Raw genomic sequence first — 282,033 nt, forward strand, 5'->3', positions numbered from 1 at the left:
GCTGGAAGACAGGTAGAACTGAAGACTTTGGTATAGGCAAAGATCTCATGGAAAAAAACCCCAATTGCAAAGCTTCTATCAGAAATAATCAACAACTTGGACTGCATCTTATTCAAAATCTTTTGAAAAGCAAGAGAAACTACCAAGAGAGTGAAGAGACAACCCACGCGATGGTAAAACATTTTTGCCAGCTGTTCCTCAGACAAAGGATTAATGCCTAAAATATATAAGGAGCTCAAAAATACAGAACCACCCCCAAATTCAAAAAATGGGCATCAAAAATGAACAGACCCTTCTCAGATGAAGAAGTAGCAATGCTAAAGAAATACATGAAATACACGATAAGGGGCTGGGCGTTTAGCTCAGTGGCAAAAGCACCTGCCTTGCAAGCAGGTAGTCGTGAGTTCGATCTCTGGTACCTCTCTCACTAAGTCACCTCTCCCATTAAATAGGCACCAGAAAAGCTAACATAAAAGAATAAACAATGGGGGCTGGGGATTTAGCTCAGCAGCATAAGTGCCTGCCTTGAAGCAGGTGGTCATGAGTTCGAGCCCTGGTACCAGTTTAAAAAAAAAAAAAAAAAGAATGAACAGTGTCAGGGGTAAAGATGATATGCGCACTGACTTCTCACATGCTGTTGGTGTCAGTACAATGCCACTTTTAGCAATATCTCTTAAGGCTGAACAAATGCATGGGATATCTATCACTCCACAGTTCTCTGCTTTTTTTTTTTTTTTTTTAAAGGATCCGAGGGCCAGGGATATAGCTTAGTGGCACAACTCCTGTTTGGCAACACAACGTCCTGAGTTCAAGTCCCATTACCTCGCCCCCCAAAAAAGACAGGTTCTCAGTATAAAGCCCAAGAGGGGCTCAAACTCGCAGTCTTCTTGCCTCAACATTCTGCCCTGCTGAGTTTATAGGCATATGCCGCCATGCTCAGCCATAGCTTCACTCTCATACACAAAAGAAATAATACACAAGAATACTCAGGATAGAATTGATAAAAACTGGAATCAACCTGAATGTTCATGAATAGAAAAGAACAAATTTTGATATATTGGTATGCTGGATTACCAGACAACAGATGAGAATAGGCAAAAAATATAGGACACAGGTAAATCTCATGAACAATGAAACAACCAAGAAACACAATATAGGTACTATTTTACTTCATTTAGTCAAGAAGAAGCAAAAATAATCAATGGTGAGAGATCAAGACCATTGTTAGAATTGGAGGAAAGGTACAAGGATTCCTCATTTAACCACCAAGTCCTATTCCTGTCAGTACAGCGTTAAAAGAATTAGTTGCTAAATGAGGAGCTGTATATAGTACATACATTACAACACTCAGCACAAAGAAATGGTCAAAGGAAACTCCAACTTGATGACTTTGCCTTTATTTGCACAACTTCTATGCAGTATATAATGTACAACAGAACATGAAACTACAGTACCATAGAGTACCATCAGAAAAAGTATAGTACTGTATAAACATTACAAACTAAAAAAAAAAACAAACCATTGAGAGTCTCTGAACCAGATGTGCAGAACTTTACAAAAAACAAAAAAAGAGGAGGCATAAGTCTGAGCAGCAGGGAAGTCCAAACAGTTGTTAAGCAGGTAATTAAATGAGAAACACCTGTACTGGAAACTAGGCAGGGGCTTCCAGTGTTTCATTTTGATGTAGGAACTGTTTCTCAAGTGTGTTGGCTCTATGGAAAATTCGCTGAGAAGATTTCTGATATTTGCTATAGTTGGGGGCCTTCATTCTGAGGAGCATTCTCTGCTCTCTTTTTATTTTTTATTTAAGACAACTGCTAAGTTTCTCAGGCTGGGCTCAAATTTTTGATCCTCCTGCCTTGGCCTCCCTAAGGGTTGAAGATTCCAGGAATGCACTACCATGCCCAGCCTTTTACTTCAATTTTTAGAAGTAGGGCACATTCTGACCTGCCTACCTAATGTGCCAAAAGTACACCGGGCACTTACTTGACAGGCCTCTCTAGTCAAACAACTACCAAAGATGAGCCTGATTCCAGGAAAGGAAAAGGACCAAAACAAGTTTGTTTCATGGTTTCTGTGTTTCTGAAATGCTGCATCAGGTGCTCAGATGGTGACGGGACCTGGTGGCATCATCACATTATGCACTAAACTAAGCATTTCCAGGCTGCTACACTGAGAACCCCCCAGAAACAAATCACCAGGCAACCACCTCATCAGCAGGTGTGACAACACCCACTGCCTGAAACCAACTCTACAAAACTCCTGTCACTTCCCTCTCAGGTCCTGCCTGCCTGTTTTTTCCAAAAACTGAATAGATTAACTATGTATTAGATAAACTGTAGATATATCTCAAATTATAGTCAATATATTACAAAAACAAAACTAAACCATCACAAATTTACAAATACCTGTATATACTATAAAATCCTTCACATAAACTGCTCCCCATTACCTCCCTACACAAATACAAGTTGGCCAGTTCTTATAATCTTCTATAGTAAAATCTGACCTAAATAAACTCTGACATTTATAAGATTCCAATGAGAAAAATCTTAATGTGACTAGGAGGGATGGAGCTCAGTGACAGAGCACTTAGGCAAACACAAATGAAGCCCTCCTTCAACCCTATGCTCCACAAAAGCAAACAATTTACTGATTTTCTAACCAACAAAAGAAACATATAGCACTAACATCAAATTATTGTTTCTAAAAAGGAAATTCAAATGCTTGGCTTATTAATCTTTCAGGAGAATTGACTATAGCCAACAAATACATTAGGGCTAGTGTTCATTTGCCGATTTATCACTGCAGACTCATCATGACAGCATAGATGTATGCTTATTCAGGTCTACCTGAATGGACCAGAAAGGCAACTATTATGAACAAGTAAAATGGTACTCGATGGCTTATAAACACCTAAATAATAAGCTACTTATCTCCCACTATGCTGTGTACCATTTACCTTACATTTTTCTAGTTTTACTATGTTCTCCCTTCGCATGCCATTCAGTCTCCATTTAATTCCACAAGAGGCAGTTTTGAGATACTGGGCTGAATGTAATATAATTAAAGAAAGAACTACAGTTGTTTCCAACTTTGAGGTGGTTTTTACTTTTATATATTTGTTTTTGGTACTGGGGATCAAACTCATGACTTTATGCTTGCCAGGCAGAAGCTTATGCTGCTGAACTAAATCCCCAGCCCAGTTGTTTTAAACTTAGAAGTCTAGTCTAAAAGGAGAAAGTTCCTAAAGAATAAATTTCCAGTTTTCTATCCCTTATTACAAATGTGATTTACAAACACCGGTATTCTGTAAAGATCGTCTGTAAAAATTTTTCTCTGTGAAATCAATCCTTGTCTACCAAATTTCAAGGGCTAGAGATAATATCTCAGCAGCAACAAGCATCTGCTTGGCAAGAGCAAGGTCCTCAGTTCGATTCCTGATACCAAAAACAAAAAAAAAAATTATTATCTACTAAATTTCATTAGAAAACTGCAAATCCTTGAGATACAATCCTAAACACACATACAATTCCTGAGATACAAGCCATGGGAAGCCTACATTAAGCAAGAGATCTCACAAAACAGAATCAAAGAAACCAAGGACCATGCCGCTTGGTTGTTGTTTCAAGTCTTTTTAAAAAACCTTCAAAGTGCATTCCCAAATCTTTAGCAGTTCCTCAGCGAAGAGTGAAAGTAGTAAGATATTTTCACATGACTTTACAGAACACTAGTTTGTTTGCCCTAAGTAGCTGAATCCCCAGGAACTCTGCATGCGCTTACAAACACTAGGAACTATCATTTGACAAGTGGTTGGTTACACAAAATATACAGGTACAAAAACAAAAGATGGTACCACAGAAAGACACGTAACAGAAAAAACCTGTAGTTTCAGGTGAAAACCACACATACCTGTGGAAGCGCAGTATTGAGTTGTCTCTGCAACGAATCTCTCTCATGACCAACCTCGAGTAATTTCCCCTGGGTCAACGCCAATGTTTCTTGAGTCTCTATCAGTGTGCTCTGAGCAATGTCTGTTTCTTCTAGCATGGACATCATGTGCTGTTCAAAATGGGAATCTGCATCTGGTTGTGAAGGGCAGCCAGATCCATGGTTTTCACTTCCTCCTGAAGGGCCTTCTTCACTGATGGTGGGCATCACCTCACACATCTTTTTGGAACAAAAACACAGGACTAGTCATTATACGGAAAATACAGGTTCCCACAAATCTACAACTTTATGAGTATCTGTAGCTAATAAAGGAAAGCTGACAATCTCTTTATTCACAGATCTGTTATTCTTTGGATGCAAATACTCTGTGAAGATACACCCAGGCACCCATTAAATGCAGAAAGCCACCACATGAAGACACTAAAGAAGACAACAACGCTGGGAAGATGTAAGGCCCAAAGAGAGCTACTTATTTCTCCTATAAAGAATAGAGCAAACCATGTGAGGTTTTGTTTGCAAAAGCAAACTTTTTAGTTTTGAAAACAAGTGCGCTTCTGTTACCTAGTTTTTTTCTATTTCCTGGTAGGGGCCCATTCCACTCAATCCTTTTTCAGGAAAAGCACAGAAGCAGTATACAGCCAGGAAAACTGACAAGTACAAAATCCAACAGGCATCTTACATCTTACATCTTATTGACTGTGTGCAGTCAGCTCCTGGGAAGGCCTGCCTGAATTCTTGGGCTTAATTTAGTGAACACAGAAAGGAATTGGATTTGCTATGGCTCAAGAGAGATGTTTTTCAAGGACTGCAGTGGTTGTTCAGTCAACCTAACTTAAGTTTACAGCTAAAAAAAAAAAAAAAAAAAAAAAAAAGAAGGCTTCACAATGGAAATACAGCAGTTCAGTACAGTGGAGAATGGTTAGGAAGGAAAGGTGAGAGGTACGATCATGAGAGGCTATTAAGTGTGTCACATAGACAGACGGGCCTAATGAGGGCGACAGGGATCGCTGAAGACTTCCAGGTAGTACCCCAGGCAGGTGCGACCCTCCAGCAAGAGATCCCCGCGACCGCACACCTGACCACGATGATTTCTAGCACCTCACCGGGTGCTGTACAAGTTCTGGCCCCACTTACCCTAGAGCTTTCCAGGACGCGGCCATACAGGCGAGTCCACAGTGCCATCACTGGGGTCTCCTGGGCAACGTGCAGTGGTTTAGAATCCGTCCCTCGAGACCTAGGGGGTCCTGCTAGCCGCGAGCAGGACCAACCGCCAGCGCAGGACCAACCGCCAGCCAAGCGCTGAAGCTTTGCCCCCGCCCACGCGCACCCCCGGGTGACATTTGGCGGGTGGCCCCTGGCCAGCTCCAACCTTCCTGCCTCAGTCTCCCGCTCCTTACCTTGCGCGCAGTCTTTTTTTTTTTTTTTTTTTTTGTCTTTTTCATTTTTATCGGTACCAGGGATTGAACTCACGACCGCCTGCTTGCAAGCAGGTACTTATGCCGCTGAGCTAAATCCCCAGCCCCCCGCGCGCAGTCTTTTTAAACATTGCGATATAAAACAAAAACCATTCTTAAAAAGCAAAAAGGGTTCAGTTGACTTAAGCGTTGTCATCACTCGGGGGCATCAGTCGTGAGTTCGATCCCCGGTACCGATAAAAAGGAAAAACACACACAAAAAAAAAAAAAAAAAAGAAGGCTTCACAATGGAAATACAGCAGTTCAGTACAGTGGAGAATGGTTAGGAAGGAAAGGTGAGAGGTACGATCATGAGAGGCTATTAAGTGTGTCACATAGACAGACGGGCCTAATGAGGGCGACAGGGATCGCTGAAGACTTCCAGGTAGTACCCCAGGCAGGTGCGACCCTCCAGCAAGAGATCCCCGCGACCGCACACCTGACCACGATGATTTCTAGCACCTCACCGGGTGCTGTACAAGTTCTGGCCCCACTTACCCTAGAGCTTTCCAGGACGCGGCCATACAGGCGAGTCCACAGTGCCATCACTGGGGTCTCCTGGGCAACGTGCAGTGGTTTAGAATCCGTCCCTCGAGACCTAGGGGGTCCAGCTAGCCGCGAGCAGGACCAACCGCCAGCGCAGGACCAACCGCCAGCCAAGCGCTGAAGCTTTGCCCCCGCCCACGCGCACCCCCGGGTGACATTTGGCGGGTGGCCCCTGGCCAGCTCCAACCTTCCTGCCTCAGTCTCCCGCTCCTTACCTTGCGCGCAGTCTTTTTTTTTTTTTTTTTTTGTCTTTTTCATTTTTATCGGTACCAGGGATTGAACTCACGACCGCCTGCTTGCAAGCAGGTACTTATGCCGCTGAGCTAAATCCCCAGGCCCCCGCGCGCAGTCTTTTTAAACATTGCGATATAAAACAAAAACCATTCTTAAAAAGCAAAAAGGGTTCAGTTGACTTAAGCGTTGTCATCACTCGGGGGCTGGGGGTTTAGCTCAGCGGCATAAGCGCCTGCTTTGCAAGCAGGCAGTCGTGAGTTCGATCCCCGGTACCGATAAAAAGGAAAAAGACAAAAAAAAAAAAAAAAAAAAAAGAAGGCTTCACAATGGAAATACAGCAGTTCAGTACAGTGGAGAATGGTTAGGAAGGAAAGGTGAGAGGTACGATCATGAGAGGCTATTAAGTGTGTCACATAGACAGACGGGCCTAATGAGGGCGACAGGGATCGCTGAAGACTTCCAGGTAGTACCCCAGGCAGGTGCGACCCTCCAGCAAGAGATCCCCGCGACCGCACACCTGACCACGATGATTTCTAGCACCTCACCGGGTGCTGTACAAGTTCTGGCCCCACTTACCCTAGAGCTTTCCAGGACGCGGCCATACAGGCGAGTCCACAGTGCCATCACTGGGGTCTCCTGGGCAACGTGCAGTGGTTTAGAATCCGTCCCTCGAGACCTAGGGGGTCCTGCTAGCCGCGAGCAGGGCCAACCGCCAGCGCAGGACCAACCGCCAGCCAAGCGCTGAAGCTTTGCCCCCGCCCACGCGCACCCCCGGGTGACATTTGGCGGGTGGCCCCTGGCCAGCTCCAACCTTCCTGCCTCAGTCTCCCGCTCCTTACCTTGCGCGCAGTCTTTTTTTTTTTTTTTTTTTTTTTTTTGTCTTTTTCATTTTTATCGGTACCAGGGATTGAACTCACGACCGCCTGCTTGCAAGCAGGTACTTATGCCGCTGAGCTAAATCCCCAGGCCCCCGCGCGCAGTCTTTTTAAACATTGCGATATAAAACAAAAACCATTCTTAAAAAGCAAAAAGTGTTCAGTTGACTTAAGCGTTGTCATCACTCGGGGGCTGGGGGTTTAGCTCAGCGGCATAAGCGCCTGCTTTGCAAGCAGGCAGTCGTGAGTTCGATCCCCGGTACCGATAAAAAGGAAAAAGACAAAAAACTCGCGACCTCACACTTGCCAGGAAGGCACTGTGCTGCTGAGCTATATATCTCCGCCCCCTGGCCCTTTTTTATTTTGAGATACGGTCTCTCGTTGCTGAGACGAAATATCTGACCCCCCAGTAAGGGTGGAAAAGTTTATTTAAGCTCACATTTGTAGAGGTTTCAGTCTGTAATCAGCTGGTTCCAAGGCAAGGTGGTATAAAGCAGAGGGCAACAGTTCATGGTATTGGAAAACAGCAAAAGCAACAAGGCAAGCAAAGGACAAACCTCACCAGGGATTTAGCTCAGTGCCTCAAGCGCTTGCCTGGTAAGCGCAAGGTGAGTTCAGTCCCCGGTACCAAGAAAAAAAGACAGATCTCTTTCTATGCCTTATATTGTATGCAGGCTACCCACACATAGGACAGATGCAGACTCAACATCCTTAATCCTAGCATTGGACCATGAATTGATCACAAACTCTAGAGCCAGCCACTTCCAAAAAGCCACGCTCTATGACTGCATGAGGCTATTGGGGGACATTCAGACACAAACTAACAGGATCCCAAAGTTGCCTAGGTTGACTTTGAATTTGCAATCCCCCTGCCTCAGCTTTTGGGTAGCTGGAATTATAATCATATATCATCATGGTTTGTCATTTCTACTTTGACGTTAACAAAATAAGAAATAATTACCAAGCTAGTTGTTTTTTATCACCCCATTCTTTGTCATGCTTACAGTATTGTCTCAAATTGTTTTTGTTTAGTCCCTGTTTTCAATCATTTTTCTTTGTTGTTTTTGGTACCGGTAATCGAACTCATTACCTTGTGCTTGCCAGGCAGGCACTGTGCTGCTGAGCTATAGCCCATTCTTTGTTGTTTTTAATATTTAGCTCTTACCCCATTGTAGATTAACAGTGAGTGTTTTTGTGTCCCTCATTTGGCCTTTTTTTTTGGTTTTGTTTTTGCAGTATTGGTGTTTGAAATGTGAGTCTTTGCAATAGCTACATTCCAAGTTATACTTCTTTATTTATTCAGGGTTTTGTTAGGTTACTAAATTCATTGTCCAGGCTGGGCTCTAATTTCTGATCCTTCTGCTTTATGGCCTCCTGAGTCCCAAGTAGCTGGATTTACATGCACCCAACATGCCTCAGCAGCCTTTTCTTTTTTCTGCTTTGCAGTTCTGGTGATTGAAGCAGAACTCCGAGCTACATCATCAGCACTCTTTCCCCCTTGTAGTTCAGGCTGGCCTTGCGCTCACTGTCCTCCTGGCTCAGCCTTCCCAGTGCTGAGATTACAGGTGTCTGCTACCACGCCTGGCTGTTCTTCCCCCTTCTTTATAACTTCATCTTGAGTGTGGTCTTGCCAAGTTGCCCACATTGGCTGCAGTCCTTCTACCTTAGCATCTTTTTTTTTTTTTAATTTTTTTTTTTTTGTCTTTTTCTTTTTTTTTTTTTTTTATCGGTACCGGGGATCAAACTTGCGACTGCCTGCTTGCAAGGCAGGTGCTTATGCCGCTGAGCTAAATCCCCAGCCCCCACACCCTGATATGTAACAAGATTTTTTTTTTTCTTTTTCCTTTTTTGCAGTACCCGGGATGGAACTCATGACCTTGTGTTTGCCAGGCAGGCACTTATGCTACTGAGCTAAATCCCCAACCCCTGTAATGAGATTTTTACCACTATTTTAGTCTGTATAACCAGCCAGCTTTAAGAGAACCGACAGATAGAAAGATGTATTTATAATGATTGGTTGAAAGTAGAGGAGTTACTTTAAAAGAGAACATGAATTTTCTAAAACTTATTAATTACTAGGTTAATATTATGGGGCTGGGGATTTAGATCAGTGCCATAAGCACCTGACTGGCAAGCGCAAAGTCAAAAGTTCAATCCCTGGTACCAAATAAAATAAAAATACAATAAAATAGATTAATATTAAAATATAAAGACTGCCAAGTGTGGTGGCACACACTTGTAATCCCAGTACTCGAGGGGCTGAGGTAGCCTGCTGAGGTAGGAGGATCACTGTAAGTTTGAGGCCTGCCTGGACTACATAGTGAGACTGTCGGAAAAAAAAAATTCACAAAATATACATGTATACATGCATATATGTGTGTGTGTATATATATATATAAAATTGTGTGGGCTCAGGGTGTGTCAGCAGTGGTAGAGCACCTGTCTAGCATGAATGAGGCTCTGGATTTGATTCCCAAAAATAAACAACAAAATTCAAGAAGGAACACAATATTGAAGATTTCTTTTTTTCATTTTTCAGTTTCATTTTTGTCTTTATGTCTACTTTTTATCCATTCATAATTCTTTTTTTTTTCTATTTTAGTAACAGTCTACATTAGTTCTTCCCAACTTTTCATGTATCATAAGGCTTGTTTATTACTGTTTAAATGCTGCATAGGCTGGGCCTGGGTACAAGCTTGTAATTCCAAGACTGAGAGGCAGAGACAGGATGAATCCAGCCTGGGCAGTTTGGGGAGACCCTACTTCAAATGTCTCAAAAAATGGTTTAGGGATATAGCTGAGTATGAAGGACCTGGGTTCAGTTTCCAATAGTGAGGAAAAAGGTTGCATAATAACTTTCAAATTGTGTGAAATCTAAGAAAATGTTTTGGAATACTTGGTATGTGATTATTAAACTGAAAAGTGTAGCTATTTTTATGGCTCCATGTATATATCTTGCATAGGTAGATTTAAATATATATGTATTTCCCTAATTAGAATATTGATCTGCAAAAATATATTTTGTGTTGTAAGTATGGTTTTACATTTTTACTGAAATATTTTGGTTTTAGTCATAATTCTCTGTTGATAGTTACTGCAGAGGGAGTTAGGACCATGGCAGGAAGCTTGGAGAGGCTCCGCCAGTCTCCACTCTACATTCTGACTGGAATTGTTCCATTTTGGTGGTCTTGGGGATTGAAATTCCTATCTCTTTTTATTTTTTATTTTGAGACAAAGTCTTGCTAAGTTGCCCAAGATGGACTCAGTCTTGGGGTCTTTCTGCCTCAGTCTCCTGGAGTGCTGGAATTACAGGTGTGCGCCATAGTGTACCCAGTTGATGCTGGCTGTGTTGTCTGTGGATATGTAGGGATTTGTGTCCTCATTATCATAGTGTTAAGTGAAATAAACCAGACATACAAGCTGAAATATTGCATTGTTTCGCTTATATGAGGAACCCAAAAAATAAAGAGCAAAATAAACACAGAAAACTTTAAGTAGGCAGGTAAACTACTCTGAAATGGGACGGGGTTAAAGACATAAAAAAAGGGGGAAAAGGGTCAGAAAACTACATTAAAATGTGTTACTCATACGCAGCTCTCTACATAAGGAATGCAAACATTATGTACTGTGAGCATGTACTAATAAAATAGAAACTTGTAAATGAAAAATAAAACAGGGAAATCTCTGAGGCACTCTGTCGTATATGTGAAGCTGCCATTCCCCAAAATACAGATGACCCTGCAGGAGGCTTCTCTTACCCTCCAGTAATGACTTCACAGCAGTCCTGTGGGCTTGCAAACCAGTTTTCACTCAGTGATCATACTTTTTTCAATACCTAAAGAGAAAGCTCACTTCTTCCTTGTGAGGACAAATGTGTAAATAATCAGTGTTAGGGAAAACTAAGACGCACAACCAGAGGTGAGAGCAGTTGAAAATACTTTGTTCTAGATTTTTCCCCTAATGGAATGGGTTCTGACACAGCCATTCTTAATGAAAGCAGAGGGGATAATTTTGTCCTGTTGTTTGTGGTACCAGAACTGAACTAAGGACTTCACAGTGAGCCATATCCGTGGCTTCTTGTATTATTTTTGTTTTGGAATAGGGTATCCCTAAGGTGCCTAAACTGGATCAAATTTGTGGTTCTCCTCCTGTATCTTCCCATATTATCAGTATTGCTGATATAACATGAGATATCACGCTCAGCTTGCCAGGGTATTTTTAAAATGAAGAAACATGTGGAGAATATTACTGGAGACAGCTCTTTTCTTACCAAATTTTGTCACATTATATTCTTAGACTTTTTTTAGGAAGTCAGGGGAAATTTCCATTGTCATCACTTGATTTTCAATGTAATTGTATGATAATAGAGATCACTAGAAAGTAGATCTGAGCAGGATTGATGATCAATCAATTTGCTTTCTATGTTTACTTGTGAGTCTGTCCCAGGCCTAAGCCCCTTGTCTGGAGGTGGGTGGTGGATTCACAGGAAGTGACCCTCTGTGAGTCACTTGTCCCAGCTGAGGCTCCAACCCAAATAACTAGATAGAGACTGTAGTTTCCAGCATCTCACCCCTGCCCTGCCGTGAATGCTAACCTGGAGTTAAGATAGTTCTCCTCATCAGCATAATTTACTATTTGGAGAAGTCTTTGAACTGACTCTGATGGTCCTGCTCAGCTGCCCGAACTTTCCTCAGTATTTCCTTCCTTTGTCTGAAATCCAAATAAATATGGAGCACCTCAATAAGTTCTTTGTCTCAATCCCCAGAGAATCTCCAATTTGGCTGGAAGGTTTTAATCGTCGCAGAACCCTAAAATCATACCACTGGTCTCTTTTAATTAATTCATCATCATTTTCTTTGGGAAGTTGTGGGCCTTATCTTCAATAGCAGACCAACTTGCATTGCCTAAAAGTAGAGCATGTGTTTACATGCTGACACTAGTAATTTGAGATATATGAAGCTAACAGTAGCTCAAGAAAGGATCTATAAGGAAATGCCACTTCATACTTTACGGAGTAAAGCATAATCTCTTCGTAACCAAATGTTTTCCACAAAGAACCTCATTTCATTAGAATTATACTATCTTTTAAATAACCCAACTATAGAAATCACTTACTCAAATAGTTTTAACTCATCTATAAAAAGATAGAAGAAAAACTATATATAATGAAAACCCATAGCAAGAGTTTCTGGTTTGCATGAGAGACATAAGTACAAATTAAAACGATTTAGTCTCAACTGTAAGATAATACCATCCTTGACAACTGATATAGGATGTAAATGAAAGTCATTTCATCTACAGAAAAAAAATGTATACAATGCATTGCTATAGTGTTCTGGTGATACCCTGTGTCAACTTGAGAAGTTTAAAAGTATAAGAGACTTAGCAGGGAGCAGGATCCTTATTTTATAAATATTCTCTTTTGGTGCAAGAGGAGGGCACAGAGATTTTGTGAGTGCTGCATCTGTGCTGGGGGCAGGGGTGGCCTGCATACAATATATGGGAGGAAAAGAAGCTCATCTCCCCCTCTTTTGCTCTGGCTGCTTTTGCTGGCAGCTCCCTTGAAGTGTGCCCTGTGCAATGCTATCTTACCCTGGAGCCAGCTGATTGTGGACTGAAACCACCATAGTGAGACAAATAAACCTCTTCTTCCTTCTTTTTGGGTGTCTGGTATTTTGTTCCAGCAATGAGAGGAAAGTAACCAAGACATACGGGCAATAATTTTCTAGAAATTATCCCAAATGCATAGGAAATGAAAGCAAAACTTGACAGATGGGATTGCATCACACTAAAAGGCTTCTGTACAGTATGTAAAGTAGGGGCAAAAAGGTAAACTACAGAATAAAAAATATTTTCTGACTTCTTTTGACAGAGAATTAATGCCCAGAATATATAAGCAATTAAAAAAAGTAATAAAAATCAAAATAAACCCAATTAAAAATGATCAAATTACCTAAGTAGATGATTCTCAAAGGAACATATACAAATGGCCAATAAACATACACAAACGCATGATACGATTAGCCATAAGGAAAACTGAAATAAAAATGAAAACTAAATATGATTTCACAATAGCTAGAATGGCCTTTGTTATTTTTAAAAAGTCAATGATGATACATTTGTGGAGAAAATAGAACTCATACATATTGTTACTTTGAAAATAATTCACACAGCTATTATGGTGCACAGGCTGGAGGTTCTTCAAAAAGACTAAAAGTAAACTTACTATATAAATTAGCTTTCCCATTATTTAGTATAAATTCAAAGGAAATAAAATCAGTGTACAAAAGTTATACCTGCACACCAGTGTTTATCATGACACTATTAACAATAGATAATATGTAGAACCTGTCTAGCGGCCTGTGGATAAATGGGCAGATAATGAAAATGTGGTATTTATCTAGAGTAGAATATTATTAATCCATTAAGATGAAATAGAACTAACTCATAGAATGATGAGGGAAATCAGTCAGACTCAGGAAACAACTACCACATGTAGTCCTTCGTAGATGAGAACTAAACTGTTTATTGGAATACACAGTGATTATTATGGGTTGCGAAGTATGTAAAATTAACTGCGGGAAGTGTGTGGAGAAACTGAAAGTCTTGTATGATGTTAGTGAGAATGTGAAAAGGGGTGGCTGCTATGGAAAATAATATAGCGACTCATTTTTAAAATATTTACTTATAATCAAGAAATTCCTCGGATGGATCTATAGTAAATTAACTGACTGGAGGGGCTCAATGAGATATGTGTAGACTCGTTCACAGCAACATTATTGACAGTTACAAAAACATGGAAAGAACCCTACATTCATTAATGAATGATTGAATGAATAAGCAAAATACCATCTACATATGATATAGTATTATTTAACACTTAGAAGAAAATTTTGTCAAATGCAACAACATAGATGAACATGAAGAATATTGTATTAAGTGAAATCAGTCAGTTACAGAAGAATGACATGTGAAATACAGGAAATTATCATAGTCAAATATACACAACAAGGATATAGAGTGGTGATTACCAGAGCCTAAAATGAAGGAGGAAGGGGGTCTTTCTTTGCAACATGGGCAAAACATGATGCCATAGCATTCCAAGTAGTGCAAAATAACCAACCATTCCCAGTAGTATTTATGTCGTGTCTCTGCTATCATCACTGTCATTCATTCCACTTTTATACATTAAAAATGAAAAAGAATAAAAACAGTAACACAGAATTTCAAAACAAAATAACAGAGGACACTGCCTAATATATTGTGTATTGTTATCTTCAAAATAGTTGTTCAGATTACAAGATATAGGCATGAAAAAATGATAAAACAATTGAACAATGAATCATTTCACTTTTAGGTAATCTACTATTGTGGAATGCATTGTTTTTATTTTTTTAACAAACTGTTATCTATTATCAACTAAGAAAAAATGAAATTTTGTTTTACTTGATTTTCTGAGTACTTATTTGTCTCTCCAATGATCTGATCTGTGTCCTTTACCCTCTCTAATGGACTTCTAACGATTTTGAGGATGAGTCTAATGAAATTATTACGCTTTTTTTGTATAAACTGTCTTTATTTTTCTTTAACATCTGATGGACAGTTTTACAGAATTCCATTTCTTTGGTTCTTTTCTGTCAATACTTAATTGATTGCTTTCTTCTTGCTTGTATGGGTCCTAAAAATTTGGATATACAGCAATTTTGTGTCTATACATCCATATAGATGAGCTGAGTTTCTTCCCTCTGGCTTCCAGAATTTTAAATTCAGAGCTGAAGATGCAGCTCTGTGCAGGTCACTTCCTAGCATGCTGGAGGTCTTGGGTTCAGCCCACAGTGCCATATACTAACAAGTGTCATCACTTGTAGGTTGCATACTTAGGTACAGTGCTTTTGTTTGTTCTGATTTGTTTTCTTTGGGAATTTATCCTGCTTAGTGTTTACAGATCCTATGTGTGATGTTTGACATTAATTTAGGGAAAGTCATAGTTATTATTGCCTTGAGTGTTTTTTTCTTCTTCTTCTGATACACACATTGCCATTGTCTCAGTTCTTGGACTGTCTTTTCACAATTTTTGGTCTTTATTCCCTTTACTTTAGTTTCAGAATTTTCTATTGGTTAAAAGACCAAGGCTCAAGTATTTTTTCCTGAGCTAGGTCTATCTAGTCTACTAATGAAATTGTCAAAGGTTTTATGACACAGTACTTCTGATCTATAACATTTCTTTTCTATTTTTCTTAGAATTTCTGTCTTCTTACATCATCTCTTTTTACATATTATGCACTTTATGATATTCCTTAGCACATGAATTATTAGTTACTTTAAAATTCTTGATCTATAAGTTCAATATCTGAGTCTGCTATGTCTCTTCAATCTATGGTGTCACACGACATAAATACTACTGGGAATACTGCTATGTCTCTTCAATCTATGGTGTCACACGACATAAATACTACTGGGAATGGTTGGTTATTTTGCACTACTTGGAATGCTATGGCATCATGTTTTGCCCATGTTGCAAAGAAAGACCCCCTTCCTCCTTCATTTTAGGCTCTGGTAATCACCACTCTATATCCTTGTTGTGTGTATTTGACTATGCTAATTTCCTGTATTTCATATGTCATTCTTCTGTAGCAAGTGTTGAAAGGTTTTGAAAGCCAAACATGACTACGCTGGATTTCTCTGGAAACTTTAACGCAGGTTGGTGTACACTGAACTTCCAATAATTCACTAACACAATAGTAAAAATTAAAGTAGTCAGAAAGTAAAATACAGGGAAGACTTTAGAACTTGTTTTATGAGACTTGGCTAATCTTAATGCTAAAACTACACAAATACATTGAAAGTAAATAAGAATCAGTCTGGTAACCCACATGAAGATAGATGGGAAAAGTATAAGCTAAATATTAATAAATTAAATCCAGTACAATATAGAATGATGCTATATTATGAATAAATGAATTTGATTAAATTCCACATTGGAAAATCAATACATGTAAATATTCTAACATAAAAACTGATTATAAGTTCAATTGACACAAAAAAATTCAATAAATTCAATATTATTTCAGGATGAAGTCTCACCATGAACTAGTGTAGCCGTTACACGGCTACATTCGCGTAGGAGGTCGCTCCTGCTGTTCCTCAGGGGAACCTTGGGGCGTCCCCCAAGACTAGAAACCGAAGGAATCCTCCTTAATGTAATAGAGACATTAAGAGAAAAAATTACTATGCATGCTTTTAAATTTAAGTTTATTGGTACAATTTAAATTAATGCAATGACAACATTCATTACAGCGAATGTTATCTGTATATGATGTATCTTGATTCTTCTTAAATTTTGAACTGGGACAAATTGAAAGCTTATTTCCTATGTTGGAATTCCAGCCTCCAGAAATAAATTTCTATTCTTTAGAAATTACCTAGTCTGTGGGATTTGTTGTAGTTGTACAAAATAGTCTTAGACACCCGAAAAGTTTAGCTCTCAAAAAAGTATACTAAAATTTACATATGAATTCATGACTATACTAGCCAGAACAAATCTAGAAAATCAGAAATCCTTATTATAAAGCTATGATTAGAAAGACTTATTATAAACCTATAATAATCAAAATAACATGGAATTGGCAAAAGGTAGACAGATAGATATGTAAATGAACCAGAATGAATAGACAGAAGATGACCTCAGTATGACAATGTTTTGCCCAAGTGTAGTAAAAATATCCAAGTTAAAAATAATAGTCTTTTGAAAAGTAATACTAGAAAAATTAAATATTCATATACAAAAAGTAGAATACAAATTTTGTGATTTAAAAACTATCAAAATGAATAATTGTATGCAGATGTATATGTGTAAAATTTTTAAGAGAAAATATAAAAAGAAAACTTACTGATTAGGCAAAAAGGTCTTAGACATGACACTTAAAGAACAATCCATAAAATTTTTTAAAGTAACAAATTGGACTTTAATAAAAAGGAAACCTGTTATACAAAAGAGATCATGTAAAGAAAGAAAAGATTCAAATTCTAGAAAATGTTTATGTATTAATATTCCAAAAAAGGATTTTCAAAACTCCTTAAATCAAGAATAAAAAGAAATACAAGGAAAAAGAAGAAAGAAAAAAGAAACTCAAAATATACTTTCACAGAATCATCATTAAAGAGGATATATGGGTGCCAAATAAGCATGTAAAAGATATCCAAAATTATTGTGGAAATTAAGATCTGTATTCATATGAAAAAACTGGGACACACGTCAACAAATTGGAGAACTTAAAGTAGGCAGATGATTGGAAAAATGCAAACTACCCAAACAGACTCAAAAGGAATCACAAGAAGACCTACATTCGTAAAAGTTGCAGTAATAATCAGAAACTTGCCCTGAAAAATACACTGGCAATTTTCACTAAACATCTAAAGAAGGATTAACACCAGTTTGGTACACAATCTTTCCAAAATCAGAAAGAGAGGAAACATTTTTAGCGGATTCCATGGGAGCAATAGTGCCCTTATGCCATCAGGACAAGGATGTCATGACAAAAATACCAAACACAGATCAGTATCTCTTATGAAAACGCATCAAGATCAGTTATGAACACAGATATATTTTGGATGTAATTTGTCCCCATCAAAACTCATGTTGAAATTTGATTCCTACATAACAATATGGAAAGGTGGTGGGAATTTAAAGAAATGATTTGCCATGCGGTCTCTGTGCTCATGAGCAGGTAAATGTCTCTCCATTCACAATCTTTTTTAAATAATTTAGTAACAGATTTTGAAGAAGTGTTAGATCTCATGGAAATACATTATTTACCACAAGAGTGAGTTTTTCGGGGTAATGCAAGATTACTCTGAACATTTGGCTCTCTTCTTGCCACTTTTGAACACATTCCTACTACGTGATGCCATTTACCAAGAGGCCCTGACCATAGCTGAACAGGTATCAGTCACACACTCTTAGACTTCCAGAACCGTGAGTTAAGAGCTTTTCCTTTTTTGTTTCTTAAACTTCTGTATTTTGTTTTGCTTTTTTTCTTAATAGGGCACTCAGCCTCAGATTCTTTTTATATTTTAAAGAGATTAAGACAAAAGAGGACAGAACAAACAGATCAGAACAATGTAAGCAACACAGTAGTTCACGACAAGACAATCCAATATTAACAGTAGCTATCATAATGTCTCTTTCTTTGAAATAATTGAGCATACCTTCACATACAATAGTATCAAACATAAAAAACTAGTGTAAAACCATTAAAGATAATGAAAGTATTACAGGGCATTCAAAACCAAATAACAGAAATGAACAATGGCTAATATATTATCTCCTTTTCTATAAAAAATTTTGTTTATACTACTACAAATATTAAAATCCAATAAGAAGATATTTTGTTTATTTGGGGGGCCACAGTTGCCTGCTTGACCAATGGCTGGATGTTTGGGATGAAGGAGGCTGCCTGTGTGACTGCCCGGATGACTGGCTTGGCTGCTGGTTGATGCTGAGGCCTTGATGAAGATGAGTGGCTTGGAAGATGCCATGGCATGACCTCCATGCCTTGATTACTTTAACTTCTAAGATCTATTTTTTCCCTTTTAGATCATGTAGACAATTGTAAATCATGTGAAGATGGGACTCCTGGTATTTGTGCGCAATCTGCTGCTAGCCCTCTGCCTCTTTCTGGTACTGGGATTTTTGTATTATTCTGCGTGGAAGCTGCACTTACTCCAATGGGAAGACTCCAGTAAGTATAGTCACAGGAACAGCCTGTTGCAGGTCTGTTATGCAAGTTTGTCATGCAGCTGAATGCTGTCATAGTTTTCAGAGATGGGCGGTGAGTATAATCTGAACATTTCTGGGACTTTTGATTAGAGATTGCCTAACCTTTTAGTCGCTGCAGGCTGAAAGCACCTTTTTTTTTTTTTTTTTCTTCCTTCCTTTTTTTAACTGCATGCATGGCAAATCTTAATTCCTTTTTTAAGCCCAGTGAGATTGTGCTGTTATTCAGTTAAAAACCTGCACTACACCCATAACTCTAGTTCTTGAGGTTTTTGTTCTTTTTAATTTCCGTATTGTAATACACTCTAATTTTGCATTTATTGCCTTAGGGTTTGATGTTGAAGTTTTTTTTTTTTTTCTTCTGCTCTCAAAACATGTATCTTTACTTTTGAATTTTCTGTTTTCATTTCAATATTGTCTTTTGTTTTCTTTAATGAAACTTTGTCTTAATATTTGGTGTTGAATCTACATCTAACTAAAATTTTGGCTTCTTCTTTTTTTTTTGGTACCAGATATTGAATTTATAATTTCACGCTTGCCAGGCAGGTGCTTGTGCCACTGAGCTAAATCCCCAGCCAAATTTTGGCTTCTTTTTTCCTACTCAGTGACTTCCGATCCTTTTTCTTCCATCTGTGTGTTTGATTTCGTGTGTTACACAATGTACACTGGCACTAGCCTGCCGCTATGCTGAGGCCATAACTTAGGCCCTAACTAGAGAATTAGTCCTGTGAGATAGTTCATTTATTTCTTATGGCCCAAACTACTAAGCAACTTCAAGCCAAGTTTTAAAATAGTGTCTTTTTTTTTTTAACAATGTTTTATCTTTTATTGTTTTACATAGAATTTTAAGTGCTTCTTTAATGTTTAGCTTATAATTATCACTAATTACTTTATGTTTCAAGAATGTATTCAAATTTCTCTGTACTTTTGTTTGTTTGTTTGAGACAAGGACTCATCGTATAATCCAGGCTGGCTTTGATCTTGCTGTGTAAACTAAAGAGGTCTTGAACACCTGCTTCTCCTGTCTTAGCCTCCCAAGTGCTGGGAATACAGGCATGTTCCTCCACACCTGGCTTCACTTGTTTTTAAAGTCAAGGAAACTACCCAAGATAAGCAGCCATTTGAGCCATGCTGTGTATAATGGTGTTTTCTGTATTCAGAATGGTGATTCCTCTGTGTAGAAAATGTGTGCAAGGAACAAAGGTCTCCTTTCTCATAGAAAATATAACAAAGATTTAGATAACATTTTCCTAGGCAGGGAAAGAAATTCACATTGTGGAAGATGATTGCGGTGGCAGGTATTAGGCAGACAACTCACAAGTTTTATCTTATCTGATTTAATTCTTGCTATAATTCTGTGAAGATGTGATTATATTCCCATTTTCTAGTTGAGCAAACTGTAGCGCATAGTTTAATCTATCAAGGTTATACAGATAATCATTTTTAAAGCTAATGGGAATGGAGTTGAAAACTGAATTTCTAGCTTTAAAACCCACACTCATTTTTTTTGAAGAGTATGATAAATGATGAAGAGAGGATTTGGTTTTCTGTTCCACCTGATAAAAAGAGAAGAAAGGAGCTCAGAGAAGGAGTGGTAGGAAGTGTCAGAAGGAGGGTGGAGAAAGGAAAAGGAGGAACGTAAGAGGAAGGGAAGAGAGGAAGAAAGTCGTCCACAAGAGGACTTGAGAGGTTATTTTGGAGGTGAGGAGGTGGTACTGAGAAGTGCTGTAGGTAAGCTTCAGTAGTTTATTACTAGTTCCTTGCTGTCTTTAGTAGTGTTAGCTAACTATCCAATATTCACAGCATTTCTGTTATTCTGTCTGTTAAGCCTCTTAGATATTTGATTTTGAGTAGATTATTATCTTTTTTAGGGGTGGTACTGGGAATCAAACTTAGGATCTCAAGCTTGCCAGGCGGGCACTGTGCCACTGAGCCATATCCCTGGCCCCTAGTAGATTTTCTATAGCAGTATTTCTGTGCTTCAGTATCAGGACAGAATAAGAGGAGCAATGCTGGGTGGCTTAGTGTCAGAGAGGGTCAAACAAGATCAAGAGGAAGGAGATTCTGGACCCAGATGATTGCTATGTTGTGAATTTTAAGTTATGGTTTAGTAATATTGAAGATGTGATGCTGTCCTTTTTTTTCTGAGGACCTTAGAAGACACTTTGAAGTTTGAATATAAATGTTCTTAACATTATGAGGTACTTTTTCTTTTTTATAATAATAAAATTTCCTATTGAATTTCTTCTATGATGAGAAAGGAAACTAGAGTTTTATTTACTACATTATTTATCCAGTACTCATTCCTTTGATAGTCCATGTACTGTCCCAGGTAAACTGGATATAGATGAACATACCCACTGTGACTGAAGTATATGGTGAATATTTAAAGTTTGTTTTGTTTTGTTTTTTGGGGACAGTCTCACTATGTAGTTGATGTTGGTCTTGAACTCATGGTGATCCTCTTGCCTCAGCTGCCTGAGTGCTGGGATTATACTTGTGTGCTACCTCATCTGGCTTTAAATTGTTAAAGTTTATTACAGTAAAAGACGCATTGCCCAGGTGTGGTGATGCACACCTGTAATCTGTAATCCCAGCACTCGGGAGGCTGAGGCAGGAAGATTGTTGCAAGTTCGAGACCAACCTGGGCTACATAGTGAGCTCAAAGCCCAGCCTGAATTGTGTGGTAAGACCCTGTCTCAAAAAGACAGACAAAGAAAGAAACAAACAAACAAAGACACATTCTCTTCAAAATATCTGTTCTAAGTTTTCAACACACTTACCCCATGGTCTTTGCTACTTTCCAAAGCAGTTCTGAGGACCTGTGGGTCCTTATCCACCTTAGTCACCAAATCTGACACCTTGCAATTCCTGACTTATCTTCAAAATCATCATAGCCTTGAAAGGTGAATGATTTGAATTGATTTAATCGATTAAGTCAAATTTAAGGGTTTGGTGTTCTTAAGGACACTGGGCAAAATTATACTAGGAGAAAAAAAATTTCAATATTTAAAATTCACAGGGGTTGGTATATAATATACAAGGTACTTCTGCAGTCAAGAAGCAAAGGGCAACAATCTCAGTAAAAAGTAGAAAAAAATTTGATGGGTAATTTATAGAATTGGAAAATTCAGACTAAGCATATGAAGATACAATCAAACTCGTGGGCAAGGGGGGATCGGAGAACATGGCGGACAGACAGCAGCAGCTACTGAAGGCTCTCTGAAACGCTCGGCTCAGAGGCCAGGAATGATGCGGACTAAGGAGATACGAACCAGTAGAGATGTACTCTGCTGACTCAGGAACGAACTGGGCTGAGAGAATCCAACTTAGAATGCGGTCCTGGCGCTAAAATAGGAACAGAGAAGTCTCGGTGTGGAGGCTCGACCGCGCGCCATTGGAAACCGCGATTTGGGTTTCCCGCCGCCCGGCGGCTGGCTGCCTCCACAGCGGCTCGGCAAGGAGAGACGCGCCGAGCTCTGGGAACGGGAGTCTGCGAACGGAGTCGGAAACAGGACGGACAAGGAGGAAAACTGACTGGTGGCGAGGTGAGCGAGAAACTGACTCCCTACCACAGTTTGACTCCAGCGGAGGTTTTTCTGGGCTCGGGCAGTCCTGTAAGAGCAGGGCGCGGTGGCAACCCCAGCCGCACATTCCCCTCTCGGACGGGATTGGTGAAAGGTGCCTGGCCTGAGTGACGCTGCTGGCGGACTCCCTAGGCTGGCCTAACCCAGATCCCAGAGCCTGACGGTGGCCCGGAGGAGCGACCGACTCCCGCGTAGGCTGCCTCCTCTGCAACTCCCTGGGGCGCAGCGGTGGGCGGGAACAACTAGCCAGCGCAATTTGATCAGGCTGTGGCTGACAGGCAGGGAAGCCGGGCCTCCTATGTAAGATTGCATTTTATAAGGAACAGAAAATATGGGGAAGGGAAGCAACAAAAAAGGCTCCTCGGCCCCCAATCCTGAGAATCAGGCAATAGTGGACACCGCACCAATATACATTAAGCACCATATAGAGAGCCTCATAGACCAATTCAGGAATGAAGTTATCAATGACCTGAAGCTAGAAGTATGCAGAATAGTTAGAGAAATGCTAAGCACCACCCAGGAAAAAGCAGATGGTGGAATGGAAGAACAGAAAAAGAGGGGAGAATTGCTTGATGGAGAAAACAGAGAAAGCATTGAGTATGTGAAGCAGGTTCAAAGGGACTATCAAGAAATTAAGAAGTCTATCCAAGACTGGCATAACAGCTTGAAAGAAACTAAGGACAGACTATCTGAATTGGAGGGCAGACTTGAAACATGGGAGAATGAAATGAAAAACTTCTTAAAAATAACAAAGAAACACACAGCAATAATACAAAGACAAGAAGATGATAAGAGGAGCCATAACTTAAGGATTAAGAACATAAAAGAAGAAGTAGGGACACAAACAAGTGAACTACAAAAGCTACTCACAGAAATAATCCAGGAGAATTTTCCTAATTTAGCAAAAGGTAAAGATACTCAGATGTATGAGGCATACAGGACCCCAGCTACCTACAACCCTAACAGAGAAACACCCAGGCATATAATAATAAAAATTCCAGAAATTCAATACAAGAACAGAATATTAAAAGCTGTAAGAGACAAGAAACAGATCACTTACAAGGGAATACCCATCAGAATTACAGCAGATTTCTCTTCACAAACCATCAAATCACGAAGAGCATGGGGAGAAATAATTCAAGCTTTGAAAGATAATAATCTCCAGCCAAGATTGATATATCCTGCACAACTGTCCCTGGAAATTGATGGAAAAACGAGGTGCTTCCAGGATAAAGAGGAACTGGGGGAATTTGCAACCACCAATTCAACCCTACAGAAAGTATTGCAGGATATTCTAAAAAAAGAAAAATACAAAGAACCTAGAAATAGTGGCGGGGAGGCCACAACAAATGGAGCAGAGAACAAAATGAAGAAGACAAACTGACAGCTACTGACAGAAAAAGAGCTCAACAGAAATGAGACAGAGAAGATTGGATGATAGGAACAGCTTTTTTTGGAGAAAATGACATCTTAATAGGTAATGCTGATTTAGTACCATCTGGTTTTGAAGTCTCATCTAGCTTTTGTTCTTCTGTCTCCAATGGTCTAAACAGGTTGTATCTTATTGGATTTTGTTATGTACGATAGTATAAGCAAAAACCTTTTAAAGACAAGATTATACAGAGACCATTGTTCATTTTCTGTTAGTCGATTCTAAATGCTCTATAATGCTGTCATTCTCTTAAATGGTTTTACATTGTTTTGATATACTTAATGCTACAGTATATGAAGTTGTACTCAAGGACTTCAGGGAGGGAGTCAATATGGTAACTATTTTTGGGTCAGGATTATCTGGTGGTGAAACACTATTCTGTTTAAATGGTTATGTTTTGATCTGCCCTGTTTCGCTGTTATGCCCTCTTTTTTCTCAATCTCCACTCCATTATTTACTTTTTTATTTTTATCCATTTAATTAAAGGGAAAAATATAGCAGGATATAATATAGTAACCCACTTTGACTTTCTATTATCTCGATTTGAAGCCCTGTATTACTCTCACCATCTTGTTTTTGACTGAGGTTCCTCTATTCTGTTTTGCTGGATAGTATCAGGTTCGAAAGTTTAGGCATCAGCTGAGAAGATAATGAGATTCATTATAACGCCCATTCTCGTTGACTTTTATCTACTTTTGAAGACCTACAATATCTCCAATGTTTTGGTTTTGTCGGTTTTATTCTTTACGGTTTTGTTCAATTGTATTACAACTAATGATATAGGCAATTCTATTAGAAATAGCGGGAGGCATTATGGTAACCATTGTTGATCACCTTGTATTATGTTTTTATATTATCTATTGTGTCCACCCTTTTGACTTGACCGATTCTGTTCTGTTATGTCACATTTGGTTTTACTCTCTTCCAAAAAAGCAGTAAGAACCGTGGGAGCAATGAAACCCAAAATGTGTAATAGTCACGGTACAAAAGAGAGGAAAAGAAAGTGCTCTAAACTATATAACTGCATGTATATTTAAATGTATAAGATAGAAAATGATATCACAGAGTTTTATTGGATCATTGAACAGAACTGTTTGCAGTATCATTGTTGGAATGTCCACTCTACAAGCTTTAATTTTGTGACTTGAACAATTATTTCTAAGATGGCAATATTTAATCCATTAACTAGTGATTTCCTACTGCGCATTTTTTTCTCCTGTAAATCTGTATAACTTGTACCCCTTCACTGTTTTTTTTTTCTTTCTTTTCTTTTCTCCTTAAATAAAAAAAAAAAAAAAAAAAAAACAAACTCGTGGGCAATAAGAAATACAGAAATTAAAATAGTAGCTAGTTGTGCTGGTACACACTATAATCCTAGCTGTTTGGGAGGCTGAGGCAGGAGGACTGGGCAATTTAATGAGATCCTATATCATAATAAAGGTTCTTTAAAAGGACTGGGACTAGCTGGGCGTGGTGGCTCACCCCTGTAATCCCAGCACTTAGGAGGCTGAGGCAGGAGGATCATTGTGAGTTCGAGACCAGCCTGGGCTACAAAATGAGCTGAAGGCCTGCCTGAACTGCAGAGCGAGACCCTGTCTCAAAAAGACAAAAAAAAAGGGGGGGGGGCTGGGGATGTACTTCAGTAGTGAAGTGCTGGCCTGACTTGGCATTCAGTTCCCAGTATTAACAACAACAACAAATAGCACTTTATACCTTTTAGATTGACAAGAACTAGAAAGCTGGATAATATCAAATGTTGGCAGCAATGTAAAAATACTGTAACCTCTGTCCTCTGCTGGTGGGAAGATAGACTGATATAAGCATTCTGGAGAGCCTTCTAGTGGTAAATTAACTTAAGTATATGCATATGCTTTAGCCCAGAATATGACTATTCTCCTTTATATTCATCACAAATTTGAGGGTAGCCTGGGCTATGTATCAGACTGGACTCTAGATAGCAAGTATCTATATTAAGAACAAACAACAAACCGAACCCCATCTCCCTCAGAGTTTGAGTGGATGCGGGTAATCTGAGGACTCAGGAGTCTGAGGTAGGAGGATCGATGTGAGTTTGAGGCCAGTCCAGGCTACATAGGGTTTAAGGCCAGCTTGAATTACAGAGTGAGACCTTGTCTCAAATGAACAAAAAGGAAAAAAAAACAGTTTTATTTCTCTAAAGTAACAGAAAACATCAAGATTCTTAGATAGGCTTCAAAAACCATGAGCCACAAGATTAAAAACTGATAAACTTAACCAAAATTAAAATTTTCTACTCCTTAAAATATGTACTATACAGAGAATGAAAAGGCAGGCCACAGAATAGGAAAAGATTCAGTGCTCTAAATTACAGTATTCAGTACCTTCAACAGTTGTATATATTTGTATCCAAGGTACATAGTTTTTACAACTTTAGTAAGACTCTGTGCACCTTAATCAAAGATGAGTGATTTGAAGACACTTTATAGAACACGATAGAAGAATGACTCAAAGATTTGAAAATATTCTTAGCTTTATCAGTCATCAGGAAGTACAAAACCACAACATCACATTCATCAGAGTAGCTAGCATTTTAAAAACATGATAACAAATTTTTGTCAGGGGTGTGAAACCAGTAGAAGGCCTTGTGTATTGTGATTGCAGATGTAAAATGGTACACCCACTTTGGAAACTGGCTTGGAAGTTTCTCAAACCAGTAAACATACACTTGCCAAATGATACAGTTGCTCTAGTCAGAAGTATTTATGCAAGAAATATCCGTCTACATAAAGACTTGTACGTCAGTGCTGATATCAGCATTATTCCCAATATCCCCAAACTAGAAAATACTCTAAATGTCTATCACTAAGTGGATGGACAGACAAAATGTGATATATCTATCCATACAGTGGAGTACTATTCAGCAATTAAAAAAACAAACTTGAGACATGGATAAATATGAAACTCATATTCTGAGCAAAAAAACCCCAAAAACCAAAACCCCAAGACAAAAAGAGTACATATTCTATGGCTCCATTTATATAAAATGGAAACTAATTATTAGTAATTCAAAAACAGATCAGTAATTACCTGGCGTGAAGAGTAATGGATTGTTAGAAGGACACCAGGAATTTTTTGAGACTGATGGAAATGCCCTTATATCATATTGATTGTGGTGTTGGTTTTGGGAATATATATAACTGTCATTTCTTCAAATTAATGAAATTGTTATTTTTCAATTGGTAAGAATTAAACTTGTATGTATAAAAGAATTATGTATACAAACATGTTAAACAAATAGGATGATTGCCTTTGTAAAAGAAAGGTAAATGGTAAAGAGAGGAAATAAAAATTGCAACTCAGTATGATTAGATAATTGTTTTTGTATACCTCTAAATTGCATGATAATTAGGAGAATGGCCTTTGTTAGCAGGGGAATAAGTCCCTCAGGGAGCAAAATGGCCAACATGTACCCTAAGAGCCATGAAACATTGCTGTAAGAAATTAAAGAGTATTCAAATAGCCATATCACGTTCATGGTCAGAAGATGTCATTGTTAAGATATTGAATCTTCCCAGCTTGTTTTAGAACTTATATTCTCAACCAAAATTGCAGAAATCTCAGTTTTTGTCCTTTTTTTTAATTTGGTAGAGCATGACAACTGATTTTAAAATTTAGAATAGGAAACTTAGAATAGTTAAACCTATGTTGAAAGAGAATCAAGTTGAAGCATCTGCTTTCAAAATTCATTGTAAGGCTATAGTAGATAGAATGGTATTGGTATAAAGGTGGATGTATATATCTGTGGGTCAGAAAAGAGTCCAGGCATATATGGCCAGTTGAGTTTTGAAAATATGCCAGAGCAGTTTAATAGAACAATATAACTGTGTTCAACAAATGGTCACAAACAAAAAAAATGAACCTTGACTCATCATCTCTCTCCATATACAAAATTAACTTAAAATGAATCAAGTACCTAAAAAGAGCTAAAACTATAAAACTCATTGAACAAAATATTGGAGAGAAATCTTAGTTACCTTAAATTTGAAAAAGATTTCTTAAATGGGGAACAAAAAGCTTCTTCTTCTTCTTCTTTTTTTTTTTTTTTTAATTTTGAAGCAGGGTCTCTGTGTAGCTCAGGCTGGCTTGGAACTTGCAATGATCTTGCTGCCTTAGTCTCCAGAATATATCGGCACACTCTACTGAATTTTAAAAATTAATATATTGTACCTTATTAAAAATAAAACCTTGCTAAGTGTGGTGGCCCACTTGTGTAGTCCCAACAGCTTCAGATGCCAAAACAGGAGGATCACTTGAGCCCAGGAGTTCAAGATCAGACCAAGTAATATAATGAGACCTGTCTTTTAAAATAAAGTAGAAGTTTTAGCTCTTCAAAATACACTGCTACAAAATTTTAAAGACAAGCCAAAGGCTGAGAGGAAGTTTTGCAAAAACATATACACAAAGGACTTATATTTTGAGTATGTAATGAACTCATGCAACTCAGAAGGAGATAAAAAAAAATCAAACATGGGCAGATACAAAAGACATTTCACAAAGTAGCTACACAGATCAAAAATAGGTAAGTGAAGAGATGGATAACATAATTAGAAATTGGAAGAAAATACAAATTAAAGCCACAGTAAGATATTACACTGAGAAGACTATATCAAGTATTGGGGGTGATGTAGAGCAACCATTCTAGATTTATGCAGCTGATGGGAATGTAAAATGGTACAACAACTTTGAAAAACATTTGACAATGTTTTGAACATTGAATATTCACCCAGTATGCTGCTAGTCACTGCACTCAAAGAGAAGTAAAAACGTACGTCTGTTCAAAACCTTGTCTCTTCAAAACCTTGATTTTAACAACTGTATTTACAATAGCTCAACCAGCTCAAAAGATCCATCAATAGGTAAATAGATAAACAAATTGTGACTTATCCATATAGTGGAACATTGCTATTAAAATGAATGAATTATTGATACACATATGAACGTGAATGAATCTCAGTTATGCTGACAGAAACCAGGCATAAGCATTCATAATACATGATTCCATTTATGCAGAATTCCATAAAATTCAAACTTAAAATGATAAAAGCAGCCCAGTGATAGGTTGTGAAAAGAGGAAGGGTGGATTTAAAGGCATGAAGGAATATGAGATTGATGGATATTAAAATTTAAATCTGAAAAGCTCCTCAAAGCTCATGTATTCAGCTGTGGGGCTTATTGGTAGGGGACTAGATCATGGATGATTCTAGACTCCACCACAGGATTCATCATTGATGAGTTTACAGCTGAAGGTCCTGTTAGGAGGTGGGGCCCGACCAGAGTAGGTGAGTCACTGAGACCGTGACCTGGAAGGATGCGTCCTCTTGAGCTCCTCCCTATTTCTACTTGTTGCCTGCTATAGGTGAAGCAGTTTTTCTCCACCACAGTCTTCCATCATGATTTTTCTGCCTCAGAGCCAGCTGACCATGGAGTGAACTCCCTGAACTGTGAGCCAAATAAACCTTTTAAATTTTGTTAAGTGTTGGGTGTTTTGTCCCAGTGATAGGAAAATGACTAATACAGTGTGTTCACTAGCTTAGTTGTGACAGTTTCACAGATTAATGTACGTATGTTACAGATACTGATGAATACATCAAAATTCACCAAGTCTATACACTTTGGATAGGGGCAATTTATGTTATTATAATTTGGTAAAAATAGCCAGGGAAAAATAATACCTTCAAAAGGACAACAATTAGATGGGTAATTGGCTTCTGAAGAGTAGCAATAAAAACTGGAAGTCAGTGAACTGTTTTTATTATTTTTAAAGAAAACAGCTGTCAGCTGGAATCTGTACGTGCCATGAAACCATCTTTTGAGAATGAGGCAGATACTGAAGAAAATTCACTACCAGCAAAAGGACCTTCAAAGGAAGGTACAGGAAGGAATGATAAACTGGTAAACCTTTGAGTAAACCTGCATAATATTGGCTGTATGCCACAAAAGGCAGTATTACTCAGTTAGCATCTGGCATCATAAAAGCCAAGAGATGGAGCTATACTACTAGTTGGTGATAGAATGTAAATGAAGAAGTCAGGGATACAGTGGGACGTACTTTACTTGTAATTTCAGCACTCTGAGAGGTTGAGGCAGAAGGGTCCCATGTTGGAACTCAGCTTGAGTGTTATCGTTTGGACCAGAAGTGTTCCCCAGACATCTTAAGGTTTCAGAGCGGGGCGTCTGGAAGCAGTGACTAGGTCATGGTGTGCTATAACTTCTGAATGGATTGTGGGCTAATCCACTGATGAGTTTACAGCTGACTGTGCTGTTATGTGGTGGCACCTGGAAGAGGTTGTGACCTGGAAGGGAATATCTCCCTTCCTGCTTCTCCTTTTGCTAGGGATGTCATGACATCATGGACTGTCATCATGAGCCAAAATAAACCTCACCTCCATTAAATTATGGGTGTTGGTATTTTGTCCCAGCGATACGTGATTTAAGACACTGGGTAACTTAGTGGGATCCTGTTTTAAAGTATAAAACAAGGGCTGGGCATGTTGCTTAGTGCAAAGTGTCGAGTTCAATCCCCAGTCATGCATCCCCCCACCTGCCAAATTGAGGGGTATCGAGTTAAAGCATTTTTCTTACATTTGTTAGTATGGTGAGATGTATCAATTCAGTTAGGCTTTGTTAAGGTAAATATGCAGATGAGATGTCTAGGCTAGTTACTACAAGAAAGATAATTATATCAAGTATATAAAATCTAGTGAAAGGAAAGTATTGTGAGAAAAAATAGGCAGGAAGTCAATAAGAGAAAAAGTGTTGAAGGATGAGGCCAGTGAGTAACATGTGAAACTAAAAGCTGAATGTACGGTGCTGTAGTCAGGGAGCTGTGCTCGTCAGAGACAGAATCTCTGAGCCAAGCAGAGTGCTGTCTTTTTTAAAAAATGTTTTTATTTTTAAGAGAATAAAACCAAACAAAACAGAATAAAGCCAATCAAAACAAAACAGTGAAAGCAAAATAAGATAATAAGAAATCAACAATGGCTGCCTTGATGCCTCTTGTTCTCTTCAAAATATCTGCCCATCCATGAGACCTCATAAAATCAAATAAAACAACAGAATAAAACCAATAAAAACAAAACAGGGCACTATCTTTTATAGCAACAGTGGTTCTTAAAATTTGATTAGAAGTACCATATTCGTACATTAGTAATGAGATGCTGACTGCCTGTGGTGCTATCTGCTAGCACCATAGGACTAATCAAACCAGGAGCCCCCAATTGTATTAATTGTCATTGTATTTTTTTTCCTATTTTAGGTGGTTTTTTTTGTTTGTTTGTTTTTAGTTTTTGTACCGGGGATTGAACTCATGACCTTGCATTTGCCAAGCAGGCACTTACACTGCTGAGCTAAACCCCCACACGTGTTTTTTTTTAAAGCCAGTTTTACTTAAGAATACTATTGATGAAACATTTTATTAAAATTTGATTTGTGAATATGGATCATTTTATTCAAATGCAATGAAATGTGAAATATATATAAAGTACTACAGCACTCATAGTAATTTTTTTTTGTCTCAAGGAAAAGCACTCTGAATTGTACTAAAAGCTTAGCTGCTCTTTTGAAAACATAATTTTTACTTAAAATGATTGATAGGTATGCTTATGCTTATCTAGGTATGTGTATTTGCAGACTTTTTCACAAAAACGAAAGAAGTTAGTTGCCACTTCAAAGGGAACAACTGACTTTTTTGTGGAGACAACATTTGAGCTTACAAGTGAAAATTAGAATTCTGAAAAACTTGTATCTGCTGCCACGAGCTTGATGTCTCAATATTTAAATATTTTTCTGATAATATCAGTAGCACTGTTAACAAAAGTGTTGTTTTGCTAGTGTATAATTATGTGAAACATTGGAAGATTGTGTAACTCAGTGAATCACTGATACCCAAATAACTACTCTTTTGATACTGTGAAATTAGAATGGATGAAAGAGCCAAAGTATAGATAAAGCAATAGATTTTTTTTTTAAATTTTTGAAGATAGTAAAATACAACAGAACAAGACAGAACAAAGCCAATTGAGACAATGCAGTGAAATTGATACAGAACTTCAGAACAGGTTACCGGGATAACAGTAACAGGTACCGTAGTATATCTCGTTACCTTCACAGTAGTTGTGTTTTCAATCAGGTATAGCAAAGTCAAATCAAAACAATATTCAATAGAACAATACAATTAATCAGAACAAAGCCAAAAACAAATATTTGCCTTCAAAGAGATGGTAGAAGGAAATCCCCGTATTTGCTGTATTGCATAGGGTCAACCTCCCAAGAGATGCTCAGGCCTCTGGCTCCCATTTGCTAACTGTGGGGGTAAAGGGAAGGACGGGATGCTTGATTCTCAGCCCGTGTGCCAGTAGGCTCACAGCTGCTTACCAGGGAGGTGAGCGGGTTGCTTTCTTTCCCAGTGCCTCAAGTTCCAACATGGTGTGTTCTTGGGAGATGCTAGCTGGTTCTCTCCTTGAGGCATCCCCAGCAATGGATTTTAAAAATTTTTATTAGTTCATATTTACAGTACATAATGATTACATTCATTATGGGGAGTCGATACATGTATGTAACATACCTTAATTCATTTTGCTTTCTCTTCTCTTCCCTCCTGCTGTCTTCATTGCTTAGTCCTTTTCTCATTTGTAAAAGACCTATCCTCCCTATAGCTATTATCTGTCTTTTATTTTACTCTTTAAGTTATTTATACTTTGAGGGCAGTGGATTTTAATGTAACAGGGTCTGAAAATGTTCATCCGTGTACAGTCATTCCTCAGTGATTGTAGTTAATTCTTTCCAGAATTTGTGATGGGTGTCAGACTGACAAGTACTGAACAGATTTTTCCCATATGAAAAAATGTAATTAGAAATAACTCATTAAAGTTCCTCACGACTTTCACGTTTTACTGGACTAATAATATGGTCTTTTACTCAACTAATATAAGTCTTTTAGGCTTTGCAGCACATTCCTAACCTTGTGACCCATGATTAGCATCTCAAATGCACAAAAGAACAAAAGAAGAATGAGGGCTGTGTCAGGGCTTTGCACTGTTACTGAGTGACCCTGAGACTGATGCTGGTCCCAAGTGCTAAAACATTTTCTCATCAAAATTTAACAGGTACAAGATTTGATGAGTCCTGAAGTCCACAAGTAATGATGTCTGAATATTGTTCTAGATTCCGTATTATGACTAACCTATAGGAAACTATTAGTGTTTGAGTTTTGGTTAGTATCTAAGCAGGGTATCCAGAATCATTTGAAGAGGTTAGTATAATGCTCTTTCCTTTTTTGTTTAATCTATGAGAGGACAAAATTTACATATTCTGTACTTTGTTCCAAACAATTTATGACATACTGCATGTGGAAGCAAATAGAGCCCAGATTTTTTTTTTTTTTTTTTTTTGTCTTTTTCCTTTTTATCGGTACCAGGGATTGAACTCACGACTGCCTGCTTTCAAGGCAGGCGCTTATGCCACTGAGCTAAATCCCCAGCCCTGAGCCCAGATTTTTTTCAGTAAACTGGACATAAAAAAGATTTACAAAAGTGTAAAATGCCATTCTTGTCTGAACAATACTAGCACAAATCTTTCTCTTCAGTGAACTCAGAGAAATCAGTAGTATAACTATCTTCTTTCTACATACATACGTATATACATGTTGTTTCTTTTAGCTTCTAACACTGAGACAATACAGTGTTTACATATATGTGTCTTATTTATTTCACTAATGAGTATGGTCCCAGGTTGCACCCATTCACCTGTAAAAGTGTCCAGTTTATCCTTGATAGCAGAGTAGTATTCCTGTTGCATAAAAGTACATCTTTTTTTATCTAATTAAAAAAATTTTTTATTTTAATGATGTAAAATCCAACAAAACAAGACAGAACAAAGCCAATAAGACAGTGCAGCAGAATTAGTACAGAGTTTTAAAGCAGGATACTGAAAAAAAAAATAATAGCTACCGTAGTATATCTTGTCTTTACAATAGTTATCCATCCCATCAGGTATGGCAAAATCAAGCCAAAAACAAAACACTGTAAAACCAATCAAAAGAATTACCACATCTTTTTTTTTTTTTTTTATCCATTCCTCAGTTGATGGGTAATTTAGATTGTTTGCAAGTTCTGGCTATTACAAATTGTGCTGCTGTAAATACGGGTGCACATATATCACTGTGCTATGATGTTTTTAATTCTTTTGGGAAGATACTCAGAAGGGGACTAGCTGGGTTGAATGGGACCTTCAATCCTAAAGTTTTTTGAGGAGTTTCCACACTGATTTCTACAGTGCTTGCACCAGTCTGCATTCCCACCCCCAGTGGAGAAGGGTTCTTTTTCCCCACTGCCCCTCCAGTATTTGTTATTGGTAGATTTCTTGATAACAGTCATTCTTTCTGGATGAGGTAGATTCTCAGTGTTGTTTTAATTTGCAGCTCTCAAATGACCAGTAATGTTGAACATTTTTTCCTGTATTTATTTGCTGTTTGTACTTCTTCATCTGAGAAGTGTGTGTTCATCTCAGATGCCTATCTTTCTATTGGGTCTTTAAATCTGGGAGGACTGATTTTTTTGAGTTCTTTATATCTTCTTGATAGTAATCCTTTGTCTGAGATACAGCTGGCAAACATTTTCTCCCACATTGTGGGTTTGTCTCTTCACTCTGTTGGTGGTTTCTTCTGCTGTACAAATGCTTTTTAGTAGGGTGAGATCCCAGTTGTTGATCCTGTGTGATAGTTACTGTGCAGTCGGGCTTTTGTTCATAAAGTCTTTGTCTATACCAACGTTTTCAAGAGTGCAGAAATATACGTATACTACATTTCTGTTGTTTACTTTTAGTGTAGTGTTCACTAGGTTATATGAGATATGCAGTGCTTTATTACTGGATAAATTTTGTGTCAGATAGTTTTGCCCAACTTTGGTGGGTGGTATAAGTCTCCTGAGCATGTTTAATAAAGTAAGCTAGGTTAAGCTTTGATATTTGGTAAGAGATAAAGTTTTATGTGTGTGTGTGTGTGTGTGTGTGTGTGTGTGTGTAGTTTTTTTGTTTGTTTGTTTGTTTGTTTGTTGAGATGTTCCAGGCTGGCCTCGAATTCACAGTAATCCTCTTGGCTCAGCCTCCCAAGTGCTGGGATTATAGATGTGCACCATCATGCCTGGTTAGGTTAGGTAAATTACATGCATTTTTAACTTAATATATTTTTAGCTTAATTATGGTGTCTCATGCCGTAACCTTATTATTATTATTATTATTTTGTCTTTTTCGTATTTATCAGTACCAGGGATTGAACTCATGACTGCCTGCTTGCAAGGCAGGCGCTTATGCTGCTGAGCTAAATCCCTAGCCCCGCTGTAACCTTATTGTACATTGAAGAACATCCATAGTTCTGATGGTTACTTCTTGATACTGGAAAAGAATAATGGTGGCTAGTGATATAGCTTAGTAGTAGAGGATTTGCCTTGTATGTATGTGCAGGTTCTTGGGTTTGATCCCCAGTACCATACCACTGTCACCACCCAAGAGAGAAAAGATAGTGCTTTCCTAGGTAGTTAGGAATCTTTTATTCTCAATTGAAAATATGGGAAAAAGTAAGCAATACAACTCTTATAACACGATATGAAGACAACCTCATTTTTCAGATGGACCAAGAATATGAATAGTTACGTTTTCAAAGAACATATATAAATCCCTGACCTAGCAATATTTGGGTTGCAAACTTTCACTAGTGTGTTGTACAAGACTCACTTTGTCAGACCTAGGAATGAATCCAACATATGAATGTCCCCCCGGAACTCCTTCCTAAATTGGGAACTTACTGACAAAGTCAATAGCATACGAAAAGATATTCTGGGTTGGAACTTGCAACGATTCTGCCGTCTCAGCCTCCCAAGTGCCGACATTACAGGCATGTGCCTTATCCTCTACCAAGGGTCACACTTATCTCCTTTAAAGACTGCTGCCTTGCAGAATTCCCTTAAAACTGCTTCAATTTAGGGTGTGATGCCACCATTACTGTAGAAAGGGGCAGGACATTATATATATATTCATATTTGAACATATGTATGCATGCATATTATATCTGTACTTACATACAGGAGTAGTAAGTATATAAAATAATTCTGAAACTGTGGACTTAAAAGATGTAATGACCTTAGGTGCCTTCCAGGAAGAAAACTCATAGCTGGAAACAAGAGTAGGTGACAAATGCTGAAAAGAAGAAAGGACTGTAGGATGAAGGGAGATGGAGACCAAATCCCAGTAAACTGACAACTAAGGAAGGAGCAAGTAAGGCAGTGTGGGAAGAAGGCTGAGAAGGAGCAGCCAGAGAGACAGAAGAGAGTCAGAGGGAAAAAGTTTCAAAGGGGAAGTGGTGCGTAAGTGTGGATGTGCCATTTGACCCAGCATGTCCACTCCCAGGAATTCATCTCATTGTTTATTTGCAGCATTGTTTTTAAACACTTTTTTTTTTTTTTAAATCGATACCAGGGATTGAACTGACTGACCATGTGCTTGCAAGGCAGGCGCTTATGCTGCTGAGCTAAATCCCCAGCCCCTGCAGCATTGTTTTTAATAGTAAACATTTGGAAGCAGTTTGAAGTTGTCATTTGTAGGACACAAGTTACTCCATGGTAGTTCCCCTGTCCAATGAGTGCTCTGCCACCTGCAGAATGAGGAACTAAATATCTTGCTGGTATGGAAAGAGTTCTACAATCACTGAGTATAAAAAGCAAGGATTAGGAGTTTTATTTGGGGCTTAGAATATTTTTAAACCTTCATCACTTTTCTTGATGGATATTGAGGGTGTTTATATTCTTTATTATTGTGTAATACAGGTTTTTAGTTTGTTTTTTTTCTGAGCTGTAGTTAGGATGAGCGTTCTTATCATAAGTAATATTTTTCAAAATCAGAACGTCACGTTATTAAATGTCCTCTTCAGGCCAGAGAGAGTCATCTCCTGTGGTTTTGTGCCTGCTGCCAAGTGCCTTTATAAGGTATTTCAGTGCGTTTTCATGGGGCTTGGATATGTAATAGTCACACTGAACCACAAGAGGGCAGAAGAACCTTTCTGCCCTCTAATTGCCTTAGCCCAGGTTTGTGCTGTATGTCACTTCTGGCCACTGCATGTATGAGTCCTTAAGCACCTAGAAGGCAGGCCCAGTGTCCTAGTCATCATCAGAGGCAGTAGAGGAGCAAAGAGAAAAATGTGGCATGTATACCTGCCTTCTGTTCTCACCTCCTGCAATTACTTAGTGAACTATACTAGTTAACCTCTGGAGCTTGAGTATGCAAATACATTGGAGGCATTATGGTATAATAGAGATAAGAGTTGAGGGTTTGAAGTCCTCCCCATCCACCATTGAGTTCTGGCTCTATGGTTTTGGGTCATGTATTTGCTTACCATGAACCTATATTTTATAATCCAAACAGAGCTCTTAGCACTTGTTATAGTGAGTACTCAAGAATAACTGCTATAATAATACCAGGAACCAGCAGAAATCTCTTTTCCTTCAGTCTTCTGCATCAGTTTCCCCAAGTTGATAGGATCCATCTTTGTCCTCCAACCTACTTGTAATTGTAATCTCTTTCTTGTTTCCTGCTTTGTTTTCTCCTTAACCCATTTTGAATTTTAAGCCTTGAGGACAGAATTTACATTTTACAGATATACAATGTATATAATTGTTTTGCATTTTGTTATATGATCAAAAGTTCAGTCCATATAGTTAAAAAGTTGCAAATCAGGGGTTGGCCCAGTTTATTGTTTTATAGGATGTGTTTGATGCTATTGGTACCACTACAGCCAAAACTGACATAACTGTTCTAAACAGCTGTTTAACTGTTCTAAACCCTGATAATCTATGACTCAGATTGACTAAGGGCCACAGAGAATACTGTGGCACAGTGCCAAAGAACCAGGGACTGGGCCAGGCAAGCAATAGCTGCTCATCTTCAGCAAACTGAGGAGGTCAGATCTTCCAATAGACTCAGAGCTCAAAAACCACCTACATCTGAAAGATACCTCAGAGAAGTGATCATCTCCTGGGTGTCCTAAATACCACCAATAAAGCAACCTACCACAGGCAACCAACAAGTATCACTCTAACAATTAAACTAAAGAAGAAAAGAAATGAGAAGATACTTAAACAAGACACAACCTCAGACACCCAGTTCACCAAAGGCAAACCCCAAGGGGCAATCAGGTGGGAAAAATCTAAAAGCCCTCCAGCAGGTCTCTGAAGTAGTAACAACAAAGCAATTGAATGAGGCTCTGGAAAAAATGAAATCAGAAATAATCTGTCAGATAACTACAGAGATTATCAAAATTCACACCATGCTTCGTGATGTTAGAGCAGATACAGACAAAAAATAGACAAGCTTAAGCAAATTATGGAAGCACAACATAGGTAACAAATGGAATCCATAAAATAGATTCAAGCAGATACTCAGGAGAATGAAAACTCCACTGAAAGTATTCAAAGCAGATCAGGCCAGTGTGAGAACAGGATCTCAGAAACTCTAAAGAGGCTTGCAGTTAGTGAACAAGAAAAGAAAGAGTTTTCAAAAATAGCAAGGGGAAAAAAATAGCAAGAGACCATGAGAAATCTATCCAGCAGCTGCTTGATGAGACAAAAAAAAGAATAACTTACGATTAATCGGAATCAATGAACAAGTAAAAGATACCACAAATGACATTTAAAAACATGTTCACAGGTATCATGACAGAAGACTTTTCTGATAGAGAAAAAGAATTTGACATGCAAATAAGTGAGGCATACAGAACTCCACTTAGCAAGAATCCAAAAAAAATCTACATCTAGGCATATCACAGGCAACAGTCCAGTAATTCAACACAAGAATACAATCTTAAAACGTATTAGGGAAAACAAAAAAATTACCTGTAAAGGAAAGCCCATTAGAATCACAGCTGACATGTCAGCACAAACTCTCAAGTCAAGAAGAGCTTGGTGCCAGTCGTGGTGGCTCATGCCTGTAATCCCAGCACTCGGGAGGCTGAGGCAGGAGGATCGTTGCGAGTTCGAGATCAGCCTGGGCTACAAAGTGAGCTCAAGGCCAGCCTGAACTGCATAGTGAGACCCCGTCTCAAAAAGACAAAAAAACAGAGCTTGAAGTGAAGTATTCCAAGTTCTAAAGGAAAACAACTTTCAATCCAGATCGATGTACCCTGCAAAACTTACTTTCAAAATTAAGAAACAAGTAAGATACTTCCATGACAAAGAACATCTGAGGAAATTTATGACCACCAAACTAGGACATTCTAGAAAGAGATAATAAGGACTACAGCTCCATGACCCTAACAGAAGGAATCCACCGTGGAAGGCAAACAATTAGACAGAAGGATAAAAAAGGGGGCAGGATAGCCAACAACAGGAAAATAATGTGATAAGAATAAGTCAATACATTTCAGTTATAACCATCAATATTAACGGTCTCAATTCATCAGTCAAAAGACACAGACTGGCAGAATGGATCCTATTTTGCTTAAAAACTCTTTTAAAAATGTAATAACATTTTAAATAAGGTCACTCTAAAGCAAGCTGTGGGCTGAATCTGGCACAGAAACCATAATTTGCTGACCCTGATTTACACATGTAGTTTACACGTGTATCTTTTCTTTTTCCTCAACCCCCAAAAATGATAGAAAAGATTGTGAACTGTACAGCAGCAGCAAATGGGTCAAAGAGAACAGGAGAGGAGACACCAGAATGTAGGAAGCTTGGAAGGTAAGAAAAAAGCAAGTAGAACTCAGTAAAGCCAAAAAAGCTGAACCCCATACTGTACTTCAGGAGAAAAAGTGAGCTGTAATGCGCAGCACGCCATGAGATTCCCTTCCAAAATCTCACCTACCACTGGAAATAGGAGAGCAAATGAGAGTGAAAGCACTTCTTAAATATGACCCGCTACTAACCACGATCGCAAGGCATTAGTGAAAACTATGTCATATGAAGACAGGAAACCAAAATAAGCAAAAAATTAATACGATCTGGAACAACACAAAATACACAGGAAAACAAAAACTTTACAGATGTTTAAATCATTAGCAAGAAAACATTTACTCCTGAAACAGGTAGAAAAAAGTAAAGAGGTACATTCAGTGAACAAGAACAATAGAAGTTCTTAAAAATACAATTGCTGTAATAATTAACTGATTGTGTGCATTTGAGAAAGAAACACCCAACTAGATTGGATCAGTGTAGTTCTGAGTGTTGCTACAGGGATTTACTGAAGACAGAAGACTCGCTCTAGGTTGGATTTTCCCTTGAATGGTATAAAAGGAGAACAAAGAAGAAAGGCAAGCTGCACTTTCTCTGGAGAAGTGCTGGCTGTCACCTTCACCTAGGACATCATCAGCAACCTTCCATCACAGACCCTTCAGTCTTCTGATAAGGACTCCCATGGCAGAACACAGTGAGCTCCAGGTCTTTGATTGGATCCTTTAGATCTCCAGTACACAGACCTTTTGCACTCTTCCTCACCAGACTCTGTGAGCAGCCACTGGTAGCCAATCTTGTAAATTCTTATATATTTGTATATCTTGCATTAAATCTTTTTCTCTAGTAAGCACTGACTGATACAATTATAGTAATAAAGAAAGACTGAAAAATAAACTGAGGCGATCTCTCAGAATGTATAGCAAACAGTGTACATACCTGGAATCCCAGTACTCAGAAAGCTGAGGCAGAATACCAAGTTGAAAGGCAACCTAGGCAATGTAGGAATACTTTATGGCAAAATAAGGAGAAGGAGGGAGGGAGACCGAGACCAGACACTTGGGAGGCTAAGGCAAGAGAAAGGCAAGTTCAAGGCCAGCTTGGGCAACTACCAAGATCCAGTCTCCAAAACTAAAATAAAAGCGACAGGGATATAGTTCAGTGGCAAAGTGCTTGCTTACCAGGGGCTGGGGATTTAGCTCGGCGGCATAAGCACCTGCCTTGCAAGCAGGCAGTCGTGAGTTCGATCCCCAGTACTGATAAAAAGGAAAAAGACAAAAAAAAAAAAAAAAAGTGCTTGTCTACCAAGTACAAGGGTCTGGGTTCAATCCCAAGTACAGTGAGAAAAAAAAAGGAAAGTGACTACCTGTCTGAACATAAGGAGAGGAAATTTAAACAACTGGAGACAGTTTAGTTCAGAATCAGCGATAAATACATTTTTTTAAAAACTATGCAAAGCAATAAGCAAGACTTCTATTGGCTTCAGAAAAACAAACTGCACAGTGAAAACCAGCAATCCCAGTGTCTTGCGGGAGGAACACGCTCACTCTCACAGTAGAGGAAGCGCCGCTCCAGCTCACTGAGGACAGGGACTACAGGCTGCGCATCTGTGGTGCAATGCCATGAAATCATCATCACCCACTGCAGGGCGTCAACACATAAAGTAGAAAATCAAGAACTAGCAACATAAGCTTGTTATTGAGAGATGTAAAGGTTAAAAATACAACAAGCAACCTAAGCAGAAAAATTAAAAATGAATGTCTCTTGGAGGTAGAAAATCAAGTAGTGGTAGTAACAGATAAGTGCTTTGTATGTTGTCAGTAACAAGCCTTGCTGAACTGTCTTTTCAAACTATGCACACGTGTAACTTTTAATAAAAACTAAAGTAATTTGCCTGAGATGACACAGCCTACAGCAATGGTGTTGGAACTTCAAATCTAATTATCTGGCATATATGTCTTCCAATGGGGCTGAAGAGTTTTACAAAGCTCTTTAATCACATTCTGTTTTACATTACTAAATATTGTTTTACATTAATTTAGATTGTTTTGTTTATCCAAATATGATCTGTCAAAAAGAATTAATCTAGGAGAAAAGATAATCAAAAGACTAAACAATCAAATGTGTGAACCTTGTTTGTACTCGGATCCAAAGTGCTATGAAAGGCATTTTTAAGATAATCAGGGTTTACGGACTACATACTAGAAGACATGAAGAAATTACTGTTAATGTGCCAGGCATGGGGGTGCAGGCTTGTATTCTCAGCACTGAGGAGGCTGAGGCAGGAGGATTATTGTGAGTTTGAGATCAGCCTGAGGTACAAGGTAAGTTCAAGGCCCCCCTAAACTGCATAGTGAAACCCTTTCTCCAAAAGACAAAAAATAAAATAAAATAAAAAATAAAAAAAGAAAGAAAAAGAAAACAAAGAAGTGAATCACACTTAATATAAGGCAACCTACGTTCTGTGTATTAGAGAAGGATACTGCAGTGTTTATGGGCAAAATGATACAATGTCTGGCTTTGCTTCAAAAATCCAAATTATAAGAAAGATCAGAATGTCATCCAGAGCAGGACCCGTAATAACACATATGTGTCAGATCCTTGGACAGGATCAGATTCTTAAGTCATTTGCCATATGACATTCCTTCCTTCATCTGGGAAAAAGATGTACTCCACAGACTGAGATTAAGAGAACACAGGGCCACTCCACTCCAAACAGGGAACTTGACTAAAACAAAGAATAGAAAAAGGCTCTCAACTGGGTTTTATATTTTGTCCTAAGAAATTTTTCTGTTTAAAAAGAGAATGCACAGCTCTGAATGCTTTAACTGAGAAATGAAGAGTTGTAGGAGGTGCTCATCGCTGTCAACCGTCTGAAGTATCAAGAGTGGAAGGCAGCCGGTGTGGTGGCGCCCTGCAATCCCAGCACAGGGAGGCTGCTGAGGCAGGAGAACCTCGAGTTTATGGCCAGCCAGGATTATACTGTGAGACCCTCGCTCAAGAACAACAGCAAAAACAGTGGAAGGCATAGGAAGAAAGGGGCCCTCTTATACTGCAGGGAGGAAGTACGATGATGCAACAGCTCCAGAAAAGAGTTCAGTAGTTCTACAACTGGTTAAACAGTCATCACATGACTCAGCAATTCTACTGCTAAGTACTTACCTTAGAGGAAAGAAAACACTATACCCCCCAAAATTTGCACATAATGTTCATAGTCATTATTATTTCTTAGAGTCAAAAATTTGAGAGGTTGAGACAGAAGGATTGCAAGTTCGATCTCAGCCTGGATGACTTAATGAGACCCTGATTCAAAAGTAAAAATAACAATAAAAACAGGAAAAGGGCTGAGAGTGTAGCCTAAGAGTGAAGGCCTTGAGTTCAATTCCCAATATCCACTCTTGCCCTCTGCATGTGCTTGCACACACACGTGTACACACACACACTCAAAAGTAGAGGGAATCTAAATACTGAGCAACTAAATTTGGATAAATAAAATGTGGTATTTACCTATAATGGAATATTATTTGGCCATAAAAAGGAATGAGGTATCGATACACATATATATATAAATGTTTTATTATGAGTGAACCTTGAAATTCTATGCTAAGTAAAAAAGGGCAGTGGCAAAATATTACATACTAAATGATTCCATGTACTATAAATGTAATATTGAGAACAGACACATCTATAGTGACAAAGTGGATTGTCATTGCCCAGGTTAAGGGTGTTTGGGACAAAAAGGGACATGACTGCGTATGGCTACAGGATTTCTTTTAGGTTAATGAAAATCTTTAAAAGTAATTATTCAGTTAGCCATGCATGATGGTGCAAGCCTGTAATCCCAGCACTGGGGAGGCTGAGGCAGGAGAATCATTGTGAGTTTGAGACCAGCATGAGCTACAAAGTGACCTCAGGGTCAGCCTGAACCATATAGCGAGACCCTGTCTCTAAAAGACAAAAATAATAATAAAATAAAATAAAAGTAATTGTCCTGGTATTTACGTAACTGTAAATATACTAAAAACAACTACATTTTAATCTCTAAATAGTGAATTGTATGATATTTTAATTACATTTCAAGAAAGCTGTTATCTACAAAAAGAAACAAAATGAAAAAATGAGTGTCAAATGAGTTTTCCAGCCTCCAGGGAAACACTGATCCAGCTATGGTCCTGGGCTGACCATGGACGATCTTGTAAGGTAAGGGGATCTTTTTCTTTTTGGTACCAACTCACAGCCTTGCGCTTGCCAAGCAAGTGCTTATGGCGCTGAGCTAAATCCCCAGCTGATAAGGGGATCTTTATTGTTGTGATTATGGGAGCAAGGAAAGGAAGAAACCCATAGCAGTTTATTATTTAATATTATATAAACAAACTAAAAAAGAGTTTGTTAAAACAAAAATGACCTGGGTCAGGGATGTAGCTCAGGCATAAAGTACTACCTGGCAAGTGCGAGGTCGCAAGTTCGATCGCTGGCACCAAAAAGAAAAAAAAGAACTTTTTGGTTTGTGCCCTTGATATTCCTGCTCTTTGTTTAGTTACAGATGACTTTTTCAAAAATTAGGGCTATATGAGAAGGGAGCTTCCCCAAATCTTCAAATTTGAATGCATGCTAATTCAATAACTAAACTTCTGTGGTCCCTCAAGAATATGTTGCAAACTGGAGGCTTACGAACATACCAAGTTAAACCCACAGAGTATTTGGAAATTTTTAAATTTAACATTTATAAGTCAAGAGATTTCACACAAAAATTCATATTTGCAGTTTCTCTGAAAATCAGGGAGATTCTGGCAATAGTGATGAGTGCTTCTTTTAAACTCAGCAAAGATAACAAGTTACCTTTATAAACTGATATCCAAGGTATTTATGGCAGATGTTAGCTTGTTGTTGCTCTAAAACTTCGGAAGAGAATGTTTCAGATTCCAGCAAAGAGGGCCTGGGTGGAACCAGGGGCAGAGGCCGGAGGTGGAGGTGAGGGCAGATATGTTGCTGTGCTTTGAGGCAATCACTCACTCAGGCAGGCAGTCTCCTTGCCATTCTCTCCCACTGCACCTCTATCTCTTCTCTCTGCCTTTGCACAAGTCTGCAGTCCAGACCTGGACACGTGGACAAGACAGGCCTGGAGCCAGGAGGCCAACATGAGTTAAGGATCTGTAAACCTCTCCTATTTTGGTGTACCAAACAGTTCTCATGTTTATCCCTAACAGTAAAACTGAACTTGAGTACTCTGAAAGATAGCTTAAATTTTATAGAGATAAGAAGAGTTCATAAAAGTGCCTGAGTTGAGGTGCAGCTCAGTGTAGAAAGTAATGTCCTAGCATGCATGGGACTGTAGGTTTTATCCATAGTGCTACACCTACACCACACACAAAGAAAGGAAATTTAAAAACGGTTCTTGTACTGGTTTGGAAAACCCATTCACAGGGAACAGACAGGGCTATTACAGTAGGATAAAAGAAAGCCATGTTTTCATTACCTCTTTCCTATGAAATTCTAACTATGAGCCAGGCATCACAGCACACATCTTGGCTTGCCAAGGCAGAAAGATTACAAGTTCGGTGTCAGCCTGTACTACATATGAGATCCTATCTCACAAACTAAAGCAAACCAAACCCAAACCCTACCATTTTATGAGGGAAGTGAAATGATGAGTAATCTACAGCAACATTTTTTTAATCTGAAATTGAAATTTGATGCTAAATTATTTTTAAATAACACCAGACAAAACAAAATATCTTTCTAAACTACATAAAAAGGATAAAAGTACTGTTTTCAAATGAGGAAAGGGAGGCTGCTATATTTTCTTCCTCATCTGCATATTTTTCCTCCATCAGCCTCTGAACCCTTACAAAAGTGAAGGGCTCTCAAAGGAACAATTTGAAAACCAATGACCTAGTCCAATGTTATTCATTTTACAAATAGGGTTACTTAAATCCAGAGAGGCAAAGTTACAGAACTTAGACCAGGACCAAGTTCTTACCAATGTTCTTCCTTTTTTTTAAAAAAAAAGTATAAATTACAAACATCTACTTTATTATTTTTGAAGTTTACTGGCACATTTTAGACGTACCACATATTCATATGTGTGACAAATTAATTCTGGGATTCAGAAACTGTCACCATTGTTTTTCAAAAGCTAGTAATTTTTTTCATGGTCATAAAGTTGGAATTGCTTAGAAAAGTCTTTTTCTTTTTTTTTAAAGTTTGGCAGTTGTGAGGATGTCAACCCAGGGGCCTGCTCACACTAAGCAAGCACTGTACGTACCACTTAACTACATCCCCACTCCCGTTAATTCTTTTTACATGTTCATAGGTAAAATGTTTAAGACAAAATCAGAAAATATGACTCCTATTTCAAAAGTATTAACCAGAAAAAGTCACTTCATATACAAGCTATCAATATTCAGATATATATAAACATTGGTACATAATATTCATTTTCATGACAGTGATAAGCACTGAAATATAAACCATATAAGGACATGAATTTTTTTTTCTATTGTTCACTGCTCTACACAGGCAAACTGAATTGTGATGCTGTGTGCTGAATGCAAGCTTCCCTTAAAATCTGTATGTTAGAAATTAACTCCAATGTGACAGATGGTAGTAAGGGACGGGGCCTTGGCAGACATGGCAGGGTACACCTGTAATCCTAGCTACTTAGGAGGCTGACGCATGAGGATTGCAAATGTGAGGCTAGCAGGGAAAATTTAGCAAGATCTTGTTTCAAAATGAAAAGAAAAAGGCTGGTGACACAGACCAGTACTAAAGTGTTTGCCTAAAATAAATGAGGCCCCAGATTCAATCTCTGGTATGAAAAGGGGGAGGTAGGAGAATGCTTTAGGATATGATTAGAAATTAATATCCTTTTAAAAGGACTCAAGGGAGTTAGCTAGTTCTTTGTCCTTCTGGCTCAACTGCCTTATAAAGATACAGTGTGCAGCTGCTGCCATGATCTTGGACTTCCCAGCCTAGAAATACATTTCTGTTGTTTACAAACTACCCAGTCTCAGGTTATTTTGCTGTAACAACAGGAAAGGAATGCGACATTGAGTATAAATAGTTAATATGATAAACAATTAACTATGAAATGCTTCAATGGTAGAATTTTCAATAATTTCTGACTTTTATTCTGTGGAAGAAAAGTAATGTGACATTTTGATCCTATCAGATGTCTAACTAAAATTAAACAGTAGCTAATGACACAAAAACACATTACAGCAATAATCTAGCATTTAGTTGAGAAATAATACTGCATTTCAATTAAACATTTGTAGGATTAAAATGTAATTTATGTGTGTTCTGTAAAATAACCAGAGCTTATCAGTACGTGTACGTAACATGTGCCATACACAAAATCACAAACTTAGTGCTACTATAACTCTCTCTGCATAATACAAATCAAAAAGAACAGGACCACACCACTCAGTTTACATTACACGTATCACTAATTATGGCAGTCTTTTTATGTGGCACAGCAGAATTCCTCAACACTGCTCCCAGAATGCTAGTAATCACATAAAGTAAGCATGTAAAACCTGCCATTCCTATGTTATGATATACACATATACAGAGCATAGTAAAGCCATAAAACATGTTATTATTCAACTGTGATCAGGATGATAACGTCCTAAAACTAAGGAAGTAATTTCTGTATGAAAATAATTAATTGAATATTTTTCAATAAAAATTTGTTACAAAAAAGACTTAAACTCACCTTGTTGACTAAGTGACTGCTCAAAAACTGACTTGTAAAGGCTCCGAAATGAGGCACTAAGATCTTCAAAATTATATTCTGAGAAAAGTAGTTGCTTGTCTGGAAGGTTATACTGTGGCTGCTGCTGAGGAGTTAATGACTGAGAGACTGGTTCTGGATGGTTTGTCACCTGAGAAAAGAAAATACAGGTAACTCAGTAGCTCTGTACTATAAGTGGTTTGCTACATGATGCATGTAACTGGAATCAATTAGTGCCAACACTGAAATCCAAAAGGAACTGTTTTTGGACATTTGTTAGATGGGTACACCTTTATAAGTACAGAAAGCAAAATGATTAACATGGATCTTAAAGAACCACAGAATCTAATTTAACATCTATATTCATAGAGAGAAAGAGTTCAAAGAAACTAAATGACTTGACAAATCTTACCTCTAAATAAAAAAAACCAGTAACCATGAAACACCTAAAGAAGATCCTCAAGAAAAAGAAGAGATCGGGGCCTTGAGCTACTCAGGAGGAAAGGGAACACCATAAATACCGAAGAAAGTAAGAATTACCTTTGGAGGCAGTACAACTAGAAATAAAATTAGCAAAAGACACTCTCGGCTGTATTTCTTAAAGATTATACCAAAAAGTTGGAAGTTACCATTTGGTTAGTATTTTGAAAATTAAAGCCTGAAAGATTAAGATGTGAACATTAACATAAGATGACAAGTGGTCTTCTGAAGAACAAAGTCTCACCTGTCCTATCTTGTGAAAGGCAGCTATGGGGAAGCTTTTCTACCTTTCTCATCTGCCTCAGGCTCAGTGAGGCATGGAACTCTCAGTGCCTTGCTCCTAGGAAAGGCATAGCTAGTCACACTACTACTTAACCGCAGTATGGAATCTGTTCCTCCACTACAGAGTGACTTACTACTTGTGTAATCTGTCATCTGGATCTTGTGGTTTGGTACTGTTGTGTGGGATTCAGGGAATAGACACCATGTTAATCTGGCTTATCCTGCACCTGTGTATCATTTACATAGACTTAAATATTTTATATGCTAAAAGTCTTACACAGATTTTACATTTAGTCTACATGAGTAATAAAACTGTCGTATTACACATGGATTCAGCAGGCTCAATCTATAGTGCACATGACAAACCAGCAGCAGCTACTCCACCATTGCTTAAGGACTAGCTGACATCTTATTAAAATGAAATAGCAGTTTGTAGTGTCTAGTTGTCAATAGGGAAATGTGATCTGCTTTAATGACTGGCATAACTTAGTTCTATAAATGCTTCTTTAACTTTTATTATATTTTGTGATACTGAACTCAGTGTCCTGATTTACACTGACCTCAAGATGATTTTACACTTAAAATTATTTTTTAAAAATCAACTTAAATGATTAAACCTTTGCTTATTTTATTTCAGTGCATATTTAATTTGCTTCTTGACCAACTAAATATAATAGGCCCCCTGCATCCATGGGTTCCACATCAATGAATACCAACCACAAACAGAAAATATTTGGGGGGCAGAGGGCTGCATCTGTCCTGAACAGGTACCAACCTTTCCCCATGTCATTAGTCCCTAAACAGTATTGTCAGTGTAACAACTGTCTTATCACATCTATACTTCCTTAGGTATTATAAGTAATCTGGAGATGATTTAAAGGGAAGGGGCCTAGGGATGTAGCTCAGAGACACTGCCTGCTGGGCAAGCACAAGGTCCTGAGTTTGATTCCTGGTACCAAAAACCAAACCAAACTAAACCAAGCCAAACAAATTCAAACCAAGCCAAACCAAACCAAACCAAGCCAAAAGTACATGGAAGGGTGGGAATAGGATATATACAAACACTGTGCCATTTTGTATAAGAGACTGGAGTATTCTTTAATTTTCTTATTTATTAGGAGTCCTAAAGCCACCCCACCCGCACCTCACTGAAGCGGGATTACTGTAATTTTCAGGAGAAACACATGAAAACAAGGGTAATGTACTTCTGCATATCAAAGCCTTCAGCTATAAATGAAAATACACCTGGGTATAATACTGTTATTCCAAACCTAGAACTTATATCTTCTGACTAAAGAGAAGCCTGATCTGTGTTTTTTATATTTAACATTTCTTCTGCCAGGTATTATATGTGAAATTACTACGGAAATTTTAAATATATCTTAATATAGTTTTTTTCTCATTACTTTTTCCTAGGTTTCAAAAATCCTGTTAACTTGTTTCTTTTGAAAGCTGCATGTCTACAAACTTTTTATTTTCTTCTGCAGGACCACCTGTAATTCTCGGTTCTCCCTATTTACTGTGCTCTTTTATATAATTTTGTTTCCTCTGAATTCTTGAGAGTATTTTTTTTCAGAGCACTGACAGCAGTTTTGCCAGTCAATTTTGTTTTCTATATTCAATGTAAACTTTAATTTTGCTGCCTGAATTTTTGTTTCCTGTGTGTTATTTTCTTATCATATGTTCCTCCCTTTGTCTTTCTGTCCTATGGGGTGTTTCTGGTTTTTGTTTGTCTGATTTTCCTCCCAATTTACTCATTGTGGAACAGGAAGTGATCTGGCAAAATTGAGTTTGTAGTGATGAACAGCACTGTATTGTGGAGCTCTTAGACTCTGTCCACTGCCCAATGATAAAACAGAAGCCAGATGGTTTGGAAAGAAATTATCAGATAATTCAAGGATTGTGTTCTTGTAATAGGTAACAAATTAGAAACATGAACACTTACACAGGTCACTCTTTGGCTTGGCTTTGAATCCCTTTCTCAGACTGACAGGTGGAGGACAAATTAGTACATATATCTCCTAAGCTTTTTTCTCGAGAAGTATAGAGTATCATCAACTATAGTTCCACCAGAATAAAGCCCATTTTTCCTGCTATAAATGATTTTAGATGCAGAATAAAGTACATCAAAGTATGTGACATAGCATAAATGTGTATTTATACTAATGTAAAATGTAAATATCAAGTTAAAAACACTGTCAAGGTAGAAGTCTGGCCTACTTAAAAACTGACTAGTGAAAAATACGTATCTTCATTTTAAAATATGGATTTCAGTTATATTTGCTTCAGTTTTAAGCAGTACATGAATACCTAACAAAAAAAGCTAACTTTACTAAGACTTACCGGTGTGTAACTATGCACACTTCCAACACTGTTCAAATTAACAGATGCCAAACTCTGGTCTGAGAGACTGTTGTTAAGGCTACTGCGTGGGCTATCACTACCATCCTGATCTGTATTGTACAATGTTACCTAGAATGAAAAAGAATAACTAAACACATAGTTCATACAATAACAAGTACTTTTAAAACAACTATATAACTACTCAGTCAAGGATAAACTTGAGACTTTTATAAGTTAATGGATGCAATTTGAGATCATATTCACAAGTGAAAAAAATCAGACTCACATGTGTAAACATTGTATTGTCTCAGTGGTGTGAGAAATTGAAAGCACAAATAAGGTCTAGAATGTACAACTGTGAAATAGTTAAAAAAATAGTAATTGTTTAAAAGGAAAAAAGAAGTAGGAGCGGGGGAAAGAGGAAAGGAAGGGAGAAAAATGCAAGGTAGCTACACTGTTAGTGTTTCTTAGTTCACTGAAAAGGGTTTGTGCTAATATCAATTGGAGAATTTTTATGCCCATATCTTTTTTTTTTTTTGTACTGGGAATTGAATTTATGACCTTCCAGGCAAGCACTGTGCTACTGAGCTATATATTTAGCCCCTACACCCGTGCTCTGAGCAACCTCTTTGAAGATGACAATATATACTCTATTAACTATTGTTATTTTATTATTTTGTTATGAAATTGTTTTACCTTTTTAAAATAAAATTAAAAACAGAAACAACTATATGAAAACAAAACTGAGCATATAGCAGGAAGACAAAACATCAATGATCTCATGCTTAAAAATGCAAGGGTTTAGATGCACATTCTAAGATCTATAGTCACTGAACATACACAGGTAAACAAACACCTAAGATGTGCCACCATACTTACAGAACTCACAGCCAGACTAACCCATACATGAGCTCCCCCTGCCACACTGAGATGATCCTTACTGAAAAGGAACAAACTATTTCTAAAACCAGGGAAGGAAGTTGCACAGGAAAAAAAAAGAACTGATCAGTGGTCTTTCCTTTGTCATTTATTCCAAATTCATATCCTCAATGCCTACTTCATGTTCAACATGAAATAATTTTCTCAATATTTTGAAAACTAAAGGACATATCTGTATAGAAATACATTTATTCATCAGGAACAGTCAGTAATTAGAGACTATAGAGTTTTACTATTAAATATTTCTACAATGTTTATTTTTATTTCCAACCTTTGAGCAAAACTACTATCAAAACCTTAGGCATCACAAAAAAAAATACAAAACAAAAAAATTAAGGTAAGTATTTGTGTTGTATTTGTAAATGGAACTATAACTGTCCAACATACAAAACCATACATGAGTATTCTAATTTTTAGAAATAATATGCTTAATATACACATTAGACATAAGAGCTACTATGTGAAACTGTTGAACATGGTTAACTGGCAGAGGCTAGTACTCCTATGGACTTACACCACTGACAGAGTGTATTTTCTTTATACCATGGTTTAGTTTGTCTATAACAAACATTATAAATTTTAATTAGAAACCAAAAAGGTATTTTTAAAACAGAAAGCAAATTATCTTTCATGGTTCTGTTCAGATACTATCACTAACTTTTCAACATTCATACTTTCGTGAGGACAGTTAACCATTTAACAGGTTCCCCTAAGCATCACCTGGGCAACACTTTATGTACTATCCTGAGCATCTGGCATTGTTCAGGCCGGTGTCGTATCAGCCAGTTGATTCTTGTACTAAATAAATTATTTCTTGTTATCTTACAAAAATTAACAGAAAAAAATGTGAGTTTGGTCATGCTGCATTTAAATAATTGGACCAGCAAGTGGTTAATACACTTGACTTTAGAGTCTAACTAATGTGCAGCAAAATTTTAACCACTATTACATTAACCTTGAGTTCCCAATCAATAATCATGAATAACATAGTATTTTCTATATATAGTATATGATTAATGAGTATTTGGTGAATTTAGCAAACAACTGACCATCACTCTGTGTTAAAAATAGTAATGGATATGTTTCCCAAAATTATGCATTTTTTTGTTATTAACAACTCAAATTTTACCACAGAAAGAGAATATCAGTGGTTTTCCTTGAAGTGACAGGCTCACTTGGTTCATTTTCAAGAAAACATCTACCAAATTCTCAAGTTAAATAATCACTGTCAGCTATTTTTTCACATAAACACAGAAGTCAGGTTCAGCTTCCAATTCAATCATGCAAACCCTTGAAGTAACAAGTGCAATTCAGTCTGTAGAACTGTTTTTTATGCATCTTCCCCATAACCTCCCACAAAATACTAAAAAGATGTGTGCACAATATTTTTCCTGCTTTACCAAAGGTAAGTAAAACTATTTTTAAATTAAAGTATGTGGCAGTGAAGAATACAGTGACCATGTGTACAGTCAGATGGTCCTGCCTTGATTGGTGCTAAGATGCTAGAGGTATACACACCACTGTTCTTGCCACAGCTGTGAAATGCAAATATAAAGAAAAAGACAAATAATATATGCTATTATGAAAAGTTCTGACTCATACTCCACCCGGGTATCCACAGACTGAGGGTGCTTTGCGCCCTGCTGATACCCACGTCACCAGCACTCGTGTACCCCCAGTCAGCACTCACAGATGGCTGCTGGCCCCCTACTCCTGGAACACCATGTGAACTTTTGCATTGCTGCTTGGCATTTCCACTTCTAGCCAATTATAAAGAGATCCACACAATATATGGTTTCCTTGTTTTCTACATTATATCTGTTAGTATTACTTCTTTCTTTCCATTTTTAGAAAAATATATTCTTTTGTCCCACTAAACTTTACTGTTTTATCATTTATATTCAGGTCTTAGATCCACTGAAAGATAGCACTTAATTCTGTTGGATGAGTGAGTCTGTCTATCCTTATGCCAGCACTGTGCCACACTTTCCATTACAGTTTTACTTTTAACATTTGGAAATGTAAATCCTCTAATTTTCGTATTTTTCTTCAATTATTGTTGAACATTTGGATTCCCATTCATATTTTAGGATCAGCTTGTAGCTTTCTAGACCCCTCTCTTCCTCCAACAAACATCTTAAAAAGTTTTATTGTATTAAATCTGAAAACCAATTTGGGAACTGCTAACTTCTTTATAATAGTCTTCTACAAGAAAATGGTATCTCTTTTTTGTTTTCTCTCAGTAATTCTCCTAGTTTTCAGTATACAGTTTATCTTTCATTTATATTAGCATTTTGGATTATTTTTATTTATTTATTGAGAAAAAGTCTTACTAAATATCACCTGGGCAGGGTTCAAATTTGAGATCCTTCTGCCTCAGCTTCCTAGAGTGCTGGGATTACAGGCATGTGCTACCATGTCTGCCTGAGTATTTGATGTTTTTGGTCAGTATTTTTTTTTTTTTTTTTTGTACCGGGGATCGAACTCACCTCATGCTTGCCAGGCAGGCGCTTATGCCACTGAGCTAAGCCCTCGGCTATCTGATGTTTTTGAATGCTAATACAAATATTATCTTTTAAATTTTCTGATTGTGGCTAGTATAATAAAAATATAACTGATTAACACTGATCTTGCATCAAGAGATCTTATTAAAGAGATTTTATATAAAGAAGCTTTAAAAGGCTCTAAAGTTTTTACCTGTACAGTCATTTTGAGTTTTCTATATAGACAACCACGTCACCAGTGAACAATGATTATAGGGTCTGGCTTTTATCATCCATGTATTTATGCATGTTCAATGTGTCTTTCAGCTTCTCCACAAAATAGCTGTAACTGTTGCTCTTTTCTACATTAACTCCATCATGCATGTCATTTCTGGGTCAGTTTTGACTGCTTGTTTTCTCCACACTGAGATTTTTTTATGTCAAGTAAATTTTAATTAGGTACTAGACACTGTGATTTTTACTTTGTTCATGACGCATTTTGTATTCCCATAAATGTTGAGTTTCTCATTTGTTGATTATTGCTATTTTACGTAAGTATTTGCTACTTCACTGATTTTTTTTTTTTGGTACCAGGAATTAAACTTAGGATCACATGCTTGCCAGGCATGTGGTGTTCTGCTATATGCTCAGTGACTTCACTTACTAACTTTTGCCTTCCTTATAATTATGTTGTTGTTCTGCTTCTAGATGCTTACATTTTTACTATTCAACCTTTGTTTAGTCTTGTTGTATATATAATTAAGGCTATGATTTTAACTAGATCTCATAGGCCTTGATATGTCCTATTTGTATTTTTCATCAAAGTGTTCTATTTTCTACTATTTCTTCAATCTATGATTATTTAAAACTGTAACGCTTAACCTGCAAATTTTGGAGTACTTTCCTGGTACTTTATTACTGCTACCTTAATTCCACTGTAATGGAAAATAAAGTGTATCATGTCAGTCTTCTGAAAACTGATGAGATTCCCTTTAGGACCAAACATAGATCAATATATGGTTATGTAACTGTTCAATGTATACTTTTAAAAATATGTACTTTGGAGCTGGGTGTAGTGGTGCATGCCTGTAATCTCAGCACTCAGGAGGCCAAGGCAGGAGGATCACCTTGAGTTCGAGGCTATCCTGGGCTATATAATGAGTTCAATGCCAGCCTGAACTACATAGTAAGAGCCTGTCTCCAAAAACCAAACCAAACCGTGTTTTGGGGTGGGGTGCTGGGAATGAAGCTCAGAGGTGGAGTGCCTGCCTAGCGCACTCAAGGTCCTGGGTTCAATCTCCAGTATGTCAATAAAATATTACATTGTGCAACTGTTGGATGCAACATTATAATGTAAGTCAGGTGGATCAAATTTCCTTTTTGTGGTTCCAACCTCCACCTTTAATGGAAGTTTTGTTTGCTGTCTTAAATTTAGCCTACTTGTTCCAACAGTATACAGAGAGAAATGTCCAATTCTACCACTGTGCTACAGGATTTGTCCATTTCTTTTTTCAACCACATCACCTTTTGAGACTATGTAATTAGATACAAAACTTAGCATTAGACTTTGTTATCTGCTTTTCTTTCTTTCTGTTTTGTTTTGTTCTGGTCTGAGACAGGATTTCACTGTGCAGTTCAGGCTATCCGCAAACATAGCAAACCTCCTGCCTCAGCCTACCTTGAGTGCTGGGATTACAAATCTGGCTGTTATCTGCCTTTCTTAATAAAACATCTCTACTAATACGTCTACTCTTTGTTCGTTTTCTTCTCTCTTCTTGCTTACTTTTTAATTAGTCAAAGAGTCATCATTTTTCGATACCACTTGCATATTCTTTTACTACTTTTTAGGAGCCAAGAGCAGTGGTTCATGAGGTATGGAACCTTGATCAACAATTTACGAAAAATTTTAGAAGTTCTGGATGATATTACCTTCTTCCAAACAGCATTTAGTTTCCTTCTTGCTAGAATAAAATTCTGTATATTACTCTAAAAAGTTTAGACTCATCACTTTTTAAAAATCCATTTTATTTCAAAGCCAAAAAAATAGTATTTCAAAACATGTCAATCAGGGGGCAACAATGGCACATACACTGTGCACTGCTATCCCTAAATCATTCATCCAGAGCACAAGATTGAGTGTTCTGGGAATGCAATCTGCAGCAGCACAGAGAAAATGAGACAGATAAGAAAAAGGAGGAGGCCTTTAATGTGAGCACAGGAGAGCTTCACGGGGCAGGGGGTACAGAGGCTCTCAAATGAGAACAAGGAAGGGGCTGGGGAAGCAGTTTGGGAGGTGGGCACAGTGACATACAAACTGCTGATTTGAAGGAACATCTGCCTGTGTTAAAACAGGAGACAGAAAGATTTACTGGGGGCTGGAGATGGAGGCTTAGGGAGGCTTAGTGGAGGTTGGGACTGAAGAGAGCTTGGCACATGCACAAAAAAGGGAAAGGGAGGTTTATCTCTGGGTCCGGTACCAAGTTGGGAAGATGTCGCTAAATTGCAGGCTAGCAGACTATATCGAAGACATATGCACTCAATTGTCTGAACGTTACTAGCACAAATCTTTCTCTTCAATGACCTCAGAGAAATCAGTAGTATAACTATCTTAACTATCACTCACACACACACACACACACACACACACACACACACACACACACGTTTCTTTTGGTTTCTCACACTAATGAGACAACATTTACAACACGTGTGAGTCTGATTTATTTCACTTATGAGTATGGTCTCAAGTTACATCCATTTATCTATAAATGTCTCCAGTTTATCTCTCTTTGTGGCTGAATAGTACTCCACTGTATAAAAATACCACATCTTTCTTATCCATTCCTCAGTTGAAGAGCATTTAGGTTGCTTCAAAAACTATTACAAATAGTGCTGCTATGAACATGGGTACATACATATATATATATATATATATGTATTGCTGTAATATGATGCTTTTAATTTTTCTGGGAAGATATCCAAAAAGGTAATAGCTAGGTCAAATACAATCCAATTTTTTTGAGAAATCTCCACAATGATTTCCTCAGTGGTTGCACCAGTCTACACTCCTAGCAGAGAATTTCTTTCTCCCCACAGCCTCTCCAGCATTTGTTATCAGTTGATTTCTTGATAACAGCCATTCTTTCTTGGGTGAGGTAGAATTTCAGTGTCGTTTTAATTTGCATCTCTTGAATGACCAGTGATGTTGAACATTTTGTCATATATTTATTTGTTGTTTGTATTTCATCTTAGGAAAGTATACTTATCTTGTTGGGGCACATTTATAATATAAAAATACATTTATGAGATGGCAAACTTTTAGATATTTCATGATCAATTGGAGATCTTTGACCAAGTTTCTGTTTCTGCTTTTTCTGCTGAATTCAACTGACCTTGATGGTGTCTACAGCCCAGCTGCATATCTCAGATGAGAACTAAGTCAGAATAATTAAGGCACTCAGGGGTAATTGAAGGGCCCTTCCCCAGAATGTTTTCATATTATGGTAATGCCCTTATCTGTGCTCAGCCTGTAAGGACCCCTCCCCTTGTTCCTAGAACATTTCTATTGTTTTAGAACTAGCCTGCTTGTCTATATATGACTCAATGTATGTAACCAATTATATAAAGTTTTGCTACTTGCCTTGTATCTATTGAAAGAGTTTTGCCCCAGAATAAGTTACAAAATTGGCAGTGGGAGGCTGAATCAGAGGATGTTTACCTTGAGGTCACTTCCTCCTTCCCCTATTACAACTTCCTTTTTCTTTTTCCAGTGCCGGCAAAAACAGTTCCAATCAGCTCCTCACGCATCATCAATGACCGCACTAAGCACCACTCTGGTCAAAGGTTACATATGTTCCACACCCCATATTCCAGTCGAAGGTGACAGCCCAGCTGCCAAGGGTTGTGTGCTCTTTCCCATGTCAACTTAATAAACTTGTTCATTTTGTATTTTTGCTTCTCTATTGTGCCAGAATAGTCTAACACCTATCACTTTTAAATTCTGTATGAACTAAATTTTTCCTAAATTCAGGGCTGTTGCTTTTGAGGAATTACCCCCTCAATAGTCCACGGATGTGAAAATCTAACAGTCCTCTGGTGTGAACGTTAAATGCTGCCTTCTTATCTCTTCAGTGTAGAGTAAGTCTTCCTTTATGCTTGGCTTGGTATGACTTGGGAATTTTCCCATAACAATCTCAGATGCGGTCTTTATCTGGCAGGACTGATTTTTTTGAGTTCTTTATGTTCAACTGTAATCCTTTGTCTGAGGTACAGTTGGCAAATATTTTCTCACACATTGTGGGTTGTCTCCTCACTCTGTTGGTGTTTTTTGTTTTTTGGGTTTTTTTTGCTGTGCAAAAGCTTTTCAATAGGATGAGATCCCAGTTGATTCTTTGTGATAGTTCCTGTGTAGTCAGGGGTTTGTTCATAAAGTCTTTGCCTACACCAATGTCTTCAAGAGTTTTACCTACTCTATCTTCTAGAAGATGTAATGTTTCTGTTTTAATATTAAGATCTTTGGGGCTGGGGATTTAGCTCAGGGGCATAAGCACCTGCCTTGCAAGCAGGCGGTCGTGAGTTCAATCCCTGGTACCGATAAAAATGAAAAAGACAAAAAAAAAATATTAAGATCTTTGATCCATTCTGATTTTAGCTTAGTGAACATGGTGAAAGATACGGGTCCAATTTTAATCTTTGGTATGTGGAGAGGTTCATCAATTTTGGTTTGCTCAAACAGAATAAAGTATTTTTCAGGTAACAACTTGGAAACCTAGGGTACTTGTCATTATTCTCTTTGTTGAAGGTCTGAACTACAATTTTTATCTCCTTTGTTTGGTAAGACTGCTAAATTCTGGCTAGTGGAAAATGTACTTTGTGATTGAGGTCAAGCACTCAAAACTAGTAGTTAGTAAATGTCTAAAGTACATAGTACAAAAAGTTGAAGTCCCTTCTGAAATTCCTCAGGGCCTTGGCTCCTCAAGATCCAGTTGTCTTATAGCCCTAAACTCCAATGTTGTCTCTCTGACTGGAAGACTGCTGTACGCTGTTTTGTCTAATCTGTAAAATGTTCCCAGGAAAATTTGCAAAGCTTATCTCAATTTGTTTGCCTTTTCTCATGAGTCTTGGAGGGGGATTTTATAGACTTGAGGACTTGTTTGATGTTAGCTATTCCATTACATATGAAAGAAGCTAGAAAACTTGTGCTCCTTTGACACCATGTTACTTGGTCAGAAAATCCTAGCATGAGTTATACTGCAAAGAGCAGTATCCTAACCTATGTATTTCATTAGATATTGTTCCAGCTAGCTGGTCATCATTAGAGATGATTTCTAGGAGTACAGATTTCTTGCCACTATTCACAAGGGTGGAGAAACTAATTTGGCAGGACTGCACTGAAATCCTAGGATTACCATTACCCACCAACAAACAAAGATAAACAGCCCATTCTCCCAAAGTGATAGTGGCCTGATAATTCCATAGCCTGCCTTGTGGAAAAAAAGCATTACTCTATACATATTAGCTGCCGATTCTCTTTCTACATTGGTATCTGACTGTCACTAAACAAAAAGAGCCTTTGACTACTACATTAATCCAATAATTTATTTAACTGTGAGTTTGTAAGGTGTGCATAAGAAGAATAAAAGATAAAAACAATGCAACAGCACTAGTGAGAGCCAGAAAGGAGAGGTGAAGAAGAGAAGGTAAAAGCTAAAGGGAGAAGACACAAACAAGACTGAAAGAGAAGATGAGTAGGAGGATGAAAGGTATATGGCTTCAGGGGAAATATAGGGTTGCACATAAGAGGAAACCAACACATAAAACTTAATTTACGAAACTCTCAAACCTTTTCAGAGTTGTGAGATATGAGACTTAAGAAATGATAATGAAAAAACATTTGTATCTCTCTAGATATCTAATCATTGAACATAAAGTTTTGACTCATATCACAAGATACCTCAATTATCACACACTGCTTCTGGATGTGTTCTTAGACTTAAATATCATAAAAACAGGTTGACTATCACTTCAATGAACTCTACTAGGTTGTCCAAATTATTTGTTTTACTAGATTATTCTGGCTCCCTGAAATCTGACAATTTTTTTAACCATATATATGAAGGGGTAATCAAAGTTCTGAAATAAATTGATTCAATAAGATGCTGGCTCAGAAATTCTATCCATGTGAACAGGCATAGTCAAGATTTTAAATTAATACAGTTTCCCAGTAAACAGCTTCTAATTTCTCCTGAGAAACATTTTCTTCTAATTTGTACATACCTTAAAACATTACAGAATTAACGTAAATGGCCATGAATAAAGTAAACAAATTTGTATCATCTATATAGATCTCTGTCACTATAAAGGCAAATTAAATATATTACTCAAGGACATTTCAAAAATGTTAAATAATAATGAAATTACTTTGTTAGTCACAGTGTTGATTGCCAGAGTTGGAGAGGCACTTCCCGAAATAATACACTCCATTCCCAAAGAATCTGAATCTATGCTATATGGAGTTGAGGCCTAAAATACAAGAACAAAACAAATAATTATTAGCTTATTTATCTAAGATTTTAACACAGTTTCAAGGGATTTTATTAAGTTCTCTAACATCCAGTTTTGTCCATTGTTTCTGAAAATACATAGCTACTGAAATACCTTTATTTTAGGATGCTACTGATCTGATACCACAAAAGTCACTGGTATAGCTATTCCCTAACAACTCTTTTAATGTGTTACAGGCTAGGCTGGCAAAACCTGTCAACAAACATCTATAGGGGAGACAGCTAGTAGTCCTCTAATATTCATTCTTTTCTTCTCCCTTTTAGTAACAGAACCCTATACCATTCCCTATAGCTACAGACTACCTTTTCCAAACTCATTTGTTGTGGCCACGTGACTAAAGTTGGCTAATGAGATGTAACCAGGAACAATGTGTACAATATCTCTCCAACAATTTACAGTACTGGGGATTGATACACTAAATTACATCCCCAGTCTATCCTTTAAAAAAATTATTTGACACGGAGTCTTTCAATTACCCAGGATGAGCCTGAATTTGGGATCTTCTTGCCTTAGTCTCTCATCTCAGAGTGCTGGAACTATAGGCATGTACCACCATACTCAACTATGTTTGTAAATTTTGCAACATGTCTCTGAAAGGACTTGTCCTGAAATCTCATTCTCTCTTGTTGTGGGCTGGCACAGAGACACAGTGGTCATTATGCTTAACCATAAAACTTAAGTATTAATACTCTGGAAAATGCTGAATAAACAAGACTGGTAAGAATCTGAATGATCCTGAGCAGAATTTATCTCCTGATCCAATCTGTCAGCTCAGACTTTCACCCGAGAGAAAAAGAAATTCCTCTTGTTTAAGCCACTCAGTTACCATTTTTTATTATTCTTTTGTGTTTAAGAGAATATTGTGAACAATATTCTAAATACACACACACACACACACACACACACACACACACAGTTTTATATGTGCTGTTCGTAGAGATAACATAAGTGTCCAAAAAAAAAAAAAAAAAAAAAAAACCACTGAAGGCTAGAGGAGAGGAAGGGGATTTAAAAAATTAAGATATATTATGTACACATACCAACTCCTCAGAAGGAATGTGATTATTACCCACAAACATGTACTAATTTTAAAAAAGGGTGACTTTCTGCATTTATTATTTTGAATACCCTCTCCCCTTGCTCCCTTCCATGAGCACCCAGGAGTTAGCCTCAGTGATGAAGTCAAGAAAGGTAAAGATGAGTACCGAATGGCAAGGAGGTCAGTGCCATGCACATTTCTCTTTGGAAAACACTGGACCCACACTTGACACCAACTTAACACAGTTTTAAAAGGTAATACTTATGGCTTGGATATAGCTCAGTGCTAAAATACTTGCCTAGCATACACAAGGCCATGAGTTACATATCTGGCACTGTGAAATAAAAAAGAAAAAAGAAAACAAGAGCAAAAAACCCAAAGATACCAAAATAGCAAAAGAACAATTTAATTGAGACACATTGCAGAGGTCAATCTCTTATCACTAAATTCCTTAGTATGGATTCCTTTCATCAGGTAATCTAAACAACCTAAGGGTTGTTTAGAAGAAGGAAAACATAAGCACTGAGAATGAGATGAAAGAGAAAAGGGATCCAGAAAAGAAGTTGAAAGAACCATAAAAATAGTTCTGTCGGGGGCTGGGGATTTAGCTCAGTGGCATAAGTGCCTGCCTTGCAAGCAGGCAGTCGTGAGTTCGATCCCTGGTACCGAAAAAGACAAAAAAAAAAAAAAAAAAAAAAAGTTCTGTCTACGGTTTGATTTTAGTGCCAGCCAACTGAGCTATATGTGAGTTAATACAGAGGACTCCTTTGGAAAACTGTTCCTCTAACTCAACTTAGTCATCTCAGTCAGACTTCTGGGTCATTAATTCTTGCTCTTTACTGGTATGAAAAGGGAAACCTGTGCTATGATTTCATGCAAATCACTCAAACTTTTTGCTGGCTTCCTCCTATATAAAAAGAGGATTGTGCCACTGCCTTTAGACATTTAAGACCATTAATCAAGTAATTCATGTAAAACACTTAGCACTGAACCTGAAATACATAAGAAATCATAGATATTGTGCTAAACACTAGAATCTATCTGCCATTGATGCCAGAATATGCAAAGGAACACCCTGTACTAATTGATGAGAAAGGAAACACTTTTAATGATGCACTGAATTCCCTGAAGTCAGATTCAGTCAGTTATGATTCCTTAGTAAATTTTGAAAATCATGGATACTTTTATATTTCAATAGTCAGTAAAGGGCACTACCTCTACAAGCATAGATGTTCTTAATAGTAGATATTTTTATGCAGGTACATTGATTCTATATTATTAATAGGCAAGTACTTTGATTAGTAAAGCTAGTGGGTCTAGGCAAAATGATAAACTGTTATTACTACAACCATAAATTCAAATGGTAGACAAAGGTAGTATCAATGAACCTAATGTGGATAGTATCAGTCAGTCTGTGAAAGGTCCATTCTGGAGTTCTTATTCATTCAAGTTCCACTTGAAATAAGGCAGTGTAACACTGTTACAAACCAATCTTCTGCTATTAACAACTACAAACTATGGTAGCAGTGATAGTGGCTCAGCTACCTTAAGTTTCTAAAGAATAAATAAAACAGATATATTGTGGCAAAAAGTCAAAACTTGGGGAGATCAGCAACTGGATGAATTTCCTATTTCGCTGCAGCTCTGCCCCATGGTTGGATAGAAGCTGTGAGGTATGAAGACCTAAAACTATCTTTCTGTCAAGGTGAACAAGGGAAAGAGCTCAGGTTAAAATAACCACAACAGATAGAAAAGAGAATTCCATACTGGAAGAAAGTCAAAAGAGATTCCATAATTTTGTGTATTAAACACCAGAAAAGTTTTAGGCTGATTCCTAAAATACACAAGTACAAATTAGAAGAAAAAAGGATTTCAGTTCAAATTGGAGCCACTGCCTTGAGAAGACAAGAGGAAGAATTTACAGTTTGAGTCTAACGTAAGTCAATTCCAGCTAAAATAAAAATATCAATATTCTACAGAAGATTTTAACAGAATCTAGAGTATATAAAACATAACATCCACAACATCCAGAAACAATTCAACATTACTAACATAAGAAACAGGAAAATGGAGCTCATTTTTAAGAGAAAACCTAATCTACAAATGTCCATGCCAAAAGATGCTGGAATTATCAGATAAAGATTTTTTGGTTTTGTTTTTTTTTTTTTTTGTTTTTGTCTTTTGATTGGTACCAGGGATCGAACTCAGACTGCCTGCTTCCAAGGCAGGCATTTATGCCGCTGAGCTAAATCCCCAGCCCTTGTTTTTGTTTTTTAAGACAGGGTCTCACTATGCAGTTGAAACTAGATCCTCCTACCTCAGCCTATCCAGTGCTGGGATTATAAGTGTGCAACACGATGCCCAGCTGAGACAAAGATTTTAAAGTAGGTATTATAATTATGCTCAATGAAATAAATACTTGAATGAAAATTCAATGAAAGAAGATAGTGAAGAGATAACAAAATCAAAAATTTAAAATGAAAAGTACATCTTCTGGAAAAAAAATCCGTGGGTGGGCTTTATTTTAAAATTAGAATAAAAAGAGTTGAAAGACTTGATAAACTAAAAGATCAATAAGACCAAGTATGTAATCTGATGAAAAAAACGCAGAAAAGGAGGAATGAAAAAGACAGGAGAAAAGAACAAAGTCTCACAAAGCTGTAGACAATCTCCAAAGGTCTGATGAGCACCTATGATTTCCAAAAGAGAAAAAGATAAATACATGGAAGAAATGATGATTAATAATTTTAGAAATTTAATAGAAGATGAATGTGTAAATCTAAAAAGTTCACTGAACCACAATAACAATAAAATCAAAGACAAATCACACTGGGATGTATTCTAACTGACTGGAAAGTAAAGACAAAAGCCAATCAGAGAAAAACAGTGTTATCATATGCAGAGAAACATCAACTGGGCGATGACCACAGAGTTCTCATCACAAATGGTGCAAGTCATTAAGATAAGTGAACAGCTTAAAAAACGCTAACAGCAAAAGTAAGTCAACCCTACTGTACATCTAATGAAAACATTCTCAAGAAAGAAAAATATCAATTAAAAAGAAAAGAAAAAAATCAAAATAAGGACAGTTTCAAGGAAATGAAAACATTTATCTAGCCTTTTGAGGCAGTGTCTTGTTGATCGTTAGCTCAGTACGTAGTCCATGCTAACCTTCAACTGGCGACAATCCTTCTGCTTCAGCCTCCCAAGTGCTGAGACTACAGAGTGGACCACCACAGCTAGTCAAACTGAATTTAGTGGCAAATAGAGCTGCACTATAAGAAAGTTATTTAGGTCAAAAGTAAATACAACAGAGGTAAAACTTGAGAAAGAGAGATATCCAGGTAAATATCAAATATTACCTCCTTAAATTTTAAAAATTACCTATTACTAAGGCAAAAGTTTTTATAATGTATGCAGATGTACTTCATATTACGACTGTGGGGAATAGTGAAGGCAAATGCAAAGAGAAGCTAAATAACTGGACAATTTCTATGAAGTGGCAGAATATTAACTGAGTATATGGCAAAAAGTTAGGAAAGCACTATATATTAAAATCCATTTGCCAGCATGGTGGGGCATGCCTATAATCCCAGCAGCCTGAAGGCTGAGGTAGGAGTATCATTACCATAAATTCAAGGCCAGCCTAGATTACAGTGTCTTTAAAAAAATAACCTTTGGGCTGGGGATATAGCTCAGCCGCACAATGCCTCTCTGGCAAGCATGAGGTCTTAAGTATGAACTCTCAAACCCCTCCCCCCAAAAAAACCTTCAGTGTTCATATTGTTTGATAAAGCTTGCATGCCTATAATCTCATAATCTAAGCAACTCTTCTGAAGGTAACAATAATAAAACAACCATTGTTAAATTCCTATCATCCTCTCTTGAAATCCTGTATCACTATTGTTTTGCGGTTTTCTTTTGTTGTATGTTTGTTTGTTTTGGGTTTTTTTTTTTGTTTTGTTTTTTTCCTCTTTAACATTAAAAACACCTTAAATAAACAGGTACAGCTAAAAAGTTAACACATTAAATGGAATACTAAAATACACTGAAATAACCTAAAAGAAGATAAGAAAGAGAAGACATGAATTAAAACATAAGTCAAAGAGAAAACAATGTAAACCTGTAATAGTACCAATTACATTAAATGTTAACGTAAATGCTTCAATGAAAAAAAAAAACTATCACCAGAAAAGACGAAAAGAACAAGACACAAGGTTGAGGGCATAACAAGCCTGTGACCCCAGCATGTGGGAAGCTGAGGCAGGATGCTTGCTGTAGGTTCAAGGTCAGTCTGAGCTGCATAATGAGACCCTGTCTCAAAAACACAAACAAAAGAGGGGAGCTAAAGATGGTGGATTAGTAAGCAGCAAAATACAGAGCCTCCCTTAGAAAAACAGCTCAGATGCTAGAATAAAACATCCTGGAGAAGACCAGACGGAGGGAGATGGATCCTCTTGACCCAGGAAGAAACTAAAGGGAAAGGAACAGGTCAAACTCGTGGTGGCGCTGCTACCGTCAGAGCCATTCAGATTCCCGGTCACACACCTAAGCTGCAGTTGTGATGAGTTGGGGGTCGGTGAGCCCAACAGAGAACAGAGCCGACATGGAGACCTGCACTAACCTGTGGTGACTGCTCAGAATTTGACCCTCTATGGGAAAGGGGCTACCAACTGGACGACTTATAGGAATCAGGCAGGATGGGCCTGGACAAGGAACAGCAGTGACTTCAGTTGATTGCTCCCTGCCCAGAGCAAATTGGTGGGATCTGCCAGAGCTGGGCCTCGCCCCTGGCCAGGACCCAAAAGCCAGAGATTAAACTGTCCCCAAAGTTGTCCCGAACCAGTTTTGCCTGCGTGGTACACACTAACGTGGTGAAGGCTCCTCTTGATTGACTGGCTCAGAGGGGACAGGCTCCTGCTTGCACCTCAGTGACCAACAGCAAACTGGAGAGGGCAGAAATCCCTAGCTAGCAGCTTCAGAAGAACCACAACCAACAAGGAAAGGGGCTTGGACCTCCACCATACACCTGTATGGAAGAAACCAGAAACACAACAAGAGAAAGAAGTAAGAAAAAGCCTCCAGCCCCAATCCTGGGAATATTGGTCCAGGAGAGGTAAATTCAGAAGAGATTGAGGGCAGCAAACATGCAATATCGGACATGGCATCAGCTGACATAAAGAGATATCTTCGTGACATTATAGACAAGCTCAAAACTGAAATATTAATACAAGTAAAGCAAGATATAAGAAGATTAATAAAAGAAATGCTAAGCACCGCTCAAGATTTAGCTCAGCAGCAGAAGCGCCTGTCTTGCAAGCAGGCAGTCATGAGTTCAATCCTCGGTACCGATAAAAAGGAAAAAGACAAAAAAAAAACCCCAGAAGAATGGAGCAACACAAAAAATGAGAAATGTTCGGTGAAGAATATAAAGAAAACCTAAAATACCTGAAACAGATTCCAAAGAGATTACCAGGAAATTAAAAATTTAATTGAAAGCTAAAAAAATTGCCTGAAAGAAACTAGAGATAGATTAACAAAACTTGAAGACAGGTTTGCAATGTATGATCGTGAGAGGAAAGACCTCTTAAAAATACCAAAGGAACAAGCAGTAACAACACAAAGGCTAGAAGACGACAAGAGGATCTATAACTTAAGAATAAAAAATGGGAGTGAAGAAGCAGGGGTAAACACAAAGGAAATACAAAGGCTAGTCACAGAAATAATTAAGGAAAACTTCCCAAACATAGGAAAAGGAAATTATATTCAGATGTATGAGGCTATAGAACTCCAGCCACCTACAACCAAAACAGAGCTATACCCATACATATAATAAATAAGATTCCAGAAATTCATCACAAGAACAGAATATTAAAAGCTGTCAGAGAAAAGAAACAGATCACCTAGGAAAACCCATCAAAATCACAACAGACTTCTTGACACAAACCATCAAATCAAGAAGAGCTTGAAGTGAAGTATTCCAAGCTGTAAAAGAAAATAACCTCCAACCCATATTGATATACCCTGCAAAACTGTCTCTCAAAATTAATGGAGAAATAAGATGCTTCCATGACAGAGAGCAACTGGGGTAACTCCTGACCACCAATCCAACCCTACAAAAAACACCGAAGGACATTCTAGAGAGAGAGAGAGGGAAAAAAAAAAAAAAAAAAAAAAACCAGGATTTCAGGAACAGTGGCAGAGAGGATCTCAATGAATGGGTTAGACAGTGGAATGAAGGAGAAAAGTAGACAACCAATGACAGAAAAATAGCATAGCAGAAATGAGGCAGAGAAGGTTGGCTATTCTCTAACATAGATGGCCTTGATATATTAATAAAAAGAAACACAGGCAGAGTAGATCATCGAGATGCTCTTTATAGTAAATATAATTAACCTAAAAGAGGGCTTATGGACTGAAAGTCAAATATGAGAAAACAATCCTCTATGTGATAGGGAACCAGAGAGAAATAGAAGCAACTCATCCAGCACCTGCACATAGGTTGGAAAGACATAATACTTTTGTGTAGTAAAGAACTACTCAGCTATAAGGAAGGAAAACCTTGAGGCTTTTGTAGGTAAAGGAATATAACTTGAGGTCAAACCCAGGAGTGAGAAGGTTCGGAACCACTTAGGTAAATAGCACGTTGCCCTCCCAATCTAAAAAACAGAGGGAGTTGGTGGGACCCAAAATGTGCAGTGCACCCTGTGGGAATGAAAGAGGAAGAATTGTCTAAAAAATGAAGGCAGAGGATATTGTTAATAGTGTATCAGGATTTAAAATCCACGTTATTCTCAAACTCTGTTTAGATGGATTATATTCTGTTCCAGTTTGTCTACTTGTACTAGAATTAAGGGCACAGACAGCTCTCCCCAAAATACTAGGATATCTTACGTTAATCATCCTTAATTTCCTAATAACTTAATCTGAAGCCCTGTATAACTTACACTGTCTTCTTATGACTGATCCTATATGAATCTGGTTTGTTAGATCACTGTTTTGTCTTGACTGATTTTTATTCGAATCTGTTATGATTGATAGTATCAAGTCTGAGAGTATAGGCAACTACACTGAAGATGACAAGATTCACTAGGATACCCACTCTGGTTTGACTATTACCTGCTTTTAAAGTCTTATGATGTCTCCAATGTTTTCTTTTTATTAATACTGTTATGTACTGCTATGTTCAATTATACTATGCCTGATGATATAGAAAATTCTATTGAAGTTAACAAAATATATTATAGTAACCATTGTAGATCACCTTGTACTGTTTTATATGACTTTTTTGTTTCATGTTTTTCTAGAATTTGTTTTGTTTTTCCTTGCTTTGTTTTGTTTTTTCCCTCTAATACAGAAAGGATAGATATACATGTAAAGACTCATGCATGCATAGAACTTTTAAACAGTTTATGAGAACTGATTATATAATGCATGATGAAATGAACAACTACTTTGAAGAAAAAGAGACATTACAGTACCTGAGTGCTGATTCCATAGTGCCATGATGTGAAATCCAGCAATACTATTATTCTTTGTTCAGAGTGATTTTAGCCTGTTTTATTTTGTTTAATTTCAACATACATGAAGGCAGCTATTTTGAAGAGAATGAGTGACACAGACATTGTTGACTTCCTTATTGTCTGGTTTTGAAGACCTAAAATGCCTTCATCATCCTGTTCGGATCAATTTTATACTATGTTGTTTTGTATGAATTCACTGTATGTGAAGATATAGACAACTATTTGGAAGAAAACAAGAGACAATATGAAAGAGTGAAGATTCTGGTTGTCTTTTTTTGAAATCTATGTCTCTTATATTGCTTTCTTATGTTTTGTTTTGTTTAATTTTACCCTCTTTAAAATAAAATTAGAAACAAAACGAAGCAAAAAAAATAAAAATAGAGCAAGACTCAGCTGACTGTGGCCTACAAGCACAATTTCAACTATAGAGTATAGCTAGAAGGAGAAAGCTTGGAAAGGAAACTGTCTCTGATTTCAGATGACATAATTATTTACCTAGACCAGTGGTGGGAAACTTATAGCACACATACTGCAGCAAGCTATTTCTATCATTAAAGTTTTAAAAGGTTCACCACCACTGTCCTACACTATCCAGGCCATCTGCAAACTATTACATTTAAGATTATAGGATATGATATTAATGTGCAAAATTAGTTAAATTATTATACATTGGGGCAAGCAACTGAAAAATGTGTTTTAATCTATAATAATGTCAAAGATGAAAATGTTAACAATTATATCTTCCAGGCATGATGGTGCAAACCTGTAATTCCAGCATTTATGAGGCTGACACAAAAAGACTGCTGTGGGTTCAAGGTCAGCCTGGGTTACATGATTTCTTGTCTCAAGAAAAAATAATCTAATTGGAAACAAGTAAGTCTTCTACACTGAAAACTAAAAATCAGTCCCAAAGAAAATTAAGCAAGCAAGAATGAATGGCGAAATAACATTTTCATGAATTTGAAGAAATATTAAGATGTTTATTTCCCCCAGATCAGTGGTAGCCTAAGAAATGGCATGGAAGACACTTTTGGAGAGTTACGTTAAATGTTCATTTGGCACTGGTGATCATTTCACAGTTTCACAGATGTCAAAATTCCTCGGCTTGTAGATTTAAATACATTGTTACTTGTATACATACTTTTATAATGTTATAAAAAACCAAAACACTTTTTAATCAAAATAAGGCCTCACAAAACTTTTCTTATTTACATCTTTAACTGGATAGGATTTCTTCATTTCTCAAAATCCCTAGGAAATTCTATTTACGTACATAAACTGGAGGTAATATGCAATGTCACTGACATACTGTACACTTGGATATACTTATGTGCAGAAATATTTATTCAGTTCATAACTAAAAGTACTACTGCATACATTTCTCTGCTTACCTATATCGCAGCCCTCAAAAGCCTGACGATTACTACAAATTTGAAGGAAGCCTGGGCTACATAGTAAGTTCAAGGCCATCAGAAACTATATAGCAAGATTTTGTCTCAAAAAACTGAAGCAATCTCTCTTTCCTCAACACACAATATTTTATACCTTTTCTTCTAATACCTACTAATTTTTTTTGCTAAAATTAATGCATTTTATGTTTCATTCTTCTTCTAGGCATGTCCAAACCACTGTCCATCTCTTTTATGTATCTCCTTAAAATATTAAAATGTAGAAGAGGTTTTGCCACTTATACACATTAACTATATTATTATTTACATGTGGTCCAATATAATTCCTCTTTGTTCCATATGGCCCAAGCACGCCAATAGGATGGATGATTATGATGTCCCAGCATAACAGCTGGCATATGATATCTACACAACAGTGAACTGCCAGATTAAATTTGATAAAATACCATTGTATGTATAATTATAGGTATACATGTGGAAATCTGATACCATGCTAATTTTTAGGAAAACTCTCAAATATACATTCAGGCTATTAGCAGCACAATTCCATCTGTTCAATATCACTTCTTAGAATGAGTGTTCTAAAGAGTAAGTATCTTTTGAAAACTATAGGTGGGGGGGTAGGGAAGAAAAAAAAAAAAACAAGAAAGAAAACTATTTTTGATTCCTTTCTCAACACGACAGTCCATCAAAGCAATATCCTTGATCTTGTACTTTTATACTTGTGACCCAAATCTTTCTAATCCTAAATAGCTGTGCCCTGGCCTAAACTTTTCATTATAGTTACAAGCATTCTTAATTATACCTCTCTGCACTTGTTCCTTACAAGTCACTCATGCATGCTGTTTTCTCCACATGGAATATCCTGGTTTTTTTCCTTTATTTGAGACAGGGTCACGCTATGCAGTTCAGGCTGGCCTTGAGCTTGCGAAGATTCTCCTGCCCCAGTCTTCAGAGTGCTGGGATTATAGGTGTGTGCTACCACTCCAGGCTCATTTCTTTTATATGTAAAAAATCATTACACTTCTACAACAAAATCTGAAGTCTCACATCTCTTCCTACAGGTGTAAACTGGTAGCATATCTATTTTGAGTCAGTTTAATTTTATCACTACTTGGTATAATAGTTATTTTGTACTTGCTCTGTCACTTATAGTACATTTCTGTTACTTGATTTGTTTACATTATATTCAGGGAATTCTCATTTACACAAGATGCGCACATATAAAGGGAACCTGATTAACTGTTGTGGTTTTCAACACAGCAAACACTATTAACAACAGTATAGTTATAAACAGCAGACTTTGAAAGGCAAACTACCTGAGTTTTAATCCTGCCTTTGGTACGTACTCTGAGACAACTTATTTAACATCCATGTCCATTAGCTTCATCAATGAGTTACGTGAAAACTCAAATGAATTCATATGCATTAAAAAAAGCACCTGAGAAGACTACGACAATAACAATAGTGATATAGGATTTCAAATGAAGATGATAGGAATTTAACAATGGTTGTTATATTGTATATTGTTATCTTCAAAATACCTGCTCAGGTTACCAGATACTGGCATGTAACATTGATTAAACAATTTTGTTTTTCCTGTTTGCTTCTTGATTTTTGTGTTTTTTCCTCTTCAGAAAAAAATCCGTAAGATAATGATGTGTGACAATAAAAAATCTCTATAGTAAAATAAATAAAAAGCACCTGACATCATAACTCAATATAACTATTATTAAGCTGTTACAACTTCTATCCTCTAACTTTATCTGAGGATACTGAAGCTCAAAATTTTTAATAATTGCCAAAAAAGAACTACTAAGTTATAAAGCCAGAAAAGAAATGCAAGCTTTCTAACAGAACAATCTATCATCTGACCATTTTATTCAGTATTTTGAAAAATACTAAAATTTTATTTGGTTTTTAAAAGGTCTTCAGGTCATTTATGATTGGGGAGATGAGATGAATTAAAGAAAGACATTGATATATTCAAGAATTAAGAAAAGAAGAATAATATAGCAGATTAGAGTACATGGACTTATGATCATACAAATGAGAGGAAAGTCAGGGAAGCAGTTCATGTTAATGTCAGACTAGCTGAGCACTTTGGGAGGCTAACACAGGATGAAGTTTGTGTCCTGCCAGTACAACTAGATGAGACTCAGGCTCAAAATAAAAAAGGGCTACTGTAGTTTAGTGGTAGAATCCCCTGGAGTCAAGCCCCGGTACCACAAACAAACCAAAAGTAGATGTGATTATCAGGTATTATAGACTTGATTTTCTAGTAAGGACATGAAGATTTTCTTGCTTACATTTTAAAAAATAATTCCTCTAGCAATTCAGAAAGTTTTTTCTGTGTCATATAAAGCTTATCTCCAAAACAAAAAATGTGTGTGTGAGATACTAGATTTTTTACACAGAATCGTAATTATACACTGATGAAAGAATCTTAACTTACAGATACTCAGTAAAGAACTTTCAGGATGTCAATGTATTTATCATCTACATTTAAAAGTCCTTTTAGCCTTTAAAAGTTTTCAACTTATTAGTCCTGTTTAGTTTTGGAGAAAACTAAATGTTTAAAGATCATGTTTAGAACTATCACAACTACACTAGGTGTTTTCTCAGGTAAGACCCCAGTCACGTAAAATATAAGATCTGTCCTAACAAAAAAATTCTACATAACTTCTCTCCCTTTCCATCTCTAGATGACAAAGACACACTGGTTTATAAGGATAGGAAATGACTTTTTGTAAGAAAACTATTTTCCAGAATATTTACTAAGTATTATCTATCTCACTGATAATGAGCACTTTGCTCACAACTGATCTCTATCTTCAGGTTTTTCTCCTATAATAGCAACCAACACCACAGCTTGGGCCAATAAAAATATCACTACTAAATGAAAGTTTTAGGTATTGTATGTATATTTAGTGGAACCATGCCACAGTTAATTTTGTGAAACTTTTACATTTTAAACTTAAAAGGGTAAGCAGCAAAAAAGGAATATATCAAGTATATTATAAGACATATATTAAAAATACATCTTTCTGTAATCTGAGTCATGTATTTCTGTAGACTTCTATAAAACTGACCACAGTATCAAAAAGAAAAGGAAGAACTCTCAGAAATACAGATTACTGTACAGTCTCTGAAACAAGTATAAGGGACTAAATATAGGCTTAATATCAAAAAGGAATGCAGTTGTCAATCCAGCTATCAACTCCAACTTCCAAAAATAATTCAAGTTCCAGAAACATCAAAAGAAGAGATAAATAGTACAAGAGAACACAATTACCTAGGCCTTAACCTACATATCCAAGTTGCTTGACAATGCTATGAGTTAACAATGTGGATTTTTCTCCTTTTCCTTCAAATTCTGGCAATAGGTTAAATGCTGTGGATTCCACATTTCCACACAAAGTCCAAGTGCTAGGTCTTTTAAAAGACAGAGGCAAGATAAGAGACACTGAGATGTACTCTGTCTTTCAACTTGCCAAGTACTAAGCATGTCAACATCTCCCTCTTAAAACTGTCTACATCTATTATCAGAAGATTATGTCATTAACCCTACAATTTAACTTCTTAAACTCTGCTTATGTAAAGTCAAAAATTATTCTGGCCTAACTTATCCTTTTATTTTATATACCCTGATAACTAGCTTACAAAATTCCCTCTGCTGGCTCTAATAAAGCTACCTCACTAAGCCCCAAGTGCTGATACACTACCCTGGCTCACATAATCCCAATTTATATCCAATCTGAGGTTCTTATCTTTGAGGCTCATAAATTTTATTTCTTTAGCAGCAACAAGCATAGATCAAATTTACTTGACTAAATATTTATTGTTTCCTTCTTATTCTATTCTCTTTGCCCTGATTTTTTCTGTAAAAAAGATTTTCTGGTATCTATCATAAACTGTGAAAAACACTAACAGTGGAGATAAAAACACATTTTTTCTACCTTTAAGAAGAGATCAAACCAATACAGAAGACAAATACTTCTATAAAGTATGAAAAATTCTATTTTAAAAAATTTTTAAGAATTCTACAAGAACACAAAAAGATGAGTAAAGACTTCACAAAGCAGTAGACAGGTGTTGAACAACAAGGCAGGATGTATGTGTTTCAGCTGAAATGGTAGAATGACAGAAAAGGTAGAGAAAGCCGAAGAATAAAGTTAATGTCTGATGACAGCTGAAGTGGCAGCTTAAAATATAACTGAGGATATCAACAGATCCTTTTTCTTTCATGCTTGCAAATTTATTTTAACCATGAATTTATGAGTTAGAATTATCTTAAACATACCACCCCCATTCTGTATACAAAATGACTATTATATGGCTAAACCTAGAGAAAAGAATTTTGAGGACAATGGGGAACATTCAAAGCAACCAAAAAAGATCATGTGCACTGGTGGGAAACAGTTGTGTTACATAAAATGAATCCTCAAAATTGTAGCTATAGAGAACAAGAGTATCAAATTAAAACTCGAGAGCTACATGCAAATTCTGACAATAGCTGTATTCCAATTATGACCAAACCTTTTACCTAATTTCCATTGCAGAGTTAATGTCAAATAAAAAAACAGGTCTGAAAGGTCCTTGAAGATACGTAAAATGCTATCCAAATATTCTTTTACCCTTTTTGTGATTATGTTTGCTAAACTGAAATGAATTTATAAAACCTACATTTCTGACTATTCAACCTGTTGCATATGATTTATGATAAAGAAGTTTTTACCCGTTCTACAGAGCGTGCCCTCTTCTTTGGCCGAGTAGGCAGCGTATCTTCCTTCGGATTGGTGTCTATTGCCCAATAGGATCCCTAGAGATAAAAAAATAAATTGTATTAACAGTCCAATATAGTAACGAGTTTGTTTTTTTAAATTATCTCCTGCTCCAAAAAGATACATTTTGCAAGCAGAACAATGGAAAAGCAGCAAACAATGTTAACAGTACCATGGAAAGAAGTGCTTGTTTTGAATGGAAAAAGGTAAAGTTTATGTAAGAAAAAAGGTCTATTTTATAATTAAATTATTAAGAAGAAAAAAACAGGAAATAACAGCAAGAATCAACTACGAGGATTGCATCAAATTAAAAAGCTACACAGCAAAGAAAACAACGGAGTGAAGCAACAGCCTGCTATATGGGAGACCATTTTTGCTAGTTACTCATCCAACAAGGATTAATACAAAGGCTACAAAAATAACTGAAAAAATTTAACACCGTAACAAATAACCTAATCGATAAATGGGTAAATGAACAAGACACTCCTCAAAAGAAGTACACATAGGCAGAAAGTATGTCAGAAAATGTCCAACACATCTTTAGCCATCAAGGAAATGCATATCAAAATTTTGTTGATATTCTGTATTACCCTACTCAGAAGGAGGTGATCATCAAGATTGGAAAATGAAAAACACAAAACAAAACAAAACAAAACAAAAGCAGCCAAGTGTGGTGTGCATGGCTATAATTTCAGCACAGTGGGAAATTAAAGCAGGAGAATTTCAAGTTCAAGAACAGCCTGAGTATCTTACAAGATCTTGTCTCAAAATCAAAAAGGGATAGGGCTACAGCTCAGTGCAAATGCCCTGAGCTCAATTCCCAATTCGGCAATGAATGAATGCTAGCAAGAATGCAAGAGAAAAAGGAACTGTCGTGTACTTGTTAGTGTGATTATACACTGGTTAAGCCATTATGGAAATCATTATGGAATAAAAATAAAGCTACCATTTTATCCAACTATATCACTTCTGGAAGTAAAATCAACATACCACAGAGCTATCTGCATACCCTTGTTTATTGTGTGTTATGGTTGATACCCAGTGTTAATTTGAGAAGTTTAAGTAAGGGACTCAGCAGGAAGCCAGGATCCTTACTTTGTAAATATCCTCATCCTGTGCAAAAGGAGGGCACAGAGATTTTGTGAGTGGGCTACAGTCCCAGTGGAGTGTGTGCAGGGGGGTGGCCTGTGTACAATATAAAGAAAGAGGCTTGATTCTCCCCTTTTGCTCTGGCTGCTGCCTTGAAGTGCTGCCCCAGTGCCAAGTCACCCTGTCTTGGAGTCAGTTGATAATGGACTGAAAACTCCACAACAGCTAAATAAACCTTTCCTTCCTTCCTTCCTTCCTTCCTTCCTTCCTTCCTTCCTTCCTTCCTTCCTTCCTTCATTTTGGGTGTCGGGTGTTTTGTCCCAACAATGAGGGAAAAGTAACAAGACATTATGGTACAATTCATAATGGCTAACCCATGGAAATACTCTAGTTGCCCATCAATTGAAGAAACAATAAAGAAAATGTGTTATATATATGCACATAATATAGAGTATTATTCCACCACAAAGGATGAAATAATGCTTTCTGCAAGAAAATGAACAGAATTAGAGAACATCTATTTAAGGGAAATAAGCCAACCTCAACTATCTTATGCTTTCTCTCATATATGGAGCGTGTGTGTGTGTGAAAAAGAGAGAGAGACAGATAGACAGACACAGAAAAAGAGACAAACAAGTAGGAGGCAGGAAGGGAAGGGAATTAGAGAAGAGGAAGGAGGAAAGAAAAATGGTGACTGGGATGTGAAAATGATTTAAAGTATGTTATATGCATATAAAATATGCCAAAATAAAACCTATTATTCTGTATAATATGTACTAATTTTAAAAATCATGAGCCAAAAACCTGAACTCCAAGCACTTCTGCCATAGCCAGATTAAAAGAAATCAACTGAATACATTTTAATAAACACTGTCAATTGAATACATATGTTTTTGTCATATGACATTCTTTTTAAGGAGGAAAATTTATTTCCATTTTCAAATCTACAAGTATTTTATGTACAGTGTACACTGTAGTTTCTACACCATCAGACCTCACAAATCTAAATGGTAGGTGAAATAATTTATAAAGGCAAACTGCCTGAACATATTGTAAATACTAAGGACATCCCGAGAAGCAAGAATCTATACATAAATGTTCTATTGCTTATACTTTGTCACAACTTATTTTAACTAGATAGTCTCTCTTTGATACAACTTACCTTTTTTTTTTTCAAAAGTATGCATTGAGCACCTATTGTATTCCAGGTACTTAGCTACTATGACTCCCTCCAAAAATATTTTTTAAAAAACATGGATCATAGAGTTTGCATACAGTATACAAACAGGGAGAACAAAGCTCAGAAAAATGAAGTACTTGGCTCAAGAAAGATGAGAGCCAGCACCAGAAACAAGGTCTTGATTCTTAGCTCCTACTTCAATTATCCTGTCTTTCTATATAAACATACACATAGGATACATGTACACACACACACACACACACACACACACATGCACGCATGCGCATATGTAGTAAAGGAAAGAAAAGCGGAAGAGATACACATTTCTGAAATATGAATAAAGCGTATACCCTATATTTACAATTTATTGCAGTGATAGTACTCAAATATAATCTTTAACTCTATTATTCCATTTATCTTACTAGACTATTTTTTCATACATGTAACAATGAAGGGAAATATAGCGCTCATCTCTCAAGCCTCAAACTTTAGCCTAACATAAATAGGCTTATAGTTTCTTGAACATACCATGTTTCATGTATCTGAGCCTGCTACATACTAATCTCACTGTAAAATCCACTCTACCACTGATAACTGCATATCCTACCTTAATAATTTATCTTCAGTTATTGTTTAAAGGAATCTTTCACTGATCTTTCTGCCATATTTAAGAATTCATCATTCTTTCCCTCTGCAACATTTCCACACTTTTCACACATTTGAAAGTCTTGATTCTTAGCTCCTACTTCTATTATCCTGCATTTAAGAGTTTTATGGGTCTGTCTCACTCTTTCTAACAACATTTCCTACTTTTTATACGTTTATATCACTGATTGTAGTTACAATTTTGTTTGTATGTTAGTCTGCCCTTTTTGGGCTGAGTTCCTAAAGGGTAGGAATTACTATATTCATTTTTGTATTCACAGTGTCAGGCATAATGTAGGACACAAAACAAGTATAATAAGAAGGAAAAATGTTTAATGAACTGCAAGAATATCAACGTACAAGCTATAATGCCAGGCCTTCTCAGGTCTTTCATGTTGGTAGTGACTGATTTCATCTCCTGGTCACTGCTGGTGTATTCCTGTATGGTACTTTTCAAATGGTCACTACGTTTCAATTGATGAAGCTACTGTATATGATACAAATTTGTTAAGAACCACATAAAAATGTAGATGCGATAGAAATCATTACAAGAGAAAACACTTTTAATATATGCTACTTCTTAAACGAATGTGATAATTACATTCATGACATATAAACTAGTTTCTACAAAGTACAAAAAATTCTTAGGCTCAATTGTTATAAAAATTGACAATAAAAAAATACCAAAACACTCAACATTGTTTGTGGAAATGATAAATTCCACTGTTTAGTTTTGGTTGGTGCTATGTATAAATATGGGAAAACTATTCACTGTCCACATGTTACACTTGTTATTAAACACTTCAATGAAACTACAAAAAAAAACCATGTCTGTTTTTCTACACAAAATATTATTGGCTGGGTCTTGTCAGAAAGAGCACTGACAGGAAAAAAAAGCTGTTCACAAGACTATTACTATTCCTGACATACTCACAAAACCTTGCAATACACCTATTTTAAGCATATAACTGAACAAGTCCTTACCCAAATCAAAATACGTAGTGTCCTACATCACTCTAAAAAGCTCCTTTACATGGCTCAGCAAGTAATTTCTCCTTTATTGCCTCTTACCTTGATTCCACACAACTGGTGATCTACTCTCTCTGAAATTTCGTAAGACCGAAGACTGTTTCTTGTCCTCATTGGCAATGTATGAGAGGTTCAGCTGCCCCATCCTTGCCAGCACTATTTTGTCTTTTGAATTACAGCCATCCTAGGGATCTTTAGTTATGTCTCAGTGGCGTTCATGTTATTTCCCTAACGAATAACAATTTGCATGTACTTGCCAATCATATATCAACTTTTCAGAAAGTATCTTTTGTCGTGTTTTAAAAGGACTTTTGGTTATTCGTGTTGTAAGAATTTTTTATATATTTTGAGTAAGTCCAAAAAAATAAGCCTGTTATAACTTTTTAAATGTGATGAACATTAACTGTTTAAATCAATTTAGGGAGGACTGACATCTATCAACAGTGAGTCTTTTGTGCTACAAACATTTTATCTCTATTTGTTTAGCTCTTCTTTATTTCCTTGTTGATACTTTAGTTTTCAGTGATCAAGTCTAGATTTATTTTACTACAATGTATCCCTGAAGTGTTCCATTATTTTGGATCCCTCTGAAATAAGTGCTTTTGCTCATTTTCCAGTTGTTCCTTACTAATATGAAAAAACTTGCATTGACATTATATTTTGTGACCTTGCTAAGCTCACTTATTAGTGTCTTTTCCAAAGATTGTCTGGGACTTTCTATATATGCAATAATGTTATTTGCAAATAAGAATTTCACTTTTTGAAACTTGAATGCATTTTACTTCTTTTTCTTGCATTACTCCATTGGATAGGACCATTAATAGAATGTTAATAAAAGTGCTTGATGTAAACTTTCTTGCTTTGCTGTTAACCTCGGAGAGAAAACATTAAACTATCACTAAGTATGATATAAACTACATTTTTCACAGATGCCTTTGAGAAAACTTTTATTCTAAGTTTGCTACTCATTAAATTTTGTTTAGTATTTCTTTCTATAGTTGAGGTTGTAGACTGCTTTTTATTTACTCACATGGTAAGTTGTATCAACTAGTTTTAAAAATTTTAACCTGCACTGCAATACTGAGACACCCCACTTGCTGATTAATTTTATCCTCATTGTTTTCACAGTACTTATTTAATTGGCTAGTTTTTTTGTTAAGAATTTAGGAGTCTGTATTGATGAAAAATACTGAACTATGGCTTTCTTGTCACTTCTTTACCTGATTTCAGTATTACAGATAATGCTTAAACTTTATGAAATGAATGGAAATTGCTCCTTCTCTACACGTGTATGAGTAGGATTGAGACTGTTTTTTCCTTTAAAATTTCAGCTTCCCATTTTACTGCCTTTTTTGTTGTTCATTTTCTACTTCACTAAGCCATCACTTAAGTTTTATTATTTCCTTCAGTCTACTCACTATGGACTTAATTTGTTCTTACTTTTTCTAACTTCTTACGTTATATGCTTAAGTACTAACTTCAGATCCTTATTGTTCTCGTAAAAGTACATAAAGCTATACACTTCCTTCTAAAACACTACTTTAGTGTGGCTCGTAAATTTTCATATGCTCTGCTCTCATCATCCAGTACAAAATACTTCAGAGTGTCTTTTATAATTTCTCCTTAGATCCAGATATATAGAGGTTTCTAAATTTCTTTTTGCTACTGATTTTTAATTTAATTCTGATGGAAAACTTTAAGGCTGCACAACTTAAAAGCGTTCTAAATCTTGTTTGGTGTATTGTCTACCTTGTTGAACATATTCTGTGCACTAAAAAGAATGCACTTGATAGTTACAGTGTTTAGGTCTTTCTTTTTACTCTAACTATTCTATTATTTGCCAAGAGATAGATTACAATTTTAGGTACTCATTAAGTGCTCATTTCTCTTTTTAGTTCTGAGTTTTTGAATGATATCTCATGCATGTTTGAAGCTCTCCTCTGCTTTTGAACACATACACATTATAAAACCTTTTATATTCCTGTTTTTTCTGCTCTCCACTATGCCATTTACTGAATTTTTCATGTAATTACTATACTTCTCAGCTCTCTTTTTGCATCTGTCTACTGAAATTATCTGTTATTAATTACCTGAATATATTTTAACAATGAATTTGGGAGGGAGTACTGGGGACTGAACTCAGGGCCTCACATATGTACTCCTGAACCATTTAAAATATTTATAATGCTGTATTTAAATGTCTGTGTCCTAAGTTAAGACCACTTATTCCACATGATTTAGGAGCTTGGATAATTTCAACTTTTACCTGAGTTATACTGAAATCCTCTTCTTACCCTTCCTAAGCCAAGTGTTCCATGAAGTGGTCCCTGAGTAATGCATTGTTTTGAATTCCAAAAATATATTTCAATATTTAGACAGTCATTTAGCATAATAAAGAGGTCCTCTGTTAAACACAGACTAGATCCAAAACCAAGATCTGGTCAGATGATCTTAGATGAATTATCAAATCTTTGATCTACTTATTTTATTTAATTTTCATGAGCATTAATTCTTAAGTATGTCCCAGAAAAACTACTTATCACTATTTAGCATCTGTTTCCACAGACTCTTTTTATTTGTATGTGTACATACATGTATTTGGAATTGCTCAAGAGTTGATCCAGGGCCTGTCACTGAACTAAATACCAGTTTTTCACATTTTTCTTTACAAACATGGTTTCACTAAGTGGCCCACTTAGTGAATGCCTCAAACTTGCATTCCCTCTTGTCTCAACATTTCAAACAGTGGGGATTACAAGTATGCACTGCCTCACTCAGCTCTATATATTATACTTTATATATTTAAATTTTCCTGAATATATAAATAGTATACATTTTTAATGTAATTAACTGCTTATCAACTGTTATGCACGAAACTAAAACAAACTTGCCTATTTTGTAATAGTGATTCCAAATTTCAAAATATTCCACTTTACTATTACCTCTGGTTCTTTTTCTTATATTTTACTATCAAAAGGGTCTAGGGATTTAGCTCAGTGGCATAAGTGCCTGCCTGGCAAGTGCAAGCTAATGAGTTTGATCCCTGGTACCACAGGGGAAAAAAAAAAGGCAATACTTGAAACCAGATTTCAAATACATTTCTAATAATAATCTAGACTACTATTCTGTTTCTTCTTATATTTAAATTTTCAAAATGTAATACTTCTAAAATTTTTGATGGTTCAATTTTGAGAAGCTGTCTTTGGCTCCAAAACTGAAAAAAAAAGTTATATTTAGATTTATAAATACCAAGTAGAATGATGAACCTAACTACCTTTTCATTTCTGTACAGTGTCTTGCAAGCACTTTTGTATATATGCCATTATTTCAACGTTTGTCCATTTATGCATCACATCAAATATATTTTGGTGTATAAACATCAAAGATAAAAAACATCATTTCATAAATTTCTACTAATGGAATAACACAGGCTGCAGTCAGAAAATACTGTGTTAATGAAGATCTTATATTTGGATGATAAAATAGCTGAACACTCAGTAGCTCCATTAACTTAGATAAAAGGAAAAAATGCTTAAACTCAGCTCCTTCTCTTAGGAATGTAAAGAATAAACTACAGTAGCAGTATCAATATCTGAAAATCAGTTTATTGCCTAACGCAGTAATAGGTTTTTGCAAATATCTCAAAGTCATTTATACCTCTTTTTACTTAAATTTTCTAATACTATCATGGAAATATATGAATTTACTATATCACAGATTACATATCCCTTTAATCCTGAAATGTTCTGGTATGTGCCTTTAAAATTTTTATTCTGAAAAGCTACTTACATGTTAACCATACCTGCCAAATGGAACCAAGCACACCCTAAGGGTTAAAGAACTATGGTGCTGAAGTCATAAACATCAGAGAGCAAGCAAGACATTAAGGAAATTGTTCATTTGGGCAAAAAAGGAAACGTTAAGAGGTGAGTTCAGAGAACTAAAGAGTAACAAAATTTTTTTGCTTTTTATTTTAATGCTATTTATTCCCTGTAATATTTTAGGTCACATACTGTTTCTAAGTTTTTAAAATTCATTATATCACAAATCCTAAAAATACATTAAAATTTTATCACTGATACTCAACAATTCAGTTTAAAGTTTTAAAGCATTTATTTTTAACTCTACAAGCCATTACAATTAAACATTGAAACAGGTAGTACTAATAAACACTTAATAATCATTTTTAATACAGCAAAGTTTTCACACAATGAAGAACAGGCTAAGGACTTATAAGAAATCTGGATCTTTGAACCTACTATACTACACTGAACTTTTCAATTTGTAAATCTGATTCTTCCATTAGACCAAAAATTTTAATGGCTGTGACATCTTATTTACCTTATTATTCCCAGAGCTAAGTGCAATACTGTACCTAGTGTAAAGCTGTAACTGTTATAACTTGAGCCCCGGTATAAAATCCAAGGAGGCAAGAGACCGAAAATTTAGTGGCAAAGGCTTTATTTCCAGGCCTGGCGACCAGTCTCCGGGAGCCAATTTGGAGACCGTCCCCTAGAAGCTGAAGGGAGGACTTTAAAAAGGGGCTGGAGGAAAGGGCGGGGGGAGAGAAACAAAGAAACCTGTAGAGCCATCAAACTTGTTGACCCGAGTCTGGAAACTGTATTGCTGTCTATTTAGCTCTGACAGTCTAGGGAGTTCCTGGTGTTTTTTAAATTACTCCCATCCTGCAGACTGACATTATCTCAGAGTGGCACGTCTGCAGCAATATTTGGAGAAGAAAGTGGAGAGTTAATTATCTCAGGACAGCTTGTCTTCACTAGTGAGTGCGAAGGGGTCACAAGTTATGAGAGGCTGGAACTTAAGTTTTACAAAGACCTGATATCTAACTCATTTGATACATACAGAACAAAAGGAAAGCACCGATTGGGGTTTGGGCCATAGTATTACCCGGTAATTTGTTTAAGCTAAGCAGTTTTTAAAATTGGGGCAGGCTCATTTTACAACAGATCATCACCGGGTCGGGGGGAGGTCACCAGAAACCCAAATTCTTTATGGCCTAGATAGATAGGTGAGGGGAGAGGGAGGCAATAAGGCGCCATACAGAACAGAAAACGGCGGTAATGTGTCAAGGTCAGGGTAAAGGGTTAAACTCACGCGCAAATCTCTCTGCACACAAGCAGGTTACTTTAAATAAATGTAAATTAATTGTCATTTTAGTTTTCCTTAGCTCTTTAGCGGAGAATAGAGGCTCTTAGCAGTGATTAACAACCCTTGTTAGCTTGTTTTAGCACAGCTTCTGTAGTTTGTAGAGAGCAACAATGGTTAACATATCAATTAGGTGAGATTCTTGCAATTCTTTACAGAGGAGAGTGTTGCCCAACAGATCAATTAGGTCCCTTAACATATCAGTTAGGGAAAAAGGATAAAACAAACACATTTAGTAAGCCCCTATACAGGTTTGCTATAATACACATATAACAAAGCTATTTTCTTAGGGTACAACATTCCCCACTGATTTTAGTCAGTGTGTCAAATCATTGACTCTTTAGCATCTTTTTATAACCTTGTATGTGTCTTTAAAATTATAAGCTTTTAAGAACTTTGACATAGTTTATCAACTTGTTTACAACACAAGGCCCAGTAGGAGGATTAACAAAGGTCTTGTAGCTGTCATTAAAGCTGTTAACCAAAAGGAGAAAGAAAACCAACATTTAAATTTACTCTGTTTTATCATACAAGTAACAATTTTTAAGTTAGACAGAGGCCTCTTTGGGGTCTCTACAAAGGAGGAGAACACAAAATTATCAGTTATATTAGACAATCTTAAGCTTTAAAGTGTCCTTGGAAGAAATGACAGTTTATTTATCCGCAGGCTAATGGTCTTTTGAAGCTGGGACCTGTCTGCAGTGGGAACGTTGAATCTAGGCAGGCTTTCAGCTACTTTGACGGTCCATTGCAGCTCAAGTGATTTATGGTGAGGTCGCTTGTCTGGGTGCCTAGGCTCTTTAGCTCGCAGTGGGCAGCAGCAAAATAACCAGTTGATGGAAGTCAGAGCTGGCTAAAGAGTCTGGGGGAGACTTAATAAGATCTTGATTAGTTAAATCAGCTAATTTTTAGAAACCTTTAATGATAAGAGGAAGATCTCTTATATAAAACCTCAAAAGAGGAAATATCTGCAACATAGGGGATGCATCACGCACACAAAGGGGCAGAAGGAAAAGAGACTCACCCAGTTTTTGCCAGTTTTTAAGGCCATTAGTAATTATAGTCTTTAAAATATAACTTATCTTTTTATCTCTCCTGAACTCTGAGGCTGGTAAGCCCAATCGAGTTTTCTAATTGATCTGCAAAGCTTAGGTTAATTTTGAGTTATTAGGCTATAAAAGCCAGGCCATTGTCGGACCCCATGGATAAAAAGGGAGACCAAATCAGGGAAACTGCTATCAGAGCTGACTCAGACTAAGTAGAAAACGCTTTTACTCATCTAATGAAAGTATCAACCATTATAACATTTATATCCTTGAAGTTTTAGGCTTTTTATTTTTGTAAAATCTATTTTTTAGTATTTTTTTAGGCATAGTCCCATGATAGCCAGTGGTTTTTATTTGTTGCAGTACTTTTAGATTTACCAATTGGCACTGAGGGCATCTGGAGCTCACAGACTGGGCTAGCTTGATATTAGCCCCCGGGAATCTCTCGGAAGTTGAGCTGCCAGATGCTGGTCTTTTTAAGTGTAAATGGGCTCTGACAAAGAAAATAGGTGGGATCAGCAGTAATGTCAAGCTTATCTCAATCCCCACTGATTTTGGGGCTCTCTGGCTATCTTTTGGAAGGTGGTATTTGTCAAATTATTTTTTCCTATAACAAGATCATCTTCTGCCCAATGGCTTATACAGCAGATAGTAGCCACTCTCTTTGGCATCTAGATGGCAGCCAACAAGTCCAAATTCGGGGAGCAATTTTAATCTTTTGACTCCAGAAGACAATAAACCCCATTTTTGATAAAGACAACTTGAGGCCTCAGTGTGGGCAATGGGTTTAGCCCACTATGTTGATGTCTCTGGCTCTAAGATTTGTTCCCATAGAACCTGAGATTTTGTGTAAGGGCAGCTCCCAAGACCCGCTTACCTTGATAGACGTAGCTGCTTCCATCAGAGAAGTAGGATGGAACTCTAGATAATGGCTTATCCACTAGATAAGGTCGAAGTCCCGTGAGGTGATCAATGACCTCAGTACAATTGTAGTGAGGCAACGAGGGGTCATCCTCAGGCAGCAAAGTAGCCAGAGTTTGAAGCCGCTGTTTCCAGAAATAGTGCCTGATAATGTATGGCTCAGGAATTAGAAATCCGTCAGTCTGATGGGGCCTTGATGAGAGTCTCCAGGGAACAGGAAGAAACAAGAGTTTGTGTCCAAAAGTCAATTTTTAAGCCTCTTTTATGAGGGGGCCACTGAGGAAATCACCACAGACAGGGTGGTCATCTGGTTGTTACAGAATCAAGTGTCTTGGAAAGGTAGACAACAGACCTCTGTCAGGGTCCCAAACTCTGGATCAGTCCTGTGGCTCCTAGAAATTTTGCACTTGTCTTTTAGTCACAGGGACTGGAATTTGTTAGATGGCTCACAACAACCAGTGTAGTCTTTCTTTGTGTAGACTGGTTCTGACAAGTTTAGGGGGACTCACATCTAGAGCAGTTACTTTCTCGGCTGGCCCCTCTGATGTGACTGCTACTCTTTGAGTGGCCTGATCTGCCAAATTGTTTTCTCAGGTGAATAGCAGCAATCTGCTGACAGCCAGACTGCTGCCAGCAAATCTAGGATCTTTGGAGCCCTTTTTTTTTTTTTTTTTTTTTTTTAAATCTTAGCTCTGGCGGAGGTTAAGAGACCTCACTCCTAATAGATGGCTCCATGTACATGTATAGTAGCAAAAGCATATCTACTATCAGTATAGATGTTTACCCTCTTTCCCATGGCTAGTTTTAGTACCTCAGTCAAAGCAATGAGCTCCACCTTTTGGCAGAGATGCCAGGCTCTAACCGCTTAACCCAGAGTACCTCCTTTTGGTGGTCACTGCTGCCCCGGCCACTCATCTGCCTCTGCCGTTCTGGATGAAGCTGCTTCCATCTGTGAAATTCCTCAGGTCGTTGTCAGGCATAAGGGTGGCGGGGTTTAAAGTTGAAGAAGTCTTGAAAACTACCAATTCTGGGTCTAGGAGCAGGGCCTAATAGTGTGAGATTCTAGCACTCACATTTTCGGGAGGGGTTTTGATAAGAGTCTCTAAACTGTGGGAGGTCACTACAGAAATCTTCTGTCCAAAAGTGAGGGTTTTTTTTTTGGCCTTTTTTAAGTAGCATTGCCACAGCGGCCAGAATTTTAGGCATGGAGGCCACCCTCTTGTTACTGGATTGAGCCTTTTGGAAAGATAGGGCTATAGGCCTCTTTTAAGAGCCAATGTCCTGGGTTAGGACTCCTTTGGCAATGCCCCTGAGTTCATCTACGAACAAGGTGAATGGCTTGGCAACATCAGGGAGTCCCAGGGCTGGGGCCTCTGTCAAGGCCCACTTGAGCTGCCGCAAGGTCCAGTTTACATTTATCAGTCCAGTTTAGTGAGTTTTTTCCTTAAGGGAGCCCTACAGGGGGTGAGCTGTTTCAGTAAAATTTAGAATCCACAGCCTGGAGTATCCGACAGCTCCCAGAAATTTGCGCACCTGTTTCTTAGTTTCTGGGAATGGGATCTGCAATATAGCCTGGACACTTTTTTTAGACAAAATCCTCCTTTTTTTTTTTTTTTTTGCAATTTGTAGTCTAGATGAGTCACAGCCTGACAGCACAATTGTGCCCTTTTAGTCGAGACTTTATAGCCTAATTGCCCCAAAGTCCTTAACAGTTTCTTAGTTGTCTCTTGACAAGCTTACAAGCTTCTGTGGAGGTCGAGGCTATTAACAAGTCATCTATGTGCTGGAGGAGCACTATCTCAGGGTGTTTTTTTTTTAGATTTTAAAAGGTCTCTTGTTAATGTCTCATCAAAAAGAGTGGGAGAGTTCTTGTAACCCTGAGGTAAATGTGTCCGGGTCAGCTGTTCTTTTACCCCTGTATCTGGGTCAGTCCATTTAAAGGCAAAAAAAATTGACTCACCAGAGTAAGAGGCAAAGTGAAGAAAGCAACTTTCAGGTCCAGAACAGAGTACCAGGTGTTCTCAGGATTTGGCACTGTTGGGTATAGACTCAGAACTCATGCATTAACCTCTCCGAGATCCTGTACAGAGCGATAGTTGTTTGTCCCTGGCTTCAGTGACTAGAAGCAAGGGCATGTTCCAGGGAGAGACACAAGGAATGAGAATATCATTGTCTCTTAGCCTCTGCATGTGGACTTTAAATCCCTTTCCGGGCCTGCAGGCTTATCGGGTATTGTCACAAGCAGAAGGGGCATGCTTGGGGTAAGAGCTCTATCAGAAGGGGGACTTGGCTGACTGCTAGCCCTGGAGGATTGTCTTCTGCCCAGACTTCTGGAATCTCCTGATTCCATTTGCCCAACAGTTTTAACTCTAAGTCAGTTGTGAGGACTCAGGTACGCTGGACAAATTTCCCAGTAGACGGTAATTTTTTTAGTTTTAAAAGACCTTTTGTGCTATCTCTATCAACTGGCTGAGGGGCATTTTTTTTTTTTAAACTCTCAAACCTTTGTAATCTTTTTTCTAACATGTGGGGCCGACTGAGTTGCAAAGAGACCAACTGGCGATACTAGGGAAACCTCCTTACCTCTGGATGTCCAATCGGCTTGGGACAAAAGGACAACATGGTTTTGGCATTCCATATCAGAGAGCAGGCTTTATCTGGATGGCACACCACCTTTTGTCCCAGGGTGCCACCTGGCAGGCCATCATTTTATTAAAATTATATACTTAATAAAAAGAAGCTTTTTCATAGGTAACAAAATTGTGCCATATAATCTCCCAGAGGTCCACAGCACATGTGAAAACTTATATCTTATCTCTTTTTTTTTTTGCTTCTCAGACAACATTAAAACTCTCAACAAAACCCTTGAAGTTACCTTTTAGTAGTCTAAAACATATTTAATTAATTTTATGTCTTTTTACCACATTAAAATGCTGGGTTTTTTAAAGCTATAACCTTTTAACTGGCTCAATTACAGTATGACCTGGTTTTTACTTGGTAAAGTTGATATGATTTTTAAAAACCATAAATATACACATATATGTGCACATATATTTACTTTTTAACCAGAAAGAAAAATATTCCTTTTAAAAGGCATGCCAAGGTTGCAAGCAATCAGTTGAAGACTTACATATTAAACAAGGCGCCACAACATTAAAGACACAAACAAAGGGTGCTTTTTGCACAGTTTGGTGAGCTAAAGGAAATAATTTTTCTTATTATGAAGCTTGAATCTAATAAGCCATATGGATCCTGCAACAGAAATGGGCAACAAGCCCCTAAGTTAGTAACAAATCCAAACAGGCAAACAATTTTAAAGAACAAAAACACTGCACATCAATATCTAAATCCCTTTGTCCATTCTGGGCTCATAGAAGGGGTTCCTAGGAGAGAATGTTCTGTTAGATTTAGGGTAACCAAAAGGAGAACAATTAGAACAAATGGACAAACAAACAGACATACAAGACGAGACAAGCTGCAGCAAAAATGGCCTTTGCCCAAAAATTAGTCAAATTTTGGGATCTGGAAGAATTAACAAATTAACCAACAGAGTGGTTCCTCACCCGGGGCAGAGTCACAAATGGCAAAAACCAATTGACTCTGTCCTCAGGAGGTTTCACTTCCCAAATTAAGGGCGTCCCCTTCCAAACGGAGCTGTTCCCCACCCGGGGCAGAGTCACAAATGGACAGAATTTGTCCTACAAACCAACTGACTCTGTCCTTGGGTGGTTCCCGCTCCCAAATTGAGGGCGTCCCCTCAAAATTACAAGTTGACCGCGGCCCAAACAAATCCTCCAGAGCACTTACTTTCAAATGTTCAGAAATGAGTCTGGGGTCTTGCTTCCATCCCGGACGAGCCCCCAAATGTTATAACTTGAGCCCCGGTATAAAATCCAAGGAGGCAAGAGACCGAAAATTTAGTGGCAAAGGCTTTATTTCCAGGCCTGGCGACCAGTCTCCGGGAGCCAATTTGGAGACCGTCCCCTAGAAGCTGAAGGGAGGACTTTAAAAAGGGGCTGGAGGAAAGGGCGGGGGGAGAGAAACAAAGAAACCTGTAGAGCCATCAAACTTGTTGACCCGAGTCTGGAAACTGTATTGCTGTCTATTTAGCTCTGACAGTCTAGGGAGTTCCTGGTGTTTTTTTAAATTACTCCCATCCTGCAGACTGACATTATCTCAGAGTGGCACGTCTGCAGCAATATTTGGAGAAGAAAGTGGAGAGTTAATTATCTCAGGACAGCTTGTCTTCACTAGTGAGTGCGAAGGGGTCACAAGTTATGAGAGGCTGGAACTTAAGTTTTACAAAGACCTGATATCTAACTCATTTGATACATACAGAACAAAAGGAAAGCACCGATTGGGGTTTGGGCCATAGTATTACCCGGTAATTTGTTTAAGCTAAGCAGTTTTTAAAATTGGGGCAGGCTCATTTTACAACAGATCATCACCGGGTCGGGGGGAGGTCACCAGAAACCCAAATTCTTTATGGCCTAGATAGATAGGTGAGGGGAGAGGGAGGCAATAAGGCGCCATACAGAACAGAAAACGGCGGTAATGTGTCAAGGTCAGGGTAAAGGGTTAAACTCACGCGCAAATCTCTCTGCACACAAGCAGGTTACTTTAAATAAATGTAAATTAATTGTCATTTTAGTTTTCCTTAGCTCTTTAGCGGAGAATAGAGGCTCTTAGCAGTGATTAACAACCCTTGTTAGCTTGTTTTAGCACAGCTTCTGTAGTTTGTAGAGAGCAACAATGGTTAACATATCAATTAGGTGAGATTCTTGCAATTCTTTACAGAGGAGAGTGTTGCCCAACAGATCAATTAGGTCCCTTAACATATCAGTTAGGGAAAAAGGATAAAACAAACACATTTAGTAAGCCCCTATACAGGTTTGCTATAATACACATATAACAAAGCTATTTTCTTAGGGTACAACAGTAACAATAAATGTCTAAATTTAATTCCAATAAATGGCTTATCTAAAATATTCACAGTATATAGTACTACTTTCTTTCTTTCATTTTTTGAGACAGGGTCTCACTGTGCAGTTCAGACTGGCCTTGAGCTTACTTTGTAGCCCAGACTTGTCTCAAACTCGCAATGATCCTTCCGCCTCAGCCTCCTGACTTCTGGGATTAAAGGCGTGTGTCACCATGCCTGGCAGTGCTACATGAATTTATATATACCGGAAGTCTTTTTTTATAGATATTCAGATTTTTAATTCTTCACTTGAAACAGAGTGAAAGACAGCCCACTCCATCCTATCTAGGTTCACTGTCTTTTAAAATTAATCTTAAAACGAGAACACTTCCCAAACTGATTTACAGACTTAACGCAATCCCTATCAAAACTCCAGGTGGCTGTTCTGCAAATATTGACAACATATCTAAGAGCAAGGGGGTCAGAATAGACAAAACAAGCTTGAAAGAGAGGGACCAAGTTGAAAAATCATACTTCCCAACTTCAAAACTTAATATATAGTTATAGCCAAGACAATGAGATATTGGCACAGCAATAGACATACAGTCAATGGAACTGATCTGACCCATGAATCTAGCACCAAAGCTATACATTTATGATCAACTGATTTTCCACAGACTACCAAGACATGCAATGGGGAAACAGTAGAAGACAAGGAAAACTAAAACTAAATATCCATATGCAAAATAATGAAACTAGATTCCCTAACTAACATCATATATAAAAGTTAATTAAAAATGAATCAAAGCTGTAAAAGCTTTTAGAATAAATGGAAATGTTTGTGGTCTTAGATTAAGAAATGTTTTCTTAAATAAGATATTAAAAGCATAAGCAACCAAAAGGAAACTGAAAACTCACCCAAAGATTAAATGACCCAGCAACTCCAAATGAAAATATACTCCGAAAAACATGCCCACACTATACACAAATGCTTGAAGCAGCATTTTGCATGACAGCCAAAAGTGGAAACAAAGTAAACAGCCAGCAACTGTGAAGCACCATTATATGCTAAAATAGACCTCAGTTGGAAAACTTCATGCTAGGTGAAAGAAGTCACCCACAAAAGGCCACATATTGTATAATTATTTTATGTGAAATATCCAAAATAGGGAATTTTATAACAACAAAAAAAATTAATAGTTGTTTGGTGTTTGAGGGAGAAAGAGGGAAGGTGAAGTAAAAACATCTTTGAATTAGGCAGTGGTAATGGCTGTAAACTTTACAAATACATTAAAGCTACTAAATTACATACTTTTAAATAAAAAAAGTAAAGTTTATGGTTTACAAGTTATATTTCAGTAAAAAGTACCTTTTTAATTAAGGATGAAAGGAATCAAAGACTTCTAATCTAATGCAGGTTATACACAATGCAAGCAAGTCACCTCCACAAAGTCAGTGATACCAAGAACAAATTAAAGTCTCATTTCTGGCTGATTCCTGGTTTTCCTCTGGACCCTGTAAGTCCTTGGAATAGTTCTAAAATAGTTAATAATGTCAGTAAAAGACAAAATTCACTCACTTGAAGAATAAGAATTCTTCCCAAATTCAAAGTAAATGTGAACCAATGTCAAAATGTAAATAAGCGGTCCTGAAAGTTCTGAGTGAAAAAGAAGCAAAGCGTATGTAAAGAACTAGCCCTTATTTACAATAACAAGAAAATAAACTCAAAAAGTTTAAGAAATTTTAAAACTAAATATTCTATTAGGAAAAGATAAATATGCTGTAATAAACATTGATTAAGCAGGTATGTATGAGACTGCTGTGCACCAAACTCAATCCTGGTCAACAAAAATCTCACACCTGAGTGAAATACATCAACATACACAAACTACAGCATTCAGTGGCTATAATACCAAAATGCTCAAAGAACCATGGAAGTAAAAAAGAACAGAGCAATTTCTTTTAAAAAGGTAGGAAGGGAAAGAGGAAGTTACCTCTTTTTAGGATGACACTGCTATTTGAACTGAGCATAAAAGAATTAGCAGCACAGAAAGGAAGACTATTTCCACATACAATGAAGAATATGGACAAATACGAAGATATAAAGTGTTCACAAATATAAAATATCTAGTAAAGGATATTATGAAGTTTAGGGGCATAAAGCTGGAGGATGGTACTGAAAATGTGCAAGAAAAGACATGTGTTTTCATTTGTAAGCCATACTTTAAGGCACTAACGTAAAAGAAGAAAAAGTATAGAGAGACTCAAGGAAAGGGACCAGTTGGAAGTGAGATAGTGATCTGAGGTTACTTATCAAACTAAACAACAACAAAACCCAAGAAACTCATCTCTTTTATTACTGTTTCCATATAAAAATCCAGGGTATCAAATATTGAGGATATAAGTCCAGATGAAAGACTGAATTAGGATCACGAGAGTCCCAAACACTGCATCAGTGGTGGCATTACTGCTGCAGAGAGCTGTTTTATCATCAAAAGCTCTGACAGGTTTGCCTTCACTGCACTACATACATCATGACTGTATTAACTTTCATGTTGCTGGACACAATAGTCAACATCCACAACTTAAAGGAGGAGATGTTCAACTTGGCTGTTGAATTGCATTCTGTGGATGGCCAGCTGGCTCCAAGGCAGAAACATTATGGCAGAGTGGTATAGTAGAACAAAGCTGCTTGGCTCATGGTGACCAGAAAGCAAAGCAGGGGAACAGTGCTAGGGAAAAAGTGAGGGACCAGACATGAACCCCTAGGACGTGCCTCTGTGATGCACTGTGACATGCTAGATGTGTGCTCCACAAACCTCACAGATGGACTGCAAAGCCACTAAAGCTGACATACCTCCTTACTCATCACAAGGACAGTATTTAGTATCTTCTTATAATAAAAACCTATGGCAAAGCTGAGTCTTCTGGGTCTGTCTTATGTCTAAACTAGTCAAGGACAACACAGAAATTCTAATGCTATAGTATCAAAACAACTGGTTGAATATATTTCACTATTTATCAATGATCATACACACAGAAAATAGTAACTAGATATTCTAGAATTAAAATATCTAGGAACTGAAATTTAGAAGTTCACTGGATTTGCTTACCAATACATTGGATAGCATCAAAGTATCAGAAATCTTAAAGACAGATCAACAGAAATTAGCCAATCTGAGGAATAAAAGAATGAAAAAAATGAAGATAAAGTGTCAGGAACTTGTGAAACAATGTCAAACGTGTTATCATATTGGATACCTTAAAAGAAAAGGAGGGGAAAACATAGGAGCAAATAAATTTTTAAATAACTACAAAATCCTAAGATAAGATTTATGAAATAAGCACATAAGAACATCAGAAAGAAAAAGAATAAATGGAAATATACTGTTGTGCGGTTACTATAGTTAGTATAAATGAACAGCAAGTAAAAAATGATAGACGTGGTGTAACAGAAGGCAGCATATCATCTCCAAATAGACTGCACTAAGTAAATGGTACATACTGTTAAGCTCTATAGTGGCTATTAAAAAATAAAGAGAACACAGTCAAAAAGTCAACAAAAGAAATAAAGAATATTATAAACTATTTGATTAGCCCCAAAAGTTTCAGAAATGAAACAACACAGGAACAAAAGAAAAACAAACACCTACTATAATAATAATTATGTTAACCATAGAGTCTAAGCACTCTAATAACTGAGACAGAATATTAGGCAACTGAAAAAGCAAGACCCAGGGCTGGAGATATAGCTCAGTGGCATAAGTACCTGCCTGGCAAGCACGAGGTCATGACTTCGATTCCTAGTAGCTAAATAAATAGCAACTACTGTTTATAACAGACATTCTTTAAATACACTGCTGTTAAGAATGTAAAATAATGCAACCATTTTGCAAAAAGGATATGTGGTTTCTTATAAACTGAATCTTCCACACACCTTCTGGCTAAGCAATTCTATTATTCAAGAGAACTGAAAGCGTATGTCCACAGAATATGTGCACAAGAATTTTCTGCTAGTCTCTCCCTATCCCAAATGTCTAACAACAGATAAACAAAACTGTGATATATTCATACAACAGGACACTAAAAAAACAACTGATCTACAAAACAGCATCACAGACATTGTGCAGAGCAGAAAAAGAACACATACTTAAGTATATTCTAAGAGATTCTATTTCTGAAAATTCCATTGTATCAAGTTTATGTGAATTACTGAAAATCTACTATGAACTCAAGGATTATTATTTAAAATCAGAGTTTGACCACAGGCTTCATTTGAAGATCATAATAATGCATGTAAAAGGGCTCTGAAATCTATGAAGCAGTATATAAATGTATACATTATTAATAAAGCAACATACAATAATGTAAGCATTATTAATTCTTAACAACTCTGGTACAGTGCTAAAAACCTGAGAGAGAGTAATACTTCCTTTATAAAATCTTTAAGATCATATATTCAGAATTCTACAACTTTGACTATATTGTCCAAAAATGAATGAGCTGTAAACTTTAATATATCGTAAAACAAGTTGGGCATGGTGGCAAATACCTGTAAATCCCAGAAGTCCAGAAGCCTGAGGCAGAAGGACTACAAGTCCAGGTGCAGTATGGGCAATTTAGTATACATTATAGTGAGACTCTGTCTCACTAAAAATAAAAATTCTTTTTCCTGCCATGGCTCAGAGATCAGTGACCTACAGAGATGTGGCCACAGACTTCTCCTAGGAGGAGGGGAAATGGCTCCAGCCTGCTCACGTGTAATGCTATATGTGTAATGCTGGAGAACTATGACCATCTAATTGCACTGAGTCTTTCCATTTCTAAGCCAGATGTCATTTCTTTATTGGAACAAAGAAAGAGTGCTGGATGGCGAAAGGAGAAATGAACAGAGATCTCTTTTCAGCTACAAGATCTCACTAAGCTGTTAAATTGTTTAGTCTGGACCCAAAAAAATGAAACAGCTGGGAATCAATCTAACAAAGGACGGGGAAAAAAAAAAAAAAGCTCTACATCAAAAACTACAGTACTCTGAAAAAAGGATACTTTCAAAACTGTTATACAGATTTAATGCAATTCCAATCAAAATTCCAATAACATATCTCACAAAATTAGAGAAAACAACTCTAAAATTCATCTGGAACCAGAAGAGATCTAGAATAGCAAAGGCAATTCTTGGCAACAAAGAAAAGAAGCATCACAATCACTGACTTGAAATTATACTATAAAGCTACTGTGATAAAAACAGCTTGGTATTGGCAAAAAAAAAAAAAAAAAAAAAAAAAAAAAAAAAAACAGACCTGAAGATCAATGGAACAGATTAGAAGATGCAGAAACAACTCCAGACATACTCAGCCACCTTATCTTTGACAAACATGTCAAACACATTCACTGGATGAAAGATAACCTCTTTATAAATGGTACTGGAAAAACTAGCTCTACATATGCCAAAAATTAAAATTGTACCCATATCTTTCATTATGCACTAAATTCAAAATGGACCAAAATCTAAATATTAAAACGGGAAATTAAGTCTGCTGGGAGATAAAATAGGCAAACTCTTGAAGACACTAGTGTAGGTGAAGACTTTACAAATAAAACACCGATTGCACAAGAAACTATTACAAAGAATCAACAACTGGGATCTTATCTTACTAAAAAGCTTTTGCCCCGCAAGAGAAACTATCACCAGAGTGAACAGACAACTCACACTGTGGCAAAAAAAAAAAAAAAAAAAAGAAGTAGTTTGCTAGCTGTTCCTCAAAGGATTACTACTGAGAACATATAAAGAACTCCAAAAAAAAAAAAAAAAAAAAAATCAGACCTCCCAAATTTAAAGACCCAATTCAGAAATGGGCACCTGAAATCAATACACCCTTCTCAGATGAAGACATACAAACAGTAAATAAATTTATGGAAAATATTCAGCATCACTGGTCATTTGAGAGATGCCAACTGAAACAATGCTGAGATTCCACCTCATACTGGAAAGAACAGTTATTACTGGGCTGCGGACATAGCTCAGCAGCATAAGTGCCTGCCTCACAACCACAAGGTCGAGTTCGATTCCCAGAACCAAAAAAGAATGGTCATTATGAAGAAATCAATCAATAACAAATGCTGGAGGGGCTGTGAGGAAAAAAGAGCCCCTCTCCACTGTTGGTAGGAATGCAGACTGGTGCAACCACTCTGAATATCAGTATATAGGCTCCTCAAAAAAACTAGGATTGGCAGTCCCATTTGACCCAGCTATTCCCCTTCCAGATATCTTCCCAAAAGAATTGAAAACATCATACCTCAGCAATATATGTGCACCCATGTTTATAGTAGCTCACTTTTTAATAGCTAGATCTTGGAAACAATCCAAAGGCCCATCAACAGAAGAATGGATAAAAAGATGTGGTATTTCTATAAAATGGAGTACTAGTCAGCTATAAAAAGAATAAACTTGAGCATTTTATAGGTAAATGGATGCAATGAAAGACTATACCCATGAGTAAAATAAATCAGACTTGCATGCATAAAAAAATTAAAGAAGGGGCTGGGGAATTAGCTCAGTGGCATAAGCACCTGCCTTGCAAGCAGGCAGTCGTGAGTTTGATCCCTGGTACCGATAAAAAGGAAAAAGACAAAAAAGAAAAAAAAAATTAAAGATATAAAAATAAATAAAATTTTAAAAAGATATGAGATGTAGCCTAGTATGAAGGCTCTGGGTCCAATCCCCAGTAATGAGGGAAAAAGTCCTACAAGATTAATTTCAAAGGGAATAAGAGTGGCACAGAAAACTAGACAACGTTTTTGATTTAGAAAATATCAAACAAATACAGCTAAGTCCATTACGGTCAGGAAACCTAAAGTAATCTAAATATAGGAAATGTATTAAAAAATGAAGACATAAAAAACTTAAATGGCTTTATCTTATAAAATATTTATTACTTCAAATAAAATGCATGACATTTTTCTGATACTTTACTTCTAGTTGAAATTTTATGACTATACAAAGTACCTTAGCTTTATCACATAATGTATGGCTTCTTTTTAATAAACCTCAGGTTGAAAGTAGGCTTAAACAACGTATCTGCAATAAATCCAAGAGGCAAACACTAACTTCTGACTCCTGAGGAGAGCTATTTCTATCATAAGTAGCTAACCATCCTAAAAGACTAAATCTATGAATGTTATACTTCAATTAACCCTCCACTAGTAAATAAAAAGCATAGAATATCCTCTGCTGTTTCTAAGCTCTTAAGGCACACCTATTTCAAGAGCTTCAGGCATGGTACCAGAATTTTTGTCCGTGACTTAAAAGGATTCATGCTACATCTTAATCTTTTCTCTCCTTCTCCAAGTTTATATTTGGCAATCCATTTTCAAAGGTTTGTTTGTCTTGTTTTTTTCTCAACATTTTAGAAAGCTATTTGTAGTGCTATTTTTATTTGCATGTACTATATATAAAATAACTATACATCTCAGCTTCAATCTTCATGTGTATTTGTTATATCTGTTACCTGTCTTTCATTCTGACAGGCTTCTACTTTGGGCAGGAGATTAAACACACACTATTCAAATCACAAAAACAGACTATTAATGATCAAACAAAGTACTCTGTCAAAGACAGGATACTCTGGCTAACTGGCTACATGAGTGTCTGAACAACTATTCCAGTGCCAACTCAGCTTCCTAGAAAATCCTTTTTGAACAAATCTAGATTTTTAATCACTTATAAATACACTGATTACCAAGTGTAGCTAAGTACTGCCTAAGAGAAAGAGTTAGGGAATTTACTCTTAATGGATTTTAAAATATAAATAGCATACTGACTATAAATGGCTTCTCTAAATGTTAAATATGCCCTATTAAATAATTAATAACCAGCCATATTTTGCTTTTAAATCACAGTACCTTAACCTAATCCTTTCACAATTTTTAAATTGGAGATAAGGTTTTGCTGTATCACAATGAACTTCTAAGACACAGATCCTTACCTATGTTTATCATAATCTGCTCACAATCCCACTTAATATGACATTACTTGTATTATGCTTTAATATTTGTTAAACTGATTATTGAATCTTACCCTAAAAGAAAAGAACTTGACAGTCAAATGAACTTACGACTAGAAACAAACTATATGGTCTTCAAATAGGGATTAAACTATGGTAAATTATACAATGGAATATATACCATAAAATGGAATTAACTGATGTCTACAACATGCATTTGAATCTCAAATGCATTACACTAAAAGAAAGAAGGCAGACTCAAAAGAACACCTATTACATGAGTGCTATTTTCAGACATTCTACAAAAGGTAAAATTATAAGATCAGAAAACATCACTAGTTGCAGGGTCTGGGGAAATTTCAGTAAGGGATGACTACCAAAGGACAATGAAGAGTTCTATTCTAACCTTGATCACAGTAATGGTTGTACTGTGTGTTTGCCAAAACTGTCAGAATTATACACTAAAATTATATAGTGTTTTATTATATGTAATTTTTAAAAATTAATTTGAGTTAAATATTACTTTTTAAAAGTAGTTTAGATCTTTAAAAGGAAACTACAAAGGCCAACAACAACAAAATGTTCTTTTCCAGCCTTAGAACAGAAAATGCTGCATATGTAAATATAAAGCAGCTGCAACTAAACTGCTCTGGCCAGCAGTACAACATCAGGGCTCTAGTACAGGTACAGCACTTTTGTTTCTGCAAAGTTATCTCACTGATCTAGTCCCCATTTCTACCTAATTCAATCTTTCAAATCTTGTGAGTATCTATGCTCACTCTTGGCTTTTTAACCCTGGTTTGTCTAATGACTTATCTTATTCTCATAACCCATCTTTGCCTTGACATTCACTCATTGGCCCAAATCCATTTCTTTACTCTTGGTCCCCAAGTTATATTAATTTTTCTAATTCCTAATTCTATCCAAATTTTGTTCTGATTGGTCCCTCAGCCAAGCTTGGTCATGTTCTCTTCCCAGCGCTCAAACTGGTTTCTTACCATAAATTAAAACTACGAAAGCTGACAATTTCATCCATATGTAGGAAATTTTGAAAGGTATTTCTCTAACAATATTTGTTTCCCCACAAACCAAGAAACCCCAATCTTTACAGTCACTGAACTTTTATAATTTCTCCTGTCCAGGTAATAAAGACCTTTCTCCCAACACCAGCAAAACAAAAAGCTCTTCTGTTTACCCTGAATTAACTGTAGTTAATAGCTGGCCTTAAACTTCTTAGCTAATTTTCTCAGTTCTGTTAGAAGCTGTATGTCATTAATTGTTTATGCAATTGTTGAAATTATTTCCTATGATCCTTTAGTTCCTTACAAGTCAAAGTATCATTTCCACTAACTGGAGTAAGAAAAAGAAGGCTGAAAAACATTAAGCTAGAAAGCAAAGAAAGAGAACTGTTTTTTCTTTAAGTTTAACTGATTCTCTTGCATAATGTGAGCAAAATGTTGATCTTCAAAATAATTAAGAAGTATTATACATTACACAATAAAAAGACAAAAAAGGTTTAGATCAAAATGTCAGCAAAAATGAAGAAAACAGAAATAGTAAGAGACAGAATTTTAAAAATGAAGACAAATGGGAGGATAGGCAGGGAGAAAAGGGTTACATCTGAGGATAAAGAAATCTACACCTCCACAAAAGCAGAAAAATCATGAATGAAAAAATATAATTTTATTTTGTACTTTTTTTCCTTGTATGTATGTATGTATTTTATTTTATTGTTTGGTTTCTTAAGACAGAGTCTCACTAATAGTTCAGGCTAACTCTGAACTCACTACGCAGACACTGGCCTCAAATTCATAGCAGTCCTCTTCTGCCTCAACCTCCAAAATGCTGGGATTACAGGTGGGTGCCACTATACCTGGTTGTATTTCTTTTTAAAGGCAACAATAATGTAGTTATTTGAAGCAAATTTCAAGAAACAGAGGTGAATGGCTTTCAGACCATCAATGTACATGAGAGGGCACCTGAATGGCTTTTATGACGTGGATTTCTTACATGAAGAATTGAGCAAGAAAAAAAGTAGTCATATAAAACCTTTATAATTCAACAACACACTTCAAGTCTATGCTAGTCTTTGTACCTTTCTGGTAATACAAAGAACAGGAAGCTATACTATGAAAATATATATAGAAGAAGATGCTATATGAGTTAGTTCTACTTTCTTGGACCTATTGGGGTCAGGATCACAGCTAGCAAAATCCTAAGGAGTTAAAGTCCACCCCATACCCAAGAATCATACCAAAAATCTACTCCCACCCCACCTTGGCTCAATGGTTTTCTCCCACTGTGGTGAGGGTGGTTTTGGAAAAGCTCCTCAACTGCCAGGAAACACTGTAATACAAAAAGAAAAAACAATTCATAAGTACCAAAACTTAACTAACATTTTGGCCTCTCTCTCAAAGAAGATTGGTATACTGGAAAAAAGTATTAGTCTACAAACCAAGATTTTTTTCTTGGCATTTATTCTAAGACTTCTGCTGTAATTCCAAATGAGCTGGGGCACTAAAAGAAAACCAAAAGATATACTCTTCCTACAGTTACTTAAACTGACAGAACATAAACCAGAAACTGCAAATAGCCATCTGTTCCATTAACTAGGCTAATAAGAAAGCCATCAGAAAAGGCAGCAAAACTCAAGAATGGAAAGAAACACTTGTGATGATATAATTTAAGAACCTAGCTTCATTTTCTCCTGAAATACCCCATAAGTCAATCTATAATGGGTTTCTGTGACTAACAAGTCAGTCTGGCTATTACGCTTGAGTTCTAACTCCACAACAAATCTAACTCACTTCTTATCTTTTGGCATTAGTTTCTTTACTCTTATAAAACGGGATACAAGTAAGGCTTTCAAAGCATTTTAAAAGCAAAGGAATTTTGCTTTCTTTTTGAACAAAATCTCATTGTGACATAAAAAAGATTTTCAACTCAGATAAATGTATTTTGTAAAATCATATTCGTAACATCTACTTTTCACCAAAATTCAATGAGAACAATGGCTTAAACTTCATTTGAGACCAAAAATAAAAGTGACTCCATTTCTGTAAGTGTTCTTCGTAAGATCAAATGATATTCATTTGTGACCAAAATAAATGGGAACAACGATGTGTTGTTGTTGTTGTTGTCCAACTTTAACTTTGGACACTAATGGTAAAAGTTCAAGTGCTTAATCTGAGGGGTCAATTCATTTCTGTATTTTGTTCAGTTACACATTACTCTTGCAATAAGAATCAGTTGCATAAGCATTATTCCAAAAGAATAACTTCAAAGAGTAATATGTTTTCCCCATCTGCATTACTGCATCATACTATTTCATTAACTAGAACAGCTTTAACTTCTCACTAAAGAACATTAGCCTATCAGCATAAGTTTTTAAAATGGATCTTCAATTGAACAAAATTTAATATATAATACGATTCATGTGAATTAATTTTTCATTTCTACTATCTTTAATTTTCTAAAAAATCAAACTGAAACTAATTCTTTATAAAAGCCAATTAGCCTTCAGATTTCTAATAAAATATTTTTCAATATGATTTACATATACTATAAAAATTATAATGAAAGATATATAGAAAATTCTAATTCATGATAATAAGTCAGTATTAAAGGGAAAAGAATTTTGCCACCAATTGCTGTCAAATCTTAGTTATAAATATAGGCAAAAAAATAAGACTTTAATAATCTCAGTTTTGATAACCATTTGATTGGTCAGATCACTCAAAGTGCTATAAAGTATTACACAGGAGTGTACTTTAACACGGAAATGAAAAATTCTCCATCTATAACCTCAGGAAGTTAACAGTCTGGTAGAGGCCCCAATACAGTCATACCAGGATGCCTCAGTGCTACCAGCCACTGTGCAAGCGACTGGGGCTAAACAGTGAGCACAGTACATGTTATCCCTACAACCTCATATGTTTAGACTTTAACCTAAGGGCAAAGAAGAATTAAAAGTTGGAGAACGCAGACACTGTATGATCACTGTAGTTAACATTCTTAAAATTGACAACTACTGTGTGAAAGTAACTATAAATTGGAGCAAGGGAGTCCAAAAAAACAGACAAGTTAGGAGGTACTGTAACAATGAAAAGGCTACAAAGAAACAGAGACCAAAAAAAGGGAACAACAAACTCAACTGAGGTATGGAAAAACAAAGCTTCAAAGACCTAATGTTGTAACCCAATTTTCAAAGAAAAGAACTTGGCCAGAGAAATACAGAAAAAGATGCAATAAGACCACATGAAAGTTATGTTTGAAAAACTTCAAGATGTTCCTCACACTGAGCCTTGAATAAAGTAAACTGCAGCTGGAATGGTAACATCAGAAAAACAAAAGATGATATTTTATAACAAAGTACACATCTTTGTTTTAGAAATATTCTTCCAGGGACAAGGAAAAAGCCTAATCACCCCAACAAGAAGGTATCTTGCCAACAGTTATCCTGTCTTGAAATCGTAATCTAGTAAATTATCATGGTAAATTATCAACCAAACATGGTCCAACCAAGTACTCTGAGCTTTAGAAACTAAGCCACTATACAAACTTAAGGCCACATCACAGTTGACATGGCTATTGAAGCAAACAAAAATGTCTCTGTAGATAAAATGCTGAAACTGTGATGATGACAGAAGATAAACAGAATCAAGAAGAAAACACAGCCACTAAGAAAACAGAATATTAACATAGAAACAACTTTATTTCAAAGTTAGAATACTTTTCCTTTTGTAAATTACACACAGATCTATGTGGTTCCTCACAAGCAATTCAAACACTGTATTGATTCAATACACAACACTTAAAGCAATCAAAGACCACATTAGAATTAGAATGCATAAACAATAACAAAGCACTAGCTCTCTAACTAATTTCCTAATGCTTAAAAAGAAAGCTCTACCTAACTGGTTGGTCTTTGAAGCATACCAACTAAATGAGATAGGGTAGGGGTGCTATTTCACAAAACTTCCTGATCAACTAGACAAATTCTTAAGATTCAAACATGACCAGAGACATATAGAAAATACAACTGCTTTGTTTTAAGAAAATGAATCCTACCTTTCCGGGGTCATCCTTGGATCGAGGCACTTTAAGGAAACATTTGTTGAGTGACAGATTATGACGTATGGAATTCTGAAATTAAAGGAGAAAAGCCACTGGGTCAATGGAATCCAAAAAACCCATCTTTAAAAACAGAATCAAAAACAACTATTTCTATACCTTGTGATATAATTATAAATAGAATAAGCTTTTCAAAATAAGCTTTAAATTTTTCTGACTTTCAAATTACAAATACTACAAAGGTAACAAGTAAAGGTAATTTCTAGTGGATTCCATAATAATGTAAAAGTTTAAGATCATTTTGTAAGGCAGAGAGATGCCTGTGAGGTAATATTAAATATTAAATGCTAAATACAAAATTGTATACATACCAAGAATTTAACTGTAGTTTTAAATTTACTTATTCTTAGAAACAAACCAGAATGCAAAATATTAGAAGTTATTCTGTGTGGGATTTTAGGTGATAACTATTATCTTTTTTTGTTGCTGTTTTTTTAAACTTCCTGCTAGGTCCAAACGGTACAAGGTACAAGTGTACCACCTTTTCAGTTTTTAAAAATGTTAACAGATAAGGTATAATTCAGTAGATGAGCATCTATCTAGCACACACAAGACCCTGGGTTGAGCGCCAGCATCACCAGAAAAAATAAAAAGGCCAGTTAGGTTCTTATTATATTTGTAAGAAAATACACGGCAGTGGGGGGAGATAGAGACAGGTGAGAGGGTAGGGGCAGATAGACACTAGCAACAGAGGACAAGCAAGGTCTAGTATCCTAAATGTATCAGAAAGGAATAAACAGGTGGCAGGAAAATGTCTCTGGAAATCTAAAGAGTCTATGAAATAGAAAATCTGTTCATGAAAACGTGGAACTTCAGTTCTTACAAAAAATACTCAAAGTCCTTATCTTCTCAATTATAGGTTCCAAAGTTTACTCCCAAATAATTCTGTTTGTTCCCAAAGGGTGGGGGATTTGGTGGCAAGATGATTCAAGTGATTTACCACTGTTTCAATGGCAACTTTGAGGTAATTTTATTTTTAATATAAAATTCAGAAATCTAAGAATATCTGTAGTAAAATCTCTTTCTCAAAAGGGCAATTCTAGGATTTAAAAACTTTGAAAAGTTATACACAGAATATAAATGCACTATCTTATTACCAAAGTAGCAATTTAAAACTTTTAAATGGAAAGTCTCTTTGCTTGAGATATAAACAGCATGAAAATACTGAGTAAGCTTTAAAAAGAAAAAAAAAAAAAAAAAAAAAAAGAGAGGGGGAAGAGTACCTATTTTTGAGCACACCAGAGAGCTCAGGTTGCAAGACAGCCAAGCAAGCTACATTCCTAAGAGGGAAAAGGCTATGCAAGGAGAAACTGGACAGTCAAGCTTTCTTACCTTGGGCAGAGCACAGAAAACAAGGAAAAAAAAAAAACAAACCCAAAAATATAAACATAAAAATTGGCAACCATTAAGCAGGTAATAAAAAAATTAGCTCAAATTTTAAAAGCCAAATCAGTTTGGGATAACAAGAGCTCCAGGAACAAGGGAAGTTCTACTCAATTGTTCTGCATGAAGCCTTTATTACCAGTTAGAAAGACTGATGTTAAGTGAACCAAAAAAGTCTCCCTTAGTGATAGGAGTGAAAGAGGTGATTGTCACTACGAGACTAGGGGTAAAGAAGCTACAAAGCCCACCAATCTTTCAAAACTATTACAAAGAAAAAAAAAAAAGACAAAAAAAATTACATAAATTTGAAGTAGAGGTAGCAAAATCTCTCAACCATAAAACTCTGGCAGAGTCATTACTTCTGGGGGAAGAATAGAAACAAAAGACTTCTGTCTCTAGGGAAAGATAGGAAACTCCTTCCCAGGACACAAGTAAAGAGTTGCTGGTGTGCTAGAAAAGGCAAAACCAAAATCTTTTTTAGCCCTCACAGAGGTAGACAAAACAACCTTCAGTCCAGGACCCCTTACTTTCTGTAACAGAGGTCTGCTACAGACAGATATGGAACAGGAACCTCCCATCTAAAAGCAACTACAGACACAAGGCTAGTCGGGACTAAGGGAAAGAAACGCTGGGGTGGGGGGGCACAACACGGACTGACCCTCAAGTTCAGGGGCCTGAGGCTGTATCAACAGAATAGAGAAACCCCTTGCTCCTATCAAAAACCTAGTTCTAGTTTACAGCAGCAGGTTACTGACAGAGGGGCAAAAGCATTGAGAGATACTCTCATCTACAGCAAGGTGGGAAGACACAATTAAATCTAAAGAGAGGGAAAAATGAAAAAATTCTACAGTACCTAGACTTCAGACCAAGCACAAAGTAACAGGAACCTATAACTGGAGGAATACAAAGTTGGTAGTATACTAAAGACAAAGTCACCACCAACAAAACCCAAATTTTGCTCAAGAACAGACTGACTCAACTTCCCACATGAATGGACTGAGAAAAAAAGATGTTTGTCCTTTTTACAAGTACAAATGTTATTAGCTTCAGTCTCTATCATTTTGCTACATATGTTATCTGCTACTTGGGTCAAAAAGTATCAGATATGATTGCTGATTTCGCTCAGTGGCAGAGTGCTTGCCTAATACCCACATAGCCCTGGTTTTGATTTCTAAGAGTAAGACACAGAACAGAAAGGAAATTCCACTGTCCAGAGATAATCAACAAATTCAAACAAGAGACAGCTCAGGCGTAGGTATTACAGACCATCACACAAAAAGCATTAATATGATTAACATGTTAAGGGATCCAGCAGGAAAAAGGGTGGGGGCAGTATTTTGCACAAAGAGAAAGGGAATTTTCAGATATATGAAAACTGTAAGGAAAACAATGTTAGTAAAAAACAAACAAATATAAGCAAGATTATTAGTAATTTTCAGCTCGGGGTGAAGCTCAATATGCCAGTGCTTGCCTAAAATACACAAGATCTTGGTTTAATTCCTAACAGCCTCCAAATCTAAAAAACATATTGGAATTCCTTAGACATGCTCATCAGTAAACTGGACACAACTAAGAAAGACTTGGAGAACTTGAAAACAGATCAGAACATAATGCATACACGTGCATAAAACTTTTAAAAAATGTTTTCAAGAAACCATCTGACAACTATGGAATAATACATTAACATTTCAGAAGAAGAAAGCAAAGAGAATTAGAATGAAAGTCTGAAAAAGTTAACAGCCAAGAATTTTTCAAAAAGAATGCAAGATTTCAACCCACACATGCAAAATTTTCAAAGAACACCAAACACTAAGCAGAAAGATGTATAGCTCAGATACAGGGCTTGCCTATCATATGTGAGACCTTGAGTTTGACCCACAGCACCACCTCCCTCCACAAAAAAACTGCACTCCTATATTCATTATAGATAAAATACTAAAACCCAAGATAAAGAAAACATCTCAAAGGTAGCTAGAGACAAAAAAAAAATCATGCATAGAGGAATAAAGATAAGAACTACGGTAAACTCCTCCAAAACTGCAAGTCAGAAAACAGTGGAGTGATACCTTAAAATGCTCAAAAGAGAAAAAAAAAATGTGAATTACAGTATAGCGAAAATATCTCTCAAAAATGAAAGCAAATTAAGGTCCTACACACATACACACAAAGCTGAAACAATTTCCTGTAATATCAGCTGGTTAATAATTATATAAGTTCTTCAGCTGTTAAGTATGAAACCAAACGGAAACTTTGATCTATAAAATGAAATAGTGCCAGGAATACCAGACATGAAGGTAAATTTAAAATATTTTTTGTTGCCTGTAATGGCTTTAAGAAATAAATAAATAAAATCCAGGCAAATATAACCCAGTATGGTAGTAATCCCTACATCAGTAACCCCAGCACTGAGAGGCTGAGACAGGAGGAATTCACAAGCCTGAGCTCAGGCTGGGCAATTTAAGAGAGATCCTTTTTAAAAGGAAATGCAGCTCACTACAAAGGCCTTCATTTTAATCTCTACCACCACCAGAAAGAGGAAGACAGATACAGGCACAGAGAAAAGCACAGAACAAGATATATATAGAAAATGAGCATGCAATATTATAAATTATAGGGTTACCATGTACAAAAAGTAAAATGTAACCCACAAAAGATGAGTGAAAGCAACTGGAAGAACAATTTATATAAAGTTCTTACGCTGTACAAAAATGGTTTATACTACTTGAAGTTAGAGGGCAGTAAGTTAAAACTTCCAATGGACTGAATGTGCACCCCTCAAAATTCCCAAGTTAAAACCAAATTCCCAACATGACAATATTTGGAAGTAGGGGCTTTGGAAGGTGACTGGGTCATGATGGCTGTCCTGATGAAAGGGATTAGTGTTTATAAAAGAAGCCTAGGTGCTCACTTGAGTCTTCCATCAGGTAAGACTACAATAAGCCATTTATGAATGAGGAAATAGGGCCTTACTTCACTATAACCACAACATTAGTTTTCAGTCAGCAAATCTCCCAGGTCTTGATCTTGGAGTTTTTACCCTCTAAGACTGTGAGCAAGAAATGTCTATTTTTTGAAATCTACTTACTCTATGGTTTTTGGTATAGTAGCCTGAACAGAGTAAGACACATATACAGTAAATCTAAAAAGCAATTCCTAAAAGGTTTGCAAAGAAGTGTAACTATTAAAATAGACATGAAGAGGAAATAAAATCATAAATATTGAATTTAACTCTAAAAGAAGACAGGTAAAAAGCAAAACCAGCAGGTAAGCGGTCATTAACCTCCCTATCTCAGAAGTTCAAGATGGGCGGTAAAAACAAATCCAGATGGTCAGATGAAAGAAATATTTTGTGAAAAGCTTAGTGTGGACTTAGAAGACAAATTTTCACGTGGTCTTTCTCCTCTACAAAAAGTTAAATATTGGAAAATTTTAGGTTCCTGCCATGTCCTTTTTCCATTTCTGTATTTGTTGTCTAGTCAATCTCATCAACAGCCACAGCTTCAATGACCACCTATATCACCTAAGTCTAACTAGATCACTAACCCACACCTTTCTCCTGACTTCCTAATAGGTATTTCCAACTATCAACCACACACGGCCAGGAATCTCTCAACATAAACATGTTCAACCTTCATAAAGTGATCTTCAGTTTTCCCTTTTCATTTACAAATACTCTTCACATTATTGCTCCGATCGGAAGCCTATGGAGACATCCTTTCCTAGTCCCTCTTTCTTAGCATCTACAACAAATCTACCACAAAATCTCATAACCTCTGAGATCTAGCTATTTTATACTTGTATTTACAATTTCAGCCAGGGAACCAGTCTTACTATGATTAATGTAACAGTTTCGTTCTAAATGTTGTCCCTTTGTATCCTTTTGTCCCCTTCCACCATTCTCTACTCTGTAGGAAGTTAGGTCTTTGCCATGCAAACCTGAACCTCACTTAAAACCTTTCAATGACTTCTTACTGCATTTCAGAATAAAAACCCAAAATTCTAACTCTACCTCACTGTCTACATTTATTCCCTTAAATGTTCTCTTTCACCTTCTAAGGTTTCCCTAAATTGTTACACTTACAGAGATTACTGATGCCAACTTTATTCTTCCCCTTTAGCTAAACGAATTGAGTCAGCTTTGATATGCTCTTAGTTTAAGCATCACTTATGTTGGAAAGACCTTTCTGATAGTGATAATCAGGTCTGATTGTACTCTAACATACTTCTTTATCATCCTCTGGATTTCTTACACACCTGTAATTATTTGCTTCCTCCTCCATAATGTATTTCCTATCAAAGCAGAAATAGGTTCCACTGGGGCAAGGACATTGCCTATCAATGCAGAACCTAAAATAGTGTTTTTCATATGTAATCACAAATCTGTTGAAAAAAACATCAAGAACTTATTTACAAGGTTACTTCAAACCTCACAATCTGAATGATCTCTATTGCTAACAATGCCAAGAAAATAAGTCAGAATAAAGATCAGAATGATCCAGGTTAACCTGGAGAAAAATGGCTCCGGTCAAGCTGTATGATGCTTGGCCCTGAAAATCTCTAAGCAGTTTCACAGATGTAATTTAATGCAGACTCCTAGGATCCAACCAAAGTAACTAATGGAAGAAAAGAAAAAAAAAAGAATTGCTGTATCTGTGAGCCAGGAATCTAAATTTTAAAAACATTCTAACTAATTTTTATTGTAACTTGAGTTAATCTCCAACACAATTAACCACTACGTACCTACCTGTATCATTCTCCCACTGTGTCATGGTTCATTCCCAAAATCTACCATATATACTATTTTGTTCCTTCCTATCTGGCACATAACATAATTTCAGAATTGCTGTCAACTTCCTTGTTCCTAACTTCTTTTCTTAGATATGAGAAGTAGAGAATGCCTCTAGTAAAGTAGTAACTGAGGTAAACTAGAAGAGTAGAAAATAAAAATTGTAATTTTAAAATTGTATTAACACATTTCTGCCAGTCTGAACCACTAGTTGTATATGAATGACTGTCCCACTGGTGGTTCAGAGCGGCCTACCAGCAAGACATACAAATTATGACCCCACTGTGAACATGTTAAGAAAACTGCAGCTCTGGACATAAAGTTACCTAAGGTTACAATGCTTTCTCTCTTTTTTCAGGAAACTTACTCCAAGAATTTCTAAGGGTCTTAGAAGTATAATAAGACTGTAAATTAGGCCTGTGTTTTTTACCTGGAAAGTGAGCCTGTGTTTCCCCGCATACTACAGATTCACAAATGCTAAAGACTGCCATCTTCAAGGAATCAGCTACAGAGGGTCAGTATGTCTCTAAACTGCCAACATGTATGAATAGTCTGCATTCTGATCTAGCACATTAAGTAACCTGACAGATATTTTGCATTCCAGCCCAGACCATAAAGCACCTTAGTCTATGTATGAGCATCTACACTGCTTCCCAAGTGTATTCTTCTCTTTTTACCTAATACATCTTTCTATGTCTTTCACTGACACAATCTGCAATTCTGTTCTGTAGAAAGATCTAAGCCAGTGAACCTACAACCTCCCCTATGGAATGGATGAGTCCATCCTCTTTTTCCTCAGGTCCCTTCTGATAATATCTCCTTTGATGAGCTAGGTAAGAGGTAAACTGAAGCACTGATTTGATAACTTCAGCTCAATGTTTTACTTTCCTTTTAACACTCTGCCCTCTATATGGCTTTCTCTCACTGTAATTATTTCCCTTTTTAGTAGTCAAAGGTTTCCAAAAATGAGTGCTTACACATTAAAAAAAAAAAAAAGTGCTTGGCTAAAAATGAGTACTTCCATATAAAAGCACTTAAAAGAACTTAGTTTTGCTCCCTTTAAGAAGGTATGGAAAGAGGTGTCATGGTGTATGCCCCAGGACATGCAGTGATTTTATTAGAAATTCCTTTAGGTCAATCTAACCCATTCCTGGGTCAGACAGTTTTAAAACTTGCTCTTTCAGGAAAGCACGTGGACTGCCCCACTCAATGTCTGGAGAAAACCTTTTGCACACAGAAATGTTAAAGCTAATCCTGAAAACACAGAATGAGGAAACAACCTCTGGGTGACACCTGAGGGGGAAACCTCCAAATATGCACATTTTTGGATCCTAACCATACTTGATCAAAGGAAATTCTTCAAACTGATATGTTTATCTTTAATCTCTCCCCTTTTTCTTTCACTCTCCAAACAGAATAAGAAAAGCATGATCTCCCTAAATTATCATGAATCTACTTTTTAGGAGGGCTGGAGGAATCTACCATATTATGAAAATAAAAGAGGCAATTGGGTGACTGGTTTTTGATGCCTGACTGGGTCACCTAAAAACCTTAAGCTAGTAGGAGCCCAGTTTTTTCTTTCTTCTCTTCAATGAAGTTTTCCTTTTTTTTTTACTATCCTTCATCTTCTTCCAGTCTGAGCCCGCCATTTATTTCTAGCCCTTTAAAAGGAAAACATAAACCATTTAACTGTGTGTTTCTAAAGGGGTGGTACAGTAAATGACCAAGCACAAGTGAGATAGGAGATTTAGGGTGTGGCAAAGCTGGCTGAGAAAGTAGGCATGACTTGTTAATTGCAAGACCCCAGAACACATGCTCCAAACAGTTCCCAAAGCCCGGCATGTGAGTTTCTGGAGAGAACCTGAGGAGCATGGTCTAGACCTGACACTAGCCTGAGGCATGGGATCCCAGCACCCTCTCTCAGGACCCATATGTAGAAGTTCTCCTAGGTTTCCTTGAGATTTTTACAGTATTAAAGGTCACAGATGCCAAGAAGAGCTGGCTGGCTATCATGGCTTTCCTCACAACAGCCCACCCTGCCTTCTCCTTCTTCTTATTTCTTCCTCTTTTACTTGGTCCAAGCTCATTTTGCAGAGCCAGTGTCTCTCTCACACTCAACTATTATTTTTTCAAATAAACTTTGCTACTGCTTTTTGGTCACTTATTTTTTTGTTTGAGACAATAACCTGGAATCCACCTGCAGAAAGGGAAGCAAGTAACCCAAAAACTTAGTAACATTTAACTGGGAGCCACTTTTAGAAGAAGCTACCTAATAAGAGAAGTGTCTAAGATGTGAGGCAAAAAAGTCCCCACACTGTCAGTGACAATGGGGGAGGGGGAACTTTACCTGATGGTGGCTGGCGTGTCTACTGATCTCCTCCTCTCTATAGCAGCTGGGTGTCCACCCAGTAGCCACTGCTACCTGGCTTATTGTACCACATTATACAAGCAAGGCCCAAATTTCCCCCGACAAAGCTCTGCTGAGGGGAGATTCTGCCTAAGCCTAAGGAATACACACGTAGGGCCATGCTGCAGGGATGCATTACCCATTAGTGACATACAAGGCAAGAAGGCTTAGCACCAGGGATGGCACCATCACAGAGGGGATGAAGGGAAATGGAATAGTGCCGGAGATGACATCACCGCACAGTGGATGCAGTGAGGACACAGTATGCTCAGGACAACTCCAATGTTGCCAAAGCTGAATACTTGGTTTCCTAGGGTCCTAGTACCCTTTTCTCTGCCACTTCCCACAGCACCGGGCTCTCATGTCAGTTTGTTTTCTTGCGTTTCTTTGTTTTTTTTTGTTTTTTTTTTTTAATTTTCTTGCAATAATCTAAGCCTTGTGTTTATCTCCCCCACTTTAAAACAAAACAAAACAAAAACATGAAAGCCTTTGTAACTAGTCTACAATAAGGAACCTTTGGACTTCCTTATGTAACTATGCAGACTTTCCACGAAGTCTTCACATAACTTATCATTCCCTAGAGATCTTAGAAGTGACTTTCTAAGAAAAATATAGCCCTTATGCATGACTTTTTTCCTTCCTTTCTCATTTATTAAAGACACAAGAAAACCCAGATATGCTTAGAAACAGATTTCCGCATGATAGCAGGGACACCCAGACAGCAGTCAAGACAGAAAATTGGGGCAGTACTGTTGCCATCTCTGGGTAAACTTGGATGTGCCCACTGCCTGACCTTAAGAAAATTAGAAATCACCAGGTTGTCAGATACCAGGGTAACTAGGTTGAGCTAAATTGTTTGATCCCAGGAAAATTAGTCAGATTGTTGTATGACCCAGGAAAAGCAGTGTTACCATATCCTAGAAAGTTGGGGTAAGTGGAAGCTATCTGATCAAGGAAAAACATCTAAAAGAATACTGTCTTTTCTCTTTTCAGAAATATACACGGGAGATCTTGGAGATGCACATTATTTTAGGACATCATGCATCACTCAGTGTATAGCCCCAAAATGTCACCATAGCGTATATTTTACAAAACTGGAACTGATTCAAAACAGAAATTTTTTTCTTTAATCAATGTTGATTTTTCTAATTCAGGGCCTGTCCTCAGTGTACATTAAAGAGTGTAAAGACATGGTCTCAAATTTGACTTGTTTGAAACAATGAGAGAAAATGAACAAAGATTCTATCTGGCAATCTGTAGCTCTTCTCTTTCCCCTTCTAACTCTTTTATCAGTTTAATTCTGTAACGTTAGACTAACTATAGAGTGCTATAAAAATTGTTATGATTTATGAATTGGTACAGCCAAGGAAGCATTCTGACTACTTTACTTGTAATTTAAACTACAAAAAAATGAACTATTACATTCCAAATGACCAATGCATCTAGAAGTGCACTTTGACTTAATGCAATTGTTTTATGTGTCACATAAGTTCGTTTCTGGGTTTTTTGATTTTTTTTTTTTTTTTTGGTCTTTCTTCTAAGTGTTTTTTGTAATAACTGGCTAAAGTGTCTACACTGCTCCATTTACTACATTGTTTTAAAACTCAACTGATTTTGGTTTTTTCCTTTTAAAAATATTTATAGACAGCTGGCTTAATGCTTCGATTTCTTACTAAACAAAACAAAAACAATTATACAGATATTCAAGAGCTAACAAATCTGCTTGGGATTAAGAAAACAAGAAAATTCAACAGAGGTCTCTTTAAAACCTAGTCACTGTTACAGGATTATTGGATTCCACTTGCAAATAAAATCTATAAAATTTGGTAATATCAGGGTTATATACATATGATATTGGTTAATGTACAGATTGTTCTGTTTACTAACCTTTAAAAAATTATTTAAAAAATGAGAAAAGGAAAGAATGGAAACAAAGCTTTTGTAAATAGAGAGGGAAAGAGGCATTGGGGGGGGGGAAGCAAGATATATCACGCACAGGTACAAATTCCCTATGTTGAATGTGATCATTACATGTACATAATATGTATCAATAAATTTAAAAATAAACAGATTCTGCTAAAATCCCAAAAATTCACTTTAAATTGGCTTACAGATAATTAACCCAAATGCCTTCTATTCACATGACCTAAATAAATCTTTAGCAAACAAATTAAATTAAATTGGTTGATAAAAGTAAATATTATCTTTAAAACTGTTAACACAGCCAATTGTGATGGCACCTGTTTGTAATCCCAGCATTTGGGAAGCAGAGGCAGACTGCCTCAAGCTTAAGGCCAGTCTGGGTTGCATAGTGAGTTCAAGGCCAGTCTGAAATACACAGCGAGACACTGTCGCTAAAAGAAAAAGAAAATGAAAGAAAGAAAGAAAAGAATACTCTTAGTTTCTTGAGATCTATAAAATACACTATACTATATCTGGGTTTTCAGAGTTATTAATAATGTAAAATGGAAAGGCTTAAGATTATATTCTTCATAAGGTTATCGAGTTAAATGTATAATACTACATAAAAGATTATTGCATACTACTAAGTTGGTTATAATTAAAAGTTTAAAGAGTTCTTTATGTTTAAAGCAATAAGGTTTCCTACTAAAAATATTGATGTGCTCATCAATGTGTTCTTGCTAAAAATTTACAACTACCTCAGGAAAGAAAGGTTTTACTTTTTATCAAGATAATTTCTTACGTTTTCTGCTGTTAGGATTTTAATTTTTTATGAAATTGAGTTTAAGAGAGTCAAATGTCATTCAGGTGTTTCTTTTTTGTAAAGTCTTAAGTGATCAATTTATAACTGGTCAAATAAACAATTCTTTTAGATTACACTGCATTTGGTGTTCTTTCTACACACACACACACACACACACAGCAACAGATAGAGATATACACAAATACACACATCTAAGTACTAAACAGACTGTATGTGAGCCTTGTGTAAATGTGCAAAGTTTACAGTTGAAGTACATAAGTTGAATACAAAGTAATCAATAAATATTCTTTTGTATAATTGCACTGTATCTAGACTTTAAACAAAACAATCAAAACTTTTGACAGTTCTTTTTTTTTTTTTAACATTTCTTTTTATACTTGGTACAATGCCAAAAAAAAATCTCAGTGGGACAGTCCTGCCATTTAAAACAATCTATATCTACTCAGTTGAACTAAACAATATTTTGTTAATGTATAAAAGAGATCCACTTGTGTTTGATAAGGCTCTCTATAGGCATAAGCACTGTTTCTTGAACTTACAGAAGGTCTAAAGCTATCCTTTGACTCCTGTCAGTGTTGTTATCCTACACAGACCTGTTAAAGGATTCTAAATTTTGCCTCATGAGTAGAAGCTAAGTTAGTATATATAAAAAACCTTCTAGGAAGCCATGATGATAATTATTGCTAACTTCTTTGTATGTTAAAACATATTTATGCTCCTCAGGCATAAGTTTTCTAAAATATGAAGTTTAGGTAAATACCTTACCATACTGTTGTCTTTCACATTAAAATTACTTGCAATGACAAAAACATAACTTTTGTAACGTTAAGTGTCTTATGACCATCATTTCTGAGCAAAGATTTTTCAAAGTCAATGGTCCTGGAATAGTAATGTCAGTCACAACTGTTATTCTAAAGTGTTGGATATGATACATTTGCAGCTGTCAGCTGCAAAAACATTTCTCAAAGCTTCAATGATACCTATTCTGTCTCTTTTTCATCTTTATGTTTGACTTTCTTTAAAATATATGCAGCCAAATTTACAGAAAGGACTCTAACAAATATTCAGGCCCCCATATCTCAACATTAAGTCTATCTCTAATCTCATCCTAATGCCAGGGGTAGGGCCAAGAGGCAAAACAGAGGGACCTAGGCCCCAAAATCAGGTACCCCACACTCTAATACCTATAGATTCTGTAACTCTAGCATTAAGTCTAACCATATCCAACATTCCCAATGCCAATTGGGTCGCTAAGAAACAAAATCAGAGGACCTGGACCCCATAAATGTTTCTTTGCCCAGGGTACTAGATTTGCTTTTACTATTATAAAGATTTGCTTTTGCTGTTGGCTGTTTTCTGCTATTATTTTGCAGGAGTATAGTTTCTCTGTATACAACTTAAGTATTTTAAATGACACACATTATGCGTAAGACAGATCAGATATGATGCTAATTCCTGTTAATAGTAACTTTCATTAATATATGTGCTGCTGAAGCAAGCACAGCTAACCCTCATTAAGTAAGCTAATCGTTCTTCAGTTTCATTTTATATTTCATTTTTATATTTGTATGTATCATACCCCACTATTTGGGGGGAAAATTACAATAGGTAGGATTAGGACTCATTATTCCCATCTTAAGAGTGATGTAAACTAACTTGGATGCTCAACAACTGAGAATTAGAAACCAAAAGTAAAAAAAATCAAAAAAACCTATAAAAATGCTACAAAGGGCCAGGAATTTAGTTCAGAGACTCAAGTACATGCCTGATAAGTGAAAGGTTGTGAGTTCAATCCTCAGTACCAGAAAAAAAATATAAATAAATAAAAAAGATGATACAAGGACTCTCAATATTCTGGTCTTCACCTTCCATAGTCAGCCAGTCAGCCAGCGACCAACAGAACAAAAAGATCCTGGAACTCCACAGAATCAACCAACCTCTCAAATGGGAAACCTGAGGACCCCACTAGGAGCCAGTCAATGTGGTTTCTGCAAGAGGAGGGTCCCCAGAGAGGAGAATATCCTGCTTGCTTTCCAGAGAAGTGACTTGGTCAAGACCTTGTCCCATCCTAGCAGATGATACAACTGGTAGAACCAGGAGGCTCCCCACAGGGCCCCAAAAGTAGCATCTGAGAGCCCTGATTGTCCTTAATAGAAAGGAAAAAGATTAATTTTGATTGACAAAGTCTTCTTTTGTCTTGATCTTTAAATATCCAGTAAGAAAGTATAACTGAAAAGAGTAAATACTGTTAACAAAAATATGAAAACAGAGCTACATTGAGCTAAAAAGAAATTCTAAACACACCACTTGATACAAAATCTACTCAAGAAAAAAATACCAAAACATAAAAAACCACCACAAGAGGTCCAGATTCCCAGTCCCACTACCTCTTCCAATGTGTCCCTCACCCTTTCTTAGGTACTGTCATTATGTTATTTTGATGTACGTTCAAATATCCCTTGGGTAAAGATTGGGCTTCATGTATAGGTTTGCCTGTAAGACAAAAATGCCAATGTAAATATTCTAGTAACTAAGCTTTATTACTGTATTGGTATAAACTTCCTCTTATCTACTCCACACTTTGTAGTTTGTGCTAGCTGGAGCCAATCACAACAAAGATCTTTAGATCTACAAACCAGGGGCCAACTCCTAGATTCTGAGCCCTGTAATAAGAATTTTAATGGCCCAATGGTCACACAAGAGCACAGATCCCTTTCACTTAATTTATTCCTTCATCACTGTAATTAAAAATTGGAAGATACTTTTATTGGCAAAACAGGATACACACCTCAGGACAAATGGAGGTTAGTATTAAACATAAAAGGCTCATCCAAAAGCTGCCTAATTCTGTCTGACTTCTGCTACCTTGAAGGGGTCACTATTCACCGTAACTTTACATTTAATTTTTTGCTCTTGCTTAATATGCTTATAAAGTTGGAGTTGCTTATTTGTTTTGAGACAAGGTCTCATTATGCAGTTCAGATTGGTCTACTACTCACTTTGTAGCCCAGGCTGGCCTTGAATTCCCAGCAATCTTCCTGCCTCAGCCTCCTGAGTGCTGGAATTATAGGCATGCACCACCACACCCGGTGCTTATAAAGTCTTTATTTTCACAATTCAACAGCATCAAGTCAAGCTGTGTTATTATCAATGCAAAACATTATGTATAGGGGGCTGGGGATTTAGGTCAGCGGCATAAGCGCCTGCCTTGCAAGCAGGCAGTCGCGAGTTCGATCCCCAGTAGCGGTAAAAAATGAAAAAGACCAAAAAAAAAAAAAATTATGTATATACTCCCTACAACTCTAAATTTCAGTTAAGTTGCTAACCACCTTGCCTTCTTTTTCAAAATACCGAAGGATAACACAACAAAACTCGATCCTTCTAAGTCTCATGTAGATAAATCAGGACTAGACTGCCAATCCTCAGCTAGGAAGGGTCAGTATCTCATATATCTTGAAGCAGCCATAGACAACGGATCTTTGGGCCTTAAGCCTCTCAGCATCCCTTAAAGGGGGCAGGTGGGGAAGGGACTCAAGATATAAATAAAGGTAAGTGGAAAAGAAACAAGGAAAATCATTTTAACTACAATTGTACTTTTAAGAAAATTTGGGTTGGGGATATAGCTCAGTGGCACAGCTCCTGCCTGGTCATGAGTTCAAGTCTCAGTCAAAAAAAAGAAAAAAAGAAAATAACAGCTAGATGTGCTGGTGCACACCTGTAATCTCAGCATTTGGGTGGCCAAGACAGGAAGATCATTGCCAGTTAGAGACCAACCTGGGCTACAAAGTGAGCTCAAGGCCAACATGAACTGCATAGGGAGACCCTGTCTCAAAATGACAAAGAAAGAAAGAAACAAACAAACAAAGGTAATTGAAGCTTTAGAACAAAGTTATCCAACGTTACAATACTTTTCTTTCTCCTTCCAGGAAGTTTACTCCAAAAAGTCCTAAGGGTCTTAGAGATATCACAAGCCTATAAATTAGTCTTATGCATTCCCCCTATATTATGGATTTGCAAATGCCAAACACTGCCATCCTCAAGGAACCAGCACTACAGAAGTTAGCATGTCTCTAAACTTCAAACATACATGAATAGTCTGCATTCTGATCTAGCCTACTAAATAAGTAACTTAATAGACACTAGGAACACATATACTAGATGTTTTAAGGACCCCTCTTCCCCAAGGACACATAAAATACTCCCAGACCCAGGACATCTATGAGTCTACTCTCCCCTCTGAGTGTATCCTTCTCATTTTTCTATGCCTCTCGCTGACAATTCATTTTTTATTGTTTTGTTGAGTTCTGGGTTTTTCTGAGACAGGGTCTATACAGTTCAGGGTGTCCCTGAACCACTAGGTAGCCCAGGATGGTTTCGAACTCACAGTGATCTTCCTGCCTCAACCTCCTAAATGCTGGGATTACAGGTGAGTGCCACCACACTCTGCTTACAATTCTTTTCTGTAATATAAATCAGCAAACCTACACCCTACTCCACAGGTGGGGCAAGCTGAAGTCACTGTCTCCTCTTTGAAAGGGACCTCTTCAGATGCTACCTGGTGGGACTACCGAATACTAATCCACTTAGTAAACTTCATGATTTCCTTCAATGTGTTTTTACTTTAAAATGTGTCCCTTGAAGTTGTACAATTACAGTGCACTAGTCAAAAGTTTCTTTAATTTTTCTGTCTGACTACACTATTAATTTGATGTAAGGCTTGTTTCTATTTGTATTCAATTTTAGGATTTTCTTTCTTCATTTCTTGGTTTTTTCAAATATGTAAAACATGTAAAAAAGTATACTCAAAGTCCTTTTTCCTTCTATATTCCTTCTGCCTCAGTCCCATATAATTTATCTCATAAAGGCAATTATATTTGGTACATTTTTAGTTCATACAACACACCTAAATTTCTTTTTTTTTTTTTTGTCTTTTTCATTTTTATCGGTACCAGGGATCCAATTCACGACCGCCTGCTTGCAAGGCAGGTGCTTATGCCGCTGAGCTAAATCCCCAGCCCCACACCTAAATTTCTTTATACAATAAGCAAATATATAATTTTCTTCAGACAAAAATGTAGCATAATACATCCATACATGATACTTTTGTATTTTTCCTCCCTTAAATTAATTTAAACTCCTAAATTAACTTAATAGGTTAATTTTCCTAAGTAAGGCAAGTAGTATAAAATTTTAATTCCTTTTCTGAAATTCCAAAATCATTCCATTATAGAATACCTAGATTTACTTTTAATAATATACTTTTAAAGATCCAACTCAACTTCTCAATATAGTACTTATTCTTTGTACCATTCACTTCATTTTTTATTTAAAAGAGAAAAAATAGAAACAATGATACAGAACTTCAGAACATAACAGGAAATTAATATACTGTGTATTGTTATCTTCAAAGTAGTTGCTCAGTTTATAAAATATAGGCATGAAAACTCGATCACATATTATAAGCACAAATTGTTTTCAATTAACTGAAAGAGATTAGTATAATTCTCTTAGCTATCTTAAATAAATAAATACATATATATATATTCTTTTCCATTCCTTTTCTCCTTTCCATCCCACTTGTTCTTACTCTTTGAGCAGTTTTTTCCTTTAAGAGTATCTACTGCAGATTTTGGGACTTATTTACTCTTTCAGTTTCTTACACTAGAAGACAATATGACATTTATGTATGTGAGTTTTGATTTATTTCATTTATGAGTATGAGCAAGAGCGGTCTCTAGCTGCATCCAATTACTTATAAAAAGATTCAAGTTTATCCTTTCTCCTTCTTTATAGCTGAGTAGTACTTCACTGTACAGAAATACATCTTTTTTATCCATTCCTCGGATCGTGGGTGTTTAGATTGTTTCCAACATTTAGCTGGTTCAAATTGTGCTGCTATAAACATTGGTGCACATATATAGCTGTTGTATGATGTTTTTAATTCTTCTGGGAAAATACCCAGAAGAGAAATAGCTGGGTCATAGGAGGCATACAATCCTAGTTTTTTGAGCAATCTCCACAATGATTTCCACAGTGGTTGTACAACTCTACATTCCCACCAACAGTGGAAAAGGATTCCTTTTTTCTCACAGCCCCACCAGCAATTGTTACTGGTTAATTCCTCGATGACAGTCATTCTCTCTGGGGTGAGGCAGAATCTGAATTCAATAATGTTGGATGTTTTTTCATATATTTATCTGCCATTTATTATTTCTTCATTTGAGACATGTATATTCATCTCAGATGCCCATTTTTAGACTGGGTCTTTGAATTTGAGGGGCCTGATTTTTTTTCAATTCTTTATATGTTCTAGACAGAAGTCCTCTGTCCGAGGGACAGAGGCTAAAATTTTTTCCTGTTCTGTGGGTTGTCTTTTCACTCTGTTAGTGATTTCTTTTGGTATACAAAAACTTTTTAATAAGAGATCCCACTGGCTGATTCTTTGAAGAACATCTTGTGCAGTTTGGTTTTTGTACATGAAACCATTCACTTTAGAACTTCATCATACTCCCTTATAACCTCTCATTGACTGTACCCTCAGTTAACATCTTTACTAGATTGCTTAAATAATGGACATACTGGTTATGGACCCACACACAGGTGTGCCCAGTCAACTATTTATAGAATAGCTTTCCACATTACTCTATTAAACAGCTTTTGATACAACATTATAATTAGTTTACATGTATCCTTCTTGACCCAATAAAGATTATGGACTCCCTTAGGCACTGTAATGGTTGATAAATTGTGTCAACTTGAGAAGTTTACAAGTTTAGCTAAGTGTCTCAGTAAAGGGTCAGGCTCTTACTCTGTAAACATTCTCATCCTATACAAAAGGAGGGCACTAAGATGGTGTGAGTCCTACACTTGCCCTAGCTCAGGTAGTCTGCTTACAGTATAAGAAAGGGAAAGAGGATTGCTCATCCCACCCCACTTTTGCTGATTTTGCTGTCGTAGTCTTTTCTGCCTGAACTGCTGCCACGCTTGGGGTCAGATGATTATGGACTGAAACCTCAACAAATTGTGAGCTAAACAAACCTTTCCTTAATTTTGGGTGTCAGGTATTTTGTCTCACCAATGAGAAAAAAGTTAACTGAAACAGAAGCCCTGTGCTAAGCTTCTTAGTATGGGTAAAGCATAGCACAATACTGCACAAGAACAAACAGAAAATCTTTTCAATCTAGTAAGTGAAAAACTATAAATTAGCTGAAAAGAGAACACGATTTAGATCAGAGATTCCCAATTAGTAGTCTACAGGCTGAATACAGACAATAGACTTATGTTTTAAGTACCTATAGAGTAAGTATTTAAGAAAACTAGAATTGGCAATATTAAGAAATTACACAGAAAAATCCAGATGCTTTGCTTCTGTTGGGAGAAAAATTGGAATTATTGTGCCATATGCCCTGAAAGGTAAGAATTAATGAGAACAAAATTACTCCTTTCACACTAGATAAGCACTCTTCAGTTTGGTTCTTTTTTACATTACTTCACCTGTCAGGCATTTACACCTATTATGTTTACGGCCACTGATAAAGACTCATGAAATGGGCCGGAATATAGCTCAGGGGTGGAGCCCTTTCTTGCATCTCCAAGGTCCTGGTTGCTATCTCTTGCACTACAAATAAATAAATGACAGAAGCAAAGACCAATGAATTCTGGTGGGCTTTCTTATTCAAAGTTTAGCCATTTCTACTCTCTTATCATCATATTCTTCCATTGCCAAACAAGGTCATCAAAATCTCTCTCATCCCAAATCTGACCAAAGAAAGCTATAATGCTTAGGAGTAAAGACAAAGCTCTGACAAAGCACCACAAATGGCTTATTTAATGGGTCAAACATTAATCCCAGGCACGGTGATGAATGCCTATAAACCCAGCACTCAGGAGGAGTGCCACAAATCCAAGGCTAGCGCGAGCTACTCTGTCTCAAAAAGATAAACAAAAAAAAATTTTTTCCCCTCCACTGACAGTGTGTAAAATGCACTTACCTAAAGTATACTGTTAACAATCACTTCTTATATTATGAGAGCCAATTAAAAGAGTTTATTTTGTCAAATTGAATTCAATAAATTTTGTTTTTACTACTGATTAAGAACATGGGCAATGAAATCTCCAAATCTACCATATCTGGCACCAAATCTTGACTCTACCATTTTCTAGATGAGAATTTCAACAGTTACTTAACTTCTCAAACCTTCAGTTTCCTTAACTTTAAAATGTGAACAATAATATCTACAAACTACTCTGTGGTTTAAGACAATGATACAAAGCCCTCAGAATAGCTCCTGATACACAGAAAACTGAAAATCCAACTACCACTTGGATATTCACCTTCAGAAACAAAAGCTATTGAAATAAGATCTCTGAGGGAAAACACCCCTAAGTTTTACAGTACTGTTTGAATAAGGTATGTGGATACACAAAAAAGAGATACATATTTAATATATGAGCTAAAGTAACAGGGTAATGCCAACTCAACGAAGGGCAAAAGAATATCTAAGGAGAAATAAGAGGACAACAAAAGCAAAACATCTAAGTGTTTATTTCTCAAGGTAACTAGTAAGTAGGAAAGAACAAGAAAAATGAGCATAAGATGAAAATAACAAAACAAAGTAGATAGGTCAATTGAAAGTAGTCATCATAATGTAGTTCCAACCATATGTACTGAAGCTTACTATAAAGAAAGCACTGTGTGCTAAGGCATGGAAAACACAAAGAGGTACACAAAAAGTTTAGTGTGCTACAATTCCTTCCCATAAGACGTGTGATTAACTGTCACAGCAAATAGCACATGATCAATCAGCAAATGTCTTTCATAAATGTAATCAAATGATAAGACAAACACATTAAAATAGGAAGGATTAAGAGAAAATAAACAATATCATCTGGAAAATGTATACCTCAAACTGTATTCTCCACATGAATACACATGCACAGATATATGTCACATAGCACACAACTGGGTAATGCTACATAAGAAATGAATAAAACGTGCTAAGACAAAACAAAGTAAGTTGTATTATTTGTTGCACAACATAAGCTAACTAATATAATGGTATATTAATCAGTTTCTTTTTTTTTTTTGACCGGTAGCAAGGATCAAACTCACGACCACATGCTTGCAAGGCGGGCACTTAGCTGCTGAGCTAAATCCCCAGCCCCATATTAATCAGTTTCTTAAAGAAGAGGTTGATTCCAGGGCTGGGACAAAGAACGTATGAGGTGATCCTAGAACATCTCTTGGTACCACAAAAGAAGGCGGCATCAAATTAAAAAAAAAGCATAGGACCAACCTGTACTAGTTTACAATGGTCAAAGCTACAATTTGAATGACAGTGACAGCACAAAGATAAAATAAATATCCTAAGTACAACATATTACAAATAAAAGAACAAAGAAGAGCAAAACAACTCTTATGAAAGAATATTAATAAATATAAAAGAAATGGGGAAAAAGTCATTACTGGAAAACAGTACACTTTTCTTGAATTATTACCTACCAATGAATGCTAAAACAGGCAAAAGTTTAAGAAGAAACAAGATATTTGCAGGCACTCAAAGAAAGTATCTTCTCCAGTGATACAGTGAAGAAACCTGGCAAACATCACCTAGAGAACCATGATTAGCATTACCAATAGGACATACTGACACTGTGTACCATGTGACATGCAGAGAGTATATTATCATCCCTTCAAATGCAGTATACCTCCATCTAATCATGAAAAGTTATCAGACAAATCCACACTGAGAGAAACTGCAAAATATCTAAGAAACTGCAAAATATCTAACAATTACTTATCAAAAGTGTCATGGTCATAAAAGAATCCCCCAAAAAAGGGCCACTGAAGAACGTTTACAAATTGGAGGAGTCTAAGGAGACATGACAAGTAAATGCAATATAGATTCTGGATTGGATCCTGGAACGTAAGTGGCAAAACTGATGAAATGTCAATAATAGCTATGGTTTATTCAGTAGTTAATATTAATGTCTGAAGGGATGGATATGATAAAAATGTTATATGTATATATTTAAAAGCCACAATGAAACCAAGTACTTTGTAAAAAAAAAAAAATACATAACACACACTGGTATCCAATTCATAAATGCTTTTGTTTGCAAACAATTTGACTGCAAACAGAAGCATTGGTAAAATTCTGTTGTTTGTAAACTCTCCATCAGATGACAAACACAACCGCATCCATCTTTCCCATACAAACAAATATGGCCATCTTTTCCACAATCACAAAAAAAATTAAGTTCATAAATTGAGGTACCACTTTACTAATAAACTATATATGGGAAGGGAAAAACAGTAACATCTAATCAATAATACATCAATATTATTTTTTTGGTTTTTTAATTATTCTATTGCTATGCAAAGTCTTAACATTATAGGAAACTAATGAAGTATACAGTTCAAGAGATTTCCTGTACTACTTACGTAACTGCTGTAAGTCTAAAATTCACTCAAAATAAAGTTTTTTTAAAAATATATGAATGATGAAACAGTATTAGTCACACCACCATATTGTTTTTTTTACCTTGACTCACTAGCAACTTATCTGAACTGTTGGCATTGTGAGCTACTGGAGATAATATTCTGACTGTTTTTATTGTCTGCTCTTAGTCTAATAATACAATAAAACTCTAATAATGGTTTACCAAATATTTAATCATCTAAATTTAAACATTCCATTCTGACATCCTAAAAACGAAGAGCAATCAGAATTTCATCTTCAATTATATAAGCTTCCTCAAAGCTTTACTTTCATCAGCACTCAATACTGTTATCATTACTTAATGCACAAAAATAGTAATTTAAATAAAATCCTTACCTTCCAACCACTGCCAGCCTCTCTATAATATGGGAAGTTATCACAAATCCACTGGTAAATCTCACTTAAAGTCATTTTCTTTTTGGGTGAGCTATTAATAGCAAATGTAATGAGGCTGGCATAACTATATGGAGGTTTCCCATCTTTGTGCTGTTGAACTTCTTCCTGGTCTAGAGTTGTATTTGGGTCAAGGAGTGCATTCTTCTTAGAAATTCCTGTTCCGTGTGCATTTTGTGCCGCATCAGATTTTTGGATGGCTGCTCTCATGGTGAGCTGTGGTAACCAGTCCATAGATGTTAGGCTGCTCTCCAGTTCAGATGTCATCCTGAAGGTAAATAGACTCCTTAGTCAGTATCAATGAAAGAACCCCTGCTTCTCAAAAGAATCCAATATTCACAAATCTAGTTGTTCCAAAGTGAGGGAAAGTCTGAGTGAAATCTGGAGGAAAAAGATTGAGTATGTTAATGACCAAACCAAGTATTTAAAGGATCAACATTTCCAATCTTTTTTCTTAATTTGCTTCTCTTCAAAACATAACAAACACATTTTGAAAGTGTTTATAATACATATACACAAAGTGGTGTTGATGGTAATCTTTCTGCAAAAGAATGTCTGCAACTTTAATAGGGCAACAAGATCTTGGTACACAAAACTTGGTCTGCAGTACAGCTCTTTACTCACCAAACTACCACAAGCCCTTAAAAACTTAAGACTATCCATCTGTACCTCAATTTCTTTTATGCAAATTTTAGGGGACTCATACCAACAAAAGAGTACCAAAAGTAAGCTAGAGGCATAAAGTCAGAAAGGTAATTGAGAAATAGAATTTGCATGGAGCAAAAAAAGATACTGAGCAGGTGGGAGGTAGGAAGAGTAAACCAGCACAGACAAGAATAGCAAAAAGACAACCTAGCTGGGGGAGTTAAGAGAAAAGAGGAATGCAAAGTCAAGGACACTGGTGAGCATATGAAAAGGAGGAGAGGCAGTACCAGGCAGTAATTAAAAAAAAAAGCAAAGAAACCAGCTTATAAAAACTAATTAAAGATCTGGGAGTATAAAAGAGATTAAATCAGATAAATGGCCAGAGAGAAAAGCAGCATTTCAAGCTCAATGACAGGCTTGGGCAAATGTCCAGTAATCTAGATTCACTAATATATTTATCTTCAAGGCTAAAATATTCAGACTGTTACCACTCGAAGAAAATAATATAAAATCTGCAGAGTTAACATATATTCTAGAAAAACTATTTTGAGAATTAAAGATGAGAATACAGAAAGAAAGCCTGACAGCTCACACTGAAATTGTTAAGTTTCAGCAGACATGTAAGCCCTTATATCCTGGGATCAAAGAAACAGGAATCATAACCATGGAAAAACAGCAGAGAAGAATAAAAAAGGTTTGTAAGTGGTATCAAAATTAAGGGGAAAAGAAAGTAAAGCATCTTAGTCAAAAGAAAGCATTTGGGACTGAGCATGGAGCTTTGTGAGAGTGGGCTCACCAAGTATTTGGCAAGGCTCTGAGTTCAATCCCCAGGAATGCACCCCCTAAAAATTTTGGCTAAGAAAATTGTACATAGGCCCCTCATCCCAAATGGCTCCCAGCAAAAATTACCCTGCAATACTTGAAATAGAATATGAACTTTTAGGAGGCAATATAGAATTAACAATAAAGAAGACAGGCTTTGGGATCAGTGAGATCAAAATTCAAATATAGCCTCCAGCAGCTGTTAGTTGCAGAACTGTAAAAATGTTCATTATCTCCCAATATTGCATTTTTTTTACCTGTAAAATAAAACAGTAATATCACCTACGGTTAAAATATTACTTTGAAAATTAAATGCATTGACATATGCCCAGAGAAAATATTCAATAAGTGTTCATTAATAATATCGGTCTAGGAGTAACTTGGGGAAAACGAATGTACAATAAGGTAAACTAGATTAGGCAACAGCAATTATAAATTAAGAGACAGCTATGAGGATTCTCCCTACATTGCCAGTGAAGAGCTGCATTATTATTTTGCTTTTCTGATATTCTGATTCAGTTTTGCCTTCCTAATCTTCTCAACTCTCCTTCTTTAGCATATACATTTCTTTGAAACCTGAACTTTAAATTTCCCCAAATAGCACCTTCACAAATTAAAAAAAAAGACATATTATTCTACAGTAATAGTCAGGAATGACCAATCCAATCATAAAGTTGTAAGGACTTGAGAATAAACAGACAAGATATTTACAGATCATACAATATCAAATGAGTAGGAAAGTACTCCAGAGATTGTAACTAATCTCAATTTAAAGATGCAAAATTAAGGCACACTAAAGTTAAAGGCTCATCCAATTTCAAACTACCTAGGAGAACTAAAACTGATTTTAATCAGATCTCTTGGTTCCCAATCCTTTTCTACCATACTTCATCTGTAAAATGAGGGAAGATAATTAAAACAGTACCTACAAGATATAGAAATAAAGCACTCAGAACATTTCCAGACAATGTTTAATGACGCATCTCACTTCTGTATCCCCACGCTCTCCTCTTCCCCTTCACATTCGCAAAGGTTCTACCTCCCTGTGAGACAGGGTCTCATTCTGTAGTCTCAGACTGTCAATTATCCTGTCTTGGTGTCTCTGCATATACTTCATAAAGCTCTCAAGGCTGATCATGTGGAGACAGAGATGCAAGACCTTGAGTTCTAGACAATCGCATCTAAAAGATGCAGGAAACTCAGTTAGACAGCTGATTTCGTGGCCTTGGTGCACAGCTCCTTACCTTTAGCTCTGTGATCTTGGTGGAATGCCAACCATGCTTTGTATTAACTAGGGCTGAGTAATGGCATTTTTGGTCAGAATCCCTCTCCATCTCCAGAAAGGAAGGGTGTGGAGCCATAAAGAAGAGCAGAACGAGCGTGTTCTCTAGTGTGGCAAAGACAGCGAGCAGTTTTTTCAAGATGACTGAAGCTGTTACCTTCCTGGGGCTGATGCTTCATTCAGTCCCACAGCCATTTCCAGGAGCTTCCTCTGGCTGGCTACAGAGATAAATATGGAGCATGGTGTAGCCTTGAAGTAGCAGATAGCCCTACAAGTAGATAATTACACTTCAGAGTAACTGACACATGCAGCAGCAACAGCCATGCCCCAGCTACTGACACAAAGAAGGCAGGCTATTCCCCATGACCCCTCAGTATGCAGACCGGGACTTGGAGGCAGCCTGGACCTCCCCTAACTCCTCAGGACTCAACAGCCTCTGTATGCTGTGCATCAGAAATGCCTTTGGCCAGCTCATGTCTCCATGGTCTCAGCCAGGCCTTACCAGAGAGAGCTTCACTATCACTTGTCAACTCTGGACCTCACAGTTTGTCCCATAAGAGGTCTCATTTCTCATCTCCTCTTCTCAGCTAGTCCCCCCACAATACTGCCTCTGCTTTGTGTCTGTATCACTAGCTTACTGCCAGGAGGGCTGGTGCACTCCTGTAATCCTAGTGCTCTGGAGGCCAAGGCAGGAGTATCACTGCAAATTCAAGACCAGCATGACCCACATAGTGAGATCAAAGCCAGCTGGATCTATGTAGTGAGACCCTATTTCAAAAAAGAAAAAAGGAAAGGAAAACATACAAATAAAAAAGGCAGCCTCACCCGCATTTCCTGTCCTCCTCCTGGCTTTATTTTTTCCACTCCACTGCTCTCAATGCCACCTGAAAGACTATCTATGTCTTTATCTCTCTGTTTTCTGCCTGCCTCTGTGCCAGAGGGCATAAACTTTCTGTGAACAGCAGGTTTTGGTGGTCTCACGTGCCTCTGGTGCCTTGAACAGTGCCTGGCACACAATTGGCATTAAGCAAATCTTTGGATAATGGGTGCATGCTGGAGACACTGCCTGTTTCTTGCGGTGTCATCTCTCTTTTGCCCCAGCGCCACACTGCTGCTTCCACACACAGCCCCACTGTCCTACAGGAGCCTGCAGCCCTGCATTAGAAAGCTGTTTCCTGTGAGAGCGTGGCCCTCCTCGGCCTGGCCCTGGTTCTCCTCTACTTCCACTCCCCTCTCAGGGCTAGGCCCCACCACACCTGATGTTTCCTTCACTCATCTTTCGTGTCCTTTGGTGAATCATGCCCTGCCCTCTGTCTGGACCACCTTCCCTTTCTCCGCTGTCCACTTCTGTGTGGTCTTTTGGACATTTCCCTGAGACCTGGACAACATGGCTCTTCATCTGCAGGGCCTCCCCAGGCCCCAGACCCTCCTCCTCTGCGTCCTGTTAAGTTCTGACGCCCAGCACGCTCCCAAATCAAGACCTTTTACTGCATGGCATTGGCGGGTCACATTTGACCCTCATCTAAATTACAGGGCTGTGTAATAATGTAGTAAAGGCTACTAACAAACTGTGATGCTGCGTCTACAACTTCAAAATAATGCAGCTGTCCTCAGTTTAAAGTCCACTGAGGCTCCTGCTTTCAAAACTGGCAGTCAATTGCAGATGATGTTTGCAGTCTGGCCACACAGTGGCGCCCGCCAGCGGATGAATAGCGAACAGCGACCCCGGCTGGCTGGCTGAGCTGTTCACACGCGCTGGGATTTCTGCAAGTGACTGTGGCGGCTTTATTCCGGTTTTGTGCCTTAAAAAAATCTAAATGACTTATAATAATGTCATCCAAACAGCCTACAACGGTGGTACTCCCGAGATCGCTGACAAACGGAAAGAACGCAGCAGAAATGGGGCATTCACATCCAGGGGCATCCGCGCGGCTCCTGGCTGCTGCTCAGGGTGACTGGCAGTGACCGTGCTCCTCCCCCGGGCTCCTCGCCAGGCCCCCATGCGGCTCGCTCTGGGGTCCGCTTTCCCCTAGAGCCCAGCAACCTGAGCCAAGGGCTGAGTGGCCGGCACTGGGGTCCACACAGTTGGCCTTCATCAGAGAGTCGTTAGGTGGATGAGAAACTCGGAGGCAGCACAGAGCGTGGGCACGGAGGGAAGAGCGTGGCATTCCCGCAGGTAGGGCAAAGCCGAGAAGTGAGGATGACAGCTGGACGGGGAGGGTCCTGTGAGGGGAAGGGGATATCAGACTGAGGTGGCAGCCATGAGAAGAACTGCGGAGAGCAGGAGCCGTCAGGCACTGGGGGAGTGACCCGGTGGCCACGGGGATGCAGGCTTTTAGAATAACGCTACTGAACATAATTGGCTTCCTGCTCTTGAATAATGGGTTCTGTCTGCCAGAGGTGACAAACATTCCATCCACTGAGGCCCCAGACAGTCTGCTTGGTTGATTGCTCAACTCCCTGGCAGGGAAAGTTCTTGTGTTAGGGTTCCTTCCAGAAACAGAACCAAAGTGTGTGTGTGTATGTGTGTGTGTGGACAGGGAAGGGTGGGGTCATCTCAAACTTGTAAGAAATCAACTCACGTGACTGTGGAGAAGCAAGTCCAAAATCTGCAGGGGAGCCTGGCAGCCACTGGAGACCCAGGGAAGGGATATAGTTCCAGCCCAGAGCTGGCCAGTCAGCTGGCAGAATTCCTTTTTGCTGAGAGGCAGTCTGTCTTTGTCCTGTTAGGGCCTTCCTCTTATTAGATGAGGTTCATCACATTTGGAAGGCAGGGGAATTCCCCCAAAGTTTGTTGATTTAAATGTTAATCTCATTTTAGAAAACATCTTTACAGAAACATCCAGAATATTTCACCAAGTTTCTAGGTGCCATAATGACCCAGCCAAACTGACACATAAAATTAACCAACATTGAACCCTATTAATTCACTGATAAATAGTGGCCTCTAGGCCTGCTATCTAAAGTGAGGGAGGGAGTTTGAGCAGCAGATGAACATTTTTGTAAATTTCCAAAACAATGCTCCATCATAGTTCACACTTACTAAAGGCATACTGTGTGCCACACCCCACACAGCTCAGGAACCTGCACCTGGCTCAGCAGTGGTTTCCTCCCCTCTAAGCACACACACAGATGAGGAGTGGTCTACAGCCAAGAGAATGAGGTACAGCTCCTACCCTGAAAGAGCTGGGCATCCTGTTGTAATAGTTCAGTTTAGTTTAGTTATTATGAGTAGACAGTCAGAGAGACTGACAGCAGTGGAAGTGAGATAGATTAGGGCACGGCCAGCTGGCTGAACAAGTGGGAATGACCCGTGTCTATCATGGAGTGCCAGTCATGGAGAGACCAATCAGAAAGTGCTATCTTCAATTCTCCTAGAGCAAAATCAAGCACGTTTTTTGATAGGATGGCTGTCTTAGTTACTTTTTACTCATCGCTGAGACAAAATACCTGAAGCCCCAAATAGGGAAAGGAAAGGTTTATTTCTTACAGTTTTTGGAGTTTCAGTCCATACTCAGTTGGCTCCAAGGCAAGGTGGCATGGCTGGGCTGCAGTTCATGGCAGCTGCTACAGCAAGGCAGAAACCCCGCAAAAGAGCAAGACACACCTTTTTCCTGCCATTACATCACATCCTGGCTCCACCCCTAGGCCAGTGTAGCACTCACACCCCCAATCCAAGCCCTAGACAATGAACCAATCACAAATGCATAATGCAAATGCATGAGGCCTGGGGCCACCAACATAAACCATGACATTCCACCCCTGGCCCCCAGGACTCATGTACATCTTTTATACAAAAGATATTTATTTAGTCCATCTCCAAGAGTTGCCAAAGTCCTAATAGTTTCAGCATTGCTCAACAGTCCAAGTCCCTAGTTTCCTCCAAGATCTATGGCAAACTCTTACCTGTAACCCCCTGTACAAATGAAACAAGGTTAAACATTTCTGAAATGCAAAGGCACAAGATAAACATTACCATTCCAAAAGTTACAAACGGGAATATAAAGCATTGGAAACAACGCAAGTCCAACATCCAGCAGGGCTAACAGTAAGTCCTAGAGTTTCATGCTCAGCATTTGAAGCAATCTGGTTGCAAGCTCCAACAGGCTTAGGTGATTCCACTCCCAAGGCACTTCCAGGGATATCAGCTCCCGCAGCTTGTCTCTTAAACCCTCGCTGCTCACTTCTTGCAGCTTTCCTCGGATGATCCATGTTCCTGGCTTTTCCAAACTTTTGGGGCCTCCACTGCACCTTTGGCTTCACCCTTACATCTTTACAAATTGCTCTCTCAGGGGCACACCGTTTGGCCTCCCAGGCCCTTTACGATCGAGGTGGAAGCCATCTTACCCTCAGAATTTGTGCATTTTCATTGTACCTAAAATCAGCACCATGTGGATGCCGCCAAGGTTTGCTGCCAGCTGGAGCAGTAGCCAGCCAACTCTCTTGCCAGTTTCTGTCTTGCTGTTTGCAGCCACCATGAGCTGTGGCCCAGCCATGCCACCCTGCCTTGGAGCCAACTGAGTATGGACTGAAACCTCCAAAAAACTGTAGGAAATAAGCCTTTCCTTTCCCAAGTTTGGGCTTCAGGTATTTTGTCTCAGTGATGAGTACAAAGTAACTACGACAATGGCCTTGATCTGATGTCAGCCTTAAGAATAAGGGATACAAAAGTCTTTTACCATTAACCTTGTGGCCATTGTGAACTCTCAGTGAAATGTTCTCACTCTGCAGAGCATATTTCTTCTCCTGTCTTTAACAGGTATACAATCTTGCTACCTACTTTGCATGTCTTGTCCAATTGTTTGTTTCAGGACACCAAGGACCTGGCAAGAGTACAGAATCCGATAATAGTAGCATCAGATTAAAAAAAGAAACATCGCTCGCAAGTTAATTAACTGATTCAGACAGCTAATTCAAGCTGAAAGATACAAAGGCAAATGAGAATAAAGCATAAAATACAGAGATAAGGGATCTTCCTTCTAGGAAGAAGATGCTTATCAAAATATGCTAAATTAGACTTTAGCAGCCCTTTTTAACCTCAGACTTGGCCCATGTAAAAGTGCAGTGTAATGTAAAAGTACCTGTAAGAAATTATTATGTTCTGTATTACTCACTCATTTGCCTGTTTAATGTGTTTTAATACTAGTTAAGGTACCTATGGCTGCTTCGTTAAAGATTTTTTGACCATATATCAATTTCATTTTTTCTAGCCTCTTTTTGAGACTCTCAATGGAAAACTGGATATTTGAGTTTTCAGAATAGCCAAACTTAATATATATATTTTAAATATATATTTGGTAATTCCTTTATTCTGTTTTGTTTTGCTTGGTTTTATTCTCTTTAGAATAAAAATCACCAAAAAACTTGGTAGGTTTTAGGCTTACAAGAGGCTTACAGGTAAAAACCTTAAGGTTTGATGACAAAGATTATGTATACTTAGGTAAATGTACATGTTTCTGTGTGTTAATTTTCAAACATATGTTCTATTTTCTTTGGCTAGTAAGTGGACACTCATGATATTAGCGCAAATGCTCATTGTTCACACAGTGTAACAGCAGACTAATTTCAATTGGTTGATAAGGATAAAAATATTTTTATTTATTTATTTTTTGTCTTTTTTATTTTTATCCGTACCGGGGGTTGAACTCACGACCACCTGCTTGCAGGGCAGGTGCTTATGCCACTGAGCTAAATCCCCAGCCCCAAGAATAAAAATATTTTTTAAAATTGGTAACATGTGGGGGCTGGAGATTTAGCTCAGTGGCATAAGCGCCTGCCTTGCAAGCAGGCGGTCGTGAGTTCGATCCCTGGAACCGATAAAAAGGAAAAAGACAAAAAAAAAATTTGGTAACGTGTTTCCATACAGGTTACTAGCCTGTGAAGATAAAAATGGATTTATAAATACAAGGTCTATTGTTGTTTGTGTATAAGAATTTTTCCTTTGTTAAAGGTAATATATATAGCTTTAAAGTGTTAACTGCTATGATTTGGTTCTCATGAATCATCTAAAATAATTGTTAAGATAAATAAAAGTGGGGACCCCTTGGTCTTGGGCAACTGCCAGACAAAATGTCCCTGCAATAGCAGCTGCCTGAACCAATTTCTCCAGTTTTCCCTACTAACTGGTGACTTCTTTGGTTTTTCCCAGAGTCTACCTAATATACCACCAACAAATATTATTAAATGAATTATTATAATATATTTAAATTGGTTATAATTAAAAGACTAAGCTATGTTTAAAATAATAAGGTTTTCTGAAGATATTAAGACATTCTTTTTGTTCAACTTTATAATACCTAATGAGATAGACAATTCTTTTTAAGGAAACAAGAGACATTATGGTAACCATTGTTGATAACCTTATACTCTGTTCTTACATCATGTACTATGTCTATCCTTGGTTTTGACTGACAGCTTTGTTTTGCCATATTTGACTTTATTCTCTTCCAAAAAAAAATAATAAGAACTAAGGAGTAATAAAACCCAAAATGTGTAAATTTTGTTGTAAAAAAGAGAGGGGAAAAAAGTGCTCTAAAGGATACAACTGCAAGTGTGTTTAGGGGTGTTGAATAGCTGACCATATTAATGTTTTTGGTTGGATCATTGAACACAACTGTTTGTAGACTCTGTTTGAATGTTCACTTTGTATGCTTTGATACTGTGACTTGAGCAACTGTCTCTAAGACAATAATGTGTAATCTATTAACTGGTGATTTCTTACTGTTTTTTTTTTTTGTAGTTCTGTATTACTTGTACCCTTACACCACTTTGTTTTGTTTTGTTTTTTCTCTTTTTCCTTTTAAATAAAATTTTTTAAAAAAGACATTCTTGGTTAAATCACAAAGGTAAATTTTTTTAAAAATGAAGATTCTATATTTTACTAAATGGGCTCTTATGTTTCCCATTGTTAGACCTTTAGTTAATAAAAGTTGAGTTTTAAGAGTTAAAGATTACTTAAATATTGCCTTATAAAATGCTTCCAATAATCAGTTTATGGTTAGATGAATAAACAACTGTTTTCTTAGTTTATGATTTCACCTACTTATCTGGGAATATATCTATGTGTATATATGTATATATATAGTCTAAAAACAATATATGCTGTGAATCCAAGCTTTAAAGTTTAATTTATAGAGTTAAGATTAGATAACCTTAATACATACAAAGTAACTAATAAATACTCTGTTTTATACATTTAGACTCTAGGTATATAAAATAATCAAGATTTTTTGACATATCTTTAAACTTGGTCCTGCCATTTTGAGGAGATTAGGGCAAGGCAAAGCTGTCTGGGAAAGAAATGTGTGATCTGTTAATTAGCAAATCCCAGGATGCATTTGCAGAACAGATTCCAAAGCCCTGCATGTGAACTTCTCATGAAGACTGGAGCAAGTTTTCAATAGGATGGCCTAGACCTGACCTCAGTCTGAGGAGAGGGTGATGCAAATAGGACAGTCACGATTCAGTTTGTGCCACCCTGTTTTCTCTTTCATAGTGGCCTACCTTCACATTTTTATCCTGCTTTTACTTTGTCCAAACTCACTCTGCAGAACCTGTTCTTTTCCTACCTTTAATGAAACTTTGCTACCATTTGCACTTGTCTTGACCAATTCTTTGCTCAGGGCAGAAAGAACTTAGAAATCAGAAGGAGATTCTAGCACCCTAAAATCCAGTAACAATTTTAGTTTTTTTGATAGGGTCTCACTATGTAGTTCAGGTTGGCCTTGGACTCTAGGCAATTCTCCTGCCTCAGCCTCCAGAGTGCTGAGATTATAGGCACGTGCCACCAAACCCAGACAATCTGGTAACAATTTAAAACTTGATCTACCTCTATTGATTTTGATTAAATATTCTGTACTATATAAATGAAATACATTATGTAATATACATTATAATGTAAAATAGTGTATGTTATGTATTGGATAATAAGCCTATTGGAGATCGATAATACTATTTCCTAACATAAAAGGTTTAAGAATGTCCTTTAATGTTTTTTAAGGTTATTTTTTTTTTTACTTTAGTTGCTGTCATCCCAGCCTGAGTTCCTCTGAATCAGACAGTGGCTTACAGGGATGCCGCTGGTGGTGGTGTTGCCCTTCTTGTCTCCTGGCTGCCTCACAGGAAGGCATGGTTTGGCTTCTTGATTCTCTTCCTGTTCCCCATGGCTGCCCCTGGCTCATGGGAAGGTCATGTTCTTAGAGTCTAAATTTTGCCATGAGAATAAAAACTAAATATATATATATAAAGATTTCTACACTGCTTTGATGCTAGTAATACTTCATGGTATATTAAATATGTTTATGTTTCCCAAGGGTACAGGCCTTCAAAAATACAAAACTTAAAAAACATATTATCATACTAATGTCTTCCATACTATAACTGTTTACAGTGAAAACTTTTTCAGGCTCAAACATCTGGCTTTTTCTTACTTGTATTCCAACTAGTGATAAAATGTACATGCCAATCCAATAGGAGACAGCAAAATGATGTAAACACTCTTACATGCTTATGCTTATATGATTGATATATAATTATGCTATAATAGATGTATCAAAATATTACACAGTCCAGATAGTGTCACTCTAATGATTAGAGATTAGGCACTAATTACCTATAAAGTACCTCTATAAACAAATACATTCTAGTTAAAAGACACTTCACTAAAAGAAAATGTAAATAAAAATTTATGTCATTTAATATCTTATAGACAAAGATAACAACTGATAAAATATGTATTTAAATTTATTTCTATTATGATAACAAAAACATAATAGTTCTAACGTCATGATTGTTATACTAAGATGCTATGTTTGCTCCTGGTTTCATATTTTCCTTGTAAATCTGTATAACTGTTATCTGTTAATATTCTGCAAAAATTTAACTTCTAAAACAAGCATGATTGATAAGAAAATGACAGTTTTCTAGCCATACTTTGTATTTCAAAGTGCCTGATAGCCACACAAGCTTAGGATGGTTACCGCTCTCACTTCAATGCTGATAAAGCTGACCTTCTGGGTGTTTAACAACTGGATTAGAGACCAAAGCTCAGAAAAAGGTAACTGGGCTAAGAGGACAGCCGTGTGGCACTCTGGCCCTCCAAGCTCAACAAAGATTCAGGACATGACGGAACCTCACTAAAAAGGTCCTACGGTGTCAGTAAGTCACCTAACCTTCCAGACACGAAGACTGTTACACCCTGGAGGACAGAGTTAACCAGTGTGCTGGAAAAAGGATCAGCAAAGAGAAAAATGTCTCCCAGGTTTCCAAAGAAGCCATGTGGTCACACAAGACTGTGACCCATCCTGACAGATGACACCGGTGAAAGAGCTGAGGCTTCACACGTGGGCCCAAAAATAGTTCCTGAGGAGCGGCCACTAGCCTTGATGTATAAAGAGTTCATTTTAACTAACACCATTCTCACTTTACCTTGGCCTTAAATACCGGTAGGAAGGTGTAACCGAAATGAGATGTGGACATATAAGATAATTATGCGGGCTGAATATAGACAGGAGGCTTCCGCCCAGCCCTGGACCCCTGTCGGTCAGCAGCTGCAGGTGCAGCTTGTCATTACTATGGCTCAGTGGGGCTGAGAGGCCACAAGGGCAGCTATAAAAGCTTGACAAAATTCTTTAAATTCCTTAACTAAAATTGTCCTTCAAAACTATAAAACGCTCCATATCTTTACTGCCAAAATTAGAGAGACTTACATATTAATAAGTAAAACTTGTTGTTGGTAGATAAATAACATCAGGTTAAAAAAGGTTCTTAAACCATAAAATGTCAGACTTATAGATAACGTCTGTAAATAGAAAGGTCTAGGACCCAGTTGGTTTCAATCCCTTCTCCAGTCCCTTAAAAAGTGTCTAGACGTGGCTGCTTCTCTTCATAATAAAATTTATTCCTCCTTGCCTGAAAAATATCAGATGGTCATAAAGATAAAGCTAACAGTAAATGTGCCCAACTCTTTTTACCAAGGTCCATTAGATCGACCTTCTTAAGGGAGTCCCTAGCTGCTAAACCTCAACCTGACTTCTACCTAGGGTAACTGTCTTAGTTACTTTTTACTCATTGCTGAGACAAAATACCTGAAGCCCAAAGTTGGGAAAGGAAAGGTTTATTTCTTACAGTTTTGGGGGGTTTCAGTCTATACTCAGCTGGCTCCAAGGCAGGGAGGCATGGCGGGGCCACAGTTCATGGCGGCTGCAAACAGCAAGGCAGAAACCGGAAAAGAGTGAGACATGCCTTCTTCCTGCCATTACATCACATCCAGACTCCACTCCTATGTGGGTGTAGCACTGACACCATCAATCCAAGTATAGACAATGAACCAATCACAAATGCACAGTGCAAGCACATGAGACCTGGGAGGCCACAGACATAAACCCTGACAGTAACTTAAATTAGCTCTCTAGAAAAATCCCTGACTGATGTCTCTTCCACATAGGCCTTTCTCAGCTGGCTGAGGCCGACTCCATCTTTACCCCTTGTTCCCTAATGGCTGTTAGGGACACTTCTTCAGAGGGTGGAATGTAGCAGTTCAGTTTAGCTATGATGAGTGAACTGTCAGAGAGGCGGGTAAGAGTGGCAGTGTCAGATAGATAGATGGTAAATAGATAGATAGATAGATAGATAGATAGATAGAGATAAATAAATCAGCCCACTCAAGTCAAGAATTAATTCAAACAACAAGTCAAACTTAAAGACACAAATGTAAACCCAAGAACAAAGGATACGAAGTTAAGACAAAAGCAGAGAAATAAGACAAGGGTCAGACCTCTTGCAGTGGAGGAGTCGTCCAAGGGAGCAGGGCTGAGAGCTGAGGAGGACGGAGCGGGAAATAAGCAGGACGGAGATGTGTCATGGACAGGAACCAAATAACCTCAAAGAATGCAAATGGTATATGCCATCCCTTGAGCTAAGACAATACTGACAGGAAAGGAAAACGGGGTGGGGAACTGGAGGGGGAGAGCAGGGAGGCGGAGGGAAGGGGAAGGGGTTTGAAAAAAAGAAACAAGCTGTAATCTGTATGTGTGACCATTTCCCGAAAAGATATAAACCATGTGAGCTGCAAACATGTACAAACCAAATAAAACTTTGGAAAAAAATAAAGAGATAAGGGCTCTTCTCTCCAGGAAGAAGGCTCTTATTCAAAATATGTAAATTAGACTTTAACAGCCATACCTCTAGACTTGGAGCAAACAGATATGCAGATTAATCTGTTTTCTTTCTAAACTTCATGAAAGAAACCCAGCCCGATACTCCCCAGTCTACTTACACATATAAAGACCCTTAGCCTTCTACTCACAGTGTCGGATGGGATTGGCACCAAGAACTTTTTTCTTCTTATTTCTAGTAAACACTCTTGTAAGTTCCTCCTTTTGTGCTCAAATTTATTCTTCAGTTTCAAAACCAAAAATCTTAGCTTTATGCAAAGTTAACTGTGTCACCCCTGGGGAGGCAGACTCTGAGCAGCTGCCAGGTGTGACCCATGCTGTAGTAGGGAGATGAGGAGGCATGGATTTTATACTCCGGTGTCAGTGAGGACGTCACAGAAGAGGTGATGCTCACGTTTAGTCTTTGTTTTGAGGGTTTTTTTTTGTTTATTTGTTTTCAGTACCGAGGATTGAGCTCAGGACCCTTACACCGAGCTATATCCCAAGACCTTTTAAAACTTTCTATTTAGTGACAAGGTCTCACCAAGTTGCTAAAGTAGCCAAAATGGGTTCAAACCTGTGATCCTACTGCCTCAGCCTCCCAGACTGTTGAGGTCACAGTATGTACCCCATGTATGCCAGTCCAGCCGTGCTGAGGTCTAATGGACCATTGGGTTCACTGGATGACTGAGCAGAGAGGCCACCCCAGGTGATGGGAACAGCACATGCAAAGCCTCAGAGATAAGGCACGTGAGTTGGAGAGCTCTACAATGAGGGGAAGAGGCAAAAATGAGGGAAAGTGTGGGGTGGAGGCAAGCTTTTTGTCTTTGTAAAATACAGGATATGACTGCCATTAATCTCCGTCCAGATTCACCATCTTGCTTCAGACACACTTACCCCACTGTCCTTGGCACTTCGTGAAGCAGGTCTGGGGTGCCCTGTTGTGACGGTTGCACCGTGGTGACTCCTCAGTCAGCCTCCTGCACAGATTCAGAATGCTTACCTTCGTGGTTGTTTTGATTTTGGGGAGAGCCCCAAGTCACCCAGTCTCAGATCCGGTAAGTGAAGTGGGTGGGGTCATACTGCTTTTCTGATGGATGGAGTGGCAGCCACATTCGTTGTGTTTTTTATCAACCACGTAGAGACACTCACGAAAGAGGACTCCTAGAACTGCTTCAGAAGGTCTTAAGCAGGATGGGATAAGTGTATTGAAGCAAGGGGCTGAATTTGGGGGGAATTCATGGAAATGTGTCTTTTACTCTGAAAAAAGTTGAACATTCACCATAGATTTTGATCACACTTCATAAATTCTCATGACAGAATTCTTTTTTTTTTTTTTTTTTTTTTGTCTTTTTCGTTTTTACTGGTACCAGGGATTGAACTCACAACTGCCTGCTTGCAAGGCAGGTGTTTATGCCGCTGAGCTAAATCCCCAGCCCCTCATGACAGAATTCTTACTGGTGGGCAAACTGAATTTAGAACACAAAGATATCAGTCAAAGGCTCCACGTTGGAAGTGTTAAATAAATTTCATGTGTTCTTGGCCAAACAGTCTTAAGCAGAGCTAATCAACAGCTTGAAAAACATATTTTGAATTTTGTAAAAATCCAGAAGAACCTCTGCAAGCTCCAGAAAATGGACTTCCTCGTGCTTCAGAAGTTGTGTGTGTCCGGGCACGGCTAACAAACAGGAGAATCCTACGGTCCCAGGACCATGAGGGCAGAGTGGCCCCACAGTGACCCTGCAGGGCCTGCTCCCTGCCTGCAGTCCTGGTGCTTCCTCCTCACAGCCACTCCACTGCTGGTACCCACAGTCTCAACTACCCCGGATCAAGGATCTCCAGGGGGAGGAAGGGGAGTGCAGTTTGCAATCAGTCTGAGGAACAGTAAATTTATGTGGCATCTATTCTATGCCAGGCCCTATGTGGTTGCCATGGTTCATCGTCACAGGACACAATCAGGAAGTAGGAGCACTCAGAGCAGAATAAAGAGAGATGGAGGCCGCCCAGATGACAGCAGGCTACGGATTGAGGGCTTATCACAGTGCAAGAGTCAGTCACTGTCATTTGCATTTGGGGTAGACTCCAAGGCAGGTGAAGGAGCAGGAGAAGCTGAGAGTGGGCAGAGATGCAGGAGTCTCTGATGGAAGCTGGGACTGAGGTGGCCACAAGCAAGCTTTTAAACTTTTCATTTTGTGTTTGCAGTATTGGGGATTGAGCCTAGGATGGGCTGAAGTCTCTCCCAGACCTCAGGGGACCGGTGACGTCTTGATCTCAGCCTTCTGCCCTCTAGGCCCATGAGAGAGTACATCTATCCTGCTTAGCAAGTTTGTGGTAATATTCCAGCACAGGGAAGGAGCAGCACCCACAGAAAGAAACTGCTTTTGTCAGGGCAAATAATTGTGTAATTTTGAATATGATGTTTATCAAAAGAAAAAAAAGGAGCTCCTGTGATGCTTACTGGGCATATTGTTTCCATTTTCATATTTTCTTCCATTCATTGTACTTACAAATAGTGTAAAACTGGTATTCATAATCTCCATCTTCGTCCAACCTGATGGTGGGGACACGGTCCCTTGTAACTGGACTGTCTCCATTGTTATACTCTTGGGTTATATTTTGCAGGGCGGAGCCAGAAGCATTAATTATTAATCATCCCTCTGTGGTTAGATTTCTAGGCTGTTTCTGTGTTAAAGATGATGCTGGCGTGAGAGCGGCAGGGTTCACCACCACTGAGGTGCCCCTGTGATGTCTCTGCCCCATGACTTCACATCATGATTGTATTTTCACCTCTCAGGAACTCTGAAGCAATAGATAACAAACAAAAAAACCCCAAAACAAACATAAAAACTGGAGGGGTGTCACAGATGAGGAAACTTGATATCTGAAAGGTGACCCAGCATGTCCAAGGCACAAAGCCAGGAAGCACAGAGCTTGGACTGCAATTAGGTGGAACCAGTTCCAAAACCCAGCTTTTATCATCTCCCAAAAGTCACTGCAAAAAAAAAAAAAAAAAAAGATTCAGTTTGCATCATCTGCTCAGATCACGTTTTCAAGTGAGATAACCAAGTGTGGGTCAAAGGGCTGTCGTGCCCAAATATGTCCTACTAATCCCAGCGGGTTATTTTGCCTCAAGCCACCTACCCTTCCAGCTGCTGTCCATCCTTTCCTGCCCTGCCCAGGTGAGACCTGATCAGTGTCTGTTCCAGCAGCCCCGTGTGCTCAGCTCACATCTGGGTGCCACCTAGCCACCTCTCGTCTGAGGGCTGGGGCCTGGCTGGCTGAAACTTCCAGCAGTGGAAGCCCCTCACTGCGCAGGACTCTTTTGTCTGACAGTCACAGTCAGCCAGCGTCGCAAAGACATTAGTCACAAGGACATTTATTCCAGCACTGTACACGAAAGCAAACAAATTAGAAACAAACCGAGTTTCCAGCCCCCAGGGACTGGCCGAGTACACTGTGAAACAGGCGTGTCGTGTGTCACAGAGCAGCCACCATAACAGGCCTTGGGGAGAACTACTCATAGAGAGGATGTTCATACTATGTTAAGTTAAAAAGCAATATATACAGTAGCTAAAAGGCAGCAGCAAACCATGTGTGCAGTGACGGATGGATGGGCGAGCAAAATGTGATGCACATACCAGGGGACGGTGAGGCACAACACGGAAGGGAAGTCTGCCTCGCTTCACTGCGTACACGACACTTGGGGATGCTTTCCTAAGTGAGACGAGCCAGAGACAAAAGGACCCAGGGTGTTGTCATTCCACTTAGATGAGGGTCCTAGACTAGCCAGCTTCTCAGAGATAGAAAACAGATGGTGGTTTTCAAGGCAAGTGGGGTGGCGGGAAGAGGAGTTACTGTTTAATGGAGGCGGAATTTGAGCTGAAGAATATGAAAAGGCTCTAGAAATGGATGGTGGTGACGACTGCATTATAACGCACTTAATCCTACAAAATTGTATTCCTAAATTTGGTCACAGTAGTGATAAATCATATATGTATTTTAACACAAGAAAAAGAGCGACATACATCAATCAGTTAATTTTGCAAAAACAAATTAGACATAGAAAAATATCTGTGAGTATACACCAAAAAGTAATTTCTTGGTGTTGGGTTATTTTTATGTGTTTTTCTTGACAGTGAGCATGACTACTTGCAGGGTTTCTCCTTTTAGTCAAAAAAGGGCAAGATTGGGGCCAACTGGTTGGGCCTGCCTCTGACAGGCGGTGGTGGAGGGCAGGTGCAGCGGGTCTGCACAGCCAGATCACCCAGGCAGGACCCTGCCCGCCAGGACGCCGAGCCTGGGCTGTTCCTCCATCCTGTCCACACACAGACATGCAGGTGCGAAGCAGTTTCAATGCTGCTCTCACATCTCGCCACTGTCATTTTGCTCATAAGGTGCCTTGTCTTTCCCCCTGGTACCTGTTCATCTTTGTCCTCAGTAAGATTCAGTTCAGCCAGCACCTCCTCCGGGGAGCCTTCCCAGACCCACCAGCCTGGAGTCCCTCTGGCACCCTCCCAGATGCCCAGTTGCCTTGAGTAGCACCTGTCACACAGGCCTGAGCTCCTGGAGCCAGGCCACAGCTCTGCAGCTGCTCTGCAGCCCCAGGACCCAGCACCCAGCACCCAGCACCCTGGAGGAGCTCAGTGCTGCTGAGGGGCAGCTGGTGGCAGGTGGGAGTTCACCCTTTGCCAGCAGTGGTGCTCACAGCTCCTTCCCTGATGCATTCTAAGAATTGTGCCAAGTAATTGCTGCCCGAAGACAAAAGGGAGGTGGGTGGTAAGCCTCAGAGTCCTGTTTGGAAAGCTGCTGGTGGAGCTGTGCACCTGCAGGGACCCTGATTGCTGATGTAGCCCAAGGCACACAGCTGGTGGTGGTGTCCATGCCCCCCCCCGTGTGTGTGTGTGTGTGTGTGTGTGTGTGTGTACATGTGTAATCCCAAAGAGATGACTTCGCTTTTACAAGTTTTTCACTGAATTGTAACAATAACCTCTGATCAGAACATTTTATAGGGCTAGAGGTGGTGGCACTCACCTGTAATTTCGTCACTAGGGAAGCTGAGGCAGGAGGATCACCACAAGTTTGAGGCCAGCCTGGGTTGCATAGTGAGTCCAAGACTAGCTTGAACTATTCAGCAAGACCCTGCAAAACAAAACAAAATAAAAATAGAAAACCTTTTGTAGGATCATTATGAGAGAAAATGAAACAATGGGTAACAGAAGAAGGAGAGGAGGAGCAAAGACAGTATGTCATTGTTTGCCAAAGCCAGTTTGCACACTATACCAAGTCGCCCCATCACCGGCTCATAAGGAAAAGGCTTGCTTGGTTCCTGGTGTTGGAGTTGCAGGCCAGGGCTCATTGGTGTGTGTGAAAAACACTCTCCTCATGCCAGGAAGCAAAAAAGGAAAATAACAGCCAGGGTCCCACCGTCCCCTTTGCAGGCATAACCCGGTGACCTTTGACCTCTTACAAGGAGCTCCAATCTGCAACATGCAAACTGGAACAGATGAAAAGAGTATGGGGAGGGAAAGTGTCAGAAGAAGAGGGGAGTGGAGGACGGAAGAGGAAGAAGAAAGAGAAGCAGACCATCCAGGGTGAGCCAACCTGGGATGCAGTCCCAGCAACCAAACAAAATTATTTGTATAAAATCCACCAGCCATGTATTGATGGCAGAGAGCAGTTCTGAGAAATGCACTTCAAGGCAATCTCACCCTGTGCACGTGGCAGCTGATCCATTCTCAGTCCTAGGCAGCAGGTGTCAGTCACTTGGCACAGCAGCTCGAAGCAATCAATAGGTGAGATACACACCTGTTATCCCAGCAGTCTGGGAGGCTGAGACAGGAGAATCACAAACATGAGGGCAATTTAGCAACTTAGTAAGACTGTCTCAAACTAAAAAAAAAATTTTAAAAAGGATTGATGATATAGCTCAGTGCAAAAGCCCTGGGATGTACTCCAGTTCCAAAGAGACAGGGACAGAGACAGAGACAGAAAGACAGACAGAAAGGCAGAGAGGAGACACACGCAGCACTGTAGGGTCCATACATAAACCAGTAACTTATTACCGTGCCAAGTACCATGCATTGCCCATAACTGTATTGCTACACTTTTATACAAATAGTGACACATTAGCTTTGTTTACATCAGCATTACCACAAACAGGAGTCCCAGGGCATGCTACATTATGAAAGCCATGCTTTCACTAGGTGATAGGACTTTTTCAGCGCCTGTGTAGTCATGGGGCCACTTGTGTATGTGGCCAGCTGCTGACCGGACGAGATTACTACACCATACTCCCCTCTACTTTATTTACTTTAAAATAAAATATGAGGCAGTAGAGGAGGATAGAGGGCAGTAAAAAGAATTAAGATGTGTTACATACCTCTATCCTCCCCATGAAGAATGTAATCATCACGTCCTGCTAACTTTAGTAATAAAAACAAAAATTTTGTAACATGAAAAAAGCACTTACCTGAAATGAAATATTCTGTATTTGCTTCTCTGTCTCTGTCTCTGTCTGTCTGTCTGTCTCTCTCTCTCTGTCTCTCTGTCTCTCTCTCATCTGTCTTTGATACAGGATCTCACTTTGTAGTTCAGCCTATTCCTAAACTCATTATGTGGCCCAGCCTGATCTTGAATTCATGGCGATCCTCCTGCCTTAGCCTCCCAAGTGCTAGGATTACAGGCATGCACCACCACACCTGGCTAATTCTCCGTTTTGTAGAAAATGTTATTTTGTTATTTTCCACACAACACTAATCAGAATGGTTAACAATGGCACTTAGTAATTAATAATAGGATTAGGAAACATCTCTGCATAAATATACATAACTTTGTCCCTTACAGGGTGCAGGTCAATGAAACAGCAATATGTATCAGAAAAATGTGATATTGTTATACTATTTCTGTCCTCTGACACAGCTAGTTATTTTGCTTTTAAAACTCTTTATTGGTTATTTAAATTTTGTAGGCTATTACCCACTTGCCTTTGGAAGACTGAAGTTCTTGCCGAAAACTCCAGAAGCTGTGCAGGAGAAACCAGTGGGACAAAGTCTTTGTTAATTCATTGAGAGGAGGTCTTCAACTTCAGCAGCCCAGGCTGGTCTTCAACTCCTGGGCTCAAGGGGTCTTCCTGCCTCCACCTCTAGACTACTAGGACTGCTGGCACATGCCACCACACCAAGCTGGGAGAAATTATTTTGCCCAAATATCTTCAACTTTCACTATCTTTGCTGAATCCCAGTAAGTAAGTCTGTTCTAGCAAAATGGGAATATTTTAGCAGGAAAGTCTTCCAAATTTCAGTTTGCCTTGGGTTCTCATCATTAAACTTTTCTGGAGACTCCAAATCTTCCTACCTCATAAACTCAATTTCTTTATTGAAAAATAAAGTAGGCCATGTGTGGTGGCTCACAGTTGTAATCCCAGCACTCAGGAGGCTGAAGCAGGAGGATTGTTGTAAGTTCGAGACCAGCCTAGGCTACAAAGTGAGCTCAAGTTCAGCCTGAGAGAACCTCTCTCAAAAAGACAAAAAAAAAAAAAAAAAAAAAAAAGAAAAGAAAAAGAAAGAAAGAAAAATAAACTCAATAAGATGATAACCATTCTAGGAAGGGGAAGTAAAAACCATTGACATGTGTAAGGTACATGGACCGACTCCTCGAGGTGACTAGTCATGGTGCACTGCAACCGGGCACAGTGCTAACAGAAATGTGGAAACCCTTAAGAGACAGTAATCATTCTAAACTGTTTTGATTCCATTTTTAGCCTTTACTGTAAATGTCACGAGTAGAGCATTGGCCACGTTCTTGGCCACTGACTCCTGTCCCCCATACCTGTATTTGAGCTTTATTTGCTCTTATTTCCCTGGAGCTGCTTTGCAGTGGGGCTCCCTCCGGGCCCACAGAGCAGGCCCTCGGCTTTATGCTAATGAGTGAACAGTCCACCCACCTGCAGACCCTGAGGCCCCTGCTAGGCCGTGGCAGGTTCTGCTGTGTTCTTTCACCAATCCTGGTGCTTATACTTCATGCAGAGGGAGTGACAGGAAACAATTAGGGCAAAACACACAATCCAACTAGAGCTGTGGCCCACTTCCTTGCCTATTTTAAAAGAGAGAGTGCAGTGACATATGTCACCTCTAATCCTGGGACTTGGGGAGACTGAGGCAGAAGGCTTTCAAGTTTAAGCTCTGCCTGGGCAACTTAGTGAGACCATCTCAAAATGAAGTTAAAGGAGCTGGAGTACAGCTCAGTGTTAGTGCACTCCCAGATTCTATCCTCAGGAGTAGGGATGCAGGGGGAGAGAGGGAGGGAAGGACAGAGCAGGGGAGAGGGAGAGGGCTGGGGGAGCAGGGCAGAGGGGAAGATCGGGGAGAGAGGGAAAAAGCAGTGGCCCCGGTATCCCACTGCCCCTTCCCGTCAGTATCCCAGCTATGTCGTAATTGATTTGCTTATGCCGTCTTCCCAGTAAGACTGTTCCCCCATATTTGTATCCCCAGAACTTAACAGAGGGCTTGGCATAAGCTAGGCTTCCTTTAAACAGGTATTAAGTGAATTTCAAATGATGCTTTCATCCCTGCCATGAATTCACCCCACACAATATCCTATCAAAGTCTACCTCATGAGCCAGGCAGACACCATGAAGCACCAGTTAGGCCTGACCTTTAAGAGATTTGCATTCATGCCTAGTGGGTTAAGAACCACGGCAGTCATCCCAAAGCTCATGAGGACCAAGTGCAATTCAGGGCCCTCACCGGAACCTGAGTCACTGCCGTCACTGACAGGTGAAACAGTGGCCGCATTCATGGGTCTCAGGATTGTGCTGGGGCCCACAGCAATTAAGGGGTGGAGGGGAAGGAACACCCCCACACAGCCTGACTCCAACAATCCCTGCCAACTAGTAGTCAAATGGTACCACGTACACTCAAAGAGGTGTTTGTGTCTTGAATCTAGACTGTGGGAATCACTGTCTTTGCTCCAAGGTGGAGGAGGTCAGTGTAACTGTGACCAGTCTCTGAGGGCTCTGATGCCTCTGATCAACAGCGGTCAGTGCCAGACATCATTCACCTCTTCCAGTTGCTGGTCTCTGTTGTTGATTTTCATTTACTTGTCCCTGGAACCCTTTGGGACCTTCCAATCTCAAGCTTTCCCAGAAATAAATCATAAATAGATTTTCAGGACCACAGGAGGAAGGGCTTAAATGTGAGCCAGGCCTGTGCTGTAACTAAGCTCAATCAGCCCTTTTAGACCAGAGTTAGAACACAGGAGGGGTTGTTGCTTATATAGGACCAGCAGGCCTGCGATTGGTCTAAATTCAAGCCTGCTAATTGGCCCAAAATGGTCTAAACACAGCCTTTTGATTGGCATCTAACTGACTGGTTCAAATTTCTTCTGCTCAGTTCAAATTCAAAGCCACTGGGGTTAGGGTGGACACTTAGGGAGAGGGTGTGTCCATGTTGACAATGCAGTTGCATAACACAGCTGATAATGGCTGCTCGACTGACAAAAATACAGAGTCAAAACCAGGAATCTTCAGGAAGGCAAGCTATGATAATCACAGCGTACTATGGCTTGGAGAGGTTGGGGATAATAATGGTGATTCTGGATCCTTCACTGATCTCTGCACATTACAGATTTCCTGATGCTGCTTCAGACAGTTGACGGTAGTCTCTGGAGTGGACAGTGTAGCAGGAGGACACCACGGTTGACAGAAGAGCTACACCTCCTATCAGGGTGGTGGGAGGACTCCGAGGCAAACTGTGCCAATCTCTCCTCAGGGGACCAAGGTAGGGGGGCAAAGGGAAGGGTGTGACAGCTGTTGGCCAGACCACCCATCCCTCTGGTGTGACAGGACAGTCAAGAGCTTCTCTGTCTCATAACCAGCTGGGAAAGAACTTTTTTCTTTTAATTGGCAGCTGCATTTCTATATGCTGACAGTGAATAATCGGAAAAATAAAGATTATTCCACTTACGATACCATTTTTAAAAAATCAGGCATAGTAATGAACACCTGCAGTCCCAGGACTCTAGGAGGATGAGGCAGGAGGATCAAAATTCTAAGCCCAGTGCACATGGCTATGGACAACATAGTCTGGCTATGGACAACATAGCCAGACTTTGTCTCAATATCAAAAATAAAGAGCTGGAAATGTTGCTCAGGGTGAAGGCCCTGGGTTCAATCTCCATTTTTTCTTTCCATTCTGGAAAGAAAAAAAGACTCCTAAAGCCATAAAGTTGTGACTGGAAAAATCCTGAACTAGAACCAAAGTGCTAGTGGGTTTTTTAGAGATGGACTTTGAGGTAATGGTGAGGACTGGGTAGCTCTGTTGCCCAGGACACAGGTAACACCGTCCTCTACTTGAATATTAAGGATGCCTGGCTATATACTGAGCCGATCATTAGCTCTCAGGCAAGGTTTCTGAACTGATCTCTGAAAGTCCTGCTTCTCTGCTTGGCCTCCACTGTGTCGTGGTGGTCACTGGTACAAACCCAGAACTGCAAGAGGGACTACCAAATAGCCAGGCTGCCCATACTGGACTACAGCCCCAGGCCCCTTGTAGGAATGAGAAAAGTGGACCCTGACCTCCAGAAGCTGGCTCCACACCCCCATTGAGGCCACGGCACTGCCCAGTAAATGCAGCTGCTCAGAATGCCAGTGTCACGTGAAGCCACTGTACACCTCGCTCAGCAAGAGGATGGCTGAAGCCATTCGGCAGCCTGGTCTAAGTGCTGACAAGACAAGATCCCTGTGCGAATCACACAAACACCAAGCACCTCTGTCCTGGCTCAACCAGCGATGGCGTGGCTTCCCCAGGGACAGTTGTGACCCTGTCCTAGTTCCTGTCTCAGGTATGAGACTTACTGAGCATGTCCAGTCCCAGAACTGTCCTTGTTTCCTGATGCTGTTCAATCCAGGAAAAAGTTCTGCTTCTTTAAATCCCATCCAAATTCCTAATGCAAACCTAAATCCTGTGAGTTCTTTGCCCACAGCCCCTTAATAAGAAGCCTCACTGTCCCTGCAAGTGAGCATTTTCTTTTGCGGTTCAACTAAAAACATAAAACACATGGGCATAGTGGTCTATGCCTGAAATCGCAGCACTCTGGGGAGGTCACAAATTCAAATCCCACATGAGCAAATTAGTGACTTCACAAGACCCCATCTCAAACTAAAAAATAAAAATAAGGCTGGGGGCGTAGGTCAGTGCCAAGGCCCTGGGTTCAGTCTCTAGTACTGCAAATAAATAAATAAATACATTTTAAAGAGAAAAGAAGGCGGGAGGGAGGAAGGGAAGACTGTGCCTCAGTACAGTGGAACAAATGTGGTTGGAGGCACAGAAGGCGTGTGTTTATTCTGAGCTTTCCAACGGTGAGGCCTTAGGGAAGCCACTTCTGACCTCTCTGTGCTTCTAATTCCTCATCTGTAAAATAGTGATAATGAAAATATGCAATAATATTGTGGTGAAAGCCTGCAGAGTGCTGGGACTGTGCCTGTGACACTCCTAAATGTGAGCTGTTTGCTGACAATGCTTCATTCACCCTGAGTGACCCTGATAGGTCACAAAACATCTCTGCCTCCATCTCTCCCCTTGTGAAGTGGGGAGCAGCATTCGTACCTCCTCCTGGTAAAGGCTGGGGGGATTAAGTAGGTGACAGTGCTTTATAAACTGTGGGAATAAACTACGGACAGCAGGCCCTCGCACTTGGGGAGGAAGGAGATGGAGGAAGGAGGTGCAGGTGGGCAGGAGCCATGGGAACACCCAACTGACTCTGCCCGACAGCTGTGGTCATGCAGATGTTTCCAGTGGAGCCACGAGGCTAGGTTTTTATGTAAGATTCCCAGTTTTCAAATGCTGGCAACTAAGTCAACTTTTTCTAAATCACTTTGAGTGCCAATCAAAACAAGGGTGTGGGCTGCCAAGTTGTGACTTATTATAAACTTTTACAAATACTTAATAAACCAACAATGAAAACAACTGATGCAATGACTAAAGAGAAAATTCAAGAAATAACTGATGTGTTTTGTGTACTGCATGTCATAGTGTTTGAATCTCCAGCAGTCCCAAGAGACAGGCATACACCCCATTCTGCAACTGAGGAAGCTGAGGTCTGGGATGGACCACCACAGCAGCAGGCAGCAGGAAGGACCCTGTCTCTGTGAGTCCCGCCTTCACAGCGAGGCAGGCTCGCGGCCCAGGGTCTCCTGACTCCCAGGACTCCTCAGCTCCACACAGCGCTGCTCACGGGGGCCCACTGCCCATCCCGCCTGGAATGGGAAGGTGCACGTGAAGATCGTCACCACTGATGCCACTGTGGATTTCTGTGACACATCATTCAACACCCGAATAGTCCTTACCTATCAGAGGGCTTGGCCATTAAGATAATTTTCCAGTAAGGCTTCCCAGATCTGTGGGCAACCTGGAGAGAGAAGAGAAAAGAAGTCAGAGCCCACAGAGCAAAAAAGTCTCTGGTACTTCCAGGAAGATGGTGGAGTGGTGATCGGCAGAGAAAGAGCCTCTCTGAGCTTCGGTGTCCAGACCCTGCATATGGCAGTGTGAGGAAGAGGAGAAGAAGGGCAGTGGGTCCCGGGGGCCCGAGAAGGAGCTAAGGTGGGAACTGAAGGAGAGCGAAGAGGGAAGTGCCTGAGCCCTGCCTCACTGCGTGGGAGGGTGACTCCTGGTGACTCCAGAGGCCTCCGCGGGGAAACGTTATTGGAGCGGAGTGGTGGACACAGTGGGCTTCAGATTCAGATATCCCCAGGAGGGCAGTTGGCCGGTAGTCAACTTGGAAGGGGGCCATCTGAGCTCGGAATTCAGAATAGCCGTAGGTGAGCTCCACCGACAGCTCCAGTGTCAGGGTGAGGATGTCAAAATCCAGTTGGTAGGAGGTCAGGGAGCCGAGTTCAAGTCAACAGGAGGGTCATAGAGTGTTACAGGCTGAACAAATTGGGTTCCAGCCGCACAATCAGAAATCAGCCTGAACTTCAGTGGAAGAGAAGGTGCAGGTTTGCTGAGAGTATCCACAACGCCACCTACAGATGCAGCCGGCTGCTGGGTTAATCAGCTCAGAACTGGACTCTGTCCGCCCGTGGTGTCTACCGGAGAGAGCAGAGATACTCCTCAAAGTGGACATTTTAATTTCTTCTTTTCTTTCTTTCTTGTTTTTTGTTTTTATTTTGCTTTGTTTTTTTCTTTATTGTTCTTGTTTTTACATGGGGGTGAACATGGCTTCTAGTTCTTTTGTTCTTCTCTTCTGTTCTTGTTTTTATTTCTTTCCTTTGTTTCTTCTATCCTTTCTTCACCAGTTTCCCAAAGTTTGTGACAGCTTCCTTTGCCCTCCAGCCTTGCTTCTAATCTCTTCCTTTTCCTCTGTTTCTCTGTTTTTCCCCCAACACCTTTTAAATGTCTCTCCTGAAAGGAAAATCACTATATTGAGGGTTTACCTATATATACAATTTTCTGATGTGTTTTAGATTTTGTTATATAACTCAAATCTAATTGATATGGTTAAAGGTGGAAAATTAATAGTTACCACAATCTGTCATTTTCTAGGCAGTGTTTGATGCTATTGTTATTGATGATTGTACCACTTTAGTCAAAGTGACACAGTTGTTCTAATCAGTTGTGCTTCCTTGTATTCCAAGATTGACATTGCCTAAGAGTCATAAACAATACTACAGGCCAGCGCTAAACAACCAAGGACTGAGCCAAGTAGGCAGCAACTTCTCATCCCCAATAAACTGAAGAAGCAGGGTCTTGAACAGAATCAAAGCCCAAAAGCCAGTTACACTTGGAAGACATCTCTGAGTAGTCATTGCCCAAAGGTTCTAAATACTAGCAATAAAGCTCTTCACCTTTTGCAATTTACAAGCATTAACAAGGGAGAAAATTATAAAGTTCAGAGCAGAAGTTAAAACACTGGAGACAAAAAAATTACAATCAATTAATTGAAGAGTTGAAAGATTAAATACAATTGACAAACCCTTAGTCAACCTTATCAAAAAAAGGAAAAAAAGACTCAAATCTACACAATTAGGAATAAAAAGGGCAAAATCACAACAGACCCTGCAGAAATTCAGAAACATCATCTATATCTACTTTGAAAACTTGTATTCTAACAAGAATACAATTATACAAATACAGAAAAAATGGACATGTTCCTAGACACATATGAATTACCAAAGCTGAATCAAGAAGATAAAAAAAATTCCTAAATAACCCAATATCAATTAATGAAATCAAACATGTAATTAAAAACTTACCAACAAAGAAAAATTCAGGTCCTGATGGATTCATTGCTGAATTCTACAAGAAATTTAGGGAAGACCTAACGCCACTACTTCTCAAACTCTTCAGTGAAATTGATAGGGAAGTAGTACTCCCAAATTCATTCCTGAAAGCAAGCATCGCTCTGATTCCAAAACCAGAGAAGGATCCAACTAAGAAAGAACAACAAGCCAATCTCTCTAATGAACACTGATGCAGAAATCCTCATTAAGATACTGGCAAACAGACTGAGGCAAGCTGTCGAGAAGATTGTACACCATGATCAAATGGAATTCATCCCAGGGATGCAGGGATGGTTCAACATCCATAAAGCCATGAATATAAGAATGTAATGTACCATACCAACAGCGCCAAATAGAAAAATCATATGACCATCTACATGGATGCAAAAAAAGCTTTTGACAAGTCCAGCATCCATTCATGATTTAAAAAAAACCCTACAGAAAATTGGAATAGATGGTCTTTACCTCAGTCTGATAAAAGCCAAACTAACAGCCAAAGTCATACTAAATGGACAAAAACTGAAAGCTTTCACTCTAAAATCAGGAACAAGACAAGGATGTCCATTGTCTCCACTAGTATTCAACATAGTCTTGGAAACATTAGCCAGAGCAATTAGACAAGAGAAAGAAATAAAAGGTATAAAGATAAGAAAGGAAGAAGTTAAACTATCGTTATTTGCAGATGACAAGATACTCTACTTAGCAGACCCCAAAAACTCCACCAAAAGACTTCTAAATTTAATAAGCAAGTTCAGTAATATAGCTGATTTATACAGTCAACCCTTAAAAATCAATAGCCTTCTTGTACATGAATCAAAAATTCACTGAGAGAGAAATCAGGGGAAAATACCTTTTACAGTAGCATCCAAAAAGTGAAATTTCTAGGAATCAATCTAACAAAGGGTATAAAAGACCTCTACATTGAAAACTACAGTGCTTTGAAAAAGGAGATTGAAGAAAATATTAGAAAATGGAAAGACATCCTGTGCTCTTGGATAGGAAGAACCAATATAGTGAAAATTACCATACTTCCAAAAGTGTTATACAGATTTAGCGCAATCTCAATCAAAACTCCAACAGCATATTTCACAAAATTAGAGAAAACAATCCTAAAATTTATCTAGAATCAAGAGACCTAGAATAGCAAAGGCAACCCTGGCCAACAATGACAAGACAGGGGGCATCATAATCCCTGACTTGAAATTACACTGTAAAGCTACCATGATAAAACAAACAAACAAAAAATACATAGTACCAGCAAAAAACAGACCCAAAGATCAATGGAATAGATTAAAAGATGCAGAAACAATTGTAGGTGCACCAAGCCACATTATCTTTGACAAAGGTGTCAAGCACATTCACTGGAAGAAAGAGAGCCTCTTTAAAAAATGTTGTTGGCATTCAAGCAAAGATGGCAGATAGATAACAGCTGGCTACAGAGGCTCCCTGAGATAGTCAACTTAGAATTCAACATAGTACAACGTGGGGAGTCCCAAACAGAGGGAGATGAATTCCCTCATCCCAAGAAAAAACTGTGGTGAGAAGAGCCAACCAAACATACAGTCCCGGTGCTATTATTGGAACAGCTAAAGGTTCAGTGTTCCCGCCACAGCGGGCGACTTGCCAAACCATCTGAGGTCCCACTGCTTTGACTCACTGGAGGCGCAGTTACATTGAGTTCGGGGGTCAGCAAGCCAAACAGACAGCTGAGTTGGTGGGGTGCCTGCATTGACCTGTGGTGAGTGATGGGAGTGGAGCCATTCCACAGAAAGGGGGGCTCCGGAAGATGACATTTTGGAACCAGGCAGAACTGGCAGGTACAAAGGGCAACAGTGACTTCAGTTGCTTGTCCCCTTCCTGAACGGGATTGGTGGAGTGAGCTTGGCCTGGGTCACGTGACCTGGCTGAGACCCCATAGGTTACCCGAAATCAATTCCCTATGGCGGCAGCACACATTAACCCAGTGAAGGCCTCAGAAGTTTGACTGACCTGGAGGGGAGGTGGCACATAGTAATACAGTGCAGACCACAGCAGTTTGACTGATCCAGAGGGGAGGGGCCAATATATGCTGGCCCTGTTTGCAACTCACTAGCACACTGCAGTGGGAAGGGTCACCTAGCCAGCGTGCTTCAGAAGAACTGTAATCAACAAAGATACACTACATTAAAAAATAGAACCACACATGGAGTAGATCAGGAGATAGGGTCCACCGAGATAATATTTATAGGAAATATAATTAACATGAAAAAGAGTACATGGACTGAAAATCAAATATGAGAAACCAATGCTCTATGTGACAGAGAACCAGAGAGTCGTAGGGGCAACTAGACCAGTATTTGTGGATAGGTTGGAAAGACAGGCTTTAATAGGTAAAGGAATACAATTAGAGATCAAGTCCAGGAGAGAGAAAGTTCAGAACCACTTAGGTAAATAGCAGGTTGCCCCCCACAATTTAAAACCAAGGGTCTTGGTCAGACCCAAAAATGCACAGTGTAACCTGGGGAAGTGAAAGGGGAGGGAGAGTCTTAAAAAAGATGGCAGAAGATATTGTTAAAACCCACATTACTCCCACTACTCTGCTTAGATAGATTTTATTCTGTCCCAGTATGTGTACTTGCATTAGATTTGAGGGCATAGACAGCTATCCCAAAAACATGAGGATATAACACAGTAATCATCTTTAGTTTCTTATTAACTTAATCTGGAGCCCTGTATGACTTATACTGTTTTATCATGACTGATCTTAGTTAAATCTGGTTCGATTGATTACTATTGACAGGTTTTATTTAAAACTGATATGATTGATAGTATCAAGTCTGAGAGTATAGGCAACTACACTGAGGATGACAAGACTCTACAATACACATTCTGATTTGATAATGCCTGTTTTTGAAGTTTTATACTATATACAAAGTTGTTTTTATTAATACTGTTATATACTGATATATTCAATTATACTATGTCTGATGATATAGCCAATTCTATTGAAGATAACAAGAGACAACACAGGAACTATGGTAGGACTCCTTGTACAACGGTCTTATGTGTCTTTTGTTTCATGTGTTTATAGGAATATGTTTTGTTTTGTCTTGCTTTGTTTTGTTTCTCCCTCTAATATAGAAAGGATAGAAATACATGTTAAGCCTCATGCATGTGCAGAATCGTAAGAACAGTTTATGAGAACTGATCTTATGACACATGATGAAATGAACAAATATTTTGAAGAAAAAGAGACACTAAAATACCCAGTGCTGATCCTGGAGTGTCATAATGTGACACCCAGCAATAGTATTATTCTTTGTTCAGAGTGATATTAGCCTGCTTGGGTTTGTTCAATCTCAGCATAATTGAAGATGTGGATAACTGCATGTATGTTTAAGTGTATAGAATTGATAACCATATTTCTAAGTTTTTGTTGGATAATTTGAACAGAACTGTTTGCAGTCTCGCTATTTGAATTCCACTTTTGTATCTTCAATAACTATTTTAAGAAGACAGTATGTAAACATCAACTAGTGATTTCTTATTGTTTATTTTTTCTTTGAACATATGTATTATTTCTACCCATTTTGTTTTGTTTAGTCTTTCTTTAAATAAAATAAAAAAAAGAACAAGTGTTGTTGGAAAAATTGGCTCTGTACGTACTGAAGATTGAAACTGGGCCCATATCTTTCATAATATACTAAGCTAAAATAAGAACAGATCAAAGATCTTAAGATTAAAACAGAAATATATTTGCTGGAACATAGAATAGGTAAAACTCTTTATCATTGGTGTAGGAAAGGACTTTATGAACAAAACCCCAATTGCACAGTGAAAGAGTTTTGGCCCAGACAGGACATTGTAGCCGGTGAAGCCTTAGAGGCAGAACCAAGGAGCTCCTATCTCCCTACACCTAGGAATTTACCTGTGTCTCCATCTTTCCCGTCCCCTAGGAATTTACCTATGGCGCCAAACAAAGACCAATGGGCTACCTGTGCATCCCTGATGCCCCCTTAGGTTCCACCCCAAACCTAGGCTACTTATATGCCTCCACTCCCTGTGTTCCACGGAGAGATGCCGACCCGGGGAGGGGGGGGTGCCGCGCCCCAGGGGATGGGGGGGGGTGTCTCTCCCCACATTCTCAAAATAAAGGTCATTTATATTTCATACTTCTTATCTTTTCGGCCACTGCAGGTCCCCCACAGTTCTATCACACAGGAACTATCACAAAGAATCAATAGGTGGGATGTCACCTTACTGAAAAATAAACAACAGAGTGAAGAGACAATTCAAAAAATGGGAGAAAATGTTTGTCACCTGTTCCTCAGACAAAGGATTACTATCGAGAACACATAAAGAATTTTAAAAATTAATCTTCCCAGATTTAAAGACCCAATCCATAAATGGGCATCTGAGATGAAAGCATACTTTTCAAATGACAAAATACAAACAGCAAATAAATATGTGAAAAAATGTTCAATATCACTGGTTGTTTGAGAGTTGCAAATTAAAACAACACTGAGATTCCACCTCACCCTGGAAATAATGGCCACTATTAAGAAAGCAAACAATTAAAACAAAAAAAGAAAGCAAACAATAGAGGAAGAGAAAAGTCAGCGCCTCCAGAGAATCGGCCATGCTGAGACTGGGAGGATCCCACGAGAAGCCAATGGCCAGCCTTTCTGGTAAGCTGCACAAGCTGCTTTGCTTCCAGGAAGAGAAAAGCGGGCACCTCCTGTGAGTATCACACACACACACACACACACACACACACACACACACACACACACACACGCACGGCCTGAGAGTCAACCACTGCACCACCGCCTGTGAGCCACCCGCTGGTTCGGAGGACAGGCTGAGTAGAGAGCAACTAAGGTACTAACTAAGGTACTAACTGAATGCTTTATTGTTGGGTTGATCTTGCAGGCCTGGGGCCAGCAGTCTGAGCATCTCTTGGGAGGATGGCGGTATGCAATACAGCAAGTATGGGGGGTTTCCTTCTATACTGTCTTTGAAATCCAACATTGTTCTCACTGTTTTGCTTTATTCAATATTGTTTTGATTGGTTTTATTCTGTTTTGTTTTTGGTTTGATTTTGCTATGCCTGATCGAATGGACAAGTACATTAAAGATACCAAGATACACTATGGAGCTGACGGAGCAGTGAGCTCCCGGCCGGCCCGGGGAGGAGGGAACTGGAGGGTGCAGCCCAACCACCCCTGCAGGTTTTTACTAGGACTGCAGCAAAGACACCTGTGTACTTTCCTGAGAACTGCAGCAACCATGGAGGTTCCTGTGATTCACAGCTCCACCCCTAACTGTACCCTGACGCCTTCCTGAGCGGCTGTTCTGGCCCGCAAGGCCGTTCCCCCCGCTGTGGTTTTCAGGGTTATAAGCCCACGACGCCCTCCCCTCAGGGTCGATCTGTGTCCGCCAGACGACCCCTCCCCTGCGCCAAATAAACTTCTCCGCGGCAGAGCTCTCCATCGTGCTTGCATGGGTCATGGTCTCACTGACCTTTCAGTAGCTATTGTCGTTTTCCTAGTATTCTGCTTTGAAGTTCTGTACCAGTTTTGCTGCTTTGTTTTGATTGGCTTTGTTCTGTTTTATTTTGTTGGATTTTACTATCTTTAAAATAAAAAAAAGAAATGAAGTCAAGCAATAACAAATGCTAGAGGTACTGTAAGGAAAAAGGAACCCTTCTCCACTATTGGTGTAGACTGGTGCAACCACTGTGGAAACCAGTATGGATGTTCCTCAAAATGCTAGGATTGGAGGTCCCATTTGACCAAGCCATTTCCTTCTGAGTATCCTCCCAAAAGAATTAAAAACATCATACCACAATGATATATGTGCACCCATGTTTACTGCAGTACAGTTTGTAATAGCTAGATCTTGGAAAAAACCTAAGTGCTTATCAACTGAGAAGTGGATAAAAAGATATGATATTTTTATACAATGGAGTACTACTCAGCCATAAAGAACGATAAACTGGACCTTTTATAGGTAAGTGGATACAACTTAAGGACATAGTGAAATAAATAAAACACACATGAGTAAACATTGTATTGTTTCATTAGTGTGACAAATTGAAAGAAAAAACATCTATATGTGTATGTATACATACAAAAATAGTTAAGTTATACTACTGATTTCTCTGAGTTTGCCGGATAGAAACATTTGTGCTGGTATTGTTTGGACAATTGAATGCAGATGTCTGTGCTCTGGGTGAATGATTTGGGGATGACAATGTGCAATGTGTGTACCATTGCTGCCTCAGTTGATGTGTTTTGAAATTTTGCTGTAGCTTCTTTTCTTTCTTTTTATCCTTGAATAAAATGGATTTTTAAAAAATAACAATATTTTTAAAGACATCAGTAAGATAAACCAAAAATGGGGATGAAACATTTATAAATGACAATTCTTATAGAATTCTTACATCCAGAATTTACAGAACGTTACAACTCAATAACAAGAAGGCAAGTAACCCAGGTTTTCAAACAGGCGAAGCTCTGCACAGACCTGCCACTGACGGAGAGAGATGCATGGCGAGTAAGTGTGCTGAGGGGCTCGGCATCCTAATCAGTCGGGAAATGCAAATGAAGGCCGCAGGAAGATGCACTCCACACACTGTACAATGGCTACCATAGAAAACAACAAAACCAAGAGTAACACTAAGGAAATTAAAATTCTCATATATTGTTGTCAGGAATATAAACAGTGCGGCCACTTTGGAAAAACAGCTCTGCAGTTTTTTTAAAAGTGAAGTATACATTTATTAAACAACCTGGAAACTTCATTTATAGATATCTACTCAAGATGAATGAAAACATGTATCCACAGAAAGATTTGTTCAGGAGTGTTCATGGCAGCATTACTCATAAAAGCCAAGATGTAGAAATGACACAAACATCCACCAGCTTGTGAATGGGAAAAACAAAATGTGGTATTTCTATACAAAATATGCCAACACAAAGAAGCAAAATGGAGAGGAAAAGCCCCTACATTATCTAATTCCACGTATGTAAGCATTCAGGAGAGATAAATCTGGGGAGACAGCAAGCATACAGAGTGGGACTAGAGGTGGGATGGGGTGAAGAACAGGGGAGATGAGGGGTCTCTCGGGGATGATAAAAGTATTCTAAAAGCTATCAATCCTACACTTAAATGAAGGAATTGTATGATATGTAAGTGGTATCTCAAAAAAGGTTTTTAAAAAATAGGGCCAGGAATTTAGCTCAGTGGCATAAGTGCCTGCCTGACAAGTGTGAGGTCGTGAGACTGATCTCTGGTATAAAAAAAAAAGAGAGAGAAATTGGGGGTTCTTCTACCCCCATTTCCACCTCTAACCCCAGGCAAACACTCTGTATGCTTGCTGTTTCCACAGATTTATCTCTCCTGAACATTCATATAAATAGAATTAGATAATACAGGGCCTTTTCCTTTCCATATATATATATATATATATATATATATATATATATATATATGTATATACATGTATATACATACTATATAATTTAAAAACTTGTATTGAGAAGTACATGTACAACTATACCTAAGCATACAAATTTTTAAAATTATAGCCAAGTTCTGTTTATTTGTGTATTGTTATTACACAAGATTGTTAAAATATCTGACAGTTATTTAATTAATCACCAACAGATTAAAGAAGAAACCTAATTTGAAAAAATCCAACATCCAGAGCCGGGTATGTGTCAGGAGGCTAGAGCAGGAGGACCAGGAGGTCTAGGCCAGGCTACTACTGTAGCAAGATGTGTCTCAAATAAAAATAATAATAGATCAAAAGGGTCGAGGATATATCCCCGGGTAAGAGCAATTGGCAGCATGGAAGAGACCCTGAGTTCAACCCAGTGCCTCAGAACGATTTGATACAAAAAAAACAAAAATGAAAAAAACCTAAATTAACTAGAAATAAATGAGTACTTCCTAACGTGATAAAGGATATGTACAAAAACAGAAACCTGTAAAAATGGCAATAATAATGGAACATTGTTGAAGATGTTCCTCTTAAGATCAGGACCAAGATGTGAATGCCACAAGTCATGATTTTTCATTCAGCTTTGTATTGGAGATCTTAGCCAGGGCAGAAGATCAATCAATCAGAAATAAACATGCAAAAAGAGGAAGTGGAAGACAATACACTTATTTACGTAGAAAGCCCCAAAGTGTAAGAGAGTTGAGGAAATGAACAACAAAATGAAGTTACAAAAATGAATTTTATTCCTATATACCAACAACAATAGAAAATGCAACAAACATTTACAACAGCATAAAAATGAAGACTATAGGAAAGATCTTTTAAAATGTTCAAGAGTTTAGGGAGAAAAATGACAAAACTACATAGTTAAGATCTAAGTAAATAAAAAGATATACCATGCTCATAAATTGGAAGGGCCAATAGCATAAAATGTTAAATCTCTCCAATTGATAAATTCCACAATTGCCAAAAAAATCACAAAGTTTTCCAAAGGCTGACAATTTTTTTCTAAAATATTTTGTAGATTTTTTGAAGACTGATGTATTCTTGAAGTAGAAAATGATAGACATACCTCAAAAATATTAATAATTACTATGAATTTATAGTAATCGAGAAAATTATCTCAACAAAGCTATAGATCAACCAGCCAATGGACAGAAACAGACCCAGACACATATAAACTTTAATTTTGTTTTGAACAGCCATTTTACTTTAAAGTGAAAGCATAAATTTTTCAATATGTGATACAGGGACACCTTAAAGAAATGAGATTAGACTCACACATTAGACTTATGTATACAAGGAAAGTATACAACTCTGAGAAATTTACACAGTAACTTCCTGAGGTTGTCAAAAGTTTTTTATTTGTTTTTTCAGTCTGGGGATCTAACCCAGGGTCTCGAGCTTGCTAGGCAAGTGCTGCACGTCTATCTAGCCCAGGCGTTTAAAACAAGACACAGAGAGAAATCAGAAAGCCTGATTGATACACTCACTGAAATGGAAAGTTATAACTTCACTTTATCTAAAGATATTATAGATATTATAGATAAGCCATAAACATGGAAACATGTATAAACAGGAAGAGGTAACATCTAGTTTATATAAAGAATAGCTACAAATCTTTAAAGAAATGACAACTCAATTAAAAATGAGCAAAAGCAACGAATAGAAATCTCATCAAGGAGGAGGCACACTCAAAAGAGGAAGCACAGATGGTTCACCAATATATTAAAATATATTCCATTCTAGTAATCAGGGAAATGCAAATTTAAAACAGCGAAACACCATTTCACACCTCCAGATTTGTGCTAATAATTAATACCAAATGCGTAACAATATGGAATCACGGGACTTTCACATATCGCAAATGAATGTTTGGGTTGGTAAAACTATCTTGGAGAGCAGTTGGCATTTCCTAGTAAAGTTGAATGTCTGTATAACCAATCACCTAGCAACTCCATTGCTGTGTGTATATAAGCTAGAGATTCTTGCATACATCCAATTGTATTTATAGCAGCATCATTCACAATGGCAAAAAACTGGGGAGAAGCCCAAATGTTCATCAAGTACATAATAAATAATATATTCACATCATAGAAAAATGCACAAAAAAATTATTTTAAATTTTTAAGCCAGGTTTTTACTATGTTGCCAGGGCTGGGCTCAAGTGATGCTCTGGCCTTAGCCTCTGAAGTAGCTGGGCTATAAACGTGTGCCATGATGACCAGTTTTTAAAAAGTGACATTGATGAACTTCACAGCTGGGTGCAAAAATTCATGTGATTCTATTTATTTAAGTTACAGAATATGAGAAACTAAAAACTATGTTAAACCCCATCAAGAAAAGCAATGGAATGATAAAACACAAATTTGGGGTCATGAACACTTTGAGAGAAAAAAACAAAACAGAACACCCTCCTCTTTGAGTAATCAGCACATGAGATAGCTAAGACCCACGTTATTTTTTAATTTACAATTGAATCCTTTACAAGATATTTACGTGATAATCAAATTGACGCATCAGAAATGGCATCAAAAGAACCAATTACAATACAGACAACAACATGAAGTGGGATAAAACAAAACTGAAGTGAATGCACAAGCAATTTGACCTTTTAATTTATTAACACTGGCTTAAACTCTGTTAGAGAAACAAAAAACTATGCTCTGGGGCCTTCGGTTCAACACTGAACTTCACGGTGTTGTGTTCCACGTAGGGAGCAACACTAACTTCCCCCCCACGCCGTAAGTCACTGTAATTTCACTCTGGGAACTGCGCAGCAGCATCCACAACCCTCCAGGCACCCAGCTCGAGGACAGCTGAGCAGGGGGCCTTCAGGGGAAGGAGAACCGAGGGAACAGGACCCACTTTCATTTGGCCAAATAGTGCCTCGTGGGTTCCCCTCAGTCCAGTAAATACTCAGGGTCTGAGGGGCCCTGCACAGCCCTGCCCGAACCAAATCACCCTGCCCTGCACCCCACCCCCACCCCACCCAAGAGCACGGCTGCTGCCAGGACCTGATCTACCAGTCCTGAGGAGTACCAAGCCCTCTGCTTGTCTCTCAGCTCCCGGCTAATCTTCTCAGCGCTTGGCCCAAAACTGTCTTCTTCAGATGCTGCATACACCAGCAATCAGCCAGTCAATGTCCTAACCCGCACCAGCTTAGCTGTAATTCAGTGGTGTTTGTTTTTGGATGTTGGGCAAGTCCTTTTCTTTGCTGACCTCTCTTCCCTGCCGGCCTAAACATTGCTTGGTCTCTATCAAAATGCCCCATCCACGGCTTCTTAGGAGGAACAGAAAGGTGTGGCGCCTCCCAGACTATGGTGTGGAGCTGGGAGCCTCTCCTCTCCACTATGTGGGGAATTTTCTCAGCAGGTGGGGTGTGGTAGAAACAGCTTTGCCAGCTGGGAAGATTTAACAGAACTACCCCCCACCCACCTGGTGGCTTATAGGATGGACTCTGAGAGAATTTGTGTTTATTTTCCAGAAATAGAATTATGGCATAATGCATACTTTCTAAAGCAAAACTTCCCTCTGAGACTCTGCCGTGCCCCTCGAGGTTGTGCTGACCAGCCCTCCTCTCCCAGAGCTGAGAGTCCCTAGTCCGTGTCTCTGCCTAGCTCTGGTATCTGGTGGAGCATCTGAGAAGGCCCAGGACGGGAGGCGACCAGGGCCCCCTTTCCTGCTGAGGAATGGCTCACGCATGACCTGATGTGCTTCCTCCCTGGCCCCTGCAGACCCAGCAGCCAGCAGTGGACACTACTCTTCCTGCAGGGCCAGCCCCCCTCTGCCCCCCATCTCCAGGCTCTGTGAAGGGGAACCACCCAAGTGCAGCCCTGCAAGGGGGGGCAGAGGGACTTGTGTGTCGTGGACTTTCCGGGTGGCTGGTTCTCTGAAGAAATTTTCTCAGGACTGCCCAGGTAAGAGTTTCCAGTGGCCTGCACCCAGCCCTGGATCTGAGCTGAATCTTAAAAGCTGTTAGAGAAAGGCAATAAATCACTTATAAAGAGTTACAGCAGACTTTGCAACACAAACCCTGAAGGCTAGGAGAGGTTGGGGTAAAGTGTCTCAAATCCTAAAAGAAAACAATGTCTAGCCCAGACTGACATATCCTGCAAGACTGTCCTTTCAAAATAGATGAAGAAACAAGATACTTTCAAGGTAAAGAGTACTTAAAGAAATTTATGGCCACCAAACCAGCACTCCAAAAAATTCTCAAAGATACTCTCGAAAGAGACATGACGCTAACCATGATAAAGGGCCCGAAAGAGTGAATATTCTAGGTAGGCTGAGCAGTAGGTAGAAGGGAAAGATAGAGAGTCAGCAACAGGGAAATAAGGCCATGGTAGGAATAACTCACACCTGTCAGGAACAACTCTCACCATGAAAGGTATCAGTTCCCCAACCAAAAGGCACAGACGACAGACTGGACCAAGAAACAAAATCCAGTGGTATATTTAACCCAAAAGGAAACTCGTAGGTTAAAAATTAACAGTGGACTTCAAACCGAGACTAATCAAAAGAGGCAGAGAAGGTCACTACATACTGGTTAAGGAAACAATTTATCAGGAAGATGAAGCAATTATTAATAAAAACACTTTATAAAACAAGGCTGTACATAAAAACAGATAAACATAAATACAATTATAGTGGGGGACCACAGTACCTCACTAGCACAAACAGCTAAACTAAACAAAAAATCAACAAAGAATTATCAAAGTTGAACAAATGGACTTAATAGACATCTATAGTGTTCCACCCCACAACAGAACGCACATTCTTCTTAGCAGCACATAGAACTTTCTCCAAAATAGCCACAAGCAGGCCAATAAATCATGCTTAGGTAAATGTAAAAGAGCTAAAATTATACTATATATTTTATCAGATCATAATGCAATGAAATTAGGAATTAATGACAGATGAAAACCAATTATGTAAATACTTGGAAACTACACAATACACTCTTAAATAAACGGTAGATTATAAAAGAAATCAAAGAAGAAATAAGATAGTTTCTAGAACTAAATGATAATAGCAGTACCACATACCAGTACTTTTGGGACATGATAAAAGCAATCCTAAGAAGAAAGTTTATAGCTGTGAATGCTCACATCACAAAAACAGAGTGAGCCCAAATAAAAAACCAAACGATGTACCTCAAGTTCTTAGAAAAACAAGAACAATACAAAATCCAGGCTAGTGGAAGCAAGGAAATTATAAAGATCAGAGCAAACATCAATGAAATCGAGACAGACAGAAAACAAACAAACAAAAAGAATCAATGAATAGAGCAGAGTTGATTTTTCAAAGAATAAACAAGGACCAGGCATGTATCTCAGTGGCATTGTGCCTGCCTGACAAACACAAGGTCCTGGGTTTGATTCCCAACACACACACACACACACACACACACACACACACACACACACACAAAGCGATAAACAAAATGGACAAACCATTAACCAAAGAAAGGAGAGAAAACACCCAAATCAATGCAATTCTAAGGTAAAAAGATGCAATCAAAACAGACACTACCAAAATCAAAAAGATTATCAAAAACTATTTTGGAAACCTCTACACCAATAAATTGGACAGTTCAGAAGAATTGGATGGATTCCTAGATATATATGAATAACCAAAACTTAACCAAGAAGATTTAAAAACCCTAAATAGTCCAGGCACTGAAATTAAAAGGAGTAACAATTTTTTAAAAATGTATTCACTAAGAAAAGCCCAGGTCTGTTTGGGTTTATTGCTTAGCTCTACAAAAACTTCAGGAAAGTTCTAATACCAATACTCCCTAAGCTATTCAGCAAAAAGGGAATTCATACTTCCAAAGTCACTCCCGAAAGTACCATTACCCTGATTTCAAAACCAGCCAAGAATCCAACCATAATAGAGCACAAGAGGCCACCTGTGGCCACATAAGGTTTTGGGGGGACATTTAGGCACAAGGCATACACCCAGAATATCAAAAGCAACCCTAGATGAAGAGAGAAAAGCAGGAGCCATCACAATCCTGGACTTGAAGTTATATTACAAAGCTACTGTGATAAAAACAGTATGGTAGTGGCACAAAAACAAACACATAAGTCATTGGAACAGAATAGAGGAGGCAGAAACAACTTTGAGCACATTCAACTATTTGATCTTTGACAAAGGGACATTACAGGAAAGGTTCCCTCTTTAGCAAATAGTGCTGGGAAAACTCTCTGTCCATATGTAGAGGATTAAATCTAGATCTATATCTCTCAGAAAGCACTAAACTAAAGTAAAAACAGATAAAAAAAAAACTTACACAACGTCTCGGAACACTCTTGAAATCATACATATAGGCAAAGACTTTTTGATCTAAACCCTGTCTGCACAGAAAATAGTACAGAGAATCAACAAATGGGATCCTATCAAATTTTAAATTTTCTGCACAGCAAAAGAAACAACCAAGACAGTGAAAAGAAACCTACAAACTGAGAAAAAAATTTTTTTGCAGCTATTACTCAGAAGACTAGTATCTAGAATTATAGAGACCTCAAAAAATTTACCTTCCCCCGAATAAAAGATTCAATCAAAAAATGGGAAAATGAAATGAATTAGAAGTATTAATGGCCAGTAAATACCCAAGAAATTTGGGCTAGGGATTTAGCTCAGCGGCATAAGCACCTGCCTCGCAAGCACACGGTCGTGAGTTAGATCCCCAGTACCGATAAAAAAAAAAAAAAACCAAGAAATATTCGACATCACTGGTCATTACAGAAACACAAACTAAAATAACACTGAGATTCCCTCTTACCCCAGAAAGAATGGTTATCAACAAGAAATCAAACAATACATAATAATATGCTTGCAAGGAAGAAGGCACACCTCTGCATTGCTGGAGGAAATATAAACCAATAGACTACTATGGAAATCAATATGGAGCATCCTCAAAAAACTGAAATTAGAAATTCCACTTGACCCAGCTATTCCCATTCTAAGTATCTTTCAAAAAGAGTTTAAGATATTGTATTACAGTGATACATGCATACCTATGTTTATAGTGGCACAATTCATAATAGCCAAATCTTAGAAGCAGCCTAAATGTGCATCAAATGAGGAATAGATGTTTAAAATGTGACATTTAGATGCAATGGAGTACTATTCTGCCATAAATAAGAATGAATTCAAGTCATTTGTGGAAAAAATGGTTGCACCTGAAAACCGTCATGTTAAATAGAATCAGTCGGACACACAAGTTTAAAGATCACAAGGTTTCTTTTATATGAGAAACTCAAAGTATAAATAAAGGGCAAAGTAAAAGTTAGATCCTGGGAAGGAGGAAGATAGATTTTTCTTAAATGGAAAGGATCCAAGAGACAGAGGGAGGCAGCAGGGAGGGACGGGGCGCGATATAAAAGGAATTTAGATGCGTGAAGTACATGTAGTAACTCCGTACAAGGAATGTAAACATCAGGGACTGCAAACATGTTATAAAAATGTAAAGGAAGGGCCCAAGAGGCAGATGGAGAGGGCAGAGGGAGGAAGAGGACACAACGCTGCCTGAGCTGGGTTATGTACAGGCCCCAGCTCCACACAAGGAATCACACCAGTACGCATTACAGACACGTACTGGTACAGAAAATGACTTGAAAAACCTAAAGGAAAAAAACCACAAAATAAATAAATGAACAAATACATAGGGGGCCATCTACAGTACAGTAGCCCCATAAAAATAAACAAATAGATAAAGGACCATCTGCATCACAGTATCCTCAGGTCTGGCATATGCCTGGCATGGAGCGATCATGGTAACAGTGGCACGTGTAAAGACGGCATTTGCTATGACCTGGCTCACACATGTAATTCATTTGCCCCTCGTAGCAATCCTGTACAGTAGGATGCTATTGTCCCCATTTTGTACTTTAGCAAACTGAGGCACCGGATAACTGCCTAATGGAGCAGGATGCAAATACAGTGTATCGGGCGGCAGCAGCTCTGCTCTTCCTTGCTGGTCTCTGCCCTCGGGTGTTCACAGATAGGACAAAGGCTGCGCGTGAACCAGGTGAGAAAGAGCTGCTGAGCGCGAGTTCTGACCATTGTGTACCTTCCTCAGATGGTCTTTGCAGCTCAGGTCCACTCATGTCCCGGTGTGGTGCATTGACAGCCAGTGGTCAACTTGTAACACCTAGCTGAACTGAATCTGCACGGGGCTGGGTATGGATGGCCCCCTGGGGATTGTTGCCAACACACTAGGGAGCACTGAGAGGAAGAGGCAGTGTTGGTTCTCCTGGAGGAGCTTGTCGAGCTTCTTTCCTGATAAGAACTTGGCTGTTCTCATCATCAGAGGAGTGTAGGACCTCCTTGTCATTGAGAATGGCTGCAGTTCACATTGGGGGAGCTCTGGTCTTTACTGCTTCCTGGCTCGGAACGGGAAGATGGTGTGCTGTTCAATCTCCTGGAGAAGCTTGTCATGCTGGCTTCCTGGTATGAGCTTGGCTGTTCTCATAGTCAGAGGAGCTTGGGACCTCACTGTCGCTGATGATGGCTGTGGAGTGTCCCTCGAGTGTCATTTCCAGGCTCCAGTGTAAAATGCTCAATCTACTGGCAACAGATCCTATATCCTGCCGGCACAGACTTTCTAACTTCCATCACTCACCTCCCAGCACAGATCTGTGAAATGGTCTTGCATCAGATGTTGTCATGGGCTCTAGTCCTCTAGTTGGACGCATGGGAGGCACTGTCATAGGCTCTAGGTCTTCAGCCAGACTCATGGGGTCCAGGCCCTCAGCTGAATTCTTTGGGTCCCAAGCCCAGGACACCCGCAAGCACCAGCCTTCTAAACAGGATGGGATTCCTAGGTTCACGTCTGGGGCAGTTGCTCAGTGCCTATGCTCAGATGAACCATGTTCTGCTATCACTGCCACTGAATTCTTAAACATCTTGGAGCTTGTGCATAATAAAGCAAGATGTGATGGTGCTAGGATCATGCCTGCGACAGAGATCTGTGCTGTGTCCCGTCCACCTCTGTGTGTGGTGCCTGCGGGTACAGAACTGTGGCGAAATGGCCAGCACTGGGCTTCGGCGAGACTCAAAGCAAGCTCCTGGTGAGGACTCTGTGTCTACACTTCCGTCAGCAGCAGCACTGCCAGCCAGGAGAAACCCTATTTCCTTAAGTCACGATTTGTTCCAAAGGTAGGAAGGAGAAAATGGCCCGTGAAGAGACGCTAGCTGCCACAGAACCTCACATGAGTTCTCACCCACGGCCCGCAGAGCCAGCCTGAAAGCCAGGGCAGATCAGAAGGCGGGTGGCTTTCTCCTGGTTCATCCTCTTTCAGGCTTCCCAACTCATCAGAGGCCAAGGCTCTAGTGGGATTGTCTATATGCCAGGATGCAATGGTGTTAGTTTCCTGCCATTTCCACTGACCAGTAGAAATAAAATACATAAGCTCATTTGAGCTACTAAATACAAATTGTGCCATTTGGATGATTCTGCAGATGAGTTTAACACCAATATTTGCACTTAAAGCTGGTGCTGCACACTATAAAGATGAACAATAAAATTCTGCTAATAAATTTTATTTTGGGGGTTGGGCGTGGTGGTGTGTGCCTTAATTCTAGCACCCAGGAGGCCGAAGCAGGAGGACTGCTGCAAGTTCAAGGCCAGCCTGGCTATAGAGGGACATTGTCTCAAAAAATATTTTAAATCTTTTATTTACTTAAGAATGACATAGCTGGGGATTTAGCTCAACAGCATAAGTGCCTGCCTCGCAAGTGCGAGATCATGAGATCAATCCCCAGTATTAAAAAAAAAAGAATGACATTATATAGCAAATAAAAAACATGATAATAAGTTGAGAGACCATGGAGGGAAATGGTATATGCATTAATGTCCCTTTTCCTGCTGCATAAATAGGTATATGTGACTGTGTCTCCATGTGTCCACTGGCTCTGAGCTCTGCAGGAATGCAGATGGCCCTGCCCATCATCCCTTTCTGGCTACACCCCTTTGGTTTAACTTCACATGACTGCTGGAAAGAGGTCTAGTTTGGAAACTTTATTTGACCCTGCTGGGGGTTTAATTGCATGCTTTGCTGCAGCTAACACTCCAGTGCAAGAGGAAGTATGGGGGAGCGATGTAAAAAGCATGGTGTTTTAAGATAGGAGTTTCAAAAGACAAAAAAAAATTTTTTTTAAAGGGGGGGGCCTGGGGATTTAGCTCAGCGGCATCTAAGCGCCTGCCTTGCAAGCAGGCAGTCGTGAGTTCGATGCCCGGTACCAATAAAAAAAGAAAAAGACAAAAAAAAAAAAAATTAAAAAAAGGATTTTCACTAACTTGGAAAAAGCTGAGGTCTGAACTCAGTGTGGCAGTGGAAATGTTCTCTAATTCACTGTCCAGTAGACAGGCACACGTCACGTGTGACTTTTGAGTCCTTGGGTGGGAGTAGGTTTAAGTACACAGTGTGACTAGTGTTACAGAATTAGACCACACAGATCTAGAACCTGGGCCTGGAGCCCCGTGACACTGATGCTGTGGAAGGGCTGACTCACTCCCTGGCTCCTGGCACTTGGCCCTTTCTGGGGAGTTGGCTGAGATAGATGTTAGAGCACCCACATAGTAAGTGTTCAACGAATGGCAGCCAAGTGCTTTTGGGGGTGCTCAGCCCCGACCTCCCCATCTTAGGGACCAGGGGCTGTGAGCCTCCAAGGCCAGTGTGGGGAAGGGCTGGCCCTCAGCAGAGGTCACATCAGCCCTTGATGACTCAAGCACTCAGGAATCCACACGCAGAGGCTTTGCTGCCCACAGAAAGCCTTCCCAGAAGGGCCCAGTTATGCGTGAGCTGGGAGCCACGTAGGGCGGGGAGGTTAAGTTCCTCTGTTGTGTCTTGGACAGCAGCCAGCAAGCCAGAGTTGTCGTCACCAGGAACCCAGCTGAGACTCAGACAGCTGAGCCTCAGTACCCTGGGATGTCTGGTAGAAGTGGGGAGACTCAGCCTTGGGACAAGCAGCCCTCCCCAGCTTTCTACAGTCTGACTGACAGCCCTCCTCGGGGAAGCCTCCCTACACCCGCCACCCCCACCAGGGTGGTCCCCACCGGCCCTGGCTGTGGTTAATCATCAGTCACTGGCAGGGGCCCCTCAGCTGCTGTCTCCTGCAAAGCCAGTAAAGGCGCCATAGACAACAGCGCCTGCCTGGCTGTGCACCTGTGGTCTGCACCTGAGGCTCCTTTTGACAGCTCCGCTGATCTCCTCCACCCACAGCAGCTCCGGGCCCCAGCTCCAGCCCCTTGGGCCTCCCCACCCCCAGCTTCCTGCTGCTGCCATTGCAGCTGTGCTGCAGGGAAACACTCTGTTCCCTATGGTGCCCCCCAGCACATCAGCTACACCCTGTCCTCCCAACTTTGGGGTTCTAAATGCCATTGTCACAAACAGACTGAGCTTTATCCTCATGGACTAGTATTTTCTTCTCAGAGCTATTTTAAAAGGAACTGGACTTAAGCTGGCATAGTGGCACACACCTATAATCCCAGAACCCTGGGAGGCTGAGGCAAGTGGATCACAGGATTGAGTCCAGTCCGGGTAACTTAGTGATTTAGTGACATCCTGTCCCAGAATAAATAATCTTAAAAGATGGGTTTTGTAGCTTAGTACAAAGGCCCTGGGTTCAATCCCCAGTACCTTGAAAAAAAGGAGGGAAAGGAGCCAGGGGTGATTCCTTGTTGCTGATTTGGTTGGAGGAAGCTAGAGGGGTGTATGTGTGCAGTAGTCGGGGAAGGAAACTTCAAGTGGGGGACCCCGCCACCTGTGAGCCTGGTGACGATGAAGGACGTCATAGGTGGAGGAAATAACCCGGGCAGAAGGGTTAGACAGGATGTGTGGTTTGGTGTGGAAGGTAGAGTGCACCACGCAGGAGTAGGGCTGAGGTGGGGACAGAGAGGGAGCTCTGAGGACCTTGCTGAGGAGCGTGGGCTCCGGCCCCGGATGCCAGACCCAGCACAGCGTTCTCTAGAAGGGCAGGGCTCTGTGTCCTGTGTGCTGCTCCTGTGGACCCTGCTCTGAGGACGTGTAACTATCCGAGAGCACTGTGCCCTTGCACAGCACTCTAGGGGCATTGCTTCGTCTGACCCAGGCCCCAAGCCCTCCCACAGGTGCTGTTTTCTGATTCCCACTGTCCAGAAAGGGAAGAAAATATGCCCAAGATTACACAGCCCGCAAGTGGCAGAGCTAGGATTTTAACTCCAGCAATCTGACTTTGAGCCATCCTGGAGTAAAGGACCGCATTTCCTAAATTCATTTTTAAGTGGAATTACAAAAATAGTTTTGCTACGATAATTGAATAACTTTAGGAAAAATTGATTCTGTGAGCAACAATGAGCTGTTAAAGGTTCCCAATCCAAGAACATTTTGATTTAATTCCCAAATATCATTTGGCATTTACACCTCAGCAAGCATAGTCCTTTCTCCGTTTTCTTATAAGCTCCCTGAGGGGAAGGCGCTGGGCCTGGCTCACTGCTGGCTCCTGTGAACAGCAGAGGTGGCAGGGAACGGTGTACTCAGGACACTGCTCCAGTGAGTTGTGATTCCTGGTGGAGGCTGCAGTAGCTGGGCAAAGGAAAGGAAGGCCTGGCATCGGGCAGGTGGCTGGTGGCGGGGTCAGAGCATCAGGAAAGAGATCAGCGCAGCTGGTGGGGGCAATTTGGGAGTCAGCGCATTGGCACTGGGGTGAGTAGAAGTCACCTCTGCTTCATGGCACTGAGGAAGGCCAGGCCTGGCCCTCAACTGAAACCCAAATCCAAACGTCTGCTCTGTGTGTGTTCCCTTCTAGAAAAATCCAGCCACCTGGGATGGGAAAACCAGGCCTTGGCTGGAGTTGAAGGTGTATCAGGAAAGTTTCGGTTTTAAGAATCAGAGTCGGGGAAAGAACGTCTCAGACTCCTCTCCCTCTCCTGCACCCGAAGCTACTGAGAAGAGCAGGGCCTTTGGGAGGTGACCGTGGAATGGAAGCTGCCCAGTGGGTGCCTCGCCCGTGTCTGTCGTTCTAAAAGGGCAAGAACAGCCGGAGCAGGCGAGGCCACAAACCACCAGGGTCACAAGCGGGATCCAGCTGAGCTTGGCCTGTGCTGTGGCCCCCGTCCTCCATTGCTGTCCACGTCCCTTGGCCCTGGCCTCTCTTTGTCCCTTGCCCTTGTCTGGGGGAGGAAGCCTTTGTTCCACGCCCACACCTGTTTCATCCCTGCCTCCTCTGGCTGCTCCCTGGTAACTTCCCTGAAGGAATCACCGAGCCCTGGTAAAATCTGTGGGGTTGGTTCCCTCTGGTTCAGAGAACAAGCCAGCCCACAAAGAAAACCTCCCTTCAAAGGCTGTGTGGAGATCCTAACAGCTCTGCCCCCATGCAGCCTGCTAGAGCTCACCGAAGCTTTACAAGGATTCTCTCAATGGCTTTTGTACCAGTCCCAAGGAAGTAGATGCTGTTATTCTCTATTTTATGGGTGGGGAAACTGAGGCACAGTGAGACGAAATAGCTTGTCCAGGATTGCACAGCTAGTAAGTGACCAAGCTGAGCCCTGAATGAACTCCTCAAAGAGTTATCAGCCTTAAAAATAAGAGTCAGCTGTAGCCAGGAGTGGCAGAGTGTGCCTATAATCCTAGACTCGGGAAGCTGAGACAGGTGGATCACAAGTTTGAGGCCAGCCTGGGCTACAGAGCAAGACCCTCTGTCAGGAGAGGGAAAAAGAGCCCTGAAAACCCTCCCAAGGTCCTGCCTGGCACAGCCCCGAAGACTGTTCATCCTTATGTGGGTTTTGAGGAGGAAGACACAGAGCAGACAAACCCAGTGAGGTCCACTGAGCTCCAGCCTACACCCCCATAGCACAGAGGGCCCAGGCATGGGTGTAAACTGACTCCACTGCCCACGCACTGCTGCCACCGTGCTGGGTTCTGGCTGCTGGATTCTGCCTCCCTTTGGATGCATGAAGCTGGGATACCAGGGTGATGGGCTGCGCTCCTGTGATGACAGAAGGTAAAGCTCACGTTCATCTGTTCTACTAGAGCAAATTTTAAATTCACTATAAAATGTCTCAAACCAAAAACATGAAACTTTTGCTTTGTATGCAAATAATTAAATTTTATATATTCTTGCTTGTGAGGCAAAAAGTGCTTCCAATGTTAGTGCTTATGCTGGTGTTTAAGTAATTTCCCATTAAGCAAAACACAAAAGACTACCATTAGATTTGGCCAGATCACCAGTAACTTTAGAAGGAAACCTATTACTGGAATGGTGATGACAGAAACCCACTTGTAGAAGAGAACAGATGGTGGTAAATTTAAAAACAGCATGGAAAGCTCTGAGGAATCTGGTTATGGAAATCTAGTTAAGAAATGTCAGACCCTCATTACTTCACCTTATTCCATAAGCTTCCTAGCTGACCTCCTGGACTCTTGGTTCCTCACCATCCCTCCCTGCTAATCACCTCAGGTCTACGCAAATATTTCAAAGAAATCTGTCAACACTGCTTTCACATCATTATGCCCAACTATTTTCAATGTCTCCCTTCCTCCTATTTTACTCAATCTAAATAATTTACAACTACTTTAGCTTGTATTCTCTTATTAATCCCTCTCTAACCTCAATTTGGCATTTTACATGCTGCTTCATATACATAATTGGATCATAGGCCTAAGCTTTCCAGCCTCTCCTTTCTCTCTCAACTATTCCCTCCCCACTGGGGATAGAGACCATACACAACTACTTCTAATGCTACTTAATATCACACCAGGTAGAAGTTACTTGAAAAATAACAGTAATTTGCTAAGGAATATAAGCATTCTTTTCTGGAATATGCCTTTCACTCTGCCTTGGTAGCTTCTCCTTGTCCTTCAAGCTACTAACTAAATGTCTCCCCTTTCAGAAGGCTGGTCAATGGGGCCAGGGATTTAGCTCAGCAGGCATAAGCGCCTGCCTGGCAAGTGTGAGGAGGTCGTGAGTTTGGTCCCCAGCACCAAAAAAAAAAAAAAAAAAAAAAAAAAAAACCCACACAGAAGGCTACTCAATCTTTTCCCTGTCTTCCATCTTCTAAGCAGAATCAGATCATATTCCTATAGTAGGGTATCAGAGTATCTCTACAGAAGTGTAATTCTTTACTATCAATAAGACCTTACAAACAGGCAGTCTTGAGTTCGATCCCCGGTACCGATAAAAAAGGAAAAAGACCCCCCCCCCCAAAAAAAAGACTCAACTCTTTGAAAGAACTTTCATGATTGAGCAACTGCCTACGGAGAAAAGGAACTCTTCTCCACTGTTAGTGGGAATGCAGACTGATGTAACCACTGTGGAAATTAGTGTGGAGATTCCTCAAAAAACTAGGTCTAGAGGTCCCATTCAACCCAGCTATTCCTGTTCTGGGTGTCTTCCTAAAAGAACTAAAAATAGGGGCTGGAGATTTAGCTCAGCGGCATAAGCGCCTGCCTTGTAAGCAGGCAGTCGTGAGTTTGATCCCTGGTACCAATAAAAAACGAAAAAGACAAAAAAAAAAAAGAATTAAAAACATTGTATCACAGTGATATATGTGCACCCATGTTTATAGCAGCCAATTGGTAACAGCTAGATTTTGGAAATAATTTATGTGCCCATTAAGTGAGGAATGAAATAGTAACTTCCCAATGAAGATGTGGATGAACTTCTCCCCATATCAGTAAGATCATAACACCTGTTATAAGACAAAAACACTCTTAAATGCTAAAAGGAAGAGATGAAAGAGAGAACTTACTAACATGAGATGGATATTCACAGAATCAATCTTTTCTAAATTGGAAAAAAGTATGACTCAGAGCACAGACTGACAGGTAAGACTACCCTGAAATGGAGACAGTTCTACTGGAATAACACAGCAAACTGAGAAGATAGAAGTAAAGGTAAAAGAATGTGTTACTATGGGAGAAAGAAAAGCATGGAGAACTTATGTCTGAAGTTCTCCAATCTACGATGGTATCTGATTAAAAGAGTGTCTGTGAGGAGTTTCTCTTACATAAAATTCCAGGGTAAGGAGCATTAAAATGAAACTACTAAAACACTACCACTGATATGATTTCACGTATGCTTTTAAACTGCTTTACCACACTGAGCCTCCCACTGTAACTCAATTCTTAAGGAGTACCAAAGGCTTACTTGGAAAAGTTTCCAAGTTCCAAAGATACCAAAAAGTATAGGGAAATGGTAGACATATTTTCTCCCTAAATGGAGTAAAAGGAAAAACACCAGGGAAATAAGAATAACGAGGTAATGAAAAGGATAATGATCTTGTGACCCAAATATTACTGAATCCTCCCACTCCATTTCTGGCACCTAGCATTTCACCTTAAAGTTTGGCAGCATATGAAAAATTGAGCAACTGAGAACTCAGAAGAAATCTTTGTAATATCCTGCAGTGATTCTTACATACTTCTGGTCACATGAATCTCAGAGGTCAATATGTACTGTCACTTCTATTACACTGCAGTGTCTCAGCACCCAAGGCAACTAGAAGCAGAAGCCATGGCATTAAATATTTGTTCTTTTCCTTTTCCTTAGCATTATATCCTGATTTTACTCAGGATGGCACTTTGCTCTCTCTCTTTTTGGAATGTAATAGCTATTGTTCCACCAGTTATCTTCCATCACTGATTAATCTTGAGAAAACAAGCCAAACACTGAGGACATGAATGTAAAGAGAAAAAATCTGGATTTGATTTTTTTGTGTGTGAAAGGTATGTGAAGCTGCCATCCCAGGCCCAGACTGCTTAACTTTCAGATTTTGCATTTTTTTTATTATAAAAGTCTCCATCCGCAGGTAAATGTAATTCCTACCACATACAGAATTTAGCATGTGGCAGGGGAGTGCTACAACAGAACTTAAAACAAGATGTTCTCTTCAAGAGTAAATTAATTAATGACGATATTGCAGACGGGAAAATTGATGACAAAGGATTATCACTTTTGGAATTTGAAAGACAAACCATACATCAAGACTACAAAAACAGAGAAATACAGGAAAAATTGAGAATGTGTTGGCTCTTCCTTGCTACTTAAAACCAAATCCTAAAAGAGTAATAAACTTTGATTAAAATCACAAGCAGAGATAGAGAAAATACAGATTTTATACGGAAGGCATTCCCACTCAACCTATGCTCTGCAACTTAAGATGAAAATCCTAGATTTGTAAATAAGGCCACAACTTCAGCTATTTAAAAACAAAAACAGATGGCAATACTTTTTTCTAAATTAGTTATACACCACCAATATCCAAGGTTTCTATTCTTGGTTCAATTTAAGCAAAATATCAACCTATGTCTTCTACCAGAAGACATATGGCTTTGTGATTAAGAACATATCCTGGGAGAAGAAGTCTGTCTAAATCGGAATCCAAATTCTTCCTACTTTAGCTACATGACTTTAAAAAAGTAAATTAGTCATTTGTGTGTGGGGGCGGGGGGAGCCATTTGTTTCCTTGCTTGTTTTGCATTGAAAATTAAATCCAGGGCCACACAGGACAAGCACTGTACCACTGAACAAGTGTCTGGCTCTTTATTTTTGTTCTGAGACAGGGTCTCACTAAATTAGCTGTGCTGGGTTGAACATACAGTCCTGCTGCCTCACCTTCCCAAGTACCCATGTTGAACCAGGCTGTAAATCAGCTGCTTTATACCTCAGATTCCTTATTTGTACAATGAGGATAAAACAGTAACCACTCCAAAGTTAACACATATAAAATATGCACTAGGACCAGTTTCTAATGCACAACAAGCACTCAATAAATATTTGCTATTAATATTATCAAATCCGTACTCTCGGATTTTCTAAATTTTAAATGATTATCTCTCAGTGGTGTTAGGCTTACATATCCTAAATCACACAATCATCACTTAGCATCTTCAGCTAAGAATAAGCCCTGCAGTCAATTATTTACGCCAAAACACCCAAAAAGCAGTTTTAAATTTTTATATATGGTATAAAAACTGAGAACATGCTTTTCCCACAGAAGTATTATGATTATTCCTGAAACAACCCATAAAAACCCCACTTGTGCCACAAACAACTTCTAAATCCATAGTTCCAAGAGTACAAAATTCACACTTTGGTTTCTTGTAGCAGAAAGACAAAGGTATAACAAGGAAAAGAAAGAAGTATGTCCATTTGCCTGGTCCAGGACCTGCTTGCTCCTGATAAAATTTCAATAGAACTTGTTCCTTACATACTCCTTTCTCCTTTTCTCTCCTTTCTCCTTTCTTCTCATACTGCCCAAAGGTAACAATATTGATCCCTAAAGATGATGTTTTAAAGTACAACATGGCTAATGTCTATAATCCCAGCACTCAGGAGGCTGAGGCATGAGCACTGCCACAAGTTTGAGACCTGCTTAAGCCACGTAGTAAGTTCAAGGCCAACCTGAAATACACAGTAAGTCTTGTCTTTAACAACAACAACAACAACAACAAAAAAAAAACTCCAAAATTAATTCCTTGCTCTACAATAAAAACTCTACCTTTTCCGAAGTTGACTGGTGCTCCATTTAGAAGAAAAACAAAGAGCACTGAACTACTTTCCACTAAGCCTTTAACCTTTCTATGAGAACCAACATTTTTCAAACATAGTCCCTCCTAAAAGGAGAAAAAAATAAAGCTTTCATTAATCTGAAGCGAAAATATAAAGTACCAGAATCATGTTAGATTAGGGAACCCAATAAATACTAGAAGGTGACTTATCAAAACTCAGACTTTCACAATTTTCACCTCTAAAAGTGACAGCATTTTTACAATAGAGTTTATATAAAAATTTGGGGTATTTGACCAAGAACTGCCATCAATAAACACAATTGTGATTTCAGAGCTTCGTACCACAAAATCAAATGAAAAAAGAACCTCAAGAGGTCATTTTGTTAAATCTTGGTAAACTATTTTGGATGCTATTCTATCTTCAAAAAAAGAAAAATTTACAATGTAGACATTTTCTAAATTAGGTAATTTATTATAATTCAAAAAAAGTTGTAATAGGAAAATTCTATCATGCAAAATGAAAACTAGTTAAGAGTTCCTTTCGTAATGACTTTTTACATATTTTCCCCTTTGTAATGACTTTTCACATATTTTACAATAATAGCATTGTTTGGATTCCTCCTCCAACTTAAAAGTTCAGAATTTTTCCAACTCTTCCCATAGGATCTGCTGTAAATACTACAATGTATTTATATTTATTTTCTAGACTTTCTAAATTACCCCACAAACATTTAATCTTAAAATTCATAGAATTGTACTCTGAATTCATACAAGGCCTATACTTCATCAAAACTCCATTTAGAGTATAAACTTAGTGATCCTATATGTGATCAAAATATATTTTTATGAAATATGTGTAATTCTCATCTTAAAATATTTTACTTTAAAATTTAGAGAAAAAAACATCATTGAGGCAGGCATTAGTGAGTTTTTCTAGCAGTAAATACACACTGCATTTAAATCGCACTCTGTCTACTGGAATTTTTAAATCTGAGTAGTGTAGACTGATGAATACCAGCAGCCGCTTTTATAAGAGAACATTCAAAACCATCTTTACAGCTGTCTAAAACAAAAGAGAATCTGCCGTATTTCTTTTAAGAACAACAAAATTCTTCAAGTAATTTGTGTCCACTGGTTCATTTTGTTTCATTAAAGGTTTAACCTGTACTCTGCAATCACTACTGAAGAAAGGAAACTATTTCTGTTCATCATCCAATATATACTGGTATTCTGTTTTATCTCCACGTATTTCACCTTTGTGATACTATACCAATAAATCTGACATTAACGGTAGCAAAGGACTAACTGAGAAGATGATGTTGGTTTATCTCTTGGTGTTAAGCAGAATAGAATATGTTAAGGAAACAGTTTATGCTGCTGCATGTGAATTCTATGGTTCAGCAGCTGTCAAAGTGTGGTCCAGGGATCCTTCAGGGCAGTATGAAAGGTCAAAACAATTTTTATAATAAGAGCAGTTTTTTAGATACCATATGACATGCAGCAAATGACAAAATATACACAGAACACCTCGTCCACGATGTGTGGCATGTAATACGTATTCAATAGAGGAAAACTATTACTGATTAAAATGTTATTAAATATTAGTTGGGCACACTGTCACATGCCTATAATCCCAGCAGCTGAGGATGGCTGAGGCAGGAGGAGCTGAAGTTTAAATACCACCTACACAAGTTAGCAAGAACTGTCTCAATAAACAAATAAAAAAGACCAGGGATAAGGCTCAGCGGCAGAACATCCCTGGGCTCAATCCCCAGTACTAGAGAAAAGGAAGAAAGAAAAGGGAGGAATCAAGAGGAGGAGGGAATATTCCTAGACATACTTACTTGTTTTCACCTTTGTGGAGGTCACCAGAGTATGTAACATGCAATAAATATAACTGAATTTAAGTCTACACTGTGGGTTAAAAAACAACAAAAATAAAACAACCACAGACAGCACATGAGATCCCTGATCACAAATAATAACACCAGCCTCTTCATAAGGTACACAGACCCTGAAAAGGCACACACACACACACACACCCATCTCAATTACCTAGAAGTCTTAAATAAGCACACATAGCTGTTTAACAATAGAGTATCTATAATATTAACACATATAGTCTCTGTATGTTATTATTCATTATTGTAGACATTCCTATTATTATACAACGGTGTAATTACTTAAGCAGCATTTGTTCTCAGAAGATCAGAAGCACATTCTAACACCTACTGTTAAATCTCTTGAAATTTCAAGACTGGGTTAAAAAAATTAGATTATAAGTTCAGTCTGTTACACAAAAGCACCTTAATTTTTATAATGAACCAAACATTTAAAGGGGTAGGTACAGGGACAGGAATCTGAATACAAAAGATGCAATTAAAATAAAATTTTAGCAAATGACCCTTAGCTCACATCATAACAAAACCTGAAAAATGGACCAGAGCTAAATGTAAAAGCTAATGCTATAAAGTTTATAGAAGTCATAAGAGGAAATCTTTGTAACATTTGGTGAGGCAAATATTTCTTAGATGTAACACAAAAAAACCCCAGTAAAACAAAATTAATTAAAATTTAAAACTTCTGTTCTTCAATGACACTGTTAGGAAAACGAAGAACACAAACTAAGAAAACCTTCTCATCTGTGAAATGCAGAGCAAACATCTTAAAGAAGACTTATACCCAAAAAACTAAAAAAATAAAAACAGAACAACAAATCTAATTTTTAAACATAGGAAAAATATATGAACAAAGACTTGGATAAAGAAGATATATGATGCTTTGTTCCGTTAGATGAGCTAATATGTTTGGACTTAAGGGCCTGACTTCAGATGCCTCATGATGTCATACAGTCTATATATACAATTCAGTGCATGTGATGCACCTCTGTTCCCACAAGGTGTATGTTGAATGCCTTAAAAATACGTTCTCTGCCTCTATGACCCTTTGTTACCTGCAACTGCTTACTCAGGGGTTTCACAGTTGTGACATGAAACCATTCACTTGCTGTCTAATAGTATTTTAAGATATAATCCATTACAGGTCATTTCAACAATTTCATAAACATAGTTCACTAGGCCTTCCTATCAATGTTCCCAGTTCCCATCTTGCTTCAGTCAACAGTCTTGCGGACAGTGACCATTTTCATGATTTCTTGTCACACTGCTGCATTCAGGCACGCTAGGGCATGACAGGACAGTCACTGATGGTGCCTCTCTGGTACAGTTCATGCATGCATTGATTTCTCTTCTGTTTTTAAAATAAGCTTAATTAAAAGAAAAAAGCATACCACTATTGTATGTGCAAAACTTTTCATAGTTCTTTAGTTACCTTTATGAATCACTTCTTTTCAGATGGAAGATGCTTTCAGCTAGGTTGTTAAAGAACATAAGAATGAATGGCCTTGTTTTAAATGTTTTCATATATTTTAAAGTGTGATCAGCCTTTCTTGTGTGTACCTTACAAACAGAAACCACCCAGGGTGATTGGTAACCCTTGCAAAGCTGATCTCCTCCACAGACTCCTGTGTATGTGTCTGTTCGCAGGTGTATAAGGAGTTAGCAATAGTAGAAGGCAAATGAGCCAGTATCATGGTATTTTTAATGTATGACTCCCGTGAGTCCTGAGAATTTACTAGAATGTCATTAAACAGCCCAACTACTTCATAGGACTGCGGACAATCTGTGTTAAATGAAAAATGTACTCAGATAAATTTTTTTGGCTGATAGACTGAACAAAGTGATGCCTGTATAAAAAAAGAACTATGTTAGACCAAATGCCAAAGGCTAAAATAGACATGCATTTCCTTGAATTAGTTCTTAATTCCGTATTTAATTCCACATCCAGGATTCTTATGAATGTTTGTGGTTTCATAGATCCATGCACTTTGAGTATCTGTCACGTGCAGTGTTACCTGTTTTAGTCCCTTAGCATTTTGAATGAGTATCATAATGCCAGTAGAAACCAAACTACAAATGTTAAGTGACTCAATGATTTTTTAATTTACTTTTTTTTGGTCCCGGGGATTGAACTCACGACCTTGCACTTGGCAGGCAGGCACTTACGCCACTGAGCTAAATCTCTGGCCCAATGACTTTTTAATTTAATAGACCTTTACGTAGAATATTATGTAATGGAGACTTTTAATGCCAACCAATCAATGAGAATTTCATGTTTAGGACTGTACAGTTTTCCTGTCCTAAATATCCAGTATGTCGTGGGGAGGGATAACAAGGGAGGGTTTTACCTTTTTTGGAAAATGTTTGAAAACATGTCAGATTTTATATTCATTAGTTATAATAAACTTATTTTTAAGTAATTTTTTTAAAAAGATATACAATGGCAAAGAATCAACAAAAGTGCAATGTAAATTAAAATCACATTGAGGTTTTACTATACACCTACTAGAACGGCTAAAATTAAAATGACCAACCATATCAAGTGTTGATGAGAATACGAATTTCTAATACACTGCTGTAACTATTTTAGAAGGAGGTTAGCAATTTCTTAAAAGGGTAAACCTGTATCTATTACACGATCTACTGATTTCACTCCTAGGAATTTACTTGAAATAAGCCATATATTTATAGAAAGATGTGCACACAAATGTTCATAGCATGCTTATTTGTAATAGCCAAAACTGGAAACAATTCACGTATCATCAGTGGGTGAATGCATAGACAAACCCAATGGAATAAAAAGAAATGAACTACTGACACATTCAGCAACATAGGTAAATCATAAAATAATTATACTTTATAAAAGAAGCCAGCATATCCCCCCACACCCACAATGATTCTATGTATACAAAAACTCTAGAAAAACAAACATTGGGCTGAGGATTTAGCTCAGTGGCATAAGTGCCTGCCTGGGAAGCACGAGGTTGTGAGTTCAATACCCAGTACGGCAAAAAAAAAAAAAAAAAAAAAAAAAGAGAGAGAGAGAAAGAAAAGAAAAACAAACATAATGGACAGAAAAGGTACCTTGCTAAGAGAGGGATGGAAAGGTAGAATTATGAAGTCTTAGGAAGATTTTGGATACAATGGATAAATTTGCCACACTAGATGTGGTGATGACTGAGGTGTATACATTCTGAGAGACATCAAATTATGGTACATATTCTACACTATCTTCTCTTTTGGTGATAGGGATTGAACTTGGGCCTCATCCATGCTCCCTTCTACCCTGCCTCTTTTGATTTTCTGAGATAGAGGGTCTTGCTAGGTTACCCAGGCTGACCTTGAACTTGCAATCCTGCTTTGAACTCCCAAACAGCTGGGATTACAGCTGTATGTCACTGCATTCAACTGCATCCATTTTTTTAAGAGAATTCTGCATCATACTAAGCAATACTCAATATATATAGCAATGTATTGCTTAACAATGGTGTGTGTTCTGAGACATGCACTATTAGGCAATTTTGGTTGGGTGAATATCACGTAGTGCATTTACCTACACAACCAAAGATAGCTAGATGTTATTAGGCAACATAATCTTATGGAAACACCTTCATTAATGCAGTCCACAGTCAACAGAAATGCTGTTATATTGTGCATGACTCTATCACCTTAAGTAAAATTAAGACTAGAGTCCAATTTCAAATCCTCATCTATAAGGATACTTTGGATGTTCTGATATAAAGATGGAAACCAAGTATCCCATTCACTACTCATAAGCCTATTCAGAAAGAATCTGAATCCCCAATATATCTTCTTAAAATCCGAATTCTTCTCATTCAACACTGTACAAATGCTGTGCTGTATCAGACACTTTCTGTAGTGTTTCACCTAGATAACAATGTCCTTTCTCAGAGCTGCCTCCATTCCCAGAGCCTACCTATACCATACTATCTATGTACCAGAGTAAGGTAACAACAATGTAAAAGGGTATGAACATGATCTAAGCTGTTCACCTTATTTTCTTCACTGGGAATCAGAATTAGAACTGAAACAATTTGGACTGGTATCCTCAATGAAAAATGCATGAACTTGAGAGCTACAGGAGGATTATGTACCAGAAAGGCAAAGAAAGCTTTCTGTAGCAGTAAAGAAATAAATTAGATTCAGAGAAAATTAACAGAGGAAAAATAGTATACTACTTAGCAACTTTTCATCAGTATCTATCTTCCTCTTCAAAGACTCAGCTATCCTTGGGGTCTACAAAATATCCCAGGGTTGCCAAAAGAACATACATATATAATTTTTTTGCTTGAAAATCCAGTACTGGTTTCTTTTATTTGTAATCAAGCAAAGCTTGACTAAAGCAGCTTGCTAAAGCAAACATATATTTTTTCTATTTTCCAGTATTAATGCTATTGCACTGTTAGTAGACTTTATATTTAACTCCCCCTGCCCCGTGCATGTATTTAGTGGTACTTTTATTCTCTATCACTTCTAATGATTTTCCTCACATGTATTAATTCATAATAATTTAAACTTCCCTATCACCTCTCCTTCCAAAAGAACTACTGCTTTTTGTAACAAGATTTTTTCAATCATATACAATATATTTTAAAATTAAATCAGTGGTTTTCTATTACTTTCCCACCACAATTTCCTGCATTGGTATTTCCCTTTTGTGCTTATTATTTTACACTATCCCCAATTACATATCTCTTTGGAAAATCTCTCTCTTTTTTTAAACCCTTGAAATGCAATACATATTGATAGCTAAGAGGCAGTGGAGTTTAACAGTTAAGAGTGCTGCGGGCACTGAAGCAAGACCTACCAGTACATATGAAACCCAGACCTGTCCCTGATCAGCTTGAAGTGCTTAACTTTGCTTCTATTTACTCACTTGTGAAAGGAGGAAAATAATGGTACTGACCTCACAGAGTTATTGGCAGAATTTAATTAACGTATGTAAAGTACTCAAATAGGGTATGTGGCGAGAATGGAAATAATGCCTCTTGTAGTAAAGTAATATGTAATAAAGTACAACATAAATACTAGCTACCGAAGTCACCAGTAAAACAACACCAACTGTTATAAAAGCAATGGTACTCCTTTAATAACTGTTCAGAAATGAAGGCCCCAGAGCATTAGGGTTCTCAGTTCAAAGAGGAAATTATAATTAAGAGGATCCATATACCATTACTGTCCAACAGAACTTACTGCAACAATGAAATGTTTGTGGTGTTCAATGTGACAACATTAGCCAAATGTGGCTGGTGAACACTTAAAATGTGGATACTGTTAACTAAGTACTAATTTTACGTGTTTTGAATTAATGTCAAAAGATAATCCCCAAAAATCCAAAATACTGTTTTAGAGTAGTCAAATTAGACTTTTCAGATTATTCACCATTTAAATGGAACATGCCATCTTAAAACATGCAAATAAATAAGACTGTACAAAATCGCAGATATTTAGCTCAGTGGCATAAGCACCTGCCTGGCAAGCCTGAGGTCATGAGTTCGATCCCCGGTACCAAAAAAAAAGATTTTACAAAATCCAGAAATGTTTAACAATGAAAAATATATTACATGGTAAACAAAGGCTACTTCTGCTGCTGTGTGGAACAAACTGAAAAATATAAAATTTTAAACTAGGCATATTTGCATATTCCTGTAATGCCAGCACAAAGGTGGTCAAAACATTAGGCTCACTTTGAGCTCAAGGCCAGCCTGGACTATATGATTTTAAGTCCAGTCTGAGCTACAAAGCGAGACATTGCCTTAAAAAAATTTTTGAATTACAAATACAACAAACATATAGTATTAAATGATAGCAACTTCCTTAGTTCAAAGGACAATGGTAAATCTCAACACTTTTGGGTATTCTAGAATGTAAGAATTTTAAGATGAAGAGGAAATAGAAGAGCTCATATTCTTGAGCTGATAATAGCAAAAGTTCTGTCTCATTCTCTCATTTTAAAAATGACAAACTTCCTTGTTTTATAACTAGGGGAAATGGAAGAGAAGAAAAATTATGCCAACATCTTTGTATATGTTTAAACTCATGAAGACAGAAAAGTAATTTGCCCAAGATTACATGGCTAATACGCACTCAAGACAGAACTGAACCTGCACCTACCTCGTTTTAAGACTACACACCAGAACGCTTGTCAATACCAAGCCTGCTACTGGAAACAAGGCAGCAAGAGACCTTAAAATAAATCTACCTCTCTGATCATTTGAAACATCAGGGTCATCAATATCAAGATGAGGGAAATAAACAGATAAATAGGAAATGTATATGAGCCACTAACATTTTTGTGGGAAAGCTCATGTTAAAATATCCCTATGTGTTTCCTAGTATATACTACTCGTAAACAGAAATTAAATCAAGAATAAAAGGTGTCTTTAAGGGACAAGCATTAACAGAAAGAAAACAGGCAAGAAAAACATGGAAAAAGGGGAAGCAGTTTCAGAAAGATTAGTAATTGTCATTAGAAACTACTTCAAGTGCTACTGTAAACCAGTGTCTCAAACTATATATATATGTGAACCATAAAATCAATACTCTAAAATATGCTAGGTAATTGAGAGAAATACAGGGTCTCAACAGGCCCAAAGAAACAAATTATTTTGCTTTGACAAAATCAAATTATAAAACCAGTCTGTTGCTACATTATGTGAAAGAAGTCATGTGATATATACATCGTATTTACTTGTCTAGATAAACTATTCAGTAAGCTTTTGATCTTATTAAAACTTTGCTCAGAAATAAAAGTTCTTTGGGATTTGAATCCAGCTTATTGAAATTCAGGAATCAAATAGATTATGCTAAATTTTTAAGATTCTACTGTTTCACAGAAACTACATCCATCACAATCTGAACTCATGTTAGCATCCCCCCAACAGAGATCTGGCTGTCAATCTGACAAGTCCCATCATCCAAGCTCAGACACCAGCGTAAGTGTTGTTGCAGTTTCTCCTAGTAGGTCTAACTCTCAGTTCAAAGGGGCTTTCTTTTCTAAGTTTTTTCCTTGTCCTTGAATCTGATAGGTAGTACCTGGTACCCTACTGTGTCTTATCTTCATACAAGTTTTATTTTTATCTTTTCTATTACTTAGTTAACAACTTTATATCTAGTTAACCATTCTCTCTATAAAGCATGTCTGTTTAAATTACTAGTATGGATTTTGCCTAGGCTAAGAACACTAAAGAAACAAAACTGTCTCATACAGAATATAACATTGCTACTGTAACTTTCATTAAAATGTAAGGTTAGCTGGTGGTAGCATATATCTATAATCCCAGCACTTGGTAAGATGAGGCAGGAAGACTGCCATGAGATCAAGGTCAATCTGGATGACAAAGTAGTCAAGGCTAGCTTGAACTACGAAGTGAAACCTTGTCTCAAAAAATGTAAATAAATGAATAAAATTATGTTAAATGAAGACATTTTAAAAGTAAATAAGCAAATAAAATTATGTGAATTGAAAATATTAAATGGTACTTCTTATTTCCATACTTTCTATGAAGTATTACTTTTTAATCCTAAAAATACAGTAAGAATTCTTAATCCTAATAAAGTCAGGAGTGGTAGTGCATGCCTATAATTTCAACACTTGGAAGGATGAAGACATGAAGATTACCACAAGTTCAAGGACAGCCTAGACTACACAGTGGGCTGAAGACCAGCCTAAGCTACACAGTGAGACCCTAATTTCCAAAAACTAAAACAAAAAAACAACAACAAAATCCTAATACATTTCTATATTAAACAAAGAACCAATATCATCTCTAAGAAAACAATACTTACTCTAAATATTTAGGATGACTGGGGGAACAACTATAATTCATTTACTATCTTAATTGTGTCCAAAGTTTTTTTTCACACACTTCCATTCCACTCCCTACCTTGACTTACATATTTAATATCCACTTGGTGAACAGCCTTAATATGACTGTTTCATTGTAACCCCACCACTAAAACATATTTAAGGAAAAATATTGACTGGAAGATCAAAATATCCTGAAGAAACCATTCCCAAATTTTAAATACAGTATTGAAAGAGAGAGAAAAATGACTATCTCCATCATACTAAAAGGAAATCAGTGAGTCAAATTAGTTCTACAACAGCTTGGAAGATTAAAGAAATTATGAGTCTTTTTATTAAAAAAAAAAAAAGCTCTTTTCAGAGCTATTCAGATGTCTCTTATTTACAGAGGAAGGGAAAAAAACTCAAGGGAAATAGAAAAGCAATCTTTTCATCTATTTCCACTCCCATAGAAAGAAATGCCATAAAAGCACAAAGTTTTTCTACTGAGGAAGAAGTACATAAAAATGAAATAACAGCTTCACTGTTCATTTTCTTTTTGTAGTATTCTAGAAAACTAGAATCTCTCTCAATCCTAAGGATTCCTTAGCTTCACACTTATGGCTCTAGTAACTTTGTATCTGTCTTTTCTCCTCTCATGTCTTCCATAACAGGATAATTCCAACTCTCTTCCAGCTCTGCTCCAGCCACATAGACCTCAATATTTTTTAAACACACAGAGAAACCTTCTGCCTGGGCACTTCTTGGATTTCTTCGGGTAGAATGGTCATCTTCCACATACTTAATATAAGGCTCATTCCATCACTATTTCAGTTCTTTGTTCAACTGTCACCTTCTCTGTGATTTTCCCTGGCTACCCTATCTAAAATAACACATATCCTCATTACTTCACATTGTCCTCCATTTTAATTATCTTAGCCCTAATCACTGTCACTCTCTTAACAGATATTTCTACTTGTTTTGTTAATTTTCTCTCCACTAGTAGGTATATTCCACGATTATGGGGATAGTGTTAAATAGCGCACCAGGTATTTGATATGCTAAATGAATGAGAGGACTGACTGCAACACCACATGTAACTAACAGATGCTGTCATCACACTTTATATTCTACTCCAAAAGGTTACAACTTAAAAATCAGGTTTAGGTTATTTTTCAAATTGTTACTGGAACCACAAAAATCCCTCAAAAGATACTATGAAAGTAGATATGGAAGTCTAAGTAAGCAGAGTATGTTACCTACATTATTCATTGAACTTCACGTAAAAGTTAACCTGTAGGAAGGATCTGGTGACTTCAAAATTCTAAAACCATTGAAATGTATACAATAACTTACTTTTACTTTTTCACGTATTTTACATATTGTAAAAGAGGATAATATAAAATTAGTATCTTTAGTCTCTTTTAATAATTTGCTACGAACAATCAAAATTTACTATTTTATGGTTAAAACAAATACAAAGCTAAGAAACAACAAAGGAAGTGTAAAATTATGTTATTTCATGTAAATAACCATAACCTTACTAAGTTCACTCAGTTCACTAAACTTACTAATGGAAACAAATATTTCCAAATCTCATTACTACAAAAATCTCTGTAAGCAGAAAATCTCTCCACTATACAAAGTGCACTACTTGACAAAACAAGATGCAGTGTTTTATTATGAACTTCACCTTGAAATACAGTGTCAAATGAGTTTACTTTTAAGTGTTGAGAAAAAGAAATGAACACTCACCTTAATGAAGTTACAGATGGACAAGTCTGTCCATACAAACCCATCTGGCCACAAAGAGAATCTAAAAAGTAAACAAGAGTTAATTATTAGATGCTCCAAAATAAATTAAATTATAAATCACATTACAATTCTAATTAAAACTGTGAAAAACAAAATAGAATACTAAAAGAACAACCATTATCAGAACTCAAACTCACATGAATGAGAAATGCTACTGAATAGGAAGAGGTATTATAGAAGAAACATCAGGAAGAGTAAAAAAAGAAGCAAGCATACTACAACTGTGACATCCAAATGAGCTGAGATTTCATAATCTGACAAATGATAATGCTTAGTGTATCCAAATTATTTAGAAAATCCCAAGCATTCCACAAAGGTGCCTAAGCCTTCATCAAATTGGGCATGCAGATCTCTGGTTCCAACATTAACTGCTCCCCCATTCATGTATCTCTTCCATGAAAGCAGTGCCACCTTCATTGGTTTTATTTACTAAACTTCACTAAAACATCTGAAGAAATAGTTCCATTGTTTAAAAAAAAAGTTAAGATTAACACTGGAACACAAGGAGCTCTGTCTGAATGAATTCTAGATTTAAATTCTAACTTGAAACACTGCTGAGACCTTAAAGAATTCACATAACCTCAACAAACCTCAGTTTCTTTATCTGAAATTTGGTAATGGAACACCTGTATAACACTTTTATAGCTTTACCATTGCAGATTTGCTGTTAGAATTAAGTAATAAAGTGAACATATATGAAAATGTCTATTAGTGCTACTCTCCCAAGGATGTGCCAGTGTTGAATATTTTCGTAAGAGAAAGGATGATTCACAAACACCAAAGATTCTTGTTATTATGACTTACATCTAGATGTTCCTCCCCTCCAAACTCCCATGTGCTCACAGAGAGTTTCAAAGGTGGCTGGATTAAAGTATGTGAATGTGGATTAAGAGTGTGACACTGGGATTAAAAGGATGGATAACAGAAACCCCACCATGGGTAAGGGCGGCACCAATCAACAGACTTGTAGCCTAAATGGAACATACAAGTAAGGAACAGAAAGCAGGCAAACTTGCTGCTACGGCTTGCAAATCTCTTGCCTGTTTGCCATGGACTGCATCTCCTCTGATGCCCTTCTCCCATGCCCATCTGCCGTGGAGCCAACTATGAACTGAAACTCCTACAAACTGTGAGTTGAAATAAATCTCTGCTCCTTTAACTTGAGGGTGCCAGGTGTTTTGTCTCAGCAATGAGAAAAATAACTGAGACATTAATATAAATGAAGTAAGTTAGGACAGGTATTGATGTATATGTGTGAATACACTGCACAAGTGATGTAAGACTGAACAACTAAAGAGACCACGTTTAGTCTGAAAGGAAGGAGTCGCCTTCTACTGTCAGCTCTAATCAACTGCTAAGAAAGAGTGTTTTAGGCCCATTGTTTTGTTGGTGGGAGAGGTTTTTTTTGGGCGGGGGCGCAGGGTGAAGTTTGGTTTGTACTGGGCACTGAACTCAAGAGTCTTGCACTTTTCTACATCCTCAGTTCCTGATTTTTTGAAACAGAACCTTGCTCAGTTATTAAGCTCCCTAGACAGAAAGCTCAAACTTATAATCCTCCTTTCTCAGCCATCCAGAAGACTGGGATTACAGACATGTGTCACCAAATCCTGCTCAGCCCATTATTGTAAGAACTTTCAGTTTTTCAAAAGAAGAAATCCAAAATCTAATTTAAAAATCGATTTTTTATTTTCTAAATATTATGTAAGCCAACAAAAACACTGGATTCTGTTCTAAGTTTATAACTTAATTCAGAAGCTAACTAAATTACCAACAACTAAGTGTCCTGCATACGCTGGACAGACATGATTTTATTTCTGCCAGGATGACATGATAGATGGCTTGGTCACCATGTTCAGTTAAAATAACTAGAATGCTAGATAATCTATTTTCAAATCTTTACAAATGAATCAAAAACCTGACAAAAAATTAGGTATCATCAGAAGTCAAAAACTAACTATAAGCAGGGAATTAGGGGGATATGCAGAGTACTAAAACTAGCTTTCCTTCACCGTTAGGACATTTATCAAACTATATGAATTCCAATTTTCAATTAATTTGAAGCCTCTTGAGGTCCAGCAAAAGTAGCAAAGTTCAGGTCTTACCCAAAAGAATTACAAGGAAGACTGCTTTGGAAGAGGAGAGGTTACAGGTGAGGGGATTTGGAGATGGGCAATTTGCAATGTAAAGCAGGCTAGTTTCAAACGTCAGAAGCTCCAGGCTCAGGCTGGGGTTACAAATATACACCATCACACCAGACTGAAAACTACATTTTTAACATTGGCACCAGGTGTAGACAAGGAGATAAGGGTAAGACAGCAGTGCAGTGGTGTTTCCTCTGATAGTTCACAACCATATTCTGACCTTCCCCCATGTTTATGATTTTAAAAGCTTCATACTTAGAAGTTGTTTACAGTGACTGCAGGATGGCAGTTTTCCTTTTCAACCTCAACACATGCAAATGCAAATTCTCCCTAGGGAATCCTCTTTGACTTAGGCCTTTAAAAAACTTCCACAAATAGGATCATAAAATTAATGATGTGAATACATTAATTCAATCAGTCATAAAACCCAGAAAGAAGCAAGCCACTCATAGCAATACACAGCAGAAACACCAGTTAGCATAATCAAAACCAAAGATATTGCTCTGTTTTTATTGTATGAGTGCTTTACTTGGCCCTCTATTGTAATCGCATGTATACAGATGAATCTCAAAATCTTTGTCTCCAGCAGGGATGAATAATCTGCTATCCAAACATAAATATCTAATATCCCTTCCTTGAAATTCCAAATTTGCGTTGTCTGAAATTGAATTCATCATCTTTACTTAATGTACTTCCTATCTTGATAAAGTGGCATGGCCTTCTCATCTAAGCACGGCCTTTGGGTTTCTAGCTTAATTTTCACATTTGTTAGAGAAGAAAACTTCTGTTGGACTCAGTTTTATGAGATATGACTTCTCTAAATACTACTAGTAGTTTACTCCTCTCCAAAAATTGCATGGTAGGTGGATATAACTTACTTAACAAAAAACTTGAACACCAAGGAGTCATTGGTGGGGACTGGCTCCTAAGAGATTTAAGAATTAATGAAAGCCTAGTACAGTGGTGTACGCCTATAATCCCAGCACTCGAGAGGCTGAGGCAGGATTGCTGTGAGTTCACTACATAGCAAGACCCTGTCTCAAAAAACAAAAACAAACGACCCCCCCCCGATGAAACCTAATGAAAATATTCTAATAGTAATGAGTACACAATTTTGTGAATGTACTAAAAACTGAATTGTACACTCTAAAATAGAAAACTGTATGGCATGCTAAGTTTTACCTGGTTAAAAAATATTTTTTAATAAAAGGTGTTTCCTGCATCTTGTTTCTTTACTTGTTGATTCCTGTTTTCTCAGTCTGCTAAGAGTTCAGAGAGGGAAAATGATATTATATATCAAGTCCCCCAAACTGCAACATCCTTAGAACCTTCAGTCAATTACCCTTTACTACCAACTCTAGTTTCCAGCTAAATTTCCTATTCTAATGTAACGCCATGCCTTAGTTGCAGATTTCTCCAGTTTTCAGTTAGATTACTGAATGGTGTCCTGAATCTCAAACTTGTAGACTAAAAAAACCCGTATCAAACTTAACAGGCTACTAATCAGCAACACCAAAATCTCCTAAAAAGCTAATAATATTCACCCCCAAATCAGGAAATCTCACTGCTGATGTCCTCCAAGTTACAAACTTGTATCTCTATGGCACCTACTAGACATGCATTACATTCCTCAATTACATTCATAATTTATATGGTTTAAATTTGGTTTCAACAGCAATTAGTAGCATTTTCTTCACATTCTCTGAAAATCAGTATGTCACAAGTTTGTACAGAATGACACAGAATACGGATTTTAAGTCACTCACTATTTTGCACTCTTCAACGTGTGTTACTGCATTATATTCCACTTTCAACAGAAGAATGTGGAATTCCTTTAAATAAAAGCAATTAAACAGTTACAAACTATTTACATTTAGGAAGCAGCTGTTAAAACAAATATAGTTGTATATTGGTGCATTACTGGGAATAGGAGGTGAACGTGGAGAAAGTTATTTTCAAAAAGTTCCCAAGTAATTCCTATAAGCCCTCTCCTCTCCTACCCTTATAGAAATACAATGCTTTATAATTTACAAAGAATTTACAATGATGATGTTGTAGGCAGGGGTTGCAAGGAAAACAACTACATACAGGATACAGAATTTATACTATTTTATGATAATCACCCAGCATTAAATAGAGAAAATGCAGGAAATCTGTTCACCACACTAAAGATCTAGAAAATCCAGCCAAGGGTCTGGATCCCACAGCAATGTTCTGCATGAGTCCAGCTGAAACCTAGAGCCCATGACAATGACCCATTCAAGTCTGTTTTATGGATATACAGAGAAGGCCCAAAGGTCATCGGTAGAAGCTAGAAAGTCTACGCCAGCAGGGTGAAGGATTTGTGCAGTAGATTGAAGGTTCTGCAGTGGAACCAAGAAGCGATGACTCAAAATAAGAACCAGGGCATCCCTGAAAATTACCACAGCCATCCTCAGTGACAATGAGGTCCCGAGCTCCTCAACGATCAGAATTCAAGTGTGACATATCAGGAAGCCACCGTGCCAATTTCTGCTGGAGATTAAACAGCACACATCTTGCCCTCTGGAGCCAAGAAGGGATGCTCAATGTAAGGACCAGCGTTCCTCCAAAGTGAACCGCAGCCATTCTCAGTGATAAGGTCCTGAGCTCTTCCAATGAAAATAGCTAAATTCATTTCGGAGTTGCTAGCCATGACAAGCTCCTCCAGAACCAATGGCTCCAAACAACACTTAGGAGAACACACAACACCCCACTTTTCCCCACATCTCCTTTTATGCTGGCAACTTTCCTCAGGTGGACCAGCAACACTCAGCACCATGCTGATTTAATTCAGCTGGTGTTAAATTGACCACCAGTTTTTAATCCATAACAAATGATTTTTGATTCTGAAGACCTACACTGGAATTCCACCTCTGACAATTACTATGTACCACTGATTATTATTGGCAATTTCTCCAAGGTTAACTTCATGTTTCAATTACTATGAAAGTAGACTGAATAAAAGCATGAGCATAATACAAGACAAAAAGAACTGAATTTTTGAAAACAAATACTACAGCAAGAGGTCAAAAAGCTACTCCTTTTATTACTTCTGAATCTAGAAAGTATACAATTCATTAATTTCCATGAAGGAAAAACCTTTGTGATTCAGGCCATTTGACCTAACATTATGAACTACTATATACTCTACTATCAGTCACAAGTAATCATTAAAGTAGTGTTGGAAATAATCTGTATTTTAATCAGCTAGAGTAAAATGTGCCAGATGAAGCGCAAGGAAAAGAATCTCGCTGAGTGAATAGTAATCAGTTGTCCACCCCAGCTCCATTAGTTAAACCTGAACACACCCAGGTGTAGCTTGAGCAAAACTGTCATCCGCTCTCCTCTGATTAAATTCATGAGGATCCTCAATGCACCATGGAAGTATTAAAAGAGAGGTCAGAGGAACCTGTTCAAAAAGAATAAAAACTTGAGAAAGTAGTATTACAGATAGCAGCAAGAGATGTTAGGGAGAAAAAGGCAATTGTGTCAAATGTGTATCAAGATGGACACAACAGAGGGATATTGGCTGTTAGTATAAAATAACTGCAGAGTTGATTGTGTGGAACAGAGAGAGCAAAACTTAAGATTGCAATGAGGGGGGGCTGAGGATTTAGCTCAGCGGCATAAGCGCCTGCCTTGCAAGCAGGCAGTCGTGAGTTCGATCCCCGGTACCAATAAAAAGGATAAAAAGGAAAAAGACAAAAAAAAAAAAAAAAAAGACTGCAATGAGGTTAAGAATTCCAAGAGGGAAAAGAAAGTTAACCAACCATTGTATAAAGTGAAAGTAAATGGAAAGTGCAATAAAGTCAATCAGAGCACAGAGGTATAGATTAAGAATTCAATAAAGGCAGGAAGTACTTTTAACTTTTATTCTGTCATCATTATTCTGCTTTATTCTTCACAGCTTTTCTCATCATTTGATGTAACTTTTATTTACAGTTTCTCCTCCACAAATGTAAGCTTCATGAGAATAGGAAGTTTTGTCTGTTTTATTCTCTGTACATCCTCAAAACCTTGGGTACACGCAAGCCCTCATTTGTTAAATGAATGAATAAACTAAGTTCTTCCAGAGCTGGAAAAAAGAAATTTAAAATAAGGTATGACTGAAAATGCATCAAATCTTTAATTAGCACAATCCTTGTAGCAATCACTTCTTTCTACCCCAAGCAATTTAGGACCAACCCCGTGAGTTAGGTATCCAGAATATACAAAGAACTCATACAGCCCAATAAGAAGACAATCCAAGGATCTCACCAGCCATATTTACAAGAAAATACACAAATGTCCAATGAACACATGAAAAAATGTTGATCATCACTAGTCACAGCGAAATGTAAATCCAAACTACAGTAATATACTACTTCATTCCCACCAGGATTGCTTTTTTAAAAGAAAGATAATAGTGTTGCAAAGATATGTAGAAACTGAAACTGTCATGTGTTGCCAGCAGAAATCCAAAATAGCATAGCCCCTCTGGCAAACAGTTTGGTGATTTGCCAAAAAGTTAAACATAGATTTACCATATGAACCAGCAATTCTGCTCCTTGGATATAATATCCCAAAATATAAAATCTACACCCACAGAAAAACTTAAACAAGAATGTTCTTAGTAGCACTAAATCCTAACAGAAAAAAAAAATCCAAATGTCCATCAACTAATGAATAAACAAAATGTGTTATAACCATGCAATAGAATACTCTGACAAAATGTCACAACCTTTGAAAACATGCTAAGTGAAAGAAATTAGTCATAAGAACCACATGTATGATTCCATTTATATTAAATGTCCACAACTGACAAACTGATATTAGCAATTAGGTTATACCTGAGTAGTTGCGTTACACAGATTAGGGCTAGGGGGAAGAGAAGAGGTAAAAGGAGAATAGAGATTGCTCGAAGGTATGGAGCTTCTTTTAGGAGAGGAGAATGTTCTAAAATTAGAATGTAGCAATGATTACACAACTCTATGAATATATACTAAAAAACAGTGAATTCTACACTTCAAATAGGTAAATTATATGGTGTATGATTAAATCTCAATAACGTTGTTGGGGGAAAAGTGTTCAGAAGCATTATACAAATGTTCTTATTTGTTCTAATTCCCACTTCTCTCATTAGTACAAGATCCATTCCCAAATCCCAATGCTAGAAAAGTAAAGTAATGACTATACTAGAAAGCAACTCTACTAAAAGCAATTACCTTCAAATCAATAGTCCCCTCCCTTGAACCATTCAGTAGCCCTTGTTTTCTGGGCCTCTATTATTTCCAAACGTGACGTGCATTCATAAAACGTATTTAACAAAAATATACATACAGTCCACAAAAAAGTTCATACACCTGAAATTATTCTAAAGGAACTTATTCTACTGTTACCTATGAATCAACTACTTAGGCTACCCCAGTGGTGGTGAACCTACAACACATGTGCCACAATTGGCTGTTTGTTATTTTTGAAAGCTCTAATCAATGGGTATACCTTCTCTTCCTAAATCAAGATCAGGCCCAGGAAGAAACAGAAGACAAGAAAAAAAAAAACCCATTCAAGCTTCGTAAGTTCTTCCAAACTCCTAACTTTACTTCCTGCAATTTATATAAACAGATCACAGGTCACCCTCTTCAAACCAAATCATAATTCAGTAAATAACACAAGATTCTATTTCTGAGCCAGCCATTAAAAACCCACAGGATAATCCTGAAGTTTCAGTCTCTCTACTAGACTCAATAATTTACCCACAAGATGCAGTGACCACACAAACTGTGTGGTCAAATAAAGAACTTTTTCAAAGTATAGATTTATTTTTATGGGAAATATGATGAAAGTATATGAAGTTAAATCACATTGTTTGTTTAAATCCCCTGTAATGAACATACATGAAATATTAAAAATCTACAAGTTTAGTCCAAAAACATTGAGCTCCATTTTAAACAACTTCTAAAAGTATTCACTAAACAGAGAATAATCTTTTAGAAGACTGAAAGGTTTTGAGGCTTTAAATCTGACCTCAGTTATATTTAGAAAATCAACATGTCACTACTCTGGATCCTGTATCTTTATCTTGGGCATTTGATTCATGTGCTTTCCCTGGTGTAATTCAAAGCAAAAGACCTACCATACTCTTGAAGAGTAAATCAAACCCATCAGAATTTACTGGTTGTCAAGAGTAACTAAATGCTATACTGTAACAAAGATAGAAGGATAGTCTCCATTACCAGAATTTTCTAACAAAATAAAAATTACCTATCCCGTGTCCCCCAAAGTTAGTCTTTAAAAAAAAAATTACTGACTTCATATGAATCATTTCTATTCCATTTTTAGAAATTTTAGGAGTCTAGAATGAAATCCAGGAAATTAAAAGTTATCTCAGGTGATTCTGATTTACCAGTTAATTCAGGAAATATTGATTTAGGACAAGGATAGCACAAAGGTTTCATTATCATTTGTCAATCAAGTTCAAATGATAGTGGATGCCCGAAATGCTTGAGAAAGTCGTGTCTAAAAGCAACCAGAAATTAGTAGATTGCCAGGACCATGTGATGGGGAAGCGCTAACATGCAAATCATGTACTGTATGTCTATCTGTCATCCCTGATTCAGATTGTAGAATAAGATCTGCATTATTGCTTTTTAAATGGCAGAAAGTCCTAATGACTCAGGGAAAAGTAGAACTATTGCATGAATCAGGTCTCTTCAAAGTTCAGAACCACAAGGAAAAATAAGACATGATGTTTATAACCTTGTTGGAGAATTAAAATGCTACATGGTAACTATAACATGAACTTTGCTTTAGTTCCCCCAAAGAGACAGTATAAGCACTGACAGGCCCAAAATAGGCGTAATTTAGATTGACTCAATAATTAACCATGGGTCCTGATCAGTACAAGATTCCATTGGTAGCATCCAAGGGGAAGTAATAGGAGGCTACTGTAAACAAGGCATGACCCATAAGAGGGCAAACAATACACTTGGTATTATTTCAGGAGGCAGCTGTCTCTACCATTACAATGTTGGCTTCTACTAGGTCAAATTAACCTTCATACCTACCTCAATGCCTAGTACTCCTTTTGGACATTACATTCCAAACTGCTTGCTGAAATGATGTAAAAGAAGAAAAACGTAATACATTTTCAAAAGGGATAGTAACAGTATCTGCATCTTTGGTACAAAAACATAAAGAACCAAAAGAGTCAAATGGTATCAAAAAGTAAGGAGGAGAAACTGCTGTTAGAATAAAAGAAATAAGAAACATAACCAACGCAATGTGTAGACTTGGTCTACATATTGATTCAATTAAAAACAAATAATAAAAAGGTATCTTTAATCAGGAATTTGATTTATCACAGCTCAGCCTTTTGGCTAAGATCAAGTGTAGGAATCTGATTTATGAACTGAATATCAGATGACACTGAAGACAATCGATTTTGTTATAATCATAACACAGATGCATGAAAATGTCTTGTTTAGAGATACATACTAATAACAGGTTTTAAAAAGTGTCTCAATTTTTCTTTCAGGTACTTCAGGCACAAAGAAAAAATGAGACACGTGGAAAATACCTTAATTATTTGAATCTCAGTGATTGCTAAATGGCAATTCATTATTATTTTATATGCTCTACAGCACACTCAACAAAGCACTTGTACCAAAGTCTTTTGAATGTTACTCCCTCAACTCTGGCATTGTACAATTTTTTTTTTCTCTGATTTCAGGAAGTTAAGAATGAACTAGTGCTTAGAAAACAGCATATAGTCAATCAGAAGAAAATGGGTATTCATTTTGTTAGCTATACTAATAAGAAATCTCTTTAAATCTACTCAAAGAACCTCTTGTAAATTAATATGAAAACTGAGTATGAGCCAAAGCAATGACTCAGTTGCTACTGCTAAAAAGAAACAAAATACAATCTTAGACCTTATTAGAATAGTACTCAGATCTAGGAGGACTGTAACGTGTCCAATGCACACTTCACTGTGGTTAGTTCATACCAGAGTACTGTATTCTGTTTTGAGCTACTCATGTTAAGAACACTTACAAGCTAGAATGCTTGCAGGGAGGGATACAGACTAGTGAAGTGGTTAGAAACCAAACGGCTAGTACAGAACGACTGAAGAAAGTGGGCATGTTTAGTTTCAGGTAGAAACACTGATCTTCAGACTTCCATCTCATCTCTACATACAGACCCAGCATAATATTTTTCAGACTATTTCAAGAATTGTTAATGGGCATTTGAAAAAGCAGGAAAAGAGGGGAAAATGCAAGGCAGTTATACTATTAGTGTCTCAGTTCAACAAAAGGTTTGTGCTAATAACAATTGCAGAAATCTTTATACCTATATCCTGAACCCTGAGCAACTACTTTATTTTATTTATTTATTTATTTTTTTTTTGTCTTTTTCCTTTTTATCGGTACCAGGGATCGAACTCACGACTGCCTGCTTGCAAGACAGGCACTTATGCCACTGAGCTAAATCCCCAGCCCTGAGCAACTACTTTAAAGATAACAACATGTAACGTACAACTACTGTTATTCTATTTTGTTATGAAATTGTTTTACCTTTTTTCCATAAAATAAAAAAGAATGTCTACAAACTAAAAAAAAAAAAGTGACATGGCTAGGGATTTAGCTCAGTGGCATAAGCACCTGCCTTGTACAAGGAGGCAGTCATAAATTCAATCCCCAGTACAAAAAAAGAAAATAAGTGATAATCATTCTTTTATCAAAGTGTTCAATATCTGAGACTCCTTTGTGAATGTCTAAGAAAAGGATATTCAGTATTTCTAAAATGTGAAAAGTTATTCATTCATTCAATAAATAAACTTTACTGAGCCTCAATTATTTCACAAACACTCCCTCAGGTGCTAAGGATACAATAACGAGCATTTTTAATATCCTGGAGTATAGCTGGCAAACAACCAACCTGATTGATTCTTTTTCTACTCCTCTCACCTCCATCCTTTCTAAATCTTCGACTATGCCTTCAGATTAGAGAACCCAATCTCTAATATTATCACAACCACTATCTCTTCCACAAAGCTTTCTTGATCATCATCAAGCAAAAGCACTCTCTTCTTGGCAAATCCAAGGCTCTTTTTCTGTAACATTCCTCACATTCCTTGTAAACAAACACCTCTTAATTACGTCTGGGTTTCTCATAGCACCCAGAACAGTGTATTGAATGCACAGGTATCAAAAAAAAAAATTTTTTTTTGCTGAAAGAGTATTCACCTTTAAATATTTAACATGTTATCTTGTGACAGGCAAACAAAGTCTCTGCTATTCCACATGGAAAAACAGGCAAAAAGAAATTAGAAGCAAATTTTAACTCAATTACAGCTGTCACCTTTCAACTACAGGCAACAATAATATTCAAAGAAAAGCTAAATGACTATTGAGCATAGTGGCACAAGTTGTAAACCCAACATTTGGAAGGCTGAGGCAGAAGGATCACCACAAGTTTGATGCCAGCCTGGGGGTACATAGTGAGTTCAAGGCCATCCTGAACCACAGAGACCCTGCCTCCAAAAAAAAGAAAGAGAGAAACAAAAAGAAAAGCTAAATGACTATGTGAAGTGCTGAAGTGAGATAGCTCACTACACTGAATGAAGAAAGAACTACTATATAGTATATCTCTCTACACTAGACAAAAGGTAACTTTTGATACAAGTTATCTGTAATATTAAAATTCTTAAAGTTAATCATGAAATATTCTTTCTGTTATTAGCATAAGAAATACACAACAATGCCTACCACATTTCATGTACAACATAAGGACAGCCATAAGCCACATAACATGTTGCACCGACAATGGTCTCATAAGAATGTATCACCCCTAAGTGAAGTCATTATCATTTTAGTTTGTATAAGTACAGCACACTTAGATATTCCTACAAAGTCAAAATAACCTCACAACACCCTTCTCAGAACACATCCTTATTGTTAAGGGAAGCACGACCGAATATAGGGAGGATAAAAACCTAAAAAGAGTTTCCATTCCAGAAGAGTCAATACAGTATTTCTTAATCAGGCTACCAAAGCAAACCTGATACAAATCAGAATGCCTACATCATCTACTTCAGTAAGCTGTTCCTCAGATGAGGAAATTCTTTATATTTAGATCAATGATCTTCAATGTTCTATAAAGAATCATGAAGACATCAGCTACTATTGTAACTACCTAAATATACAGCTAAAAGCATTAAATCCTTTAAATAAGCAAACTAGTCATTCTGCCTTTTTGTTGTTGTTGTTGTTTGTCTTTTTTCCTTTTTTTAATCAGTACTGGGGATCGAACTCACTGCCTGCTTGCAGGCAGGTGCTTATGCCGCTGAGCTAAATCCCCAGCCCCCATTCTGCCTTTCTAATTCATAAACAGAAGAAATGGCAGGATACCTCTATATGTCAAAGATATCTCTGTGATGTCTCTCACCAACTAAAAGCTGCAGTCTCTGCTGATAGCAAACTCTGCTTTCACTTGTGTCCCCAGTATGCCAGCACATAACAAGAGGGCAAATAAGTGAGCGAGTAAGAGAAATGAATAAATCCAATGTTTATGAGTTAAAAATAGTATTTTAAGTCAGGTGTGGTGACACATGCCTATAATCTCAGCAGTTGGGATGGTGAGGTATGAGGATCACAAGTTTAAGGTTAGCCTAGGCTACATAGTGAGTTCAAAGCCAGCATGGACTACATAGTGAAATCTTGTCTCAAGAAAACAAAACAAAACAAACAAAACCCACAATACCAAATTTTGCTTGCCCCTGGAGGACTAAAATTAATTTCTTGAAAGGACCAAAACCTAACAAAAACTTAAACCACTTACTTCACTCGAATCTTGACCTACAAGACTGTAATTAAATAAGTTACCAGGCTCATTGATTTTCATAACTGCTTAGAAAGCAAAATACTTTGATAATACCAGCTTTTTAAACTGCCCTTCAAATGTGCTAACATTCATATTCTTCCAAATTTTCATCTGGAAAAAATAGTTTGTTTTCTTTTAAACTATAAAAGTACGCTCACATAAAGACAGGTTACTCGTTGCTATGCTTTTTCTCCCAGTCTTTTCCATTCAGTTACATCTTCTTTACATTACATACTCTCAGTCTTCTAACCCACCATGCAGTTGGGCATGGTGACACATGCCTGTAATCGCAGCAATTGAGGAGAATAAGGCAGGAAGATCACTAGCTTAGGCTACATAACCAGCCCACCATGCAAGAGACAACAGATTTCATGCTGTGGCAGTAATCCAGGCACCCTCAGTAGAACCATGTTCCAAATAATTTCTCAACGTACTTTCACAAAATAAGACCTAATTTGTTTGGCAATCCTTAAGAGTTTCTATTCTAAGTTCTTCCCATCCTCACCTCCAGAATTCTAAAGACACAGAATGCAGATTTAGTCAGAATGCTTCCAAAGAATGAAAAATTGACCTACATTTAAGGAAGTTGCCCACTAGTTTTACGACTCCTAAATTTGACAGTACAAGTCTAGAAAAGAAATGCAGAGTTTGGGCTCTAATGTCTGCTCCCCTATTAAGTGAGTGTCACTAAGTAAATCTTAGCTTCAGTTTCTCCATTTATCAAGAGTATTACTTGCCCTACCTACATCAATCAAAGGGCTTCTGTGAGGCTCCAAACTGTAACAAACTCAATAAAATTCAACCAAATATAAGATGAAAATGTTTCAAAAACACAAATGCTCTCTAATAAACAACGTTCAATAAGGTTTCCTCTGACTGGTAAAGACAGCATTTCTCTGGTGGCTGCTCTCCATGAATACATGATAAAACAAAACCATTCATCTACAACACATTTTACCTGTCTGTTCCTAAGTATGTCACAGATTCACAGACATAACCACACCAGCAGAAACCAACGCCATGTCATTCACTTCCTGCTACAACACTGTTCCATCTTCTTTCAAAGGGTACAATAGCTCTCAACACTGTGTTCCAGCTTCTTTCAGAGGGTCCAGAACTCTCAGTAGCTGGGTATCTGGCTGCTGTCACTTTAAATAATTTCCAGAAGTGTACAGCCAAGCCACAAACGCCTTTAAAAGTTATTTTTAATAATTTAATACCTGTATATTCATCAGCCAAAATCTAGCATGTTAACAATAACCTATTTCCAATATACCACTCCAATCTCATTTCTAAGCAAACAAAATTTGAAACTTTCTTAGTTGAATTCTAGCTGTCTACCCCCCTCATCTATTTCTCTTGTAAATCTCAGTTATTAGAAAGCTGTCCTATTAATGTTATTAAAGAAAGGTTAGGCCTCAAACATGGGAAGAAAATGATTCCAAGTTTTGAGGTTTTTTAATACAATTACATCAGCACAAAATTCAATCAATTAGGTGATCAATCTGACACTATGTCACTTGAGCAGGATTCTACCTAGGCCAGGGATATAGCTCAGCAGCACAGCACCTGGTGGGCAAGCGAGAGGTTGAGTTTGATTCCTAATATACATCCCCACCCAAAAAAGGACTCTATCTAGGAAAAATTTAGTTATGCTTTTAACTTTGTACCCCAGGTCAAAACTAAAGTCAGCTGATTATGTAGTTTCCTACAGGGTCATCATAGGTAGGGCTAAGTTTTTAACAGAATCTGTGACCATCTCTCTCTACACATGACTTGAAAATAATAAAAAATAGACAACATAGTGTTTGGAGTCTCTAAAAAGTCTCTATGATTATGTTCTAACATTAGCTCGTCTAATTACACTCTGAAAATTTGCGTTCATTACAGACTACTTCACCCCTTAATGACGGGAAATAAGTCAGTACAGTGTTAATGTAGGTCTAATTACACCAAAATGAAATCACTTTAGATTTATAATAAAATTCTTCAAGCAACCAAAGTAACCTAGAAATTATTAGAGCTGGGCATGGTGGCACATACCTATAACCCCAGGAGGCTGAGGCAGAAAGATCAAAAGTTTGAGGAAACTCTTGGTAACGTATCTCAAGACCCTGTCTCAAATTAAATAAAAAAGAAAGCAGGGGAGGTAGTGGGATGTAGCTCAGTGGCAGAACACAGGTCTCATATATACAAGGCTCTGAGTTCAATTCTCAGTATCAACAAAAAAATTTTAAACAGAAAAAAGGAAAGAAATTATTTGAATCTAAGCCTATCAATGGTGTCAAAGTAAGAGTTCTTACTGAATTGGGTTCTATGTTACTGTCCCATAACATATATTCATACTTATCTTTTATCTCGTAGTACTAAAGTTTCATATCACATGAATTACTGTGTCTCATATATTTTATCCTAATTCTATAGAAAACATCACACTTGAAAAACATCACATTCTCAGGTTATCAGTTAGTATGTATGTCAAGTAGAATAACAGTAGAAGGTATCTAAGAACAAAATGTACTTAAAATACATAGAATGCTGTTAAAAACATAAGTATAACATCTGGTTCCATGTAACAAAGCTACTTCCATATCCCAACAGATGGTCCACAGTAATAATGCTTTGCTGATCTGGTTATAACAAATTCTATTAAATCAAAAATCCTGTACAGCAGATGCCTTTTCCAATTTCAGTGTAAGTCAATCTCTTTAAACCAAAAGACTGTGCTTTTATTATTTGTGCACTAAGACCCAGTTATGCCAATTAAGATCATCAAAATTTTTAACAATTGTTATAAAATGCCACTGTGATGCAGTATTTTCTGATTTGGAATGGAGTAGGTAAAGAATTATCTCCCTCTCTATGACTGAAAGGCTAATTGTTCAAAGTGGAAAAAAAATTTAACAGTTAAAAGAAGGCTTTGGAAAGGTTAAAAATGAGCATTAGCTGTCGCAAGCCCAGGTTTCCTAATAGTGACTATATGGAAAGCAAAACAACTAAAAAGCCAAGAGAGCAGTGAAAACAATGTGATTTCTAAGCTGAGAGACTATTAGCAAGGACAAACAAAAACAATATACCCAAATATTTAAGCATTTATCTTTGTATACTATAATGTTACAATGTTAGGTCCATATTTAAAGAAAAGGTGGATGCAATGTCAAGTTAACTTTGGTAAAATCCTATCTGCATATTCCTAGTCATGCTCTTACTTGGAATATTACTCTCTTTTAATTTATAACTAGTAAACAGAACAGTGCAGTGATTAAGAGCTACTAAATTCTGAAAACAGACAGCAAGGGTTCAAATCCTGGCTCTTTATTCCTAGCTATGTACCTCTGAACAAGCGACTTAATCCTTCTATGCCTATTTCCTCATCTGTAACACTTTGATGATAATAAAATCTACCTCTTAGGAGTTGGGAGGATTATATAATAAAAGTATTTACATCATTTTTGTGCCAACAGTAACGCCTCAAAAAATGTTAGCCATTATTATTTATCATTATTGTCATCACCATCTTAATTCCTATTAAAGTTCTGAAAGACAAAGTCTGAAGTCTTGACATGCTAAAGATTAATCATTAAAATTCAGTGACTACTCAAGTAAGTAATCCCTGTTAAGTCTCTAGAATTTTTCGTGGGGATCCTCTAAATTAGAAAAGCAGCACATACTAGAAGAAACAGCACAAACACAAGCCAAAAATTATTTGCTCCATTACTGCTCCACAGACTTAAATGTGCAAGCCTCCCGACCCAAATTTCAAACTGCTCATTTTACATTATAGGGTTATTGTGAGATCAAATGAGATAATGCATGAGAAAACATACCCAATCCATTCAAGCTCTAAATAAATGCTCAGGGCCCATGTATTACTCATTTTCATACCCCTAAGGCCTACTAAAATGTACAACAGAGGTTATAATCTGCCAGGAAGGCTACAAAGACTGTAATGTGAAGAACTGATGAAGATGAATAAGAAACTTAAATGTGCATCAACTGACGAACAGTCAAAAATGTAGTACATTAACATAATAAAATATTATTTGACAATGAAAAGGAACTGCTGATACATACAACATGGATAACCACTGAAACACACACTAAGCAAAAGAGGTCAGACACAAAAGACTGAAATGAAAACAGCATGACTCCCCTTATAGGAAGTGTACAGAACCAGCAAATCAATAGACATGTTAAATACATTACTGACTTGCTTTGGACTATGTGTGTATGGAGTTGGGGAGGTGACTGCTAATGGATACAAGAGTCCCCCTTTCGTGACACTGGGAATCGAGAACCGAGGGCCTTGCACTGAGCCAGTACATTTTTTTGAGACATGGCCTCATTAAGTTGCTACGTTTCCCAGAATAGGTTTGAACTTGTTATCCTCCTGCCTCAGCTTCCTAGAGAGCTGGGATTATAAGCATGTGCCATCACGTCCAGCCAAATTTCTTTTTGAAATGTTATTCTAAAAACTGCTGTGGTTATGGTTGTCCTCTGTGAAGACACTAAAAACCACTGAACTGTATACTTTAAATAGATAGATTCTATGGAATGTAAATTTTATCTCAATACATAAAGCTGTTCTGAAAAGATTAAGAAGAGAACTGCTAAATTAGAATTGTCTCAAACACTTTTTAAAAAAAAAAAAATTAGTGAGCTCCGACATGTGAACTAGACTGAGACCCAGGCTGAGGTAGGCATTAGGAAAAAATAATGAAAATTATCATGAGACCATTATATCTCTACAAATCCTACTAATAACAAATCTGGCATCTATTATCTTTCCTTTCAAAATTCTATGGTTATGAATCACCTCCTCCTGGTCTAGTTCAACAGTCTTCACTATAGTCACTGTGTCTGAACTGGAAGACTGAATTTGGTACTATCAACCTTTGTGGTGGAAAAATCTTCCTATCTTTGGTTTCTGTGCCACTAATGTACTTCCTGATTCTTCTCAGAATGTTTTACCTATTAGTCTATTATGTGACTCAAAATTCCAAAGCTCAAAGCCTTCTCCATTATACTTCCCATCTTATACATATCTACTCACATTTTACTACCAGTTATAGTCCAGTCACTACAAAATCTGCATTTCCTTTCTCTAGATAATGATTAAATGCATAAGGTTTAGTAACTTGCCTGAAGTCCCTTACGTTTCAGTAAGGTAATACACATAGTTCAGAAAAATGTCTGGCATACATAAGTACTTAATGTTAGCTATTCAACCAGTACCTTATATGTCAGGACATCTTACTCCTTCTTTTTGTTGTTTGTTTGTTTTTTGGCTTTTTGAGACAGGGTCTCACTAGGCAGTTCAGCCTGGCGTTGAGCTCACTTTCCTAGCCCAGGCTGGCCTCAAACTTGCAACGACCCTTTTGCCTTGGTCTCCCCACTTTCTGAAGAGAATTAGAGTACCCGATCAAACTAACTCTATCCTTGAAAGACCCTCCATGAACACCCTCATCAATCCCAACTTCACTTATTATTCACCAATACAGATTATCTGTGACAGTCAAGGTCCTTCATATTTTTTGTCTATTGCCATTTCTCTGCCTTTGCACATGCCTCTTTGATTTCCTGGAAAAACTCTTTCCACTTTGTGAATTTTTCTCACATATCACATAAATCTTTGACCTTGGTTGCACTTTTAACTCAAACAGGAGTTGGATGTTATTTGGTGATTTTGTAGGTTGTCTGTTTGTTTTCGTTTTTTGAGGCAGGGTCTTGCTATCTAGTTCAGGGTAGCCTTAAACTTACTATGTAGCCCAGGCTGGCCTTGAATTGACAGCAATCTTCCTTGCCTTAGCCTCCCAAGTGCTAGGATTACAGGCAGGCACCACCATACCTGGTTGTTCAGTGATTTTGATGTACAAGCGCTGCTTCTCCAACAAAAGAAACTTCTGTTCCTCTTTCAACAACTGTTGAGTTTTTCAAAGAGACCCCTATTTTAGTTTCCAAGTTTTTTCATAAGACTACTTCACAAATAGGCAGCTCGGTCCTTTGCAGAAGTACAGTACACAAATGTTGACTGACTTACTAAAAAATGTTTCACATTGTATCAAAAGACAATCACTGCTTTCCACTGCCCCACCCATAACTTAGCACAGTAAAAGCAGGCACGATCTGTATTTCAGTGTTTTTGTTCTATGTAGAAAGAAAAAGGAAGACTATACTAACAATTATACCCAATAAAAGAAATAAAACAATTATTAGAAATATAACTCAAGGCTAGTATAATGGTGCACTCTTCTAATCTCAGCACTCTGGAAGCTGGGTAGGGTGACTCCAAATTCAACCCCAGCCTGGGCAACTTCGCAAAACTTAGTCTTGAAATAAAAAAATTTTCTAGAAGGGCTGAGATACAATTCAATATGAAGGCCTGAGTTCAATTTCCAATAACACACACACACATGATTTTAATTCATTCTCAAAAAGACTACATAATATGAAAAACAACAGAATGCTAGCTATTTAGGAACTGAGTGACTTCGAAACAGTAAAATTTTTTATTTCACCCAAACTAACTAACTAAAAAGGCCAAAATAATTATGTTCTGGCTTCATCCAAAAAAATCTCATAATGGAATGAGAAACTCTCCAGGATCTTCAGCAGCACAAAGCCAAGAACAAGATTCTCTCGGTAACTCCAACACAAGACCAGAAAAAGACAACTTCTCAGATTTACTTAAGAAACTAAAAAAGTCAACCACATTTATATACCCCACCCAGTTAGGGAAGAAACAAAACTCTAAGAGATGTACTGCTTTTCTGTAAGTATGTGCTAAGGTCTAGAAGGAATGAAAGATTTCTCTCACTGTTACAGTAGTCTCTTCCCTGTAAAGAGAGCAATCTGTGGTCTCAAAAAAGCTAAACACAGGACGATGGAAACTTAACCTGGAAAGGACATTATAGGAGGGAAAAAAGTATACAAACCGCATGTTTCTAAACCGGTGTCTAGAGTCCAACATAGTCAACAGAAAGAAAAGTGAAATAAAAGGACTTCCACAAAAAAGGAAACTAAGTGAAACTACTGCTATCTTGCAAGAAAAAACTATATATAACACACCTATATGACATGTATGCTTCTTCACGAGGGAACAAAATACAGTAGAAGGAAAAATAAAATAATTGTTAGGAAAAAGAAAATACATGATACAATCCCCAACTCTACTCATTCAGGAATAAATACATCTAGGAACGCCATAAACTAGTGCAACAACCAAAATGGAAAACCTCTGCCAATCATACACACAAAAAATAAAACAGAAATATGAAAACTATACGCATCAAAGCACCAGTAACAGGAGCTTATTCTCATTTTAGGATCGAGAGAAGAGAAAGAAGAGCTGATGGGAGATGAGAAAAAAAGTCAATGAAACTAAGCTCTGGTATGTCCCTTACTGATTTCAATTTCAGAGAGTACAAAACTCTTGGTTTCTTCTATCTAACCAACTGTAGGGCTCTGCAAAGCAAACTGACCTTAGCACTTTCCACATCACCCGTAGGAAATCACCAAAGGAAAAACCATCCCGTTAACCTCCCTCTTCACCAGCTGCAAAAATGGAGAGGATGGGGGGGACGGGACACCCTACCACGTGGGCAGGATGCAACACACACAGGACACCAACACATCCGCAAGGAACGGCTGCCTTTGCCCCAATGCCAGCAAAGGACACAGCGAAAGAACGGGCGGGAACGCAGGCCCCTCGCGAGGGCCTCTTCCGCCGAAGGGCACCCCGAAGGCACAAGGTACTAGCCGCCTTCCGGACCGAAAAGCGCCCAGAGGCTTGAAGAGAAGGACTCGCATCGCGCCGGGGCCCGGGGGCTGGCCCAGACGAGGGCGCGAGTCGCGGAGAGGAGACGCCCGCTGCCCTCGGACTCCGAGCTCAGCGATCTACGTCCGGTTCCCCCGGGCCCCATCTGGGGGAGGGGCCGGAGGCGCGGAGCCGCCGCTCCCCAGCTGAGGGGCAGCAGCAGCTGAGAAGCGCCGTGGGGGAGAGAGGCACCCAAGCCTCGCGCCCCCGCCAGGCCCGGCCAGAGCCCCCGCCCCGCCCGCCGCTCACCACGCAGCGCGCAGCGGCTGAGAAAGCAGAAAGCGTCTCGCGGAGGGCAACCCCTGCCTCGGTCCCGGGAGATGCCCCAGCCCCGCCTCCTCGCCCGTCGCCCCGGCCCGGCGGCGCGGGCGCCTGGCACTCACCTCAGGCTGCGCAGGCCGGGACGGCCCGGCCGAGCCCCCGGCCGCTGCGTGCGACTCCGCCCCCTAAGAAGGGTCCCAATAGCGCCTGTTGTGAGCCGCCAGGGCCCGAAGCAGCGCCGAGAGCGGCGGCGGCAGCGGGAGCAGCCAACATCCGGGGCCGCGCACCCGGAACTACTTACCGACCCACGCCCCCCCACGCCCCCGCCTCCCTCGCCTCCCGCGACGTCTCTGCGCCACCGTACTGGCGTCGGCGACGGCGGCGGCAGCGGCGGTAGCGTCAGGGCCCTCCGCGATCTCGCGACTTACACTGGATTCCTCCGCCAAGGCAAATAGTGCCCTGGGACTTCAGTGGCTCTACCGCTGCGTAACTGGTGTTAACAATTGCCGCGCACAGTTCCGTGCGATTTTGGACCCTGTCCCTCAGAGTGACGTCTGGGGAATGCAGGTGGCAAAAGCTGCCCCGCAGTCGATGATTGCTAGGACCTGCGGCCCCGGACCGTTTCCAGGGGTCCCGTGCACCATATGGAATGTGGCCTCGTGACCTCTCTCCCTGCCTTCCAACCTGTGCCACCTCAGCGTAGTGGCAGGCACCGTAGCTTCACCAAGAAATCTGGCCCCTTTCCGACCTCACACACCGAGGAGGTACAGGGCCCTGCGAAGGCAGAAGCGGATCTTCCCTGAGGACACTTGCTCTTAAAAACCTCACGAGCTGCGGGTTCTAGGCCCGCTTCTGCGGCGGCCTTTCTTTTGCGGAGTCATATTTTCTCTCTGCTAAACAAAGGACTTGGAACTCTGAAAGGCCTTCAGACTCTCAGGGTCACTGTCTGAGTTATAGTCCTGCTATCAACAGGTGGAGGGAGCATTAAGAAAGGTATTTCCGACGCCTGCTGGACTTTGGAATTTACTTCTGCGTCAGTCTTCACTGAGTCTCTGAACTGTTAGCACTGATAATCTTCCCTGTAATTGCACGCTTAATTACATTGCGATACATTATTTGCTGTTGCTTCATTAACCTACTCTCTGTACAGCACTGAGGACACTTAAACTCCATAAATGTTTCATATTTGAATACGGAGGCATTCTTTAGATAAACGCTAGGTTAATTGGATGAGAGGAATAAGAGAGACCTGAGTGACTTGGCCTTGGAAAGTTATTTTTCTGTCAAAGAGATCAGATAAAGACTTCCAGTATTTCAAGATCTGAGCACTCCATTCCTTCAGCAAATATTAAACACCTGCCCTTTGCCAAGCAACTCCATGCCCTGCGTCCCTGGGGATTCAAAGTCGTCACATAACACCTTTTCTTTATAGTACTCTAACAAGATTCTCAACATTCATTTTCTCGTCCACCCAACATATATTTGCCAATCACTACTTAGTTCGCAGATTCTGCAGTACTTTTGGATGAAAGGGTACCAGGAATCGAACCTAGGACCTTACACTTGCCAGGTAGGCGCTGTCACTGAGCTAAATCCCTAGCCCTTCTAAGGTATTTTAGTGCTCAAGAAGTGTCAATGAGAAGAGAGAAAAATACTCTACCTCTTGGAGCTTTTATTCTAGGGGACAGAATTGTGAAATAGGTGTTGAGAGCTCTAGGAAAAAATAGGCTAAGGGTTATAAGGAACACTAGAAGAAGAAACAATGAAACAATAAATCGAGCTATCAGGGTGAACCCCATTTATAATACAATTTTAACCAGACTTGGGGGAATTGAAGGAAGGAACCATGCAGATGTGGCAGAAGCATTCCTGAAAATGTTAGAAATAGTGAAGAGGCCAGGACAATTAGAAAATAAGATTGGAAGATCAGAACAGAAAAGGAATCTTGCAGGCCGTTGTAAGAATCTTGACTAAGATTCATTCTGGCTTGCTTTGCTAAGAGCAGAAAGTAGTAGGACAATGATAGAAGCCAGAGGCTTCATTTTCTATGTGCAGAATGGCTTGGCCAGGAAGATATCAATGAATAGAATAAGATACAGATTATATAGTTTAAGAACTCATAGGGTAGCGGGCGCGTGGTGGCTCCTGCCTGTAATCCCAGTACTCGGGAGGCTGAGGCAGGAGGATTGTTTCGAGTTCGAGACCAGCCTAGGCTACAAAGTAAGCTCAAGGCCAGCCTGATCTGCATAGCAAGACCCGGTCTCAAAAAAAAAAAAAAAAAAAAGCCCTCATAGGATAGTAGGAAGCAAGTGGATTACATAATTATAATACACTGGGATAAGGAAAATGGTATCCCAAAGAGCAGGCCACCTTTCCCAGCTTTCCTGAGTGGATAGATGTTCTCAGAGCTCCAAATTGCTGAAGGAATTAGAAATTCCTGATTCTTTGTTGGTCTGCTGGGTGGATCCTCAGTAACAGTAAACACTGGCCTTATTCCCAGTCTTTGTTGTCCAGAGCCTAACTTTATCTGAGAGACTATAGGGAGAAGGGTACTAACAAACAGTCTGGCTCAAGTATTTAAGGGGATAGACAAAACTGATGTTACCCATTGAAAGAAACTAAAGCTAGTAGTCAACGGGGCTGCTTGTTTTTTGAGACAGTCTTGCTATGTATCCAGGCTGCCTTCTTAAGCACACTATGTGACTCAAGCTGGCCTTGAACTCAAGGCAGTCTTCCTGCCTCAGCCTTCCAAATGCAGCACCAGACCCAGTTTGGAGGTTTTCACCTGACACTAGAATCAAGGTCATAAAAATCCCAACCCAGGAATCTTGCTGAGCCGCTTGAGTAGAGTCAGCAAGAGGATAGAGTGAAAGTGAAGAAAGAGTTATTTTCGGACTGCAGCTAAAGTCTGGAGGTTAGCTAAAACTAAAGTCACTACCACTTCTTACAAGTCTTGGGTCAGTGACTCATCCCCGCTCAATCTCAGATTCCAAAATGCTTCTTTAAAGTGTTCGGCGGGGAAGGGACATAGAACTGGGGAGAGAACAAAACTCAATAGCTAGTTGCCAGAAAGGGGTGGAGGAGGTGGGGGAAAGAGTTTAGCTTTTACAAAGTGTTAAAAGGTGGAGAAGCAACTGACCCAACTTGCTGCCTGTGGGATTTGTGCGAAATGAATAGAGTTTAGCTGTTCTTATCACAAACAATAACTGAGACGCTGGGTATTAATTTGCTATACTCTAGTAATCTGTTTACTGTATACATGGCAACATGTATGGCTTCAATATACACAATAAAAATTATTTTAAAAAATTTAAACACAAGGAACAGAAGGACTATATCCTCCCTCAAAAAAAGACTGTGATGGCTATAGTAGTAGAAGGAATTCTGGAACATTGTGAGAAGGAAAAGTTCCCAGGTGTGGTGGTGCGTGCCTGTAATCCTCATGAGGCAGGAGAATTGATGTGAGTTCAAGGCCAGCCCAAATTACAGCACAAGACCTTGTCAAAAAAAAAAGAAAAAGAAAGAAAGAAAGAAAGAAAGAAAGAAAGAAAGAAAGAAAAGAAAGAAAGAGAAAGAAAGAAAGAAAGAAAGAAAGAAAGAAAGAAGGAAAAGTTTAAAATCCAAATTGGAAAGGCAGAGTAAGCATCAGTTCTAACACTCTGTCACTATATTCTTGCATGCCTACATCGTTTAGTCCCTCTTAGCTTCTGTTTCCATACAATAAAAGCTACCTAGCCATGGAGATCATACACCAGTTATCGTAAAACAATAGCCCCCAAAACAACTGTTTTTATGTATAGGGCTGAGTGTTAACACAGAAAAGGGTAGTTCACTGTCTTGGAGATGCAAACAGCTTGGAAGAGAGGCTGTGACACAAGAGAAACCTCAAAGATGACATGGTATTCAATGCAGGGTAAAGTAGGATACTAGGGCTTGACCTGCCATTTGAAGACACTTATTACTATGGACACAGGGCAGCAGCTCCCAAGCCTGACATGAGACCCAGCTAGCCCTGTACCTAGTACCAATCTTCTGACATGAGAAGAAGCCAAGCCTAGCACTTGATGCCAATCTTTTAGTGCAAGATCAAGTGGAACCACCTGGACCAACTATCAAAAAAGATTATCAAACGAATAACAGTGGGCCAGGGATTTAGCTCAGTGGCATAAGCGCCTGTCTGGCAAGCATGAAGTCATGAGTTTGATCCCTGGTACCAAAAAAAAGCAACAATCAACTGTGTACCCACTGCCTTTCTTGTCCTTCTACTTGCAGGAAATATCTTTTTCCTTCAAAGTTCTTTCCTCCATGGGTGCTTCTTTTGTTCTCTTTTCCTTTTCTTTTTATTCCTGCCCCAAAATAAACAGTGATCTGTCACATTTGCCAATTGTCCTGACTAATTCATTGAATTTCCAGTAAGAACCTGGAAAACACTGCTGGTCCTTACTTCACCAATATCAAAGGGACAAATCCTTAAGAGACAAAGATTGCTTCAAGAGATAAAGGTTTTATTGTTTTGTGTTGTTTGCAATCTTTTCCCAGCTTCCTCTGGGTTACACATTCCCTGGGAGAAACACTGCCCAGAGCTGGGCTGCAAGTGCCCTACAAAAACCTTGACACTAGCAGTACTTCAGTAGCTGAGTGTTCAACACTTCATGTGACCCACGGCCACTTAGGCAAATGACACTTTTCCTGATTCATTTCTCCCTTTGTATTTGTTATACAAGGAAAGCAAAACTGAGAAATGAATTTAAAATGAGCTGAGATCTGCAAGAGGTAGAGAGAAAAATGAGATACCTCTCCTATCATTCTCAGCCCTGGAAGACCCTTCCAGATTCCCTAGGTATCTTTACATAATAATGTATTTCATATCTTAAATGCAAAAGAAAAAAAGACTGTACAGGCCTTTGGGAAGCTGTCTGCAGCACCACTTATGCACTTAATGGCAACACTTGGGTGTTAGTCACTGTGCATACTTAAATAGCATTCAATAGGCGTTTACCAAGTACCTGCTCCATACCAGCTATTGTGCTAAATGCCAAGAGCCAAAAAGAATAAAGAAGACATGAAAACAACTTCAGTGCAAATTGATAGAGATTTATACTTGTGCCATGGAAACAGCAGCAAAAAAGAAAGCCTTAAATGTTTTGCAGGCATGGGGGTGGGGAGATTTACACTTAAAAGGTAAGGGGAAATGCTAGGTTTGAGTAAATGAGTACAAATTTTATGTGTAGAGACAGAAGCAAGTTTGAGAGTAGAGGAAAAAAATGGTGGGGGGGGCAATGGAGAACAGCTTATGGAAAGTCAAAAGATGGGCATATAAATAAAGAATATAGAAATAATTATCTGATAAATAAGCATTAAATTCCATTGGCTGATGGAAATAACTTAGAGCTAGACTACATCACTATATATACACTGTCTTAATACTGAGTTCCTGCCCTCTAGAAGTTTGGCATTAACTTCATATTAAATTGGTGAGGCAAATGTGATCCTTCCCACCCAGAATGGTGGTGCATACCTGTAATCTCAGCACTCTGGAGGCTGAGGTAGGAGGATCACTTAGACTTTGAGGGCAATCAGGATTACACAGTGAGTTCATGGCCAGCATGAAATACATAGCAGGATCCTGTCTCAAAATGATATGAATCAAAATGTGATCCTTCCCAAACAGAAACTATACTGCTTAATCATTCTCCATTTTAAAAAGTAGCTTAGTATATCACCCCAGAGGAAAGCTAATTTTTTTTTGGCAAATCTGACAATAAATTTACACTCTATACTTATACTATCCTACTGCTGTGTTCATCCATTCTTATTACTTATAACCAGCTGGCTCAAAGCCTGGACTTCCTCCTCTCCCAGAATCAGCCAAGCTAATTAAAAACATAATGAAAGACACCAAGATAGGCGAGCAAACATTAGCAAATGCACATATTAAAAAAGTATTTACATTATGCGTAGGCAATGGTGTGGATGCAACTTGGGTGGCGCTAGGAAGTATGAGTCAGAGGATGTTCAAATAGAAGTGGGATAAGGAGAAATTTCCTCTTTACCAGTTACATAGTTTTTAATATCTTTTGCAGTAACAGAATGAAAGAAGGGACAAAGCAGACAAGGTTTGCAGCACACAGGATCCTGAAACTCTGGGTACAAATATGATAGTTGAGAAACAACTTCAAATTGTGACATCACTGGTTTGTTTCATACCTAATTAGATAAATAAGAACCATCAAGAAACCCCACATGGCACATGGTGGCACATACCCATCATCCCAAGACTCTGGAAGGCTGAAGCAGAAGGATCATAAGTTTGAATCCAACCTGGGGGACTTAGGAACTTAGAGAAACCCATTTCCAAATTAAAAATGCCTGAGAATGCAATTTAATACATGGTCCTATGTCCAATGCCCAATACCATACAAACAAACAAGCAACAGTGGTGATGCAGTAGCTAGCATTTATTGAGTGTTCCTGGGCTAGCAACATGATAGGCCCTTTGCTTATGTTTTCATTTAATTCTTATAGCAAATGTAGGAGATGGTGATCAGAATTTTATAGAAGAGAAAACAGAGGCTGACTAGTTTGAACATAGCAGAGCCAGGGTTTGAACCTAGAATTATCTAATTTTAAACTATCTTCTTGTGCTCTCTTTCAAAGACCCTCTAAATTAGTAGAAGTTATTTTAAAATGTTTTTAGCAGAAGTTTTTTACATTGATATACAAATTTCAATGCATTTGAAACTCAGTCTAGATCTGTGGGCTCAAAAAAGCCTTTATAAGCTAGCTGCAATGGACCATGCTATGTCCCAGAAACTGAAGAAATTACAAATAAAGTTAAGATATGGTTACTGTTCTTGAGACAAAGACCAAACTCATTCGTTTCTAAACCCAACACCCCTTACTGTACCTGAAACCCACTAGGCACTCAATTATTTGAATAAATTCAAAATGCTATGGAGTTACGTAGAACTGTAACTCAAGTCTTCTAACTCCCTTCTCAGTAGCTCTTTCTTTGTCATGCATTACCTATGCCTTAGTTATTTTTTTCTCGTTGCTGAGACAAAATATCTGACCCCTAAAGTTCAATGGGGAAAGGTTTATTTAGTTCACAGATTGAAAGGTTTCAGTCCTTAATCGACTATCTCCAAGACAGGGTGACACATGGCAGAGAGGCAACAGTTTTCATGGCTGTTCAAGACAGTAAAAGCAACAAATGAGAGAGGGAAACAAGCCTCTTTCTGCCCCCTGTATCTTTTATCTCCTGGGATTAGGGCAGTACCAATCTAATCATCGGACTGATCCAGCAATCACCTACCCTTAACTCCAGCACCTTTAATCCCAACATGAATTAGTCACAAACTCTAGATTCAGGTGCCTCTAAAAAGCACCCCCACCCCATGACTGCATGAGGCTTTGGGAAGGTCATCCAGACAGAAACTATAACATCCTAATTGAGTTAAAAGATTATTATTATTAACTTTTCTATAATACTTTATGGTTTATGTACACCCTATTTATTTGAAGTGCCACATAAATAAATATCTAGAATATCAGCATCTACAGGGTTGGAAGCATAGTAGGCATTCAGTAAGAACAACAAACCTCTTTGAGAGAATCACAAAGTATAGAAAGCATAGAAGAGTCCAGAGGATTTGGCAATGAGGAATCTAGCTTGAAGTGCACAGTGGATCAAGACTTTAATGGAACTAGATTAAGAGAACATATGGTTAAAGTTAAATTCACACAAACATAAATGCAGGGTTCTGAGGCTTAACTTTTTCCAGTCATCTATAAAGAGTACAGGGCAATAATTGAAAAAGCTTTTCATTATAGGCTTGGGATGTAGCTCAGTGGTAGATTACTTGCCTACATGCATGAAGCCCTGGGTTCTATCTCCAGCATGGGGATGAGGGGTGAGAGGTTGTGCCTTGGGAGGGAATCTTGCATGGAAGCTTTGAAGAGAATCCTGTGAACTTAATAAGGACTATCTAAATTTCTGGTCAACTCTTCAAAAGCAAGAAGACTTGACCTATTATACTATTCCCTTAAAAATTTAAGATACTGCAAATATAATGTTATCTAATTCTAAAGTATAACAAAGTTGGGCATAATTAGGTTGGGCTAAGGCAAAGCCGAGAAATTAAGAGTTATCCACTGAATTAAGAGTAATCCTAATAGCCTGTAATTCCACCATTCGGAAAGCTGAGGCAGAAGGATTGCCATGAGTTCAAGGCTGACCTGGGCTATGAAGGGAGTTCAATGCCAGCCTGAAATGTACAATGAAACTCTATCTCAAAAAAGAAAAAAAAGAGTAACCCCAGTAGTTGAATTGTCTAATGTCTGTGGAAATATTTTTTTTTGGTCAAGAAATTATATTGGAATTTCTTGTCATAGAAAAAAACTCCAGAAATCCAGCTGGGTGAGGTGCTGTGCACTGCAGTCCTCGCTATATTAGGAGAATTCCTTGAGCCCAAGAGTTCAAGATCAGCCTGAGCAATACAGTAAGAAACTGTCTCTTAACAAAAAATATTCTCGCAACTGAAGTATTGAAGATAAATCAATGTGATGTCTTGACTTTCATTTAAAACATCCCCAAGGGTATGTGTGTGAGGTAGATATGACAAGACTGATAAAGTGTTGATGCCTGCAGAATTACAGAGGTGGAAATAATGGCTTCTTCAAGAACAGCAAGTGGGAAAAGAAATTCATATTTTACCTCTAATTCCTCATAATGTTCCTAAAAGTCAGAGGTCATCATCCCTGTTTTATAGGCCAACAGGGAATTTGCTGGTGAATGGAAATCTAAAGACTTGAGCCTCAATTCTATGCCTGTGAAATCTTCCCTTTTATTAATATGATTGCTAAATATGTTTTCTTGTATTTTGATATTTTAGCAGAAGTGGAGGAGGTTGTTTTTCCTCTGTTGTGTAATGGAAAGTTATTTGTAATTCCCATTTTTTACTTTTCCCTAAAAGTTCTCATTTCCTCCTTTTGGCAGTGATTTTGAACACTTATGAAACTGTTTTCATTTCATCCAAATTCATACCAACTCTGGCTTGCTCCCACTCTTCAGCATGGTTGCATGAGTGTAGAGTGTTCCTTCTTGCAATAGCGCTTGAAACAATAGATTCCAAAAGACATGTACACACATGCTTCTGTTTAAGTCCCTAAATACAGTATTTCCCTTTCAATCATTTAGCAGTTAGTTTATGGTCTACCCATTCATTTTTTTTTTTCTCCTGCCTTACTCTTCTAGTGATGTTTCTTGTTCCTTGCTTTCATGAAATATTCCACCCTTTCATCTATAAATAGAATCTTAATTGGATCTGTTTCTAAACTAAATTACTCTAGAAATGCTGGTAAACTGAATATCTACTTACTCAGTAAACATTTGTTAAATGCCAACTACAACTACAGTGCTAAAGGCTGAGAGTACAAATATAAAAGCAGTTGCTAGGGGGCAGTATAACATAATAGTGGTCGAACCTACAGTTAAAAATCCACTCTGCCCTTTGCTAGCATAATGAGGTTAATTGAACAAATTGCTCAATTTCTCTGAACCTCAGTTTTCTGATCTGTAAATAGGGATTATTATGGTACCTATTGCATAAATATGTTGTGAGTTAACAGAAAATATGCCTGGGTAGAGTACTTAACACAGCAATTAGCACAAAACAAGTGTTATAAATGATAACACTTTCTATTCTCTTGTATGATTCAAGCATAATGGAGGAAGTTAAATTAGGTCCCATAAACCTAGTGGAAGTTTTTTTTCCTAAGACAGAGCCTATATAGTTCAGGCTAGCCTTTGAACTCCATGTAGTCCAGGATGGCCTTGAACTTGCAACAATCCTCCTGCCTCAGTCTCTCAAGTGCTGAGATTAGAGGTGAAGGAAGGAAGTTGATCAGTCATAGTGATGAGTGTTTTAAGGAAAATTTGTAGATACAGAAATATTACAGCTCAGCCTTGAAAATGTGGGCAAGATTATTGAGGCCAGGTAAAGCAGGAGACTGACTCCAAGTATAAAGGCCTAGATCTATTCTCAAGGTTGCACATACCTGAAGGGCCCTGGAGATTGTGAAGGGGTCAGGCGAGCTCCGTATAGCAACAGTGTCAACGTTCAACTCCTTCCTCTGCCCACTCCTACTAGGTTCATTCCCCTCCTAGAATTAATTGTAAAATTCCCCCACCTTTCAGAAACATACCTTCTGCCCATAAACTTCCACTCAGAGTCTATTTTTCAGCCTAAAACATCACAAATGATACTAAATGTAATTTGAAGTAGAAAGACCATTTATGTGTACAGTATAAAAAATTACTATGGAGGACCAGCCAAGGGAAATATATATTTAGTCATTCAACTGTCACAATGTTGACTACTATACTAAGGAATACTATACTATACTATACTAAGGAATATTTTGTGTTTCCTTACATGTAAATATTTACCTGTAGTCTTGGATAAGTATACTTAATGTTTTAAATATATGATTTTTTTATTAAAATTACAGGATTTTACTGAACAAACAAATAGTTATTGCTAGGTATAGTGTGTAAAGGGTCATTTGTCATCCTACAACAACAATAACAACAAATACAGATTTTTAAAAAATTTATCAGGGTTGGGGATTTAGCTCAGTGGCTCAGCGCCTCCTTGGCAAGCATGAGGTCCTTAGTTTGATCCTGGTACCATTCCCTAAAAACAATTTATTCTCAAAGAGGAAAATAATGAAACAGCAAGTGAAAAGAAATCTTAATACTTGCACTTAGGAGTGTTAAATTTCATTACTTTGCTAAAAAAATTTTAAAGTAATAAGAAAAAATAAGTTTTCATAAAACTATCATGAGAGTATGTAAACTATCAAATGTGGACCATATGTACTTATAAACACTCCCAAAGTTTGATGTCAGAGATTCAACAAGAGCTATTAGAAGTATCCAAGTGCATTTACCCTTGGTTATCCTTTTTTTTTTAAAAGGGAATAAAATGAAACAATAAAATGGAGCCAAACGAAACAGTGAAAATAATACTGGATTTCTAAAACAAGACAGAAGGAAATTCCCCATAGTTGCTCTATTGCATATTGTTATCCTCTAAATAGATGCTCAGGCCTGCAAGGCCGATCAAACAATATAAGCATTAGTTGTTTTTTTACTTCAGTAGCTGTCATCTCAGCTTGTGTTCCTCCAAATCAGGTGGTTGCTTGTGGGATGGGGCGGGGTGTGTGTGTGTGTGTGTGTGTGTGTGTGTGTGTGTGTGTGTGTCTTGTCTCCCAACCCATACACTGGCTAGCTCACAGGAAGGGGTTGGCTTCTTGGTTCTCCTCCTGGCCCACATGGCTGCCACTGGCTGATGGGAGGCAGTCGGCTTTTTGGTTCTCTTCCTGGTCCTCATGGAGGAGAGGGTTACATATATGACTCTTTAACCTTTTCAGCTTTTTATCTTGAAAATCCTTAAAGAGATATGCCAATGACAAGAAATATAATGAACCCCCAATGTCCATTATCCTGCTTCACCAATGATTAAGTATAGCTGGTTTGTTTCCTCTATATCTCTACCCTCACATTGGTCCTTTTGGGTTATTTTGAAGCAAACTCCAGTTTTTGTGCTACATCAATGACATATATTTTAAAATACATCTTCAAAAGATATAAACTCTTTAATGAAACGATCATGGTGCTATTATCTTATCTAAAAAATTAATGCAGATTTTTGAAGTCTTTGGTGTTAATTTTTTTAATCTATCATATTAGTGTTTAAATTCCCAGTCATATTTATAGGTTTCCTAAAATTTTGTTTGAATCAAATACTCAGATAAGGCTGGACATGATGGCACATACCTATAATCATAATTATCGGGATGCTGAGGCAGGGGGATAGCTACAAGTTCAAGGCCAGCCTGGCGCTATAGCAAGTTCAAGGCCAGCTGAACTGTATAATGAGACTGTGTCAAAATAAATAAATAAACACCTCTGATAAGATCAGTGTAGTACTTCCACAATTTGGATGGACAGATAGATACATAGAGATATGTCATAACAATCCTACAGTAAAAGGTTTATAATCTCCATTGTATAAATACCAGTAAGATAAATGTCTTTCCACACAATTGGCAAATGACAGAAGCAGAAGGAGTAGTTATGACTGGCTCCCAAGGATTATCTACCAGCTCCCAGTCCTTTGAACACAACTAAATTGTAACAATAATCCCTGCTTACAAACAGATTACATCTGTTTAAGAGAAATGTAAATTACTAAGACAATTAAAAATATCAGATAGGAAAATACTATATAAAACACAAATAATGAAAACGTGTGTATTTTGCAAGTATTGACTAGTTTTAGTAATAAATGAGCAATGAGGGAGAAGGGGACATGACATCAACATAGATTGAAGTTCCTGAGAGAGGCTTCATCAAGCAATGCAGTAATTATTGCAAATATAAAAGCTTTCCCAGTGAGCAAAGGGTCCTTTGCACAAGCATCATCTTCCTTGGGATCCATGTCATACTGACACAAAGATTTTGTCACCATGGCAACTGGTCATGGGACCAATGAAACAATCAGTTGTCATGGTAACACAATCTCTATCTTACTCCCACCAAGCATTTGCCTTGGGTGCAAAACTGAAGAAAGTGCCCACATCTCTGTCACTTGTATGATTAATGCGTCCAAAGTTGTGCAAAGACCATCTTTCTGGAAAAAAATCAGAATTATAGGTGAAAACAAGATCTTCCTTGTGCACAATTAATATCCTAGGGATGGTGGCAATATGATATTGCTAAAGCTATTTGGTTGGTGATTTTGGTTGTGTTTCTGCCACCAATTGTGACCAGTGGCTGGGTTTATAGCAGCATTACAAGTGTGTACTGCAAAATCATTAGCACCCAAAACACTTGATTTCTGTAGCATGGAGAATGGCTTGTGTGTTATGCATGCTGTGCTTGGCTAGGGCAGGGGTGTGTGCCAGGGTTAATTCTAATGACCTCAAGAGAAGTGGATCACCTTAGGAGGATGACAGAAATGATGTTTCACGAGTGTTCTGTATGAGCCCATTTTCAATATAAAATGAAATTAATGGGAAAATTAAATGTCTGTAGCTTCCTGAGATATCTGTGACAGTTTGGCTGGCGTTGAATTGGGTCACAGTGTTGTAAGCAAAATATTGCAGTAAATAGTTTGAAAGAGGCTGAACCAAGTTGCTTGACAGTTGCAGTGCATGAAGCTTCCCAGAAGAGGGCAGCACATGCACACCTCTGTGGGTGAAACCTTCACTTTCTTCCTTTTGCTTAAGGTGCTCTGATCCCACAAGGGAAACTATTTGGCTGGTTTTATAGCAAGGATCCCCAAGGGAAATGTCCTTCGCGTGTAATATGGGTAAAGTTTACATTTGAAAACCAAAAATTCTCTCTATTAATGTTATTGTGACTCTGGGGCATGAATCTCTCTCAGTTTCTTTTTTCTTTCCTTTTTTAATGATAGCCAGGCTTTCTGGCCTCCCCATGGATTTCTCTTCATATCATTCCTTTCCACACTGTGTTCCCTCCAGGTCCCAGTGTGTTTTCATCTGTTATGCTCACCGAGACTTTTGAGTTTGCTTCTCGTGGGTCAGTGCAGTTTCCTGATCACCAGAATCCTTCCTGTGCCTCTGGGTTAGGACATCACCAGCTGGATGGCTGGGGACTCCTCACAATTCTAATCTGCTCACTTCCAAGTCCCCAGTCCCCCCTGCTGCTCATTGCTGCTTCCCTTAAAGTCTCCTGGTTTCACAACAAATTGTGAGAAATTCTACAATTCCTCAGATTGAAACCAGTGGAACAGGTGCCCTGAATTTCACATTGTTCTCACACAACAGATCCAAAGAGACAACATAGTTTACTAGTTTTGCCTTTAAAATACAGTCACCATCTGCCTCCTTTTCCTATAGGGTCTGCTGGGAAAAGGGCAGGAAGAAGACCTCGGAAGGAGAGTTTTCTTTTCTCTCTTCCATGTCACAAGTGCTTGGTGCTCTGCTCTTTTCTTCACGCTCCCTGGCAGAAACCTCAGCTGCAAGTTGTTGTTCTGATTTTTTAGCCTCTTCCTTTCACACAGAGCAGTCTGTGCTGTGCTGCTCCCCAGACAGCAGTGCAGGAGGGCAGCTGGGCCTCCCCAGGCAGGGAAGCTTCTGTTCAGGGTGCTAGCACTGTGGGTGGTTTATATAAACTCTGCCAACAGTAATAAACCCCAGCATCCTCAGCCTCCACCCTACTGATTGTGAGTATGAAATCTGTTCCTGACCCACTGCCACTGAACCTGTCTGATATGTCAGAAAATCAGTTGGAAACCTCATAAATCACACACCTTGGAGCCTGGCCTGGCTTGTGCACCACCCAATGCAAATAAGTGTTTCTATCACTATGCAGGAGGCTGTGACTGGACCTGCAGGAGATGGAGGCCGACTTTCTAGGGGAGACAGACAGAGAGAGTGGGGTCTGGGTCATCACAACTTCTCTTGATCCTGAAATGATGGAGGAGTAGTCAAATGTCAGGAAGCAACATCATAAACTGTTTTGATAAGTTTGAAAGATTTTCAAATTTGAAATTGTGTCTAAGGTTTCTAATTACAAGAACCCCTCTAGAATTCACTTCTGCACCCCATTCTTTCTTTGTGGCAATCTTTATCAGACATCTGTTCTTTGATCCGGCCTGCAGATCAACAAGTTCAGAACTCCTGGAGGGGAAACGGGGATTAAATAAAAGACATAGGAGAGACAAAAGAGAGACGAAAGCAAGACGAAATAATCCGATCAAGCTTCCGGTTTATTCAGAAAATAATCACACCTTTTATAGGCTAAGGGCGGGAGCTGGGACAGGAAGAGGTTAAACAGATGAATACAACAGGGTCACCATCACATCCGGATACGTGACGTAAGCAGGAGAGGATTATGGTTAATGTAGGCAGACGCAGTGCCCATAGGAGAGAGGGAGACATCGAGGCAGCAATGCCTGTCACTCGGCTCCCTACAGTTCTTGAGTGCCTCACGAATTTTCTTCACTCACTGATCTAACCTCACACAACCCCTCTTCAACTCAGGACTGAACATCTCATGTATGGACAGAAATGATCAGGTGTAGTGGGACCCTGAAAGTCACCCTCTCATCCTGTACCCCACCTCATCTCCCAGTGTCCTCATGATACAGATCAGTAGCAGCCCAAGGAGCTGAAGAGGGAGCCTCATTTTGAGAAGCTGAACTGAAGAGTCCTGCTCAGACAAGGCCACCTTAGAGCCAGCTTTGATCTGAGGCTAGCTTGGGAAGGTCCTCCTTGGGGACAAAATGCAAATTCCCTGTTGGGTGCAGTTGTGCAGAAAGAGTGCAGAGCATAGAGAGAGGCTTTTCATGTGAGCCCAGTGGTATAAAATACCCTCTGCATTTGGGGAATATAATAGAGCTACTTTCCATGCCGTGAGCAGTAGTGGGTACAAGGATCCCTGGGAAAATCTGATTCTGCAGGAGGGGCACAGTGCTCAGAGCTGTGCCCATTCCACATAGGACTGCAGTCCCCAGGATAGGGGTGTGCAGGTCAGTCTCTGGGAGGGGACGTCTCATGCCTCTTCGCCTCCTGGAAGAGGAAGAAGCAAGTCTCACTTCATGAGGACTCAGTTTTAGCTTTTTCTAGCATTAAAAGCATGCAGCAGTGTTGAGAAGCCTTTTGTTGTAACCAGTGGGACTTTGATCATCTTAGAAGCAAGAATTACAAATAATCTTTTCCTTGACTTAGAAATTAAATGTCATAGGAGCACTGAAATCAAAAGAATATGATACAGAGAAAAATATCTGTCTTCAAGTTGGGGACCAGTAACTCTGTTAAGGGCAAGAGATAGACGAAAATTATGCCTTATACAGTGGATGTGAAATTCCTTGTGACTAGATTTTCAAATTGGTAAATATCTGTTTAAGCTTGTTATCATGCAGATACATACACACACACACACACACACACACACACACACACAAACACACACACACCACTCCAGTTTTATGTTTTAGGCAAAGATTTTTCTTGGTTTTATACAAAATAAGTGAGAAATAATTGACACGTCTGAATGATCATAATGCAACCTTTTCTTAGCTACTCTGTTTTAATTGATGTTGAACAGCCGCAGTCCACAGTTTAAAGAGACATTCTCAACATCAGAATGTCACCATTGAATCCAGGGTTTTAATGCCTCAGGGTAATTTGAACCAGTGGCTGCCATGGTCCTGGAGTTTATCTGAGATGGGAGAGAGTAAAGCCATGCTGTCCTTAATCTATAAGTTTGTGTTATTTTTTATGGCAGCCCAAAGCTGCAGTGTGCCTCTCACACATTTGGGAAATAATGTTTGGGGTAAACTTAGTAAATAAGGGTGCTACATTGTCTGCTTTTATTGTAATAAGACCCCTAGGAATGTAGTTATCAACCTGTGTGTTTGTGTGTATGTGTGTGTGTGTGTGTGTGTGTGTGTGTGTTGGAGCTTACAGCTAGGAGATTCACACTGAGCTACATCTCCAGTCCTTTGTATTTCTCTGATTTTGTGACTGTTCTCACTGTGTTGTTCAGCTGCCCAGTTTCAGCTCCACCTGTCCATCCTCCTGCCTCAGCCTCACTGTGTTTGGTTGACTGTTGTTCACTATCTTGGGTGACTTTGTCTTCTGAATGTGTGGGCTCTTTCCAAACAGTCTGAGCAGTTGAAAACATCACTTGTTGCACTTGTCTGGGCTCCTAAGGCCCTGTTCCTCATCTGTCTCACAAGAATCAGTAGTAAATGAAATGAAAGAAAATAAATTTCAGCTCATTGGAGCAGTCACATGACAAAGTTCTAAAGCTTAAGACGAATGAGGTGGAGAGCATGAATTGTTAGCATCAGACTTTGACAATTGTTTCAGCTTTCGTATTCTTGTCCTTGGAAATAAGGAAGCTTTAAAAATCACATGCAGTTTGGCCGTGTTCTGTGGAAGTGAACCAGCATCTTAGGTGAGACTCATATCAGATTTTAAGAATTTATTTTAATATTTAATAACTAAGAATATAATTATGGCAATAGTGTTCTGAAAGCAAAATTAAAGGTAAAGTTACACTGATTAACTCAGTTAATAAACCACAAATCGAGTTCTGAATGTTTTTAGCTTATTATGAGGGTGATTTGAGTGATTTTACAATGTGTATAAAATGTATTGGGATGTCAGTTTTACACAGCTCATTAATGCTTTATTTTCCTTTAGTTTTCTTTACTTCTTAAATGATATCATGTTTATAATTTATTTCCTCACTATCCTCTCATAAGTTCCAAATCAGTAGCATTGAAAGAGCCCATTGTTGTCTGACATTTTCAGTGATACTTAGTTTTTCTATTTGAGTTTTAGTACCTAGCGTGTCTGACTGTAATCTATGGCTCTTTACCTAGGAACTGTGAGCATTCTTGAGGATTTTGCAAGGCTGTATCTTCCTCCAGGCAGGGTTTCATTTGGGCACCTCATCCACCACTTTCAAAGTTAAAAATTCGCAATTCTTCTGAAGCAGACATTGTTGAAATACAGATATTCGGCTGTATTGATCTGCACTCATGACTTTAAAAGATATCTTGTCTTTTAAAAAAATCTACTTATTCCCCAGTGTACTTAGAGCCCTCTTTTCGCTTCACAGCAGCTGTGGGAAGGGTCATTTCTACTGTCCCTTTGCTGTTCACTTCACTCACAGAGAGCCCTTGTGAGCCTGCTTAGTTTAGGGCCCAGGAGTCTGCACAGAGTGAGTTCTGGCCCAGGATTCTGGTGCTTGGCCCATGCCCAGGGCGGGACTGGAGCTCCTGTTTGCTGTGCTCTTCAGGACTTTCTGGATGAAAGTGACGGCAGCTCAGGCAGGCTTGGTGACAAACAATAAAACTGGATCCCAAATTTTTCCCTTTCTTTTGTCTTTGGTTTTTTCTCTCCCCTCTCCTGCCTCTTCCTCCCTGCTTTCCTTTTTTGCTTCATTCCTCCTGGAGCCTGGCCTGGTTTGTGGACAACCCAATGCAAATAGGTGTTTCCATCACTCTGCAGGAGGCTCTGACTGGACTTGCAGGAGATGGAGGCCAGCTCTCCAGGTGTGATAGACAGAGAGAGTGGGGTCTGGGACAACAAAACATCTCCTGTGGATCCTAAAAGTATAAAGGAGAAATGCAATATCACATACAAACATGATACGTTTTTAATCTTTTCTAGAGTGTCCTTCAGAACATCCTGAGTTCTAACTCTGTGATCATGTATTTCATCAGTTGTTGTTTGTCAAGGAAGTATCTTATTTCCCCATTAATTTTGAAAGATAGTTTTTTAGAGACTATTAGCTTGGAATGAAAATTTTGGGGGTGAGCTGCTTGATGTCCTTCACTCCAAGGTGCCCTAGATTTGAGGATTTGTGTCGAGAAGTCAGTTGTGATTATGATGGGTTTCCTGTATAGGTACTTTTTCCTTTTCCCTGGTAGTTTTTCAGATTGTATTCTTGAACTGAATTTCTTGAATCCTGACCCTCTTGTGCCTTGCTGTAGATTTGTTGGTCATAACTAGAGTTCTATATGGCTGACTCATACATACGCCATATTCTTTTTCCTTCGCAGGAAAGTTTTCTGTCATGGTGTCTCTGAGCAGTCATTTTTGTTATTTATGCTATCTCCTGCTTATCCCACTAACTGTAATCATTCTTATTTTGTTCTTCTTCACATGATACAGCAGCATCTGGATTGGCTTATTCTGCTGCTTACACTTTCAATGGCAGTTTCAATCTCCTGAATATCTCCTTGAATCTCTTTTATGAATTCCATTATATATCTATGTTGGTCTTTATGGCTTCTCTCATTTTCCTAAGTTCCTCCATTTTAAATCTGTATCTGCTGTGGGGTAACTAGGGATGTTTTTCATTATGGTCACTATATGTGGGTTATCTGTGAATTTATTTCTGATTTGATTTGATCTAGATTCTTGTTGATTTGCTTTGTTGTTACCACTTCAGACAGTCAAGAGAGGTGGCTTTTGCATGTTCCCACCCCATTTCCCCCTTGGCTTGCCTTTGTTTCACTGATTATCTGGAGTTGCACCTTGTGGAATTGTCTTCTCACTGTCTATTTTTATTTTTCTCAGCTTAATTCTTGGGTTGATGCTTATAAATCACCTATGGTGGAAATCCTGACTGCTATTATTTAGAACCTTTAGGAAATGACTACTCAGAAGTGTCTTCTAGGTGTAGACAGCTTTTGCATTGTGAGTGTGTTGTAAGATCCTGCTATTCAATTAATGAGGTTAGTAGTTTCTGCCTACTTGACCCATTTCCTGGTCCCTTGACACTGGTCCACAATGTTTTCAGTGCCCCTTATGCAATATCAGCCCTGGTTTTCCAGGCAGAACAGCTGGTTAGCACAATTATGTCACCTTGGCTAAAGTGGTATATTCACAATTTACAGTAGTGTCAGACAAAGCCTAGCAAAATGTCAACTTGAGGTAACCACAAACTTGTCACCTTTACTTGTGTGAGCTTGATTTTTGGCTATATTACAAAACCATTTTTGTGTGTTTGTGTGTCTGTGTGTCTGTTTTTCCTTTTTATCAGTACCACGGATCAAACTGACGACTGCTTGCTTGCAAGGCAGGCGCTTACACCGCTGAGCTAAATTCCCAGCACCTTATATTACAAAATCTTAAACGAATAGAAAAATGTATGCAGTGTATAAACTCTAAATATATTAATGTAAATTTCAGAGGAGAAAATGTAAGAGCAGTTAGTAGAAAAAATAGAGAAACAGATGGAAAGGAAGAGATTAGAAGCAGGGCTGGTAGACAAAGGAGAATCACTCCAATTTTCAGAACGTGGTGCAAAAGATAGCAAGGAAAGAGCAGAAATCAGAGAATGAAAAGAACAGAACCTCTACCCCAAGAAAACTGGAAACCATGTTTACATTCATATAAAAAAATCAAAAAATAAAGAAAAAATAAGTCATGGTAGATAGAGAGATAAAAACTCTACTCCCAGTTGTGTCTCTGCTATCCCTAGTAGAGACTATGTAGAGACAGAGTCCAGATCCATGTTGATTTATCTCACCAAGCCAGCAGTCACTTTATGCTGAGGTGGTGTATAGACTCATCGAGCCTCAACTTTATTTTCCCCGAAGCTCAGGATGGTTTCTGACCTTGAGGCTGATACCAGACTTGTTCAGCCTGTAGCAGTCGGTAACATTTCTGTGGGCTTGAAATTAGGTGGGAGCCAGTACATGGAGGCACAGTTTTTCTCAGTCAGAAGCTCAGTTGTTTCCTCTGCAAAATGTCTCCTTCCCAAACACAGATGACCAAATCTGTATCACTCACCAGGCAGTGCAATCCACAGTCTAATGCACTTTGTGTGTCTGTGAAGGTCTCTGGGGTTGCCATCAATCACCCTGTGTTTTCACATTAGAAGTTTTCCTTCCCCAGGGTGAGTCCTGACACAGTGACAAGGCACTGCCCATCACTCGCAGTCTCCTCTTTATGAGCTCTGTAAAATCATCCCTGTGCTTTGAGCTCCTGGGCCAGATTAGTGTGTGGGTCATGCAGCATTTATCTTAAGGCAAAATTGAAGGAAGGATGCCAATATTCCTTGGGTCATCTGACTAGCATCTTGATTGAAGAATAAATAATACCAAAATTAATATAACAACTTCAATATGAAAAAACAGATTTCACACAAGAGAGCAACGTTTTAGATAAAGTAAAATATTGATTTTTAAAAATTTCAGTATATTTTGCTTAATAACTACAGTTATAGCTATTTTACACTGTGGCTATGTAGTATTTGAGGAACGATCTGATTGTGTGTGTTTGTGTATGAGTTTCTCTCTGTGGGTGTGTGCTTGTGTGTGTTTTGTCAGTAGTTGTATTCCGCGGCCAGAATATTCAGTGACAGCAGAATCCCATGCCTATAATGTCAGAGCACAGACAGCAGAGCTTCGGTGCGTATGCTCTAATAGACTGAAGATGAGGAGGATGGGAGGTGCCGTTCAAATGATGGGAAGAGCCCTGGGGATCCAGCGCAAGGAAGAAAACAAATGGTCTTGCACACTATGTTCCTTCTGAGGCTGTTTCCGACAGATGAAATAGGAATAACGGTACACTCGAGTCATCCAGTGACTCAGAGGTCCAATGTTGTGCGATAATCAATCTCTTCTGTAGTCATTAACCTGGTAACAGGATGGTGAATAAAATATTTCAGTATGTTTGAAAGAAGAAATCTGAGAAAAGATCTTCCTAGGAATTTGCAGTGCATGAGAATGACCAGTAGGGGGCAGCACGCGCACATTTCTTTGTAAAGTAAAAAGCTTCCACTTGCCTGGGAAAAATCTGATCCCAAGGAAGAAAGAGGAACAGCTGGGGCTCTATAGTAGTTTACACTGGTGCCCTACAGTATTTGCACAAGTGTTTGCTTTGGTGGGCGGGTACAGAAATTAAACTCAAGACTTTGAACTTGTCACATAGGCAAGGGGCCACTGAGCTGAGCTGTGTCCCCCGCCCTCATACACTTTTGTGTAGATTTTTTTAAACTTACATAACACGTAACCATTGCTTTATAAAAGTTATTTTAAGAGTCTTCCAACTACATGAGGAAAATCTCTGATTCTGGGGGAGAAAAGCGTCAATGAGGGCTTCATTGTATTTGTATCACTTCTCATCAATATTTGCACAACTAGGATGTAAACTTGCACATTATATTCTAAAAAAACAACGCTACACGCGAGGCATCGGGCTCTTCACAGCTTCAGTGCTCTGGGATACTGCAAAGGGATCTGCGCTTTTCAAAGCAGAGTGCAGGGGAGCAGAAACAGGCCCCCTGCAAGCCTGTGTCCTTGAGTTTCTGTTTGTGCTCAGATCCTGCTACAGTTCCTGTTACTTCAGTTTCTTAGAAAAGGCAGGTCACTGTGATGCATAGCTGGTCACTGGGATAAGTATTGCAAGAACCAAGCAAAGACAGCCAAGTGCTTTACCTCTGTATTTACACTTGGTAACCCCATAAAAATCTTTCTCCCTAAGCCGTTGTGGCTGACATTGTTACAGGGATTGACTCCTTGTCATTGACAATAAGTGCAAATAAATCTGCATCTGAATCTTGTGTGTTCATTTGGTTTTTCTATTTGCCATAGCAACAGCGTGGTAGAAACAAATTGAAAAGAATACAAAGGGAATGTTAGCAATTTTCCGTGAAACTTGTCCTTCAAAAGCTGACCAACAGGTGGCAGCAAAGAGTCATCTGTTTTACAAACAGTTTGGGAAGTCTTGCCATTTCCAGAAAGAGTTGTGATTTTCTAAGTGACACAGTGGTTCCGCCATTTATAACAACCTGCGCTGAAGGACATTTCTAAATTCAATCAACACTTTAATCATACATTTGTGAAAGAAAAAGAGATTCTTAAAACACTATCTTGACTCTAGGGTCTCAATTTCTCATCCTTCCTATGTGTCCCCCTGTCTCAGTGTCACTCTGTCTCTCTGCTTCTGTCCTTGTCTCTGTCAGTTTTCCCCTCTCTCTCTCCTTCCCACAGGTGACTCCTACTCTACAGTCTCCAATGTGTGTTTCCCCTTGTGTCCTGACTTCTGAGAATTGGGCTGCCTTTTAAGGACCAGTCTGTCCTCATCTACTTCCCCTCATTTCCTGGTGACCTCACCTCTATCCCTATATTTGCATCTCCAGTTCACATCACTTCCCAGAGCTCCAGAATCCCACATATGCAAGTGTTGAGTGGCGGTCTGGGGCCATCTCAGTATTGGAAATATGTTCCACTGCAAGCCCTTATTTCCCCTTGTTTCCCAGTGTTGCTTTTTCTGCCTTCCCATCGAGGGAGGCTTCATAGCAAATTATAAGCAGTGTTTGATTTGGTTTTCTGTCTCAGTTCATGTCCAGGATGACAGAAATTCTATTTCTTGTTACTTTAAAATATTACCAGAATGTACCCATGTTTCAAAAAATCTAGCACGGGGAAATAAAATCACATGATGACTTGGAATATGGCATTAGAGGAAATTTTTAGTGTCTACTTTGTAAGCTGTCTGGAAGACCATGAGGAGCAAACAGGCGTCAACACTGCCTATTATCAGTCTTCACTTGTCTCATGTTAAATATAAGTTTGAGGATAGCAGTTGTCACAGAAAGGAAGAAGTGGAGCCTATTGAGATTTACCAGTTTTCATGAGGATGAGGGGGAGGTGTGAGGTACCTGCTTTTATGCTGGAAGTATTAGTTCTGCATGTTTTGTTTGCCTATAAAATCTTGGAAACAAAGATCCTTGTGGAGACTAAAATTGCGTATGTGTTGGTGATGGGGAACAGAGGCAAAAATTTGCCATAAAATGCAAGACAAACTGCTACTAATTTCTGTGAGAAATTTTGTGAGGATTTGTTTGACCCCTGATTGGTAGCTGTATTCCTGGATATCACGAAATAGGGATCACTCATCCCCAGGTTACGATGAGGCCGAATCACAATTTAGTTGCTCAAGTTTGTCATGCTACATTGATTAGACAGATGTCACAGGACTGCCGTTACTTCAGGCCAGGATCTTTACTCACCATGGACTCCTAAGACCAAGAGCCATGAATGAGCATCACTTCCCAGTGATCCATAGAGTCATAGAATATCTAACATTGCAATAACGGAAGTGATCCCTTTAATTCTGTCATCCTGAAATGGGCACAGCATCCTGGGAATCCCAGATTGGCTGAACGGACAGTGCATGGGGATTGTATTCCACTGGATTTTCACATGATACGAGAAAGTGCAAGAGAAAGTATCTACCTTAGAATCCATTTCTACCTTGTTATTATTTTTAGCTAAATTCATGGTTAATTTGGTTTAGTTTTTTTTTTTTTCAATTTCATAAAACACCGAATGTTTAAGCCACTATAATCCTCTGGAATCTAGCTCCATCTTTCTCTCTCCGTGTCAGAGCCCTCAGCAGAGCACAGGTCTTGGCTGCTCTGCTGTTTTCCTCAGTCTCAGGCCCAGCCAGAGGCATCAGCTGCAACTTGCTGTTCTGATTCTTCAACCTCTTCCTCTCACACAGGGCAGGCTGTACTGTTCTTCTCCCCAGACAGCAGTGCAGGAGGGCAGCTGGGCCTACTCAGGCAGGGAGGTTTGTGTTCAGGGCTGTAGCACAGTGCGAGGAGCATGTGTACCTTGATAACAGTAATAAATTCCAGAATCTTCTGGTTCCACTTTGCTGATTTTGAGTGTGAAATCTGTCCCTGACCCACTGCCACTGAATCTCCCTGGAGTCCAAGATTCCCAATTGGAAACCCAATAAATCATTCCTCGTGGAGCCTGGCCTGGTTTGTGGACAACCCAATGCAAATAGGTGTTTCCATCACTGTCCAGGAGGCTCTGACTGGACTTGCAGGAGATGGAGGCCAGCTCTCCAGGTGTGATAGACAGGGAGAGTGGGGTCTGGGACAACAAAACATCTCCTGTGGATCCTAAAAGTATAAAGGAGAAATGCAACATCACATACAAACATGATGCGTTTTTATTCTTTTCTCTTTTTTGCAAATATCAAACTTAACTTTTTCGTATTTTAATATACAATGAACATTTCAATTTTGAGATAACTCCAATATCTAATAACGAGAATCCCTCTAGAATTCATCTCCTTATCCATATCTTTCTTTGTTACAATATTTATCAGTTGACTATTCCTGATTCTTTAGAAATTTTCTTCTTAATTCCCTGATGGAAATTCACACAGCCCTGCTTCAAGTCCGCGTTGCACATCTCATGTATGAACAGAACTCACCCAGGGAGCGGTGGGATCCAGAAATTCACCCTCTCGTCCCCTGCCCTTCCACATCTCCCGGTATCCGTACCGGGAGCAGTAGCAGCCCCAGGAGCTGAAGTGGTAGCTTCATTTTGAGAAACTGAACTGAAGAGTCCTGATCAGTCAAGGCACAGCTAGAGCCAGCTTTTATCTGAAACTTGCCTGGGTAGGTCCTCCCTGGGGATAAAATGCAAATTCCCTGGTGGGTGCAGTGGTGCAGAAAGAGTGAAGAGCATTGTGGGAGGCTTCTCATGTGAGCCCAGTGGTATAAATCGTCCTCTGTATCTGGGGGAAACAATAGAGCTAAAGTCCATGCTGTGTGCAGCATTGGGTACAAGGCTCCCTCGGAAAATCTACATCTGCAGCAAGGATACAGTGCTCAGGGCTCTGTCCATCCAGACAGTACTGCAGACCCCAGGATATGAGGGGTTTACAGGTCAGTCTCTGGGAAGGATAGTCTCATGCTCTTTACCCTCCTTGAAGGGAAAGACGCAATTCTTTCTTCATAAGAACTCATTTTAAATTTTTCTATCATTAATATCAAGTAGCAGAGCTGTGAAGTCCTTCTAGCCAGGTAAATGCTCATCATCTCGAAAAAAGATGAAAAACAATCTTTGTCTTCACCTAGAAATTAAATAGCATAAAAGCACTAAATCGAACGGAATGTGTACGGAGAAAAAATATCTGTCTTCCAGTTAGCAACCAGTAACTCTGTTGAAGGCAAGACTAATAGGAAAAAAATATGCCTTATATAGTGCACATAAAATTCTTCATAAGTAGATTTGGAAATTAGTAAATATCTAGTCTGTCGGTGTCACTCCTGGCCGGCAGGAAGGACACACAACAAAGTCTGGCAGTGGACAACCTTTTCTTTTATCTTCCTTCTCCGTACAGCCTGCCCCGGGAATCCTCCCGGCCGAAGCCTCTGTTGGTCCGCTCCCCGCGGCTCCTTGCGTGCTTCTTCCTACAGTCTGTCCCGAAGCCTCTACCGGTCCGCTCTCCGCAGCTCCTTGCGTGCTTCTTTCTGTGCTTCTCTGTGCTTCTCTGTGCTTCTCTCTCGTGGCGGGAGAGGCATTTACTTTTATAGGGTAACAGTGGCCAATCAGTTCAAAGCGCGCGATGCGGGCTGATTGGCTAACATCAGTTGTTGCTAGGCAGACTATCTTACAGGGCGGGTTGTTTACCAAGCAGGAAGCAGGAGATCTTACAGGGCGGGTTGTTTACCAAGCAGGAGATAAGCGCCATCTTAGCACACTCGATGGGAGGGGTAATCTAGCTCAGGCTTTGCTCTTTCCTACAGGCCTCACGTCCGCCAAGTAAGGCGACCGGGCTCGGCCGCGGCTCCCAACACTAGTCATGTTTCTCTCTCTCTCTCTGTAGATATATATATATATATATATATATATATATATACGTTTATATATTATGATATCTATCTATCTATCTATTTGTCTAATTTATTAAAACTTCTTTTTAAAATTTTATTTAAAGAAAGGCTAAACAAAACCGAAAATAGGTAGAAATAATATGTACGTTCAGAGGAAAAAATAAACAGCAAGAAATCACTTGTTGATGTTTACATATTGTCATGTTACAAATAGTTGTTCAAGATACAAAAATGGAACATGTAAAGTGGGAATTCAAATAGCGATACTGAAAACAGTTCTGTTCAACTGTCCAACAAAAGCTTAGTAACATGGTGGTCAGTCCTATACACTTAAACATACATGCAGTTATCCATATCTTCATTTATGCTTAGACTAAACAAAATAAAGCAGGTTAATGCCATTCTGAATAAGGAATAATAGTATTGCTGGATTTCACATTATGATACTCTGTAATCAGCACGGTACTGTAGTGTCTTTTTTTTTAATTATAATTTAAAGAAAGACTAAACAAAACAGAAAATGGGTGGAAATCATATATAATTTCATAGAAAAAATAAAAGAGTAAGAAATCACTAGTTGATGATTGTGTCTTACAAATAGTTATTTAAGATACTAAAGTAGATCATATAAAGCGGGGATTCAAACAGTGAGATTGAAGCATTTCTGTTCAACTATCAAACAAAAACTTAGAAACATGATTAATTAGTCTTATACACTCACATGCAGTCAGCCATACCTTCAATTATGTTGAGATTTAATAAAACCAAACAGGCTAATTTCACTCTGAACAAAGAATAATATTATTCCTGAGTCTCGCATTATGACACTCCAGGATCAGTACTGAGAAATTTTGTGTCTCTTTTTCTTCAAAATATCTGTTCATTTCATCATGTGTCATAAGATAAGTTCACATAAACTGTTTATAGATTCTAAACATGCATGATTCTTAACATGTATTCCTATCTTTTCTATATTAGAGGGAGAAACAAAACAAAGCAATTTAAAACATACATATTGCTATAAACACATGAAATGAAAGAAACATATAAGACCATTGTACAAAAGTTCTACCATGGTTCCTGTGTTGCCTCTTGCTGTCTCCAATAGAGTTGGCTATATCATTAGACCTAGTATAATTGTATATATCAGTACATAACAGTATTAATAAAAACATACATAACTTTGTACATAGTATAGAATTTCAAAAAGTGGCATTTATCAAACCAGAATGCGTATCGTAGAGTCTTGTCATCTTCAGTGTAGCTGCTTAGACTCCCAGACTTGATATTATCAATCATATCAGTTTTGAATAAAATCTTCTCTGCCTCATTTCTGTTATGCTTTTTTTTGCCATCAGTTGTCTGCTTATCTTCTTCCTTCTGTTTTCTGCTCCATTCATTGAAGGCTCTCTTTCATTATTCCTGGAATCCTAGTACTTTTCTCTCTCTGTAGAATGCCCTTCAGTATTCTCTGTAGAGTTGGATTGGTGCTTGTGAGCTTCCAAGTTTCTCTTTGTCTGGGAAGCATCGTGTTTCTCCATTAATTTCTAGAGACAGTTTAGAAGGGTGTATCAATCTGGGATGGAGGTTATTTTCTTTCAGGACTTGGAATATTTTGCTCCATGCTCTTCTTAACTTGATGTTTCATGTCAAGAAGTCTGCCATTGTTCTGATGGGCCTTCCTTTATAGGTTATCTGTTTCTTGTCTGTAACAGCTTTTAATATTCTGTTCTTATACTGAATTTCTGGGATCTTGATTATTATATGCCTGGGTGTAGCTCTCTTTTGGGTGTATGTGGCTATAGTTCTGTATGCCTCATATATCAGAATATCATATCCTTTTCCTATGTTTGGGAAATTTTCCTGAATTATTTCTGTGAATAACTCACATTCTTTATTCTCAAGTTATAGATCCTCTTGTTGTGTTCTAGCCTTTGTATTGTTATTGCTTGCTTCCTTGTATTTTTAAAAAGTTTTCCCTTTCATAATCCCACATTAAAATATTGTCCTCCAGTTCAGATACTCTATCCTTAGTTTCTTACAAGCTGATTTGCATCTTTCCATAGAGTTTTTAATTTCCTGGTAATCTCTTTCAATGTGCTTCATATATTCTATTTTTTATGTTCTTTATCAAATGGTTCTCTCCTTTGTTTGTGTTCTTCCCTTCTTCTATCTGTGTCTGCTTGAGGGGTGCTTAATATCTCTTTTATTAGTCTTCTTACATCTTGCTTTACTTGGCTAAATATTTCACTTTTGAACTCGTCTATGAGGTCCTGAATATGTCTCTTTATGTCTACTGGCACCGTGTGTGATATTGCATGTTTGATGTTCTCATTTCCCTTAGTATTTACCCTTCCTGGATCAGTGTTCTCAGGGTTGGGACCTGGGGACTTTTTGTTGTTGCTTCCTCTTCCCATATTTTTTACTTCTTCCAGGAGGCCCCAGTTTCTTTCTTTGTTGGTTGCAATTCTTCTGAAATGCACTTATTAGATGACCCTTCCCACTGCTGTGTGCTAGTGAGTTGCACACGGGGACAGCGTATGCTGGCCCTTCCCCTCTGGGTCATTCATGCTCCTGTGGCCTGCACTGTATTACTTTGCACTGCCTCCCCTCCAGGTCAGTCAAGCTGCTGTAGCCTGCACTGTATTACCCTGTGCTGCCTCCGCCTAGGTCAGTCATGCTGCTGTGGCCTGAACTGCATATTACTTTGCGCCGCCTCCCCTCTGGGTCAGTCAAACTTCTGAGGCTCCACTGGGTTAGTGTGGTTAGTGTGCACCACCACTGTAAGGACTTGATTTCAGATAACTTATTGGGTCTCAGCCAGATCATGTGACCCAGGCCTAGCTCACTCCAACAATCCTGTTCGGCAAGAGAACAACTGACTGAAGTCACTGCTGCCCCTTGTACTTGCCAGTCCTGCACAGCCCCAGAATGTCATCTGCTGGAGCCCCCTTTGTATGCAATGGCTCCCCTCCTGTCACTCACCACAGGTTGATGTAGGTACCCTGTCTACTCAGCTCTCTGTTCAGCTCACCGATCCCCAAACTCAATGTAAGTGTGCCTCCAGTGAGTCAAAGCAGTGGGACCTTGGACAGCTCAGCAAGTCGTGGTGGGACCCTGGATGTTTGGTAAGTCGCCTGCTGCAGCGGGAACACTGAACCTTTACTGTTCCAATAATAGCACCGGGATTGTATGTTTGGTTGGTTCATCTCAACTCAATTTCTTCTTGGGACAAGAGAATTCATCTCCTTCTATTTGGGACTCCACACACTGTATTATGTTGAATTCTAAGTTGACTATCTCAGGGAGCATCTGAGGCCAGTTGTTATCTATCTGCCATCTTTGCTCCTTCCCCTCAATCAAAACTTTTTTAAGAAAAAAATTTCTCTTGACTTTATATAAAGTGAATAAGGAATAATATATTATGCTACTCTTTTCTGAGTAATCATAAATCATCTTTTTCATTTCTACTTTTATAACAGATACAGAGCAGCCATGGTCCATAGTTTAAAGGGACATTCTAAATATTAGAATGGCACTATTGAATCTGATTTTTAATGTGCCAGTGTAATTAAAATCAGTGGCTGATATTTCCTGGACTTATGTAAGATGGTCACTGTGGAAAGAGGGTCACTTTCAGACTTTTCCTAAAACCATGAGAAAACGAAGCCATACTGATACCAGTCTGTAAGTACATGGTATGCTTTATGACAGCTCAAGAGCTGCAGTGTATCCTTACATATCTGAGAAACTGAGTTTATGGGAAAATAAGCGAATAAGGATTTTGTAATGTGTGCTTTTATTGTAAATAAAAGGATCTCTAGATGTGCTCATCATCATCATCATCATCATCATCATCATCATCATCTCTCTCTCTCTCTCTCTCTCTCTCTCTCTCTCTCTCTCTGTGTGTGTGTGTGTGTGTGTGTGTGTGTGTGTGTGTGTGTGTGTTTGTGCATTGGGGCTTAAGCCTGGGACATTCACAATTAGCCACACCAGTCTGTTTCATTTCCCAGATTTTGAGACTGCATCTCACTGTGCTGTTCACTCGCCCAGCTTCATCTCCAACTGTCTATTCTCCTGCCTCAGCCACCACTGTGTTGTGGTTACAAGTGTGCACCAAGTGTCTTGGATGATTTTACCTTCTGAGTGTGTGTGTTATTTCTGAATACTTCAAGAGGTGGAAAAGTTCACTTATTGGACCTGTCTGGACTCTTAAGGCCCTGTTCCTCATCTGTCTCACAGGAATCAGCAGTAAGTGAAACAGAAGAAAATAATTTCATCTCATCCAAATCCTGTGTATTTGGGGGAAAAGCAATAGAGAAAAAGTCTAAGTGGCATCCATCTCGGGAGCAAGGATTCCATTGTTACAGGCTGAGTCTCTATTGGAAGACAGTGCAAAGTTCTCTTCCCCAGTAGGAGAAACCACCCCGACATCACAATTACTGCTCATCAGAGCAACTTTCTGCTAGTAACACTGTGGATCTAGGAAACATTTCTAGCAACTGTCATTTCCAGGTGAACTACTTTGATGTTAGAAAATGTGTTCCCCCGTAAGCTTCCTGGCCCAGTGATTAATCTCCCCTTATGGAGATTTCAAAAGGATTGGAAGGCAGATTTTAAAAAATGCTTAGTTTAGCTAGGGAAGTAGGTGTCCTGTTGAAGACAAGTGGAGAAGGGGAAAATGATTGTGCCTTAGCTAATAAGTATGCAGTTCCTGGGCGGTGGTGAATATACTGTCCTAGCTATCTCCACATGGAGATATTAACTGTAAGTCTGAATACATGTTAACATATTTATGTGTGTATTATAAATATTTATGTGCAGAAATGTATCCATATATAAGTATTTATATATTAATTTGTATTTATATACACACATGAGTGAATACACACCTATAAATGTGTACACATAGCTATATATAAATGCATATGTGTACATACTCACTTATTAAGTTAATTAAAATTGTTCTTAGGGAAGTGAGTCCTTTAAAATCTATTTTTGTTTGGGGCATTTGAGTCAGGTTCTCACTTTGTAGTTTAGGCTGGCCTTGAGTTCACTGTGTTGCCCAGGCTAGGATCAAGCAGGTCAGCCACTCATCCTGGTTCCATCAGAAACTGTTGGCTCACTGCACAGATAGCTTAGAGTTTGGGGTCTCTCTTCAGTTCATTGAATGTGGGTCTGGAAGAGATTTCACTGTTGCCATCATTAACTTCTAATTTGAAGATATGGCACATAATGACTGTCAAGAATGTTGTAGTGATTCTCCATATGTGACTCACCCTGGAGGACAAACTCATTTTAGTGTCTGTCTTGCTATTTGCTTACCATGTGACACAGGAGTTGCACTCTCTTTGTCTACATAAAGAGTCTGCCCATTCCTCCTGATAAGAAAGGTGACAGCGTTCAGCAGAAAATTAAATGATTGGTGTCCCTTACATCCTTTATTATGGAAGAGTCTTACAGGAAAACTCAGTAAAGACATTCACATTACTTTTTTATTTGTACAGTAAGACTTTGTATGCAATTATGTCTTGAACATTCAAAAGTCATCATTTTACAGTTCTGGAGGTCATAAGTACATCTCAGTCCTTAGTGTGATAGAGCCAGGATGCTGTCAGGATGAACTCACTCTGGATGATCTAGAAGGGAATCTGTGATTCTTCAGCTCCTAGAGGTGTGCCTGAGACTGTGTCCCTTACCTTTCCATCTGTCAGAATTTTATCTCCCGGCCCCTCTCTAGGCTGCTCCTGTGTGTGCTGCCTCTTTGTGTGCTTTCCAGATGTCAGCACTGAAGATCCTCAGTCCACAGGAATTAAGGGTTCCCCAGATATTCTACTTCACAGTCAGTTAATTTCAAATTAAAAGAAGTCTGTTTCTGAAGAAGAAAAACTTGCAATGTGCTAACTAATTCCATTCATGCATCCACTTTCAAATGGAAATAAGCACTGACTGTACTTTGAAGCATAGAAGCGATGAAGATGAGTCTCATGGACCACTTGTAATTGTTGAAGTTCTGCACTGGATCTTCAAGTTGTCTCTCTATGAAGTGGCCTTTCTTTACTTGCTTGGTATGCAGGTGTTTACTGCGATAACAGACATGTTGAATGGTATCAGGTAAAGCACCTGGTGATGTGGGCGGTGCCATGCACAGATGTAATGGGGATGCACCAAGATGAGAGCTTCACCTACACTTGAGAAACCCACAGAATTATGAAAACAAGGATAATTGATATATATTCTACAAAGCTTAAAACAACCTTTTCTATAGAGAAAAACAACAATTCAAATAGTTTGTGATGTTCTCATTACAGGAAAGCTGCATATGAACATGTGAAACATCCAGAGAGTTTATGCAGGGGTAGGCAAGCAGTGAGTCTTAGGTGTGTTTGTGGTGAGTGAACAGAGTGCACCCTGGAATGTCTAAGGATGCTGGACCTGCTCTAAAGACCAAATAGGTTTTTGAAGATGTATGTGTGTGTGTGTGTGTGTGTGTGTGTGTGTGTGTGTGTGTGTATGTATGTATCAAAATCAATAGAAATATGTCCTGAAATGTTTACTTTTCATAAACATAAATTTTAATACTACATAACTATCCTAAAAGGAAAAAAAGTCCCATGACCGTGGATATGCTCTAACACTGAGCTTCTTGGACCCCAGTGCAAAGAAAGTAAAGTATTATGTTATAGATTTCTCATTTGTGGAAGAATTCCTGTTCTTAAATCTGGCTCATTGTTTTTGTAGTGCAAAATTTTGAGGATCATGTTTCTCTCAGGGAATTGCATGGGAGTGTTAAGAACTGAGTTGAGTAATAGTCTTAACTATAATTTCGTAGACAATGCAAAAGTAAGATCTACATGGTATTTTGCTCTACAATTGGAGACAGTGCATACACAGTGTTAAATGGTGAGACTGGAATATGGACCTGAGCTCATGTGCAAAATCTCATCAGTGGACAGAGTGTGGTCTCCCAACAATGAGCCCTAATGTCACTTGATTTGTGGACTTCCTAAGCCTCGGGTGATGTGAAGGTCCTGAACCTGTCTGAGAGCTGATTAGAGCATTTCAAGAGCTGAAGTCTTCATTTGCTGGCAAAAAACTTAACAATCCTGATGCGTGAATGCTTGAGGGTATCTTTCTCTGGCCAGAGGTTTTCTTCCCAATGGAGGAGGTGTGGAGGAGATCTCATCAGATGCAGCATGACATCCCCAGCTGTTCATCTTAGCCATCCTGTGTAAGTCAAGGAATTGTCCCCAATGCTGTGATTTTTCATTTGAATGTATGAATGATCCATCTCTCATATGAAACACAAAATAATGATAATAAAAATAATTCACCCAAAATAAAGAAATACATGAAATCAGCTATGTTCTTAAAGTTTTCAGTGATTTATTGCTGTGGTCCCCAAGACCCAAGCCTGGTTGCCATCCTTGGCTGCTGAGTTTCGAATCTGGTATAGAACCCTGAACACTCCTCATGTCCTGATCCATGTCCACAGATTCAGAGGAGACTGGTCTGGTGATGGATGAAGATGGGAGCTTTCTTCTATCTGTTTCTTCTGTTTGTGGATATTTAAGAGTGAAGCCAGGCTCTCAGGATCCTAATGAAGCACTCTGCCACTGAGCTAAACCTGCAGTCTTGGAATTGGGACTTTTCTGAGCTCTGCAAAGAGTTCCTGTGTGGTCTGCCCTGCCTGCTCTCTACTGACTAACTGTACATCTTACCAGACCTGCTTTCTCCCAATGTCTGTTCCCTTGGCCTGCTTTTTACCCATGGATTGCTGAATTCTTCTCCTCCTCACTTCCTTGCCAGGTGCCATTGCCCCTGCTCATCAGGCTCCCCATTGTGACTCTGACCCTGATGAAAGTGTGGTGGCTCTTTCACTTATAAGGTGGTATCTGGAAGTGGAGCATTTAATCATGACCGTTGTGATCAGGTGCTGGGTTGAGAGCAGGAGTATAAGCGGATATCACAAGATCATTAGCCCACATTAGACACTGGGTTTTGTGTAACATGGAGAATGGTTTGTGTTCTGTACTTGGCTGGGGTAGGGTTGTGTGTGAGGTTGGATTCTTATGACTAGAAGAGCATGTGAGGAAGACAACAGAAAGGATCTTGCACAAAAACTGTTCTGTGTGAGCCTGTTTTCAATAATTGGACAGATTAAATGTACAGAGCTTCCTCAAATATCTGTGCTTGGTGGAAAGACAGCCTGTTTAACAGATAGCATTAGGAAAACTGGCTACACAGTGAGAATATTCAGCCTAAACCTGTATTTCTCATCATACAGTAAAATATAATAAATATGAATCAAAAGCCTGGACTTTAATACAGAAGCACTTAATCTTCAGGTAGATAATAATATAGATAAAATTTTGAGGGCATAAGAATAAATAAAGCCTTTTTGAACAGAACCCCAGTGTACCAGAAATAACATCAAGAAACAACAAATTAAATTATATTAAATTAAAATGCTTCTGTGTAGTTAAAGATGCAGCTGAAAGAGTGAAAAAACAAAATGTAGAACGAGGAGAATTCTTTGCCCCATGCTCATTAGGAAGGAGATTAATGCTGACAACATGTAAAGAACTCTAAAATAAACAGACCTCCTAAATAAGAGTCAATCAAAAATGGGTAAATGAAAGGGCCAGAGAGTTTTTAGAAAAAGAATAATAAGTTTTTAGAAGAAGAACAATAAGTTATTAGAAGAAGAAGAATAAATGGTAAATATATAAAGAAATTTTCAGTATTACCAGCTCTGAGAAAAATGCAAATTAAAGCAACAGTGAGGTTACATTTTCTCACAGGAAAAATGGCCACCCTATAGAAATCAAATAGCACGAAATATTGGTGAGGCTGTGGGGAAAAATACACTCTTCTGTTTGGTTGGTAGAGATGGAAACTAGTACAACCAGCATGGATCTCTATATGCAGAGCCTGCAAAAACCTAAAAATAGAAATTCAGCTTGACTCCACTCTTCTGGTTCTAGTTATTTTCCACAAAGGGTTCAGGACATCTAATTACAATGATTCATTCACAGCCATGTTCAGAGCAGCACAACTTATAAGCACTCAATATTGGATGCAGCTCATAACTATGGACAGATGAATGGATATAAAGAAATGTACTTACACAGTGGAGTACTCCCAAGCCATAAAAATGAATGAGTCATTTGTACGAAAATGAATGCAGCTTGAGACCCTTATGTTAGATGAAATATATCAACACACAACCATACATATCCCATTGTTTCTCTTAGATGTGAAATCCAAAGTATTAATAGATTAAATAGCAAAATAAGACAGATAATACAAAATAAGCTGCTAAATGCTCTGCAAATTGATAGGGAAACTAGAGAGACAGGGAAGAGAAGATAAAGGTTGCAAGAGGAATTAAAAATAATTAAAATGTGTTATGTACATAATGCCAACTACCCACACTGTACATAGAAGTACAGCAAGTGCACATTAATAAACATAACATATGACAATACAAGCTTAGACCTAAAAACATTCCACAAAGTGTTTAATGTTCTACCTATTAAATCACATACTTATTTTCTTGATCCTGGCTTGATGACCCGGTGTATAGGAGAGTGTAAGTGCTACCCAGGCGGAGGGGATACCAGGAAGCAGGAAAGGATGGCGACAAAATAAGGATCATTCAACTTCTCTCATGTCAACCCCAATATGTGATGAGGCAGAGTCACAATTTAGATGCTCACCTTTGCCTTGCTACATTGATGAGAGAGATGTCACAGGACTAAAGTTTCTTTTAGCCAGGATCTTTAATCACCATGGAGTCAGTAAGACTAAGATCCCTTCAAGAAGCATCACTTCTCGATGATCCATGGAGTCTCAGGAGCTCACTATTGCCAGCCCTCAACTTTGCTATTCTGAGATGCAGGAAGCTCTCCAGGAGCTGCAGACAGGCTGAGAGAAGCATGGTCACCAATATACCCATTGGATTATCATGTGGTATAAAGAAGGTGCAATATCGATTATAAATCATAAGACACTACAATTTAATAGTCATTTTAGGCTAAATTTATTGTGTGTCTTGTTTGGCTTTATCCATTTTCTTTAAAAAAAATACCCAGAAATTTGAGGGCTCAAAGGAACCCCTGGAAGAGAGTTTCAGCCTTCTCTCTGTGTCAGAGGCCTCAGCAGAGCACAGGTCTTGGCTGCTCTGCTGTTTTCCTCACTCTCAGGCCTGGGCAGAGGCCTCAGCTGCAACTTATTGTTCTGATTCTTCAGTCTCTTCCTCTCATGCAGAGCAGCCTGTGCTGTGGGTCTCCCCAGGCAGGGAGCTTTGTGTTTGGTGCTCTAGCACTGTGGGATGAATATATAAATCTTGCATACAATAATAAACCCCATCATCCTCAGCCTCCACCCTGCTGATATTCAGTGTGAAATCTGTTCCTGACCCACTGCCACTGAACCTGTCTTGGGTCCAGGATAACTTTTTGGAAAACAGAAAAATTATATACCTTGGAGCCTGGCCTGGCTTGTGCACCACCCAATTCAAATAGGTGTTTCCATCACTATGTAGGAGGCTCTGATTGAACCTGCAGGAGATGGAGGTCAGCTCTCCAGGGCCACAGACACAGAGAGTGGGGTCTGGGTCATGACAACATCTCCTGTGGATCCTAAAATGATGAAGGAGAAGTGAAATATCAGGAAGGAACATTATGAGCCATTTTGATAGATTTCTGTTTTATCATTATCAAGTGAAGTTAGTATCTTTATTTTAAAGTGCAGTGGAAAATTTTCAAATTTGAGATTGTATCCAAGGTTTTTAATCACAAGGTTCCCTCTAGAATTCATCTGGGCAGCCCTCTCATTCTTTGAGGCAATCTTCATGAGAAGCCTGGTCCTCAGTCCTTCAGGAATTTCCTTCCCTCACTGATCTAAACTCACACTCCCATGCTTCAAGTCAGGGATGTGCATCTCATGTATGTACTGAACTTAGCCAGGCAGCAGATGAACCCCAAAACTCACCCCCTCTCTCCATGCCCCTCCTCATCTCCTGGTGTCCTTACCAATGATCCAGAGCAGTAGCAGCCCCAGGAGCTGAAGAGGGAGCCTCATTATGAGAATTGGGACTGAAGCATCCTAATCAGGTAAGGCAAAGCTAGAGCCAGATTTTATGTGAGACTTGCCAGGGAATGTCCTCCCTGGGGCAAAATGAAAATTCCCTGGTGGGTGCAGTGGTGCAGAAAGAGTGAAGAGCATGGGGGGAGGCTTCTCATGTGAGCCCAGTGGTACAAAATCTCTTCTGTATTTGGAGGAAAACAATAGAGCTACAGTCCATGCTGTGTGCAGCAGTGGGTACAAGGAATTCTTGGAAAACCTGTGTCTCCATAAGGGACACAGTGTTTAGGGCCGTGCCCATTCCAGACAGGACTGTGGTCCCCAGGATACAGAGATATGTGCAGATCACTCTCTGGGAGGGGAAAATTCATGTTTCTTAGCCTGCATCTTTTGTCCATGCGGATGTGAAGTTGAGATCTGTTTGTGATGAGGTAAGCCTAAGCAAAAAGTGCTTCAGGGAACCTGCAAAATATACGAGGTGCCAGATCTGTCCTGTACCTGAAATACAGGGGTAAATATACAGCTGTGATTTCCAAAACTAGAATAAGCTAAGGGGAACCTGCCCTCACTGATGATTACCTTGGCGATGACCTGTGTGGTGCACAAGATGATTCCTCACCATTCTCTTGGCTGATTGCTGTTCTGTTATGGCAAGCAAAGCAGCAATAGGCAGATTAGGACAGTCAGATTTTGAGTGTGTGCGTGTGTGTTTGTGTGTGTGTGTGTGTGTGTGTGTGTGTGTGTCTGTGTAGTTTTTATTTTCAAGATAACATGGTAGAGAAGATTGAGGATAGTGTGTGGTGACTGTAAGACAGAAATTGTTTGAAATATCTGGAAACTATCACTCCAGTGATGATAAAGAACACACATTTATAGCATGTGATACCTTCCTGTGGCCACTTGGAATCCCTTCCCATCCTCTCTCCCATATGGTTCTTCGCCTTTTCTCAATATGAGGAAGGTGCAACCTTTCTGCACATAGTCTTTTCCTTGTTTGAAGGCCAAATACAATCAGTGTGACCTTGTCAATGATAGGGAAAAGACACAGCCCAGCACCTCAGTCCACACCATGTGAGAGAGTGCACTTGTGCTGGACTCAGGAATGGACCACTTGAAACTTCCAGCTGAACTGAGTTGCATGGCTCTGGGTGCGGCACACCTAACTGAGGATTACTACCAACAACATCAAAGCAGAACTAAAGGGGAAGATGCTGTTTTTCTCCTGGTGAAGGTTTTCACACTGGATTTCCTGATACGAACTCACTTGTCCTCATTGTTAGAGGAGCTCCTGTCCTCCCTGTCACTGAGGACAGCTGTGGTTCTTTTCAAGGGAACTGGGTCTTTCCACTCAGTGTGGCTTCCTGGCTCCAGTGCAGAGGCCCACATCTGCTGGCATTGGTCCTTCACCCTTCTGGGTAAGTCTTTCTGGTTTCCACCACTGATCTTTGGGCTACTGAGTGCAGATCCTTGATGCAGACTTGTATGATGTATTGTCATGTCCTCTAAGCATTAGCTGGATATGAGTGGACTCTGTCATGGGCTCTAGGTATATAACTGGACAGGTGGAGAGCATTGCTGTGAGACCCAGCCCTTAGCTGGGTTCTATGCATGTCTAGTGTGTGGATGGATCTCCTGCATAGTTTTTCATTTGAAACTTTGGGTGCATATGATAAAATATTGCTGTAAATTATGTGTCCTGTGTTAATTCCTTTGCTTTGCAGACCCTGAGAATTACACCAACTTTTATTGTCTATATAAAAGCCTAAAGCCAGCTGGGTAGACTGGCACATTCCTATAATTCCATTTGGGTTTTGGGGCTACTTGGAGAAATTAAGAAGATTATTTTGAAAAATATTGGAAAACACTAAGGCTGTCAGTCAGGGTGAGTACATTTACCTGAGCTTACTGGAGGCTCTGGACTCCATGCCCACGACCAACAAAGATTTGTAAGGTCTTATCTCTCACCATGGTCCCTCAGTAGGCAGATTATTAGCTTCACGGTGAAGAAATATGGGTGTCATCAAATCCTTCACTCAGCAAGTGAGTATACTTGCTGAGGATAACTCAATAACACTTTGAGTATTTTCATCCACTTATTTGGATCAAAGGAAAAATTTTGAATTTCTTGTAATAAAAGACAAACACCTGACATCCTAAATGCCATTTAAAGTAAGTCAAGCAGTTCTACTCTAAAAAGATCAGAAGACTTATCTACAATTGTCTTGCTTTTCTTAATAAAACGGAAAACTATTTTACAAAGTTAAACTGTGCAGAACAAATTTCTTTTGGAATTTTCTGGGGGCGCACATTATGGTAACTGCCACCTCCATCCAAAAATTTTAGCACTCAAAATGAAAATTCTAGTTGTTTACACATTTTTAAAAATTCATTGCTTGAATTAGTTTTTCCAACTCCCAATTCTGGTTGGAGCATGTTGCTATGTGTATTTTTTACTGTTTTCATTCATACTTGAATTATGAATTTTTTGGTCTTTGTTGATATAAGATTTTGCTGTGCAGTTCAGGTTGGCCTGGAACTCATTTTGTGGTCTAGGATGACTTAGAACTTGCAGTGACCCTACTGCCTCAGCCTCTCAAATGCTGTTTTATAGGCAGTTGCTCCAACACCTGGCTCAAATTTTGAATATCGACAATTTCTGACCTTGTGGTCTTTTGTTCTTAAAGTATTATCTATAAACTATTTACATTGTGAGTTATCACTGAATGATGCCAACTATTGCCCATCATTGTTTCTTTTTGTGTCACTAATCCATTTATTTTTTCCCTTTTGATTTATTTTTAATTTCTTGTGTTGCTGGTTTGCTGGTCATGAATTCCCTTAATGACTCCTTGTCATGGAACTTCTGTATTTTTTCCTAAACATGGAAATATATTTTGGTAGGATATTATAATGTGCATTGAAATGCTTTTGAACTTGATAACTCCTCTAGCCTCTCCTGGCTTTAAAATTTATTTTAAGAAATCTGCTGTTGTTCTGATAGGTTTATCTTTTGAAGTTACTTGATATTTCTCTCTAGGGGTTTTTAGTATTCTTTCTTTGTTCTGATTTTCTTTGATTTTTTCTATAATGTGTTGTGGAGAGATTCCTTTGTGAACGTATCTCCTTGGGGTTTTAAATGCCTCATTATCTGGATGTTCATTTCAGTGTCTAGATTTGAAAATTTTCTGCAATAATTTTGGGGAAAAATGTTTAGAACTTTCCTTTGTTTCTTCAGTCTTTTATTGACTTCTGTACTGCTCAGTTTGTGTCTTTAGAGTCATTGATGAACTCTAAGATCGATTTTTCATCATTTCTTTTGTTACAAGAAGAATCCCTGAGATATCTACTACACCCTTCCTGTCCTGAAGTTCTGGTACTTTCTCTTCTAATTGGTCATGTATTCTGGCACGGTGCTCAGCTGTGCTTTTCATTTCCAGGAACTGTGCTTTCTTCATTTTTACAACCATCAATTATTTCCTAGGTCATTAATTCATATTCTGAATTGTCTTGTGGCATTCAGTCAGCTGTCTGTGTCTTCTTGAAGGCTGCCAAATGTCTTATTAATTAAAATGTTCAGCTTGTTTACATCCTGTTTGAGCTCACTGAACATGGTATGCATTTTCTTCTTTGATTTCTCCAAACATTTGACCATTTGGTTTCTGAGTTGCTTCCTGGACACTTTCTCCACTTTATTGACTGCCAGATAGATTTTTAGGAGTTACATCCTTTTTAGGCATCTTATTGAGTTACTTGTTCTATATTCCTGTTTTTATCATAAATGTTGTAGATCAGTTGGGCTAGAAACTTCTGCTGTTAGAGATAACCAACAGCAAACTGCAAAGAGAAGAGTTTCTGATAATATCTACCTGAAAAGAACATTAAAGAGTTTGAGAAACAGTGGCATTAGGTCCTCTCTAATTTTTTTATACAATTCAGTGTGAACCATATGGGCTTTCAGATTTATTTATTTGTAGGTCTTTAATTACATCTTCAATTTAATCAACTGAAATTGATTTATTTAATATTCATATCTTGTTGATTCAGCTTTGGTAATTGCTATATCAAGAAATCTGTGTATTTCTACTCCATTTTCCATTTTACTGGCATGTAAGCTGTTGAAAGAGGTATGTATTCTGGGAGATCAGTTGCCACTTCACCATTTTCCTTCCTAATTGCATGGATTTGAGACTTTTCCTTCTTTCTTTTGATTACTCTGGCTATGGATTTTTCCACCCTGTTTAATATTTCAAAGAGCCAATTTTTGCATTCATTGATTCTTTGCATTGTTTTCTTAGTCTCCATTGCATTAATTTCTGTTCTGACTGAAAGTTTCTTACTTCATGTGATCTTAAATCTGACACGCTCTTGTTTTTCCTTAAGCTAGATGTTCAGCATTATGTTTTCTCTGTGAGCTTACTCTGTTTTCCTGATGTGGGTTTTCAGTGCTATAAATTTTCCTCTTAGGACTGTTTTCACTGTGTCTCATAAATTCTGGTATGTTGTATTGCCATTATCATTTAATTGTAGAAGCTGTCTAATTTCTTTTTAAATTCCATCTTTGACTCACTGGGTATTCAGCTTGGTGTCATTTAATTTCCACGTGTTTATGAACATTTTTTTGCCTTTTTGCCTTTTTATCGGTACCAGGGATCAAACTCACGACTGCCTGCTTGCAAGGCAGGTGCTTATGCCGCTGAGTTAAATCCCCGGCCCCTGAACTTCTTGTGGTTTCTTTTTTTTTCTACCTGTAGCCAAACTCAGAGTCTTGTATTTGCCAGGAAGGTCCTTATATACTGAGCTATATCCATGGACCAGCTGTTTTGGTTTCTTTTTAAAATTTTTAAAAAGATACTAAGACAAAACAGAACAGAACAATGTAAGCAACACTGTACTTCACCACTAGACAACATGATATTAACAGTAGTACCATTATGTCTCTTTCTTTGAAATAGTTGAGCACACCTTCACATACAATAGTATCAAACGTAACAAAATAGTTTAAAACCATTAAAGAGAATGAAAGTATTACAGGGCATGCAGAACCAAGTAATAGAGAATGAACAACGGCTACTATATTGTCTCATTGTCCAAAAAAATTAGTTTATATTATCACGCATATTTAAAATCCAGTAAGATGCAACATAATAGTACCAATGGAAACAGAAAAACAAAAGCATGATAGGACTTCCAAGCAAGATGATATTAACTCATCAGTGGATATCATAATGTTTTGTTTTCTTCAAAATAGCTGTTCATACAATCACAGATAGTAAAATCAAACAAAACAGAATAAAACTGTTTCAACTAATCAATGAAAACGTTATAAGACTTCAAAGCAATGTAATGGGGAATCATGATAACCATAAAATCTTATGCACTCTTACTATTTCTTACACTAGGAAGACCATACGGTATTTATACATGTGAGTTTGATTTATTTCACTTATGAGTATGGTCTCAAGTTGTGTCCATTTATTTATAAATATCTTAATGTTATCATTCTTTATAGCTGAGTAGTACTTTATAGTATAAAAATAACCACAACTTTTTTATCCATTCCTCAGTTGATGGACACTTCCAAGATCTGGCTATTACAAACTATGCTGCTATAAACATGGCAGAATATATATCACTGTGATATGATAGTTTCATTTCCCTGGGAATATACCTAGAAGTGGAATAGTTAGGTTAAATGGGACTTCCGATTCCTAATTTTTGAGGAATGTCGAGACTGACCCCTACCATGGTTTCACCAGTCTGCCCTCCCACCAACATTGCAGGAGAATTCCTTTTTCCCCACAGCCTCTCCAGCATTTTTTGGTAGTTTTCTTGACCCTGGCCATTCTTTCTGGAATGAGATGAAATCTCAGTGTGGTTTTAATTTGAATTTCTCTAAGGACTAATGATGATGACTATTTTTTCCTGTATGTATTTGCCATTTGTATTTCTTCATCTGAAAACTGTGTATTCATCTCAGATGCCCATTTTTTGGACTGGGTTTTTGAATTTCATGGGTTTGATTGTTTTAATTCTTTATATGTTTTAGACAAAAGTCCTTTGTCTGAGGGACAGTTCACTACGATTTCTTCCCAGTTTATGGGTTTTCTTTTCACTATGCTGTAGATTTCTTTTGATATGTAGAACTTTTTAATAAGACGTGATACTAGTTATTGATTCTGGGAAGTATTTCCCATACCATTTGATTCCTCTTCTTGAATTCTCTACCTAACGATATATCTTCAAGATTTTTTACCTACTTTGTCTTCCAACAGATATAGTGTTTCTGTTTTAATTTTCAGATCTTTGGTCCATTTAGATTTTAGTTTCGTACATGGTGATAGGCATGGGTCTAGTCTTAGTTTTTGGCATATGGAAAACCAGTTTTGCCAGCACCATTTATTAAAGAGATTGTCTTTCTTACAGTGAACATATTTGGCCCCTTTATCAAAGATAAGGTGATAGAGTGTGTTTGCAGTTGTGTTTGTATCTTCTAACCTTTTACATTGATTTTCAGATCTGTTTTTATTCCAGTACCATGTTGATTTTATTACTATAGCTTTGTAGTATAACTTCAAGTCAGGGATTTTGATGCCTCCTGCCTTGCCTTTGCTGCTTCGAATTATCTTTGCTATTCTAGGTCTCTTAAGGTTCCAGATGAATTTTAGGAGTGATTTCTCTAGATTTATGAGGTATGTTGATGGTATTTTCATTAGGATTGCACTTAATCTGTATACAAGTTTTGAGAGAATGCCATTTTCACAATATTTATTCTTCCTACCCATGACCAAGGGATGTCTTTCCACTTTCTGAGATCCTCTTCAATTTCTTTTTCAAGGGATTCTAATCTTCCCTGTATAGATCTTTTACTTCTGTCATGAGATTAATTCCTAGACATTTCATTTTTTGGATGCTACTGTGAAGGTTGTGGCTTCACTTATTTCTCTCTCAGTGATTTTGTTGTCAGTGTATAGGAATGCTATTGATTTTTGAGTATTGACTTTGTTTCCAGCTACATTGCTGAATTTATTTACTATATCTAGGAGTCCTTCAAAGGAGTTTTAGGGTTCTTCCATGTAGAGTATCATATCATCTGCAAATAATGATAATTTAGCTTCCTCTTTTCCTATCTTTATTCCTGTAATTTCTCTCGTCTAATTTCTCTGTGTAGTATCTCTAGTAATGTGTTGAATAGGAGCAGTGATAAGGGATATTATGGCCTTGTATCTGATTTTAAGGTAAAAGCTTTCAGTGTTTGGCCATTTATAATGATGCTGGTTGTTGGTTTGTAGTAGATGACCTTTATCATATTGAGGTAAAGAGCACCTATTTCATTTTGCTGTAAGGTTCTTATCATGAATGAGTGTTGCACCTTCAAAAGCTTTTTCTGCATCTATAGAAATGAACATGTGATTCTTACTTTTTGGCTCTATTGATATAGTGGATTATATTCCCAGATTTATGTATATTGAACCATCCCTGCATACCTGGTATGAATCCCACTTGGTCATGTCATATAATCTTCTTGATGATTTGCTGTATCTTGTTTGCCAATATTTTACTGAGAAATTTTGCATCTATATTCATTAAGGATAATGGACTGTAGTACTCTTTTATAGTAGGGTCTTTCTCAGTTTTTGGCACTAGAGAAATATTTCCTTCCAGGAATGACTTGGGAAAAATTGCTTCCCTTTTGATTTCACTGAAGAGTTTGAGGAGTGTCGGCATTACATTTTGTTTGTATTTCTTGTAGAATTCCACAGTAAACCCATCTGGGCTTGGACTATTTTTTGTAGGTAAGGACTTAATTACATTTTCAATTTCATTAGTAGAAAATGGGTTATTCAGCAATTTTGCATCTTCTTGAGCCAGATATAGTAGTTTATGTGTTTCTAGAAATCTGTCCATTTCTTCTGTGTTATCGGACCTATAAGAGTAGAGGTTTTTGAAATTGGTGTTGATGATCTTCTTGATTTCCACAGAGTCTGTAGTGATTTCACCTTATTCATTCCTTGTTGCATGTATTTGAACTTTTCTTTTCTTTTGTTAATGTTTTGCTAGGGGCTTATTAATTCTACTTATTCATTCAAGGAACCAACTATTTGATTCATTGATTCTTTGGATTGTTTTCTTAGTCTCTATTGCATTAACTTCTGATCTGAGTTTTATAATTTCCTGCCTTTTCTTGGCTTTGGGCTTGACTTGCTCTTCTTTTTCTAGATGTTTGAGGTGTAGCACCAAGGTGTTTATTTGGGTTCATTATGTTTCCTAATACGGGAACTCAGTGCAATAAGTTTTCCTCTGAGGACTGCTTTCATTGCATCCTAAAGATTCTGGTAAATTGTGTTTGTATTTTCATTTCTTTGTAGGTACTGTTAAATTTCTTCTTTAATTTGCCCTGTGGTCCACTGATTGTTCAAAAGTGTATTATTCAATTTCCATGGTTTGTGGAGCTTCTGCAGTTTCTTTATTATTAATTTGTAGTTTCATGGTACTATGATCTGAAAACATGCATGGAATAATTTCAATTCTTGTATTTACTTAAATATGTTCTGTGGGTTAATAGAAGAATGTTTATTCTGATGTTGTTTGATGGAACTCTCTGTATATATCTATCAAATCCATTTTTTTCACATATGTGATTCAGTTCTGTTATTTCTTTGTTGATGTTGTCTGGTTGCTCTGTCCTTTGGTGTCAATGGTGTGTTAAGTTCTCTTGTTATAATTGTGTTACTGCTAATTTGGTTTTTCATTTCTGTTAATACTTGCTTTATATAACTGGGTGCTCTGGAATTTGATGCATATATATTTAAGGTTGTTATCTCATCCTCTTGAAGTTTACCCCTAACCAGGATGTAACAACCTTCTTTATCTCTTCTGATCATTATTGGTTTGAAGTTGACATTGTATGCAAACAGAATAGCTACCCCCACTTGTTTTTGGGTTTCTGTTGCATATAGTATTGTTTTCCATCCGTTGACTTTCAGTTTGTGAGTATCCTTTTGGGTTACATGGGTTTCTTGTAGATAGCATATGGTTTTTATGTTGTTTCTTGATCCATTCTGCCAGTCTGTTTCTTTTAATTGGTGCATTGAGACCATTTACATTAATGGTTATAACTGTTATATGTTGGTTTATTATTGACATGTTATTTTTCTGCTGTTAAATCTTAACCTTTTCATTCTGTTTAATTGTCTGTTTTGCTTAGTGGTTTTTTTCTAAGTGTATCTAAATTGTGTTTTAGTTTTCATTGCAGGATTGGCTTGATGATCATGAAGTTCTTCAGCTGTTCTTTGTCATGGAAGTATCTTATTTCTCCATCCATTTTGAAGGACAGTTGTTCAGGGTACATCACTCTGGGTTGGAAATCATTTTCTTTAGGATCTGAAATACCCCCAGCTCTTCTTGACTTCATCATTTGCGTTGAGAAGTGTGTTGTGATTCTGATAGGTTTTCTTTATCGGTGATCTGTCTTTTCTCTTTGACAGCTTTTAATATTGTATTCTTATATTGGGATTCTGGGATAGTGATTATTATATGTCTGCATGTAGTTTTATTTTGGTTATGAATATTTGGAGTTCTACAAGCTTCACTGATCCTGATGTCAGTCTCCATTGTCATGTTTGAGAAATTTTCAGCTATTACTTCTCTAAATATCCTCTTGACGTCCTTTATGTTGTCCTGTTCTTTTTCATTTATCCCTGTCAATCTTATGTTGTTTTTCTTTGTGTTATCTTCCAGCTGTTGAATTGTTATTTCCTGATTCCTTGTTATTTTAAAAAGATCTTTCTTTTCCTATTCACTAGCTGCAATCTTGTCTTCGAGGTCTGAAATTCTATCTTCACTTTCATTGAGATGGCTTTTACCACTTTCAGAGGAATTTTTGATTTCCTGTATATGTCTTTGCATCTGCTTTATGTATTGTGTTTTTTTTAAATATTGTTCATCCAGGGATTCTACCTTTTTGTTTGGTTCTTCCAATGTTTTAACTGTGTCTTCTTTAAATATGTTCAACATCTCTCTCTTTTTTTATCATTTCTTCTTTACCTGGGAGATTATTTCTAGTTTTAATTGCTTTAAAGCTTCCTGGAGTTGCTTCTTTATTTCACTTGCTCTTATTTCAGTTGTATGGTATATATTTTATTCTATTTACATAAGTCCTAAGGTTTCTTGGGATGGGCTGGAGGTTTGAGATTGCATTTTGGTCTTCTGCTTTGTCATTTTCCTATATTTCTGTTTTTCAAGTATTGTTCCAAGGCTTCCTGTTGATGTGCTGGAAATTGTCTCTTTTGCCTTAGGCTCCTGGTTCTGAATGGAGGTTGCTGAGCCTGGTCCACTTAGGCTCTCAGGCCCTCCTATGCCACCTTCAGTGCTCCAGGTAGCTGGGCAGGGACCTAACCACTGTTGATGATGAGCTAAAAGCTCTCCCTGGGCAAAGATCAATGCCTTGGAACTCACTTCACTTGCTCTCAAATCCTGTAATTGAAGAAGGTCACTGTGGTGTAATATAGTTTGTCCACAAAACCTCCCAAGGCTAGTCTAGTGTTCCTGGGCTCTTAATGGGCCCTTGAGCTTCAGAAGAGATGATCTTAATGTCTCCTGGGGCTCATGGTGGCATGTGGACTTACCCTAGCCACCAGCTGAGTTTCCCAGTTTGAGAGAATGTCATTGGGCGTGTCCTGGGCAGGCCTGAATCCTGCCAAGCGCAGCCTAGTGTATGGTATACTTTAGAGAATGTCACATGTACTGCTGAGAAGAATGCATATTCTGATGTTGTTGGATGGACCACTCTGCATATGTTGTTGTTGGATGGACCACTCTGTATACGTATATCAAGTCCATTTTTTCACAGCTGTGAATCAGTTCTGTTATTCTTTGCTGATTTTCTGTCTAGTTGATCTATCCCTTGGTGTCAATGGTGCATTAAGGTCTCTTGTTATAATTGTGTTATTGTTTACTTGATTTTTCATTTTTATTAATGCTTGCTTTGTATAGCTTGGGTTCTGGAATTTGGTGCCTATACATTTGAGATTGTTCTCTCTTCTTCTTGAAATTTTCCACTAATTCGTATGTAGTGACCTTCTTATCTCTTCAAATAATTCTTGGTTTGAAGTTCACATTGTCTGAAAACATAATAGCTACCCCTGCTTTTTGGGGGGGGGGTTTCCTGTTGCGTGAAGTATTGTTTCCCATCCTTTGACTTTCAGTTTATGAGTTTCCTTTTGGATTAGATGGGTTTCTGGTAGACAGCATATGGTTGGATATTGTTTCTTGATCGATTCTGCCAGTCGGTTTCTTTTAATTGGTGCATTGAGACCATTTATATTAATGGTTACAACTGTTATATATTGGTTTATTGTTGACATGTTATATTTCTGCTTTTGAATCTTTACCTTTTCATTCTGTGTAATTGTCTGCTTTGCTTAGTTGATTTTTTCTAAGTGCATCTAAACTGTCTTTCAGTATTCTTTGCAGGATTGGCTTGGTGATCATGAAGTTCTTCAGCTGTTCATTGTCATGGAAGTATCTTATTTCTCCATCCATTTTGAAAGACAGTTTTGCAGGGTACATTAGTTTAGGTTGGAAATCATTTTCCTTCAAGATGTGCAATACCTTTCGCCATGTTCTTCTTGACTTCATTGTTTGTGTTGAGAAGTGTGCTGTAATCCTGATAGGTTTTCCTTTATAGGTGATCTGTCATTTTTCTCTAACAGCTTTTAATTTTCTATTCTTATGTTGGAGTTCTAGAATGGTGATTATTATATGTCTGCTTGTAGTTTTATTTTGGTTATGGCTATTTGAAATTCTTTATACTTCACTAATCTGAATGTCAGTTTCCATTCTCATGTTTATAAATTTTCAGCTTCAGTCCTGTAATTGGCCTCTTGATATCATTTGTATTGTCCCTTTCTTTTTCATTTGTCCCTATCAATCTTATGTTGTTCTTTTTTGCATCATCTTGCAGTTGTTGTATTGTTATTTTCTGGTTCCTTCTTATTTTTAAAAGACCTTTCCTTTCCTGTGCACTAGCTGCATTCTTGCCTTCAAGGTCTGAAATTCTATCTTCAATATTGTTGAGGTCGTTTGGGCAACTTTCAATGGTATTTTTTATTTCCTGTATATCTCTTTGAATCTGCTTCATTTATTCTCTTTATGTCTTATATTCTTTATCTAGGGTTTCTTTATTTTTGCTTTGTTCCTCTAATTTTTTTTTTTTTGTCTTTTTCCTTTTTATTGGTACCAGGGATTGAACTCACGATTGCCTGCTTGCAAGGCAGGCGCTTATGCCGCTGAGCTAAATCCCCAGCCCCTGTTCCTCTAATTTTTAACTGTGTCTTCTTCAAATATGTTTGGCATTTCTTTCATTACTTTTAACATTTCTTCTTTTACTTGGGAGATTATTTCTAATTTGCATTCATTTAATCCTTTTTGGAGTTACTTCTGTATTTCAGTTGCTATTATTTCAGGTATTTCAAGTATATTACATGTATTTTCTTCTAGGTGCATGACTCTTAGGCTTTCTTGGGATGGACCAGGGTTTTGAGATTATTTTGGTAATTCTTCTTGTCATTTTCCTATATTTCTGTGTTTTAAGTGATGTTCCAAAGCTGTTGGAAATTTTCTCCTATGCCCTTGGTTCCTGGGACTGAATGGAGTTTGCTGTGCATTGTCTATTCAGACTCACAAGACCTCCTGTGCCACCTCCTGTGTTTCAGAAAGCTGGGCAGACTCTAACAACTGTGGGCTACAGCCTGAAGCTCTCCCCAGGCAAGCACTGATGCACTATAACTCATTTCATATGCCCTCAGCTCCCTTGATGGACCAAATTCACTGGGTGTGGTCTAGACTGACCACAAAACCTCCCAAGCCTAGTCTAGTGTGGCTGGACGCTGGGTGGCCACCTACCCACTGGGAATTATAATCTTTTTTTTTGTCTTTTTCATTTTTATCGGTACCAGGGATCAAACTCACGACCACACACTTGCAAGGCAGATGCTTATGCTGCTGAACTAATTCCCCAGCCCTGGAGTGAAAATCTTAAACTCTAGCTGGGCCCGTGCTGATGTGCTGGAACTCACCTCATGAGCCCCAGTTTCCCAGATTGAACAAAGGTTGCTGGCCATGGCCCACCCAGGCCTGAAACCTTCAGAGCCAAGTCTAGTGTGGCTGGAAGCTGTGCAGGGACTTAACCACTGGGAGTGATGATCTTAAAATTTCCTGTTTTGGTTTCTTTTGTCATTGATTTTCAATTTCACTGCTATGTGATCTGGTAATTTGCATGGAATATTTCAAGTTGTTTACATATACACAAGTTTGATTATGAGAAGTATGCTTTCTATTTTAGAGAAGCTGAAAAGAAAGTGATGCTGTAAGGTGGGACACCTAGTATATATCCACTACATTCACTTTTTCAAAATTTGGTTCAGTTCTAATACTTATTTGTTGGCTGTTTGTCTAGCTGACCTGTCTATTTGTGTCAATGGATGATTGAGATCTTCAAAGTAACCATATTAGTGCTTATGTGCTTTTTCAGGTTTGTTAAGATTTGTTGAATATAGTTGACTATGATGTTGTTTGTTGTGTATATTTTGTGCTGATTATGCTTTCCTGTTGAATTGTTCCATTTCCAAGGATGTAGGGACCTTTTTTCTCTCTCTCAATTCTTCTTGGCTTGAAATCAACTTTGTCTGCAGACACAATAGCTGAGCCTGTTTTTTTCAGGTTCCTATCACATGGATTATTGGTTGCCATCCTTTGACTCTTGGTCTATGAGTTGATTTTGGAATTCATTGCATTTCTTCTGTGCAGTGCACTGTTGTTTCTTACTTCATGATCCATTGTATCGATGTGTTTCCTTTGACTGATGAACTGAATAGAAGGCCCATTGATCATCATAACAGGTGTATATTGACTTGTCCTTACCATGTTATTTTCCTAAAATAGGCTCTCTTTTTATCCCTTGAGCTTTACCACTTGCTCTGCCTGACAGCTTAATTTTGTGGATTTCGTGGAGTTATACTTTTTTTTCTGTTTCTAAAGTGTCCTTCGGAAAATTTTGAAGTCCTAATTTTGTGTTCATGTATTTTATCAGTTCTTTGTCATGGAAATATTTTATGTTCCCATTGATTTTGAAAGATAGGTTTGCAACCTATCAGTTTGGATTTAAGATCTTTTGGAGCAAGGCACTTGACACCTTTCACTCCAGGATCTCCTTGACCTGAGGGTTTATGTTGAGAAGTCAATTGTGCTTATGATAGGATTTCCTCTGTATGTAATTTGTTTCTTTTTTCTAAGAGCTTTTAATGTTGTGTTTTTGAATTGCATTTCTTGAGTCTTGACCATCTTATGCCTTGCTGTGGGTTTTCTAGTCATAGATAGAGTTCTATTTGACTAACTTATAGGTGTGTCAGATTCTTTTATCTTGGTGAGAAGTTTTCTGCCATGGTGCCTCTGATCAGTCTTTTTTTGTTATTTGTGCTATCTCCTGCTATTTTCATCATCTCTAACCATTCTTATGTTATACTTCTTCACATGATATAGCACCTTCTGGATGGACATCTTATCATTCCTTTCTATTTTTAGGAAATCTTTCTTTTCATAATTATTAACCAAAAACATGTGTTTGGTATTTGACATTCTGTTCTCACATTGGTTTATTTTGCTGTTTATACATTCAGTGAAAGTTTCAATATTTTGGATATCTCCCTGAGTCTCTTGTATGAATTCCATTATGTATCTATGTTGGTCTTCATGGTTTCTCTCATTTTCCTAAGTTCCTCTATTTATTAATCTGTATCTGGTGTACAGTACCTAGGGGTGTTTTCCATTATGGCCACTATCTGTTTGTTTTCTATCAAATCATTTCTGATTTAGTTTGATCTAGATCCTTGTTAATTTATTTTGATGTGATCATTTCAGACAGTCACGGTAGCTGGCTTTTGAGTGGTCCCACCTCCATTCCCCCTTGTCTTGCCTTTGTTTCACTGATTGTCTGGAGTTGCACTTGTGGAATTGCCTTCTCATTTTCTAATTTTCTTTTTCTTAGTTTAATTCTTGAGTTGATGCTTCTGAATTGCCTATGGTGGATATCCTGATTGCTGTTATTTAGAACCTTTAGGAAATGACTACTGAAAGTGTCTTCCAGGTGTAGACCGCTTTTGTGTTTTCAGTTGTGTTGTAAGATCCTACCTCTTCAATTTATGAGTTGAGTAGTTGTTGCCTTGTTGGCCCATCCTCTGGTCACTTTACACTGGCCCACAGTGTTTTCAGTGACCATTAGGCAATGTCAGTCTGGGAAGGAAAGGAAAAGAAGAAATTAAAGAAAGAACAGAACAGAAACACAATCACCAGAAAACCGGAAACCATGTTTACATTCATATAAAGAAAAGGTCAAGCATAAAAAGCAAAACAAATAATGAGAGAGAGAGAGAAGGAAACTCTCCTCCCCAAGTTGCATCTCTGCTATCACTGGTAGAGAAAATGTGTAGACAGAATCTAGGTCCATGCTGATTTATCCCAACAAGTCAGAATTTGCTTTATGGTGAGGTAGTGCATAATCTCAGTGAGCCTCAACTTTATTGCCATTGACGTTCAGGGCACTTTCCATTCATGAGGGTGACACCAGATTTTTTCAGCCTGCAGCAGTCAGTGTCACTTCTGTGGTCTTGAACTTAACTGAAAGCCAGGAGAAGAGACAGTGGTTTTTCTGAGTTTGAAGCTCAGTTGGCCTCTCTTGAAAATGACCAGTCTCTCACAAATGACCAAATCCATACCACTCACCAGGATGTGCAGTCTATAGCATCTGTGTCTCTGCAAAGGTCTCTGGGTTGCCAGCTTTCACTCTGTGATTTCAGGCTAGAGTGCTTCCTCCCCCAGGATGAGTACTGCAACAGTGACAACGTGCCGCCCATCACCTTCCAGGCTCCTCTTTATGAGCTCTGTTCAATGATCTCTGCCCTTTGTGCTCTTGATCCAGATTAGTGTGTCAGTCATGCAGCATTTGTTTTAATGCAAAATTTAATCAGGGGTGTCAATGTTTCTTAGCAAAGCTGCCTAGAATCTTGATAGAAGAATAAAAAATGCCAAAATTAGTATAACAACAACTTCAGTATGAAAGAATCAGATTTCATACAAAAGAGCAATGTTTTAGATAAAGTAAACTGTTGATGTTTTTAACTTCAGCATCTAGGTTTGTTTAGTAACTCTAGTTATGAGCAAATGATTGATCATTAGCTATTGTACACTGTGGCTTTGTAGTATCTGAGGACTCATCTGATTGTAGGTGTGTGTGCATATGTGCACATGTGTGTTTTGTCAGTAGTTGTACGTAGTCGTCAGAATATTCTGACAGCAGAATTTCAGGCCTATAATGTCAGAGCACAGGCAGCAGAGATCTGGTGTGGTTGCCCTAATTTTCTGAGGATCAGGTAGGTCAGAGGTGCCATTCAGATAATGGGAAAGCACTGGGAATGAGCTCGATGAAGAAAGCAAATGGTTTGGCATGTTCCTCAGAGGCTGTTTCCAACAGGTTAAATAGGAATAATGGTACTCACGACTCATCAAATAGTCCAGAGGTTCAGTGCTGTGAGACATTCAGTCTCTTCTGTGGTCATTAAACTGGATAACAGGATAGTGAATAAAATATTTCAGTATGTTTGCAAGATGAAATCTGAGAAAATATCTCCCTAAGAATTTTCTGTGCATGAGAATGAGGAGTAAAGGGCAGCATGTGCCCATTTCTTTGTAAAGTAAAAAGCTTCCACTTTCCTGGGAAAGATCTGTGGATGTTTATATTGGTACCCTATAGTATTTGAACAAGTGTTTGTTTTGTTTATTTGGGGGGGGGGTACCTGCATTAAATTCACGACCTTGGACCTGCCTCATACAAGAGGTGCATTGAGTGGTGTCCCCGGCCCTTGTGCATTTTCCTGCGTAGATTTTTTTTTAACCTTGCATAACACGTAGCCATTGCGCTATAAAAGTTATCTTAAAAGTCTTCCAATTGCCTGAGGAAAAACTCAGATTATGGGCGAGAAAAAGTGTTAATGGGGGATCTATTGTATTTATACTGGCTCTCATTAATATTTGTACAACTACAATGTGACCCTGCACATCATATTCTATGGAAATACCAGCATAGGCAAAGCATCTGATGCTTCACAGCTTCAGTGCTCTGAGATACTGCCAAGAGATCTGCACTTGTTAAAGCAGATTGCAGAGGAGCAGAAACAGCCCCCACGCAAGCTCTTTACCTTGAGTTTCTGTCCCTTGCCCTGATCCTGCTACAGTTCCTGTTACTTCTGTTTCTTAAAAAGGGCAGGTCACTGTGATGCATATTGTAAGAACCAATCACAGACAGCAAAGTGCTCTATCTCTGTACTTCCTCAGGGTAACCCGATAGAGACCTCTTTCCCTGCGGCTTCGTGGCTGACTTGATAGAAGTATTGGTTTCTTGTTTTTGCCTGTAAGTGTTAGTAAATCTGCCTCTGAATCTTGTGTGTCCTTTTGGCTTTTCTACTTACCAGAGCAACAGTATGGGAGAAAAACAATTGGACGCAACTTGGAAGGGGAATGTTTTTTACTTGGAACTTGTGCTTCACAGGACTGACCAACAGGTGTCAGCAAGGGGCTGTCTGTTTTAAAAGTAATGTTTGAAATCTTGCCCTGCCTGGAAAGAGCTGTGCTCTTCTAAGAAACACAGTGGTTAGAAGGTTTTTAACAACCCGCCCTAACGGTCATTTTAATGCTCATTCAACACTTCAATTTTACATTTTTGAAAGGAAAAGAGATTCTTAAAGCATTGTCTTGGCTCTAGGATCTCAATTTCTCACCCTTCCTATGTGTCCCCCTCTCTCAGTCTCACTCTGTCTCTCTGCTTCTGTCTTTGTCTCTGTCTGTTTTCTCCTCTCTCTCTCTCCTTCCTACAGGTTACTCCTACTCCACAGCCTCCATTGTAGGTTTCTCCTTGTGTCCTGACTTCTGAGAATTGGGCTGCCTTTTAGGTCCCAGTCTGTCCTCATCTACTTACCATCATTTCCTGGTGACCTCACCTCTATCCCTATATTTGCATCTTCTAGTTCAGATCACTTCCCAGAGATCTAGCATCTCACATATACAAGGGTTGAGTGGAGGCCTGGGGCCATCTCACCACTGGAAATATGCTCCCCTGCAAGTCCTTAGTTCCCCTTGTTACCCAGTGTTGCTTTTTCTGCCTTCCCATTGAAGGAGGCTTCTTGTAAATTCTGTGATGGATCCTTTCCAAATATAAGGCAGTCTATGATTTGCTTGTTCTGCCTCGGTTCATGTCCAGGATGTCAGAAAACTTACTTGTTCTGCCTTTAAACCATGACCAGAGCCTTCCCACCTTTTGAAACAGCTGGTGCAAGGTCTGGAAAAGTAAGCACATGCTGCCTTAGATAATGGGATTAGATAACTTTTTAATGTTCACTTTCAATGATGTCTGAAAGGCCAAAAATAGCAAAGAGATATCAATTGTTCCTATTATCAGACTCTTCATTTCTATTATCTTACATTTAACTTTGACCTGGGGTTTTAGTGCAGAGGCACAAATGTGTGCCTGGCAAACATGAGGTCATGAGTTCAATTCCCAGTACCAAAACAAAACAAAACAACAACAAAAAACCACAAACAAGAACACCACAAAAAAAAAAACATTTAACTTTGAGGATAGTAGTGGTCCTGGAGGATTATCACAAATGGAAGAAATGGAGCCTATTGAGATTTATCAAGCATGTCTCATGAGGATGAGGGGAGGTGAGAGGCACCTGCCTTAATTCTGAAAATGTCAGGTCTGCATGTCTTTTTTTCCAATAAAAATCTTTTTACAAATGATCCTTGTGGAAACTAAAGCTGCATATGTGCTTGGGATGGGGAACAGAGCCAAAGATTGCCCATAAAAAGCAAGGAAAATTGCTACTAATTGCTGTGAGAAATTTTCTGAGCATTTGTTTGTCTCTTTGATAGGTAGCTGTAATCCTGGATATCACCAAATAAGGATAGACCCAACTTCTCTGAGGTCATCCTCAGGTACCTCGAGGCAGAATCACAATTTGAATGCTCACCTTTGCTGTGCTACATTGACTAGACAGACATGACATGACTGAGGTTTCTTTAGGCCAGGACTTTTACTCACCATGGAGTCAGTAAGACCAAGAGCCCTGCATGAGGCACCACTTCCGATGATCTATGGAGTCACACAAAGCCCAACATTGCAATACCAGAAGTGATCCCTTTAATGCTGCCCTCTGGAAATGGGCGCAGCATCATAGGAGTACCAGCTTGGCTGAAAGGAGAGTCCATGGTGACTGTTTCCCACTGGATAATCACAATGTGAGAAAATTGCAAGAGAAATTTCCAACTGTGGAGGCCATTTCTAGCTTGTTGGTCATTTTAGCAAAATTCATGGTTCATTTGGTTTGTATTTTTTTCAGTTTCATAAAACAACAGAAGTTTTAAGGCACTAAAGAAGCTCTGGAGTTCAGCTCCATTCTCTCTCTGAGTCAGCTTCCTCACCAGAACACAGATCCTGGCTGTTGTGTTGTCTTCCTCATTCTCTAGGCAGGGCAGAGACCTCAGTTACAACTTGTTTTTCTGATTCTTCAGCCTCTTCCTCTCACAGAGAGCAGGCTGCACTCTGCTGCTCCCCAGACAGCAGTGCAGGAGGGCAGCTGGGCTCCCCAGGCAGGGAGGTTTGTGTTCAGGGCTGTAGCACTGTGCGAGGTTCATGTGTACTTTGCACACAGTAATAAACTCCAGCGTCCTCAGCCTCCACCTTGCTAATTTTGAGGACAAAATCTGTCCCTGACCCACTGCCACTGAATCTGTCTGAGATACCAGAATACCGGTATGAAACCAGGTAAATCACACCATGTGGAGCCTGGCCTGGCTTGTGCACAACCCAATGCAAATAGGTATTTCCATTACTAGAGAGGAGGCTCTGGCTGGACCTGCAGGAGATAGAGGCCGGCTCTCCAGGGGTGATGGACAGAGAGAGTGGGGTCTGGGTCATCACAACATCTCCAGTGGATCCTAAAATGATGAAGAAAAAGGGCAAATCACATACAAACACCATGAGTCATTTACCTAGCTTTTGTTTTCTTGTAAGTATTGAGCTACATTATATTTGTAATTAATTTAAAAAGAAAATTTTTAAATTTTGAGATAATTGACAGGATATCTAGTCACATGATTCCCTCTAGAACTCATCTGAGCAGCCCTATCTTTCTTTATGGCAGTCTTCATGAGAGGACACCTCCTGAGTCCTTTGGGGATTTTCTTCACTTGCTGATCTAAACTCACACATCCATGCTTCAAGTCATGGATGCACATCTCAGTTATGTACAGAATTCAGCCAGGCAGCAGAGCATCCCTGAAACTCTCCCTCACTTCATGTTCCTCCTTATCCCCCTGTGTCCTTACCAGTGATACAGAAGAGTAGCAGCCCCAGGGGCTGAAGAGGGAGCCTCATTTTGAGAAACTGAACTGAAGAGTCCTGATCAGGCAAGGCCAAGTTAGTGTCAGATTTTATCTGAGACTTGCTTGGGAAGGTCCACCCTGGAGACAAAATGCAAATTCCCTGGTGGGTGCAGTGGTGCAGAAGGAGTGAAGTGCATGATGGGAGGTTTCCCTCGTGTGCCTAGTGGTATAAAATATCCTCTTTGTTGGGTGTTTCGCACAGTGTCGTAAGTGTCTGCCTTGTGAGCATGCAGATGTGAGTTTCATTCCAGGTCCCAAACAAAAATAAACAATCCAAAATCTGTTCTAAAATGTCCTCTGAATGGGGAAGAAAACAATAGAGCTACAATTTATGCTGTGTGCAGCAGTGAGTGCAAGGATCCCTTGGAAAACGTGTGTCTGCAACACAGACACACTGCTCAGGGCTCTGCCCATCCAGACAGGACTGCAGTCCCAGGATACAGGGGATGTGCAAATCAGTCTCTGGGATGGGAAGTGTCATGGCTCTTAGCCTCCTGGAGGAGAAAGATGCAATTCTCTCTTCATGAGAACTCGTCTTTAGCATTTTCTACCTGAGCAGCAGGTAGCAGAGATGAGGAGCCATTTTGCTGTAACCAGTTAACTTTCATAATCTTACAAACAAGTATTAGAAATAGTCTTGAAGCTTACCTAACAATTAGATGACACCAGAGCAGTAAAATCAAAAGCTATGATACACATACATGTAGCTGTCTTCAACTTGGAAATCAGTAACTCTTTTGAAGGCAAGAGGAAAGGACAAAAAAATAGAACTTACATAGTGGATGTAAAATTCCTGTGAATAGATTTTGAAATCAGTAAATATCTGGTCAAGACTGCTCTCTTGTAGATATGTATACACACACACACACGCACGCACACGCACACACACCAGATTTATCAAAATCTTTGTTAGGGTACTGTTTCTCTTGCTTTTATCCAAAATGAATGAGGAATAATTTATGCTACTCTCTTGTTAAATATTCCTAAAGCATCCTTCTCATATCTACATTTTTTAAATAGATATTGGGTAGCCATGGTCTATGGTTTAAAGAGCCATTCTCAATAACAATGTCACGATTGAATCCAGTGTTTTAATGTCTCAGGGCAATTTGAACCAAAAGCTGACATGGTCCTGGATGTTTTCTGAGTTGGTCACTGTGGAAAGGGGGTGAGTTTGAGACTTCTTCCAAAGCTGTGAGAGAGTAAAGCCATGCTGTCATTAGTCTGTAAGTTCGTTTTTGTGTATGGCAGCCCAAGAGCTGCAGTGTGCCTCTCACACATTTGGGAAAGTGTGTTTGTGGTAAAAGAAGTAAATAAGGATTCTGTAGTGTGCAATTTTATTGTAACTAAGGACTCTGGATGTTCTTATCACTATGTGCGTGTGTGTGTGTGTGTGTGTGTGTGTGTGTGTGTTGGGGCTTAAATCGAGGAAGCTCACACTGAGCTACGTCACCAGTCCTTTGTATTTCTCTGACTCTGAGACTGGGTCTCATTGTGTTGTTCAACTGCCCAGTTTCTGCCCTGTCCATCCTGGGCCTCAGCCTCAGTGTGCTGGGCTGACAGTCATTCACTATCTGTCTTGGGTGACTTTGTCTTCTGAATGTGTGGGCTTTTTCCAAATAGTCTGAGAAGTTGGAAAGTTCACTTGTTGGACTGATCTGGTATCTTAAACCCTCATTCCTCATTTGTATCACAAGAATCATTAGTAAATGAAATTAAAGAAAATAAATTTCATCTCATTGGAGCAGTCACAATACCAAGTTCTAAAGCTTAATGCATATGCGGAGGAGACCACAAGTGGTTAAGTTCAGACTTGGACACACTAAGTCAGCGTTCACATTTTTTTCCCTGGAAATAGGAAAGTTTTAAAAATTACACAGCACATGAAGTTTGGCTGTGTTCTATGGAAGTGTTCCAATGCCTCAGATGAAACTACAAAAGAGTATAAGATTTTATTTTAATATTTCATACCTAAGAAAATAACAAGCAATAGTCTGTTGACAGCAAAATAACAGATAATATTACATTGATTAAATAAAAGTAAAACACCAATTGATTGTGAATAATACGTGTGGCTGGATTATAAGGATGATTTGAATGATTTACAATGTGTATAAAATGTATTGAGCTGATTAATTTTTTTCCTGTAGTTTCCTTCTCTTTTTATGTAATATCAGGTTTATAATTTATTTCCTTGCTATCCTCTCAGAAGTCCCAAATCAGAAGTACGGAAAAAGCCTTTTGCTGTCTGATACTTTCATTGGTACTTAGTTTATCTATTCTATTTTTAATTCCCAAAGGGTCTGACTTTGTGGTCCTTAAATAGGATTCGTGAGCATTTCTGTGTAATTTCCTGGCTATGTCCCCCTCCAGACAGGTTGTCATTTGGGCACCTTTGCCCCAAGGCTATGTGCAAACAAGTTCGAGCTTTGAATTTGAGTGGTACCAGAATGATGGAGTCATTCTCAGGCCCACTGTTTTTTTTTTTTCCCCTGTGGAGGAGGTACGGTGATCACTTCAGACCCACGGTGAGATCCTCACCTCATCATCTTAGCCATCCTGTGTAAGTCACTGATTTTCCCCAATGACGTGATTTTTTATTTGAAGTTAGATATGATCCAACTCTCATGTAAAACACAGAATAATAATGATAAAAACTCTTTTCTCCCCAAAACAAAAGAAAAAAATCTCATATCAAACTAACTCTCTGCCTAAAGTATGCAGCGATCTCTTAGCCCTGATTTACTGTCATGGTCCCTATCCCCATGCTTGGCTGCCATTCTTGGATTCTGGGGCAGGACTCTGAAAACTCCTCATGTTGCAATGATCCATGCACACAGATTCAGGGAACACTGGTCTGGCTATGGATCTACATTAGACTCTCTCTCTCTCTCTCTCTCTCTCTCTCTCTCTCTCTCTCTCCTTTTCTTTTGTTCTTTTTTCTTACCTAGCTTCTTTTGTTTTATTGTGGTGTGTTTGAGACAGACCTCAGGACCTCTGCACTGCATTGCTAGTTAATCACTGCTGTGAATTACACCTACAGCCTGAAATTGGGATTTTCCTGAGCTGCAAGTAGATCCAGTGTGTTCTTCCCTGCCTGCTTTCTACTGTCTGACAGTATATCTATTTTGATTTCATGCATGTTCTGGTATTGATTTTTTAATGGGGTGTGGCCAGTGGGCTGATGAGAGGAGAATAATAAGCTTGTGATATCAGGTATGAGAAGAGAGTTGTTGCAGTGTACAGAATGGCTTGTGTGCTATAGATGCCTGATGATGGGGGTAGGAAAGAGGATGGATTCAAATCAGGGGAAGAACACTGGGAATGAAGTTCGATGAACTAAGCAAGTGATCTTGCAAAACTTATTCTGCGGAAATAATGGTACACCCATGGTATGTGATTCTTCACTGCTTCAGTGCTGTGAGATACTGCAAAGAGATCTGCACTTTTTGAAGCAGATCACAGTGTAGCAGAAAAAGCCCACATACCCACAGCTTGAGTTTCTGTTTGTTGCCCAGATAGCAGTGCCTGCTACAGTTCCTGATACTTTTGTTTCTCAGAATAGGCAGGTCACTGTGATGCCCAGGTGGTCAGTATGACACATATTGAGGGACCAATCAAAGACAGCCAAGTGCCCTACCTCTGTACTTCCCCTTTGTAACCTCACAAAAGCCTCTCTCCCTGAGCCTTTGGATCTCACATTTTTATAAGAACTGATTTCTTGTCGCTGCCCCAAAACACAAACAAATCTATCTTTGGATCTTGTGTTGCTGCCGTGTTTGAGTTTGCTATAGCAACAGCATGGTAGAAGAAAACATTTCAAGGTAATTGAAAGGGGAATGTTAGCAACTTTCCTTGCCCTTCATAGGACTGACAAACACATGGCAGGGTGGGGTCAACTCTTATAAAAGTAATGTTTGAAATCTGGCCCCTTCCCCAAAAGAGCTGTGACCGCCTAAAAGATACAATGTTTTGGCCATTTATAATATCTTGTCCTAGAAATTATTTTGATGTTCATTCAGCAGTTTAATTTTACATTTGAGAAAGAGAATCATTTTTAAAACTTTGTCTTGGCTCTATAGGATCTCCTTTTTTTTTCCTTTTCTTGGTGCGTCTCTCTGTGTGTCTCTGTCTCTGTTTCTCTTTCCCCCTTCCTCCCTCTCCCTCTTTCTCTCTGAAAAGAAGTGGCCCTGTAGAATTTTCTCGAAAAGAAAGAAATGGAGGCTAATGATACTTAGGAAGATGGGGGGTGTTGTGAGATGAATGCCTTAATTTTGACAGAAATTAGTCTGCATGTCTTGTTTGCTTGTAAAACGTATGGAAAGAAAGATCTTTGTGGAGAATAAGCTGCATATGTCTTTGTGAGTGGTACTGAAGAATGGAAGCAAAAATGGCCCAAAAAAACCCTTGTGTACTTGCTGCTAAGTGTTATGAAGCATTTTCTGACAAGTTGTTTGCCATCATCGCATGATAGCTTTATTTCCGGGTATCACCAAATGAAGATCCTTCAGCTTCTCTCAGGTCATCCGCAGTATATAATGAGGCAGAATCACAATTTGGCTGCTCACATATGCTGTGCTACATTGATGAGAGATGTGACAGGACTGAAGTTTGTTTTGTCCAGGAGCTTTAATCTTCATGGAGGCAGTAAGACCAAGAGATCTGCATGATGCATCACTTCCAGATGATCCACTGAGTCTCAGGACAGGGGGATGGCTCTGCAGGAGTGACAGGCAGGCTGAGAGGACAATGAATACTCACGATATCCCCAAGGGAGTCTTCTCCATCCTTCTACCTCTGTGCCAGACACTCAGCAGAGCACACATCCCAGCTGCTCTGTTGTTTCCTTCACTCTTACTACTGGACAGAGGCCTCAGCTGCAACTTGTTCTTCAACCTCTCTCTCTCACACAGTGCAGTCTGTGCTGTGCTGCTCCCCAGAGAGCAGTGCAGGAGGGCAGCTGGGCATCTCTTGGCTGGGAGGTTTTTGTTTAGGGCTGTGTCACTGTGGTAGGATGTTTTGTATCTTGTAAACAATAATAAACTCCAGTGTCCTCAGCCTCCACCTTGCTGATTTTGAGTGTGAAATCTGTCCCTGAGGCACTGCCACTGAACCTGTCTGAGATGCCAGGAAACCAGCTGGAAACTTTATAAATCATGCCCTGAGGAGCCTGGCCTGGCTTGTGCCACATCTAGCTCAAATAGGTGTTTCCATCACTATGCAAGAGGCTCTCACTGGACCTGCAGGAGATGGAGGCTGCTCTCCCGGAGAGATGGAGAGAGATTGTGGGGTCTGTGTCATCACATCTCCTGTGGATCCTAAAATGGTGAAAGAGAAATGCAAAATCATGAATCAACTATCATGGTTTTCTCTTTCCTGCCATTATCAAGCTAAAGTATTGTCATATACTTTATATATATATATTATATATATAAATATATACTTTATATATATAATATATATATATATATTTTTTTTTTTTTCTAATCACAAGAATCACAAGAATCCCTCTAGAATTGGTATGAGCAACCCACTCTTTCTTTTTTGGAAGTCTTCCTGATAGGTCAGGTCCTGAGTCCTTTAAGAATTTTCTTCACTCTGATCTAACCTCACACACCCATGGTTCAAGTGAGGGCTGCACATCTCAGGTGTGGACAGAAATCATTTGAGTGGCAGTGGGACCCCGAGGCTCTCCCTCTTACCTCATGCCCCTCCTGATATCCCTGTGTCCTTACCAGTGATCCAGAACAGTAGCAGCCCCAGGAGCTGAAAAGCAAGCCTCATTTCATGAAACTGAACTGAAGAGTCCTGATCAGTTAAGGGAAAGCTAGAGCCAGCTTATATCTGAAACTTTCTTGGGAAGGTCCTCCCTGGGGACAAAATGCAAATTCCATGGTGGGTGCAGTGGTGTAGAAAGAGAAAACAGCATGGTGGGAGGCTTCTCATGTGAGCCCAGTGGTATAAAATATCTCTGCATTGGGAGGAAAACAATAGAGCTACAGTCCATGCTGTGTCCGAGTCTCCATCAGGTACAGAATATTCAGGGCTGTGCCCATCCCAGACAGGACTGAAGTCCCCAGGATATGGGGGCGTGTGCAGATCAGTTTCTGGGAGGGGAAGGCTCGTGCTTCTTAGCCTTGGGAACAAAGAAATTCTCACTTCATGAGAACTCATCTTAATATTTTTTTTAAATGTAAGATCTGATAGGAGCAGGTAAACTCTCATCATCTTATATTTATAAGTATTAGAAAAATATTTTATATGATCTAGAAATTAAATGATATAAAAGCACCAAAGTTAAAAGAAGTATGATACAGAGTAAAATATTTATCTTCAAGTTGTAAATTTGCTTCTCCATGGAACACAAAAGGGAAAAGGAAAAAAATATATGCCCTACATAGTGGATGTGAATTTGCTTGTGAATAGGTTTTGAAATTTGTAAATTTCTAAGGATGCCTGTTTCCTTGTAGAAATGTATACACACAGTTGCCCACACACACACACATTCTGGATTTATCAAAACCTTTCTTGAAGAAAGATTTCTCTTGATTTTAACATACAATGAAAAATTGTACTACTGTTCAGAATGATCATAAAATATCCTTCTCATATCTACTGTTCCTTTTAATAGATATTACACAGCTACAGCCCATAGTTTAAAGCAATATTCCAAACGTCAGAATGTCACCATTGAATCAAGGTTTTTACCATCTCAGAGTAATTTGAGCCAGTGACTGACATGGCCCTGGAGGGTATCTGAGGTGGTCACTGTGGAAAGGGGTCAGTTTGAGAGTCCCATCAAAGCTGTGAGAGAGTAAAGCCACGCTGTCACTGGTCTGTAGGTGAGATGATGGGTTCAATGAGGGGAAGAGCACTGGAAATCAAGCTCTATGAACTGAGCAGGTGACCTTGCATAATTTATTATGAGGAAATAATAGTACATGGGAGGCATCAGGTTCTTCACAGTTTTGACTCTGAGGTTTTACAAAGACATCTGCATCTGGTCATTTTTTCTTTTACTCAGGAGATTATTTCTACTTTAAATTCCTTTAAAGCTTCCCGGAGTTGCTTCTTTACTTAAGTTGCTATTATTTCAGCTATTTCAGGTGTATGGCATATATTTTCTTCTGTGTACATTGCTCCTAGGGTTTCTTGGGATGGGCTGGATTTTTCAGATTGTATTTTGGTCTTCTGTTTTGTCATTTTCCTATATTTCTGTGTTTCAAGTGTTATTGCAAGGCTTCCCCCGGGCCTGTTGGAAATCCTCTTCTATCCCCTCAGCTCCTGGGCCTTTGGCCACCCAGGTCCCCAGATTGAGAAAGGGTCACTGGGGGCGGGGCAGGTCAGCTCAAGATGCACTGAGCTGGTCCAGTGCAACAGGAAGCAGTAAAGTTCCCTGTCCGGGGCCAAGCTAGGATCCCAAACTAGCTGGGCTCAGGGGATGGTGTGGGCACACTCACCCCAGGCTGCCCAGCCTCTGGAATTGTTGAGACTGGCAGGCCCAGAACTCCAGAGTCCTGGTCCTGTTCTTGAACTTGGATGGGGAACCCCGCCAAAAGCCGCCTTTCTAGTTGTTGGGCAATTCCCCTTCCCTGACTCCTCAGGACTGCAGCTGGAATAGACCTCAATGATGCACTTTTAAAGAAAGAAGTAGTTGATCATTGAAAAAACATCAAGGGAAGGCAAGAAAAACAAACAAAAAAACCAAAAAATAGAAAACATACCAACTGAATAGTGAAAATGGAAGCAGAACCCACCAGAAAGTATGTGTCCAGCAAACGTATTTATAAGTGAGCATGTTACAGGAGCCTTCAAATAGAAAGATCTCAATAACTAATATCATAATTCAGACATTTATTTAAGTTCTCCTTAATTTAGAGAAAAGATATAAGCATAACTGACATCCTCTTAGTGAACTAGGTAGAAAGAGAAAACTCAAAGAAATGCAGTTTGCCTTTACATTTAAGGCTTATATCACTCTTTGGGAGCTGAAAAGGAATCTTCCCTGCTTTCATTTAATACTTACATTGTTAGCCCTCATCTATAGTTTCCAGTGCAGGTTTTAACTCCTGTTTTGACTTCTGCATTTTGGGTTACATTGCAGGACCCAGGCTGCCTTCTTCTGTGAATATTCATTGCCTGATGAGACTGCAGCTAAGACTGAATCCCTGACCTCCAGAATCTCACAATTCATCTGTCCCTAGAACACTGAAGATTGGAAGACTGATGGCATCTTGAAATTCTGAAGTTCCACTCCTCATGCCTATTGCCACTCCATGTACATTTATTAATCTCCTGTGGAGTTTATCAGGCAGTTCCACCTGGCAATACAGCACACTGGTGCAAGATAATGACAAAGAGAGAAAATCCTACAGTTCAGGAGCTCTGGGAACCAATGTTATTCATGGAACTAGAGGCCATGAATTCCAAAAGTTCATGGCTTTTATCAGTATCAATCAGAGATGTGGGTCGGGGTCATGGCTGAGCGTTTAGAAAGAGACACTTTGCAGGCATTGGCTGTACCAGCCACAGAGGCTCTCCAATTAGACAGGATATTTGATGCTTGCAAATCTGGAACCTTTCCTTCTTGGATGGTGTAATTCTTCCTTAGTCCCAATGCTTCTGCTGAGATACTGTCTTATGTGTTAGCCCTGGAATTGCAGAGGCCACTCCTGGAGCCCCCATTCCAGGTGTCAACACTGTGGGTAATGATTACCTGGGCTTGATCTCATTCTTCTAGCTGGATAAGGAAACCACCAGCTCCATATAACCAGCTCAGCATATCTCAATGAATAGAGTTGAAGGACAGGCAAAGGGGCTTGTTTCTCTGGAGAGCACAGCTTGGCAGTCTCCCATAGACATCAACACAAACTCTCTTGTGACTCATTCAAGTACATGACACTTATCCTCCTTTTACTTTTCTCTCTCATCTCACATTCAATATGTCTGTAAAGCTTATTTGCTCTAATTTTAAAATATGACCAGAATCTGTCCGCCTTTCAATACATCTACTGATGGGTCAAAGCTCTGACATGTGAGCACATTGAGACATGGATAAAAGTATCAGAGGAGGTGAATGGGACTTTTTAATATTACTTTGGAAGTAGGGCCCAAAGGCCAACTTTTAGAACAGATATTATTGTCCCATTATCAAACTCTTCATTTTTGAAAGGCCACACCAGGAAACAAGCACCATCTGAGAACCAGTGCCTTGCAGGCTGCCACTGGTCTGTGGACAGTCAGTCCTCAGCCCCTTCCAGCTTGCAGGATGACAAACAAGAAGTATCAGTGCACCCCCCACAATTTCCCCAACCCAGAAACACAGGCTGTCATGATAGCTATCAATGTGAAATGCAATTGGATGCCTGTGGTGCTTTGATGTTTCACTGATATTGCAGATATAGGGCCAGTGGTCTGATCGTAGGTTCAGGGGATAGCTGTACACAAGGTGACAGCTAGAGAGGATCTCCTTCTGAGGGTTCCATCCATTGTTGATTCTCTATGGTCTAGTTTTGAAAGTCATATATTATTTCCATTCTTTTGTTGGGTTAGGTTTTATTCTCTCTCTTTTTTTTTTTTTTTGATTATGTTAAGTCGGATGGCAAGAGCAGCTGTTTCAAAGACAGCAGTATGTATTATGGTAGCAATTTTGGATTTACTATTGGCTTGTTTTGAATTTCTTTATTGCATTTTTTGTTTTGTTTTTATTGTTTGTATTTTACTCTGTTCTGTTTGATTTTTACTATGTCCAAAGATCTCTTCAGCTATTTTGAAGACAACAAAAGGCATTCTGTTAATTATTGCTGATTTTGTAATGTATTAAAATGTTGTATCACTTACACTGGTTTATTTTTATTGGTTTTGTTCTGTTTTATTCTCTTTAAAAATAATTTAAAAACAAACTTGTCGCTTTCTCTCAGTCTACTTTTAATTTTGGGGAAGCAGATATCTTGAGGGATTTTAACAATAAGGAAGATACTGGGGCCTAGAGATTTATCAAGTGTCACAAGGATAGGTTGTATTGATGGCTGTTTAATCCTAGAAGTAGTAGGATGCAACTTCCTGTTAGCTTGTAAAAATCTTAGAAAGAAAGAATCTTGTAGTGACTAAACTCTTCTGTGTCTTAGTGAGTAATAATGCACAACAAAGGAACAAACATTTATAAATTCCGTTTCCCATTGTTATGAAATGCTGTGAGAAATTTTCTCACAGGACTCATTTGCTCCTATCCCATGGTTGCTATATGCCTGCATATCACCAAATGAACACCCTCCAACTTCTCTGGTTAGATCCAGTGCACAATGATGCAGAGCCCCACTTTGGATGTCCACCTTTCCCTTGCTGCATTGATCAGAAAGATGTGGCGTCACCCAAATTTTATTTTTGAGCTGAAAACTTTATTAATCTTGGAGTCTGTAACAACTGAGAGCCCGGCATCAGGATCCATGTAGGGCCAATGGAACCACACTTGGTAGCCCAGATGTGATCTGTCCCCTCTGGCCTTGTGAGCTGGGAGCAGATCTCCAGGAGTGACGGGCATCCTGAGAAGACAATGTATGGCTGTTAATTCCCTCCTGGGTAACATGATAAGAGGGCAGTGAAAGGGGACTGGGGATTTAGCTCAGTGGCATAAGTGCCTGCTTGCAAGCAGTCAGTCATGAGTTCGATCCCTGGTACCAATAAAAACAAAAAAGACCAAAAGAGAGAGAGAGAGAGAGAGAGAGAGAGAGAGAGAGAGAGAGAGAGAGAGAGAGAGAGAAAGGGCAGTGAAAGATAAAGTACTAACCTTTTAAGCCATTTCCATTTTATTAATAATTTTTGGCTAAATTCATGTTTATGTGTTTCTTTTGGTTTTATTAATTTTCACAAAGGAACAGAATTTTAAAGGCCTAAAGAAACTGTAGTGCTCAGTTGCATCCTTCTCCCTCTGTGTCAGATCCCTCA

General features: G+C 38.6%; 1 protein-coding gene and 4 long non-coding RNA genes across 6 annotated transcripts; 2 read left to right on the forward strand and 3 right to left on the reverse strand.

Moving 5' to 3' along the window:
- The first annotated feature begins 18,605 nt into the window (after positions 1 to 18,605).
- Positions 18,606 to 31,289, forward strand: LOC134472821 (uncharacterized). The gene is made up of 2 exons (XR_010042799.1): positions 18,606 to 18,801; positions 29,251 to 31,289. It is a non-coding gene; the product is annotated as an uncharacterized LOC134472821 (long non-coding RNA).
- A 1,177-nt stretch (positions 31,290 to 32,466) lies between these two features.
- LOC134472806 (forkhead box protein J3-like) lies at positions 32,467 to 213,943 on the reverse strand. Its single transcript, XM_063235137.1, has 9 exons — positions 213,886 to 213,943; positions 213,422 to 213,722; positions 192,138 to 192,198; positions 104,256 to 104,330; positions 75,140 to 75,223; positions 60,287 to 60,388; positions 50,445 to 50,573; positions 47,322 to 47,490; positions 32,467 to 44,700 (listed from the first exon to the last, which is right to left on the reverse strand). The coding sequence occupies exons 1-9, from the start codon at positions 213,941 to 213,943 to the stop codon at positions 44,618 to 44,620; spliced, it is 1,062 nt and encodes a 353-aa protein (XP_063091207.1). The 3' UTR covers positions 32,467 to 44,617.
- Positions 213,944 to 233,005: 19,062 nt separating this feature from the next.
- LOC134472819 (uncharacterized) lies at positions 233,006 to 238,970 on the reverse strand. Its single transcript, XR_010042797.1, has 2 exons — positions 238,095 to 238,970; positions 233,006 to 234,496 (listed from the first exon to the last, which is right to left on the reverse strand). It is a non-coding gene; the product is annotated as an uncharacterized LOC134472819 (long non-coding RNA).
- A 2,376-nt stretch (positions 238,971 to 241,346) lies between these two features.
- LOC134472820 (uncharacterized) lies at positions 241,347 to 280,928 on the forward strand. The gene is made up of 2 exons (XR_010042798.1): positions 241,347 to 242,630; positions 279,194 to 280,928. It is a non-coding gene; the product is annotated as an uncharacterized LOC134472820 (long non-coding RNA).
- LOC111758242 (uncharacterized) lies at positions 244,983 to 250,748 on the reverse strand. 2 transcript variants are annotated; one of them, XR_002792445.2, is made up of 4 exons: positions 250,545 to 250,748; positions 249,993 to 250,151; positions 249,228 to 249,435; positions 244,983 to 245,690 (listed from the first exon to the last, which is right to left on the reverse strand). It is a non-coding gene; the product is annotated as an uncharacterized LOC111758242 (long non-coding RNA). The 2 variants fall into 2 exon arrangements; XR_002792446.2 differs by lacking the exons at positions 244,983 to 245,690; positions 249,228 to 249,435 and adding an exon at positions 249,535 to 249,834 and having other exon boundaries at positions 250,545 to 250,735.
- Positions 280,929 to 282,033: the final 1,105 nt, after the last annotated feature.

The sequence above is a fragment of the Cavia porcellus genome, unplaced genomic scaffold, assembly GCF_034190915.1.
Source record: "Cavia porcellus strain 051 isolate PalLab524CR breed Dunkin Hartley unplaced genomic scaffold, mCavPor4.1 scaffold_25, whole genome shotgun sequence".
Lineage (NCBI taxonomy): Eukaryota > Metazoa > Chordata > Mammalia > Rodentia > Caviidae > Cavia > Cavia porcellus.

What these genes read in the sequence shown, in the direction of transcription:
- LOC134472806 (XM_063235137.1), bottom strand. Translation starts at nt 213,943, where the DNA reads ATGGTGCACGGGACCCCTGGAAACGGTCCGGGGCCGCAGGTCCTAGCA. An exon ending in GGTCCTAGCAATCATCGACT is followed by an intron (nt 213,723 to 213,885) that starts GCGGGGCAGCTT and finishes ATCCAGTGTAAG; the next exon opens with TCGCGAGATCGCGGAGGGCC. An exon ending in GGGCACGCTCTGTAGAACGG is followed by an intron (nt 60,389 to 75,139) that starts GTAAAAACTTCT and finishes CTTGTATTTTAG; the next exon opens with GCCTCAACTCCATATAGCAT.